At 42.9% G+C, this 288358-nt stretch overlaps 9 protein-coding genes and 2 non-coding genes across 45 annotated transcripts in view; 4 read left to right on the top strand and 7 right to left on the bottom strand.

The window, feature by feature from the left end:
* Positions 1-2014: 2014 nt before the first annotated feature.
* On the bottom strand, positions 2015-68484 carry ambra1.S (autophagy/beclin-1 regulator 1 S homeolog). 8 transcript variants are annotated; one of them, XM_018260226.2, is made up of 19 exons: positions 68192-68482; positions 59586-59802; positions 58371-58429; positions 56976-57159; positions 54827-54999; positions 47774-47840; positions 45367-46859; positions 32037-32123; positions 31311-31487; positions 27050-27130; positions 25281-25381; positions 16970-17080; positions 16662-16850; positions 16425-16579; positions 10545-10684; positions 8752-8841; positions 8091-8281; positions 5388-5492; positions 2015-4564 (listed from the first exon to the last, which is right to left on the bottom strand). In XM_018260226.2, the coding sequence occupies exons 2-19, from the start codon at positions 59718-59720 to the stop codon at positions 4191-4193; spliced, it is 3912 nt and encodes a 1303-aa protein (XP_018115715.1). In that variant the 5' UTR covers positions 59721-59802; positions 68192-68482; the 3' UTR covers positions 2015-4190. The 8 variants fall into 8 exon arrangements, with proteins under 8 accessions (XP_018115715.1, XP_018115714.1, XP_041416889.1 ...); XM_018260225.2 differs by having other exon boundaries at positions 5388-5495; positions 68192-68481; XM_041560955.1 differs by having other exon boundaries at positions 4368-4605; positions 5401-5492; positions 68192-68484.
* A 5430-nt stretch (positions 68485-73914) lies between these two features.
* atg13.S (autophagy related 13 S homeolog) lies at positions 73915-114766 on the top strand. Of its 12 annotated transcripts, XM_041560959.1 has the most exons (20): positions 73921-74160; positions 76817-76892; positions 86901-86994; positions 87980-88061; positions 89543-89623; positions 90073-90192; positions 91322-91368; positions 92260-92400; positions 93857-93897; positions 95482-95578; positions 96023-96121; positions 104869-104959; positions 105875-105961; positions 106941-107045; positions 108281-108405; positions 108486-108609; positions 108986-109063; positions 109613-109720; positions 112304-112429; positions 112699-114766. In XM_041560959.1, exons 4-20 carry the CDS (start codon positions 87993-87995, stop codon positions 112771-112773), a joined length of 1614 nt encoding a protein of 537 aa, XP_041416893.1. In that variant the 5' UTR covers positions 73921-74160; positions 76817-76892; positions 86901-86994; positions 87980-87992; the 3' UTR covers positions 112774-114766. The 12 variants fall into 12 exon arrangements, with proteins under 12 accessions (XP_041416895.1, XP_041416894.1, XP_041416893.1 ...); XM_041560958.1 differs by lacking the exon at positions 76817-76892; XM_018260237.2 differs by lacking the exon at positions 76817-76892 and having other exon boundaries at positions 73923-74160; positions 108489-108609.
* A 2126-nt stretch (positions 114767-116892) lies between these two features.
* On the top strand, positions 116893-125086 carry LOC108715248 (SPRY domain-containing SOCS box protein 3). Its single transcript, XM_018260238.2, has 5 exons — positions 116893-117578; positions 118820-118992; positions 120513-120644; positions 122885-123075; positions 124334-125086. Exons 1-5 carry the CDS (start codon positions 117541-117543, stop codon positions 124565-124567), a joined length of 768 nt encoding a protein of 255 aa, XP_018115727.1. The 5' UTR covers positions 116893-117540; the 3' UTR covers positions 124568-125086.
* Positions 125087-130795: 5709 nt separating this feature from the next.
* Positions 130796-156873, bottom strand: arhgap1.S (Rho GTPase activating protein 1 S homeolog; the record flags this gene model as incomplete). Its single annotated transcript, NM_001093040.1, is given in 14 exon segments — positions 130796-131724; positions 131772-132763; positions 133681-133778; positions 134415-134543; positions 134929-135006; positions 135499-135575; positions 135656-135763; positions 135878-135976; positions 137396-137482; positions 137588-137719; positions 139281-139368; positions 150080-150175; positions 150271-150414; positions 156795-156873. Coding segments are annotated over 12 exon segments (1308 nt in total). The 3' UTR covers positions 130796-131724; positions 131772-132583.
* Positions 156874-156883: 10 nt separating this feature from the next.
* On the top strand, positions 156884-164953 carry znf408.S (zinc finger protein 408 S homeolog). Of its 10 annotated transcripts, none has more exons than XM_041560964.1 (5): positions 156884-157010; positions 158251-158468; positions 158562-158599; positions 160229-160755; positions 162958-164953. In XM_041560964.1, exons 2-5 carry the CDS (start codon positions 158256-158258, stop codon positions 164535-164537), a joined length of 2358 nt encoding a protein of 785 aa, XP_041416898.1. In that variant the 5' UTR covers positions 156884-157010; positions 158251-158255; the 3' UTR covers positions 164538-164953. The 10 variants fall into 10 exon arrangements, with proteins under 10 accessions (XP_041416898.1, XP_041416899.1, XP_018115729.1 ...); XM_041560965.1 differs by having other exon boundaries at positions 158251-158373; XM_018260240.2 differs by having other exon boundaries at positions 156987-157123.
* Positions 164954-174232: 9279 nt separating this feature from the next.
* f2.S (coagulation factor II, thrombin S homeolog) lies at positions 174233-189835 on the top strand. The gene is made up of 14 exons (NM_001093048.1): positions 174233-174338; positions 176477-176637; positions 179956-179980; positions 181581-181631; positions 181784-181895; positions 183163-183293; positions 183629-183928; positions 185308-185412; positions 185662-185788; positions 186208-186375; positions 186672-186845; positions 187475-187653; positions 187786-187856; positions 188697-189835. Exons 1-14 carry the CDS (start codon positions 174266-174268, stop codon positions 188841-188843), a joined length of 1824 nt encoding a protein of 607 aa, NP_001086517.1. The 5' UTR covers positions 174233-174265; the 3' UTR covers positions 188844-189835.
* Positions 189836-192692: 2857 nt separating this feature from the next.
* LOC108715250 (cytoskeleton-associated protein 5-A-like) lies at positions 192693-261474 on the bottom strand. 8 transcript variants are annotated; one of them, XM_041560966.1, is made up of 46 exons: positions 261323-261474; positions 242231-242324; positions 241021-241214; positions 240247-240453; positions 239987-240158; positions 239778-239904; positions 239458-239561; positions 239254-239367; positions 238987-239091; positions 231417-231506; positions 231173-231337; positions 230312-230440; positions 229760-229945; positions 229572-229676; positions 229357-229467; positions 229190-229282; positions 228881-229066; positions 228402-228496; positions 228002-228059; positions 227767-227892; positions 227555-227694; positions 214998-215172; positions 214048-214161; positions 213801-213929; positions 213499-213693; positions 212474-212621; positions 212303-212388; positions 211368-211454; positions 210626-210751; positions 209347-209496; positions 208409-208612; positions 206241-206376; positions 204360-204553; positions 204082-204251; positions 203936-203959; positions 202030-202203; positions 201293-201413; positions 200962-201141; positions 199507-199694; positions 198587-198662; positions 197951-198139; positions 197330-197467; positions 195895-195978; positions 195592-195751; positions 195095-195249; positions 192693-193374 (listed from the first exon to the last, which is right to left on the bottom strand). In XM_041560966.1, exons 2-46 carry the CDS (start codon positions 242285-242287, stop codon positions 193132-193134), a joined length of 6210 nt encoding a protein of 2069 aa, XP_041416900.1. In that variant the 5' UTR covers positions 242288-242324; positions 261323-261474; the 3' UTR covers positions 192693-193131. The 8 variants fall into 8 exon arrangements, with proteins under 8 accessions (XP_041416900.1, XP_041416903.1, XP_041416902.1 ...); XM_041560969.1 differs by lacking the exon at positions 261323-261474 and adding an exon at positions 261231-261252; XM_041560968.1 differs by lacking the exon at positions 261323-261474 and adding an exon at positions 261053-261182.
* Positions 208259-208367, bottom strand: LOC121393462. The gene has a single exon (XR_005961082.1). It is a non-coding gene; the product is annotated as a small nucleolar RNA SNORD67 (small nucleolar RNA).
* On the bottom strand, positions 211032-211141 carry LOC121393461. The gene has a single exon (XR_005961081.1). It is a non-coding gene; the product is annotated as a small nucleolar RNA SNORD67 (small nucleolar RNA).
* Positions 261475-265856: 4382 nt separating the features above from the next.
* On the bottom strand, positions 265857-272617 carry lto1.S (lto1 S homeolog). Its single transcript, NM_001097853.2, is given in 5 exon segments — positions 265857-266137; positions 266915-267032; positions 267353-267423; positions 271635-271740; positions 272512-272617. Coding segments are annotated over 5 exon segments (414 nt in total). The 5' UTR covers positions 272562-272617; the 3' UTR covers positions 265857-266068.
* Positions 272618-284665: 12048 nt separating this feature from the next.
* fgf19.S (fibroblast growth factor 19 S homeolog) overlaps positions 284666-288358 on the bottom strand; it is a 5948-nt gene continuing 2255 nt past the window's right edge. Inside the window, exon 3 of the mRNA XM_018259913.2 lies at positions 284666-286112. Within this exon, the coding sequence (XP_018115402.1) occupies positions 285801-286112 (312 nt within the window). The 3' untranslated portion in view covers positions 284666-285800. The remainder of the gene's footprint in view (positions 286113-288358) is intronic.

The following is a 288358-nucleotide window of genomic DNA, read 5'->3' on the forward strand; positions in this document are numbered from 1 at the left end:
TCTGTTATACAGATAGCTAGAATCTCAGCTGCCATAAAGCAGGGCAGGACTGCTGCTTACAATGGGGATCAGATAGGATCTGTGCAGCCACTGGGACAGAATGCTCTGTTATACAGATAGCTAGAATCTCAGCCATAAAGCAGGACAGGACTGCTGCTTACAATGGGGATCAGATAGGATCTGTGAAACCACTGGGACAGAATGCTCTGTTATATAGATAGCTAGAATCTCAGCCATAAAGCAGGACAGGACTGCTGCTTACAATTGGGATCAGATAGGATCTGTGCAGCCACTGGGACAGAATGCACTGTTATACAGATAACTAGAATCTCAGCCATAAAGCAGGACAGGACTGCTGCTTACAATGGGGATCAGATAGGATCTGTGCAGCCACTGGGACAGAATGCTCTGTTATACAGATTACTAGAATTCCAGCTGCCATAAAGCAGGACAGGACTGCTGCTTACACTGGGATCAGATAGGATCCGTGCTTCTATAGTGAAACTACAGTTAAAGGCATTATCTGTATACTGCAGTGGGGTGACAGAAGCCATCACTGGGAGAGATGCTTTCAACCTGTACAATTGCAACTTGCATTTTATTTCTGAAGTTTATTAGCATTTCTGTGCTGGCACAGCTCCCCCAGGCCACATGATAATGCCAGCACTGCACTCCCTTTCTGCTATCAACTCCTTTCTACTTGTATCAGCTCCCATCCTGGCCGTATAAGAAATAATGCAATGGCAGGGAAATAGTTACCTACTGAACCCTGAAATCAGTCAGGAACAGGCCTGTATGGATAGTGCCAAATTCAGCAGAGTGTCAGCGACCAGTGTCTTTGCCTCTGTACAGCAGTACTCACCACCAAAGACCTCTAGTTAGAGATATTTACCAGAGTTAAAAGGATACAGAATACTAGTTCTGAATCCAGGCAGCAGGCAGGTCAAATGTTCAGCACAACCGGCTCGTGGTTACTAAAATAGAGCTCGACTCAACTAGGGAACTTGCTACACCCTTGATGCTATATAGAAGCTTTACCCCAACAGCAAGATGAAATAAGAAAGGAGTAGAAGAAGCTTTCATTGGTCACAGTCTCAAACAGCAAAGGATGTTGGGAGAAGACATAGCCCTTAAACTTCTCACCACTCTTCAATAATAGCGCACAAACCGTTGTCCACCCACTCCACCAAGCTGCAGAGACCATCATCTTCCATCATCCTTACTCATACTGGAAGGCCCACCAGGGACACATTGAGCAAATGGATAGAACACACTCTTACCATACAGTCACCAATCGGATCATTTTTATATATAAAAAAAAAAAAAAAAAAAAGCAAGACTGGACCAGGTGTTTTTTTCCACACTATTACCAATGACGTCCACGTATACAAACCAAGAGTCAAGGGATGGGAAATGTGCCGCCCCTTTATATAACAAATCCCATTTTCCCTGAAAAACTGGTGGAAGATGCGGAAAGTTGAATGTCAGGTAAGCCAGCCCTAATAAGTAGGGATGGCTAAGAACGAATGAAGCCTCCTTTAAAGGAGTGACACACAAATCAACGTGCTTCATACATGGGTATGTATATCAATAGCTCTGTTCCTAGAAGAGCCAGAACACTTGGCTACTGTCATAAAACTCATAATTTAGACTGGTAGTAGGCTCCTGTCTCGGCTGCCCTCATTCTGCCAGATCTCTCGGCTGAGACCAATTATGGAGGCTCAAGAGGCCAGCAACTAACCGATGTTGTATGGGCAGCAGAAGAAATCAGCATCCCCCCCAAGAGTAGGCAAGAACAGGGTGCCAATTAAAACAAGACAAAGGCCAACATGATGTGTCAGCTCCAACGAGGCTTATGTGTTCATGAACTGAAGACTATTATAATGGTGGAGTCAAAGGGGCACCAACGCTTTTGAAGGACAGCGAGCTGCACACAAACACACTTGCGCACGCGCACACACAGCAGATATAACACTAAGCGAGGAACAAAATGAGGCTCAACACAAGGTACAACTGGTGTCACAGGGTTTACTGGAGCAATGCTCTGAATTCGCTACATGAATGGAGTCATGCCCTAAAAGGTCACAATGGGTTACTGGAATGATGCCTTCAACAGCCCAGTTATGTGTCGCACAGACTAACGGCAAAAACCAACAAAGCATTGCAGACTACTGGCGGAACGCTCTGCAGTTGTGAGAATGTAACCAGGGGGCATTGAAGTGATGCTCTGAGACTCAATGGGGGCTGTCAGGGGGTTTGGAATACTGGAGCATTGGCCTCTCAGCCTGGTGCGACTCAGACTCGTGATACAGCAGGTCGTAAAGCAACACTCTGGAATATCTGCAGGTGGTAAGCCATTAAGTGGGTCGAGGTTCTGAAGTACTACTAATACAAGTGCAAGAGCCTCGCTCTTTTTACAGAGGGGGAGCTCAGTGCCATGTACAGCAGGGCTGGGCCTATTCAGACATGGGGTGTCCCATAATATGAAAGCAGATGGCGTTGAGCGAACCCAACAAATGCCCCCCGTCTAACCCAACCTTAGGGCTCACAAAGGACATAATGGGATTGGGGTCAGGTCTTAATGGATGCAAATAGGGACAACTTACTCCTCTGCAGAGCAAGATGGTGGGTGTAACATTTAATATTGGCGTCGCCCAACCTTTGGCCTTTCATTGTTGAAGTACAACTCCCAGCACCCAACAAGGCTGAAAGGGAGTTGTATCTTAACAGTTGACAAGGACCATAGGATGAGCAGTCAGCTTTGCCCGGGCAGCGCCATCACATAAAACAGCCCAGAGAGCGGGAATGGCGGGCAGCACTCGTGTATATGGGTGACTAAATTTTTGCTTTTCTAACTTTATAATTAAGAAATTTATGTAACCTGGCCCCTTCTGTAACATTTACCTTTAATACTGTCATTGTTTATAAGCCAACCGTGTGAAAGGCTTCAGAGCGTCTGCCAATGCACATGCCACAGAGGCGCCCCCAAGTAAGTCTGTCTAGGATACAACTGGGGTGTGTGCAAGCTCTTCAGTTCACCCACGGGGAGGGGGGGAACTAGAAGCAGCTGATCAGCTCTGGCAGGGAAAGTTTTAACACATGTGGAGCTCTACTGGCCTTCAGCAAGGTATAAAGTCATTTGGGCTAAGAGATTCACACGAGGGGGCGGAACAATTCCTGTATACACAGATGATTGGGGTAGGGGGGTACATATCATCCAATATAATCATACATACAATGTAGACTTATATGCGGCAGGTGAAGGGGGGGGGTCATCAGACCTGTACGCTTACACAGATAGAGCCGTTGCAAAAAACAAAAAAAACAAAAGAAAGTTGAGAAGCAGAGCGCCGAGAAGTCTCACCGGCGGCGGGATCTCTGATTTTGGCAACCTGAACAGAACTCAGGCCTGTGATGCAGCTGGTTATTGGTTTACAGACAGCGGAAGAGAATAACCACCTCCTTAAGGAAACAAACGTCCCACTCAGCACACACCTAAACCCGCAGTGCAGCAGACCTCAGCCTACAATTTCATTATTCAAGGGGGGGGGGGCAGGCTGAGTTTGTAGCTCTTCTGAGTGGAGTTGTAGAAGAGGCAGGTCAGGCACCCACACTCACATGCGCCGGAGAGAGAGACCCTCCTTTCCCCCCACCACCCTTCTTGTAGTGCATGCATCCCTCCTTGAGTTCAGCCAAAGCAAGAAGGGCAGTAACAGTCTTATAGCAGCTCCCTGCACTTGCCATCAAACTGACCCATAGGGAAATTTAGTGCCATCTACCCCTCCCCGTGGAACCAATAAAGCACAGACTAGGCAGTAAGGAGAGGGGGGCATAATCCATAGATCCACCTCGCTCTTCTCTTTAAGGCTCTTTGCTCGCATTGCAATATATATTAATCAGGGTGGAGCAAGAACACTTACCCCGTTTGCTGTATCAGTGAATATGGCTCCACTTAACTACCCTGGCACAGCTGGCAGCAGGGCAGGACGAGAGAGTGGGAGAGAGAAAGGGGCAAAATGAGATTTCTCATTGTAAGCTTTATCTCATAACATGTTGTAGGGTCAGTTAGCAAATGGATTCCCCTTCAAGTCTATAGCACCATTGTCCACAGCTTGAAATCCCCACCAGCAGTAATAGGCGGGGTGGGGGGTCAGTCTTTACAGCAGTACCAGGATCACAGGTCCATGTTTCTACCTCTCCACCCCAGTAAAGGTGCTGCTGCCCAGAGGCTGCACATTGACTTCACCATCATTATTGTTATTGGTCAGCAACTGCGTCTCGGGGAGGAGTAATGGACTTGTTTGGGGAGGGGCAAGAAGGCGTTCTAACTCTGCTACAGTCTCCCTGGAGGTGGAGGGTTGTGGGGAGCGAGGGGCAGAAGCACGGGAGGCTGGGTCAGATGCAGTCTGGGAGCCACGGTGGATTCTGTGGCTGACTATGATGTTGTTGCCAAAGCCTCCCATGGATGCCATTGTTGTGCTCTGCTCTCTCTGCACCACGGCCGTCATCCCTCCTTCAGCCATGAGCCTCTGGATCCTGCTCAAAGCGTCCTCCTGGCTCTCTCCTGTAGGACATGAAGCAGCAGAGTGTGAGGGAAGAGAACAGCTGCAGAAAAATACAAGGGGAATGTCGATTCAGAAAAGAGGGGCAACGTATATGCTTGGCCTGGAAGAATTCAGTGATGAGCGCAAGGGAGGACACCGGCTTCTAAGAGAACATTGACAATTCATCATTTTCAGGGACAGATCTGATTCTCCTGAATGTAACGAACTGTAAACATCTCACATCAAATCAGCTTTCATGTGGGACACATGCGACAAGCCAGCTGTCTCGAACATGCCATGAAAAGGAGGATAACGTAACAAAGGGAAATAGCTGGTACAACAGCTACTGTGCAACCTGGAGGCAAGTAGTTGCCATGGCACGGATATGAGAGGACTTAGCCACTTACTATCCAGTTATGCTTTGTATCATGTGGACAGTTGCTGGGTAGGCCCAGATGCCTATTTAGCAAGAGCTAGAGCTCCTGAGCTGTGTTCCTTGCTCGTGAACTAAGGTTAGAACCCTCAGCGACTGAGACAGAGGGATTTGTGGACACGTCTAGGAGGCTGGGGGTGAAAGTTCTACTCCCCTTTTTTGAGATTCCCTTGCCTTTTTCCATGTTGAAATGAATACTTTCTGTCATGTTAACATGGAACAAAGTGAGGGAGGAGTTTAATGACACTGTCAGCCTAAGGGAGGAAAATGTTCCCATAGAATTACTGTGGTTTCAGTTCAGATAGTGTTTATGCACCAGTTTCACATAAGCACAACTGCATGGGCTCATGTCAAAAGGGGGGATTTTTCCTTTTAAGTATGGTAGCATAAGGGGCCCCCTTCCCACCCACCTGAGCCAGGCACCTCCAATGATGAGGGGATCCCTTCCTGCGACTCTCCAGTAGATGGCGCCCCCTCTGAGCTGCTGGAAGGGGTCTCTGCGGCGCTGCTGGACCCTGCTGGGGTTAATAAGAAGGGAGGGTACTGTGAGTGGACTGGCATTAACAGCACAAAGAAAGAAAAAATGTTAAATTGGCTGTTTCTCAGCTCTGTCTGAGCATTTTCAGTAAGCAATTAAACAAACAGACAGGGAAGCTTATTTATCTGAACTACACAGAGCTAAACCCAGACAGTTACAGTAAATCTCATCCATAAAAACCAGAGGGAATTAGTGGCCAAACTTCTAGGAAAAATTATGGAATGCCTGCGCAGCTTACCGGCATGTGACATTATTATTGGTTGCAAAATAAATAACAGATCGGAATCATTGTGTAAAAAGAAAACGTTATCAGCCCAGGTTTAAAGAGATCTGAGCATCGCCATCTTACTTTAGCCATGGTCATATCAGTGCCGTAACTTTGCGTTTGAAAAAAAAAAAAAAAAGGCCTAACCCCCATATGTAATAAAAGACGAAATTTGCCCAGGTGCAGCAACCCATAGCAACCAATAGGAATGTCAGCTTTTTTTTTTTTTTTTTTTTTTTACAGACGTAGACAGGCCTCTGTGTGCCTGAAATGAAGAGTGTATCCGGGTTGGAATCGAACTATAATCCTCGGAACTGCAAGGAAGCACGCTAACTACTGCGCTACCTTGGCAGGAGTCATGTGACCAAGAAGGCATGGTCAGCTGCTAATAATTAGTACAGGAGGGTTTCTGCATCCTGCTGATCAGGAGTCACGTCTCGCTGTCCAATCAGCAAACTCACAGGACTGCAGAATTTTGTGCCCAAACTTTGTGGGGCGTCCAGAGCCGCACAAAGCAGTTAAAATAATCCACTTAAACCGGCTGCTTTTTGAAGGATTAATAGAAGTCTAATTATCTAATGCGGAGCGTATAGCAGCAGCCTCACTGCCAGAACATAAATATACCCATGAGTATGTGGATAAAACGGCAGGAATAAAGTAATATGAAACGTTACAAATAATAAATGTAACCCAGTGATAGCGGATGTATTTACCGAGATGGGAGATTTCCAGGTGTCAAGAATGAAATATAAACCCTGAAGCAACACTCACAGCCTCCACATTATCCCAAGCAGAGGAGTAAGAAGAGGGGAGCTAAGAAAGCAGAGGGGAGGCACATACAGTGGTGTGAAAAACTATTTGCCCCCTTCCTGATTTCTTATTCTTTTGCATGTTTGTCACACAAAATGTTTCTGATCATCAAACACATTTAACTATTAGTCAAAGATAACACAAGTAAACACAAAATGCAGTTTTTAAATGAGTGTTTTTAATGGGTTTTTATTATTTAGGGAGAAAAGAAATCCCAACCTGTGTGAAAAAGTAATTGCCCCCTGAACCTAATAACTGGTTGGGCCACCCTTAGCAGCAATAACTGCAATCAAGCGTTTGCGATAACTTGCAACGAGTCTTTTACAGCGCTCTGGAGGAATTTTGGCCCACTCATCTTTGCAGAATTGTTGTAATTCAGCTTTATTTGAGGGTTTTCTAGCATGAACCGCCTTTTTAAGGTCATGCCACAACATCTCAATACGATTCAGGTCAGGACTTTGACTAGGCCACTCCAAAGTCTTCATTTTGTTTTTCTTCAGCCATTCAGAGGTGGATTTGCTGGTGTGTTTTGGGTCATTGTCCTGCTGCAGCACCCAAGATCGCTTCAGCTTGAGTTGACGAACAGATGGCCGGACATTCTCCTTCAGGATTTTTTGGTAGACAGTAGAATTCATGGTTCCATCTATCACAGCAAGTCTTCCAGGTCCTGAAGCAGCAAAACAACCCCAGACCATCACACTACCACCACCATATTTTACTGTTGGTATGATGTTCTTTTTCTGAAATGCTGTGTTACTTTTACGCCAGATGTAACGGGACGCGCACCTTCCAAAAAGTTCAAATTTTGTCTCGTCGGTCCACAAGGTATTTTCCCAAAAGTCTTGGCAATCATTGAGATGTTTTTTAGCAAAATTGAGACGAGCCTTAATGTTCTTTTTGTTCAAAAGTGGTTTGCGCCTTGGAAATCTGCCATGCAGGCCGTTTTTGCCCAGTCTCTTTCTTATGGTGGAGTCGTGAACACTGACCTTAATTGAGGCAAGTGAGGCCTGCAGTTCTTTAGATGTTGTCCTGGGGTCTTTTGTGGCCTCTCGGATGAGTTGTCTCTGCGCTCTTGGGGTAATTTTGGTCGGCCGGCCACTCCTGGGAAGGTTCACCACTGTTCCATGTTTTTGCCATTTGTAGATAATGGCTCTCACTGTGGTTCGCTGGAGTCCCAAGCTTTAGAAATGGCTTTATAACCTTTGAAATTGAACTCAGGTGTGATAAACCACAGTTAAGTTATTTTTTAACAAGGGGGGCAATCACTTTTTCACACAGGCCCATGTAGATTTGGAGTTTTTTTCTCCCTTAATAACGTAAACCTTCATTTAAAAACTGCATTTGTGTTCAATTATGTTATCTTTGACTAATAGTTAACGGTTTTTGATGAGCAGAAACATTTAAGTGTGACAAACATGCAAAAGAATAAGAAATCAGGAAGGGGGCAAATAGTTTTTCACACCACTGTACAATCTGGAATGATTTTACTGTAGTCCTTACCCTCAGCAGTAGGGGGCGCAAGGCGGGTCTCTGGGACCTCCCTTTCCGTCTGTGTTTCTGCATTCTGCAGCTGAGGAGCAGGAGTCTGAGTTCCTTGGGAGGTCACAGAGGTGGTGGGATTACGAGGCTGAAGGCCAATGGCATTGATCAGACCCATGTCTCTGTCTGACCTCCAAGAAGCACGGCTGGTTCTGAGGAAAGAGTCCAAAGAGAATTAGTATTTGCACAGATAACCCATTAGACTAGCCAATCAAGAGATAATCTTAGAAGCTACTACAATGGGGTCATGAGGATAATTACTTAATTGGGAGACATTTTGCCACAAAGCAAGGGAACATAGCCAACCAATTATCCCAAAACCCTTAAAACTCACTTTGTTTGGTCTGGAGCCTCCTGTGAGGCAATGGGAAGCTACCCCAGTGTTTACCTAATGAACTGTAAAGTGCTTTCCACATTATCCTCTTCTCAAGTACGCCAAAAGATCTCCTGGTGGGCCCCAACTAAGGACAATACCCACCAGCCCTTTCTTATTTCCACTTTAGGTCAATATCACACCTATTATATTAGAACTGCCTAGTTCTACTTGTTGTGAGAGTGGGCCCCTGCCCAACACTGTCCATCTCCCTGGCATACGTGAAGCTTATGAACGTCTCGTTCTTACCCAGGCCTCTCGCTGCTCCGAGGAGTGTTATGCTGTAGGATGGCCTCATTCATTTGCTCCCAGAACTGATCACACACATTGTCAAATGCCCTGAAAAAGGGAATATACAGATTATAGGAGAAGTTTCCCTTATTAGCATTAACACACAACCACTCCAGCTCTGTAACCCTTTAAAGGAGACAGATCCTAGAATGGGTTAATGGATAATGGAAATGGTTTCTGGGTTACACTGTAACCTATGCAGAGCTGATGGCAATGATAAGTGCCATTATGCTAATTCTACATTAAAGGAGGCACTAAGGGGGTCTTTTCCCACCCATACCCCGCCATGGGTAAGCAGCCGGCATTATATCTCTGTCTCTCTCTGGTGCTCACTGTCACTTTGAACCACATTACCCTCATTCTTTCATTCCGACGGAGACAGTCGCAATGCAGGGACGCTTTTGGAAAGTTCTGTTAATCAGCGGCCAATTGATTGGCTGATCAATACGCAGCAGTAGTGATAAGCTCACACCGGTGACAGGGTGAAATCTGATTTAGCACTAATCAGTCACTTTCCTAACAGTCAACTGACTCATACGATCATTAGTCGCTTTCCCTTTATAGACAGAGCTGTCGGCAGCAACAAGGATCCGGATGAAGCAAATAAGGTGCATTACACGGCTGCGGGGAGGGGGGGCACCTTGCTTGCTCTTCCATTCAGACAAAGGACAGAACATCTGGGTTTTTTTTTCTTGGTCAATGACAGTGGCAAACTATATTGTAAGGAAATGAGCCCCATCCATCATACCAGCTCACTTGTGAGATGCAGGAGACAAGCGGATACTTATACAGCGCGCCCCTCCCTGATGCACCAATCACAAATAAACTGATAAATGAATTGTGTAGCACCAGATGGCAGGCAAGTGAACTAGCGCTGAAGGGCAACATGAGGACTTGGGCCCCCGCCACGGTATATATATAAAAATATATATAAAAATTATATATATATATATATATATATATATATCTATATTTTTTTTTTAAAATGTTTTTATTTTATTTAGTAGAATGTAGAAAGTGATGGCATTCACAGGGTTTGTACAAAAACAGGCAAATAGGGGTAAAAAGAAAAGTAGGTTTATTCGTCCAACACAGCGTTTCCTTGATAAAGGTTCCTGTGTGGGACCGAAACTTTGGACGAATAAACCTACTTTTCTTTTTACCCCTATTTGCCTGTTTTTGTACAAACTATGTGAGTGCCATCACTTTCTACATTCTACTAATTATTCATGCATGAGCACCCAGGTTTCTTATTTATTGCAGGCACAAACTAACCTTTTGGCTGTTTGTGCCTCTGTCCTGGATACAGCCGAAACGTTAGTTTGTGCCTGCAATAAATGCAATTTTTACATCATAAGTTCTGAGAGTCCTTCCACCCTACTATGTTAATAGTCATTGGGTTGGGATCACCCATTTGCTGATGAGAACAGGAGGCACTATAAGGGTTAAGACTGCACCATCAATTTGGGGGCCTACACATTTTTTACTTCCTTGTTTTTTACTTCCATCCCCACCCCTAATTTGCATATGCAAATTAGGATTCAGTTCGGCCGGGCAGAAGGATTCGACCGAATCCTGCTGAAAAAGGCTGAATCCTGGCCGAATTCCGAACCGAATGCTATTGGCTGTGGGTAAAGGCACAATTCAATGCCACAACATTAGAGGTGCCAAGCACAGCAGTTATAAACACGGAGAACCTGGCAGTTATTGATATTGACCTACAATGCACAGGGGTATAAGGGCACACTTACTCTGGCCGACAAATCACCAGATCTCCCTTGTTGGTACCGTATGCCAATCCAAGGCCTGGCTCGGGCAGCCAACGGGCAGAGTTGATGCTGACGTGTCGCCTCTGGTCGGCTGGCATCGGGTACAGCACATTGAACACGCGCTGAAAAATATAAGAGAGTATTAAATATACACACAAATCTGGGCAGCACAGAGGCAAAGGAGAACTTAAATCTGGTAGCCACTTTGTAAAACAGCCACACATATACACCTACAGTGGTAACTCCCTGCCAACCCCAACACAAGGCCCTGACTCTGCACCACAGCTAAAGGCACTTTGACGCCAGTTGTACAAATGAACTACGTTACTCCAGATAGAGAGCTTCCCCTACTCCTGAGGTTAGGAAAGTGATGTTTTTTCCATAGAAATCTGATCCAGATCAGTGCACTCTGAAACAGAACCCCCTGCACATCAAATGTCATGAGTCTCGAGACTTAAAAGCACTTATATGGGACAAAAATGGTGTAAGGTCTCTGGATATAATCCTAATGTATCTGTATAACAGAGCATTCTGTCCCAGTGGCTGCACAGATCCTATCTGATCCCCATTGTAAGCAGCAGTCCTGCCCTGCTTTATGGCTGAGATTCTAGCTATCTGTATAACAGAGCATTCTGTCCCAGTGGCTGCACAGATCCTATCTGATCTCCATTGTAAGCAGCAGTCCTACCCTGCTTTATGGCAGCTGAGATTCTAGCAATCTGTATAACAGAACATTCTGTCCCAGTGGCTGCACAGATCAATTCTGATCCCTATTGGAAGCAGCAGTCCTGCCTTGCTTTATGGCTGAGATTCTAGCTATCTGTATAACAGAGCATTCTGTCCCAGTGGCTGCACAGATCCTATCTGATCCCCATTGTAAGCAGCAGTCTTACCCTGCTTTATGGCAGCTGAGATTCTAGCTATCTGTATAACAGAACATTCTGTTCCAGTGGCTGCACAGATCCTATCTGACCCCTATTGGGCAACAGTCCTGCCTTGCTTTATGGCTGAGATTCTAGCTATCTGTATAACAGAGCATTCTGTCCCATTGGCTGCACAGATTCTACCTGATCCCCATTGGCAGCAGCAGTCCTGTCCTGCTTAATGGCAGCTAAGATTCTAGCTATCTGTATAACAGAGCATTCTGTCCCAGTGGCTGCACAGATCCTATCTGATCCCCATTGGAAGCAGCAGTCCTGCTCTGCTTTATGGCAGCTGAGATTCTAGCTATCTGTATTACAGAGCATTCTGTCCCAGTGGCTGCACACATCAATTCTGATCCCCATTGTGAACAGCAATCCTGTCCACAGTTCCGTGTTCCTTCACTACAGGGACTACCCCTCCCTGATAGAGAGAGAAAACCAATGTACAGGGGGTAAGCTGCTTTGGGCACCCACACTGTATCATCACAAGTCAAATTAAAAGTCAGTGCTGGGCGTCAGGTTTCCTCTGTGTTCTGCATCAAAGACACCACAATCAATTCATGGACATCGGACTCCAATTAGTTGACTCTGATCCCTATTACTTTTATATTCCCTTATTTCCACTCGGCCAGGGCTCAAGAGGTATATACAGAGAATGGGAACAAAGTCACGACTTGTATTAGAGTAAAAGCAGTTACATTTAAAGGAAAACTATACCCCCAAAATGAATACTTGAGCAACAGAAAGTTTATAGCAAATTAAGTGGCATATTAAAGAATCTTATCAAACTGGAATATATATTTAAGTAAATATTGCCCTTTTACATCTCTTGCCTTGAGCCACCATTTTGTGATGGTCTGTGTGCTGCCTCAGAGATCACCTGACCAGAAATACTGCAACTCTAACTGTAACAGGATGAAGTGTTAAAGCAAATCTTTTTATTGGCTCATGTGACCTAACAAGTATAGTTTGTTTGGTATGTTTGTGTGCACAGTGAATCGTATGATCCCAGGGGGCGCCCCTTATTTTTTAAAATGGCAATTTTCTATTTATGATTACCCAATGGCATATACTACTAAAAAAAGTATATTATTATGAAAATAGTTTATTTACATGAAACAGGGTTTTACATATGAGCTGTTTTATTCAATAAATATTTAGAGACCTACATTCAGGGATATAGTTTTCCTTTAAGAAAGTAGGGTGAAAGAACTGCCAGTTGGGCAGGCTGCCGCGTACTGGTCAATAAACTTATCTTCCCCTTTAAATCATAAGACTAATATAAAGACGCTGCATAAGAGACTTTGTCCAGGTTGGGCATGCGATAAACTATTACAAGAGACTATTTCAGAGCTTCAAAAAGCCATCTGCAGCCATATCCACTTCATTAAAAAGAGAGAATACTATTTGAAAGCATTAGGCCTTGATGTTCACTGGACTTTGCAGGCGGCCCAGCAGTGAGCGTCCAAGTCTAATTACACAGAAGGAGAGTGAAGTCTACCTATTCCTTTTGTTCTGCCCGAATTTCAGCATGAAAGCTTCTATGCATCATGAAATATCTATAGTTTAACCCGCTGCTGCCCGGCATGCTGTTGTCGCCATCGAGTAGAATCAATATATGGCCGGCGTTGGCCAAAGCCAGTGACATTTCAGAGGGCGCCACATGTTGGCTGTTATCCGTCAGGAGGGTATATACACGCCGGGCGAGTGACAGGTAAGTCATTAAGACTTCATTATGATGGATCAATAGAAGAAAAACAGACGCGGTGCTAATGGGTTTGCCGGGTCAATACACAACTTGTATTTAGCGCAGCCAATAAATATCCCAAGGAGATATCACTCTATCAGCCACCCCAGCAGCATTATCCAATGTTCTTTAAGGGTCCAGTTAACCCAAACCCTAAAGATTCTAGAAACCTCATAACTCAAGATTTGGATTTGCAACAAATGCATTCAATGGGGGGTCCATAACAATCTGGCAATTTAAAAACATTTAAAAAAAAAAGTCAAATATATTACATACAATGCAAAATCCCCAATCACATCCCACTAAGCCCAGAGCACATCTACAGTCCACTTAAATCCCATCAAAAGTCTGCAAGCCCTGCACCCATCTCTGGGTTCCACTCAGCTCCAAGTATCCTATATTTTTCATCCCAAACCCCACCCAGCTCCAAGGTGCCGCATTGCTTAGGACGGTCCAACTCTACTGCCCCGGTCCACGTGGCATGTTTCTTTAGTAACTCCATGATGGCCCACTTCCTTGCCCAAGTCCCACTGTTCCAAGTTCCCCATCTCCTTCATCCTGTCTTCTAACAATTTAAAACTTGACTTTTAAGTTATTGCAGACTAAACAGTTTCAAGAAATCAGTCAACAATGTATAGCAAGGCTAAAGCGGAGAAATGAAGCAGAAGCCAGTTCTGAAATCGTATAGCGTTGGATTTCATTACAAAGAGGTTACAGACTCTTCTCCGCTTCTTTGTGCTTTGCTAGAAAGACTTTACTAAAACTGTCATTAAAAGCCGGAGTCTGTAACAGCCGTCAGCTTGTAACCTCCGCTCATTCCCCACTCGCAAATACACTCCCCAGAGAGCTTTCAGGCTCATATTGCCAATAGTCTTATCCAAACAGCCCAACTGCCGAGGTCACATGTGTCATAATTACGGGGGAAGTTGCTTTTAATCGCATGACACTGTTTTGCAGAAAATTAACGAGATTGGATCTTGAGTAGAGATAATCAGCAGTGACGGCCTGTGCAATTAAACCTACTCAATATTCCCAGCACCTCCTTGCACGCATAATGCTCTTCTCTATACCAGCCTACTGACTCTCAACAACCTCCTAATGGTTTCCTTCTCTTCCTTCTACATTAGCGACTAGAATGCTGGACCATACGAAATTCTTTGCCAGACCCAACCATACCCTACTCAATATTCCAGGCAGCACTCCCGCTCTACAGCAGCCACATCCAACTTTCTACTTTACTGCTCTCTATGACTCTCAACAACCCCCAATGATTTCCTTGTCTCCTATCCACATTAGTCTCTAGAATACTGGACCATACCAAATACTCCCAGTACCTCCTCAGATGGATAATGTTGGCACTCCCTCTCTACAGCAGCCACATCCACCTTTCTACTCTACGCCTCTCTGGCTGTCAACAACCCCCAATGATTTCCTTGTCTCCTATCCACATTAGTCTCTAGAATACTGGACCATACCAAATGCTGTGCCACACCCAACCTTACCATACTCAATATTCCCAGCACCTCCTCAGATGGATAATGTTGGCACTCCCTCTCTACAGCAGCCACATCCAACTTTCTACTCTACGCCTCTCTGGCTCTCAACAACCACCATTAGGGCCCTCGTTTCCCCTTGCACCGGTGCATGCACACTTCTATTGTACAAAATATGTTATGCGCTTTGCAAGACCCAACCATACCCTACTCAATATTCCAGGCACCTCCTCAGAGGGATAAAGTTAGCAGCACTCCCTCTCTACAGCAGCCACATCCAACTTTCTACTCTACTGCTCTCTCTGACTCTCAACAACCCCCTAATGATTTCCTTGTCTCCTATCCACATTCGTGTCTAGAATGCTGGACCATACCAAATGCTCTGCCAGACCCAACCATACCATACTCCATATTCCTAGCACCTCCTCAGATGGATAATGTTGGCACTCCCTCTCTACAGTAGCCAGATCTACCTTTCTACTCTACGACTCTCTGGCTCTCAGTGATTTCCTTGTCTCCGATCCACATTAGGGCCCTCGTTACCCCTTGCAACAGTGTATGCACACTTCTATTGTACAGAATATGTTATGTGCTTTGCAAGATAATAATAAGCCACACCTTCTCTTATAAATGAACCTGTCTTCCAAGAGGCCTAAAAACAAAGGAGGTCAGCAGATAGAAGGTTTTAAGTAAATTGATGGTGTTGCATGTGCAAAAGGACACAGGCTAATACTGTCAGAAAATACAGGAGTGCCAGGGGCTGAAACAGTATGTTCCGTAATACAGAAAGGGCAAATGATCTGATGGTATCTGGGGGATTAATCAGTTGCCAAAAGACAACAAGTGACAGGCCAAGCATTCTGCCTAAATGTCAGTTTCCATGGTTCTGGGAGATGAGCATAGTCCTATTAGTGTGACAGGCAGCACATCGCCGAGGGAACTGGCTGCTCATTAATCTGGCGCTGGGAATTTCGGCAATACGGCGCAGAGGGAGAGAACCAGCTTGAGTGCTTTATAGTAGCCGTAAAGAACCAGATGCATTTACATTGTAAATAGAACTGTCCCATCCCTCTTTGCTAGTGGGGGTGTCAGGCCTCCGGCTCACTCCCTACTGCCAGCTCAGAGCCTGGCACCTGTGGAAGGGGGTGGGAGAATGAGTCAAAACAAGGAAGTGGATTCTCTCCTAATATAGAAAAGCGCGGGAGGCATTCAACAATGAATTCTTGGCATGCACTCAGATCCAAGCACACAAGCACCAGCAGCCCATGCACGCTGTACTTCTGGCCAGCCCATCCCAAGTGTCAATTTGTTTCTAACACAGAGATCATAGGAATGGACAGCAAGAAACTGGATCCTTTAACCAGAGATTTATGATCTTTAAAGCTGGCACGGGTAATAGTATAACATTTATGCAGGACTATAAGGGGCAACCCATTCTGCTTCCCATAGACAACACAAATCCCTCCAGTCATTGCTGAACCCCAAGAACCACTCCCATCTGACATTTAAAAAGAGCACTTAAAATGGTGACAGTGTAATTTTAGAAGGCGGTTGACTATACGGCCTGTGACCTGTTAAGCCTTCAGTAGAAAGAACAGCTCCTTATCTCAGAAACAGGCAACAACTACAGTAAGTTGGTTGTCAGGACAAAAATAAAACAGGTTTGGATCAAGTACAATAAGACATTTGTAGCACTTACCCTCATAGATGTTTCTCCTCCATGAGGCTTCTGAAGGCGGAAGACCTGAGCCACCATATGCTCTGTGGAAGGATGAAGCAAAATCCTACGGGAGGCCAAACCAACCATGACATATCGTCCCATCGGAGACAGGCTCACTGAGATAGCATTTGGGCCTGCACAAGAGGAAAAGAGCTCAAGTGAGGGCTCCAATAGAAAAGTATTGCTTATAGTTTGCCAGAGAGACAAGAGTCTTACCAAAACGCTTGGTGAACAGTATCTCGCCCAAGTTGTGTGGAGCCAGGGAATATACAGCAAGGATGCCTTCATCAGGGAAGCCCCGCTGGCTGCTTGGGATAAAAGCTGCAAGTAGTTGCCCATCCGCAGAGATGTCACAACTTGCATCGTTGTATATTTTGCAGTTCTGAACCAACACGTTAATGGAAGCTGAAGGGATTAGACAACATTAAGACAAATTAAAAGTTCCATAGGTTTTAGCATTATCTGGTCAGTGAAGAAATGAAACGTGTTATATTGGTAGAACAGGGGAACAGCGTCTTGCTCACCGTTGCTGATTTCCGGCAGGTCATACTTGGTGAAGTCCCACCACTGCAGTCTGTAAGTCGTGTTTGCAATGTTACTGGCCACCGCAGACTGCCCATCTCCTATCACAGCACCTGTGCACAGACGTATGCAATACAGCATGTTAGGAGTTAAAGTGCAACAAAATGGATGATTTTTCTTCTAAAAGTTAATCCAAAGTGCTCACGGCCCCTTTTGTCTATAATCATTCTTCAAAACAGCTATTTTAATGGACCTGAAACAAAACGATTGCAAATCCTATTTAATCATGTAAGTCAAGCAAAATGAAATTTAATTACAATATATACATTATCTGAATCTTGTTTCCTTTGGTCTGGGAACTCAAAATTATAGTATGGAGGCAGGAGCCTTTTGTGGACACTAATTAAAGGAGAACTAAAGCCTATAAAAGAAAATGGCTAAAAATGCCATATTTTATATACTGAACTTATTGCACCAGCCTAAAGTTTCAGCTTGTCAATAGCAGCAATGATCCAGGACTTCAGACTTGTCACAGTGGGTCACCATCTTGGAAAGTGTCTGTGACACTCACATGCTCAGTGGGCTCTGAGCAGCTGTTGAGAAGCTAAGCTTAGGGGTAGTCACTAATTATCAAGCAGAAAATGAGGTTTGTCTGTAGTATAATGGTCAGTCCACACGAGCAGATTCGGGGAGATTAGTCGCCCCATCTAAAAATTTGCCTCTCCTTCGGGGCGACAATCTCCCCGAACTGCCTTCCCCCTGCACTCTGCCGGCTAAAATGTCCGAAGTCGCACGAAGTTTCCTCGTGAGGCAACTTCGGAAAACGAAGCACCGCGTGTGTATTGACGCAGGTGATTTTCATTTTAGCCGGCGGAGGGCAGGGGGAAGGCAGTTCCTGCTAAAGGGTTGTGGTTGCCTTGGCTGGTACAGAAGCTCAAAACATAATATACAACATTTCTAGCCTACTTCTTTAGTTAAGTTTTAGTTCTCCTTTAAGGCAGGCTTTGCATCATCTCAAAATCCTGCATAGACTTGTGGAAAGAAGAGAGGGGGCATACAGAATAAGCAATCACAAATGGGATCGGCGAAGAGAAATGGAAATGCGAGAGGGAAATAAGAAGAGAGAAGGTAAGGTAAGAGGGACGTAAAGAATAAGGAACCACAGATGGAACCTGCTGATAGATGGTAGGGTAAGATGGACGTAAAGAATGAGGAACCACAGATGGACCCTTCCAGGGGACGGTAAGGTAAGAGGGACGTAAAGAATCAGGAACCACAGATGGACCCTTCCAGGAGATGGTAAGGTAAGAGGGACATAAAGAATGAGGAACCACAGATGGACCCTTCCAGGAGATGATAAGGTAAGAGAGACAAAGAATGAGGAACCACAGATGGACCCTTCCAGGAGATGATACGGTAAGAGAGACGTAAAGAATGAAAAACCACAGATGGACCCTTCCAGGAGATGGTAAGGTGAGAGGGACGTAAAGAACGAGGAACCACAGATGGAACCTGCCCAGAGATGGTAAGGTGAGAGGGACGTCTGTGGTTCCTCGTTCTTTACATCTCTTATTCCATCTCCTTGAATGAGTAAACACAGATTTATCCTCACCAGAGACGTGTAAAGGTGAGAGGGATGTACAGAATGAGGGGCCACAGATGTACTATGACCAGACAGAGGGCAAGTTAAGTGGTACAAAGAACATGAGAATCCATACATGTTCACTGCCCAGACAGACAGACGGAAAAGAAAATAACACAATGAAATGGGATGGGGAAATTCTAAAAATGAAAAGATCACTGGTGTGCATCCCACTGGAGCAGTCCCGGGGATTAGTATTGTGCTACGTCTGCATCTCGTTAGAGCCACAAAAGCAGAACAAGTCATGGGGAAAATATCAGGGATTGACCCAATCCCGTGTGTTGGGAACAGGCTACTAAACAACCCAACCCGGTATTAATCCTGTGCTATATTCTGGTGTCATGGTATCTTGCCTATTTCTGATTCTGCTATGCATTATTTTCATTCTCCGTGTAGATTTCCACAGAGAACAAGCTCTTTAGAAACCAGGAGCAGTTACACCTGCTTGACTTCCAACCCCCCCCCCCCGCCCCACCACTTGTATCAATCACATTCTCTAGCAACAACCTCAATGTACTCCAGACTTCAGCTTTTCATGCCCTGAATACTCTGAAAAGGGACGGGGAGATGGAAGGTTCAGTGGAACACAAGCTTGCAGCCTCTGGGCCTGTACACTCTAATGGCAGGAGGGGGGAGGCTGGGGATGAAACAGTCTAATGGAGGTCCTATTAGTCTGGATCCCCAGGAGGCTGATGGCTCATCATTTTCATCGAGATGACTGAAAAGGAATGACTTAATGGAACCAGTTTCCAAATCGGCGGGCCATTAATACAGGAGCTTCGGCTAATTATAGACAAGATTCCACCGGCTGGAAAGCAATGCCCGTGGCCCGGTCACTAGTCATCGGGGAGATAATCTGCAGGTTGCCTAAAGGGCATCACAATAAGTGCACTTGTAAGATCTTGTTTAGCTTTTAGCACCGGTTTAAATGGAACATTATCACCAGCAGAGCTAGAAAAGCAAGATTCCCCAATGGTGGCTGGTACAGAATTTATTGCTTCTCAGCTGGTGGCGTCTCTACAGGCACTCACCTTTCATGGCTGCAGTGGAGTATATAAATGTAGCAAAGAGTTGAGCGCCAATGAATCAAAGGAGTCTATGCAACAGAAGCTAGCCAATGCTAAGCATACAGATAGAGGTACCACCCCTGAGGAACGTTTCTTACACTTCTACCACTGGATTTACATCCACTGGCACCTCCAGCCCCTTGTTATTACATCTAACCCCTACCCACAACCAGCAAGCCAATGTGGTCCTCCAAATTCCCCCACTGTAGCACCCCAGTTCCCTGTATTTTCCCTTTCACCACACCATCTAATCAATGCCACGGTTACAAAGCAGATTTCAACATCCGACACAAACAGTATACTACCTATGTCTCAAACATGGAGGATCTTTCCTCTCTCCACCTGGTCTAAAACTGGCCATAGACGCACAGATTCGATCGTTCGAATCCTCGAATGATCGGACTTCCCCATCTCCAGACCTGCCAATACCTTTCAGATCAAATAAAGTAGTAAAAGAACAGATCACTGAAGATCGACCGATCGGCAATAGAGGCAGAGATATTATCTGCAGCAGACAGAAAGCTTTTAACCTGACCAAACGTCCGATGTCGGGACTCTCCACACATGGTCCCAAAATCTTTGGACCTTTGCGTCTATGGCCAGCTTTAAAGACATGACCCTCACAGATTATTAGTATCAAAGGATCCATTCAGCCTTGTGCCAGCTTAATTGGCTTGTGTTTACATGACCTTGTTTGACAGATTTCAATTAGAGAGAAGGGATAACCGCAATGCAAACAAAAATAACCTTACGCTCGGAGGAAAGGACAGATAGGGGTTAGATGAAGGTCTCTACCTTGACAGCCTCCCCCAAACAGTCTGAGCAAGGAATCCCAGAACCTCTGGGGAGAAGTGCTGCCAGGCAGAATACTTACTGTAGTTCTTTCCAGTGGCCATAACGAGTCTGCCATATAATTAGCTTGCTGATAAGCGGAAACTTTTGTAGTTCCCATGGTGCCCCGTATTCCCTTCAGGCGGAAAATGGTTGGTCAGCTGGCTGTAAAAAAGCTACCCCTACAAATGATGTTAGCCCTGAGCTGCACAGTGGGATAATTAACTGTCCGATGCTTCAAAATAGGAGGAAATTCAGGCATTTCTATTGCAGTCTCGGGAGGAATTGTAACTGTCCTTCACTAAGTTACCAGCCCTTGTTCAATTAAACACTTTGGGGGCATATAGAAGCTTTCATACATAATTTGAAAGAAAATTACAAAAAGATAGATGGTATCTGCGGAGCTGCCTTACTTGTACACTGCTGCAGCAAGGGGCATTAAATAGACTCTGCTGCGGCTTTCGGGGCGTCTAGGGATGACACCTTAGCTGAGGCAAGTTAAATGGCAGCTCCCACTCAGCTATTTGATTAAATATATAGCTATAAGTTCACTTACAAGGCAAGAAGACAAACATAGGAAACAACAATACAGCAAATTTCAGACAAAGAAATGCTGCTATTGAAGCCTATAGTACCAACATAATCTGAAGCACTTTACAGTGATTATCCATCATTCCCTGCCCCAGTGGAGTTTACAATCTAATGTCCCTATCACATTCACCCACACTAGGGTTAGGTTTATCAGGAGCCTATTAAGCAGCCGTTTTGTTGTGTGGGCAAAGGGCCGCCATTAGAAATCACGGGTCACGTACAAAAAAATTATCGGGCTTCCGCCAAAGATACCGTCCACACTGCAGCCCAGCTATTTTGCAAAGTGCAGCAGAGCCCCACTTGAGGCCCGGTACAGTAGTATCCCCCCTGATGGCGGCACTGTGTGGGCAGGAACCATAGTATCTGGAGGAACCCTACATAGAGGGTGCCCTGCCTGGTATTGAAGCTAGGACGCCAGCTGGCCAAAGTTGCATGTACGGCTTAAAGAAGGATAGCTACCGAGTTTATTGCCAATAGATTAGCTACAATAGTGCAAACTAGAACACTATATTTACTCTGTAGAACGCTTTAACATCAGCAGCTCTAGAAGCTCTCTCAGTTTGTTTAGGATAGCAGCTGCCATGTTAGCTTGGTGTGACATCACTTACTGCCTTAGTCTCTCCCTGCACACTCATAGCTCTGGGCTCAGATTACAGCGGGGAGGGGGGAAAGGGAGAGAGGAGTAAATTGAGCATGCTCAAGAACTGCCCTGGAGGATTAAGCTGAAAACAGGATGTCCATGTGTACACAATAGAAGGGAAGAAATGCTGTGTTTCTTTTGAGAGAGGACTCAGATCAGTGTTACTTGATGGTTTACTGCTGTATTTATATAGACCTTCATGATATATCTAAAGGTGACCCGACAATTACGATCCTTTTTGGAAAAGATCTTTCCAAGAAAGATCGTTTGTTTCAATACACACGTGTAGCGCTGAATAGATATACAGATAGAAACAATAGAATTCTACCTGTCTCTGACGATTCAGCACTAACAATGCCCGATGTTTGGGTTCCTTCATAGGCACCAGATCAAAATTTTCCGTCCAACCCGACGTCTTCTTCCGATATCGGTCGGCTCTTTTCCCACCATACACGCACCGAATATCGTACGAAAATTCATTTGTATATACTGTGCGTCTATGGCCACCTTTACTCAGTTTCAGCCTTTCCTTCTCCTTTAAGGGGGACCGACGAATATCCCAGGGAAGAGGGAATCACTATTAGTAGGTTCCCAATGACAGCATCCTAAAAATATTAACCCTGTGTCTTCTGCATTCCCAGATGTGACCTTTCTAGTCTGCTCTTCCAGCTCACCTGCACTTTCCATGGCAGCCTGCATTAGAGCAAGATAACCTCAGTGCATTTGAGATGGAACGACAGACGACAACAGACCAGGAAGGTTAACAGGGCAATAACTTTGCTGCTATAACTGAAAAGCAGTAAAGCAGCCCTGGGTCTTGTAACTACAATTGGGTGGAAGGATGAGCTGGGTGAGTTAGAGTTCAACATAGTCGGTCCTGCTTTCTGTATGAGCTCCTATTACTTTAATTGTTTCGGGTAGCAATGGGTCACTTAGTGGCTTAGGGCATATACATCATTAGAAATAATGGCACAGAGTAACATCCAGTTGATTGGGAGTTTAAAGCTACTACTTGTCCTATAATCCCATTTTAGTGAAAAGCCAAATATTATTTAGGGGAAAAACGCCACGACTAAGCAAAGATAGAAAATAGTTTATTTTCTTTGCAATTCTTTCTTCACTCAGGGAAGGCAAAACCAGGTGAATTGGAACCCATCTGCTCGCTGTTTCGGAAGGAGCAGAACCAATGACCACTGACCCTGCACTGATAAGCGGCGCCGAGCTGACATTTAAAAATAAAAATCAAGAGGCTGGTAGCCCCATCTGCAGAGGCATTTGTATCCAAATTATCTTAGGAAAACAATCCCGCGGCTTATTTAACGCTCAATGGGGTATATTAAAGGGCAGCGAGGAACTGGCACGTGAGCTCGCTAAGCTCTGGAAAGGCTCGTGCCACAGGCAGCTTTGTGTGACCGGGGAAATGATTGCCATCTTAGGTGGAACCTGATGGCTAAGATTGATGGAACGGATGTAATTTAGAAACAGTAATTGTAAATATTAGGGCGGGTCCATGTGAGATGATGCTCATGCAGCGCTTAAAGCAACAGTTCAGTGTAAAAATAAAAACTGGCTGTGGAAAATAATAAATATTTTAGAAATATTATAAATGTTTCTAATATAGTTAGTTAGCCAAAAATGTAATGTATAAAGGCTGGAGTGACTGGATGTCTAACATAACAGCCAGAACACTACTTGCTTTTCAACTCTCTAACTCTGAGTTAGTCAGCAACTATAAGGGGGGCCACATGGGACATAACTGTTCAGTGAGTTTGCAATTGAACCTCAGCATTCAGCTCAGATTCAAATACAAACAATTATGACCCATGTGCCCCCCCCCTCCTGAAGTCACTGATTGGTTACTGCCTGGTAACCAATCATTGGAAACCAAGAGAACTGCAAAGCAGGAAGTAGTGTTCTGACTATTATGTTACACATCCAGTCACTCCAGTCTTTATACATTACATTTTTGCTAACTATATTAGAAACATTTTTTTTATTTTGCACAGTCAGTTTTTATTTTTATACTGAACAATTCCTTTAAAGGAAGTAAGTAGTAAGGTGGCATGACCTATAGTCATGTCTGGTTACCTAGATCAACACTGGGACAAGACACAGAAGATAAGCCCATGACTGTCCTTGGTGTCATCAGCAGGAAGCTCATTTTGATTGGCTGACCTACCAAGTAGCATTGTACAGAAAATCACACAAAACGACAAATGATATTCTAACTGCCCCATGCAACTTGGTAGTGCAGCCACACTTGTTGACCGTTGAAATTATTAGTTTGAGCAGATCCTAGTACAGGGGTTTCTTTACTGCCCATTACATAGGACAGAAGGCCAGTTTCTACAGCAACAAGACATTGGTAGATTAGCAACCTGGCATCAGTGCTGGACCCTTCACGAGGGGCACAAGAATTAAATGCCAGAGTTCTACTCATGCCGAGCCTTTTGCGGCTGGCATACAGCTCCCCTGGCTCTTATGTTGTCATGACAACCATATCACTGGTTTGCTTTTCCTCGTTACAGCGAGAGGTAATTGGGTTAATTATCCCCTCACCGAAAGGTTCAGTGACGCGCCCATTCAAAGGCATGCTGGAATAGTTAAAGATGCAACGGCTGCAAAAGTGATATGTTACCGGAGGCAAAAACCCACCTGGATCGAGCAACCCCCCCCCCAGGATAAAATAATCTGCTGAACAGAACATTCCGCACTGTGGGAAGCAAAACGGATTGGGTGGCCTGGAAATACAAGGGACTTCATAGAGAGCATGAAAAGGAGCACAAAGCAGAAACTAAGGCAGTGTACTAAATCTAACTAAAGAAGTTGCTAGAAATGTTGTACATTATGTTTTGTGTTTCTGTACCAGCCCAAGGCAACCACAGCCCTTTAGCAGTAAAGATCTGTGTCTCCAAAGATGCCCCAGTAGCTCCCCATCTTCTTTTCTGCTGATTCACTGCACATGCTCTGTGCTGCTGTCACTTACTGAGCTTAGGGACCCACTCACAATATACAGTACACATAGAATAGAAAAGTCACACTATTAATTGTTGATTAGTAATTAATACAGATAATTACTACATGGCAGAACAGAAACCGCTGCAATAAGCATCAGAATTTAATAATCAGCCCTGTAGCATCAGCTTATATTCAAGGGGAGCCTCATTTTCTGCTGGATAATTAGTGACGAGCCCTAAGCTTAGCTTCTCAACAGCCAATCAGAGCCCACTGAGCATGTGAGTGTCACAGACACTTTCCAAGATGGTGACCCCCTGTGACAAGTTTGAAGTCTTGGATCATTGCTGCTATTGACAAGCTGAAACTTTAGGCTGGTGCAATAAGTTCAGTATATAAAATATGGCATTTTTATCCATATTAATTTTTAGGGTTTAGTTCTCCTTTAACCCCTCATCAACAGCAACATATTTACCCAATAACCCAGTGCCCTGGGTCTTTCTTTCGGGGTTCAATGTGCAAACAGAGGTCAAAACAATGTATATTTAGATAAAGTTGAGTAGGAAGAATATGGGGTTTATGTTTACCTGCCAGAACTCTGTTGACAGAGGAGTGAGTGGCCAGTCCTGGCTGACCACGCTCATGGAAAATGCCAGCGTAAGGCAGATATTCCGGCAGCAGAAATCTCCTGTAGCAAAAAAAAAAGACAGAAAGGTAAAATGTGTGAGAAAAAAAAAGTATTATAGATTGTTAGGAAATAGGACTACCATTCAAAGGGGGTAGGGATAAAGCTGGGATTATGATGAACTTTTAGTTTGGATATTTAGTCCCTGATCCTGGGCAGGCAAGTTTATATGTGGCACTTACAAACAGACCACTGTGCCAGCCGAGGGGACTAAACATTTATTGAAACTGGAGGGCTCAAGTTTTTTTTATTGCAGCCTTATAAAGAAATACAGGTCAGTTAAAGGGGTTATTCACCTTCCATACACTTTTTTTCAGTTCAATTGTTTTCAGATGGTGGGAGGTCGGACATCGGGAGGTCGGACATCACTACAGCTCAGTAATTCAGGGACAGGCTCTTTTACAATTTTGCAACATTTAGTTGATCCATTTCTCAGCAGCATCTCAAGTATTAGCAACTACAGTAGAACCTCCATTTTACATTTTTCAGGGGACCAGAAAAAAATCGAAAAAAAAAATCCAGGAAAATGTAAAATCAGGGAAATGTATTATGAATAATATATTGGTGGGACCACAAAACAACAATGTAAAATGAGGGAAAACTTAAAATCAGGGGATGTAAACTGGAGGTTCCACTGTAATGTATCAATTCTAACAGCTGCCTGTAATGAAACCCAGAGATTCTGCTCAGCAGGGACAAAGATAAGAAATGTATCAACTAAATGTATCAATTTAGAACAGTTAACAGGGTCTGCGACCCCCCTCCCAGAGCTGCTTTAGAACAGGAGAGCCCATACTTTATTAATGTGAGATCTACTTGTAGTCTTGATATCCCATTATGATCTACACATCCATGAAAGCTTTATTAGCATTCTGTTGAACAGAAAACATTACTTAAATACTGATTTATGAAAAAATGTATAAGGTTATATTTAAAACACCCATTTTCTTATGTAACCTTAACATAATAAATATCTGAATGAAAAGCATGAAATAGGAGGGTGATTTAGACAAGCTGTTTGTTGACAGTGTCTTGCGATCTACTGGTCACCAGCTAAAGGTCTACTGGTAGATCCCAACCTACTTTTTGGGCAGCCCTGCTTTAGAAGGTGAAAAAGGACACTTAGAAAAAACGGTCACACATAGAAAATAGAAAGTAATTGGAAAAAGTTGTTATTTCGAGTGAACTATCTGAAAACAACTAGGTGTTTGAAGGTGAAGAACCCCTTTAAGACCCCTTTAAGCATTCGCCGGGGTTGTGATATAACAATAGTTGTGAAATAACAATAGAAAAATGTTTAACGGCAACGAACATATTACAGGCATGGGATCCACTATCCGGAAACCAGTTATCCAGAAAGCTCCAAAATACGGAATGGCTGTCTCTCATAGACTCCATTTTATCCTAATAATTCATATTTTTTAAAATTATTTCCTTTTTCTCAGTTATAATAAAACAGTAGCTTGTACTAAGATATAATTAATCCTTATTGGAAGCAGAACCAGCCTATTGGGATTATTAAATGTTTAAATGATTGTCTAGTAGACTTAAGGTATGAAGATCCAAATTACGGAAAGATGCATTATCCGGAAAACCCCAGGTCCCGAGCATTCTGGATTACAGGTCCCATACCTGTATATGTAATTTTAAAGGGAGGTTCTTGTTACTTACCTAGGTACAAAGCGCCCTAGGGATGGCGCTGACATGCGAGCATTTCGGGTAGTCCTGTGCCGAGAGCGGTCCCCATTGTCCCTGGGGAAAAGCATTAAAATGAATTAAGCAATGGCAGGTGGTGTGATTAGTTTAAAGACGGTAAGTTGCCATACGATGTTCCTTCAGTTTCAGCCTATAGCTGCTACATCCATAGGGCTACACCAACAACTCGTGCCCCAAACATGACAATGATGTGGTAAAACCCAGGGCTTAAACCAAGCATCTCCCAAAATGACCCTTTAAAGAAAAAGCATGAGAGCATCATGCTATTCCCAGGACACACATTGTGCATATTATGCATCATTCACTGTGCATCAAATATGGTCACAAAGCTGCTTCTCCTTCTGCTGGGAGAGAGTTAAGATGTCCTCTAGTAGTTGCTGTGACCATGTCCCATTTATTCATGTCTTTATTGTCAGCTTGACCTGATTCTTGCTTGAAAGCAACCAGATTCCTTTATAAAGTCGCCCCCTCGGCATGTTGCGGACTCAAGGAATGGCTGCAGTGAGAAATGTTCAGCCCTGTGGCAGTAAAGAGGTTAAAAGGGAACTATCGCAAGAAATTAAAATGTAATATAAGCTTCCTTATACTGAAGCAAGAAACTTTCTAAATACAATCAATTAAAAATTCTGCATTGTTTTGGAAATAATGAAGTTTATATTCACTATCCCTCCCACAGCATCTGTTTCTCTTAATTATCTCTTAATCCTAGCAGATGTATTAAAGGGATACTGTCATGGGAAAAACCTTTTTTTTTCAAAATGAATCAGTTAATAGTGCTGCTCCAGCAGAATTCTGCACTGAAATCCATTTCTCAAAAGAGCAAACAGATTTTTTTTATATTCAATTTTGAAATCTGACATGGGGCTAGACATATTATTAGTTTCCCAGCTGCCCCCAGTCATGTGACTTCAGTCACTCTTTACTACTGTAATGCAAGTTGGAGTGATATCACCCACTCCCTTTTCCCCCCCAGCAGCCAAACAAAAGAACAATGGGAAGGTAACCAGATAACAGCTTCCTAACACAAGATAACAACTGCCTGGTCGATATAAGAACAACACTCAATAGTAAAAACCCATGTCTCACTGAGACACATTCAGTTACATTGAGAAGGAAAAACAGCAGCCTGCCAGATAGCATTTCTCTCCTAATGTGCAGGCACAAGTCACATGACCAGGGGCAGCTGCGAAATTTTTTTTTAAAAAAAAAACGTTTTCCCGATGACAGGATTCCTTTAAGGTGGCCGATAAAAGTTGCCGACAGACTGATTCGGTTTATTGAGCCATGTATAGGGCCCTCCGACGGGGTTCCCCGATCGTTATGTGGCCGAAAGTTGGCCAGACGTCGATTGGAGGGGACAAAAAATCCCGTCGCATTGAGGACCACATCTGTTCGTTGATGCAAGGTGGGCATATCAGGTAGAGATCCGCTCGTATGGCCACCTTAAGTCCTCACTCAAATAACGGATTCCAGAACAATCCAAATAACTGCTTTTTGCACAAATTCTGCATGTAGAGAGACATGATGTCTGGTGATTTTAATGAAGTGAGCCCTAATACATCTTCTAGGCAAAAGGAGCCTTCCTATAAGATATATTGGATCTATTCAACACCCAACTCCTGAATAAAGACAGAATGATGAGAAACAGATGCTGAGAGAGGAATAGTGAAGATAAACTTGATTATTTCAGAAACCATATTGAATATTTAATTGATTGTAGTTAGAAGTTTCTTATTTCAGTATGTTGAAGCTTATATTTTCATTTTGGAGTTAGTTCCCGTTTAAGAAATGGATGGAAATGCTGTTGGTGAGTGCAAAGATCTGCCAGGTGCGCAGACAAATAGATGCTGTACCCGGCCCCATTGTAAAAGAACTGTCGGCTGCTGAGTGGGGAGAAAAGAGTTTTCCGAAGCCTTGTCAGTACCCTGTGGTTTTACATATCAAAGCTCATGTCTGACAATTCAACAGTGACACTTTATCTTCCCTTGCTAACAACTGTGCCCTGTATCGTCTTCATACACCTTCCCACATCCAACCCCTTCAGTGCCAGACTGGCTACTTACAGGGACCAACAAACCCTCATGTAGGCCCTTAGCAACCAGAGGACACAGAACACCTTGCCATTTGAGTGATTCTTTTTCTCCACTTCAAAGCCAAATAATCAAAGGGGAAGTTCACAGTTATGCATGCATATCAAAGGCATGCGCTTCTTTCCAGCTTTGAAATGGGGGTCACTGACACCAGCAGCCCTAGTACAAGTAAACACAGAGAGGTCCGTTTGTTGGATCTGCCCCCGATATGCCCACCTTGAGGTGAGCAATATCGGGCTGATCCGTTTGTGGGCCCTATGGCCCAATGATCGGATCATAATGAAAGGTATACGGGTGATCAGATTGTGGGATTTTTTTAGCCCTGTCTGATTGACATCTGCCTGACTCTCGGGCAGATATCGTTCAGGAAAGCCTGTCGGAGGGCCCCATACACGGGCCAATAAGCTGTCGACTCTGTCTGTCAGCAGCTTTTACCGGCCCGTGTATGGCCACCTTTAGTCAGAATTCAAATGGCCATAGATGTAGATATCCGCTCAGATCTCTCCCCGATATATGCCCACATTGAAGTGGGCGATATCGGGCTGATCCAATCGTGGGCTCTAGGGCCCAACGATCAGATCATAATGTATCCGATACGGGCGGTCGGATTGCGGGACCGCATACATGCGGCCGCATTCTGATGGGATTTTTTAACCTGCCCAATCGAGATCTGGCCAACTTTCTGACAGATATCGATTGGGGAAGCCCGTCGGATGGCCCCACAAACGGGCCAAAAAGCTGCAGACTCGGTCTGTCAGCATCTTTTATCAGCCCCTGTATGGGAGCCTTTAGGTACCTTCAAAAGAAGAATGTAAAATAAGCCATAACTCTGTTGCATCCTCTCTCTGGCTGTAAGTAGTTTGCAAGCTCCATATTAATAACACCAGTTAAAGCAGGGAGGGCCGTTATATCTTTGTCCTGTTTACAAGCCGAGATTTCAAGGGAAAGAAATATTGTCTCATGAAAAGGGGAGAGAACTGGCACACTCTAACATAGGAGTTGCTTTGGGCCAGCCGAATAGGATTATTTCATCTGTCCCTATTACATCAGGAATACAGATGACACGCTGAGAGGCGAAGAGACGAACACAAGAGGCAGGAACGTTCATTTATTAATAGCGTGTGCCTGTTTATGCCCGCACAGACATTCATGCAACGCAGTGGTTGCATTTATATTGCAGAAAGTCACTGTCCCTGGTGATCCCTGAGAGTAAAAGGAATATAAGAGACACGAAGGAAACACAGGATGAGACGAGATAAGAACAAGCTCTAGGCCTGCTTCTCCTTCTCTTATCTGATTAAAGTGCTGAATAGTTTCTCTTAGTGAAAAGAACAGTAACACCAAAACATGAAATTGTTTTAAAGGAATGACAACGAAATGTACTGTTGCTCTGCACTGGCAAAACTGGTGTGTTAGCGTTAGAAATACTACTATAGTTTATATAAACAAGCTGCTGTGTAGCCAGTAGGGTTGCCACCTTTTTTGAAAAAAATACTGGCCTTCAAGCATTTTTTCCCTATTAATAACATGGGGTCAAGGATAATTTTTACAGGTCAGGCTGGTAAAATACCGGCTAGGTGTCAACCCTAGTAGCCACTAGCTGTTGCAGAAGAAAAACAGAATTTATTTCCGGTCACCTGCAGTACCACTTGCAGTACCAACTGGCCAGTTTTGACAGGTGGACATCCTTTACACAAGATCCACTCCGGACCAAGTCCTGACTGAGAATTAAAATAGGCCCTGGCATTTCAGGTACACAAAGGCCCAATCAGCCCACATAGAGGCCCAAACAGCTCCCACCAGCCAACTAAATAGTGACTTTCTATGGGACCTTATAGCAGCCTCTCTGGCATTTGCCAGAACCCACAGATTGCCAGTCCGGGCCTGCTCCGGACAGACCCAGATACTAGTCCTTCAACACAAAAACTTACATGAGGCTTCTCATCCACTGATCGCCTGCCCCTTGCATAAATATATACCCAGCTAATCGCTCTCCCATCCATCAATGCCTGATCCAGAATATACTTTTCAGTTGTCACTTTGTATTTTTTGGATGGAATAATCAATGTTTATTTTCAGGGTCACGGGACTATGAGAAATATAGCAATAATATGGGTTACACTCACTCAAACTCCTCAAACTCTAAATCTCCAGTCTCCATTGATCCCTGAGTCTCACTGGAGGATGAGACGGCAGAGGTGCGCAGGCGGTTCTGCTGGTAGCGCATAGAGCGTTGCCTTATACTGTCCCTCCGTGACAGGTACTGGATCATCCTTTGTGCGTAGTAGGCAGCTGGAGACAACCTGGAAATGAACAGCACCACACAGGCACGGTTAGCTGTCACCGCCAACAAAAACGGGCAGCAAGAAGTATATAACACAGGTTTACTTTTCCTTTAATCTTTTCGATGAAGAATACAAATGGAAAAATAAAGCTGTAGGTGCAGTGAGTAGAAAGATAATGCCACAGCATTCTTCAAATAAAGAGAAAGTTAAAGGACCAGTAACATCAATTTTCTTTATTTATTTCTTTATTTACCGAAACTCCGCTTGCGCTCCTCTTCAGAAAGGCGATCCATCGTGCGGCGCTCAATTTTTCCTCCCTGCTTTCCTTATAGGAGATAGCCAGGGAGGAGAAATCAAGCGCCGCATGATGGATCGTCGTTGTGTCGCCTTTTCTAAAGAGGAGTGCAAGTGGAGTTTCGGTAAGATATTTCTTAACAAAGACTAAGCGATTTAAAAGTTGAATATGTCTGTGTTTTTTTTTTTTAATTCTACACCAACTAATTTTTTAATAAAAAAAATTGATGTTACTGATCCTTTAACACAGCGAGAGGATTTTTTTTTTATTACCTGGCTGGGTCAGGGTAGATTGGATGCTCTCGAGAGCCGGTAGTATCATATCTGGACAGAGAGATCAATGAAGACTCCAAAAGCCTCCTAGAAGGTAGAGAAATAAAGGTCAAAACACTGAGTAGATTCACATATATGTTCATGCATTTACACAGCCATCAAAAAATTTTTTGCCAGTATGTATTATGGGAAGAATAAAAGTAAAAAACACAAACTATTTCCTTGGAATAAAAAGGATTATTAAGAAATACCCCCCATGGATGTTATTAGCACATGAGAACACCTTTAAAAACTTCTCTATCTGTGTATAGGTGCTGCCATACCAACTAGCCATCATTTTAACTTGCACCAAGATTTTTAAACTACAGGTAAGGAATAGTTACTCCAGCAGGTTCAGGGCCTGGGGTTTTCTGGATAACAGATCTTTCCGTAATTTTCATGCATTAAATCTACTAGTAAATCATGAGTGTTGGTAGGGCATTTTGGGAAGCAGGCCTTTCCAAAGTAGATAGCAGCTCTCCCATATAGCATTATAAGCAGGCCTTTCCTCAGTGCATCAAGGGTATATATAAATGGGTTTAGTTGTCCTTTAAGTAGCAAGAGGCTTGTGTTAAAAGACACAGGAGGAAGGAGGTCCCTGGCCAACAGAGCTTACAATTTCATTAGCAGAAAATAGCAAGACAGGAGACCTATCTAAACCAAGCCGATATAAATAGCTGTTTGCAGTGACCCCATGTGACTAGATGCCCTATAATCAGGGTTATCATCCTTAATCGCTTTCCCTTTGATGTTGTGCTGTTTAACAAGAGCCACTGGAAATATAATAGAGTAGCATAATAGCACATTAGAGTGAATAACAAATCTGAGAGCAGCTACTGAGGTCAGGGTTGCTTCTGCCTAATTTCAGGGATACTGACAGCAAAATAGCAGGATATGCTTGTTACGAATAATTAAACGTTAATTATGTTTTTTAGTATGCATTTCTCCCTTACAGCACAGATGCCACCCAACAGTTCTTTTCCTTTGATGTTTAAGGGGTAATATCGACATTCAGTGCTTGGGTTTGCCTGAAAAAAATGTATATGGCCAAAATCAGACTTATCCAGCCGACATGCCCCCAGGCAAGTGATCCACTGGGCAAGTAAAATCTGCCAATTTGCCATCTTCAGAGCAGTGAAGCAGATTATTGGGGCCCTTCCAATATCGATCTTAAAATCAGTAAGCTTTCCATTTGGCAGGTTTGAAAAATCCTTTTGGGCATTGATTTGGGGGTTGATCACCTTTGAATTAATTTTTAACATGATAAGGAGAGTGATATTCTGAGACCATTTGCAATTGGTGAAATTTTTGAGTTATTTAGCTTTTTATTCAGCTCTCTGGTTTGCAATGTCAGCAATCTAGTTGCTTGGGCCCAAATTATCCTATCAACCATGGATTGGTTTGAATAAGAGACTGGAATATGAATAGAAGAGGCCTGAACACAAAGACAACTAACAAAAAAGTAGCAATTACATTAAATTTGTGACCTTACAGAGAATTTTTTTTTTTTTTAAGGGTCAGTGACCCCCATTAGAAAGCTGGAAAGAGTCAGAAGAAGAAGGCGGCAAATAATTCAAAATCTGTATAAAAAAAAAAAAACAATGATGACCAGTTGAAAAGTTGCTTGGAATTAGCCATTCCATAACATACTAAATGTTAACTTAATGGTGAACCACCTCTTTAATAGGTTTCATTATCCCCAAGTTTACCCAGCATGTCGATAGATAACAATACATTCATTTAATTGTCTTGCCAAACAAGTGACTCTGCTTTTCTCCCAAAACTTCCAAAATGTCCTTCTTTTGATCGGTGCTCTGTTCTTTGTCATTGATCTGCATGTTTTTATTGCCAGGCTGTATAAACAAACCCCTTCCAACCAAGCTTATTTAAATGCATCCCATATAGACCAGGGGTCCCCAACCTTTTTTTACCCATGAGCCACACTCAAGTATAAAATAATGTTGGAGAGCAACAAGAGCATGAAAAAAGAACTTGGGGCTTCTAAATAAGGGCTGTGATTAGGTATTGGTGGCCCTTATATGGACTTGCAGACAACAGGATGCTCTGTTGGCAGTACTTGTGTTTTTTTATGCAACTAAAGTTTGCCTTTAAGTCAGGAATTTAAAAAGAAGCACCTGCTTGGAGGACATTGGGAGCAACATCCAAGAGGTTGAAGAGCAACATGTTGCTCACAAGCTACTGGTTGGGGATCACTGCTATAGACTATATCACATAACCCAAGACCCCACTCTCAGTCACTGCTGTAAGTGTTCTACATATGAATGGACTGGACGGATTATCTGTCACTGGCAGAACTGTGTCAGCATGACAAACTACCAGCAGACATTCTTAAAGGAACAATGCAGCTCAGTAGAATAGAAAATTATATTATACTAGGGATGCACCGAATCCAGGACTGAACTGAATTCAAATTCTAATTTGCATATGCAAATTAGGGACGGGGAGGGAAATCCCGTGACTTTTTGTCACAAAACAAGAAAGTAAAAACTGTTTTCCCTTTACCGGTTCGGTATTTGGCTGAATTTTTCCCAATGGATTCGGGGGTTCGGCCAAATCCAAAATAGAGGATTCGGTGCATCCCTACACATACCTATCACAAAGACTATATGTGGACACCCCTTCTCATAACTGGAGTTGCTGCTGTTACAGAACAACTGCACCATACATTGACTCTTCCATGCTTGCTAATTGGTGGACTGCTGCTTCTTGTGAAACCCAACAACTTTCAGGCAGTGATTCAAAACAAATTTGGCACTGATGGGGCGCTATTCCATTGGCGTGTTGATCATGACATCACGTGGTATCGTTATTATAGCAACCAATATGGCAGGAACAGGCCAACAGAGACCCCATCTACAAAGTACATTTTCAAAATTAGTGCTAAACAGGGTTTATTTCCCTTTAAAGAAGAACTAAAACTTAAAATGATTATGGTTAAAAATGCCATATTTTATATACTGAACTTATTGCACCGGCCTAAAGTTTTAGCTTGTCAATAGCAGCAATGATCCAGGACTTCAAACTTGTCACAGGGGGTCACCATCTTGGAAAGTGTCTGCAGCACGCAAATGCTCAGTGGGCTCTGAGCAGCTGTTGAGAAACTAAGCTGGGTCGTCGCAAATTATCAAGCAGAAAATGAGGCTGGTCTGTAATATAAGCTGATGCTACAGGGCTGATTATTAAATTCTAATGCTAATTGCACTGGTGTATGTGTTGCCATGTAGTAATTATCTGTATTAATTACTAATCAGCCTTATATTGTGACATTTCTATTCTATGTGTACTGTATATTGTGAGTGGGTCCTAAGCTCAGTAAGTGACAGCAGCACAGAGCATGTGCAGTGAATCAGCAGAAAAGAAGATGGGGAGCTACTGGGGCATCTTTGGAGACACTGCTCTTCCCTGCTAAAGTGCTGTGGTAAAGTCCTGCAGTGGATCGGGTACCCACGGGTTACCCGCAAAAAAACAGTACCCTGCGGAAGGAGAGTAAGCTTTTCAGGTGTGGGTATAGATGCGGGTCTGCATTGTCGGGTTGCGAGTCTCTTCCTGCTGCACCTTCCCTCCACTTGGCTCCCCCTCCCATATGACTTCCGGCACAGCTCTCCTCTCACATCACACGGCGCGCTTCTGTCCCTCTCGGGCACTTCTGATGATGTCACATCCGGTTTGATGGTAGTCAGCGGGTTGCGGATAAGGCAGTTGCGGGTCGGGTGCAGGTAGTGGATGAAAGTGGGTAAATATGCGGGTAGCGGTTGGATTGCGGGTCTTAGAAATTGGTTCAGTGCAGGACTCTAGGCTGTGGTTGCCTTGGGCTGGTACAGAAGCCTAAAACATGTACAACATTTCTAGCTACTTCTTTAGTTAAGCTTTAGTTCTCCTTTAAACTGAGAAAGCAAGTCAGGTGGCAATAGCACATTGGCTCAACACTAGCCAGAAGCTTAGTAATAGTCTAGAGCCCCTTTGCGCTGAATTATATGCCTAGGCCCCTCCAGTGAGAAATGTCATTAGGGAAACTAAGCTAAGCTGGCCTGATTGACGCCTAATACCACTGCTCGGCCATCTCTGGATTGGGGGGTAAATGGAATTTGTTAGAGGACTCTGTGCTCGGTGATCCCAGGCACTCAAGTCTTCCTGCACATCCAAATGCCAAGTTTCTAATTCCATTAAATGGAGAATCTCCAGCTGCAGGGAGTGGATTTTCCGCCTGTAGACAAGACAGAGGAGAAGAATGAGGGAAGGAGGCTTGAAGAACTGGAGGGACTTGGCGGGGAGACGGCTGCTGGAAGAATAAAAAGAAGATGGCATGCTTTCTTCTCACCCACCGAAAAACTGAGGGATAAAATGAGAAGGGACAGAGCTTGCCAAGTTTTTCAGAGGCGCTCATGTACAAGGCGGTCATAGCATGAGCCAACTCAACATGCCAAAAAACACGCAAGGGTGGGACGCGAGCAGAAGAGCTTGGATTAAAGATGAAGCTGCGCCTTTGTTTTATTGTTTTTTTAATCAAGAAGATGTAACCTCTAAGGCCACCTTGGCAGGGTAAGGGCTGCAATACCCTGTGATCCAGAGGCCTAACCAAAATGTTGTGTATTGCTTCCTATGATATAAAGGTTGAAAATGAATGTGTACAACAGGACGTGTTATAGGCTAGTGCCCTCCATTGAGCCGAAAAGGTATTCCTTCCCTAGCATGAGCTGCTAGATCTGTATAATATAGTTTGTATTAGGCCTTATTAAGGGACACAAATATGGCAGTGTTTGACATCATTGGCCAGAAGTTAATGACAGAGTTTAATGACGGAGTCTAATGACACATTTTTCAATTTATATATAAAGAAACTGAACACATCCAATATATAATCCATATGGAGATGGTACAAATATTTATCCCAAAGGCATTGCAGTGTTCTATCTCGATCACCTATTTATGGAGAACCATGGACAATGTTCAGCTTCTTTATGTGCAGCTCTGCCATTACATATCGTAAGAGGGATGTACTGAACAGGATTCTGCTGAATTCCAGAATTGGATAAAGTCAGGACTGTTCACTTAAACCTAAACTATGCTTTTAATCCATCACGCACAAAGATACTATAAGGTGCAACGTAGGGAATGACCGCCTTTCCATTGTTCTGGTCGTTTGGGCTCTTCTTCACTTTCTCATCTTTCTGCTTCAGTCTTCTTCTGCACCTTGGGGGGTGTTCCCTTAAATTTGGGCAGGTCCATGTGCAGTTTTAAATTGCTAAAGGGCAGCCCTGAGAAGCTAAAAGAAGATGGCATTCTGCAAGCGTACCCCAAGCTGGAGCATTTACATGAAGAAGAAGAGCACCAGCCTGGGTTAAGCAAATAGAATCAGTGGGGTTTGCTTAATAACTTGGCTAGCCTGGTGATTTTACCTTATTACCTTGTACAGGTATGGGATCAGTTATCCGGAAACCCGTTATCCAGAAAGTCCCGAATTACGGGAAGGCAGTCTCTCCTAGACTCCATTAAAATAAAGTAATCCAAATTTTTAAAAATGATTTCCTTTTTCTCTGTAATAGCAACAGTATCTTGTACTTGATACCAACTAAAATATAATTAATCCTTATTGGAAGCAAAACCAGCCTATTGGGTTTATGTACTGTTTACATAATTTTCTAGTAGACCAGGTATGAAGATCCAAATTACGGAAAGATCCATTATCCGGAAAATTCCAGGTCCCAAGCATTCTGGATAACAGATCCCATACCTGTATTTACAAAGTACGGACAGATTTCCACAGGGCCTTACTGAGATTATACATCATTCCCATGAGTCCCTGCCCCGGTACAGTTTACAATTTAAGGTTCCTACACCACACATACTAATGGCAGTTTCTATCACAAACCAATTAACCTTCCTTTGTGTGGGAGGAATCCTACAAGAACAAGGGGAGAACATACAAACACCTTGCCCTAGTTGGAATTGAACTCAGGACCCCAGCATTGCAGTGCTGCCAAAAGAGCCGCCATGATGCTCATTACTTTAAAAAGTACTGGACAGTTAAAGGTAACAATCCTGTTTTTAGAGGATTAAACTTTTATCTAAAATTTGCATATGCTAATTAGGGATTAGACTTGGTTCCATGTTCGGCTGAATCTTTTGTGTTGAATTCAGTATCCTGAATCCATTAAAAGGTACTCCTGCTGCATCCTGCAATCATTGGTTTGCCTTACATGCTGGATAAAGCACAACGTGCCCTGCAGCCTACAAAATTCACTGTATTCTCCCCAAGAGGAAAGGAAATGTTCGGCGGAATGAATAGTTGGGAAAAGGAGGTTATTCAGCATCGGAAAGACTTTTTTCTTCATAACTCAAATCTAGCCGCTGTTTCACAAGCCCAGGATTTTCCTTTTGATTTAGGCAGCTTTTGTGCTCGTCCTCTCATTAAGTGTTCCATTTTTCCCCGAGATTGGAATTTACATATCCTATTAGGGCGAACAAAAGAAACAGCAGCACTGGCAAGCCTAGTCTGCATTCAGAGGCGCCCCCCCCCCCAATTCGGAAAGGATAGGAGATGCAGGCAACTATTCCAAAGAACGGAAGAATGGAATTGAGGCCAGGGAAAGATGCTGAATTGTGTTTAACTCTGCTAAACTTATCAGTGACAGCAGGTTTCAATACGGCGCGGCATAAAAAATGCAACAAACTGCATGGTGCCTAGAGCTAAGCTTCTTTAGAAAGGGCACAGATAAAGGGAGAGAAGAGAAAGCAGGGGACAGATAAGAGAAGGAGAGGAGAGGGCACAGTGATGGATGAAGAGACAGAATGGGAACGGCAATAAAGGCAGGGTACATGGACTGTAGGCCTTTAGATATGGACAGGTAAGTGGAGAAGGTAAAAGGTGGAAAGGAGAACATGACATGGAGATGTCAGAAGATGAAATGCAGAAGATGAAACTTCTATTGTCCCTGCTCCAGTGATCTTACAATCTGAGGTTCCTATCACTAGGGTCAGTGTTATCATGAGCCAATGAACCTGTCTGCATGCTTCTGGTAACGTGGGAGAAACTACAAAGGTTGCGTTCACGCTTCATTACATACCATACCTGTTGGGTAAGAACTTGAGGTTTTATGAAACTTTTAGCAAACTTTGTCACACAATATGACCCTATAGCAGTGGTCTCCAAAGCTAGAGACTGAGGGTTGCAACCTGATGGCCAGTCAGTGTGAGATGAAGAGCCTGCCTATTTACTCAGTTCTTAAATGATTAATTATGGTGAACTCTGAGCTGAAAGCAGTTTTTCCTTCCAGATATAAATAGAACTGCGGCAGAAATAGCAATGTGCGGAACAGCAAAAATACTATACAAGTATGGGACCTGTGTTTTTTGTTTTTTTTTTGGATCTTCATACCTTAAGTCTACTAGAAAATCATGTAAACATTAAATAAACCCAATAGGCTGGTTTTGCCTCCAATAAAGATGAATTATATCTTAGTTGGGATCAAGTACAAGCTGTACTATTACAGTTATATTATTACAGGGAATAAGGAAATCATTTTTTATGCATTTTGATTATTTGGATAAAATGGAGCCTATGGGAGATGGCCATTCCGTAATTCGGGGCTTTCTGGATAACGGGTTTCCGGATAATGGATCTCATACCTGTACTATGGCATCCAGAATCTCCATTAAGAGTATAATTTGTGCACCATGAAAGAAGCTATCCCTAGCAAGTCTTGCTTAGCAGCACTGCTGCGTTCCATAGGGCATTGCGTTTCCTCTCCAACAAAACTAAAAGCAGGCGATAGCAAGGAAGGGTATCTCAAACTAAAAAAAAAAAAAAAAGCGATCTGTGGTGGGTAGCACTAGTTCCGATACCACGTGTGCCATCTTGAGTAGCAATATTCCCGATTGAACTAACCCTAGTGTGTGTGAATTTAGAGATTGTAAGCTCACGTGGGCAGGGACGGACCTATGACTGGAATATGTTGACACTATATAAAGATAATAATGAAATAACTACAGTACCTGACTGGTAGGGTCATAATTAGCTTTATTTAGTCATTTTCTGCCCCTAGAGGTTTGTGCAAGTGACTGTGTAGCACCTGCCCACTCAGTGGATATTCCCTCCCAGCCAAGAGCGCGTGGATGTTTTACCCACCCTTACCAGAACCCCAAGAGCTTACAATCCTTTCCCACGTGTCAATAGCTTGCCTTAAAGCGTACTGGTCACCTACACATTAAAAGCTGTATAATAAAAGTTGTTTGCAAATTAAACATGGAACCCAAATTCTTTTTGTCATTAAAGCATCCATACCTGACATTTAAATATCTGAGCTGTCAATCAAATATTACCTGCCCCGCCTTTATGCCTGAGGCATAGAGGTGGCGCAGTCAGTTACTTTCACTTTCCATTCAGCACTCCCTAGGTGTCACTGCTCTCCTCACATTCCCCCTCCCTCCTAATGCTCTTTAATTGTGTAGGACACGGTGTATGGGCATTAGGTCCCCCATTCTGGTGCATACACAAGATTTTGAGGTGATACACAACTTGTCTTAATAACATTGTCCACAAAATGGCTTCTGCCTGCGTGCTGTAATTTTGTAATTCCAACACAGAAGGAAACAAAATGTGAATTATAAATGTAGTGTAAGTAAATTTTATTTTGCTCAACTAACATGATAGAAAATAATTTGGAATTATTTCTTAGGGTGACAGGTCCCCTTTAAGTATGTCTGAATATGGATTCTGCTGTACTGCTCAGTGCCTACATGTAACTGCTAATTGCATATGCACCACTAGAATCACCTTAGGGCTTTAGCTGCAATTTAAAGGGACACGAAGGGGATTCCATTCTTACCCAAATGCAGGGTATATTTCCTATTAAAAGTGTTATGCTATAGATGGAGCTACTCTAAGCAACTGTTAAATCGGTATTCTTTACTTATTTGGTTTTAGATTTAGCATCCTTTCTATGCTGCCTCTTGTAACCGAAAAAAATGCCATGGGGTTGTCAGGGGTCACTAATCCTGGTAATCAAAATACAGACAAGTGGCTTCACTTATAGGGTGATGGCAGAGGGGTGCATTGGGGTCCGTGGGCGAAAAAGAGCCAAATCATACCATAGCCACGGCATATACAACACTTCAATTTCTCTTTCTATGGAGGAAAAGGTATTTTCGGGTGCTTTGTACTGTGGGAGAGGTGCACAGATTCTCTGAAAAGCAGAGGGGCTTTAAAGGAGACCTATCACCCAGACCTGAAAATCTTTATAATGAAAGTCCTTTTGAAATTAATCATGAAACCCAAATAATTTTTTTATTAAACCAACCATACTGGTTATAAACGTATTTTAAACTCTCAGCTGTCAATCATATATTGCCTGCCACTCCTCTATGCTTTAGGCATAGAGGCGGGGCAAGCAATTACTTTCACTTTCCATTCTGCAATTTCTAGATGTCACTGCATTCCTTACATTTCCCCTCCATCTCCAATATTTAATTTTGTAGCCAGTGCATGGACATGGGCATCAGGTGCCCCATTTTGGTGCATAAACAAGATTTTGGCATGATCTAAAGTTTTTCTTAATAACTGTGTCCACAAAATGGCTGCTGCATGTTTCAAGTGATTGTGAATCCCAAGACTAAAAGAAACAAGATTTAAATAATTTATTTAGTGTAAGTGAAGTTTATTTTGCTTGACGTAACATCATAAAAAAGAATTTAGATTTTTTTTTAAGGGTGACAGGTCCCCTTTAAGCCCCAGAATCCATTCCTTCTCAATGGAACAAGGTAAGGGAGGGGGTTGAATGACTCTGTGAGCCTAAAGGGAATGGGTAAATCTGTGCAAGACAGACTATCATGGTGTCCTCTCAAGCAGTTTACATTTACTGAAAATAAAGTGGTTACGCTTCAGATATATTATGTATATCCCAACAATTGGAGATGTTTGTGTTCCTATAGCAGGTCTCCCTTCCCACAAGTCATCAGCCAGACGTGCTTAGCTCATTAAGCCTCCATTAAGCAAACCATTAACCTCGCACCTCTGATTAGTCGTGTGTGTCGAGCCTCTCACTTTCTATTTCGGTGGAATCCTGTAATCAAAACTGCACCTTGTCTGTCTGTACAGAGAGGGCCTGCCTTCCGTAATTACCGGAACGGAGAGATGTGTACAACATGTAATTTGATGTAACGGACAAGCTAGAGAACACGGCGATATATAAAAACTTAGGAGTATACGCCCAGATAAACAAAGGAGCAGATGTATGGAAACTGATCTAAAAATCTATACTGATAAAAGCTGCCAATGCGATCCCCATGAACAAGTCAGCAGTTTATTGACCCATTTTGGTAAACTTTCCAAAAGCCTGACGATGACTTTGCAGCCACATATCTAACAGGTGGAGAAAGAAATTTTATGACATAAGTTCCCTTTAAAGGAGAACTAAACCCAAAAAAAAAGAATGTGGCTAAAAATGCCATAATTTATATACTAAACCTATTGCACCAGCCTAAAGTTTCAGCTTGTCAATAGCAGCAATGATCCAGGACTTGTCACAGGGGGTCACCATCTTGGAAAGTGCTCTGAGCAGCTGTTGAGAAGCTAAGCTTAGGGGTTGGTCTGTAATATAAGCTGATGCTACAGGGCTGATTATTAAATTCTGATGCTAATTGCACTGGTTTCTGCGCTGCCATGTAGTAATTATCTATATTAATTACTAATCAGCCTTATATTGTGACATTTCTATTCTATGTGTACTGTATATTGTGAGTGGGTCCCTAAGCTCAGTAAGTGACAGCAGCACAGAGCATGTGCAGTGAATCAGCAGAAAAGAAGATGGGGAGCTACTGGGGCATCTTTGGAGACACAGATCTTTACTGCTAAAGGGCTGTGGTTGCCTTGGACTGGTAAAGAAGCTCAAAACATAATGTATAACATTTTTAGCTACTTCTTTAGTTAAGCTTTAGTTCTCCTTTAAAAAGCCTTGCAGCGAGTGTCAGACTACGGATGCTTTTCTTTTAGTTAGTCTGATGTCTGAGCAACAGATGAAAGACTACACATATAGATCAAACACAAGTCAGGTGTTGAGAATCATCAATAGGATAGCTGTTGCAAAAAATATCCTAATATCTCTGCATCAGCAAAAGGAAAGATGCTGAGAATTGCAGTTTTGCTTTATAAGTGCTAACGGTTGCCTCAAGCACGACTATAGGGTGATGTAGATTAATTTATGACTATTATTTGACTGATTTGGGTCTACTTTTATTTCAGCCATGTGCATCATAATCATGCCAAAGAAAATATGTGGGGTGCATATGGCTACTGTAGTAATCAGGGTACACCAGACTTGAACTTATAAATTGGCTGCACACAAGGCAGCCAAACAAGCAGGTATGGTCATGGATTTAAAGGAGAGCTAAACTCGAAAAACGAATATGGCTAAAAATGCCATATTTTATATACTGAACTTATTGCACCAGCCTAAAGTTCCAGCTTGTCAATAGCAGCAATGATCCAGGACTTCAAACTTGTCACAGGGGGTCACCATCTTGGAAAGTGTCTGTGACACTCACATGCTCAGTGGGCTCTGAGCAGCTGTTGAGAAGCTAAGCTTAGGGCTCGTCACTAATTATCCAGCAGAAAATGAGGTTTGTCTGTAATATAAGCTGATGCCACAGGGCTGATTATTAAATTCTGATGCTAATTGCACTGGTTTCTGTGCTGCCATTTAGTAATTATCTGTATTAATTACTTACCAGCCTTATATTGTGACATTTCTATTCTATGTGTACTGTATATTGTGAGTGGGTCCTTAAGCTCAGAAGATGGGGAGCTACTGGGGCATCTTTGGAGACACAGATCTTTACTGCTAAAGGGCTGTGGTTGCATTGTGCTGGTACAGAAGCCCAAAACATAATGTACAACATTTCTACCTACTTCTTTGGTTAGGCTTTACTCCTCCTTTATAGAAGGTCTCTCTCTGCATCACTCAAATACTGCAACGGCATGTGTCACTTTATGATCCTGACAGCAGTGTTTTGCAAAAAGGCTGCATAAGCAACCCAGGCTAAGTGCTGGCTCTTCTTTTTGGGTCTGGAGCAAACCAGTTATTTTATTTCTCCTCTAGGTTAACAGTATCCCTTTAAATAAAGGTAGCAATAAAAAATTGCACACTGTGTAAAATACTGTCCCAGATTTATTAATTCCACAGATAATCTAATCAAGAGAATCTTCATGCTAATTGAGACTGCAGAAAGTCAGCATTATGAGCTGTCCAAAGTAATATCTTTCAATGGGGTACCGTTAGGATTTGATAATTGCATATCAACTTCATACAACAGCAGACCATGTAATTAAATTGGCAGATGGGCCCCCACGTAAGGGCTTCACAAAATGATGCTTTGGGGCTGCCTTCCCACCGGTTTCTGGGAGAATGGTGGGTTAAACTATTTTCAGAACTCCATATTTTATGAGGACGACTAGCTCAATTGTAAATGGTACAATCTATAGTTGCTCTCATATGGCTATGCTTCAAATCTTGAGGTCAGTGTCTATAGCTCGCATTTATGGGAAATGTGTTTCTTCCTTTGCAGAAATTACAAATGTCCTAGATAAAATCTCTTCTCCAGAGCGTTGCAATGAAATCCCCCTGGGTCAGTGGCTGGTCCTATTCTACAGATGGCTAATCACGTGCAATGAGGCATCCTGCTACCCTGCAGCGCCACCTTGTGGTAAAGACAACAACTGTAATTTTATAGGGGTGCAACAATCTAGGATTTTATGGTCCAAAACTAGATCAGTGCTGCCCAACATTGACACTGCAGGCCATAAAAATCCCTTCTGGTGAATGGTCCTCCAATTGAACAGCCCTGTTCTAGATTTGTCTCATGAAACAGTTGACAATGGCTTGTTAAAGGAGAAGAAATGTCTTCTTCCACTCGGGGGTGCCAAATGTTAGGCACCTCAAAGTGATTGTATATACTTACCTGAAACCCCGGGCCAGTGCTCCTATCAGGAGAAAACTGCACTGGCCCGGGGTTCTTCCAGCGAGCACCGCGGAGCAATCCTCTTCAAATTTCCCGGGGCAGACGAATGCGCAGTAGAACTAAATAGCCGACCTTTTAGTTAAAGTTCGGCTTTTCGCTCTACTGCGCATGCGCAGCCGAGAAAAGAAAGAAGAAGCCGGAAGAGGAACGCCTAACATTTGGCACCCCCAAGTGAAAGAAGACTTTCCTTCTCCTATAACACCAGTATCAAAGCACATCATTCCACATGCAAAAGAACCAGCAGTCCCCCCTGTCCTACCTTCTGAGAGAGTCGTCCTCTGTGCTCTCCTCCTGCAGATCCTGTGGTAAGGCCTCTTGGGATACATTCGGAGCTCTGCTAACAGATGCGGGTTGGCTATAGACACGCTCCCAGTGTCCAGTTTCTGGGTTATACACCACTCCTACTGTTCTCTCCTCCTGTGTAGTCCCATTTTCCAGGCGGCTACTGCTTGCCGCCATGCTCCCTAGGTCCACTCTATCCACCCCGGCCGTTCCAGTATGATCTGTGCTGCCAGCTGCAAGACCAGCCTGGAAAGAGCTGGGTGGAGGAATGGGTGGAGGCTGCCAGGCTGAGGTACCTGCTGTCTCTGGATAAGTTGGTGGGGTCCTTTCCCAGCGCAGTGTGTCATTGTTGAAGGTCAGCAGGTTGTGGCACGCACGGCAACGATTAATGTGTCCACGGGGCTGGCTGGAGGTGCTATCTCCTGCATGAGCTTGTGGGGGCTGATGAGATGTTCCAGGCTGCTCAGGTTCTAAATTGTTGTTAAGCATCTCGTGAGTCTGTCCCTGTGTTGTTCCCGATGCTCCTGGCTCCAATTCATGAAGCCTGTCATACTCAAGGAAGAAGCGCCTCAGGTCACACTGAAGTTCAGTTCGAGTGGTTGAGGGGTGAACAGGTGGTGGTGCCCCAGAGCTGTCAGATTCAGAGCTAGAGAATCCTCTCCCCTCTGTTGCGGAGGTGTATACAGAAGAGGATGTTTCTCCCTCCTGTTGTCGCAGAACTGACAAGAGGCTGACAGAAGAGGCACTCGTCCTGGGTGGTGGCATGGGTTCCAGCTCTGGCCGAGGTCCCATACTCAGCACAGTGCGAGTCCATTCAGAACCAGCCAAATCAGTGGGTGGTTGCTGATAGCGAGAAGGCTGCCCTGTAAGTGACCGGCGGGTAGGTCCCAGGCTCAGGTTACGCAGTGTATTGCCGGCTGTGCTGCTGTGCACGCTGCTAAAGGCAGATGGGTGGCTCAGAAGACCATGATCATGTTGAGCTGAGGATTGGTGCTGCTGCTGCTGCCGCTCTAAGGAGTGCAAGGGTTCTGTCTGCACTGGGGAAAATGAAGTGGAAGTAGCCCCTGAAGAGGTAGAAGGAGCCCCTGGTGCTTCTGGGTGTGGGAAGAGAGGAGAAGACAGCCGTGCGCTGGAGCAGCGGATACAGAGGCACAACATACTGGGGTCTTGGCAGCAGGGAGTATTGACTCCTGGAGCTCGATCTCTGGCACGGGTATACAGAACCCGCTGGTTGCTGTCGTTTGACGGGGGAGGCAGTGGTGGAGGGGGAGGGGGTGGAGGAGATGGAGTGGCAGAATCCTGCACAGGTGGCTGCTCTCCTGCCTGAGTACCTGAGGATCGGGAGGAGAGCATGTGCAGGAAATTGTGAAGCAGAGGAGTCCTGCGCACTGGTTGAGTCTGCAGCAGGGAACGCTGGCGATATATGGGAATTTCTGTGCTGTCGAGGGGAATCTCCGATTCTTCATCGCTCTGAAGAGAGATTACCAAAAAATGTATTAAAAACCTGTCTTATTACCTTGCTATAAACACAGTGTGTGATGTCTGTTCAAAACTTTTTGATATGCTATTTGTGACCACCTATTCTTTTTACAAGCAAGTGCAGTTGGCTACAAACCTTGTGCACAAACCCATGTATTCCTCGATCAAATAACTTTTTTCATGAATTTATATATTTCCTTTCAAGTATAAATTAAAGGAATTGTACAGCATAAAAATAAAAACTGGGTAAATAGATAGGCTGTGCAAAATAAAAAAATGTTTCTCATATAGTTAGTTAGGCAAAATTGTAATGTATAAAGGCTGGAGTGACTGGATGTCTAACATAATAGCCACAACACAACTTTCTATTTTTCAGCTTTCTTGGTTTCCACTGATTGGTTACCATGCTAAGGATCAATTGCAAACTCACTGAACAATTATGTCCCATGTGGCCCCCCTTCAAGCCGCTGACTAACTCAAGAGTTTTAGAGCTGAAACGCAGAAAAATGGGTTCTGTTTGACATCTAGTCACTCCAGCCTTTATACTATTGAAAAATGTGTTATTTTGTACAGTCTATTTACCCAGTTTTTATTTTTACACTGAACTGTTCATTTACATCTAAAAAGAATAAAATAATGTATTGTATTAGGGGCTGAAAGCTACCCCCAGGCCATGTCGGCACTGGGGACTGGGTGTGCATGAAATTTTAACTGCCCAGTCACCAGTGCAAATTCATTCAGTTTGAGAACTGGGAGTAAGGGAATTGGTGTTGGCTAGAGGAGCATCACTACAAAATCCACCCAAATGGTCAATTTTGTTGTGCACTGACAATGCCAACACAAATTCCAAATAGGATGTGCTTCATCTTATCTCCAAGAGTAATTGGGATACTCAGAAAGCTTACCTGCTGGTTAGAGGGGTTTACAATAGCAGTAAGAAGATAATGCCCAAGGGGGTCAAATCGTACCAATCTGTGAGGGAAAAAGAGAACACATGTAGCTTCCTTTAAAAAAAAGTGCATGGCATAGAGAAACAATTTAAAGCATTAAAGAATTAGAGAAAACACCCTAGTGACCCACAGAGTGTATACCACTACCACTGGAGAGAGTGCAGAGACGTGCTGGTTAGAGGGATGGAAGACTTAAATTATGGAGGGTAGACGGTCAAGGTTGGGGTTTGTTTTCTCTGGAAAAAAGGCGCTTGCGGGGGGACATGATTACACTTTCATTTGAAGTAACGTAGGTGGTTCTTTACAGCGAGGACAGTGAGGTTGTGGAATGCACTGCCGGGTGATGTTGTGATGCTGATTCAGTTAATGCCTTTAAGAATGGCTTGGATGATTTCTTGGACAGACATAATATCAAAGGCTATTGTGATACTAAGCTCTATAGTTAGTATAGGTATGGGTATATAGAAATCATGTGAAAGTAGGGAGGGGTGTATGTATGTATGTACAAAATGTCAATTTTTTCTTCCGCTAAACTTTTATCTTTCTTTTGTGTAGAAAAATAAAGAGGTGCTCAAATGTTAGCTCTGCTGCAATTAAAGAGCTTTTATCACATATCCACAAAAATAGTAACAAATGGCACACTCACTTCAATGCTTCTGCTTCAATTCAAATCGTGTTCTTTTTATTTCGGTGAGATCAATAAGCAAACGTTTCGGGGTCAAGCCCCTTCATCAAGTGCTACTTACAAACAGTGTGATTGAAAACATTTATAGGGTAAGGTCTTGTATGACCACACTCCGTGATTAAATAACATTGGTTACACCTTTGATGTCCATTAACATTGTGCTTGTGTATTCTGTTACATTTTCCACCATCAAAAGGATACAAAGTGCCTCTGCAATAAATAAATCCATAAATAGTGTAAAAAACTTCATACCGCAATCCTTCTTGTAGTGTACATTATATCGATATTTCTCTAGACTGTGGGATAAAATTTATAATATAAAATAAAACTTTCATATTATAAAAACATAAATTGTAACTAAGAATACGTGATTTTATGTTTTTATAATATGAAAGTTTTATTTTATATTATAAATTTTATCCCACAGTCTAGAGAAATATCGATATAATGTACACTACAAGAAGGATTGCGGTATGAAGTTTTTTACACTATTTATGGATTTATTTATTGCAGAGGCACTTTGTATCCTTTTGATGGTGGAAAATGTAACAAAGAATACACAAGCACAATGTTAATGGACATCAAAGGTGTAACCAATGTTATTTAATCACGAAGGGGTGTGGTCATACAAGACCTTACCCTATAAATGTTTTCAATCACACTGTTTGTAAGTAGCACTTGATGAAGGGGCTTGACCCCGAAACGTCTGCTTATTGATCTCACCGAAATAAAAAGAACACGATTTGAATTGAAGCAGAAGCATTGAAGTGAGTGTGCCATTTGTTACTATTTTTGTGGATATGTGTATGTATGTATGCTGGATTTTCATTTGGAGGGGTTGGACTTGATGGACTTTGTCTTTTTTCAACCCAATTCAACTATGTAACTATCTATAGCAGAAGGGCTTACAAGCACATTAAAGGAACAGTTCATGTAAAAATAAAAACTGGGTAAATAGATAGGCTGTGCAAAATAAAAACATTTTCTAATATAGTTAGTTAGCCGAAAATGTAATCTATAAAAGCTGGAGTGACTGGATGTCTAATATAACAAGAAAATAATAAGAAATGTGAAGACTGCACACTCAAAATATATATTTGGAACGCATCTTAAATTCCTCTGAGTTTACTTAAGCTCGTCACTATACATCAGCCGCTGGATGTATGGTAACGGAACTTCCGCATCCTGGAGCGCATATGCGTTCCAAATGCTTCTGACTTCCGGGGTTCTCTTGTCTGCACATGAGAGCAGGATGTGACGTCAGACGCCAAATGAAGGACACGCAAAGGGATCACGGTACTGACATTGAAAGGTATATAATCGTGTGAATTGGTGGATTCTGCATGTTTATTTATTTGTTTTTTATTTTTTTATCCCCTGATGAAGACCTTTAGGGTCGAAACGCGTAGTGCCTATGCTTTGGGGCCATTTTTGTAACTTTGTTTTTTGATGGAATAAATTACTTTTTTTCATATACTTTGAGTCTGCAGTCTTCATATTTATTATTTTCCCGACATCTTGGTGACTCTCTTGGGAGTCCCGTAAGTATTGCACCTCGCATTTATGTTTTGGGTGTGTGCCTTCTAATTTTCTTTTTCTGTGGTCTAATATAATAGTAAAGAACACTACTTCCTTTGCAGCTCTCTAACTCAGAGTTGGTCAGCGACTATAGGGGGGCCACATGGGACATAACTGTTCAGTTAGTTTGCAATTGATCCTCAGCATTCAGCTCAGATTCAAAAGCAACAGTTATGTCCCATGTGCCCCCCTCAAGTCACTGATTGGTTACTGCCTGGTAACCAATCAGTGGAAACCAAGAGAGCTGCAAAGCAGGAAGTAGTGTTCTGGCTATTATGTTAGACATCCAGTCACTCCAGCCTTTATACATTACATTTTTGGACTATATTGAAAACATTTTTTATTTTGTAACAGCCTAAATTATTTACCTAGTGTTTATTTTAATACTGAAACATAATAATACATCAGCAGATATCATTATGGAATGTGAGAAGGGAGTAAACCTCCTGTAATGGGGCCAAAATCGAAGTGATGTACCTTTAATGTATTGTAGTAGGAGAAATATCAGTTATTTACCTCTAATGGCTTGCTGGAGAGATAATCAATGCAAACCCTCCAGACAATAGAATCTATTCATCAGGCAGTGTTTATGTTACCTATTTAGTTAGCTATTAATAGGCAACCTCTTTAATTCCTCATTATTTTCCAATTACCTTTTAGGATGAATGGAGTACAAGAGAGAGCCACTCAGCATTTCCCCGTGCACGCACTAAATCATGACTGTATCTAGCCTTTCGGTGGACAACTGAACCCTTGCAGAGAAGGTCTGAGTGATGGCATCTCGTCCGGCAGTTGGAATAAACCCGTGGCATCTCAGATGACAGCTAATGCATATCCATTTTATAAACTTAGTGAATAAGTAAGTCTTGGAGCTGCAAGTTGTATCCCACATGCTGAAGGGATGCTCCAGAGGAACACTTAATGAAGAACAATTCTTAGCCAACATTGCCCCTAGTAATTTGGAGGCATTGGCTCAAGAAACAACTTACCAACTCAAAACGTTGCAATATTTTCATGGGAACACATTGAGCTCTACTGAAATCGAGAATGCATAAAAATGCTGTGGGGCAAATTAACAGATCAGGTCTGTGAGACAGGGTCAGTTTGCACATGTATGGGTGTCTGGAGCAGGCCCGGACTGACAATCTGTGGGTTCTGGCAAATGCCAGAGGGGCTGCTGTAAGATGCCATAGAAAGTCATTATTTAGTGGGCTGGTGGGGGGCTGTTTGGGCTAGGGATGTACCGAATCCAGGATTCGGGCTTTTTCAGCAGGATTCGGATTCGGCCGAATCCTTCTGCCAGGCTGAAGCGAATCCTAATTTGCATATGAAAATTAGGGACGGGGATGGAAATCCCGTGACTTTGTCACAAAACAAGGAAGTAAAAAATGTTTTCCCCTTCCCACCCATCACCCACCCACCACATGCAAATTAGGATTCGGTTCGGTATTCGGTAGTTTGGGCCTCTGTGTGGCCTGTTTGGGCCTCTGGGTACCTGATATGCCAGGGCCTATTTTGATTCTCAATCCAGACCTGGTCTGGAGTGTGGGGGTTAACCATTAGACCTGGAGTATGAAGGAACACAGTCAACAATTTGTGATGGTTGGGTCAGATTTAAAATTTTTGAAATTTACTAGGTTGGTTGATTTATATATTAGCAGGGGTGCATTCTGCTAGATGAAGGTATAGACAGGGTCAGACTAGCATATTAGAGTATCCCCTGGTAAAGCCAGGTCTCTGTGGGCCCAAGCCAGGGACTAAAGGTATGGGACCCATAATCCGGAAACCCGCTATCCAGAAAGCTCCAAATTACTAAAAGGCCATCTCCCATTGGCTACATTTTATATAAATAATCCACATTTTTAAAAATGATTTCCTTTTTCTCTGTAATAATAAAACAGTAGCTCGTACTGCCTATTGGGTTTATTTAATGTTTACATGATTATCTAGTGGACAAGGTATGGACATCCAAATTACGGAAAGATCCATTATCCGGGAAAACCACGGTCCCGAGCATTCTGGATAACAGGCCCCATACCTGTCCATGGTATAGTCAATGTTGAAACGGTGTCTCTGGTAAAGAGAAGATACATTTCCTGCATTTGTACTGATGCTGGCGTGCATTGATATGTGTTCCACCCTACAGCTGTAAGGTATACCGTGTGTCTACCAACATGTGGCAAAATGCCCAAGAACTTAAATCTGAACATTTATGAGTTCATACCAGTTCATGCTACAACTGCAGCTCCTACATGATATTGAATGGCAGACATGAAAGTTGCCTGGCAGCTGGCAATCCTGCTTGAACTAAAGCCCATGGAACTTAGATGAAACTTCATGGTTAGAACAGTATTTTTTTCTTCCCCATTAACATCTATGTTTTCAGAAGGACCAATCCCTGGAGATAAATGTGCATCAGACCACAGAGCACAGTAATTAAAGGGACCATGAGAAACCTCAGATCAGAAGTAAGACAGAATTCAATAGGCAGTAGGTCCCTATAAATGGTGTGTCTGTGCAATAGAAAAAGTAAAAACACTCAATATAAAACAGACTGGTAACATCACACATCGTATAGATGGATGACAAGAAGTTGGGGCTTGTGATAAATTGCAGACTATAACTTTTATGTTTATCTCAATCTTCTAACTAAGAGGCTGGCAAAACTCCCAGGCGAGACAACAGCAACTTTAAAGAAGCCAAAACGGGATTTGTATTGTTCCTTAAGGACCAATAACATTAATTTTTTTTATTAAAAAATTCATTAGCGTAGAACGAAAAAAACCCAGACATATTAAACTTTTAAAGTCTTTATTAAGAAATAACGTACGGAAACTCCAGTTGTGCTCCTCTTCAGAAAAGGCAATCGGGAGATCCATTATGCGGCGCTCGATTTCTCCTCCATGCTTTCCTTTTAGGAGATAGTCAGGAAGGAGAAATCGAGCGCCGCATGATGGATCGTCACCGTGTCGCCTTTTCTGAAGCGGAGCGCAGCAGTGTCGTAAAGTTATTTCTTAATAAAGACTTAGTGATTTAAAAGTTTAATATGTATTTGTGGGTTTTTTTCGTTCTACACAAACAAATTTTTAAATAAAAAATAAAAAAAATTGATGTTACTGATCCTTTAATTCAAGGATAAACTAGTTTCTATTTAGTCGTGAGTCTAGTTTTTCCCTTAGACCAAAGTGAATTGCATTAAAGGGGTTGTTCACCTTTGACATGGACTTTTAGTAAAAACGTAGAAAGTGATATTCTGAGACAATTTTGCAATTGATTTTCATTTATTATTATTTGTGGTTTTGGAGCTATTTTGCCACCCGGCTGGTATTTTAACGGCCTAGGCTCTGCCATTGACTTGTAAATCAACTTTTGCGTTGTGGCTCTGCCCCTTTTTGTGTCGCAGCTCCGCCCCTTTAGTTCCCTCCCCCACGCTGGCCGGTAAAACTTTTTTACAAAGGTGGCAACCCTACTCACAACTTGAATGCAAGGTTATTTAAGAAAAAACATCTAACGTCGAATATTCGATTGAATAGTCCCAACCCGAAAATTCTTATCGAATTAGAATCGAGTTTTCCCTCTGAAAAAAACTCAAATGTCAGGAAGGCAATTAACATATTCAAATGGTTCAACAGACCTCTGCCATTGACTTGTAAATGAACTCAGCAGGATTTAGGCAGCAAATATTAGAATTAGAACTGTTTCCACGGTCAAGATTTGATAAATCTCACATTCAAATTTACATTCGAATTGAGGGATTAAAATTCGATCGTGTGAATTTTTTTCCCCGAAAATTCAAATTTACTATTTGAACCTTAATAGATATGTCCCAAAATGTGTAGCCTCACAGAGAATTTGGTTTTAGATGGGGTCAGTGACCCCTATTTGAAAGCTGGAAATAAATAAATAAATAATGAAGACCAGCTGAAAAGTTGTTTAGAATTGGCCATTCTATAACATACTAAAAATTAACTTAAAGGTAAACTTAAAGGTAACTTAAAGGGGTGGTTAATTGTTAATATGTCATAAAATGGCTAATTCTAAGCAAATTTCCAATTAAATTTTAAGTTTTTTTTTTTAGTTTCTGAATTATTTGCCTTCTACTTCTGACCCTTTCTAGTTTTCAAATGGGGGTCACTGAAAAAACAAATGCTCTGTAGGTCTACAAGTTAATTGTATTATGTTATAAAATGGCTAATTTTCAATTGTTTTTTATCATTTATTTTGTATAGTTTTTAATTATTTGCCTTTTACTTCTGGCTCCTTTCAGCTGTCAAATGAGGGTCACTGACCCCACCTAAAAAACGAATGCTCTGTAAGGCTACAAATTTATTGTTATGGATACTTTTTAGTACTCTATTCTATTTCTATTCGGGCCCTTTCCAGTCTTATATTCAAATCAGTGCATGGTTGCTAGGGTAATTTGGACTCTAGCAACCAGATGTCTGAAAGTGCAAACTGGAGAGCTGCTAATTAAAAAGTTAAATAATTCAAAAACCACAAATAATAAAAAAATGAAAATCAATTGCAAATTGTCTCAAAATATCCCTCTCTACATCATACTAAAAGTTAATTTAAAAGTGAACCCCTTTAATGAATAAAAATCAATAGGATACTAGCAGAAGCAGAATAAAAAGTATATGGCATATTTTAGATAGAGAACAATCTATAAATCCATGGCAGAAGGCACATGTACATTCCTATCTACCATTTGCAGCCTCTAAAAAAAAAAAAAAAAAGTTCCTCACCGTACACGTTCCATTTCACTGGCCGTTTTCACCGCAGCAAAAGGTTCTCGACGGCTCCAGTCCCAGAAGTGAATCTCGCTGGCGGTGGCGATAAGCAGCAGCTGTACTGTGGGGTGGAAAGCCAGGGAGGCAATTGCGTTGTTACTGTCCGTGAACCAGCTTTCACTTCCGCCCTGAAACATGTAAAAATAAAATTAGGGACATATGCTGGAAAAGAGACAAAAATGCAAGGGGAGAATTCTGTAAAGGGAATTCATTACATGTGAGCCGAGCATTAGACAGGCACATAAAGCCAAGATATCATTGCATTTTAATGTTTTTTGGCATAGGGTTGCAGTGTCTCTTTCCAAGACAAGCAACCCTGTGCCTGTTCTGTTACAGCTCCACATTCAACTCTCAAACACAGTTTGGGCTCCTTCTTTGACTACGACTCTCCATTGTTCAGGGTGCAGCACATCAGGTACCACAGGGCAGAGCACTGCACATCCACTATACCCAGAGTGCGGAGAACACAATAATCTACATGAGGCTGGAAACGGAAGGGCTGTAACTTAAATGGTAAGGGTATAAGAGCTGCAGGAAGAGTCGGAGTAGATCTTCACCATAAAACTTTACCACAGCTTTACTTGCTCTTTAAAGGGGAACTATTGTGAAAATGAAAATTTAACATAAGCTTCATCACACTGAAATAAGAAACTTTCTAAATATAACCAATTAAATATTCTGCATTGTTTCTGAAATATTGTTGTTTATCTTCACTATTCCTCTCTCCGCATCTGTTTCTCTTCATTCTATCTTCTTGCAGCAGTTGGGTGTCAGATAGTCATTGACAGTTTCATCCACTATATCTTATAGGTAGGGGGCTTCCTTTCCTAGCAGATGTATTAGAGCTCACTCAAATAACTGAGTGAACAACAGTACAAACAAAATCTAACAAAAGAACTGCCTTTTCCACATATTCTGCATGTAGAGAGACAATATGCCTGGTGATTTTAATAGAGTGAGCTCTAATACATCTTCTAGGCAAATACAATTTATTGGATCTGTCAATGAATATCTTATATTTCATTTTCGCAGTAGTTCCCCTTTAAGCAAGATGGATGCTCATTTAAAAAACATTGTCTTGATTTGATCACCTAAATCTGGGTTGTCCATCTGGTGGTGCACCTGCTCTGGCCAACAGTCATGTTTCATTGCCAATTGGTACATGACTGTTTCTAAGGATTTATAGAAAGACAAACAAACAAGGGAACTGTGAAGACCTTGGAGAAGCAGCAGGAGATTTCTTTCTCCAAACTCCAGTTTGGACCAGCATAAATTTGCTTTGGATGCTGTGCCTACCATCTGCAGCCTTGACCACAATACCATATGAAAGGCTATTAAAATGATATAGAACAGATTAACAGATGGACCAGGGTTATAGAAGCCTTGGCCATAAGTTCTGCAACTAATCTGCTATCACCTCCAACAGTAAGGAGTGCTTCATGCTGGAAGAGACTGGTTCTTCCAGGTCAGATAACCATATAGTTATAAACACTCTAAACACTGAAGTTACTCCACCAATGGACTACTTGCTGATCCTGATGCCATATATGTGGGGGGGGGTTTCTTCAAATGAAATTTACATTTTTTTAAGATCTCTAAAAACTGTAGCACTTACTTTGGGCAGGATTATCCCACTACTTCGAAATACCCCTTGAGGAAGATATTCGCACTTCTTCCCTTCTCTTTTCAATCTATAAGACTATGATAACCTTGAGATATTGGTGCAGTGAAGAGCATATGAATATTTTCTAGATAGATGGGAAAAGCTTAATTGCTGTTAAAGTCTAAGGCATCTAAGCTGTCAATGATAAGATATTTCTCATCAACAAAAAAGAAGGATCTCACAACTTCAAGGGTCAAAAATGGAATGAACACTCCATTATACTGCTCCCCGAAGAAGATATACTGAGAGTGTCAATTAGACTCCACTCTTTACATGGGTCTGTTCCTTGAGAGACGGCTCAGTTGACCAGTGCCTTAAAAGTGTAGCTCAAGGTTTCTGTTGTGTCTCTTCTGTCTTCTCAACAGAATGGGAAAATAGTTCAAGTGTCTGGAATTTGAACGTGTAAAAGGAACAGACTCAAAGAGTGCACCAGGTACTTACATGTAAGTCCCAAATTCGAACCTCGCCATCTAGGCACCCTGATGCAATGAGCCCTGGGATGGTGGGATGGAAAGTCACACACCATGGAGTGCGCCGATGGCCCACAAGAGAATGGATACAGCGCCCAGTCTTAACCTCTGTGATGTAAATATTGTGATTTACATGGGTGGAGGCCAGCAGAGTCCTGAAGAAGAGGAGATGGTATTACACAGGTTAGGAAACGCAGGCTTGTACAATGAGCAATGTATCCTAAAACTAAAAGGTAAATAAGACAATTTCATGCAGTTACAATGTAAAAGGCTCTACAGTGTCCCCTTTGCCCATCGTTAGAGCCACTTATGAGAAAAGAGAGGACACCATGTGCACAGGGTTGGTCGAGAACTAAGCAGAGACCTCACAAGCACTGACTGCACAGTCAACAGCAATGAGCCATTTGTTGTGGTTCTCCTCCAATGCCTCCCCCAGCACCTAAAACTGCGCCTGAATTAGATAACTGAACTTTTCCTTTAAATCCTATAATAATATGTTCTCTGGACAGTTCATAGGCACGACATAACGCATTCTATCATGGGCCCCCAAGCATCTAAACATGCCTTTTGGCCAGTGTCCATGGGAAAATATTTATGTACATTTGTTCATTACCATTTACATAAGGAATATCCAACCTGCGGCACTGTAGCACCCCAGCTGTGGTTAAAATGCAGCTAGCAGCACCCCTCTACAGGCATCATGGATATATCATGCTGCATTTGATATATATTTCACTTCTTATGTTAGCATTAATGGCCTGTATTGCATTGCCCTGGGAATCCTTTTCTAGCCAGTTCTGCATGTTTATCCCTCACTGGCAGGCCCGGACTCGCAATCTGTGGGTTCTGGCAAATGCCAGAGGGGCTGCTGTAAGTTGCCATAGACAGGCTGGTGGGATCTGTGTGGGCTGCTGTGTGGCCTGTCTGGGCCTCTGTGTACAAGAAATGCCAGGGCCAGTCGAGGAGTGCTCACTGATCACCATTTATTGCCAGTCAGTTACAAATATGAAAAATTACTTAATGCCAATTATATTTCATATTCATCTCATTAACCACAGCTATATGCCTTTAATTCCTTGGCCAATAAGTACTGCTGTGAAACTTTGGCCAAGGCATGCTTGTTGTTTCCACATGACAGCAAAGCAAAATGCTGGGGCATGTAATGTCTGTGTATAAACTCTGAGTCAAGCCCTTAAGCAGATACAGAGTGAAAGCTGCTCTTGTTAGGCCCTAATCATTATGCTCAGCGTGCACTTTCTTGGCAGATCCCAAGTAAGAGGGGAGATGATCTTGATAGTGCTCTGCCAGTTGGCAAAGCAGCTGCATGCGATCATGTGTGCCAGTAGGCACAGGGGGAGGAACGTACCTGTCTGGGCTGAAAGCCAGTAGGAATGTAGAACGCGGGCTGTCAGGAAGCTCCACCTTCTGCAAGACAAACAAGACATGGCAAGGTCACGGGTTTAGAAATAAACAAGGCAGAAACACAAATAATACCCTCATGCACCAGTGAATTGACAAGAGCCCTCTGGAGAGACTTTTCCCATCAGAGCTACTTTATACCTGCTGACAAACTGCAAAGGAATGGGCACAAGTACTATTTGATTTTAACTAGGTGTGTGTGCGTTACATATTGGTGCGTGCCTGACATTACATACAGGGGTATAATTACAAGGAGATGGCATAGTAGATCTAAAGCTGGGCATACACGGATCGATCCAAGCCAAACAAGCAGATTGCTGTGGGCACAATTGGGCTGATCACATTCTATCATAACAGGGGCCTAATGGGACCTGTTGGAAGAGGACAGAATCAACATGCAGACAGGGCTCTTGCCTGATGAGATTCCAGGCAGATTTTCCAGACACAGGTCAGCCGAGCTATTGGAAAGGCCCCATACATGATGAGTACCTGAATAATAGAATTTTCTTTATCTAGAGTAGCAATGGAATACATGCTACACCTTAATTCCTTAGAAATAATAAGATAAACTCACATCTGAGACTTCTGTTCAAAATCATAGGCTTTTTTGGCTTTAGTTACACCCGCCACCCTCTAATTCCACTAGTGTGCCTATAAGGCATTCTGTTTTTAAAGGAGACCTAAACCCTAAAAATGAATATGGCTAAAAATGCCATATTTTATACACTGAAGTTGAACTTATTGCACCAGCCTACAGTTTCAGCTTCTCAATAGCAGGACTTCAAACTTGTCACAGGGGGTCACCATCTTGGAAAGTGGAAAGCTTAGGGGTCGTCACTAATTATCCAGCAGAAAATGAGGTTGGTCTGTAATATAAGCTGATGCTACAGGGCTGATTATTAAATCCTATCAAATCGTCTCTTCTTCAAGCCACTAATCTTACTGCTGGCTAGAATCTAATCGACGGCAGGATGGTACTCTGAGTCCTTCGTTTTCCAGTTTCCAGAGCTTATCTGTTGTGTAACCTGAGCCGTTTCTCCTTTGAATGGCTGCCCCATTGCTACACAGCAGCTTATTTATATAAACTAGAGTAGTGTTTCTGAAGCAAACATAGTAGTTTTACTAGTGCAAGCCAACATTACATTATATTTGTATTACTCACCTTGCCCTCCCATTTCATAAACCGAGTCTTATCCTCCACCAGGCATTGCAGAAGACGTTGGGCTCCCTGAGCTTGCAACCCTCTCTCCCGTCCAGCCAGGATCCGGACTGCATTCTTCTCAGGCACTACCCTCATGTCACCACCAGTGCCGTCACAGCCAGTTCTTGGAACTAGATGCAGGAGCTGACATCCAGGAGCAGGCAGACTTCATGGAATCCTAGTGTACGGGAAAGGAATACACAGCATGATAAGCAAGAAATATTTCCTGCATATTGTTCTTATCTCCTTGACAGACAACCCAAATTACCCCACATCTATACAAATGGTGTAGTTAAACCAATAAGAGTACAGTATAATCTATTTAAATGGTGCATGCAGTGACCTGAATACATCTCTGGTTCACTTGTTGGTGCATAGCTGTGTCCTTTAAAGAGGATCTCTCATTTACTGCTACAGCTCAGCCTGTTTTGGGCATTACCCGGCGCATAGCTGAGTTCTGTAGATGAAATGGCACTCGGTGGGGACGGAGCCAACCTTTCATTTAGCTGTGTAGGGAGGCAACTGTCGCCTCAAAACAGGCTGAAAAACCAAGTATCTTTTTGCCCCATGCCAATAACGAGGTTGTTCACCTTACAAATACTTTTTCAGTTTAGTTGTGCTGAGCGGTTTTAGATTGTTCTCCAGAAATAAAGATTTTTTTCAATAACTTTCCGTTTCTTTATTTTTTACGTCTTTCCAAAATCTAAGTTTAAAGGGGAACTCCACACAAACATAATTTGAGCTTTTTGAAAAGTAACTATAATTTCAAGCAACTTTGCAATATACATCAATTAAAAAATATGCAGACTTGTCATGATTTTTAATGGTTTGGAACAGTCCCCCCGATCTCCTGCTGATCTCTCCGACTACTTTGCTGATCTGACTGACTACTGTTACTTTGTATCAGTAGCCATCTGTACTCAGCCTGCATCCTCCAAACCCCACAATTCCCTGCACATGTGATTTCAATAAGAACCAGAACATTACTGTGCAATGCATTGTGGGTTATGTAGTTATTGCATGCTGTGGGTTGTGTAGTTATTGCAGCTCAGTGATCCAGAAGCATCTGAAATATTACAATTTACTACATTTAGTTGATACAATTATTTGATACATTCTACATATCTGTAGAATATTAGCAACTATTGTATCAATTCGAACAGCTGCCTTTAATGAAACTCAGCAATAAAGATAAGAAATGTATCAACTAAACGTATCAATTTAGAACAGTTTACAGGGTCGGCGACCACCAGAGCTGCTTAAGAAAGGTGAAAAATGACACTTTACACTTCAATATTAGAAAAACAGTCACACATAGAAAATAGAAAGTAATTGGAAAAAATGTCGGAAGGTGAACAACCCCTTTAAAAACCCTCAGCTAAGCTTTGCCCCTTTTAATTTATTTATTAGCTTCACAGCAATGAACGGATTGTAGAGAAGATGCAGAAATGCTTTCCTCTCTCGCACTTCAAGGATTTGCAAGTCACATTTGCTACACCGGCAACTGGCTCATTCACACTGCCACTATCGCACTGAACTGGACAGAGTGTTGAAAAGTCACAGAAGTCACAAAAGTCCATGAACCTTCAGGCACACTTACTCCCTTAAAACTTGGAATATATAAAAATGTCATAGATTGACGCCTTACAAATCCCAATCAAACTAGAGCCTTTTTCAGCAGGATTCGGCCAAACCAAATTCTAACAATCATTGACTTTAGACCACATGACAACGATTTCTTCTCACATGCTCTGGGATTTCACCATTTTGCTTGTGCAATTTAGGGTTTGGCTTTGGAGTTCTGCATTCTTCCTCTCAGTAGTTCTGAACGTTAGAGACAAGTGTTTGAAGACTTTGGATTAGATTCAGCCGAGCACTTTGGATTCCCAAACTGAACGCTGGATTCAGTGCATCTCTTCTAACTAGAGAGCCAGATATATATTAGGATGAGCAGCAATGTTTTGCTTTCCAAACAGCTGAACCACAAAGTGGCCAAGGGCTGCAGATAATATAAAGAGATAAAATGGGACAGCTGTTTGTCACTCTCTAGGTCGTCACCTACTTTTCCCAGCATTCTCAGCAAGCAAACACTTTATTTGGACGGAAAGCAGAGGCCAGAGCATCTCACTAAAATCAGGTTGCACCACCAGAAGATAGCTGGACTAACTAGGCATGGTAACTAAAAATAGCATAGATATCACTTATGGTTAAAGGACCAGTAACATTAATAACATTTATAAAAAAATTAATTTCTATACTATGAAAAAAAAAACCACCAACACATATTGAACTTTAAAATTGCAAAGTCTTTATTTAGAAATAACTTACCGAATCTCCGCTTGCGTTCCTCTTCAGAAAAGGCGACGATCCATCGTGCGGTGCTCGATGGATCACCCCATCGCCTTTTCTGAAGCAGAAATTCGGTAAGTTATTTCTAAATAGAGACTTTGCGATTTTAAAGTTTAATATGCGTTGGTGTCTTTTTTTCGTAGTACACAAACAATTTTTTTTTTTTTTAAATTCTTTGGTGTTACTTATCCTTTACTATACATGGAATCTAGGAAAGGAAAGCACAGATGGAATGCTCAAGCTGGAATGATGCTTAACCTCAATAACATTATGGGACTTATTTATCAAAATCCAAATTTTATTAAAAAATGACCTTATTTATTATTTGGAAAGCTCGCTTTAATCGGATTGGGGGAAAAACGTAATAACATCGCGCAAAGATCTGAAATGGTATGATTTTTTCAGATTTTTTCCTGAAAAGTCCAAATTTTTGGGATTTTTGCTCGAAAAGCCCAAAATAGTCGGATTTTCAAGCTAATACACAGAAACTTCCAAATAGGATAGGGGCCTCTACCATTGACTTATACAATGTTGGACTGGGCTGGCGGGACACCGGGAAAAAACATTGTCAGCACACTGGCCCAGAACTGGTCCTTTCACGGAAGCAGCTTCCGACCTGCGCAGCTGAACAAAAATTAAGGTAGGCGCAGGGGGGGTGCGGTTTGCGGCTCAGGGAGGGGACACTATGCGCCTGGGATGGGCCCCTAGGTGGGGGTAGGGAGTCCCGAGGCAGCAGACCCAGTGGGCATCAGGCCCCCACGTCCAACGCTGGGCTTATATACAACCCCATCAGGTATGATGCCGAAATTTTCAGATTCAGACTTTTTGCAGCATTGGGCTTTAATAAATCCCGGAAAATTTGTTTTGTTTTTTTTACCCTAAAAATGAAAGTAGTAAAAGAAAAAAAACATCACATTTCTCAAGTTTTTTGCATTTGGACTTTAATAAATAACCCCCAAAATGTATCTGCCAAAAATTATATAAGAGCTAACTTTTCATTTAATGGCTGACACGTCCCCTTTTTCAGTAAGAAGCAGCAATGTTTTCTTCTTTAAGGCCCATGAAAAAAAAGGAAAGAAAAAACATTGGCAGCTGCACTGTACACAGCGTACACATATCAAACAGAAATTATTGGCAGGACAATATTTTGATTCGCAGCCGGGGCCTGTTACAGCTTTAACCATTTTGAGTCTGAGTGGGGGGGAGCAGAATATTTCACAGATACATGAAAACGCCCCTATTGTATTATAAACCACAATTCCCTTTGTTCTCGAACAACGCAGCCAGCAGAAGTATACTGGGAGTTGTAGTTTCAATTCAGGTGATTTAGCCTCCTGAAGGAACCAGATCATGATGGGGTTTACCATGAAAGCTTATAGAGGAGCAACTGTTTGCTCTATTTCCAGCTCTACAGATGGCGACAAAGGGGCATTAACACAAGCAATTGCCTCATTGGCCATTGCCTTTACCCATGTGACTAATGCCCAGGAAAGTGTCATAGTGTAAGATCAACCAGCCAGATAATTGCTTTTATTTTTCTACCTTCACTAGACAAACACATTCTAACTGCCGATTGGTTGCTGGAAATATTTTGCCCCTTAAGCAACGGCAACCTCATAAAAACCTAGAAATGTTTTCTCATTTCCTTCCTGTGAATTTCTGACATTGCTGGAAGGCGAGGCTCGTCTACTGCCATGCTTCCCCAATCATCTCTCTTCCCACTGTTACTCATTTATATTTTTAGCCCGACTCTCAACTGATGAATATGGTTATTTGCTAACACATTTAGCATTCGGCAGAGAAAGCGCTTGGCTGAAATCCTTGGAATCTGGCGTTGCTGCAATGATTCCATTAATAAGAGTGTCTGGGCCAGGACAATGCAGATAACAGTCACAACTACAGGTATGGGACCTATTATACAGAATACTCGGGACAAAGTATTTTTAGGATACCAGATCTTTCCGTAATTTGGATCTTCATGCCTTAAGTCTGCTAGAAAATCATGTAAACATTAAATAAACCCAATAGGTTGGTTTTGCTTCCAATAAGCATTCATGATATCTTAGTTGGTATCAAGTATAAGCTACTGATTTATTATTACAGAGAAAAAAGGAAATCTCTTTAAAAAAATTGGATTATTGGGATAAAATGGAGCCTAAGGGATACAGTCATTTGGTAATTTGAAGATTTCTGTATAACAGATCCCATACCCGTACTACGTTCACAGTACAGCAGCTGGCTAAACAATTACACCTACTTCCAAGCAAGGAAAATAAAAATGTATTTAAAAAAATCTCTTGTATGCACAGGTATGAGACCTGTTATACAGAACACTCAGGGCCTAAGGTTTTCTGGATAAGGGATGTTTCTATAATGTAGATCTTCTTACCTTCATCTATTAGAAAATCATTTAAGCATTAAATACACAAATAGGCTTATTTATTATATAGAATTGCTTCCAACAAGAATGAATTATATCTTAGTTTGGATCAAGTTCAAGCTACTGTTTTAATACAGAGAAAATTTTAATTGTTTTTAAAAATCTGGATTATTTGGATAAAAAGGAGTCTATGAAAGATGACATTTTCATAATTTGGCGCTTTCTGGATACCCGATCCCATACTTGTATACTTTCTATACAGGTGACAATCCCTTTAATTTAGACATGAACCTCCCCTAAAGGGTAAGGGCACACCTGGCGATTTGGGGAGATTTAGTCGTCTGGCGACTAATCGCCTCTTCTTTGGGGCGACTAATCTCCCCGAACGCCTTTCCTCTGTCTTGCGCCGGCTATAATGAAAAGTGACCTGCGGTATGGCACACGTGGCGCTTCGTATTCTGAAGTCGCCCAAAGTTGCCTCACGAGGAAACTTTGGGCGACTTCGTATTCCGAAGCCGCCCGAACTACTATAAACCAACTATAAAAAAAGAAAAGTTGAAGACCAACTGAAAAGTTGCTTAGAATTAGCCATTCTATAACATACTAAAAAATTAACTTAAAGGTGAACCACTCCTTTAAAGTTGTATGTGCATGAAGCCAAGCAACCCAGAAAGTGTTATTTCTAATAAGCTAAAAAAAACAAAACAACAACACAGAACCATTAACTGAATGGTTGCAATTAGAACTAATGAGAAAAGTATGTCTCTCTATAAATAACTACAATAATTAACACAGACATGAGTTCCACAAAGAGCTTCCTAGAAACTGTTGACATTAGATAAAACTCCTATATTCCCTTGGAGAAACAGATTTACGACATATCAATACGAGACATCAATACGAGACATGTTGCAAAAGTAACAGACGGCCTTGTGCAACCCACACAGAAACCCTGCGACATACAGGGCTGCCATTCAGCTGCCTATGATTGCAGCACAAAACCAGCTGGAGGGCAGCAGGTTGGACACCTTCCCCCGTATAAAGTATTTACTACAACTTACCTTACCATACAAGAGCCATAAATAACTTGACAAATATATCTTTATAAATGACATGTTGCAATATCATCAGTTATAACCAGTGCTACTTTTAGCTAATAACAAAAAAAAAAACAATTATATATATATATATATATACACATATATATATATATATATATATATATATATATATATATATATATATATATATATATATATATATATACACATATATATATATATATATATATATATATATATATATATATATATATATATATATATATATAAATAAAAGAGTGTCTGGGCCAGGACAATGCAGATAACAGTCACAACTACAGGTATGGGACCTATTATACAGAATACTCGGGACATAATATTTTTAGGATAACAGATCTTTCCGTAATTTGGATCTTCATGCCTTAAATCTGCTAGAAAATCATGTAAACATTAAATAAACCCAATAGGTTGGTTTTGCTTCCAATAAGCATTCATGATATCTTACCTTACCATACAAGAGTCCTGATGAAGGGTGGGTGTTCCCCCCCGAAACGTTGATGTTTGGTGGCTGAATAAAAGGGGATAATCCCCGACTGCACTAATCGGTGTGTGTGCGGATCCGTTTCTTTTACACATCGCTTACCATACAAGAGCCATAAATAACTTGCCAAATATATCTTTATAAATGATATGTTGCAATATCATCAGTTATAACCAGCGCTACTTTTAGCTAATAACAAAAAAAAACAATTATATATATATATATATATATATATATATATATATATATATATATATATATATATATATATATATATATATATATATATATATATATATATATATATATATATATATATAGTGAGGCTACCCAATATCATTCCTATAACATGCCTAAAGGCTCATTTGGTCTAATAGAGATATTGTAAAGCATTAATGTAATAAAGAGAGATGTAGAGTAATTTTTTCACACTACACACGCTACTGCTGCTATGTATAAAATTCCCACCTTTATACAAGGAGCAAACATTTCATTCAATCATTGTATTCATCCAACTTTCAGAATTTGAAAGCTGTTCAAGTGTCATTTTATAATAAATTATCCAGACTCTGTAGCAAGGCTCCTGTAGGTCACTTGGGTTTATATATACATATAACAAAAAAAGAGAAAAAAATAAATATATTCATGCACACTTAGGCAACTTCACTGTCCTGGATGTTGCAGGAGCACAAATTCAAGCATGCTTGATTAAAATTAGAGGAATGCTGGGGGGGAGGGGCATTCGTGATGTACAGGTATATCTGATAACTGTGGGTTTGGGAAACAACGTGGGGTTTGTGCCTTTATATGGTCACAGAACCCCTCAATGGCTTCTAATATTCTTATAATTTACAGTAGAGGGTACAATATCCCTTATTATACATGGGCGATAATCAGAGTTCCCTGTATAACTCAGCCTGCAGCCTTGTGCCTTTATATTGTCACAGAACAACCCCTCAGTGACTTCTAGGGGCAGATTTATCAAGGGTCGAATTTCAAAGTGTAAAATACTTCGACCATCGAATTGAAATACTTCGAATATTGAAGTCGTAGTATTTTTCACCGAATTTGGACATCCTGCGATCGAAGTAAAATCGTTCGATCGAACGATTAAATTGTCGAATCGAAAAATCGGAATTTTTTTTAAAGAGATAGTACATCGATTATCGAATATTCGAACGATTTTACTTTGAATCGTATTCGAAGTCGTAGCAGACTGATGGTCGAAGTATCCAAAAAATTACTTAGAATTTCGAATATTTTTTACTTCCCTCGTATTCACTTTGACCCTTGATAAATCTGCCCCCTAATATCCTTATTATTTACAGTAGGGGGTACATTATCCCTTATAATACATGAGTGATACTCAGAGTTCCCTGTATAACTCAGCCTGCAGCCTTGTGCCTTTATATGGTCACAGAACAACCCCTCAGTGACTTCTAATATCCTTATCATTTACAGTAGGGGGTACATTATCCCTTATAATACATGAGTGATACTCAGAGTTCCCTGTATAACTCAGCCTGCAGCCTTGTGCCTTTATATGGTCACAGAACCCCTCAGTGACTTCTAATATCCTTATCATTTACAGTAGGGGGTACATTTTCCCTTATAATACATGAGTGATACTCAGAGTTGCCTGTATAACTCAGCCTGTATCCTTGTGCCTTTATATGGTCACAGAACCCCTCAGTGACTTCTAATATCCTTATCATTTACAATAGGGGGTACATTATCCCTTATAATACAGGAGTGATACTCAGAGTTCCCTGTATAACTCAGCCTGCAGCCTTATGCCTTTATATGGTCACATAACCCCTCAGTGACTTCTAATATCCTTATCATTTACAGTAGGGGGTACATTTTCCCTTATAATACATGAGTGATACTCAGAGTTCCCTGTATAACTCAGCCTGCAGCCTTGTACTTTATACATGAGTGATATATTAGGGGTGACAGGACACAAGTGACTAATGACAAGTAAGTGTCAGCAGGATAGTCAAGGTGTATGAGAGCTATAGTTCCAGAGACAGACAATGTAGTTGAGTAAAGACACAGGGGCAGTAGGAGGATTCCCTGTGGATATGAGCAGTGTAACTATAAGATATAGAGGTAAATATAGAATAATATAATGAAGTCAGAGAAACGCTGCTGTATACGAGAGAAATATATAGAAATAAAGACACTGAAGCTTATGGGTAACAGGGAGGTGAAGGCACCGGTGCCAGTGCTGCCCGAGTCCCACACAAATACGCACCTATAAAGCAGCTGGATAAGGCCGGAGCTCCAGCCCGTACGTGGGAACGAGGCCTGTCAGACCCGCGCCCGGTCCCACAGTGTGAGAAAAGATACCGCGCCCCGGAATGAACAAGCACCGCCGAGGGCTACAAAAGGAAATAAATGAAAGATAATCCGGTGGGACGAAGCCAGAGTATAGCAGCGAACCGGGCAATGGCGGCCGCCAGACCCAAGCAAGCGAAAGCCGAAAACAAAAACGGATCCCTTCTCTGAGCTCATCGATTGGACGTCCAACAAGGAACAAGAGTCAGCCAATCAGAGGGCGGTGCTTGGCTGAGGCTGATAGCGGAGCGCCGAGAGAACTGTCAGGGGAACGGGGTAAATGTGCGTTCTGCTGATGAGCTGCGATCTCCTAGCAACCGCCCTGTGGCGTTCTGGGGGAGCAGACTGTGCGGGGGTCCGGACAGAGCCTTGTCTTTATGGTTATTAATAATAAAAAATGGGGGAGGGTTATAATAAGTAATCGATCAGGCATGGGGTGAAGTTGGTGCAATCTTTCCCAAAGTGCGGCCGGTTAATATGAAGTAGCGCTTGATCTATTATCTATTGAGATGTAAGGGATGTGGGACACAGGTTTTGTACAAGTCACAGTCTGTCCCATCAGCCGCATCATACATGCAGAGAGTTGCAGTCCAACTAGAGCTGGTGGGATTTCTTTTCAGGGTATAAAGGCTGCTGTGTTTCTGAACAAATGACAGGGCTGCACCTGGAGTAAAAGGAACAGGGTTGTCTAATACATTTAGGGAATGGGGGATGTGATGCAGTTGGGAAGATCTGGCACATGAGGTTTAGTCTCTTTAGACAACAGGCTTGTTAGAAAGCACATGATCAAAACTCCCTCTCTCTCTCTCTCTCTCTCTCTCTCAAAAGTTAAAGGCAAAGCTAAGTATTTTGAAATGTTTTTCAGGTGACGGGGATGTCTAAGGAGACTTAAAGGTCTGTAGCATATGGGCACTCAGCTTACTGAATTCTCCAGAATGAGAGGTGCCCATACAGGATCAGTGTGTTTGTGTCTTCCTCGAATGTGACTAGTGTGTTTGGGTTGTGTGGCTGAGTAAAATCTGGCCTGTATGTCCTCACACAATCTACACTGTGTTTGCAGCCTTTATGGGTATAATATGGGCAGTGTGTTGTGGCTGTATTGGTATAATATGGGCAGTGTGTTGTGGATGTATAGGTTTAATATGGGCAGTGTGTTGTGGATGTATGGGTATAATATGGGCAGTGTGTTGTGGATGTATGGGTATAATATGGGCAGTGTGTTCTGGCTGTATTGGTATAATATTGGCAGTGTGTTGTGGATGTATGGGTATAATATTGGCAGTGTGTTGTGGATGTATGGGTATAATATGGGCAGTGTGTTCTGGCTGTATTGGTATAATATGGGCAGTGTGTTGTGGATGTATGGGTATAATATGGGCAGTGTGTTGTGGATGTATTGGTATAATATGGGCAGTGTGTTGTGGATGTATGGGTATAATATGGGCAGTGTGCTGTGGATGTATGGGTATAATATGGGCAGTGTGTTGTGGATGTATGGGTATAATATGGGCAGTGTGTTGTGGATGTATGGGTATAATATGTGCAGTGTGTTGTGGATGTATAGGTATAATTTGGGCAGTGTGTTGTGGATGTATAGGTATAATATGGGCAGTGTGTTGTGGATGTATGGGTATAATATGGGCAGTGTGTTGTGGATGTATGGGTATAATATGGGCAGTGTGTTGTGGATGTATGGGTATAATATGGGCAGTGTGTTGTGGATGTATGGGTATAATATGGGCAGTGTGTTCTGGCTGTATTGGTATAATATGGGCAGTGTGCTGTGACTGTATTGGTATAATATGGGCAGTGTGTCATGGATGTATTGGTATAATATGGGCAGTGTGTTGTGGATGTATGGGTATAATATAAGCAGTGTGCTGTGTGGTATAATATGGGCAGTGTGTTGTGGATGTATGGGTATAATATAAGCAGTGTGCTGTGTGGGTATAATATGGGCAGTGTGTTGTGGCTGGAACTACTATGGGCAGTGTATGTGGCCTGTATTATCTATACATATTATCTATATAATACACAAAAGCCATGAATATCCTGTAAATGATATCCTTATAAACAGCTTTTAGTGATTTCATCAGTTATAAATGGATCTTAGTTATGTCATTTTTGTCACATGACACTAAAATGTGGATTATAACAATTAAAGTACCCCTCTCTCTCTCTCTCTCTCTCTCTCTCTCTTTCTCTTACTCTTTTTTTTATTTCTGGGTTGGTGTAATTACAGTCCTGGTGCTTGTCTTTCCCAGCAAAACAAGAAGGGAAAATTCTGGATAAGCAGTCTGGCTAAGATTTATTTTAAAGGGTCGGTTCACCGTTGAAGGGTTACTGTCATGGGAAAACATTTTTTTACATTTAATAGTGCTGCTCCAGCAGATTTCTGTAGTGAAATACATTTTTCAAAAGAGCAAACACATTTTTTATATTTCATTTTGAACATGGGGCTAGACATATTGTCAGTTTCCCAGGTGCCCCCAGGCATGTGACTTGTTCTCTGATAAACGTCAGTCACTCTTTACTGTTACACTGCAAGTTGGAGTGATATCACCACCCTTCTCCCCCATCAGCCCATCATCAGAACAATGGATAGGTAACCAGATAACAGCTCCCTGGTAGATATAAAAACAGCACTCAATAGTAAAAATCAATGTCCCACTGTGACTCCTTCGGTTACATTGAGAAACAATAGCCTGTCAGAAAGCAGTTCCATAGTGCAACATTGGCTCTTTCTGAAAGCACATGACCAGGCAAAATGACCAGAGATGGCGTCTACACACCAATATTACAACTAAAAAAAATACACTTTTTGGGTTAGGAATGACATTTTACATGGTAGAGTGAATTATTTACAGTGTAAACAGTGTAATTTAGAAATAAAAACTACACCATAAAAATTGATAGTATCCCTTTAAGTTAACCCTTATTATATTAACGAATGGCCAATTCTAAGCGACTTTTCAGTTGGTCTTCATTATTTATTTTTTATAGTTTTTAATTATTAGGGGCCCACCAAAAAAACTTAGACCAGGGGCCCACTCTCAGTACTATTATTTTTCCTCTCCTTACTCAACCTCTATTCTCCTAGTCTCTTTTCTTTACATACTATAATCTATTATGCCATCTGTTTGGCCTCTTTGTTATCATATAAATAGAGAATGGCCATGAAATAGGCCAAGTTTTTAGCAGCATGAGGGCCCACTGACACCTGGGCCCACCAGGAGTTTTCCTTGTATCCCGGTGGGCCAGTGCGACACTTTGTCTCCTTCTTTTGACTCTTTCCAGCTTTCAAATGGGGGTCAGTGACACATGTATTGCTACCTTTTAATACTCATCTTTTTATTTGGTCCCTCTTCTATTCATATTCGCTTATTATAATCAATGCATGGTTGCAAAGCTAATTTGGACCCTAGCAACCAGATTACTGAAATTGAATGCTGGATTCAGCTGGCTGCTGAATAAAAAGCTAAATAACACAAAAAGCACAAATTTAAAAAAAAAACTATTTCAAATTGCATCAGACTATCCCTCTCCACATCATAATAAAAGTTTGTTTAAAGTTGAAGAGCGCATTTAAAGGCAAACTGTCATTTTTGGAGCACAAAGAATTTGCCAGGGTCTCAAGTGGCAGTTGATGCCACAAACATGTTACAAGCACAAACGTTCTCATATGATGTTTAATCTCAGAGACTACTAAAATAACCACTCACTTACTGACTTCAGTCACTCGAGGAGTACCCCCATACTTTTCTCTATTTTTTTTTTTTAATTTTCAGGGTGTGCAGACAAATTGCTCTCTGCATGCTCTGCCACCATTGCATTGCTTTGGCTGTAGGTAAAAATGATCAGAACAGAAGTCAAGAGGTGCCACAGAACTGCATCAATAACCCTCAATCCACCAGGGTCTCAGGATTATTGAGACTTCCCATACATGCCCAGATGGTTGGTCAGTATGGTTATAATGAACCAAACTATCTAATGCAATCTGTGAATTTATGAACTGCTTAAGCCTTACTCTTGAACGCATCTTGTTTCAGCAAGTCTTAAATCAGTATAAATGTTATATACACAGTGGTGTTTGCCCGGAATGGTCCTGAAAAGGATATTAATGTTATGATGCCATTATTATTGATGAGTGCCCATATACTACAGACCTCTTCATTGTTTACATTCCCTTTAAGGGCAGAGACAGACGAGAAGATTCAGGGAGATTTAGTCGCCCAGCGACAAATAGCCTCTTCTTCGGCGACTAATCTCCCTGAACTGCCTCCCCCCGGCTACAATCTAAATCACAATCGGAGCGTTTTGTTTTCCTAAGTCGCCCAAATTTGCCCCACGAGCAAACTTTGGACGACTTCGGAAAACAAAGTGCTCCGAGTGCCATCCTGCCGGTGATTTAAAGTCTAGCCAGCGGGGAGGCAATTCGGGGAGATTAGTCACCCAAAGAAGAGGTGATTTGTCGCCAGGCGACTAATCTTCCAGAATCTTCACATGTGTATCTTCCCTAAAGGAGTGGGTCACGTTTATGTTAACTGTTAGTATGTTATAGAATGGCCAATGCTACGCAACTTTACAATTGGTCTTCATTATTTGTTTTTCATAGTATTTGCCTTTTATGTCTGACTCTTTCCAGCATTCAAATAGGGGTCACTGACCCCAACTAAAAAGAACAAATGCTCTGTAAGGCTACACATTTATTGTTATTGCTAGTTTTTATTACTCATCTTTCTATTCAGGCCTCTCCGATTCATATTGCAGTCTCTTATTCAGCTCAATGCATGGTTGCTAGGGTCATTTGGACCCTAGCAACAAGATTACTAAAACTGGAAAACTGCTAAATAACTAAAAAAAACACAATTAATAATAATAATGAAAAACAATTAAAAATGATCAGTCTCAAAATCATACTAAAGGTTAAATCAAAGGCGAACAACCCTTTATGTCTTCATAGACATCCTCATCACCTTCACTGTCTGAAAAACATTTCATCATAGTTTGTGTTGATCATGTGCTTTCTAACAAGCCTGTTGTCTAAAGAGACTAAACCTCATGTGCCAGATCTTCCCAACTGCATCACATCCCCCATTCCCTAAATGTATTAGACAACCCTGTTCCTTTTACTCCAGGTGCAGCCCTGTCATTTGTTCAGAAACACAGCAGCCTTTATACCCTGAAAAGAAATCCCACCAGCTCTAATTGGACTGCAACTCTCTGCATGTATGATGCGGCTGATGGTGATGGGACAGACTGTGACTTGTACAAAACCCGTGTCCCACATCCCTTACATCTCAATAGATAATAGATCAAGCGCTACTTCATATTAACCGGCCGTACTTTGGGGCACATTGCACCAACTTCACCCCATGCCTGATCGATTATTTATTATAACCCTCCCCCATTCTTTATTATTATTAATCATAAAGACAAGGCTCTGTCCGGACCCCCGCACAGTCTGCTCCCCCAGAACGCCACGGGGCGGTTGCTAGGAGATCGCAGCTCATCAGCAGAACGCACAATTACCCCGTTCCCCTGACGGTTCTCTTGGCGCTCCGCTAGTCAGCCTCATCCAAGCCCCGCCCTCTGATTGGCTGACTCTTGTTCCTTGTTGGACGTCCAATCGATGAGCTCAGAGAAATGATTTGTTTTCGGCTTTCGCTTGCTTGGGTCTGGCGGCCGCCATTGCCCGGTTCGCTGCTATACTCTGGCTTCGTCCCACCGGATTATTTTTCATTTATTTCCTTTTGTAGCCCTCGGCGGTGCTTGTTCATTCCGGGGCGCGGTATCTTTTCTCACACCGTGGGACCGGGCGCGGGTCTGACAGGCCTCGTTCCCACGTACGGGCTGGAGCTCCGGCCTTATCCAGCTGCTTTATAGGTGCGTATTTGTGTGGGACTCGGGCAGCACTGGCACCGGTGTCTTCACCTCCCTGTTACCCATAAGCTTCAGTGTCTTTATTTCTATATATTTCTCTCGTATACAGGAGCCTTTCTCTGACTTCATTATATTATTCTATATTTACCTCTATATCTTATAGTTACACTGCTCATATCCACAGGGAATCCTCCTACTGCCCCTGTGTCTTTACTCAACTACATTGTCTGTCTCTGGAACTATAGCTCTCATACACCTTGACTATCCTGATAACACTTACTTGTCATTAGTCACTTGTGTCCTGTCACCCCTAACATATCCCTCATGTATAAAGTACAAGGCTGCAGGCTGAGTTATACAGGGAACTCTGAGTATCACTCATGTATTATAAGAGATAATGTACCCCCTACTGTAAATGATAAGGATATTAGAAGTCACTGAGGGGTTATGTGACCATATAAAGGCACAAGGCTGCAGGCTGAGTTATACAGGGAACTCAGAGTATCACTCATGTATTATAAGGGATAATGTACCTCCTACTGTAAATGATAAGGATATTAGAAGTCACTGAGGGGTTCTGTGACCATATAAAGACACAAGGCTCCAGGCTGATTTATACAGGGAACTCTGAGTATCACTGATGTATTATAAGGGATAATGTACCCCCTACTGTAAATGATAAGGACATTAGAAGTCACTGAGCGGTTCTGTGACCATATAAAGGCACAAGCAACCCCACATTGTTTTCCAAACCCACCCAACCATGGGTATCTGATTTACTTGAACATCACTAATACCCTTCTAGCATTATTGAATTTGTGCTCCTGCAACATCCAGGACAGTGAAGTTGCCTAAGTGTGCATACATATAAATAAATATGTGTGTGTGTGTATATATATATATATATATATATATATATATATATATATATATATATATATATATATATATATATATATATATATACAAGTGACCTACAGGAGCCTTGCTATAGAGGCTGAGTTATTTATCATAAGCTTTCACTTGAACTGCTTTGTGATGACAATTGAATGAATTAAATGAACAGTTGCTCTCTGCACCTCAGATATGTTAAATGGCAGTTGATGTTTCACATGCAGTGATGGAGGCATTGGCACTGTACTATCAATACATACCAGCAGTCACTTTTAGGTTGCCTGTGTAGTGTGATAAATCTACATCTCTCTTTATTCTTGCTCTTCATTATTTACTTATTTCTTGATCTTCAGGCAATTTAAAGGATTGTATATCCACAAGTTATTCATGGGCTTGTATTTAAAAGAATAATTAGAACCCTGGACATATGCCTTACCTGGACCCACTGCAAAAATGTGTGTGTGTGTGGGGGGGGGGGCGTTGTGTGTCTCCTTGGCAAGTGGCTGTACAATAGTTTGCCATTCTTTAAAGGAAAACTAAAGCTTAACTACAGAAGTAGACTAGACATGTTGTACATTATGTTTTGGGTTTCTGTACCAGCCCAAGGCAACCACAGCCCTTTAGCAGTAAAGATCTGTGTCTCCAAAGATGCCCCAGTAGCTCCCCATTTTCTTTTCTGCTGATTCACTGCACATGCTCTGTCTGCTGTCACTTACTGAGCTTAGGGACCCACTCACAATATACAGTACACATAGAATAGAAATGTCACAATATAAGTCTGATTAGTAATTAATACACATAATTACTACATGGTAGCACAGAAAACAGTGCAATTAGCCCTGTATCATCAGCTTATATTACATAAATAAGTTCACTATTTAAAATGAGATTTTTTGCCGTATTCATTTATAGGGTTTAGATCTCCTTTTAGGTTGTAATGGCCATGACTGTGAATCAAAATATTGTCCTGCCAATATATTCTGTTTGATATTTGTAAAGGTACTCTGTGTACAGTGCGACTGCCAGTGTTTTTTCGTCCTTCCTTTATCTCAAGTGCTTGTACTTTTTCTACTCTTCTTCTAGTTACATTAGGGAAAATCATATCATACTTACCGAGATTTTCCTTTCCTGGACTGTAACACGGCAGTGGGCAACAACGGGGTTAATCCCCTCCAGCCTCGCGATGGGACAGGAAATACTAAATAAAAACAGCTCCCGCCCCCTGGCCGCCATCTTTGATTCTGGAGTCTCCCCCATGAGGGTGGGAAGCCATGCCCACTGCCGTGTTACAGTCCAGGAAAGGAAAATCTCGGTAAGTATGATATGATTTTCCCTATTCCTGTTCCTTAACACGGCAGTGGGCAACAACGGGATGTACCAAAGAATACACAACAATAAAGAGGGAGGGCGATTTCTAAATATTTAATGCTGAATTCAGTACTGAAGTTGCAAAAGAGGAAGGTTTTTTTGCAAACACATCAAATTTATAGTGATTAACAAATGTCTGGAAAGATGACCAGACGGCTGCTCTGCAGATTTCTTCTGAAGTGGTCCCTGCATGGAAGGCCCATGATGCCGCCATGCCTCTGGTTGAATGTGCCTTAATGGAAGAGGGTACTGAGTTGGAGTTTAAAGTATAGGCCATCTGGATACACTCCTTGATCCATCCTGCTATCGTGGATTTAGAAGGCTGAGCTCCTGCCTTTTTTCCCTGCGGGATCACCAAGAGGGAGTCTGAAGTTCTTATATTCTGTACTCTTTCTAGGTAGGTCTTCAGGCATCTCACCACATCCAGATTGTGCCATGTTTGTTCCGCCTCCGATTCAGGTTTAGGAAAGAAGGTAGGTAGTACAATGTCCTGGGAGGTATGGAATGGAGAGACCACCTTGGGGATAAATTTATCTGCAGTTTTTAGTACTACCTTATCCTGCAGAAAGGTAAGTTTTCCTTCCTTTATTGATAAGGCTTGCAGTTCTCCGACCCTCCTAGCGGAGGTGATTGCCAATAGAAAACATATTTTTAAGTTGAGCAACTTTAGCGATATATTCTGTAATGGTTCGAAGGGCTCAGAGGTAAGTGTCTTCAGAACCAGACTTAAATCCCAGGGAGGAACTTGAGGTCTAGTGACTGGTACCAGTCTTTTTACTCCCTGGAAGAATTTCTTAATCAGGGTATGCTGAGACCAGTTGATTTTTGAAAAGTGAGATATTGCAGTGACCTGGCCTCTGAGAGTAGCAAGGCTGAGCTTCAGTTCCAGTCCCTTCTGTAAAAATTCAACCACCTGAACTTCCGAGATGTCACTAGGATTGATTCCTGCTTTCTTGCACCAATCAATGAACTTTTCCCAGGTGGAGAAGTATTTTTGCAGGGTGTTGGGTTTTCTGGCTGCTATCAAGGTAGTTATGGAGGCTTCAGAGAGCCCTGTAGATAAGAGGTTCAGCCTTTCAAGAGCCAAGCCGTTAAGTTCCACCTGTCTGGATGTGGGTGGACTATTTCCCCCTGTGTCATTAGATCCTCCCAGGGAGGGAGACTGAGTGGGGAGTCCCTGGATAGAATCCAGATTTGAGAGAACCAAGATCTCTTTGGCCACCAAGGTGCCACCAGGACTACTTCTGCATGATCCTCCTTTATCTTCCTCAGAACCCTTGGGATCAGAGAGAAAGGAGGGAAGATGTATGCTCTGCGAAACCTCCATATCATCGAAAATGCGTTCACTTTCCACGCATTCTGCTCCATTGTCCATGACACAAACTTTGGAAGTTTCGTGTTCACACTCGATGCCATCAGATCGAGACAAAATGGGCCCCATCTTGCAGATATCATGTTGAAGGCCGATTGGTGCAGTTCCCATTCTCCGGGTGTGGACATTGTTCTGCTCAACCTGTCTGCTTGTACATTCTGCAGCCCCGGAATGTACTCTGCCTTCAAATCCTTCAAGTTCTTCTCTGCCCATGTGAATATAATCATGGTCAAGTCTAATAAGCTTTTTGATCTTGTCCCTCCTTGCTTGTTCAAGTATCTGACCGAGGTCATGTTGTCCGATTTTATCAGTATTGACTTGTTTCGACAATGTTTTCTGAAAGTTAGTAGTCCTAGCCATATTGCCTTGAGCTCCTTCCAATTGGAAGACCTTGCAACTTCCACTGGAGCCCATTTGCCCTGAGTTTCGACTCCTTGCATGTGGGCTCCCCATCCCCATTTGCTTGCATCTGTGGTTAACACTATCCAAGTCGGTTGGCTCAAAGATACTGGGTGTTCTAGATTCGTTGTTTTTGTCCACCATTTTAATGACTGGATCGTGGATGGTGATAAATGAATCTGTTGATGGGGCCGAAGGTGATTGTGATCCCATCTGGATAGGAAGTTGTTTTGTAGGATTCTGACATGATAGGGAGCCCACTTCACGCAGTCCACTGTGGAAATGATCTTCCCCAGTAATCTCTGGCAGTTTACTGCTGAATGTACTGGCCTGGCTCTGAAGGTCCTTATGGATGCTTGGATGTCCCGAATTCTCCTTACTGGAAGGGAGAGATTGAAGTTCCTTGTGTCTATTATTACTCCCAAGAATTCCATCTGCTGGGCAGGGGAAGAGATGCTTTTCTCCCAGTTCAATATCCATCCCAGACTTTGGAGAAGATCGGACACCCTTGTTCGATGGTCCTCTAGAATCTCCTTCGAAGCTGCTTTGATGAGGATGTCGTCCAAGTAAATAAACAACTGGATCCCTTGCAATCTTAGGTGAGCTATGATGGGTGCCATGATCTTTGTAAACAGCCTTGGGGCTGTTGCCAAACCAAAGGGAATTACGTTGTATTGGAAATGATCGTTTAAGACTTTGAAACGAAGGAATTTCCTGTGAGCTTCTTTTACTGAGATATGCCAATATGCATTCTTTATGTCTAGCTTTACCAGCCAGTCGTCTGGGTCCACACACTGGGTGATAGACCTCAGGGTTTCCATCTTGAAGGATGGGACATCCAACCGTTGGTTCAGCGTTTTGAGATTGAGGATTGCTCTGAACTCTCCGTTCTGCTTTTGTCTGAGGAAAAGGTGGGAGTAATTTCCTGAAAATCTTTGCTCTTGTGGCACCTTTGATATCACTTTTTCTTTCAGTAAGTTTTGGATGATGGACTTTAAAGTGAGGGACTTCTTTGCCGACCTTGGTTTGTCTGAAGAAACAAACTGATGGGGAAGATTCCCGTGCAGATTTATTCCATACCCTTCTGCTATCACGTCCATAATCCACTTGTTCGGACAAACTCGAGCCCACATTGCACTGTATGATGTTAATCTTCCTCCCACATGCAACGGGACTCCCACACCTTCATGCTCTGGGTTTCTCGGGCTTAGTGTTGGCCCCTTTGGACTGAAAGGACTGATTTCTATAGTTAGGCCCTTGTCTCCATGGCCTAGAGAACGGTTTGCTTGGCTTGTATTGTCTGACTTCTTTGAAATTTCCTCTGATGTTTCTAACTGGATTTCTTTTTTCCCTGCGATCCTGCGGGAGAAAAGAGGATTTTCCGGCAGACGCCTTGGAAATAATCTGGTCTAGTTCTGGACCAAACAACAAGTTCCCCTTGAAGGGAAGGCTGCATAAATTATGTTTTGATTGGGCATCCGCATGCCACTGTCTTAACCATAGCCCTCTCCTGGCCACCACAGACAGACTCATGGATTTAGCTGCCAATTTTATGGATTCTAGAGAGACTTCGGCCGCAAACTCGTTGGCCAGTTTTATATCTTGTAGCAACTCGACCAACTTTCCTCTATCTGTACCACTTTTAATGGCGTCTTCAAGTTCTTGAAGCCAAATTTTGTTAGCCCTTGTTACAGAAGTTGTTGCTATGGCCGACTTACAGGCTGCCCCATTGGCGACGTAAACCCTCTTAAGGGCTCCATCCTGTCGCCTCTCCATGGTGTCTCTAAGGGAAACACCCTCATCCACTGGTAGCGTGGTCCTCCTGGCCACTCTGGTGATTGCCGCATCCACCTTAGGAGGGTTCTCCCACACCTTAGCCACATCTGTTGGAAAGGGGAGTAGTTTCTTAATTTTCCTAGGAACAACTTGCTTCCGATCAGGGTTATCCCATTCGGATTGGATGGAAGTTTTGATTACCTCGTGCACTGGGAAGAGGTGGTTCTTTTTTGAGGATGATTTAAACATTTTATCTTGCTTTACCGGAGATTTTTCCTGATCTTCCAGATCCAAGGTTTTCCTTACTGCTTTAATCAGTGGTTCAACCATGTCAGTATTGAAGGCTGACTCATCCTCCTGTACAGAGTCTCTGTCTGAAATTTCCCCTTCCGTATCGCTAGATATCTCTGAAGTAGCCACCCCCCCTATGTTCAAGGGGGTAATTACTCCTGAACTGCTTCTGCCTGCAATGGAAGCTGCTCTTTGATCTAAACCTTTCAGTACGTTCTCAGTGACTTGTGTCATCATAGAAGCTACAGATTGATTTATAGTCTCTTTCATCCAACCCATCTCCCTTCTCTGCTAGGAGGACTCCTAAATAAAAATAAAATACATATCAGTAATGTTTACTGTGATCCAATAGTGTTTGAGGGCCCCTCCCCCGATTATTGTTGTGTTCACCTCTCAACAAACATCACTCACCCCCTTGAGCCCGAGTGAGACCTTCGGCAGCTCATTGCAAAAATAAGGATCCTCCAGTAGCACCTGTAAAATTTCACTATTTAATTCTTGTCCCAGAAGGATCCCTATGGGCTTAAGCAATGGTCAGGGGAAAGGCATACTTACAACAGTACCCTCCTGACAGCACAATTGGCACCAGACACTCCTTACCAGTTCAGCAGCCATAGGGGAGAAAAAGCGCTTCCTTTAAACTTGAGCGCCAAGCCTCAGGCGTCTTCCGCGTCTACTTCCGGGTTCGCGTGTTCGCGCATGCGCAAAAGCGCCAGCGCCATCTTGGAGGCTGACGTCAGCGTCTTATCGCGCACATTGCCTGGGGAGGCGTTTGCGACTTACGGCGCTGTTGGCACACATGGCCCAGGCCTGCCAAGGCTTCTCTGGAGACACACAAGAGGTAACCAACCCCGGTCCCAGGACTTCAGAAAGGGGAGAGGTACCCAGTCTGGACTATTGGGGGTGACGACAGGAGAAAAAAAGATGGCGGCCAGGGGGCGGGAGCTGTTTTTATTTAGTATTTCCTGTCCCATCGCGAGGCTGGAGGGGATTAACCCCGTTGTTGCCCACTGCCGTGTTAAGGAACAGGAATGTCTTCCTGAAGTTTAGTCCATCTATGTTCTGGTGGTGTCGCCTGACTTCCTACTGACTTTTGTAAGAAGCACCATAAGTTCTTTCTGTCCAAACAAGTGTTTGCTTGCTTACAATGCTGGGAGAAGTAGGTCACAAGACCTAGAAAACGGAGAGTCAGCTGTCCCATTTTATCTGTTTTTGTCATCTCCAGCCCTTGGCCAAAAATGTGGTTGAGCTGTTTGGAAAGCAAAACATTGCTGCTCATCCTAATATATATCTGTCTCTCTAGTTAGAAGAGATGCACTGAATCCAGCATTCATTTTGGGAATCCAAAGTGCTCTGCTGAATTGAATCCAAAGTCTTCAAATGACTTGACTTTAAAAGTTCAGATCTACTGAGTGTAACTCCAAAGCCAAAACTCACAAGCAAAATAGTGAAAAAGAAGAAAATGCCACCTTCTGTTGTCATGGGGTCTAAAGTCATGTGATTTTAAAGGGAACCTGTTGGCTAAATATATTATCCCCAACCAAAGGCATGGAATAATAGAGCCTGTCGCTAGCGAAAATTCACCAGCAATCTTATCCGCAGGGACATCACCAATTTACTAACAGGCGTAGAGGACAATTTGTTGGGAAAAAGACTAATGCTACTTTTGCTCCCTATTGCCAGGCAAATTCGAAATTTTAGTGCATTAGCGTAGTGGTAGCAAATTTACACCTGCGAAGTGGCACGAAGTATGGCGAAGCCTTCGCAAGTGAAAATTCCCCCTTTAGTGAATTTGCCCCATAGAGAGAGCCTCTTTAAAGGACCAGTAACGTCAAAAATTTTTTTTACAAAATTCGTTAGTATACATCGAAATATAAACACCAACACACTTTAAAATTTTAAATTGCAAAGCCTTTATTAAAAAATAACTTACTGAAACTCCACTTCCTGTCCTCTTCAGAAACGGCGATACGGCGACCATCCTTCCTGCAGCAGTTGATTTCTTCTCCCTGGCTATCTCTCCTGGCCACTCTATGTCTGCCGCGCTCTGCCAGCAAGATTGACAGCCAGCTTCTTCTTCTCCAGTCACTTCTTGATGCAGCCGTACTGGTCCTGGTGGTGATCATCTACGGGGCTTGCACAAAACCGGCGTGCGCTGGACTTCTCCCTGCACACTCGGTGTGCTGCTGCTGCGGACTCTGAGCCCTGCTGCCCCTTTGTTTCCCGTGCACCCTGTGTAATGGAGGTCCCTGCTGACTGGGGGTCTGCGGCGGAGAGCGCTTGTTGTTGCTCCCACCGCCGGGCCTGTCACTCCTGATCGCTGCTCTCATGGAAAGTAGCGCTGCGCCCAGTTCCAATGCAAGAAAGGGTTTCCTGCGCTATTCAGGTGCGCTCTGCTCAGTATCGACAGTGCTAAAGTTATGAGAGAAACAGAGACAGCACTGAGGTTACAGGAAGAAGGACAATATTGAGAGTAACAGCAGCGGAGAAAGAACTAGAGCTGAGTAGGAAGCCTCCCAGACAAAGAGGCTGTGCGTGCGCTTCAGTTCAGACGGCAGCGCCTGGGACAGCGCTACGGACAGCACACAAAAGCAGCAGCACTGCGGGACAGGCTCTCCATGGCGCTACTATCCATGAGAGCAGCGATCAGGAGTGACAGGCCCGGCGGTGGGAGCAACAACAAGCGCTCTCCGCCGCAGACCCCCAGTCAGCAGGGACCTCCATTACACAGGGTGCACGGGAAACAAAGGGGCAGCAGGGCTCAGAGTCCGCAGCAGCAGCACACCGAGTGTGCAGGGAGAAGTCCAGCGCACGCCGGTTTTGTGCAAGCCCCGTAGATGATCACCACCAGGACCAGTACGGCTGCATCAAGAAGTGACTGGAGAAGAAGAAGCTGGCTGTCAATCTTGCTGGCAGAGCGCGGCAGACATAGAGTGGCCAGGAGAGATAGCCAGGGAGAAGAAATCAACTGCTGCAGGAAGGATGGTCGCCGTATCGCCGTTTCTGAAGAGGACAGGAAGTGGAGTTTCAGTAAGTTATTTTTTAATAAAGGCTTTGCAATTTAAAATTTTAAAGTGTGTTGGTGTTTATATTTCGATGTATACTAACGAATTTTGTAAAAAAAAAATTTGACGTTACTGGTCCTTTAAAGTGCTGCCTAATTCTGGGTTTTCATAAGGACCAAGTGTGCTGAAAGTCTTTTCCTTCAGAATAAAATAAGTGTCCTGATATGTATTATTTACAATGCACATTGAATAAAAAATTATTTGTGTGTGGTTCGGCACCTTTATTTTACAGCTTTATTGTGAGAGGTTGGCAACACCTGCTCATGAACTGGTTGGTTGGCAGTGTTGTTTATGGCAGTGACCTGCTTGAAGTACTCCTGGAAAGAGTATATACAGCTTACTCCTATTGGCAAGGTCTTTTGTCCCATATACATTATAACTGATCAGTCCTACTGGATGGACTCAATCCTATCTCGCATTATACATTACGGTTGGTAGAGCCTTTTTTATGCCACCTGCCATACTTATCCTCATGGAGACCCATCATCTCTGCATCTCACTTGCCCATCTTGCTCCCACTCAACGCCATAATTTCTACCACCATGCTACTACAAACAGGAGCCCTTCATTCCTCCTACCTTACATCTTCTAGCAGGACTTCATCATTCCACCTAGTGGCAAAACACCCTTGTCCTTCCCAACAGCAGAATTCCTTAGTTTCTCCTAATTACAAGTACCCTTTTATTAGCAAGCACACCACCATTCTTCCACTGGCAGGATTCTTCACCCCCCATCATGCTCCCACTGGCAGGATCCTTCACCCCCCCCCCCATCGTGCTCCCACTGGCAGGATCCTTCACCCCCCATTGTACTGCCCCTGGCAGGATCCTTCACCCCCCCATCATGCTCCCACTGGCAGGATCCTTCACCCCCCATCATGCTCCCACTGGCAGGATCCTTCACCCCCCATCATGCTCCCACTGGCAGGATCCTTCACCCCCCATCATGCTCCCACTTGCAGGATCCTTCACCCCCCCCCATCGTGCTCCCACTGGCAGGATCCTTCACCCCCCCATCGTGCTCCCACTGGCAGGATCCTTCACCCCCCCCATCATACTCCCACTGGCAGAATCCTTCACCCCCCATTGTGCTCCCACTGGCAGGATCCTTCACCCCCCCCCATCATGCTCCCACTGGCACAATGGTTTGATTCGCCCCCTCCATTTCTTTCACACTGGTAGGATCCTTTCTTCCATCCACCTTACTCCATCTGGCAAGATTTTTCACTACTTTCCCCTCACTATACTCCCATTGTCAGTATTCCTTCATCCTTCTCACTTGCAGGACTGTGTCTTCCTCATTGCTCCCCCTGTCAAAATCCTTTCTTTTTACCACAGCGCTTCCAGCGGTCAGACCAATTTCATTTTCCTGCTGTCAGTGGCAGTGCAGTTCAGGGCTACATGAATATTGTTAGTAATAAAGATAGAGCTACTGCATCAATTATTTTAACTTGTAATACATTTTGTAGTTTTGGTATTAGAATTAAAGGGTATTATACAATAAGTGTATTATTGTTTTTAAGCTATGCAAAGCTTTACAGAGATTATTCACCAGCCCCTGCCCCAGAGGAGTTTACAATCTAAGTCCCATGTCACATTTACACACACTTGGGTCAGTTTTAACTGAAGCCCATTTACCTGCCTGTTCTCCCCACCAACACAGGGAAAACATATGACTGAAGGTTGGTTTTGTGTTAATATTTAAATATGAATTTATTTTAAAGTTTACTCTTTTTAATTGCAGCAATGTACCCTTTAGCCCTATATGTGAATTGAAAGAGCCAAAAAGGGGTTAATGTTTTAGCCTGTGCAACAAGATAGAGAGGGATTCTGACCTTATGTGAACACTCAGCCCACGATCATAATTCTCTTGTCCCCATCCAACCTTTGAAATAGAAGAGGCAGCTCAGAGAAGCCGTTTTGGTCCAAAAGAGATCATTGGCACCGCTGCTCCCCTCTAGGGCACAGGGCAGGTCTAAACAGCCAGAACTGTATCCAGTGACTATTAACCACTTAGGGTAGCAGTAACATGCATATGCTAAGTCAGTGCACGATTTAAAGGGGAAATGTCCAATTTTGTAAACCATTATATATATATATATATATATATATATATATATATATATATATATATATATATATATATATATATATATATATATATATATATATATATATATATATAAATATATATAAATAAAAGCAAGGTCGGCCAGACCCCCTCCCCCAATCTGCCAGCCCCCCAAAAAAACAAGAGGCATGTGCAAGGGGGGCCCCCAGAAATTTGAAGCCCCCAATCTTCAGTCCAACCCTGTATATAAGTATAATAGTAAATTGCTTTATTGCTCCCTTTCTTGTGTAGAACCTACCATAGACATTTTCCCTTTTCTCACTAGAGCCTGCTTGTTGCCAGACCCTTTGTTCACACCAAGACCATATAGAGCTGACTTGGGCTTTCGCTTACCCAAAGCATTCTTGTGCATAAAACTTTTCGTCATATGTTTGGAGAGCTTTCTTTCGCCCAGAACATGCTCAAACCTTATCTCAAGAGTTTTCTCATGCTCATGCTAGAGAATCTCGACCTCTGATAAGAGCCTTCTTATGCCCAAACGATAAATTCATGCCCAGAGCATTCACAAACCTTGTCCAATAGAGCCTTGCCATGCCAACACTCTTCTTCTTGAACATGATTGTTCATACTCATGCTTACAGTATTTTCTTGACTATTCTCCTACCTACAGCTTTCTCCTGAATAGAACATGCTTGATCCAAGAACATGCTCATACCTAGGAGTAGGGATGCACCAAATTCGGGCAGGATTCGGTCTTTTTCAGCAGGATTCGGCTGAATTCTTCTGCCCGGCCAAACCCAATTCTAATTTGCATATATTTTCCCCTCCAACCCTAATTTGTATATACAAATTAGGATTCGGTTCTGTATTTTGCGAAGGATTCGAGGGTTCGGCCGAGTCCAAAATAGTGAATTCGGTGCATCACTAGGAGATAGTGATGTGCGCGGGTCAGGGTTTCCCTGACCCGCACCTGAACCTAACCCGCCCTGCACCAACCCGCACCCGCTTCCAGGGGTCCTTTTATAGACCCACGCCGCCCTGCCGATGACGTCACAATGACATCACAAAAGGGGCAGGGCGAGCAGACGCGAGAGTATAAAACAGGAACCCGGAAGTTGGGTGCCACCATTTGAAGGTGGCGGGCGGGGAGAGCAGGAGAAGAGCACTCCGAGGTCGACCCGAACCCGCCCGTCCCGCGGGTATCGGGTCGGCCTGCACATCACTACTCGTGCTTAGAGCCTACATCTGACTAGACTATCTCATGACTCTACAGTGATAAATGTCCTGCAGTCGGTTCGGTACCTGCAGGTTGCCCGCAAAAAAAAAAGTGTGTACCTTGCGGGATAAGGGTAGGATTTTCCGGTGCAGGTTGATTTGTGGGTCGGATTACGGGTCTTCTCTATATTTCTTATTTTATGTTATATTGTCTGTATTTTACTCCTTTTAAAATTTAACAAAACTTTTTTCTGTTTGCTGCAACTTATGATGATGTCTCTTCTGGCTTGCAGCAACAGCACTTCCTGTTTAATGGTGGTCGACGGGTTGCGGATCGGGTTGCAGATAAGGCAGTTGCGGGCCAGGTCGGATAGTGGATCCAAGAGGGTAAATATGCGGGTTTGGGTCCAGTCCGGGTTTCAAAAATTGGTTCCACACAGGACTAACAGTGATCAAAAAGTATTTGCATTAGTTACTTTACCCCTAAAGTAAAACAAAAGTTTAGTTGGGTAACTTCCTACTTGGGTATAAATGACCAAAACATTGAGTGTATGGGTCAGTGACAAGATCAAGTGTCAGATGAAGGCCTTGCTTCATTTATTTTGATACAGCAGACAAGTCCAGAAATGGCAGCAGAATGAACATTCCGAAATGAGTAGTTTGTGGCCGTGCTTTGCATGTGCTAAATTTTTAAGGAGGTAAAACTGCTGCTTTTGCTTTAATGAAGGATGAATGCATTTGTGCTAAGTACTTCTGGGATTCATTGCTTAACTTCAAATACTTAACGTTATATTTAGGCTGCCGTGCACCTCAGAGATATAGCTGCTGAAAGTGCTGAGCTTGGTACGGATGCCACCAAAACGCTGAGTTTGGCATGAGGCACCAGCGAGGAAGAGAGGGATGCGCCTGGAGGCTGCTGTGTTCCTATTGGTCCCAGTGTGCTGCCTTCCTGTTAGTGCTGCTCTCAGGAACATGGCTCAAGGCCATAGCTGATTTAATGAGTTGCTGTAATCCCAGTGTGTCTGTTCAACTTCTTATGAAACATTTTAAATGTCCTTTAAAGCTTTGGCATGCACTTTCTACTTAGCTATACCTAGTGCTTCCACTTCTCTGTGTATTTACCTCGAAGAACAGTCTGCCACCCAGTGGGACACTCTTTAGCTGTGAAAAGCACTTTCAGATTCCAGGTTGGACTTCTAGGGTCCAGATTATTGAGTTACAGAAGGAAAAGTGTTAAAGTGGAAGACAAAGCAGAAATGCTCAATCGTAATTTAAGTCACAGCTGCGGTATACTTAGCACTGGATCACCTGTATTGCTTCAATAAACCATAATACTGCATTTTAGCTGATATCCACTGTTACTTCTCTCTAGGTATACAGACACGATGGATACTGACCTTAGTCCCCAGGACCGGAAGGACTTGGACAAGTTTGTCAAATTCTTTGCGCTAAAGGTACAGAAATAACGTTTGCAGTGACGTCTGAGTTTCTGAAACATTTTTTATATAAGAATTGTACAAATTACCATTTAAAAGCCCATTTCACCTTTCATTGTTTCTTATTCACCTTTCCTTTTTTTCTCTCCAAGACCCAGTATGTTCTTTCTTTTCCTGATCCAAACCCTTTCACTCCAAATTATGAATCATTTCAACCTTTTCTTTTTCTCATCTCCCTTATTCTATACTTGTGGTCATTTTTTTCCTTTCCTTTATACGCAATATGTTGGCGCTATATAAATACATGTTAATAATAATAATAAATAATAATAAAATGATTGTTCCCTCTGGCTCCAGATTTTCATCCCCTCCTTCCATATTCTCTCCACTTCTTTATATTTTTACTTTTTATTAAACCTCCCCATCATTTACTTGATCCTCAACTCATTGTCGTTCAGCACAGCCACCTTTTATCTCTCCATCTTTACCCGATTCCCTAACCCAATCCCCATCTTCCATCATTTCCCTAATCCCATTCAATATCTATCATCCATTCCCTAAATCTGGCCATAGATGTAAAGATTTTTAAAAGATCTTTTTGTTATACTTAGACCAAGCTTATCTTGAAACGATCGTTTAATTGTACGATTTGTCAATCAACTAAAAAGCCCATTTCAAGCGATGTTGTCTAGTTGAAGCCAGGAAAACTGATGGTAGCTGCCTGCTTGGCCCTGCAAACATAGATAGATTTCACTATGCCTGATGAAAATTTTTAACCCGGCGGATCAATTTCTGACAGATGTCGGACAAAAAATCATTAGATGCACGATTGTTCGATTCCCACTAACCTCACGATAATTTGTTGGATTGCACTAAAATCGGTCGTTCACCAAAGAAAAATCTATGCGTCTATGGGGACCTTAATCCTAATTTTGCCAATCCTCTTTTTCTGTCCTCTCCATAGCCCCTTTTCTCTGTATTTTTTCACTGACTTCTGTGCTTTTTCTGAATCACGTGACCTGCTTCTACCAACCTTTGTCATTATGACTTATGGTGAAACAGGCCAGTGGTTACATCAAGCAGCAGACAAGTAGACATGTCCAGTATATTATCAGATAGTAGTCAGGCCAGGTGGCTGATAAACACTGAATTTGGTAAACATCCAAAAAAGTCATACCAGTAAAACTACATAGTGCAAGGACAGGGATAATCGTCTTGACAGTTTTAGGTAATTCCAGTTAAAAAGAACATTGATAAAGCAGCTACTGCAACACACAGCGTTTTCTGCCCAAAATCCATGTGCAGTCACACACAGGCTGGTAGTGGTCCGTACTGCTGTTTTCTTTGCTGGCAACAAAAAATATATGTGACAGCCTAGGATTGATATTCTCTGTGTATGGCAGCCATCAACAAGGAGCTTATTATGTGTAATACAGAAGGGATCTCTCCAAGCAAACTTACTTGTTTTGTGTTTACTGTCTCCATAATTAATTCCCCAGAGTGTGCAGGTGATTGTACAAGCTCGACTCGGAGATAAGATCTGCACCCGCTCCTCCTCATCTCCTACGGGATCAGACTGGGTAAGCTTTTTCATTTAATATGTAAGATCTTACTAAACTTCATGGGGGCAAGTGGCCTTTCTTGGTTTTCTCTATGATAAGTAAATTGTTGAAGGCAAATGACTTGCTCAAGAACTAGAATTTGAGCTCTCATATTATATAGATGTGTGTGTGTGTGTGTGTGTGTGTATATATATATATATATGTATGTGTATATATATATATATATATGTATATATGTATATATGTATGTATATATATATATATATATATATATATATATATATATATATATATATATATATATATATATATATATATATATATATATATATATATATATATATATATATATATATATATATATATATATATAATTTTTATTTTTTTTCTTTAAAGGTGAGATATGGGGCCCAGCTGCCTACCTTGCATTGATTCTGCTTTACATGTTATCATTTTGGTTTTTATAGTTTAACTTGGCAATCAAGGATATCCCAGAGGTGACCCATGAAGCAAAGAAAGCTCTGTCAGGGCAGCTGCCTGCTGTGGGACGTTCCATGTGTGTGGAGATATCACTGAAGACATCCGAGGTATGGCCACTTTCCAACCAGTGGTCCTTTTCTCAAAATGGCAAAAACTGTTTTTTCTTATATTTAATCTTTAAATCTGACATGGGGCTAGACATATTGTTAGTTTCCCAGCTGCCCCAGTCATGTGATTTGTGCTCTGATAAACTTCAGTCACTCTTTACTGCTTTACTGCAAGTTGGAGTTATATCACCCCCTCCCCAACAACAGAACAATGGGAAGGTAACCAGATAGCAGCTCCCTGACACAAGATAACAGCTCTCTGGTAGATCTAAGAACAGCACTCAATAGTAAAATCCAGGTCCCACTGCGACACATTCAGTTTCATTGAGTAGGAGAAACAACAGCCTGCCAGAAAGCAGTTCCAAGTGCTGGCTCTTTCTGAAAGCACATGAACAGGCAAAATGACCTGAGATGGAGCCTACACACCAATATTACAACTAACAAAATACACTTGCAGGTTCAGGAATGAAATTTTACATGGTAGAGTGAATTATTTGCAGTGTAAACAGTGTAATTTAGACATAAAAATTGTAACAGAATCCCTTTAAAAGCCAGATTCTTTTATGTGCTTGTGGGCTCTTTCCTTCCCAAGGTCAGTAATAGGGTGGTGATTTAAGCCAGGGGAAAGGGCTCAATGTGTTTCTGTTATATTGATCTTTATGAACCAAGTTTAACATTATAAAGCAGTCTGATGAGTCCCTAATAGGTCATTAAGCTGTTACAGCCTGCTTCATAGTTCAGCACAATGGGACCGACAACCTGCTGCAGACCAAGTCCTTTTCCTCTGCATGACCATTGGGAGTGAGAACATTACTGTAAAAGGCAGTAAAAAAAAAAAAAAGAGTTCAGTATCTGTACAAGTAGTTGGCGTTGGGAGAAAAGTGGATTTACTTAATTGGGGCTAAGGCAAAACCAGTAGTGACATCACCCATTGCTTACTATACTATATTTCAATAAGTGGCACCGTGATCAGGTAAGCATGTATTCTGCATGAATCTGAATCAAAATGGAGCAGGTTGCATTGTGCCCAGAAAATTAGTGGAATACCCTGATTATTTTCCCTCCCATGAAATCTTCTGTGTATATAGAATAAATATATCTGGATTTTCTCTTCAACATTCTTTTGCAGGGCGATTCCATGGAGCTGGAAGTCTGGTGTCTGGAAATGAATGAAAAGTAAGTGCCAAAGGGGATGGGCAGAGGGAGTTTAAATCAGCCTGTCTTGTCTGAAAATAGCTGCTTGTCATTAATTATTTATGTATGCAAGAGCTTTGGGTAATAAATGCTGTAACATAAAAAAAAGAATTAAAGGGCAAGTTCAAACTTAAAAAACAAAACTATTTCTCATTGTTTACAGCAGCATATGCATTGCTGTTTTTTTTTTAGCTTTTTGGTGTTTCCATCATTTCTTGTTGCTAAGGTTGACCATCCCTTAGCAATGTTTTGCATAATCATTTCTCCATAGCAGTCATTCCCATTGCTTTGCCAAAACCAGCTGTCAGTGGCGTAACTACCGGGGGAGCAGGGGGTGTGATTGGGCCAGGGCCCGCACCCCCTCAGGGACCCCCGGCAGCTTGCGCGCCACTGACTTCTTCAGTAATTCCGGGCGTACAGAGGGGGGCTGGGGACCCAGATGCACGTCCCGCGCCAGGGCCCGCCCCCCTCTAGTTACGTTACTGCCAGCTGTATTGCATGTCCTGCTCACTTTTTGGATGCCTTGTGTGTAAATTTATTTGCTATGGCTCCACTATCAGAAAAAGGTGCAAATTATGAATTAGTAATTTATTATTAAATTTGACTACGGTTGGTGTTTTTCTTTTTTAAAGAAAACTTTTCCTTTTCCTGAACTTTCCCTTTAAGTTGAAGTTCGTAAGACAATATCTTTTTTTTTTTTTTATTTCACAATAAATTAGAGACATCATCTGTTGTTCAGTCCCAGGACTGGCTGTACTTGGCACATACAATAATAGCACTTGTGTAATTAGTACTCGGTTGGTTGTGTGAATTGCTGCAGGCTGCGCTCTACCTGTCTGCTTTGGAATTAACACTTTACTTCTGCTGTTGTAGGTGTGACCAGGACATTAAGGTCTCTTATACTGTATATAACAGATTGTCGCTGCTGTTAAAGTCATTACTTGCTGTCACCAGAGTGACCCCAGCTTACAGACTCTCCAGAAAGCAAGGACATGAATATGTCATTCTGTACAGGTAACAAAAGAGTGCTTGGTCATTTCTGCAAACCAGTGGGTAATTTGGACAGGTATACTAGTGGTTTGAGTGGGTATCCTGGGCCATCATTGCGAGCAGTAGAATCTAGGGCACTGCATACTCTTGGGGGCAGATTTATCAAGGGTCGAATTTCAAAGTAATTTCAAAGTTCAAAGTAAATTCAAAGTTTTTTTTTTGAACCATAACTTCGAAATTCCAAAGACCAAGCGAAATTTATATATAAAAAAAAAATTGAAGTAAATTCGGGTGAGTAGGCTGTATTCGAATCGAAGTTTTAGCGCATTCGATCAAATTAGAATTGAAGGATTTGCCCCAAAAAACTTAGATTTTTCAAAGTCCACCAAATAACTCCAAATGGTTTCTAGGAGGTTTTAAAGTACTTGATAAATTTCGACACGAATAGTACATTTTTTTTTCAAATTCGTATCGAATTTTGGCCTATTCGATAGTCCACAAAAATAGCTCGAAATTTGAATTTCTTTACTTAGAATTTTCACTTCGACCCTTGATAAATCTGCCCCTTGGTGTAAGCTCGTAGATTTATTTCCTCAAAAGCTAAATGACCTCCGGCTGGGCAATTTGGTCAGTAAAGCCATAATCTTGGGCTTCTTTGTGCACTGTTTTACAGCCATTGCTCCACCTCTGAGGCTGTTCTGCTCCATGCTAAAAACACTACCAACACTAAAGCTGGCCATACACTAAAAGATCTCTTCATTTAGCGTGGTTGAATTGGCAACCCACGTGGGGAGCCAAATTAGGCTGATACAATCATTTCAGCCCTGAGTTCATCCATCCAGTATGGCCAAGTAGTTTAAGAGCTGCTGGATAAAAAGCTAAATAACTCAAAAGGTGGCCATACACGGGCCGATAAAAGCTGCCGACAGACTGTGTCGGCAGCTTATTGGCCCGTGTATGGGGGCCCCCGACGGGCTTCCCCGATCGAGATCTGGCCGAAAGTCGGCCAGATCTCGATCGGATGGGATTAAAAATCCCGTCGGATCGCGGCCGCATCTGTTCGTTGATGCGGTCCCGCGATCCGACCGCCGTTTGGCGAACGCTAGGATCCGATCGTTGGGCCCTAGGGCCCACGATCGGATCAGCCCGATATTGCCCACCTCAAGGTGGGCATATCGGAGGGAGATCCGCTCGTTTGGCGACATCGCCAAACGAGCGGATCTATCCGTGTATGGCCACCTAAAAACCTTAAATGATAAAAAATGAAAACAAATTGCAAATTGTCTCAGAATTTTCCTCTCTACATGATACTAAAAGTTCTCAAAAGTGAACAACCCCTTTAAGACATAGCTTACCTATATTAAAAGTATGTAGCTTGGTTATGGTTTATATTGCAACCAACAGATTGACGAGTTTCCTTTGCATATGCCTTTGCACTTCCATAATTAGCCTTTTCAGCATTCATCCTTCCCTTCTTTAGGATTTACTTTGGAGATGTTCAACTCCTTGGACTTAAAGAAGGTAGGATGTGTTAAGTGGAGTTGTATGAATTCTGTATATCTGCTAAACTTATTCATGTGTTGGCTCTCATTATTTTAATAACACTGGGCCAGTTATTATAACTGATGTTGTTGTTTACTAGACACTGACTTTTTACTACATAATCCCTGCAGCATCCCCCATATGCCATCTGTTTATTTAAAGGATAAGTAAACCTTTAAAATAAGTGAATGTAAAATTAAATGACAGTGCTATTCTTAAAAATGTTGCAATGTACATTCTTTATTTATTTTGTTTTTATTCAAAGATATTAAGGGATACATGTATTGTTAATATGAACACATTTTGTTACCACAGGGTCACCTGCTGTCAGTTTCCGACCATTCTGACCACCAAGTAGTCAAGGAAGTTGTCAGGAGAAAGAAAGAGGCTGCTTTGATGTTCTTCTGCTTAGGAAAAAAAATAAAAAACCTTTCTCAAACCTTTTCTAAGCAGAAGAACATCAGAGATGCCTCTTTCTTTCTCCTGACAACTTCCTTGACTACTTGGTTTTCAGACTGGTGGGAAACTGACCAGCAGGTGGTGCTGTTGTAACACAATTTGTTCATATTAACAGTACATGTATCCCTTAATATCTTGGAATAAAAACAAAATAAATAATGAAGGTACAATGCAAAATTTTGAATATCACCCTCATCAATTTTACATTCACATTATAATAATTATAAATGATTTTCCATAAAATCGTTTTTTACTGCATGCTGCTCTGTTGTGAGAATGTCTATCTATATATATATATATATATATATATATATATATATATATATATATATATATATATATATATATATATATATATATATATATATATATATATATATATATATATATATATATATATATATATATATACATACACACGCTAGTAGGGGTGTGTTGCAGATCCTGTGTGCACTCCCCAGTTTGTTTTGTATGTATTATGTTGGCTGGGTGTCTGCACACTGATGCTCCGTATTTCACTTCCCTAAATTGTAGCTCATAAATTCTCTCGAATGAAATTTGCATTCATTCAAATAAAAAGAAACATTTAGAAATAAGTGCAGCTTTAGAGCTAATTTCGAATTGATGTGTGCTTTTTAAAACTCCCCTAAACTCCCATAAATTCAATCGAAATTTATTTTAAAAAATCTAATTTTTTAAACTCAGATGAATGGAATCGACCCGATAACTCAAATCTAATTAGATTTGAATTTTAAAAACTCAATTCGAGTTTTTCCCCCTGAAAAAAAACTCCAATGTCGGGAAGGCTGCAAACAACTCCTAATTGATCCCTGGACCTCTCCCATTGACTTAAACAGCAATTCGGCAGATTTTAGGTTGTGAATAGTCGAATTTGAGTTCTTAAAAGGCCAGAGTATGATAAATCTCGAAAATTGAAATCGAATTTTTTTAAAAACTCAAATCGAATTTGAATAACTCCCTGTTTTTGACAGAATTTGACAGTTTTGACCATTAAAAAATTGGAATTTCAAATGAGAATTTTCAAATCTGCCCCTTAGTGTCCCTTTGTTTTTGTTTTCTTACTTGGTTCTTGTCTTCTGTTAGGTTTCCAGGCTGTACGAGTTGGAACTGTTGGAACCCCAATTGGCACGCTCACGCTTACTTGTGCCTACAGAACCAACCTGGCTTTCATGTCAACCAGGTAAGGCCGAACCAACTAATAGTCATCTTTTATTAACCCAGAGGTAGCCAAACTGTGCTTCTCCAGGTGTTGCTAAGCTACAGAACCCAGGACATGAGAAGTGCAGTTTAGCAACATGTAAAGATACCAGCTGCAAGTAAAACAAGGAATGCAGCAATTTGATTTGTTGCCATGGATTACTGTCCATGCGCAAATTTGCCCAGTGTTGATTAATTACCCCCCACAGATTGGATATCCCTGCTGTTTAGGGAAAGGGAGCTATCACTACTGACCTCTGCACCAAGACCATCACACCAAGTTATAGCAGCCAAAACACGTCACCCAGGATGTTCCCATGCACATAGCAAGCTAAAAACCTTAACTATCATGGACCAGCACATGGGTACCGGTGGGGGGCAGCACAGCTAGGCCCATTAGCTAAATAATGTGTTTGTTGCATTGCAGGCAGTATGAGTGGACCCAGCCCATCATGGGGATTATAATTGATCACTTTGTTGACCGTCCCTTCCCCAGCACCTCACACATGCATCCCTGCAACTACAGGTGAGGACAAAGTTAGCATGCACACAGATCATCGCACCCAACCTGACGCACATGAAGCACACTGAAAGCTAACCCAGGAGAATGCCTTTAAGGTAACTTTTAGTATGTTCTAGAATGGCTAATTCTGAGCAACGTTTCAACGTTTATTATTTATAGTTATTTGGCTTTTTCTTCTGACTCTTTGCAGCTTTCAATTGGGCGTCGCTGACCCCTTCTAAAAAGCAAATGCTCTGTAAGGCTATAAATGTAGTTATTGCTAATTTTTAGGGATGCCCTGAATCCAGGATTCGGCCTTTTTCAGCACGATTCGGATTTGGTCGAATACTTCTGCCCGGCCGATCCGAATCCTAATTTGCATATGCACATAAGGGGCGGGGAGGGAAATCGAGTGACTTTTTGTCACAAAACAAGGAAGTAAAAAATTTTTCCACGAATCCAGGTTTGTTATTCGGCTGAATCGTTCACGAAGGATTTGGGGGTTCGGCTGAATCCAAAATAGTGGATTCAGCGCATCCCTACTAATTTCTATTACTCATCTTTCTTTTGAGGCTTCTATTCATATCCCAGTCTCTTATTCAAATCAATGCATGGTTTCTAGGGTAATTAGGGCCCTAGCTACCAAATTGCTTAAATTGCAAATTGAAGAGCTGCTGAATAAAAAGCTAAATATCTCAAAAACCTTAAATAATAAAAAATGAAAACCAGTTGCCAAATTGTCTCAGGATTTTACTCTCTACATCATACTAAAAGTTATCTCAAAGGTTAACAACCCCTTTGATATATATATGAATAGAGAGCTTTCCTTGTCACAAAACAGGATAACTACCAACCAGTGCAAAGCTTTTCCATTGGCTGCAGGATTTCTATGAGCCAACAGCGGATGTATCGCATGCTGGATGTATTAATATATAATAGTATTTCTCTTGCCTAATTGGGGGACACAGGCACCATGGGGATGAAGATCCTGCAGCTGGAGATGGACACTAACTTGTTAACCTTTGGCTCCTCCTCCTGCTCTGGGCTTCATCCCCTGCCTCCTCCTACAATATCCAGTTTCTTTTAGTGTCCTCAGAGGAGAAGACACAGAAAAACTTGTGGCTGGAGCAGATGATCAAGGACCACGGTTAAGATCATGCCACAGATGGGACCATTGATCGCAATCAAGTGTCCCACCAGCTGTTTAGGTTACAACCTATACATCTATGTGCCCAACAGCCTTTCCGCTCTACGGAGGTCTGCAGGCTAGCTCCCCTATTTCCCTGTGGCTGGGTTCCCGCTCCACGGAGGTCTGAACCAGCTTGCTATTCACCTACATTCTTTAAGCACGGATATATACTTATATCTTTACAGGGAAATCCATCATTCAGGGCACTCTACGGCTGGATGGTTTGGGTGAGTATATTTCACCTTTATCCACCTCTCCCCCTCCCAAGGCATAGCTGGGGCTGTAACCTCACACTTCCCCTATGCGTTCCATCCTTTCAGCGCTGTTGCGCTAAGCGCATTCCCCTTGGCGCGCACTTCCGGTCTCTCTGCCTCTGCTTCCTGGCGCCATGCGCGAGTGACACGCAGCCTGACTCTGGCGCCAAATCTAGCGGAACGCGCACTTCCGGTTCCTCGCACAGCAGCCGGCAGACTCTGGCGCGTCTCAGTGCTCTTCGTGACTGAGGCATCTCAACGCTGGCCTGTTCTTTTATACAGCCGCTCCTCAGGCGAGTATGCTTTTTTCTCTGCGCCTACGCGCACTAGGCTGCTGTAATTTAGCTGGGGCCAGTAACAGCCTAGAGAGCTAAGTGCTGCTCCTATACTTAGTGAGCTGGGAATAATCTCATTTCCCTTCTCTCTTACAGGCACATTCTAAGGCCCTGCGACAGCTCATCCCCTGCCACTCCCTTGTTAACATATATATATATATTTCCATACAAGGAGGTCAGAATTGCCACTGAGTTATGGCAGACAAAACAGAGGAGCCCAGGACCTCAAAGTCCTCAGCACCTTCTCGCAAGGCAGCACAAGTTTCTTACCTTGCATGTGCAGTGTGCAACACCAAATTTCAGAGCGTTTCCCCTGAATCTGTGTGCGCAGCGTGTAGACACCCTCCCTCTCCACCTGCTGCCAACACAGCCCACACTGCCAGCACTTCAGACTCTGAGTTGGTCCGTGCCCTTTCCATCTCACTTGCTGGACTACAGAATTTATCCCGCATTCCTGAGACTTTAGACAAGGTCCTAGAACGCCTGTCTAATCCTACCAGGTCACAAGACAGCAGACCTACCGCCTCTAAAAGACCCATTACCTCGCCCCCAGATTCCCCAGGGGAACAGTTTAGCCCCTCTGATGAGGAGGGACAAATTCCTTCGGGTGACGATTCAGAGGATCAACCTGACCCAGATCAGGACACCCCCAGAACCCAGAGGGAGGTAGAGGGACTTATACAGGCAGTACTCACAACGCTCAATCTCGAAGACACTAATTCGACTATTGAGCCGGCGAAAAACATTTTTAAGAGACAAAAGAAAGCCACCTACATCTTTCCGGCTTATGAGCAATTAGAGGAGATTGTCAAATCCCAATGGAAAACCCCTGATCACAGAGTGCAGATCTCCAGGCGTTTCTCCCAAACCTATCCCTTCCCACAAGATTGCATTGATCTCTGGTCATCCCCTCCGGCGGTTGACCCACCTGTTTCCAGACTTTCCAAGGCCACCACTATCCCAGTGGCAGACGCAGCGTCATTTAAGGATCCAATTGACAAGCGTCTAGAAGGATTCTGCAAGGCAACCTTTACAGCAGCCGGTATGGCTTTCAGACCAATTTTTGCTATAGCCTGGGTTGCCAAGGCTATGGAAGTTTGGGTTGAACAGACAGCACAACTTATCGGATCGGAGGACCCCTCCACTGATGCCCTCTTATCACAAATAGCTGACGCCACCTCTTATATCTGTGACGCCTCCTTAGATGCTGCTAACTGGTGGCTAAGGCATCAGCTCAATCCATAGCTGCCAGGAGATTCCTTTGGCTAAAGTCATGGTCAGCTGATCTGACATCGAAGAGATCTCTCGTCAGCCTCCCCTTTTTGGGAAAACAGCTTTTTGGGGCCGAGTTAGACAAGATCATCTCACAAGCCACTGGAGGTAAAAGTACCTTGCTCCCTCAGACCCGAGCGAAGCGGACAACTTTTAAGAGAAGACCGTTTTTTCGGCCCTTTCGCCAGGGACAGCGGACGAAGTCTCAAACAGACAAGCCCACCTCTAATTTTCGCCAACGCTACCAAAACAAGCAAGGCACCCACTGGTCGTCTTCAAAGGGGCAGACCAAGCCCTCCCAGGACAAATCCGCCACAGCATGAGGGCGTACCCACCCTCGGAGGGATCCCCCTAGGCGGCCGTCTAATGTCCTTTCGAGAGGTGTGGAAAGTCCAAATACGGGACCACTGGGTCATTCAAGTTGTGTCTCAGGGTCTCCTCATAGACTTTGTTCATCGCCCTCCCCGCAGATTTTTCGTCTCCCGCCTACCCAGCAATATTCCCAGAAGGCAAAAGTTCCTATCAATAATTCAAGACCTCTGCTCGGCAGGAACCATCCAACCGGTGCCTCCAGGGGAAAGAGGATGGGGATACTATTCCAACCTCTTCATGGTCCCCAAAAAGGACGGTTCCCTGAGACCGGTTTTGGATCTAAAGGACCTCAATCCTTTCGTAAAAAAACTACATTTCAAGATGGAATCCATACAGTCGGTCCTAGCATCCATGGAGGAGAACGAATTCATGTCAGTCATAGACGTCAAAGACGCCTACCTCCATATACCGATTCACCCCAATCATCACAGATTCCTCCGGTTTTATGTCAACGGCAATCATTGGCAGTTCGTGGCGCTACCATTCGGACTCTCGTCCGCCCCCAGAACCTTCACCAAAGTGATGGCAGCAGCGCTAGAACAGCTCCGGATCAGGGGCATCACAGTTATACCCTACCTGGACGACCTCCTCGTCAAGGGTCCGTCTGCGGCTCTTGCCCAGTCACACACCTCGCAGACACTCAAGGTCTTGGAGACCCTGGGTTGGGTCATCAACTACAAGAAGTCACATCTCTGCCCGTCACAAACCATGGAATACCTGGGGCTGATCCTAGACTCCCGTCGAGCGACAGTTTTCCTTCCACGGGAGAAAGCCAACGTCTTACGGACGCGCATACAAGCTCTCCGGTCGACCACCCCTGTCCCTCTTCGCACGGCTATGCGGACTCTAGGGACAATGGTCGCTTCCTTCCCAGCCATTCCATATGCCCAATTCCACACCAGACCTCTCCAACACCTGATTCTCAGGCATCAAAGGAGGGATCGACAGCACTTGGACCGCCTGATAGCGATTCCGGTGCAGGTTCAGAACTCCCTACTCTGGTGGTCCCACCCTCTCCGCCTCACACAGGGAAGACCCTTCCCCAGCCACACTTGGACGGTGGTCACTACAGACGCAAGCTTAACCGGATGGGGCGGAGTTCACGGCCAAAGAACAGCCCAGGGCAGTTGGGACCGAGAAGAGAGACTTCTCCAGATCAACATCCTGGAACTGAGAGCCATACTGTACTCGCTACAACATTTCTCGCCCTTCCTTCGGGGCAAGGCTGTGCGGATTCAATCCGACAACGTCACCGCAGTGGCCTACGTGAACCACCAGGGGGGGCACACGCAGTCCCGCATCCTTACTGGAAGCAGCCAAGATCTTGACTTGGGCAGAGGCCAACATACCAGAGCTCTCCGCGGTACACATCCCAGGGGTCGACAACTGGCTCGCAGATTACCTGAGCAGGGAAACCCTGGATCAGGGCGAATGGAGTCTCAACCAGGAGGTCTTCCAACTAATAGTGGACAGGTGGGGCCTTCCAGACGTGGATCTCATGGCTTCCAGGTGCAACCGGAAGGTTCTCAACTTTGTCGCCAGAAGCGTAGACCCGTTGGCTCTAGCGATCGACGCTCTGGTGATTCCATGGAACTTCGCCTTGGCCTATGCATTCCCCCCTCTAGCCCTTCTTCCACGGCTTATAAAGAAGATCAAGAGAGAAGGCACTCGGACCATCCTTGTGGCTCCGTACTGGCCAAGACGGCCTTGGTTCGCCGATGTGGTGGACCTGTCCATCGACGACCCATTTCATCTCCCGGAACGGGAGGATCTGCTAACACAAGGGCCCGTCAACCACCCGAATTCTCATCGCTGGGCTTTAACGGCGTGGCTCTTGAAACCCTAGTTCTTAAGAGGTCAGGGGTCCCCACAGCGGCCATCCCAACCCTGCTTCGGGCACGAAAACCAGTTTCCGCAAAGGTCTATCATAGGGTGTGGAGAACCTTCATCGGCTGGTGTGAACATCAAGACCTGGATCCACAGAGGCCTTCCGAGAGTGACATCCTGTCCTTCCTCCAAGCCGGCCTCGACAAGGGGTTGGCGCTCAGCTCTCTGAAGGTGCAGGTGTCAGCCCTTTCCATTCTCTTCCAGAAAAGATATGCCTTACGGAGTCATGTCAAGACTTTTTTACAAGGAGCGACCAGAATAGTGCCTCCATACCGCTGTCCGGTTCCCCCTTGGGATCTCAACTTGGTTCTCTCCGTCCTCCAGGGGGACCCCTACGAACCTATTGCAGCAGTCCCGTTAGCTACACTTACCGAAAAGGTGGTCTTCCTACTGGCAATCACGTCCGCACGAAGAGTTTCAGAACTGGCTGCACTCTCTTGCAGAGCCCCATTCACCATCATCCACAAAGACAAGGTTGTTCTTAGGCCCACGCCCGACTTCCTTCCCAAGGTCGTCTCAGACTTTCACCTCAACCAGGACTTGATAGTTCCTTCCCTTTGTCCAGAGCCCCGGAACCCTATGGAAGCCAAATTACACAAGTTAGATGTGGTTCGGGCAATCAAAGCTTACTTGAAGGCAACTCAAGAGATGAGGAGATCAGACTCTCTGTTCGTGCTTCCTCATGGCCCCAAACGGGGCACGAAGGCTTCCAAGGCTACGATTGCGAAGTGGATCCGGTCCACGATCATAAGATCATACTCAGTGAAGGGTAAGGAGCCTCCGCTACGGGTGAACGCTCACTCAACACGGTCCTTGAGCACCTCTTGGGCGATTCGTCATCAAGCATCAGTTGAGCAAGTCTGCAGAGCAGCTACCTGGGCATCTCCACATACCTTCACGCGCTTCTACAGGCTGCACACACAGGCCTCAGCCGAAGCCAGCTTCGGGAGGAAGGTGTTACAGGCCGTCATTTCCTGAACACTTTCTTGGGGTAACAGTGTCCCACCCTCAGGGGTTGCTTTGGGACATCCCCATGGTGCCTGTGTCCCCCAATTAGGCAAGAGAAAGAGAGATTTTTGTACTTACCGTTAAATCTTTTTCTCTTGTCCTATATTGGGGGACACAGGCCTTCCCGCCCTGTTACACACTGCTGTGCAACGTTAGTTACGTTTGTGTTTAGTTACTCCGTGTTTGGAGTCCTTGTTTCGAGGGTTTTGAGGGGGTTGAGGACTCCTTCTCTGTTTTGGGTTGCTTCTTTTACACTCCTCTTCGGTTGAAACTGAATATTGTAGGAGGAGGCAGGGGATGAAGCCCAGAGCAGGAGGAGGAGCCAAAGGTTAACAAGTTAGTGTCCATCTCCAGCTGCAGGATCTTCATCCCCATGGTGCCTGTGTCCCCCAATATAGGACAAGAGAAAAAGATTTAACGGTAAGTACAAAAATCTCTCTTTTTTTCTTTTGTGTGAACAGTGCATTTTCGGCTCTGCAGGTACTGCTGGATGTAAGAAAAGCCGGGGGAAGGATTTCTCATGCTTAAAATTAGCTGTGTGTGGTGTAGTCATTAGCTTTTTCTTGGCAGGTAGCATTTATATCATTCTCTCTAGAGCGAGAAGCTGCCATGCTGCTTTCACAACACTGCTGTGCTGACTACTAGGTGGTGCATCTCTTCTACCAAAGTTCTCTCATTACTGACAGTTAAAGGACCAGTAACACCAAATTTATTTATTTTTTTAAATTCGCTCGTATATGAAAAAAAACCCTACAAAGACAAATTAAACTTTGAAATTGCTAAGTCTTTATTAAGAAATAACTTACCGAAACTCCTCTTGCGCTCCTCTTCAGAAAAGGCGACAGGGCGATCCATCATGCGGTGCTTGATTTTTCCTTCCTGGCTATCTCCTATAAGGAAGGCAGGGAGGAGAAATCAAGTGCCGCACGATAGAGTCCTGCGCGGGTCCATTTTTTGGAACCCGTACCCACAACCTGCAATCCAGAACCCGGACCCGCAACCCGCATTCTTATCCGATTGGACACGCTACTAGGGTTGCCCCGGTGGGGGGTGGGAACAAAAAGGCGCGGGCTGTGACATAGAAGGAGGCGGAGTCATGCACAGTGACACAAAAGAGGCGGAGCAACATGCGCGATGGACAGAAACCTGAAAAAAAAGTTAAGTACTGAGCGGGCCAAGGGCTTTTTCTTAAGGGTATTACAAATTACCCGCAACTACATTGCTGGTAAATTTGTAATACCGGCCTTGGCAGGTGTTTTACCGGCTAGGCCGGTAAAATACCGACCGGGTGGCAACCCTAACCGGACCCACGACCCGGGTAGGGAGGAAAACTTTGGATGACTTCGGAAAACGGATCGCTGCGTGTGATTAGCGCCGGCAATTTTTCATTCTAGCCAGCGCAAGAGTGAGGGAAGGCATTCGGGGAGATTAGTCACAGCAAAGACGAGGCAATTAGTCGCCAGGCGGCTAAATCTCCCCGAAACACTCAGTGTGACCTTACCCTTAGGGATTACTGCTGTGCAAATAAGTCTCCTCATAGATTATTCTGAATTGAGAAAGCCAGTTGGATGACTGGTGAAACGTCTTCAAGGGAAAAAAAACACAGCAAGTCCAGTTGATTTGGCTTATTTCTATAGATATACCATGACCTGGATGAATGAGAATCTTCACAAACATGAAAGCACAAAACAAATACTTTATGGCAAAGTTATAAATAGCATGCAAAGACATTATTATTATTATAAATGTAAAGAAGGTTCAGTTTGTGGTGCTTGTATCTCTTTAAAGGAGAACTAAACCCTCCCAATAATAAAATTCACTACTTCTACATAGTCATCGTGCCCCCCTCACCCCGCATAGGTGATTACCCCTGAAAGTGCCCCTAATTCATTACTCGCTGAAGAATACCGAAGATCTGGAAGATGGCACCCATGAGCTCCTCTGCACCTATACGTGAGTAATGCATTAGGGGCACTTTCAGGGGAAATCACCTATGCGAGGGGGGACAATTTAGGGAAGTGGGTAGGGTTTTTTTATTGGGTGGAAGTTTAGTTCTCTTTTAAGAAGTAGTATGTGCTCTGTGGTCAATGCTAATAAGTTAGGGGCTTTCCACAGAGTGTCAGAGCTCAGTACAAATTTAGGAAATAGAGGCAGACCTACGAAAGCATTTAAGTACTGCAGGTAGATTTGTACAATGCAGCTGTTTTAGGTTTGGGTTTCCTAAGTATATTAATTCAGATCAGTCTCTTGGAAAACAAATGACAATTGTCAGGATAACTAGCAACACGCTATGCCTCTACTGCTTTACTCAATGCTAGATTGGCACCTATGAGCTGCCCGGTTAAACTTCTTTTTGATTGTGTTGTTTAATAAGATTTTCATGCTGCTTCCCCTTTTTTACCTACATTTTTAAGCTATCTCCTTACTTGGTTCTTGTTTTAATTTTTCTCACAGGGGTGCTGAAGAGCAAGTGCTTACCTACCCTGCTGTGGAGGAGTCTCAAGAAGTCTGTACAACGTCGTTTTCGACCTCCCCTCCTTCACAGGTAAGAACTCTCCCCTATTTATATAGCTCTTTAGCGTAGCCTTCAAAACATATGTTATCCTGAGCCGTTCTAGTAGCAATTACCCAGTTCACTAATACCTTCTTGTAATATAGAAAACGGAACCCCCTTCTGTAAAGTATAAGGATATCCAGTTACTGAGGGGTTCTGTGACCATATAAAGGCACAAGGCTGCAGGCTGAGTTATACAGGGAACTGTGAGTATCACTCATGTATTATAAGGGATAATGTACCCCATACTGTAAATAAGGATATTAGAAGTCACTGAGGGGTTCTGTGACCATATAAAGGCCCAAGGCTGCAGGCTGAGTTATACAGGGAACTCTGAGTATCACTCATGTATTATAAGGGATAATGTACCCCATACTGTAAATAAGGATATTAGAAGTCACTGAGGGGTTCTGTGACCATATAAAGACACAAGGCTGCAGGCTGAGTTATACAGGGAACTCTGAGTATCACTCATGTATTATAAGGGATAATGTACCCCCTACTGTAAATGATAAGGATATTAGAAATCACTGAAGAGTTCTGTGACCATATAAAGGCACAAGGCTGCAGGCTGAGTTATACAAGGAACTCTGAGTATCACTTGTGTATTATAAGGGATAATGTACCCCCTACTGTAAATGATAAGGATATTAGAAGTCACTGAGGGGTTCTGTGACCATATAAAGGCTGAGTTATACAGGGAAAAGCTATTCTAAGTTTCAATAAGTTGTGACATTACTAAGCATCTCGCTTAGTAATGTTATGAGGGTATATTTCACGTGTTATTTATGGGTGTATTATAAGACTGTGACATGCTGGAGAGCTGCACACTGAGGTGACTTGCTATCTGCCATTCATTTCTTACCTCTCTTTCTGTCTGTGGCTTGTACATGTCTGTATGTATAGTGTGTGTTCACTGTCAGTAAGGCACAGTGTCAGACAGTTACTCCTCTGGTGACGGACTCTCTCATGGGACAAGCCTTCTCACATCAAGTGAGTTTAAACTTACCCCCCTCTAACAAAGTGTGTGGATTGTTAGAATGGAGGAGAAGGGAAAACCTTGTGTCTCCCCAGCTATTTGCTGAACTATAGGTCCCACCTTCTGATTCAGGGAATCGGCTGAATCCCAAATAGTGGATTCGGTGCATCCCTATTTAAAACACTTTCATTATTTGGTGTTGTTGTTCCTTTAAGCTATTTATGTGTCTATTTAAGGGAGTAATAGTTAATAAATCATAATTCTAAAAAAAAATCCATTTAATCATATTTTACTGCATGCTGCTCTGTTGTGAAAGTGTCTATATATATATATATATATATATATATAATATATATAGTCTCGCTGATCCGCACTCCTCTTGGCCAATCCTCTCATGCACCCGGGTGCTGCTCCTGGGCAATAGTAGATACACACGGAAAATAGCAGCGCACTCCTGGGATTTCATCAATACAAAATTAGTTTATTAAATCATCATTGCAGTAATCAACGTTTCGGCTCGTGTCCAGAGCCTTTATCAAGATGCTTGATAAAGGCTCTGGACACGAGCCGAAACGTTGATTACTGCAATGATGATTTAATAAACTAATTTTGTATTGATGAAATACCAGGAGTGCGCTGCTATTTTCCGTGTATGTATATATATATTTATTTATATATATTTATATATATATATCCTGTGACGCTTACATTTTTTGTTGTTACTGTTCCTTTAAAAGAGGGAATGAGCCTTAGTTTTTGATTAGATCCAGTGGAGGTATCTGGTGTCCTATTTCCTTTATCCATAACGATGGTTTGTATTGGAAAGGGCTAAGGGTGCGTCTCTCAGTCTATCCATCATCTTAATGGCTGCAGACATGATTAAACGATCTTGGCACACAAAGGCAGGCAGTAAGTGCTTATTAACCGTTGCAGCTCTTCCATTCTGTTATTACATCAGCTTCTCTCCTCCCTTCCTCCTTTCTTGCTCTGTAGCTCTGCAGCTCTCGCCTCTCCTATCAACCGGCAGGAGCAGGACTCTCAGAACTGGGTTACCCAGTGGCCTTGGCTACTGGAGCGAGTGCAGTCCACCCACACCAGGTACTCCTCGAAATGAGGAGCAAAGCTCCCTGTATTAATAAGGAACCCTGTTGTTTATTGTCTCTGGCTCTGCTTAGTGATCTGGTTATGTTTAACAAAGGTGCATGTTGCTTCTGTGGGGAAAAAAACTATTTCCCTTTTTACTCTGTAATAATAAAACAGTACATTGTACTTGATCCCAACTAAGATATAATTAATCCTTATTGGAAGCAAAACCAGCCTATTGGGTTTATGTAATGTTTACATGATATTCTAGTAGACGTAAAGGGACACTGTCATAGGAAAACATGTTTTTTTCAAAACACATAAGTTAATAGTGCTGCTCCAGCAGAATTCTGCACTGAAATCCATTTGTCAAAAGAGCAAACAGATTTTATTATATTCAATTTTGAAATCTGACATGGGGCTAGACATATTGTCAGTTTCCCAGCTGCCCCCAGTCATGTGACTTGTGCTCTGATAAACTTCAGCCACTCTTTACTGCTGTACTGCAAGTTGGAGTGATATCACCCCCCCCAGAAGCCTAATAACAGAACCAATGGGAAGGTAACTAGATAGCAGCTCCCTAACGCAAGATAACAGCTCCCTGGCAGATCTAAGAACAACACTCAATAGTAAAAGCCAATTCTCACTGAGACTGATTCCCACTGAGACTGATGAAATAACAGCCTGCCAGAAAGTAGTTCCATCCTAAAGTGCAGGCACAAGTCACATGACTGGGGCAGCTGGGAAACGGACAATACAGGTCGCATACCGGTATCAATCAAAATTGGACTGGCCTGCACCAGAGGAACTCCCGGTGGGAGATATATATATATATTTTTATATTGTATTTTAGGCCCTTGACAGGCCAGGGAGACCCAACACAGGTAACAATGATTCCTGAGGATCCTACTAGTGGCAGTCTAGCTATACACTGGGTATCATCCAGCCCCTATGAGCTTGGGATCAGGAGGAAGGAGAAACAACTACTGGCAAGCACTACGGTAGTTGTAATAGGCCTGCAAAAATACCAAATGATTCCTGGCACATTGATGTTTTCCCCATTTATGTCTGGAACATCTTGGCCATTCTGCTCTATGTGGTGATAGAGCTAAGCGCTGCTGCTCAGCTGCACTGAGCATTAACACTTGTTCAAATACTTGCTTCCCAATGCAAATCACCATGCTAATGAGAAATGCTGCTATAACAGACTGTCATGTCTTTAGATATGTGTCTGTTTTTTGTCTTTTTAGATGATGGGACCAGGAAAAGAAAGTGGTTTGCCAACTGTTAGCGTTCAGCCTGCCCACGGACCCCAGGCTGAGCACGATCGAAACCTATCAGTGTCTCCCGCCAATGTAGCAGGGACAGCATCCAGGTAAAACCCTTACTCTCTATACCATTTAGTGACGCAGAAGCCAATATTTAATGCACTCAGTCACCATACATTGTTCCCCACAGCGAGGAAGACAATTCCCCCTCAGGTAGCAGTGCCACTGGGACAAAGAGCTCACCCAGCACAACCCCACATATCCTATTTACAAGGAAGGTGGGAGCTTTTGTTGACAAACCTTCGCCCCAGGTAAATCAGAAGTCTGTACTTCCCTGTTGATGTAGATTATTCATATATATATATATACATATATATATATATATCTATCTCCTCTGTATCTCTGTACCCCTTTTCTGTACCCCATTCTACTGGTCTGTCTTGGAATCCTTGCATGTGCAAAGACTGCTCATGCTTGTATTTTCCTCCATACACACACAAAATATATTCATACACTCAAGCCTTGCTTTCTGCACCTCCAGTCTCATGTCTCATAATCTGCATCAGTCGCTCCCAGCAGTGCATGCAAGTCCGTCTTCGCCTTTTATCCAACGACTTTTACCCTTTACCTCGACCCCGTGTCTTATCTGTGATACTGTTTTCACCAAGTCTTCTGCTTTACTAACAGGTCACCTATACCAGTACTGATATACCGTTTGCCGTGTTTGTGCCAAAGCTTGCAGACAATGAGGACACTGACCCTATGGTATGTTTATGCACAGCCTGTTTGGAACCGTTCAATGATTAAATGGGTTGTTCACCTTTGCAATAACTTTTAGTGTAACGCAGAGAGGGAAATGTTGAGAAAATTTGCAATTGGTTTTTCATTTTTATTATTTGTGGTTTTTGAGTTATTTAGCTTTTTATTCAGCAGCTCTCTAAACATACTAAAAGTTAACTTAAAAGTGAACTACCCCTTTAACTTTCAAACGTGGCAGGATATAATGCACAGACATACAGTGGAACTCTTGAATATATTACTCGGGCTTAATATTTTAAAGGGGAAATTACCTCTCTCTGTTATTTTATAAAGAGATTGAACTATGGGGGCTTACATCTACTGTGTTTTTGAGCACTTGACAAAACTGTTGTCCTAACAAAATGGAGAATGGCTCTGTCAAGGCGTGTGCTATCCCAAGGCTCACTTATAAAGGAATGTTATATACTCGCCTGCATAATTCAGTGTCTGACAGAGACAACCGCATTATTGTCCATTGAATGGCGTTTGGATGTTTTACATACTGACTCTGTCTAGATTGTCTGCCCTGAGACCCCCGAAGAGGAGTCGCCTGAAGCCAGGAGCCTGCACAGTTCCTGTTCTAGCAGTGAGACACCCCAAGATGATTTTGTGATGATCGACTTTGTAAGTGGCCAATTCTGACTTTTTTTTTTTCTTATTTAATAATATATTTGAATCAGCTGCTAATATATTGTATCAGTCAGGATGCACTACTGGTTAGGAACTGGTCGGAAGCATTCTATGGGCTGTGTAACCCTTAGACTATGGGCAAGCAGGCTGTAGACTTAGGGCAATGCCAGATGTGGCGTTTTTATGTGGCGTTTTTAAAAAACCTCCATCTGGCGCAAATACGCATAAACTTCACTACCACTGAAACTAATGGAAAACACACTATGGCGATTCTCAAAGGGCGCTTGCAAGCTGAAATCCGCCGCAGGACACCAGTATTGGAGTTTTTCAGCAGAAACACCAATACACTAAGAAACTGCCAAATCAATAGACTCTATGGAATCAGCAAGTTTGAAACCACACTTTATGTAAATACGCATCATATTTTAAATATGGTGTCCAAATTCTTGTGCGATAAATGACGCATATTTGGCTGGTGACGTAATTACGTTGCGTATTGACGATCATTCCTGCTCCATTTTGCACGTAAATAGCTTTTTTATTTTTAAGCTATTCTATTTCTAGCCAACGGAATTATGGGGAACGAGAACAATGAGAAGTGCATGTTGGGAAAAGTAAAATGCATGAAACACGCATGTTGATGGTCTCATGTGGTTTCAGTGGCGTATTTACACACGACCAAGCTTTTTTTAAAAACGCAACGTAAAAACAACACGTCTGGCCTTGCCGTCAGGCTGTGTATTTTTGAAGGCTGAGAGAAGCAGATCTGCTCATTGCCCCTGCTCCATTGATTTGCATCCGATTAGCCTGCGTGCAGTCACAAACAGGCTGAGGTCAGTCCAAATACTGACCTCAGCTTCATCTCTGCTGTGTGTAAGCGTACATAGGCAGGGGCTCTGAGCAGATCTGCTTCTCTCAGCCTGCAAAAATATGCAGCCTGACAACAGCCAGAGCCAACAGCTTGATGAAAACCTATGCCAAATTTACTTAGTGAGTATGAACTGAATTACAGGGATTCTGTCATAGTTTTTATGATGTAGTTTTTATTTCTAATTGACACTGTTTACACTGCAAATAATTCACTATATAATATAAAATTTCATTCCTGAACCAGCATGAATAGGAGAGGCCTGAACAGAAATAAAAATTAGCAATAACAATTCATTTGTAGCCTTACAGAGCATTTGCTTTTTGGATGGGGTCAGCGACCCCCTTCTGAAAGGTAGAAAGAGTCAGAAGAAAAAGACAAATAATTATAAAACTATAAAAAAAAGAAATAATCAAAACTAAAGTTGCTTAGAATTGGCCATTCTATAATACTAAAAGTTGATTTAAAGGTGAACCACCCCTTTAAGAGAGTGTCCAGGGACCGCAAGGCACCGGAGATCTATAATTTATTTTAGTGCAAGGTGCAGAGCACAGCCATTGCTGTTCTTGGAGATTGTGCCCCTTAATGCTTGTGTAGTTGCATCTAGAGAAAACCCTTAAAGGAGAAGGAAAGGTTAAAACTAAGTAAGCCTTAACAGAAAGGTCCATCTAAATATACCAGTAAACCCCCAAAGTAATGTTGCTCTGAGTCCCCTTTCAAAAGAAACACTGCATTTCTTACCTTCTATTGTGTACACATGGGCTTCTGTATCAGACTTCCTGCCTTCAGCTTAACCTCATTGCCCTGGGCAAGAGCATGCTCAGTTTGCTCCTCTTCCACCACCCCTCCCTTCTCTACTGTAATCTGAGCCCAGAGCAGGGAGAGACTCAGGCAGGAAGTGATGTCACACCATGTTAATACTGCAGCTGTTATCCTAAACAAACAGAGATTTTCTAGAGCTTTTTACTCAGGTATGGTAAAACATTCTACAGAATAAATATAGCATTCTAGCTTGCACTATTGCAGCTAATCTATTGGCAATAAAATGCCTCCGTAGCTTTCCTTCTCCTTTAAAGGAGAACTAAGGTTTAAGTAGAGAAGTAGCTAGAAATGTTGTACATGATGTTTTGTGCTTCTGTACCAGCCTAAGGCAACCACAGCCCTTTAGCAGTAAAGATCCGTGTCTCCAAAGATGCCCCAGTAGCTCCCCATCTTCTTTTCTGCTGATTCACTGCACATGCTCTGTGCTGCTGTCACTTACTGAGCTTAGGGACCCACTCACAATATACAGTACACATAGAATAGAAATGTCACAATATAAGGCTGATTAGTAATTAATACAGATAATTACTACATGGCAGCACAGAAACCAGTGCAATTAGCATCAGAATTTAATAATCAGCCCTGTAGCATCAGCTTATATTACAGGGGAAGCTCATTTTCTGCTGGATAATTAGTGACGAGCCCTAAGCTTAGCTTCTCAACAGCTGCTCAGAGCCCACTGAGCATGTGAGTGTCACAGACACTTTCCAAGATGGTGACCCCCAAGTCCTGGATCATTGCTGCTATTGAGAAGGTGAAACTTACCGCTGGTGCAATAAGTGCATTATATACAATATGGCATTTTTAGCCATATTGATTTTTAGGGTTACGTTCTCCTTTAATGTATAATGAACAGAACTCATCTCGCAGACTTCATTTCTTTTCAGAGACCTGCATTCTCTAAAGATGACCTTCCCATGGATGTGGGGACCTTCTACCGGGAGTTTCAGAACCCTCCGCAGCTAAGCAGCTTATCCATAGATATCGCTGTGCAATCGATGGCGGAGGACTTGGTGAGAACCTGTCGAAAGGACTCTGGATACATAATAATAATACAACAAGGCCTCATGACCATTGCAGCCTTATTCGTTGGTCTATACTTGGCTCTGTCAGACTTGGATTCCCATTTACGATGTGTTTGTCATCAGCCATCAGATCCAAGATCAGGCCACCAGGCTTGTTTTGTAATGAGGCAGACTTGGGAGGGGTTTAAAAACAAACAAAGATAATGATGGTTTGAATCCAGTGTCACCTTAGCACTTTTTCCTTTCTCCCCCCACAGGACTCTCTGCCGGAGAAACTGGCCATCCACGAAAAAAACATGAAAGAGTTTGATGCATTTGTTGATTCTCTGTAGAGGCCTGTATAAACTTATACCCCTCAATCCAGAACTGTTTGCCTCTCGCTATACTGACTCCACACTTGGATCTCTCCTATATGCCCCCCAACCCCAGCCAAATACCTGTCTAACATTCAACTAGCCAAGCTGCCATTGTTACAGGTCTCAAATGGGGGTGCCTCTTCTAATAACTGCCTTTCTAAAGGCTAAATAGCACCTTACAAGGCACCAATACTCTACAGTTGGATCTGAAGTCAGGGTTTGCTCAGTTGTTCTCCAGACATAAGGATAAACCAACAATGGAACTGGATTTGTCTCTCCGTTTTTGGGGAAATGAGCTCAGCAGCTGGATGAGAATCACACAAAGCCCTCTTTTTAAACTGTTTCTCTGCTGTAAATATAGCCCTTTACTTGGAGACTTTGACATGAACATGGCAGGCACCCACATATCTGCCCTGCTTGCCTAAATACGTACTGACCTTCAGAACTGCTGAATGGATCACACCACAATTTCCTGTAACAATATTCCTGTTTATACACCATGAAAGAGAACGTTGGAGAAGCCCTCAGTCTAATGAGACAGTCTCAAATCCTAAAAAATGGTTGCATCTGGGTGTAGGCAGGGGTTTGTTTATACAGAGAGCTTCTCGGTGGCCTGGTGATACATATTAAGCATTTTACAGGAAGCTGGAATGAGACTTCATTTCAATTTCAGATTTTCCCTGGTAATAAATAACAAAAACCATAGATATTTTCTAAATTAAAACTGGCAAAAAAATTAATGCTGCTCGCAGGTGCTGTTCATTTTCGACCGATTTTGAAAACGTGTAGAGTGCCCCTTTAAAACTAGGGATGCACCGAATCCAGGATTCAGTTCGGTATTCAGACGTCTTCAGCAGGATTCATATTCTGCCGAATCCGAATCTTTAAAATCGTGACTTTTCATCACAAAACAAGGAAGTAAAAAAATCTTTAGCTGCGTGCACGGCTCTCTTTCTCCCTCGCTGATTTGCATATGCAAATTAGGGTTCTGATTTTGTTCGGTATTCAACGAATCTTTCAGAAAGGATTCAGGGGTTCGGCCGAATCCAAAATAGTGGATTTACTGCATCCCTATTTAAAACACACTTTTGGTATGATGTACATAGTGATATTCTGCAGTTATCTTGTTGAATTTTTGTCCTGCAGGCTTTCAGTTTCGATGTTAAATTGCTGTAGGGTGGCCAGGGTCACTGACCCTACAACTACAGATACAGGCCCAATATCAAACTGAAGGGCTCATTTACAAATGTAGTGAAATGGGCAAAGTGCAATTTTCAGACACGTAATCGCCATATCTGAGAGTTAACTTTTAGTATGATATTGAGTCATCTTCTGAGACCATTTACAAATGGTTTTAATTTTTTATTATTTGTGTTTTTTTGAGTTAGTTAGCTTTCTATTCAGCAGCTCTCCAATTTGCAATTTCAGCAATCTGGTTGCTAGGGTCCAAAATACCCTAGCAACCAGCCATTGTTTTGAATGAGAGACAAGAATTAGACTAAGAGAGGACCTGAATAGAAATGCAATGCAGAACTATGGGTTAAAGGGGTTAATTGTACACACACATGGTCGGTAGCATCCACTGAAATTGTAATAAATTATTTATTTATATAGCGCTGACATATTCGCCAGTACAGCAAGGAGATTATACATCATTCCCTGCCCTAGGAGCTTACAGTCTAAGCTTCCTATCACATTCACTGTGGAATTGGGAACTACTGCTTGTTTAGAGGCTGATGGGAGTTGTAGTGCAATACTGCAGCATATTCATGTTTCAGGAGGTACTCGGGTTAGCTTCAAGGTAAAGATGTTTTGCAGCAGCTCAGCAACATGTTGGGTTAAATTCACAATACGATAAGGTTTCTATGCTGCTTGTGCTCATTGCACCCGCTGGGGAGAAATCTTGGCACTGTTAATAGAAAATATGTAATTCTGATGTGTATTATAAATTAAATATATGTCTTTCCAACATGTCCAGTGTCTTCCCCTTCAACCCATCCCCCTCCCAAGCAGGGTTTCTATTCTCTTATTGTGCAACCTACTACATTACAACTTCTGATGCTTTGGCTTTAAGATATATATTCTGTTATTCCCTGTATGTACCATTATGACCTTAAATGTTCCTGCTGAATTGTGCTTAGTACAGGGGGAATACCTATGCTGCCATAGTTTTATGGGATCTCTCTGTACAGACTATGAGCAAACTTAGGGTGCTGTTCCTGCTGAATTGTGCCTAGTACGGGGGTATCTATGCTGCCATAGTTTTATGGGATCTCTCTGTACAGACTATGAGCAAATTTAGGGGGCTGTTTCTGCTGAATTGTGCTTAGTACAGGGGAATACCTATGCTGCCATAGTTTTATGGTATCTCTCTGTACAGGCTATGAGCAAACTTAGGGGCTGTTCCTGCTGAATTGTGCTTAGTACAGAGGAATACCTATGCTGCCATAGTTTTATGGTATCTATGTACAGACTATGAGCAAATTTAGGGGGCTGTTCCTGCTGAATTGTGCTTAGTACAGGGGAATACCTATGCTGCCATAGTTTTATGGTATCTATGTACAGACTATGAGCAAATTTAGGGGGCTGTTCCTGCTGAATTGTGCTTAGTACAGGGGAATACCTATGTTGCCATAGTTTTATGGTATCTCTCTATACAGACTATGAGCAAACTTAGGGGACTGTTCCTGCTGAATTGTGCTTAGTACAGGGAATACCTATGCTGCCATAGTTTTATGGTATCTCTCTGTACAGGCTATGAGCAAACTTAGGGGCTGTTCCTGCTGAATTGTGCTTAGTACAGAGGAATACCTATGCTGCCATAGTTTTATGGTATCTATGTACAGACTATGAGCAAATTTAGGGGGCTGTTCCTGCTGAATTGTGCTTAGTACAGGGGAATACCTATGCTGCCATAGTTTTATGGTATCTATGTACAGACTATGAGCAAATTTAGGGGGCTGTTCCTGCTGAATTGTGCTTAGTACAGGGGAATACCTATGTTGCCATAGTTTTATGGTATCTCTCTATACAGACTATGAGCAAACTTAGGGGACTGTTCCTGCTGAATTGTGCTTAGTACAGGGAATACCTATGCTGCCATAGTTTTATGGGATCTCTCTGTATAGGCTATGGGCAACCTTAAGGGACTGTTCCTGCTGAATTGTGCTTAGTACAAGGGAATACCTATGCTGCCATAGTTGTATAGTATGTTCACAACAAAGGAGGCAACAAAACACTTATAATACACATTTCATAATCATAAATTCCCAAGATGAAATTATTTTCTGGGCACCACATCTCCAGCATACTAAGGACACCTCTATGGCAGTAGAGCAGCTGAATCAGTGTGTGGCCTGCGCTCTTATACCAGACTTTAGTGTCTCGGCTGGGCCTGGAGGAGCCTGGAATGACCCCGCTTGTTGGCTCTGGTTTCATGTCTGGTTTAATGTGAGGGGAGAAGGGAAAGGTGCAGGCGCTAGTGACTAAAGGGGAAGTGGTGGGTGAACTGCAGTGTTGTACAGAAAGGGATTGGGTGGAGCACTGTATTGAGACTTCTGGGAAGTACTTTATAGAAAGGAGAAATTGGGTTAAAGGGGTTCTTCGCCTTTATAACTTAGAGAGGGATATTCTGAGACAATTTGCAATTGGTTTTCATTTTTTATTATTTGTGGTTTTTGAGTTATTTAGCTTTTTATTCAGCAGCTCTCCAGTTTGTAATTTGGTTGCTAGGTCTATATTACCCTAACAACCATGCACTGATTTGAGAGACTGGAATATGAATAGGAGAGGCCTAAACATAAAGATCAGTAATAAAATGTAGCAGTAACAATAAATGTGTAGCCTTACAGAGTACAATAGAACCCCAATTTTACATCCCCTGATTTTGTTTTCCCTTATTTTACATTGTACCTATATATTATACATAATACATTTCCCTGATTTTACATTGCCCTGGATTTTGCACCATTTTTTTCTGGTCCCCTGAAAAACGTTAAATGGGGGTTCTGGTGTATTTGTTTTTTTTAAATAGGGGGTCAGTGACCCCCATTTGGAAACTGGATAGAGTCAGAAGAAGGCAAATAATTTAAAAAGACTATATTTCAAAAATGATTAGGACAAATTGCAAAGTTGCTTCGAAGTGGCCTTTCTATAACTTACTAAATGCCTTTAACACAGTACGGTATAGAAAAGAGGGCAAAGGGTTAATAGAGGAGTAACAGTGTGGCAGGAAAAGGTAAGTAGAGTAAGACAGAGCAGCAAGAGTTAAGTTAAAGTAGCATGGCACAAATGAGTTACTGTAGGGGCTGAGACAGAGGGAAAGGGTTAATGGGGGAATAAACTACAAAAATGTTTCATTGAAAAGAACAGTGTGGCATGGCAGGGGTTAATTTGGCAGACATTTAGCTATAATGTAGTGCAGGGCGACTGGAATTGGTAAATAGTAGAGCAGTTGGGTGCAGGAGGCTGTAGAATGTAGTAGAAAGCAATAGAATGGGCCAGTGAGGAGAGGAGTGCAGCAGGGGAAAGGTTAACAAGGGGCGCACGTTCCGACTGTATCATCTTGTTTACCAGCGGCAGCCAGTGCCAGTAACCAATCAGAGCTCTTTCTCCAGGAGGGTTGGGTTCTATGCCGCTTTCTATTGGCTAAGGCCGACGACGCCTCCACCAATGAGAACTGCTCACACCAAGAACTGAATAACAAGCTCAGAAGTACAGGAGAGACCGGACCCCAGAGCTCTGATGAAAGGCAGGAGCGGAGCCCCTCGTACCGAGCCCAGGTAACTCCACGTGGGGCCCTTATCAACATAACTACTCATTATAAAGCTGCTGGCTTTTAGATTGTAAGCTCTGTAGTCTAGATCAGTGTTCTCCTTAACCCGGAGGCTTTGTGTGATGTATGAGCAGCCTTCTGTTGTACTGCGCTGGGGAATACGTTGTTGCTTCATAATTACAGGTCAACACAGTTTTAGATTGTAAGCTCTTTGGGACAGGGCCTACTTCCCAATTTGTATAGGTTTCTAGTCGCTCTGTATGCGATTCTGTATGCTTATTTATTGTACAGCGCTGCGGAATAGGTTGGCTCTCTAATATTTACATATTAGTATTAATGATAATAATAATAATATAATAATAATAATGTGTCCTGGGTATGTGCCTTCCTCCTTATCAGTGATCTGCTGACACCCCCCCCCCCCAGCACTCTCTCACCCACACCCTCCTCCTCTGCACACAACTGACCCTTCCCACCCCCCAGCATTGCCCATTGTGACCTCAGCTAGTGTTACAACCAGTCATCCCAGTAGGACCACACACCTCCTTATAGCTACACTCTGTATTAGACTGTAACACAGGGGAGCAATATATCAACCTAAATGTCTGACCCTCAAGCAACACTTGCATTGTATTTCCCAGGAACCCTACTGAGGGCGCTGGGAGTTATAGTCCAAGGCCATTTGGAGGGCCACAAGTTTCCCGTCACTGTTTTGTATCCTCCCTACTAAGCAAGTTGTTTGTCTCCTTGTGCCTCAAGCACTTGCATTGTATTTCTAAGGTGCCAGTCATTGTATAATAATGGATATCTGAAGGTGAGAGGTCACCTCAGGAACACGAATTCCTTGCTGTTGGGAAATATCTTCTCTCTCACTCCAGACTCAGTAAACAAGACTTTGCCATTTCTTTCGAATCCCTATCACCCCCCCCCCCCGCCTGCAGCCTCAGGGCCTGTCAGCATTCCTGGCAGTTTAAGGGAATCCGGCTCATCGTCACCTGCTCTCATGCGTCATTCTACTGATTAGTCTGACACATACAACGACACACACACAGACACACACACACACACAGACACACACAGCACAGGGACATCCAATCAGCTGACGCCCTGCTGCTGAAACACAACAATAACAGCTGAAATGACATAGTAACTCAGTGGTGTAACCACAGGAGTAATTGTAGAGTAAAGCAGAGCAACTTCTAGAGGGCCCCGGAGGTCACTGACTTCAAACATGTTTTATTTCCTCAGGGCTGAATCTCTGGCTCTTCCAATGGCAAGAACATGTGTGCCCAGGAGATGGGTGTGGGATGCCAATTGCCTGACCCCGGGTACTGAGTTGTCTCCCTGCCACCGACTTGTCTACTTCCATACTGACCCAGTCCTGGAGAGCTGCGGCACTGCGAGTGTGCGAGGGAGTACAGGTCGGTGTGAATATAACTGTGCAGGGGGTTCCCTGTCGGGGTGCTGTACAGTCCATGGGAACCTATCCTTACTGCAGCACCCAGGGGCGTAACTACAGAGAACGCAGACCCTGCAGCTGCTGGGCAACCCAGGAGGCCCTAATTCATATACTATTTCAACAAATATTGAAAACAGAAGGTATTTACTAGTGATGGGCAAATTTCTTCCGTTTCTCTTTGACGAAAAATTCTCAAATTTCCTGCAAAGTTCTCAAAAACTGCTAAAAATCGTGAAATCGAAATTTCATCAAAAAAAATCGTGAAATTTGAACGGTTTCACAAAAAAATCATGAAATTCGAACATTTTTCACGAAAAAACGTGAATATCAGAAATTTGCCACAAATTCGTACCAGACGAATTTATTCGCCCATCGCTACTATTTACTTGTCTCGTGCCATATACATAGCACTGCCTTAATAACAAAAATGAAAGTTAAACTCTCACATAAGGGCTGAGACTAGTGATGGTCGAATTTCTCAGTTTTTGCTTTGCTGAAAAATTTGCGGATTTCCCACAAAATTCGAGAAATTGTGAAAAAATCGTGAAATCGGAAAGGTCACGAAAAAATCGTGAAGTTAGAATGATTTCACGAAAAAAACGGGAAATTTGAACGTTTTCACAAAAAAAACAGGGAAATTCTAACGTTCTCACGAAAATAGTTCAGAGCCATATTGGTAAAACAGGTCGACTACTAGATATTTTGGGGGCCTGAAAATATTTAGCGGCAGGGCCCAGATCCCATTAAGTTGTGCTTCTATTTACGGGGATTCTAGTGGTTTCAGTTTGTTTATGGGAGTCCTCTGGATGTTAGTCTAAATTATGTTCATATTTTGTAGTAACGTTTTCAATAAAAAACATAAAAACCCTAGTGCTGGAGCGGGTCCCATCGCTAGTGCCTTTGGCGTTTGAGTATTTTCCTTATAAAAAGGGTCCCTAGAACCCTTCCCGCATTAAGGGGCAGATTTATCAAGGGTCGAATTTAAAAAACGTTGAAATTCGAATTAAAAAAGACCAATCAAAATTTATATAAAAAAATCGAAGTTTCTTTTGCGGGTGAATAGTCCGTATTCGTTCGAATTCAGACGAATTTCAAATCGTACGAATCGAAGTAACAGAGCATGTGTCTGAATTTGAATATGTTTTTTCCTAAAAAAAAACTTACATTTTTCAAAGTCCACCAATTGATTCCAAACAGGTTCTAGGAGGTCCCCCATAGGCTAAAACAGCATTTCGCCAAGTTTCAGATGGCGAATGTCCGAAGTCGAATTTTTAAAGAGACAGTACATGAATTTCTAATTTGGACTATTCCCTAGTCGAAGTACACAAAAATTAGCTCGAAATTGAATTTTTTTTAATTTGAATTTTCACTTCGACCTTTGATAAATCTGCCCGTAAATCTCTGCCAACCTTCTCATGTCCCTTCTCCACTTTTCTCCTTTATACGGGTTTCTCCCCTTTTATATAAATGTTCCGCCCGCAGGGTTCCTACATGGAGAGCACTACTGGGAGATTGAGTTCCTGGAACCCCCCTCTGGACTCTCGGTCATGGTCGGCGTTGGGACTGGCAGAGCCGCACTGCATGCTGGGGACTTTCAGTTCATTAATTTACTGGGTAATAACCACCCATTTTGGTATGGGTTAATACAGGTTATTATTATTATTTGTATTATTTTTATTGTTATTAATTATTATTATTATTATTATTATTATTTATAATAAAATAACAAAAATTATAATAATAATAATGTTTTGCCAGTAGCCTGAGCCACCTGTTGCACTCACTTATACAAACATCTGCCGTACATCTTAAAGGGGTTGTTCACCTTTAAATTAACTGTTAGTATGATGTAGAGAGGGATATTCTCAGACAATTTGCAATTGGTTTTCATTTGTTTATTATTTGTGGTTTATTTAGCTTTTTTTCATCGGCTCTCCAGTTTGCAATTTCAGCAAGGTGGTTGCTAGGGTCCAAATTAACCTAGCAACCATGCACCGATTTGAATAAGAGACTGGAATATGAATAGGAGAAGAAAAAGTAGCAGCAGCAACAATAAATTTCGAGCCTTACAGAGCATTTGTTTTTTTTAGATTGGGGCCAGTGACCCCCAGTTGAAAGCTGGAAAGCAATAGAAGAAGAAGGCAAAAAAGTTTAAAAACATTTTTTTTAAAAAAAAAAAAATGAAGACCAATTGAAAAGAAGCCGCTTTGAAGTAGCCATTGTATAACATACTAAAAGTTAATTTTAAGATGAACTACCCCTTTAAAAACTGACTTCCCTTTTTTTAAATAAATCATTGCATTTTGGACAGTAAAAAAAGAAACACATTTTGCCACTCCTAGTAAAGTGCTTTGATGCACCCAGTTACTCCCCAGCCCAATTCCCCTGGCCATGCCCCAATCACGCTCCCAACCTCTGAGAACGCAACACAAAACAAGAACACTTGGTGGCGCTGTGATATTATAACTGCACAATGATAACCCCCTGCTCCTGGGAATAACAAAGAGAACCTCATCTTCGTAACAACTGCTTAAAGGGATACTGTCATGGGAATCACATCAGTTAATAGTGCTGCTCCAGCAGAATTCTGCACTGAAATCCATTTTTCAAAAGAGCAAACAGATTTTTTTATATTTAATTTTGAAATCTGATATCTAAGGTGGCCATACACGGGCAGATAAAGATGCCGATATCAGTCGTTTAGACCAATTTGACAGCTTATCTGCCCGTGTATGGGGGCTTCCGACGGGTCTTCGGAAGGTTTGATTTTCACCTGACCGACCCGTCGGAGCCCCTTGGCGCATCATAATTCGATCGTTCGACCATACGGCAGAATGTTCGAATTACCCCCGATATAGCCATGCCGTTAGTGGCATATCGGGGAAAGATCCGCTCGTTTGGCAATGTCGCCAAACGTGCGGATCTTTGAGTCTATGGCCAGCTTAAATATATTGTCAGTTTTCCAGCTGACCCCAGTCATGTGACTTGTGCTCTGATAAACTTTAGTCACTCTTTACTCCTATACTGGAAGTTGGAGTAATATCACCCCCTGCAGCCTAACAACAGAACAATGGGAAGGTAACCAGATAGCAGCTCCCTAACACAAGATAACAGCTGCCTGGTAGATCTAAGAACAACACTCAATAATAAAAGCCATGTCTCACTGAGACTGATTCAGTTACATTAAGACAGCCTGGCAGAAAGTAGTTCCATCCCAAAGTGCAGGCACAAGTCTCATGACTGGGGGGAGCTGGGAAACTGACAATATGTCTAGCCCCATGTCAGATTTCAAAATGAAATATAAAAAAATCTGCTCTTTTGATAATTGGATTTCAGTGCAGAATTCTGCTGGAGCAGCACTATTAACTGATGTGTTTTTTTTTTTTTAAAAAAACATGTTTTCCCATGACAGTATCCAGTTAATATTGACATAATGGTATTAAAAGCTTTGCAGGGGTCTAGTATCCCATAGCAACCAGCCTGCAAGTAGCATTTGTCTTTTGGTCAACTGCTTCAATGAAAATATCTTGGTTGTGACTTTTATTACATTACTCCCCTTCATACTTTCCCAAAATGAATGTTTCAGACTAAGGAGAGTTTAGAAACTCGGGGTGATTCGTCCTTTGGTACTCGCATTGCTCTTAAACGAGTGTTGCCAAGAAGTTCGGATGCCCGTAATGTTCTTAAATCTTTCTTTCAATATAAAACAACATGGGGATTAAAACCAAACAACAGCGGCATTAGGGTTAGCAGCCCACTGGTTGAACCACAATTCCCAGAATCCTCAGCCACTCAGCAATGAACGACACTGTATTTACAGTAGTACTCAATGGCATTGCCTGTTTCTCCATCAGGAAGGGATACAGAGAGCTGGGGACTGTCCTATAAAGGCAGCGTGTGGCACGGAGGAACCAGCCGCAGATACACGGAGCCATTCTACGAGAAAGGGACGGTTATTGGGGTGCACTTGAACATGGATGAAGGAACATTGACCTTCTATAGGAACCGGCAGAGTCTGGGCTTGGCATTCGCGGGACTGCAGAAGGTACTATTTCTCTTAGCCGTATACTGTAGGTACGGGGCCTTGTATGACTCCCAGGGCCTTTGAATCTTAGGGCCAGAACTAGGGTTAAGTAAGGAATGCAACTGTAGTGGTACAGCAGCAGCGGGTGCTTGGGGGCAATATGAAACAAGAGTAGGGTTGCCACCTTTGACTTCTGCAAAAACTGAACAAGGAAGTAGGGTTGCCATCTGTCCAGTGTTGGACTGGCCCACTGGGATACCAGGAAAAGTCCCGGTGGGCCCAAGTGTCAGTGGGGCCTTCTGCTGCTAAACATTTGGCCTATTTCATGGCCATTCCCTATTTCTATGAGAACAAAGAGGCTAAATAGATGGAATAAAAGATTATAGTATTTAAAGAAAACAGACTAAGAGAATAGAGGTTGATTGAGGAGAGGAAGAATAATAGTACTGAGAGTGGGCCCCTGGTCTAAGGTTTTTGGGTGGCCCGTGGTGTTTCAGTCCAACACTGCATCTGTCTGATTTTCACCTGGACACGCTAATTGTTCGGGTGAAAACTGCCTGCCTGGATTTCCAAATAAAGAAATCCGAAAAGGTACATTGCAGTGAATGCCATGGCGATCAGCCAATCGCTAATCGCCACATCACCAGCCCTGCCCCTTACATAACATCATCAGTTCCGCCCCGGCATCACCCGCCCGGAGTTAATTTAGCAAAAAGGTAGCAACCCTACAAGAAAGATGGTATCAAGGATGGAGTGGGGGTATAACATTTGTGGGCTTTTATTTTTCACAGGGGCGGGGTTTTGAAATCAGAGGTGGTTATTGGGCAGATTATTCGGGTTTCACAAAGTTCAAACCCAAACAGGCAATTGTGACCCAAACACCCCTAAGAAAGACCAAACTGTTCAGGTCAAAACTGGCGACCCTAACCAAGAGGCAGCGGTGTGGTTTTGCTTATGGACTGCCCGCGGGTGGAGTGGGGGATATGTGGCTAGGGTTGCCACCTGGTCAGGATTTTACTGACCTGGCCGGTAAAACTGATGGTTGATCCCAATGTTATTAATAGGGAAAAAAGATAAATATATAGGAAGGCTGGTATTTTTTTCCAGAAAAGGTGGCAACCCTATATGTGGCAGGCATTTGCCACCAATAATACTTGGGCTGGCAAAGACTCTTGATACTTGTCGTGGTAAGTTCAGTGGAGGCAAGCAGTATGGCAGCTTGTATAAATGCTAAAAAAAACTACTCTGTTTCCCAGTAACACTGCTATTTTATCAACAGGTACAATCCCCATTATATCCAATGGTCTCCTCCACTTCACCGGGCACAGAGCTGGCCGTGGGGTTGCAGTTCTCCACTCTGCCCTCCCTGCAGGAGCGATGCCTCAGCACCCTGGCCCACAGCCTGGAGCAAACGGACATGGTGGATTGTCTCCCACTTCCCGCCGCCATCAGGTGGCTGCTGAAAAGCTGGAAAGATCACAAAGGTGTGAGCGTCCAGGGCGTCGAAGTGTAACCTGTAAAAGTGGCACCAGTTACACAGCCCTGGGCATTCAGTGGAACTAGGACCTGCTATGTAGGAGGCCAACGTGGTTTGGTTATGGCTGAAACAGGAAGTGCTGCAGTAAAAACAGGAAGTGCTGCAGTAAAAACAGGAAGTGCTGCAGTAAAAACAGGAAGTGACCCATGGGGCACAGATCCCACAGAACAATCCATGCTACAGTTAATGGTATATCTGGGCACAGTATCTTTTATAACATTTATACAGACCTCTGTAATGATGCTTCTACTGCAAGGGAGAGTGAGCTATTCAGACGACACTTTATCATACCCGCTGCGAGTTCCATGAGCTTAGGAACCCTGTGGATATGGAGGTATAATGCTGTTCCTGCAATGTTCTACAGCGTTGACTATTGGAATATTCCAGTTCCAGCCCCACCTTAGAAGTCCAACTTCTGCTCAGGGCCCCCTTAGCTCATAACAAGTTTACAGATATATAGAAACATTGGGGTGTCACCCTGCTATAGTTCCAGGGGTACCCAGGGCACAAATAAGCACTCACCCCAAATCTCCCCCTAACTGGCCTTCAGACTAGGCCCCCTTAGCTCATAACAAGGTTACAGATATATAGAAACATTGGGGTAACAGTCACCCTGCTATAGTTCCAGGGGTACCCAGGACACAAATAAACACTCACCCCAAATCTCCCCCTAACTGGCCTTCAGGCTGGGCCCCCTAAGCTCATAACAAGGTTACAGATATATAGAAACATTGGGGTAACAGTCACCCTGCTATAGTTCCAGGGGTACCCAGGACACAAATAAACACTCACCCCAAATCTCCCCCTAACTGGCCTTCAGGCTGGGCCCCCTTAGCTCATAACAAGGTTACAGATATATAGAAACATTGGTGTTTCAGTCAATTGGCCATAAATCCAAGAATATCTAGGGGAGCAATGTTCACCCCAAAACTCACGCTGATATGAACTTCAAACTGGGCTTCAGATGTCCCAGAAGCTGGCCATAGACGCAAAGATCTGATCGTACGAATGGAGGATTCGTATGATTGTCGAACCATGTGTGGAGAGTCCCGACATTTTTCATCCGGCGGAGATCGGTCGTTTGGTCGATCAGACAGGTTAGAAAACTTCTGTTGGCTGCCGATAATATCTCTGCGTGTATTGCCGATCGTACGATTTTCAGTGGGAGACTGTCACTAGCTTTGGTTGGACATAGATATCGTACGATTGCTGTCAGGGGCAGAACATTGCTGATCTGTTCTTTAACTAATATGACTGGTAAGACTTTGATCTGAATGGTTAGTGGCGGGTCGGGAGATGGGAAAGTCCGATCGTACAATGATTCCTATGATCGGATCTTTGCATCTATGGCCATCTTAAGAGAGCAGACATGCCTCATCCTGAAATCTCACCCTACTTGTCCTTTAGACTCTTCCCCAAATAATAAGACACCCCACAACCGGTGACAAATGCTGGATAGTTGCCTTCCAGCAGATCTGTTGCCAATTCAACCCAAGGCATGGGTCAAATAGACTGTGATATAGAAGTGATTTTAAAAATCCCATTTATTTGCTTACTCTCCATTTTTTTACATTAGGCAAAACTTTATATAGGAGCAATTGAAAGCACTTTCATTTTACATGGCCAGTTAAACCCCAGATACAATGAACTCCTCCTTATCTGCAAGTCTGAGACACAGGCAGCAGCTTGGAAAAGGAAGTAGTTTATTACTACAGAGGTCATTATATAAGAATTAATACATATAAAGTGATGTTGGGTGTTAAGTGAGTAGTGGGTGGGAACAACCCAAAGTATTGTGATATAGGCCTATCTCTCTAATTATTCTTATTATTTAATAATGATGAAAATGGTGAACATTAACCATTTAAATATATATTAGATCTGTTTTTTTTGTGGATGATTTTTATGGTTATTTCTTTCAATTATAAATCGCAATTTAATTTTATTTAACACTATTTTGATACCAAATAAATATTATCAGAGCTTTTCTGTTGTTGTTCTTACCCAACCCAGCCTTCATTTTACCCAACATACATGTAGCAAACATATATGTACAAGTATGGGACCTGTTATCCAGAATGCTCAGGACCTGGGGTTTTCTGGATAACGGATCTTTCCGTAATTTGGATCTACTAGAAAATCATGTAAACATTAAATAAACCCAATAGGCTGGTTTTGCTTCCAATAAGGATTAATTATATCTGAGTTGGGATCAAGTACAAGCTCCTGTTTTATTATTACACGGACAAAGGAAATCGTTTTTAAAAACTTAGGGGCAGATTTATCAAGGGTCTAATTTCAAAGTTGAAAATACTTTGAAATTCGACTATCGAATTGAATTACTTCGACTTTGAATATCGAAGTCGAAATTTGTTTTCATCGAATTTGGCAATTTGCGGTCTAAGTGAACGACTCGAAGGATTTCAGCGATCGATCGAACGATTTTTCTTCGAAAAACTTAGAAAACTGCTCTAGAAGGTCCCAATAGGCTAACATAGCACTTCGGCAGGTTTAATTTGGCGAAGTATTGAAGCCAAAGTTTTTTTTAAAGAGACAGTACTTCGATTATCGAATGGTCGAGTATTTTACTTCGAATCGAATTCAAAGTCGTAGTAGCCTATTCGATGGTCGAAGTATCCAAAAAAAAACCGTTTTACTTCGAAAATTCCCTCTAATTCACTTTGACCCTTGATAAATCTGCCCCTTAAATTATTTAATTACAATTAAATGAATTAATTAATTATAATGGAGTCTATGGGAGCTTTTTGGATACCTGTATTATCAAATCATTAAACGCGGCTTTTGATTAGAGCTCAGATAAAATATCAACCGTAACTCTGTTTTCTCTAAACACTGTCCGCTCAGTTAGCTTTTAGCTGCCCCTTTATAAGGGAGAATTATTAAACACACATTTTCTACTTGTCTGCTGTGACACTAGAAATTCTGGCCTGAGAACAAAACGTTGTACAGGTATAGGATCCCTTATCCGCAAACCCGTTATCCAGAAAGCTCCGAATTACAGAAAGGCCTTCTCCCATAGACTCCATTTTATATAAATAATCAAAATTTTTAAAAATGATTTCCTTTTTCTCTGTAATAATAAAACAGTAGCTTGTACTTGATCCCAACTAAGATATAATTAATCCTTATTGGAAGCAAAACCAGTTTATTGGGTTTATTTAATGTTCACATGATTTTCCAGTAGACTTAAGGCATGAAGATCCAAACTACGGAAAGATCCGTTATCCAGAAAACCCCAGGTCCCGAGCATTCTGGATAACAGGTCCCATACCTGTATACAAAAAATTTACTCTTGTCTGGAGAAATATAATATACAGCTGCAAGGTTATTTAAACGAGCCGAAAATGGAACAATAAATAATGTCATATTCATCGCTTCAACAACAACAACAAAAAAAAACACAATTGTATTTTTGATAAATTTTTATTTCACGGTTTCTTTTTTTTTTACTTTAGTACAAAATGTGAAATCACAAGCAGAGTAAAAATACAATTAGCTACACAGTTGGACCATAGGAACATAACCAGCAGGGGGCAGTGTCTGTCATTGTGCTCAAACCAACAAGTGATTCAGAAGAAGAGGCTCATGGCCATAATTCCTCAGGGTGGTTTTTCTTTTAAGAATTAAAAAAATGGCCAGTATGGAACATCTTTCCACCAGGCCGGGCAGCAAAGCAAGATGGCAGTTGAGAAAGTCAAGCACTCAATAGTGTCTTAACGGGGCAACCAGAAGACCTTCAGAAAGGAGGAGTAGTCAAGGTCTTTTTTAGGTTGTACCAACTAAGGGGAGAACGGTGACCCTACCAACCAATGGGAGCAATGCATTTTATTTCTATGACTGAGCTGGTTGGTCCCGACTCTTGGCTCGGACACTGACTCCAGCAGGGCCACCCAGACAATCTCCCAATGAGCCCAGGTCTAAGTGGGCCCCAGTCTCTGACCATTCCCATCCTTATTTACACTGTGCAACTATATAAAAACCCTGTAGCATTTGGCACTACTACAATCATATTGCTGTTAGAGTGGACCCAAGGTGTCAGGTACTCTAGTGGGCCCAAGAAGACCCAGTCTAACACTGCAGCTCAATTATGGGTCAAAAAAAACCTTGTTAACGGATAAGTAATCCTTTAAAATAAGTGAATGTAAAATTGATGAGGGTGCTATTCTAAGCACTTTTGTCATTTACATTCATTATTTATTTTGTTTTTATTCCAAGATATTAAGGGATACATGTATTGTTATTTTGAATGAATTTTTTTACAACAGCACCACCTGCTGGTCAGTTTCCCACCAGTCTGACCATCAAGTAGTCAAGGAAGTTGTCAGGAGAAAGAAAGAGGCTGCTCTGATGTTCTTCTGCTTAGGAATAAAATTAAAACCTTTCTCACATCTTTCCTAAGCAGAAGAAAATCAGAGCAGCCTCTTTCTTTCTCCTGACAACTTCCTTGACTACTTGGTGGTCAGAAACTTACCAGCAGGTGGCACTGTTATAACAAATTGCATTCATATTAATAGTGCATGCATCCCTTAAAGCAGTGATCCCCAACCAGTAGCTCGTGAGCAACATGTTGCTCTCCAACCCCTTGGATGTTGCTCTCGGTGTCCTCAAAGCAGTTGCTTATTTTTGAATTTTCAGCTTGAAAGCTAATTTTAATTGCATAAAAACTAAATATAGTGCCAGGGAAAGCCTCTTGTAGGCTGCCAGTCCACATAGGGGCTACCAAATAGCCAATCACAGCACTTATTTGGCACCCCAGGGGACTTTTTCATGCTTGTGTTGCTCCCCAACTCGTTTTACATTTGAATGTGGCTCACGGGTTAAAAAGGTTGGGGACCCCTGCCTTAAAGGATCTGTAACATCATTTTTTTTTTTATTAAAACATTGGCTATTTCAGTAGCGGGGGCATCGTTCTTCACAATAAATTGGCTCTAGGTTTATATAATATAGGTATTGTAGCTACAACATCACTGGTTTTAGTTATTGATAGTATTATGGCACGGGTTTGTACTATATAAAGATCACAATTTATTAAGAAGATATTAGCACTTACTTCATGGAACTATATCAGGGGTTTTGGGTATGTGTGGTGGTTTTTTTTGGGGGGGGGGTGAGATATGGAACCCAAATTTTTGTCCTGTGCTGTTGGGGTTTCCCTCCACGCCTCAGGTCACCAGGTTAGAATTTTCTTATGGATTTGTTTTTATGTTTATTATGTATGATGGATATGGGAAATATAAATGATTCTGTGTAAAAAGCATTCTGTATATAAATGTGGTTTAAAAGAATAAAAATTTATTGATAAAAAAAAAAAACAAACATTGGTTTGTCTAGAACGAAAAAAAAACAAAGACACATTAAACTTTTAAATCGCTAAGTCTTTATTGAGAAATAACTTACCTAAATTCCGCTCCTCTTCAGAAAAGGCGACGATCCATCGTGCGGCGATTGATTTCTCCTGCCTGGCTATCTCCTATAAGGAAGGCAGGGAGGAGAAATTGAGCACCGCATGATGGATCGCCTTTTCTGAAGAGGAGCGCAAGCTGAGTTTCGGTAAGTTATTAATAAAGACTCAGCTATTTAAAAGTTTAATATGTCTGTGGTTTTTTTCCGTTCTACACTAAGAAATTTTTTAATTGAAAAAATTGATGTTACAATTCCTTTAATATGTCGGAATAAAAACAAAAAATAAATAATGAATGTAAATGACAAAAGTGCTTAGAATAGCACCCTCATTCTTTTTACATTCACTTATTTTAAAGGTTTACTTATCCTTTAAGCTAATGGCAGCTGTAGAGTTCTAGGGCCTTATTTATAGGGGGATGAAAGTGCAAAGAACAGGAGCAAACCACTATCTGTATCTGCACTTTGCCCCCTGTCTGACTGTCAGAGCCATAGAATTGGGTCCTTGGGCTCCAGGACTTTTCCTATCAATATAAATCCAGCTCTGTCTGCATTGGGCAGAGCCAACATTGTGTTATTTGAACATGTAAGTAGGGAGCACTGACAGGCGCTGGGTGCAAGGAGCCGAGTATATAAAAAGCCCAGATACAAGTGCCTGTTGTATATATGTTAAGGGGTGTCATTCTGTGTCCCTCTGTGCCCAAGCACTTGCATCCGGGGTGTTTATAAGTGACCTCTTCCTAGTGTCTAAATTAATAAAAACCACAAATAACTAAAAACCTCTGTTTAAAATATGCGATTTAATGAAAGAAAGAGAACTTTTTGCTGGGTTATAAACAAGGCTGATTCAATAGCAGCCTCAACTAAAGGCAGAGTTCACCTTTGATTTACATAAAATGGGGATATGATGAGATCATTTGCAATTGGTCTTTTTTTTTTTTTTTAATCATTTTGCTTTTTGTGTGTGGAATATCAGCAGCTATCTGGTTGCTGGGGTCCAAGTTACCCTAGTAACCAGGCAGTGAGTTTGAATGAGAGACTGGATGATGAATAGGAGGATGAAGGAATAAAAAGTAAAAGTAACAAATCAAAATGTAGCTTCGCTGGGCGACGGGTTATTGGAAGAGATATTCTATAACTATAAACAATGAAGACCAACTGAAACATGGTGGAGACCCTAGACAGCTTACAAGCAGGGGTGACACTTGTACTCCAGGATATACCCGCAGAGGCTGGGTTACACGGACACGTCAACTACACCAATCATTTTGCAGCGTCCCCCCAGCTGTCGTATGATAAGGTGCTGGAGGCTGCTTCATTCAAACACATTTGCTGTTGCTAGGGGAATGTTGTAACATCGACAAAGGTTTATACAGTACAGAAAAGTGGCGACTTTTCCCATGTAAGTTCTCATGCAGAGTTTGTGTAATTAGCTCCTCCACCAAAGCCCGGGGGCAGAATCATAATCCCGGCAAATGGAAAACAATAAGGACTAAAAATAGAGAACACGGACACAAGGGGGCGCAATTTCCTACCAAGCACTTAGAGCATGGAATGTATAAAAACCATACAGACTTCGGAGCATAATGATAGCAGGTGTAAGGTTCCTAATGACTCCCTATTAAAGTGTATGTACAGTACATGGTGCAGCAAGGCACTGGCACATATATATATATATATATATATATATATATATATATATATATATATATATATATATATATATATATATATATATATTATATATATAAATAAAAAGGTGGCACAGCAAGTTATGAAGGTCAGATACCAAGAGTTCAGCTCATTTACACCTGGATTCTGCCCTCTGCTCTTATTTACATTCATTAAAAACCCAACATGTTTAAAAGAAGGAGCAGAAGAGATAACAAAATAAGCAACGGGACATAAGTGGATATATATATAAATATATAATAGTTCAAAGGGGTGACGATGGTTTTTGTCTATTGGCTGCTTGTTACTCCTTTGGATGCGGCCAGCCAATCTGAGCCTAGGAAAGTTGTGTGCTAGTGCTGCCCCCCGCTGCTGCTTAAGATCATTAAGGGGCAGATTTATAAAGGGTCGAATTGAAAAGTCAAATTTTTTTTCAAAATTCTCAAATTCGAATTGTGAATAATCCAAACTCGATTTGAATTTTAATTCAAAATATCGAGATTTATCAAACCATGGCCCTTTAAAAATTCAAATTCAACTCTTCGCCACCTAAAACCCGCCAAGTTCATGAATAATGTCATATAAAATTAAGATCAAACCCCACATTAAATCACCTCTAACCAAATAACTTGCCCTTACACAAGTGAGACACGTAACAAAAGTGCCTCTCGCCAGCCAGAGGCACCCGCTGTCTCCGAGCGACACTAGAAAGTGAACCAGACGCAGGGTGCAGGCATTGCAAGAGTCTTTGTGCCGTCACTTCTATTGGAGATGCCAGCTCCAATGTGTCACAAGAACACACAGCTTATGGGGGGAAAGTAACGCATTGCACTGTGGGAAAGGGGTCTGCGGTGATAGACTGGCAGGGTGGAGAGAGAGTTGCTCTGGGAGAGGAACAGCTCAAGGCTCAGGATCCCCAAACAGCTCTCTCTGGTTGTCCAGCAGGAATTTGGTGAAGGTGTTGATAGGGTTAATGGCTTTTAAAGTCATGGCAGCATCTTTGGCCCAAAGAAGGTTCGGGCCGAACACCACAGCCAGGTTTGTGGTCGTCATCTTGTTCTGTTGGCTGTGATAAGAGACCTGATAAACAGAGGTAACATTGAGACACAGTCAGAACATGTTCTTCTCTATGGCTACAGTACAGAGTGTAGAGCTGCTGTAGGAAATCTCATGTCCAGCCGCCCTGAGCACTAAAAGAAATCACCCAGAAAGTGGATGGAAACACGAGCGGAGTTAAAGAGGGATTGCTTATAGTGGGTCCAGGTATGAGACTGGTTATCCAGAATGCTCGGGACCTGGGGTTTTCCAGATAAGGGATCTTTCTGTAATTTGGATCTTCATACCTTAAGTCTACTAGAAAAGCATGTAAACATTAAATAAACCCAATAGGCTGGTTTTGCCTCCAATAAGGATTAATTATATCTTAGTTGGGATCAAGTACAAGCGACTGTTTTATTATTACAGAGAAAAAGGAAATCCTACTTAAAAATTTGGATTATTTGTAGGGATGCACCGAATCCAGGATTCGGTTTGGGATTCAACCTTGTTCAGCCTTCTTCAGCAGGATTTCGGATTCGGCCGAATCCAAATCCTTATTTGCATATGCAAATTAAGGATTTGTCACAAAACAAGGAAGTAAAATTTTTCCCATTCCCACCCCTAATTTGCATATGCAAATTAGGATTCTGATTCAGTTCGGTATTCGGCCGAATCTTTCTCGAAGGATTCGGGGGTTCGGGAAATCCAAAATAGTCGATTCGGAGCATTTCCTAACTATTTGGATAAAATGAAGTCTATGGGAGACAGCCTTTCAGTAGTTTGGAGCTTTGTGGATAACAGGTTTTCGGATAATCGATCCCATACCTGTACCACATAAATATAGCGCTGACAATAAAATGTATTTAATATATGGGGGGGAAATCTTTTTTGCCCTTTAGATACAAGCCGCAGTCCTCATTAAACTACACTCTCCTAAAGTCAAGCATCTGGGCACTCACCTGCACCAGGAAACCTATAAGGAACTGAAGGACTTCATAGTTCTCCTTGGGCAGAGTCTGCAGGACCTGGTGAGTAGATTCAATCTTCTGCTCCTGCTCTGGATGAAGGAAGAGTGGCATATTAATGAATATTGTAATATCAAGTGTCATTATACATCATCCATCCATCATCAATCATCCACCCATCCATCCAGCATCATCAGCAATCATCCATCCATCCTTATCATCATCAATCACCCATCCATCATCAATCATCGATTCATCATCAATCATCCATCATCAATCCATCCATCATTATCAATCATCCATCCATCATCTATCCATCATCAATCATCCATCCAGCATCATCCTCAATCCATCCATCATTACCAATCATCTATCCATCATCAATCATCCATCCATCATCATCAATCATTCATCTGTCATCATTCAACCACCACCCACCCATCTATCATCATCCATCCATCAATCATCATCCATCCATCAATCATCATCCATCCATCAATCATCATCCATCCATCAATCATCCATCCATCAATCATCCATCCATCCATCAATCATCCATCCATCCATCATCCATCCACCCATCATCCATCATCCACCCATCATCCATCCATCATCCATCCATCATCCATCCATCATCCATCCATCATCCATCCATCATCCATCCATCATCCATCCATCATCCATCCATCATGTTCTATATCCTTCCCCAAACAGGGCTGCCAACTTACTGGAGAAGTCAACAACAAAGCTGTAAAGGTTAAAAGTCAGCAATGGCTCGGGAAGCTCCCTCAGGAATGTCTTCAGGATGACGGCTGGCAGGTGAACATCATCATATTGCTGGAAACTGAACTGGACCCCTGCAGAAGAAAATGCCGACACAGTTAGAGAAGGGTGGTGAACAAAGAGAATGTGGCCCAGAAGAACTGGATAAAGCAAACACATAGAGGATATTAGTGTCACTGCAAAGCTATGGAATTATATAAGGGGACTTCAAAGGCAACGATGGCAAGTGAAAGAAAAGCCCTCACTGCCCCCATCACTTTTAACAAGTTGACATACAAATGAGGGTATTTATCTGTAGCTCCAGGAACACTTATCAATTTGCAATTGAGCATTGGGAGTTTAGAGTCTGGGAAGCCTGGTGTTCCACAGAGAAACTACACGGTGCAGCAGTACCTTCTACAACATAGAATTCCATTTTACCAATATAGCTCCCAAATGTACAGAGATAACTGTACTCACCCATGTTATACTTCTGCTGAACCTCCCGTACTATTTGGGTACTGGCCGACCTCCGGAATATTCCCTCAGTGCTCAGAGCTGCAAAGAGAAAGGAGAGAAACTTGAAGCAAACACGGGAACATATACAAAGTATTTCAGACTTAAAGTGACCATAATAAAAGCCCGTCTACACCTGATCAGCAGCTTATTGGCCAGTGTATGAGGCCCCTGAAGGCCGTCTGTGCTGTTGTATGAGCACCAAATTGGTGCATTGATGGGGTCCCCTCCTGACATCTCTCCATAGACCCCATTATGATCTAATCATACTCTCTCTTGAATGCCAGCAGCAGGATGGTGCATGAATCCAAGCGTGCAATCCCATGATATTATTACAACACACACTGTTATCAGAGTTTCAATTGCTGCACATGTATAATAATACAGTAATAAGCCAAGCTTTACCCTTCCCAGTAGGTGCACTATAGCTGATCTAGACAGAGTCACAAGCCCAGTTGACTCACTATCCAAACACACAATCCATCCATGTAATTAAGTTGTTTGGCCCCTTGGCATGAGACTAGGGATCGTTACCTTTCTCCTGCAGGTAGGCCACTGTGTCTCGGACAACTTGTGGTATCATGTCATTCTCCGGGTGCTTATCTTTCAGGCTGCAACAGCAAGTAAGGAAAGTGTAAGGACTGTCCAGTACAAACAGATGAAGCACAATGTATAGGCATGAGATACTCACTGCAGCAAGGAGACACCAAACTGCTGGTTTGGAAGTGGAGGGCGAGGAGGGCTGGATTTCTGACTTGGAACCGGCGTCTTCATATTAGAGCGAATAAGCTCATCATACCTAAAGGACAAGAGAGAGACAGTGAGGTTGGAATATCCCCCTTGCCTCCATCGCTCAGATCTCAATATTATGTGCCATTACTTAAGTATCGAGCCAGGAAAGCTCCAGTATTACTTGAGTACTTGTTTAGGGATCCCCAGCTGCTCCAGCTTCGTGTGCTCCTCCAAGTCACTTAGGTAATTGGCATAAAAAATCTTCCGACCAAACTTAAAGCTGAAAGAGTGAGAAATGAAGACAGTGTAAAAGTTATGACATACTGTATATCCAGAACAAAGCTGCACAGCTGTCAGGCTCTGCTGGGATTCGATCCAGGGACTTTTGGGTTTCCACCGTAACCATTTGGCCAGGTGAGCAGCCTGTAGGGTTGCTCACTATATGTTACCTGGCCTCTGCAGCCCCAGTCAAGCAGCAGCCTGATTGGTTGTAGTCAGCCAATCAGGGCTGACTCTGCCCTATATAAGACCAGCCCTCCAAACACTCCTTGCCTGAGCATTGGTTCCCATCCTAGCAGTGTGGCATTGTCCCTAGCTACGGGTTCCTGTTCTGGCCTCTGTCCTATTCTGCCTTATCTTGCCTTGTCTGTACCCTTCCCTGTCTTGTCCTGCCTGGCTCTGGACCTAGTCTTGTCTTTATCTGCTCCCGTCCTCTCGCTATCCAGTCCTTCTGCTCCCGTCCTCTCGTTATCCAGTCCTTCTGCTCCCGTCCTCTCTGCTTTCCTGTCCTTCTTCAACCGTCTTCCTGCTTTCCACCCCTTCTCCTCTCATCCTCTCCTTCTGCTCCAGTCTCCTTCTGCTCCAGTCTCCTTCTGCTCCAGTCTCCTTCTGCACTCTATCCCCAGTTTGATCTGATCTACGCCCGCACCGTCCTGTCCCATCCAGTCTGTTCCTGTTCCACTCCTGCTCCATACAGTCTGTTCCTGTCCTGACTCTTCGCCCTCTTCATCCTGTCTAGTCCATTCCTGATCTTCTCCCCGTCAATCCTGTTCCGCTCTGCACCTGTTGCAGTCTGACTCATCTCCCTCTTCAACCTGTTCCTGCCTTCCCTTTACATGTTTCCTAGGCACATACAGCTCCTGCCTCAAGGACTCACCCTTCCCTCATCAGTCACCACAGCGCCCCCTACCTAATCCTTGACAACAGCATTATATCGTACATATCAAGTCCTTATAGATTATTTACAGGGGGCTTATACAGCAACACTGGGCAAGAATTGTGCAATAACTCAGAGCAACCAATCAGATGATTGCTTTTATAATTCTAGTGGCACTGGTCTAACAGCTAACTGCTGATTGGTTACTATGGGTTCTGGGACCAGAGAACCACCCTTGTTCCTATACAGCTCCTCCTTAATAATTTCCCTTGCTGTGAGCTTGTTGATCAGATTTCCTACTCACACTCTGGACAGAGTTGGTCAGCTCATTCCTCCCAAGATTCCACAATGGATAAATTGGAACATTTTGGGCCATACTCAGGCTGTTTTGGGCATACATCTACCACCACTTCCCAGACCAACAAATTGTTATTGTCCTATATAAACAGGACAGATAAGCAGGTGCGGCTCAGAGGTTTTGCTGGTGAAATCTGTACCTCATCTGCCCTCAGTTCCCTAAAATGATGTTTCTTCAGACTGTACCTGATGATGGGCTTGAAGAGAATCAGCAGAGTCTTGATGAACATCGTTGGATGAACAATGTAAAGGGCCTTGATGTTTTTCTTGTATCTGCATGGAATAAAATGGGATGATGTCTTAAAAGTGTCAATATTACTACGACAGTTACACAAGGAGAATTCTCCACCCCCCAGGCTAAAAGTTGCACTGACTCACTTGCGATCGAATTCCCGGTAGGCATCTCTAAGCCACCCCAAAGACGGCTTATTGTCACTGGTAAGGCCATGATGCAGGTAAACCAGCGTGTAATCGCTCTCCACATACTGGTCCAGCGTATGCTTCAGGTACCTGGGGGTGGAATAAGACCAGTAAGACCCACTCTATTTCAGAATACAAATGCTCAGTGCAGCCATAGCAGTAGAAATGGAGCAGCAGATCATTCAGTCACTGAACAACCAGTTCTGAACTGGTCCATTTCTGATTCTTGCATATGGCTGCCCCCAGCAAACAGGTTTTTCTTGTCTTTGTCTGTATGTATTTTAAGGTCCCCGCTCAATGGTTTTAAAAATTTAATGGGTTTAAAAATGGTCCCTGTGTAAAATGCATAATGAAGCAATAGAATTCTTAATGAATCAGATGCAATTTGAGAGTAGGACTGGCCAGATATGGGATGACTTTGACGTAGTTGGCCAGCTTAAATATATTGCAATATATTGACAAACAATCCCGGTTTTGTTTAAAGGGTAAGGCACAAAATGTCTCAATGACCTTGAAGGGATACTGTCATGGGAAAACATGTTTCTTTTCAAAATGCTTCAGTTAATAGTGCTGCTACGGTAGAATTCTGCACTGAAATCCATTTCTCAAAAGAGCAAACAGATTTTTTTATATTCAATTTTGAAATCTGACATGGGGCTAGACATATTGTCAGTTTCCCAGCTGCCCCCAGTCATGTGACTTCAGTCACTCTTTACTGCTGTACTGCAAGTTGGAGTGATATAACCCCCTCCCCCCCCCAGCAGCCTAACAACAGAACAATGGGAAGGTAACCAGATAGCAGCTCCCTAACACAAGATAACAGCTGCCTGGAAGATCTAAAAACAACACTCAATAGTAAAAGCCAAGTCCCACTGAGACACATTCAGTTACATTAAGTAGGAGAAATAGCAGTCTGCCAGAAAGCAGTTCCATCCTAAAGTGCTGGCACAAGTCACATGACTGGGGCAGCTGGGAAACTGACAATATGTCTAGCCCCATGTCAGATTTCAAAATTGAATATAAAAAAATCTGTTTGCTCTTTTGAGAAATGGATTTCAGTGCAGAATTCTGCTGGAACAGCACTATTAACTGTTTTGCCATGACAGTATCCCTTTAATATATCGGTAATGGGTTGAGTGTAGAGGACCTCTTGTATTTGTCTATAGGTTTTCACAGAGGTATCCATGGGACATATTATCCCCTAGCAGAGTTTAGGCCTGATTTTGTTCCTCCTGGGTAATGTCAGGGCAGAAATGTTTGGGATGTGTAAATGTGCAGCTTAGTGGAGTGATGATTCACACGCTGCACATTAATCATTGACCATAAAATGCACAAAGATCCCCACCCAATGTTCTGAATGCACACAGTATCCCTACATCAGCTTCATTGCTTATTTTAAGATCTAGAAACCGATCATTGCCCAGCTATAGACCTAGCAGTGAAATGAAAGGGATCCAGTCAAAAAGGTCCCAATCTGTGTCCCTAAAGTCCAGATGGAGAGCACTTGTTTACTGCATCAAAAGCAAAACATGGGCCCTTTCCCAGATAGGAGCCATGTTTTTCCATTTCCAGCTATCTACAACTGCACAGATTGTGTACAGGCAAATCTAGGAGAGACTGGCAGGTCAATGAGGAGAAGTCCACAACTTACTGTAAAAGCTTCACGTGGTCAATCTCATGACAGGCCGGCAGGCGACAGGCACTGAACACCACGATTTTACGCCCGTACTTGTCATCACCTGTAAGAAAAAGAAACTTCACCTTATTAAAGGGGATCATGGGAAACACTCTAGACAGCAGCAGGACCCATTTTTGGGTCCCAAAAGTGGCAGCCAAACCTGCCTGAAAACAGTGAATGGAAAAAGGAACAGTTTGTCTCAAACAGAGAGCACAAGCAGGACTATGACATGGGTTTGTGTTCTGGTTTCTGTACGGACACTTCTCATCCCTCAGAGACACTTCTTTCTCCTCTGACCAATCAGAAATCACGGGCCCCCGTACAACTAAATCTTCTGGGCCCACTGGCACAGCCCCCACGCCAGATCTCGCCCAACACCACAGTGAAAAAGGCCACAGACAGCACTAAAAACTGTAAACCCCCCATACAAGTTATAAAAGCCATTGGTGTTCATTATAAGTTAAAAAAATAGTTGTGGCTAGGGTCCCACATAAAATGGAGGTCAGAGCCCCCTACCAGGGCTGCATTTACATAGAGGACACCTCTAGGCCCATTGCATTTGTCGTCCCCCCGTCCTCTCCCTTTTATTCACTCAAATTTTCATCATCGGGACCAGAGCAATGGGATTGGTGCAATAAATCACATCTCCTGCGCATTCCCAGTGTTTCTGAACCACGTGGGTGTGGTTGGGCAGCATTCCACCCCATAAAATCCTGCCGCCCCGTGGCCTTTCTGTAAATCTGGATCTGCCCTCTATAAGTTAGAAAAAAAAAATCATTGGTGGTCAGGACCCCCCTATAAATGAAGAAAAAAACATTGCCCCCCCCCATTAAAGTTTCTCTTTTCGCGGCATTGGCTCTGTTTGCAGCTTCGCTTTACGGGACCTCTTCGCTGTTAAGGGGGGCCTGTCTAATTCAAAAAGTGCAGCATAGCCAGGCCCCCCTTTAGGCCCAGTACAAATGTACCACCCCGTGCCCCCCTGATGGCGGCCCTGCCTCTGACCTCATCTAATATTATGTACAAAACAAGTCACGGCACTGCTGCAGGATACCAGACATAGGCAGACAGCTCACACTCAGCACTCAGCTTACAGTACCGGTTACCCATTACAAACATGTATAGTTTAGGATTAAAGGTAAGGGCTAGAATTTAGGCAGATAATGGGGGTGCTACTAGTTCACTGATGTAAAATGTAGAGAGATATAATAAAGTGCATCCCATGCATAGTTACAGTCTTCCTTCATTTGGTTAATGGAGAATAAAACCTTTCTTACAAGTTTGGCCCCTATGGAGACCTCCCACACCACATTTCTGGGGCCCTCTAAGCCACCCTGTTGTTGTTGTTGTACCAGGTTCAGTAAAGCAACACTGTGGGTTGGCGCACACCATTTCACGGCTGCTTTGGGTTCTGTGATCGGCGACACAGAGCATTCAAGGTCCAAATCAGTTTCAGCAATGCATGCTCCTGTCGAGGGGGATCTCAGGAATGAGGGTGCAAGGTGGTGGTGTCAACTTTGCAGCAAGCTGGGAAGTGTAAGGCTCCCCAGAAGAACAGCTTTGAGGGTGGCCAAACTATTAAAGGAGAACTAAATCCTCGTGGCTTAAAATGCCATATTTTATATACTTATTGTGCCCGTTAATTTATGGCATTTTACAGCAGCCCTTTTAGTATAGGGCAGGATCTACAGACGGTTAGACTAGAATCCTGGATTTAGCTCAGTCCCAAACTTCTCAGTCCCAAAATTCAGTTCTATCCCCAATGCAACCATTGTATTTATTGTAAACCATCACTAAAAATGAATTTGTCTAAAAATGGCATATTTTATACAATGAACTTATTGCACCAGCCTAAAGTTTCAGCTTGTCAATAGCAGCAATGATCCAGGACTTCAGACTTGTCACAGGGGGTCACCATCTTGGAAAGTGTCTGTGACACTCACATGCTCAGTGGGCTCTGAGCAGCTGTTGAGAAGCTAAGCTTAGGGCTCGTCACTAATTATCCAGCAGAAAATGAGGTTGCTCTGTAATATAAGCTGATGCTACAGGGCTGATTATTAAATTCTGATGCTAATTGCACTGGTTTCTGTGCTGCCATGTAGTAATTATCTGTATTAATGACTAATCAGCCTTATATTGTGACATTTCTATTCTATGTGTACTGTATATTGTGAGTGGGTCCCTAAGCTCAGTAAGTGACAGCAGCACAGAGCATGTGCAGTGAATCAGCAGAAAAGAAGATGGGGAGCTACTGGGGCATCTTTGGAGACACAAATCTTTACTGCTAAAGGGCTGTGGTTGCCTTGGGCTGGTACAGAAGCCCAAAACCTTATGTACACACAGTTCTCCTTTAACATTATAGTATAATCAGACAAGCAATCAGACAGGACATAATTCTGATTAAACAGCGTCATCCATACAGAGGTGCTGCTACCATCATTTTTTTACTTGTCCATTGAATCTGGGGCATGCCGTAGGCTCCTTGCACGCGGACAGAGACAGGTATTAGGGATGAACCCAAACCAAACACAAAAATGAGCAAGTTTAGTTGTTCAAAAGTCATGTGACTATGAGTGACTTTAAATTCCATTTTTTGTCTTGATGGCAGTTCACCTTTAACGTGATCTTTGGAAGCTGACAAAGCGAAATTTCCACTGCAGAAGGGGAAGTCAATCAGTTTCCTTGGCCCAATGAGAGAGAGACACTAACTAACAGTGACAAATGACTTTTCCTGCGGATATTTTGCAACAAATGTGGGAATATTGAGAAATATGCTTGTTTGTGTTATATAATGTGCTCATTAAACTTTAACCCAAAATAAAACAAAATATGAGACGTAGCACTGCCTGAGCTCCTACCCAGGTGACCATAAGTAATAATACATATGAAGCAATGTACACACACACACCACCAAAACTAACCTTCTCTCAACAGGCACGCTACACAAGAAGTAACTGATTCTCTTAGTGACAAACCTTTTTTCATGTTCAGCAAAATCTAAGAGTTAAAGGAGAACTAAGCCCTAAAAAGAATATGGCTAGTATGTTGTATAAAGCTGTATTTATATGCTGAACTTACTGTACCAGCCCAGAGGTTTAGTAGCCCTATAACTATATACTTATAAATAATACAGGTCTTGGAAGTTGCCTCCAGCAGCTCCCAATCTTGTTAGGCATCTTGTGTGTGTCAGTGGCACTGCACATGCTCAGTGGGCTCTGGGCTGCTGTGGGGAAGCTGAGCTTAGGGAGCGTGGGAAATCATCAAGCAGAAAGTGATGTTCATCTGCCATAGAAGCTGATGCTACAGGGCTGGTTATTACATTTCTGAGGCAGACTGCACTGGCTTCTCAGCTGCCATGTAATATGCTTTTGCAATTGCATTCAGTTTGACATAGTGAGCGCAATTGCTGGGCAGTGGTGCACTAAACCCGCGATCATGTTTGAATTGTTTGTAAGCCTGCTTGTTGAGGTTGAGTTTCCCTTTAAAGTCTGAACTGTAAAGGTTATTTGACTTTGTTTATATACATGGACAAAGAAAGACTGTCAGTGTCGGACTGGGACACCAGGGGCCCACCAAAAAACCTTAGACCAGGGGCCGACTCTCAGTACTATTATTCTTCCTCTCCTCACTCAACCTCTATTCTCATAGTCCCTTTTCTTTAAATACTATAATCTATTATTAAATCTATTTAGCCTCTTTGTTCTCATAGAAATAAGGAATGACCTTTAAATAGGCCAAATGTTTAGCAGCATGAGGGACCACTGACACCTGGGCCCACCGGGAGTTTTCCTGGTATCCCTGTGGGCCAGTCCCGACACTGAAGACTGTGCAAGGATTGAGAAAGCTCAGAGCCATTCTGTTATTTATAATTTATTGTCATTTATTTTATTATTTATAAAGGTCCAGGCGTGCAGCTGCTGGACAAAGTGGAGGACAGGTCTGAGATACAAGGACGGGTGAGGGAGTGAGTTCTTTCCATTTTAGGAAACGCTAGAGCCCTATCTGCGTCTCACAGCATGCCAAGGTTGTGAGAAACGGGCCTTATCAGACATCCCCGGAGAGCCTGACTAAACAAGCTGCTATTCATAGGAGGAGACGGCAGTGATAGAGCTTGTTCTCCACTGATTGTCAGCGCTGTGCATATATGATGGTTAGGGCCACATTATTGAGATCTTAAATTTCAACCCTAAAATTGACCCCAAAATTGCTTTTGTCCATTAGTTTGTCCCTCCACATAAAGCGGCTATACAATTTTCGTTGCCCTAGTAGCTCAAGATCTAGACCCATTAGCCCTATCAATGCATTTCATTTGCTCTAACCCCCCACCCCATATCACCTTATTTATCTTTGAATTAACTTTTAGTATGATATAGAGAGGGATATTGAGATAATCTGCAATTGGTTTTCATTTTTTATTATTTGTGTTTTTTTTACTTATTTAGCTTTTTATTCAGCAGCTCTCCAGTTTCAGCAATCTGGTTGCTAGGGTTCAAATTACCCTAGCAACCATGCATTGATTTGAATAAGAGACTGGAATATGAATAGGAGATGCCTGAATAGAAAGATAAGTAATAAAAAGTAGTAATAACAATACAATTGTAGCCTTACAGAGCATTTGTTTTTTTAAATGGGGTCAGTGACCCCCATTTGAAAGTTGGAAAGAGTCAGAAGAAAAAGGGCAAATAATTAAAAAAAAACTATAAAAAAATATCGGTCATACTAAAAGTTAGCTTAAAGGTGAACTACCCCTTTAAACTGCAAAGGCCTCTATAGAGTTGTTATTCCGTATCTGCTTGTGTTAGTCATATGTTAATATTATATATAACATTGTTATTACTTTAATATAACCCAGGAGATGGTGGCTCCTTAACGGGGTCGCTCACCTTCAGGTTATCTTTAAGAATGTTATTAAGTCTTCATTATATATTGTTCTGTAAGGCTACAATTTTATTATTACTTTTTATTACTTATCTTTCTCTGTAGGCCCTCCTCTATTCGTATTCCTGCCTCACTTTCAAACCACAATGAGGTTGCTAGGTTAAATGTACCCAAGCAACCAGATGAATGCTGAAATTTCATACTGGAGTGCTGCTGAACAGAAAGCTAAATAATTAAAAAAACACTAAAATATAAAGGCCAATTGCAAAATTTTCTCAGAATAGAATTCTCTCCATCATACTAAGTTCATTTAAAGGTGTACAACCCCTTTATTAAGAACTTCCAAGATGCATTTGACCTTCACTGCTTCAGCTATACCATGGAATATAGGAAAGCTGAAGCCTATCCCTGTAGTGCATTTAGACGTGTTCTACTACACCTCCTATGGAACAGAGTCAATCCGAATCAGTGGGAGGAACCAGTTTATCGAGTGCATAGCAAAAGTCAAGTGGGAAAGCTGATCAGAAAAGGTGGATTATGACTCTGGCAGAGACTAACCTAGGAACAATAGTCTCTTCCATTTGCCTTATAACAGAGACAGGAACTCACACTACATAGTAAGATCTCATTAAATATTATGGGAGGAAGTTTGACTTCCTCCCATAATTTCAGGCCTGTTGCTGTTCATAAAGGGATTCTGTCATGATTTCTATGGTGTTGTTTTTATTTCTAAATGACACTGTTTACACTGCAAATAATGCACTCTACCATATAAAATCTCATTACTAACCCAACAAGTGTATTTTTTTGTTGTTGTAATATTGGTGTGTAGGTGCCATCTCAGGTCATTTTGCCTGGTCATGTGCTTTCAGAAAGAGCCAGTGCTGCACTATGGAACTGCTTTCTGGCACGCTGTTGTTTCTCCTACTCAATGTAACTGAAGGAGTCGCAGTGGGACATTGATTTTAACTATTGAGTGTTGTTTTTCTGTCTACCAAGGAGCTGTTATCTGGTTACCCTCCCATTGTTCTGCTGATGGGTTGATGGAGGGGGTGATATCACTCCAACTTGCAGTGCAGCAGTTTATCAGAGCACTAGTCACATGACTGGGGGCACCTGGGGAACTGACAATATGGCTAGTCCCATATCAGATTTCAAAATTGAAAAACAGATTTGAAAAACAGATTTCAGTGCAGAAGTCTGTCTGCTGGAGCAGCACTATTAACTGATTATTTTGAAAAAAACATTAGGGATGCACCGAATCCAGGATCTGGTTTGGGATTCGTCAAGGATTCAGCCTTTTTCAGCAGGATTTGGATTCGGCCAATCCTTCTGCCTAACCAAACCAAATCCTTATTTGCATATGCAAAATAGGGGTGGGGAGGGCAATCTCGTCACTGTTGGTCACAAAACAAAGAAGTAAAAGTTAGGATTTGGTACAGTATTCGGGGGTTCAGCCAAATCCAAAATAGTGGATTCGGTGCATCCCTAAAAACCATGTTTTCCCATGACAGTATCCCTTTAAACATACAGACTCCCAGACTGTAGGGCTTCCCATATAGAGGGCCTAAGGCAGTGAATGAGAGGGCCCTGCCTATAAAGGTGGCCATAGATGCACCAATTAAATCATATGAAACTAATTTTCGTACAATATTCAGTGAATGCTGGGAGATGAGCCGACTGAAATCAGCAGAAGACTTGGATATAGGTCGGTTTGTCGATCGGGCTGGACGGAAAGTTTTGATCAGGCGTCTTTAAAGGCACCTGAACATCGGCCATTGTTAGTGCTGAATCGTCAGATACAGGAGGAATTTTTTTGTTTCTATCCGACAATTCAGTTCTACACGTGTGTATTGAAATGAACGAACTTTCCTTGAAAGATCGTAATTGTATCCTATGGCTGCCTTTAGTCTATTAGGATCAGATTTGAGGCCCTAATCTTATTATGACATGAAGGGGAGGGTCTGACCAAAGGTAGGGAAGGATTTTCCAAGGAGCTGCATTTGGCAGTCATTCAGAATGTGATGGTTTGAATGTAAAGCTCTGGAGGATCAATATGTTTATATGTGATATTACAGCCGACGATTATAATGCAGAGGCTGCACTGTGCTTGCTAGAGACAAAGCAGGACAGAGACTTCATGTGATAGATTTCTGGCAGCCATAAGATCTCATAACCATTTCATTTTATGCTGCGGTATGACTCCGAATCCCTGACCAGCAACAGTTACCCAAAATGGCAAGATATTTGAATGTTTATCATCATTTTATTGTGGATTGAGAGTGGGGGCAAGCACTGCAACGTGATCTGACAAAAGCAACCGGCAAGCCAAGAGGTTGGGAAGAACAAACATGACACACCAGCTAAAGTATGTCGGAAATGTCTGATTTGGTTTTTCCCCTTTTGGAGAGAGTCGAAGGGAGAACAAGACTCCGCGTGGAAAGTTTTCTGGTTAAAGTGAATGGAAGCAGGTCATCAATACAAGCGATGGTCTCAGTGTGACTTGCTGCATGGAATCCTTAGAGACTGCTGGCTTTTTCTTTGAGACCTACTAGGATTTCCCCGACCTGCCTGAATTCCGCGTTCCTTTTAAAGACCCTCGGCGAACTGCGCCACCGATGATGACACAAAGGGGCAGGATGAGCAGGCGCAGTGACTATAAAACAAGAACCCGGAAGTCGGTATTCTTCGCCACCCGCGAAGAAGAGTGTGAGGTCGGCCCAAACCCGCCGACCCACGGGTATCAGGCCGGCGCGCACATCACTAGTAACAAGTTCTTTCCTTTCCTGGAATATCTGCTAAGCAGCACCCAGGGCTAGGCACCTTCTATCCTCTCTGACTGTCACTAAATAGTTAATCCTATTCAAACTCTTGGGAAATAATACATCATTCTATGGGGGGGGGTGTTCGCCATTCTTTTGCTTTTCCTCGTAAAGGAGAACTAAAGCTTCAAAAAGAATTAGGCATGAGATACTAGAGATACTCACCCCTAATTTACATATGCAAATTAGGATTCGGTTCGGCCAGGCACGAGGATTCGGCCGAATCCTGTATTATTCGGTGCATCCCTAATATATATATACAGTGGTGTGAAAAACTATTTGCCCCCTTCCTGATTTCTTATTCTTTTGCATGTTTGTCACACTTAAATGTTTCTGCTCATCAAAAACCGTTAACTATTAGTCAAAGATAACATAATTGAACACAAAATGCAGTTTTTAAATGAAGGTTTACGTTATTAAGGGAGAAAAAAAATTCCAAATCTACATGGGCCTGTGTGAAAAAGTGATTGCCCCCCTTGTTAAAAAATAACTTAACTGTGGTTTATCACACCTGAGTTCAATTTCAAAGGTTATAAAGCCATTTCTAAAGCGTTGGGACTCCAGCGAACCACAGTGAGAGCCATTATCCACAAATGGCAAAAACATGGAACAGTGGTGAACCTTCCCAGGAGCGGCCGGCCGACCAAAATTACCCCAAGAGCGCAGAGACAACTCATCCAAGAGGCCACAAAAGACCCCAGGACAACATCTAAAGAACTGCAGGCCTCACTTGCCTCAATTAAGGTCAGTGTTCACGACTCCACCATAAGAAAGAGACTGGGCAAAAACGGCCTGCATGGCAGATTTTCAAGGCGCAAACCACTTTTAAGCAAAAAGAACATTAAGGCTCGTCTCAATTTTGCTAAAAAAACATCTCAATGATTGCCAAGACTTTTGGGAAAATACCTTGTGGACCGACGAGACAAAAGTTGAACTTTTTGGAAGGTGCGCGTCCCGTTACATCTGGCGTAAAAGTAACACAGCATTTCAGAAAAAGAACATCATACCAACAGTAAAATATGGTGGTGGTAGTGTGATGGTCTGGGGTTGTTTTGCTGCTTCAGGACCTGGAAGACTTGCTGTGATAGATGAAACCATGAATTCTACTGTCTACCAAAAAATCCTGAAGGAGAATGTCCGGCCATCTGTTCGTCAACTCAAGCTGAAGCGATCTTGGGTGCTGCAGCAGGACAATGACCCAAAACACACCAGCAAATCCACCTCTGAATGGCTGAAGAAAAACAAAATGAAGACTTTGGAGTGGCCTAGTCAAAGTCCTGACCTGAATCCTATTGAGATGTTGTGGCATGACCTTAAAAAGGCGGTTCATGCTAGAAAACCCTCAAATAAAGCTGAATTACAACAATTCTGCAAAGATGAGTGGGCCAAAATTCCTCCAGAGCGCTGTAAAAGACTCGTTGCAAGTTATCGCAAACGCTTGATTGCAGTTATTGCTGCTAAGGGTGGCCCAACCAGTTATTAGGTTCAGGGGGCAATTACTTTTTCACACAGGTTTGGATTTCTTTTCACCCTAAATAATAAAAACCCTCATTTAAAAACTGCATTTTGTGTTTACTTGTGTTATCTTTGACTAATAGTTAAATGTGTTTGATGATCAGAAACATTTTGTGTGACAAACATGCAAAAGAATAAGAAATCAGGAAGGGGGCAAATAGTTTTTCACACCACTGTATATGCATTCCTGGGCCAGCACTTCCCTTAGTCTGTGCACAGAGCACTGTGATGTGTGTACAATAAAAAGACACTTGTTTCACTAATGGAAGTGCTGGCCCAGGAATGCTTTATTCCAAACTTTGATTATATGATTGAGAATTGGCCGTGCACCCCTGAGATTGCTTGATTGGAGAGCGGATACTGAAGAGATGGGACCTCCTTTCTCAAGTCTCGTGCACCTGGGTTAATATAGGAGATGGAGTTCGTGTTTTTAGCGCCCCTAGGCCGCCAGGTCCTAGTGCCAATGACGGAAATTGAAAAGAGACTATATGGCACAGGTTAGATAGTGGATAACAGATAACTCCATTATGTTCTACAGAGCTTATCTGCTATGTAAACTGAGCCTTTTCTCCTTTGAATGGCTGCCCCCATTGTAGCTTATTTATATAAAAAATCAGTGATACTGTTCCTTTAATGTGGCCATAGATGTTAAGATTTTTAAAAGATCTTTCTGTTATCGTACGACTAAATTTATCCTGAAATGATCGTTTAAATGTACTTCAATTAAAAGACCATTTCAAGTGATAACGTCTAGTTGAAGCCAGGAAAACTGTGGCTAGCTGCCTGCTTGGCCCTGCAAACAATGGATAAAATTCACCGTGAACAATAAAAATTTTCTAACCCAATCAGTTTTTAGACCTATGTCGGATGAAAAACGTCAGCTGCATGATCGTTCAGTGCCCACTAACTTCATGATAATTTAACGGATTAGTCGGATTGCACTAAAATTGGCCGTTAGAGAGAGAAAGATCTTAGTGTCTATGGCCACCTTTTATCTTACTTTTTAGTTTATATGAGATGCCAACCCATATATGCGGTGGGGGGGTGGCGCTGTTTCATACCTCTGAACATTATGGAAATAAAAAGAGGGACAACATTTTTTTTGGCCCACGCAAGTTTCTGTGGCCACACCCCCTAATTACCATGTTCATTTTACATAATTTGGCAGGTTATGAAAGTTTGAACATATTTCTGTGTTTTTTCAGTTATTACAGTTTTGCTAATGAAGGTACCGTAAATTGCCCTTAAAGTTGAGTCTAACTTTTCCCAAGGGACCTGTAATGTTATATTGTATATATAATATATAGTATATAATTACTTATTTGCTTATGTCAAAATTGTTACAAAAGTATCTTATCAGCTGCTGTGGCTGTTCTGGGCTCTCTGCCAAAAGCCAATTAAGTTAGAAGCTTTGTTTCTTTTTCCTGGCTGTTCAGTGCAGAGAAAAAAGGGATTTTCCAATACAAACGAGGGACTGCGGCTTGAGCTGTCAAAAGAGGGACTGTCCCTCTAAAAACGGGACAGATGGGAGGAATGCTGCTCTTATATGAAAGTTCTTACCTGCTACCTCTACAATCTGATGCCGAGCGATGTCATAGTATGGGTCGTCCCAGCGCAGGTGGGTCGCAGGGTCGGGGGAAGGTTTTGAATCATTAACTGAAGAAAAGCAAACAAACGTAACGATCAATCTTACATGCAATAGCCACTAACCTACTGCAAATTGGTCTGACTCTTGTAAGACAAGGCGTTACCGATGTTCGGATAATCCTGCACGTCATCCGAGGGCCAGTTCTTATCATCCAAAGACGCCAGTTTCAATTGGTCCAGCTGGTTGGTTTCATCCTTATCCAAGTCATCATTAAGGTCTGACAGGGGGTCGGAAGCCATCCTGATCTCTGTAAGAAGAAGAAGTATTAGTCTGAACTTGGGGGTACAGCGCAATAAATCCATCCAAGTAGAGCAACTGGGGAACTCAGGGGGGAGGGGAGGCGTTATTCCTTTAAAAGGAGAAGGAAAGGCTAAAATTAAGTAAGCTTTATCAGAAAGGTCTATATAAATATACCAGTAAACCCTCAAAGTAATGATGCTCTGTCAAACGAAACAGAGCATTTCATTTATGGATGCACGGAATTCACTTTTTTGGATTCGGCCGAACCCCCGAATCCTTTGTGAAAGATTCAGCCTAATACCGAACTTGAATACGAACCCTAAATTTGCATATGCAAATCAGTGAGGGTGGGAAAAAGAGAGGTGGCTAAAAAATGTTTCCTTGTTTTGTAACAAAGAATTCGGTTTGGCCAGGCACAAGGATTCGGCCGAATCCAGCTGAAAATGGCCGAATACTGAACCGAATCCTGGATTTGGTGCATCCCTAATTTAATTCCGTCTATTTTGTATACATGGGCTTCTGTATCAGACTTCTTGTGTTCAGCTTTAACCTCCAGGGCTTGGGTATGCTCAGTTTACTCCTCTCTCCTGTAATCTGAGCCCAGAGCTATGAGTGAGCGACTGAGGCACAAAGTGATGTCACACCAAGCTAATATGGCAGCTGCTATCCTAAACAAACAGAGAGCTTCTAGAGTTTTTTACTCAGGTATGATAAAGCATGCTACAGAATAAATATAGTGTTATAACTTGCACTATTGTGGCTAATCGATTGGCAATAAACTGCTTCGGTAGCTTTCCTTCTCCTTTAAAAACATAAATAACTTCAAATGTGTTTCCTACTGTATAAAGGAGGTGCAACTGCACACGTTCTTTGTGTTCAAACCCCCTGCTGAATTTAAACGCTGCCATGAAGTCGCACTGTAATTAAACCAGCAAGAAAAACAAACTCATCGGCTTTATGTTGGGAAAAATAGCAGGAACCTTCTGGTTAATAAATGCCTTGAGATGCAAGAAAGGTTCCGCGGCGCTTCTACCCCTTGTGAAATCCGGTTCAATCATGTGCATCGAGTCTGTCAGTCTGTAAGGGTTGCCCAAACAGAAACGAAGGGGCCGACCCCCACCACAAAGACCTGCAAACATGCGTCTCTGCATTGCTGAGCTTGTACACCGATATCCCTATCAAACGGTTGGCAAGGGGCTGGGGGCTGGCACGGGTACAAGGAACGGGTGAATGAGTCAGTTCTCAGCTGAGTGCACTTATGGGCTCCTATTATCAGCAATTATTGTGCAACAGTGCAGAGCATATATAAATACACAGGTATGGAACCTGGTATCCAGAATGCTCTGGGCCTGGGGCTTTCCGGATAATTGATCTTTGGGATGCACCAAATCCACTATTTTGGATTTGCCCGAACCCCCAAATCCTTCGCAAAAGATTTGCCCGAATACCGAACCTGATCCTAATTAACATATGTAAATTAGGGGTGGGAAGGAAAAAATTTGTTAATTCCTTGTTTTTTCCTTCCCTGTCCCTAATTTGCATATGCAAATTAGGATTCGAATTTGGTCGGCCGGGCAGAAGGATTCGGCCGAATTCGAATCCTGCTGAAAAAGGCAGAATCCCGAACCGAATCCTGGATTCAGTGCATCCCTAATATATATATATATATCTCCTGTTTCCGTAGCAACATAAAGGCGGGATAACGTGGCCTTAAACTTTATGTATTTATGTTTTTCAACTTGCTTTCATCTGTGGAGTATAAAAAGGTTTTACTGTAGATACAAACCCAATTGTTCTCTAGTTTCAAAGCACGCACATTAGGCTTGTTACATTTATAAGCTAATCTTTGCTGGTTCAATGGATATGTTTATATATTTTCTTTGTTTACATTCGCTGATCGTTGTTTGGTGCTTTGGTTGCTTGGTTATATGATTAGATTTTAATTTACTTATTTTAATCTGTGGAACAACTTAGATGGCTTCACCAATCATATTTACTCTTCATTTTCCTATTAGGCATTTTTGCTACAAGTTGTATTGGTGTGCCTCATTGTTCTGCTTTGATCTTTTGTTGAAATTCCTGCTTGTTTAACATGGAAAACAATAAAAACATTTTCAACAAACCCAACTGTTAATTAGAGGCTGCTTTGTTTAGTGCAGATCCAATGTTTTCCTGGGCAGGTATTATATTCCTCACACTCCATTTACAGGTCTCTGGTGTGAGAATTTATTATGGGGGGGGGGAGCTGCAATAATGTCCAGTTGGGGATGACAGAGGCACAGGAGCAAAGAACTCATTCATAGTTACTGGAAGGGAACTGCACAAATAGAGAGTGTTTGGGAAACAAACAGGAGACCGGTGGCAGCAGGATCCTGTCAATTAGTGACTCTATATTTGGATTTATTTGGGGGTGTCATTATAGAGAATGCAGATCATGTGACTGCTGGGGGGAACCGGGAGGTATAGGAGACCCAGTGGGACACTAACTGATAAGCAGCTTCAGTATATGTGAAATAAAAAGCCTTATTCCTAAAGCTTAGCGGCCCTTACATTTCCTGCGGGGCATTTAACGGATCCCTGTATCTATCTATCTGAATTACAGTACTGATGAGTGAATTTGGCCAAAAAATTCACAAAACGCATTGAAGTCCCTGGGCATAAAAAATATTTCCCCATGACAATTTCTTTTTTATGCACCAAATGTATTAGGGCTGGGGCACACGGGCGGATTCGGGGAGATTTAGGCGCCTGGCGATTAATCACCTCTTCTCCCCGAACTGCCTTCCCCCTGCCATAATTAGAAAACTATAGCGCAATGGCACTTCGATTTACGAAGACGCCTGACGAGGAAACTTTGGGCGACTTCGGAAATCGAAGTGCCCGAGTGCATTGGCACAGGCGATTCTTTATTTTAGAAGGCGGAAGGCAGTTCAGGGAGATGGTCGTCCCGAAGAAGAAGAGATTAGTCGCCAGGCGACTAAATCTCCCCGAATCTGCCCGTGTGCCCCTGCCCTTAAGGTCAATGGGCGTTTTTGTTTTGTCATGGTGACTTTTTTGTCGCAGGCAATTATAGGCAGCGAATATTTTCCGAAAGAATTCGGAGATGGTGAAATGCGGAATTTCGCCGCAAATCCATGGCTGGTGAAAAAAATTGCCCATCACTACAGGACAGCCATCTCCCACAGATTTTATTTTAATTAAATAATTTAAATGTTTAAAAACAATTTCCTTTTTCGCGGTTATTAGAAGACAATACTAAGTAACATATAATGAATCCTGGAGACAAAATAATCTGATTGGGGTTATTCACCTTTGCATTAACTTTTAGTATGATACAGACAGAGAGGGATATTCTGAGGCAAATTGCAATTGGTTTTCATTTTTTAATATTTGTGTTTTTTGAGTTATTTAGCTTTTTATCTCCAGTTTGCAATTTCAGCAGTCTGGTTGCTAGGGTCCAAAATACTCTAGCAACCATGCATTGATTTGAATAAGAGACTGGAATAAAAAAAGGCGAGGGACTAAAAGAAAGAGGAGTAATAATAAGTAGCAATAACAATAAATGTGTAGCCTCACAGAGCATGGTTTTTTTTCAGATGGGGTCAGTGACCACTATTTGAAAGCTGGAAAGAGTCAGAACAAGAAGGTAAACAATTCTAAAACTATAAAAAAAAAAATAATGAAGCCCAATTGAAACTTTTGCTTAGAAGTGGCAGTTCTATCACATAAACCGACCCTTTAAATAGAGACTTCTAATGCATTCCGCCAACAGGTAGCTGTCACCAGCATCCCAGCTGCACCCCAAAATCTGAATGTTTCTTTATTTCCCTAGAGCTCGGCCAAACCAAGTCTGAGCCATTACCATGTGACTGTGAGAGTGCAGCGTTACAAAATAGCTCAGGCTGAATAATGACAACGGCTAATCTTTTGCTCCAATATCTGCCCGGCATCTGCCCCCAAAAACAGTAAATCTCCAGCTCGTCTCTAGACAAAATTCCTTAGCGACTAATGATGCCCGAGCCAGGCAATAGGGCAACACTGCACATAAATAGCAGTAACCTTAAAGGGATACTGTCATAGGAAAAAAACATTTTTTCAAAATGAATCAGTTAATAGTGCTACTCCAGCAGAATTCTGCACTGAAATCCATTTCTCAAAAGAGCAAACTGCTGGAGTAACACTATTAACTGATGTGTTTTGAAAAAAACATGTTTTCCAATGACAGGATCCCTTTAAAGGGAAAGTAAGAGGTCTCGCTCTTCCCATATATATATATATATATATATATATATATATATATATATATATATATATATATATATATATATATATATATATATATATATATATATATATATATACACACACACACATATATATATATATACACACAGGGGGTAAAACCGAATGCTAAAAACTGAAAGTTTTTTTTTTTTACTATAAAATCTGAATTTTTAGCGGGAAAAAAAAAATCTAATTTTTCGAGATTTATTATACCCCAGGGCTGCAAAAAGTCAGAATCCGAAAATCTGGCATCTCAGACCTGCTGAGGTTGTATATAAATCAATGGGAGAGGTCCCTATCCTATTTGGAAGTTTCTGCGGTCTGCACTGGAATTAGCCCGGAAATCGGACTGTTTCAGGCAAAAATATTAAAAATTCTGGCTTTTCCGGAAAAAAGCCTGAAAAAAAATTGAGCAATTGGGGAAAAAAATCTGAAAAAGTGGTACGATTTGGGTTTTCACTCTAATTTTGTAATTCACTCTAAAATGAGTTTTTCCCCAATCTTATTAAATCAAGCGTCTAATCTCACACAATTTGCAATTGTTTTTTTTATTTTTTGTTATTTGTGGTTTTTGAGTTATTTAGCTTTTTATTCAGCAGCTCTCCAGTTTGCAGGTTCTGTAGTCTGGTTGCTAGGGTCCAAATTCCCCTAGCAACCAGGCACCGATTTGAATAAGAGACTGGAATATGAATAGGAAAAACAAATGAAGACCAATTGAAAAGATACTTAGAATCAGCCATTCTATAACATACTAAACGTTTACTTATTCAACTACAACTTTAAATCTTGAGGGGGTTTCACCTTGTACCCCATATTAACCAGGGCACATGGATTTGTGGGACAAATGGGACGCATTATTGCAGAACTGCAACTCCCAGCATCCCCTACACCAGTGGTCCCCAACCAGTAGCTCGGGAGCAACATGTTGCTCACCAACCCCTTGGATGTTGCTCCCAGTGGCCTCAAAGCAGGGGCTTATTTTTGAATTTGTGGCTTGGAAACAAGTTTTGGTTTCATAAAAACCAAAGTTTACTGCCAAACAGAGCCTTCCATAAGCTGCCAGTCCACATAAGGACCACCAGTAGTCAACCACAATTTATAATTGGCACCCCAGAAACTTTTTGCATGCTTGTGTTGATCTCCAACTTTTTTTAACATTTGAATGTGGCTCATGGGTAAAAAAAGGTTGGGGATCCCTGCCCTACACTAACTAAACTGTTGGAGAACTGCTGCTATGGTCGCTTCGTCCTCATTATGAAGCTGCAGCCTACAACGGCTCCTACAGTGCACGGAGCTACAGAATGGGACATAAGGGAGCTGAGGGGCTCAGAAACACCTGGGGGAGCCCAAAGTAGGGCAAGAATAAGGGTTTTGCCCTCTCCTGCTGTTAAGCCACAAGAGGGAACATCCCTACCCATGTGACTCTGGACTTAAAGGGGAGGTTCACCTTTAAGGTAACTTTAAGTACTTTATAGAATGGCCAATTCTAAGCAACTTTTCAATTGGTCTTCATTATCTATTTTTTTTATAGTTTTATAGTTATTTGCCTTTTTCTTCTGACTCTTTGCTACTTCCAAATGGGCGTCGCTGACCCCCATCTAAAAAACAAATGCTCTGTAAGGCTACAAATGTATTGTTATTGCTACATTTTATTACTCATCTTTCTATTCAGGCCTCTCCTATTCATATTCCAGTCTCTTATTGAAATCAATGCATGGTTGCTAGGGGAATTTGGGCCCTAGTTACCAGAATGCTTAAAATGCAAATTGAAGAGCTGCTGAATAAAAAGCTAAATAACAAAAAATGAAAACCAAATGCAAATTGTCTCAGAATATCCCTCTCTACTTCATACTAAGTTATCTCAAAGGTGAACAACCCCTTTAAAGAGACAGGCACTTTTGAAGATAAAGTATCTGAATATAAAAAGAGACGACTGTATACTAGTGAGACCACTATTAGAAAGGCAAGCTCAGCCAGTGCACTCAGTTACCAGTGAGGATAAGCAGTCTGTCCTACTCCAGGCTGTTTTAGAACTACAATTCCCAGCAGCCCCCCAGAAAGGTGACGTCATCTGTCACAATAAAACCTCTTGGTGTCACCCACCTGCGTGCGGTCTCGGCTCTTTTTCACCAGCGTATAAAGCTACGAGCCTGGTCTGTTCCCTCCCCACGGCTCCTCCCGGACTCTCCAGCAGCGCGCACACACACATCCGGATATGAAAAAGGAAAGGGAAGCTCGGTCGCCATGACGACTATGCCCGCCCCTCCTGTCAGGAGAACTTTCGCCAAAACTTCCCGGCAGGAAACCGGAAGTGCAGTGGTATTGTTCATTCTGCGCCCTTTTCAATATGGCGGATGCATTATGTTTATTAAGTGACAAAAGAGGGAGCGGACGGACATACACAACTGCCTTTGTTTTACAAAAGATACGGGGTGAGGAGGGACAAGTATAACAGTGTGGGTTATGTGTGGCCACTTGCAACAATATAATTGATTCAGAATAATCGTTCATATGGGGGCAGCTAGTGTTTCACTATTGCACCTGTAGCAAACAAGGAATATTTCTCTTCCAAACCCTCCTCCCCTACCTACCTTTGCACCTGCCCTTAATATAAATGGTCATTCGAATGCATCCGGTACATTGCTGACAACCACTGACGTTTTGTCCCGCCCCCGCCAATCAGCCAATCCCTGTCATTTCCTCCTCTTCGCTTCCCTACATGTTCCTTCCTGGCCGGCCCTGTAAGTACAGCATTGTTATGAGGCTTCAGAGAAGTGTGTGTAGCTGAGGCATAAAGGTGTGTATGGTGTGCATTGCAGCAAGGCTACAGAAATGTGTGACACGAGCACTCCGTATGATTTAGCATCAGGGCTTATAGGCATGAACTGGGGTTAAAGGGGAACTTTACCCTCAAATTGCTTTTTGCCTAAAGAAAGAAACTGCAACAGAGCAACATCCCAATGATCATACATTAAATGCTTTCACAGCTTCTTGTGTCATTGCTCCTGAAAGGGGTCACTATCTGGCAGTTTTTCTCTGCCAATCACTGCTGGTTCTGACTCCTAAAACAGTGCAGCAGTAGCCAGCTGGTTAACAGATAGGGTTGCCACCTGGCCAGCATTTTACCGGCCTGGCCTGTAAAAATGCTGCTTGGTGACTGTTATTAATAGGGGAAAACCATAAAAATATAGGATGGCCGGTATTTTTTTTCCCAAAAAGGTGGCAACCCTATTAACAGACCCGGAGGAGATCTTCAACACAGCACTTGTAGGGTGAGTTCGATCCCTAGATTGCATCTGCTCAGCAGCATCCAGTTCTAGTTCATGAAGAGAAGAAATACCCAGCCTGGAGTGAATGCAGTTGCCTTTAAAACATTAATATGTCTGGTTTGCCTTTAATTGCATTAACTGGCTGTCCTTGTTGTATACCTAGGCCATGATCAACTCTCAGTGCTTCCTATTGTAGCACCCAACTGTTGCCCTTATTGTAGCCCTTACACCACCCACTGTCTATATTTATATCTTGCTGATATTCTACTGTCTCTATTTTTATCCTGCAGGCTAAATGGATATATTATCTTCCTCCTTGCTACCCATGAAAGGCACACAACATGCCCTGTTGCAGGCATTGCTTAGTCTCCCGCCTGGCTTGGCTTTGGGCCCCACGCTTACCCAAGGAGAAGGTATGGGACTGTGGTGTGTCGGCAAGGTGCTGCAGTGTGGGACGCTGCTTCCTCCCCGTAGCTCTGATGCTGATGGGGGATCAATAGAGATTATGGTGAGCGGGTATCAAAGTGCTTGTAAATGGGCAAATGTGGGCACATGGAATTCACAGTTTGATTTACATAACAAATCCTTTATTTCTCAACAGGACCACTTATCACCAAATAACACCAACCACTGGTTAAGGTAAGTATAATACGTATAATGATAGGTTAATGTGAACATTTATAGGGGTTGGTCCTAAATAAGAAGCCAGTTTGGGCAGGTGTGGTTGCCATTGATCTGAATACAATCAGTGTAGGACCTCGCACACCCTGTCCAATAGGCGGTTCAGAGATGCCTGGTACACACAGATGGAGGTTCGGCCACCTCCTACTAAATAGTCCAACAAAAGCAAAATCCAATGGCACGCGGGTCTCCTGGAACTCTTCAAGTGTTTATTGCGGAGTGCAGTGCAACGTTTCAGGCAAATCCCTTTATCAAGCATACGGAACAAACAGAGTAGTGCATATAAATAAACTAACAATGATTCAATTAACGTGTCATAATTGATCAACTGATTGGTAAATTGCAGGTTTCAACTAGGGACACCCTCCCTTACAGCCTTGAACACCTAAAAGCATAAAAAAAACTATCAATGTAAAATGTCCAGTGTTGATCCATAATAGTTCCATCCCATGGAATGTGCAAAATTCAAAATAGAGTCCAAAATAAAGTAAAAAAATTGGTAAAAAAAACAGTGATGCAGCTTAGTTAAAAACTAAAATAGCATAAAAACCCGTTTAATTTGAGCCCAAACATAACATTTGCAAAATGTTTGACATTGCATGTAAATATATATAATGAATCTTACCCTATATAAGGACAGCAGAAGAGTATGTTAGCTGACCCTGATTAATTAGTATGCTTGACAAATGAGTTTGCCCCGAAACGTTGCAATAAACACTTGAAGTGATCCAGCAGACCTCTGTGCCATCGGATTTTGCTTTTGTTGCCATTGATCTGACCCATGCTAAGCAAGTTTATTGAACTTGGGCCACTAGAGTGAGCTCTTGCTCAGTCTGACTGCTTTATGGACCGGGGTAGGTTTGTGCAAATCAGTCCTGGTTTCATTACGGCAGGACCACTGAGCCGCACATCTCACTAGAGGGCTGGCAGTAGCCAATGTGATTCCAGTCAATGCTAAAGATATACGAAATTTGGGGGTTGTGGAAGCACTTTTTAGTTACAAAGTTATGATCATAAAGTTGAAAAGCCACCATACCACTTCAAGGTAATGCTAAAGATACAAATACATTCCTCCTATACATAACCCTTTGCAATAAACTAACCCATATATGTAATAAAAGTCGCTAAGTTTGCCCAGGAGCAGTAACCCATAGCAACCAATAAGATGTTTGCTTTTAAACAGGTGACCAGAAAATGCTATCTGCTGATTGGTTGCTATGGGTTACTGCTCCTGGGCAAACTTAGTGACTTTTATTACATAAGCCCCTAAGAGCGCTAGCTGTGCAAAGATTGGCATATATATATATATATATATATATATATATATATATATATATATATATATATATATATATATATATATATATATATATATATATATATATATATATATATATATATATATATATATATATATATATATATATATATACAGAAAGAAGCGACACTCACAGGATGTTTTCAATGCAGGATAATTGTGTATTTATTCCACTCAATGTTTCGATCCCCCACAGGGATCTTCGTCAGGAGATTACAAACAATACATATATATATATACAGCATCTAATTCATATCTGGTGTTTGTAGGTATATCAGGAGCAGCCTGAATGAACAGAATGTTAAGCTGTGCACACTGAGTGGGGCTGTGCATCTGCAGGTAATCACTACCATCCATCCTGGATCAGAGCTTCATTTACACCAGGAGGGACACAGATTTGCCACTGAGAATGATGGAAACCCGGGGCAACACCAGACAGATCTAAGACAGGGGGCACAGGCATCTGAGCGATTAGAATCAGCTCCAGTGCCTGTCGATGAACAGAAACGCAAGTTGGATTCTAAAGATGCTGAGATGTTGGAGTGCAACTGCCCACCCACTGTGCCACTGCCACTCATAATGTCCGTAGTGACACCACAGCCTAACGGGCCGTCTGCAGCCGGAACACCAGAAACAGAGAGTACGGCATCCGCAGAACCTGCAGAGCAAGAAAACTTAAATCCAATTATAACAGAACCAGAGGGTGCTAAGCTCTTAATCAGCCTCCATCATATAAACTGCTCGGCAGAACCTGCGACCCAGCAAGCGGTTCCTGTGCAGTATACACAAGTCACAGGTTCGTGTGGAAACAATGTTCATGGGATTCTCTTACGTTAAAGGACAAGTAAACCTTTAAAATATGTGCATGTAAAATGAATGAGAGTGCTATTCTAAGCACTTTTATAATTTACATTCATTATTTATTTTGTTTAGATTCTAAGATATTAAAGGAAACGTACTGTTAATGTGAATGAATTTTGTTACAACAGCGCCACCTGCTGGTCAGTTTCTGACCAGTCTGACCACCAAGTAGTCAAGGAAGTTGTCAGGAGAAAGAAAGAGGCTGATGTTCTTCTGCTTAGGGAAGATTTGAGAAACATTTCTAATTTTATTCCTAAGCAGAAGAACATCAGAGCAGCCTCTTCCTTTCTCCTGACAACTTCCTTGACTACTTGGTGGTCAGACTGGTGGGAAACTGACCAGAAGGTGGTGCTGTGGTAACAAAATTCCTTCATATTAACAGTACACGTATCCCTTAATATCGTGGAAATGAAACAAAATGTTAATGTGAATTACAAAAGTGTTTAGAATAGCACTCATTAATTTTACTGTCACTTATTTTAAAGGTTCAATTGTCCTTTAAAAAATGGAGTTTCTGGTCATTCGTAACAGTTTTTCAAAGGATTTGATAATGTCAACATGGCTCTTAAATGAATCCCCAGCACATTATTCACTTGCTGTACATTACAATAAGATTCAAGCATTGATTTGGTTTACTTTCATTTGTGATTTGAAATGAATCTCTGAACTGGATGCCACTTTGCTGCTCCAATGATGCCAGATTCTCTGTTCTCCCATCCATTCTGCAGTGGTTTGTGTTGGAGCTAGTCATTCATAGGACAGTATCTGTTTTTAATAGGGATGCTCCAAATCCACTATTTGGGATTTGGCTGAATCCCTGAATCTTTCATGAAATATTCTGTTGGATACCTAACCGAATCTGAATCCTAGTTTGAATATGCAAATTAGGGGCAGGAAAGAAAAAAAGTGGGACAAAAATTATTTTACTTCTTTGTTTTGTGATGAAAAGTCATGTGATTTCCCTCCCTTCCTCTAATTTGCATATGCAAATTAGGATTCGGTTCGGGCCAGGCACAAGGATTCAGCCAAACCCGAATCCTGCTGAAAAAGGCCGAAGCCTGGCCAAATCCCGAACCGAAGCCTAGATTCAGTGCATGCCTAGTTTTTAAGTCGATTTACCCAAGGTGCCATCAACTTGAAATACCACTGCAGAATTTGGGCAGGGAGCTTGAGAGAGAGAAAGACCGACTGAACAGAAGGTAAATTAATAAATTAGCAGGGAGGCACTTTTTTATTCAGGGTGAAAAAAAGCAGCATACTCTGGCTCATACGTTCCCAAGCTGCCTCTGCTAGGCGTGACCCATATAATGAATGGGCAGGTTGAGCGTGAAGGTCCATGAGAGTAAGATCTTGAGATAATGCATATGTACTGCTTTCAATATCCCTTGAACTATATCAGATTGACTGTTACCCCAATGAGCTAAGGGGGCCCAGCCTGAAGGCCAGTTAGGGGGAGATTTGGGGTGAGTGCTTATTTGTGCCCTGGGTACCCCTGGAACTATAGCAGGATGACTGTTACCCCAATGTTTCTATATATCTGTAACCTTGTTATGAGCTAAGGGGGCCCAGCCTGAAGGCCAGTTAGGGGGAGATTTGGGGTGAGAGCTTATTTGTGCCCTGAGTACCCCTGGAACTATAGCAGGGTGACTGTTACCCCAATGTTTCTATATATCTGTAACCTTGTTATGAGCTAAGGAGGCCCAGTCTGAATTCCAGTTAGGGGGAGATTTGGGGTGAGTGCTTATTTGTGCCCTGGGTACCCCAGTTACCTCAATGCAATCCTGTTACATTATTGTGTGTGTATATATATATATATATATATATATATATATATATATATATATATATATATATATATATATATATATATATATATATATATATATATATATATATATATATATATATATATATATATATATCTCTCTATCTCTGTAATCATGTTATGCGGTAAGGAGGCCCTATCTGAAGGTATTAAGGGCAATTGAGGAGAAATAATCAGACAGTAAATCAGAATTATTTAAATCAGAGTCCAGGTGTAGGCAAGCAAATATGACAGGAGCCAGTCATAAGTATAAATACAAATGTTAGAGTATATCCCACTTTAATCTAATTTTCATATGCTTCTTGTTTAAAGAGTGCCTAGATACTACTGATTTAAGACCAGTGGAGCAAGAGAAAACACTGCAGACGTCACAGAACAAAAATACACACGTTGCCTCTGTTGCCCAGAGTGAAGCTTCTCATGAGCAGCACAAGCCTGAAGGGATACAGGAGCATCAGAAACCCTCTAAAGTGAAATTGCCCAAAGAGAAACCTAAAGAACCAGGAGGTGAAGCTAAATCAGCAGTGAATGTAAAGAAAGCGAGGAAAGCACCCAAGTGGAAATCTGCTGCATCCAACAGGAGAAAAGGGGCAAAGAATACAGACACGTCTGAGGATGCCAGATGTGAGCCAGCTGAACAGAAAGAAAGTCCTAATGCACTTCTAGTGAATAAAAAGTGTAAAATTCAACCCCAAACTGAGCGCCGGTTTCCATGTAAAGACTGTGACAGAAGCTTTTTCCAGCTGGGCCACCTAAAGAAGCACAGTTTCATCCATAGTGGTCTGAAGCCCTTCCTGTGTACAGACTGTGGTAAGGCTTACAGTTCAGAGGAGAGCTTCAAAGGACATTTGCTTTCCCACATGGGACTCCGACCTTTCAAGTGCCAGCTCTGTGACAAAGCATACAGCACGCAACGGGACTTACGCGAGCATGCGGTTCTGCACACTGGGCAGCGCCCCTACCGCTGCGAGGACTGCGGCAAAAGCTTTACTCGACGACCCACCCTTCGCATCCATCGGAAGAACTACTGCACTTCGGCCGCATCCATCGACTACAAGCCGTCTCTGGAGTGCCCGGTCTGCAGGAAGATGCTGGCCAACAGCTGTTCTCTGCGCAACCACATGCGGATACACTCCGGAGATAAGCCGTTTACCTGCTCTGACTGTGGCGCAGCTTTCCGCCACAAGAGCAGCTTGCGGGTTCACAAACGATTGCACACAGGAGAGAAACCATACAAGTGCCAGTATTGCGGCGATGCCTTCCCCCAGCAGCCAGAACTGCGGCGTCACTTGATCATGCACACCGGAGAGATGTACCTGTGCACCGTCTGTGGCAAAGCACTTAAGGACCCTCACACCCTGAAAGCTCACGAGCGCCTGCACACGGGAGAGCGCCCCTTTACTTGCCAGTACTGTGAAAAATCATACCCTCTTGCCACCAAGCTCAGACGGCACCTGAAATCCCATCTTGAGGAGAAGCCATTCCGTTGCCATCTATGCGGCATGGGATACTCCTCACAGCCTAGTCTAAAGCGCCACTTGCGTAGCCATAAAGAAGTCGCTGAGACAGGCTATTCCGCCGCAACAGCCAATGAGAATTTAGAGACTGAGTCCACTGTAGTTTTTGTACAGGTGATGGATTCAGAGGAATCTCCCAGCCAAGGAGAGGTGCTGGTTGCTGAATATACAGACAATCCGGAGCCAGGCCTGTCCCAGAATCCTCCAGCTGTTCTTCTTCCCATGCACTCTGGAATAGTGGCAGTGTCCTCTGAGCCTGGCCAGGGGAAGGGGATCCTCCTGCAAAAGGATAATGGTCATGTGGTATTACTGGTGCCGCAAGCTCTTGGGTTCAGCGCGGTAGCAGAGGAAGTCGAGGTGGAATCTGGGACGTGACATGGGACATTTGGTAACTTCTGACCCATCCACCTAAAGAAAGATCAGTCTCTCTGATCCTGTATATGGCAGCAGTATGGTGCAGAGCCTTCAGAGCATCAGCCAGTCAGACATTGCAGAACATTGTCCAGCTTTGTGCAAGATCTTTTCACACTAGAGATATGGGTAGACAGGTGACTGTAGTGACATGGCTTCCTGTTTCTGGGAACATATCCATGAAGAGCAATACTTCTACTGCCTATTGAATCATTCTGTGTTGTTACAGTAAGATCTGCAATGTTGTAGTTGGTCTTTGTCCTTAAAGGGATACTGTCATATGTTCAAAACGCAGCAGTTAGTGCTGCTCCAGCAGAATTCTGCACTGAAATCCATTCCTCAAAAGAACAAACAGTTTTTTTTATATTTAATTTTGAAATCTGACATGGGGCTAGACATATTGTCAGTTTCCCAGCTGCCCCAAGTCATGTGACTTGTGCTCTGATAAACTTCAGTCACTCTTTACTGCTGTACTGCAAGTTGGAGTGATATTCCCCCTCCCTTTCCCCCCCAGCAGCCTAACAACAAAACAATAGGAAGGTAACCAGATAACAGCTCCCTAACACAAGATAACAGCTGCCTGGTAGATATAAGAACAGCACTCAATAGTAAAATCCAGGTCCCACTGCGACACATTCAGTTACATTGAGTAGGAGAAACAACAGCCTGCCAGAAAGCAGTTCCATAGTGCAGCACTGGCTCTTTCTGAAAGCACATGACCAGGCAAAATGACCTGAGATGCACCTACACACCAATATAAATTGAAAAAAAAAAATACACTTGCTGGTTCAGAAATAACATTTTATAATACACAAAAGCCATGAATATCCTGTAAATTATATCCTTATAAACGGTGAGTTCTGATGTCATTTCTGTCGCATGACGCACTGAAATTTGTGTATTATAATAAATAAAGTACCCCCAGTTGTAAAATATGAGGATATTAGAAGTTAACTCGGAGTTCCATGACCTGTATAAAAACACTCGGCCTTCGGCCTCGTGTTTTTATATGGTCATGAAACTCCTCGGTAACTTATAATATCCTTATATTTTACAAGAGGGGGGTACTTTATTCACTATATATTGTAGAGTGAATTATTTGCAATGTAAACAGTGTCATTTAGAAATAAAAACTATATAAATCATGACAGAATCCCTTTAAATGACTTTAGCCTTTTCATTTTGAAATGAAACAGAATCCATACTGTACTTATTCAGAGTATTCGGTTCATCATGGACTATACAATTATAGGAGACCCATTTTTCGATTTTCTTTTTTGCCCCTATGTGACACTTGTGAAAATATCAGTATTGAGAAAAGTCCTCTATAGAAGGCCATATCTTCCTTATAAGCATCCGAGGGCCCATGACTACAAGTAGGGGGTGGCAGCTTTAGGGGGTTGGCCAACAGGTGCTTAAATATTGAATTTTTTTTTTATTTAAATGCCACCCAACCACCATTCCTGAAAAAATCCAGCAGGGAAGCTGAGAAGGAGGGTGGAGGGGTAGCACTCGCCTACCTAATGCACAAAGATTGTTTTATACATGAGACAGTCCAGCAAAGGGAGGTGTACCTAGAGCAGTGCTGGGAAATGAACTTGGTTGCCTCATACTGATTTTGTGCCTCGAGGGCAATAAATTAACAGATTATGCAGTAAATGCAAATTTTTAATTGGTTAAATTGGTGCAAACCTTGCACCAGTTATTAGGGATGCACCCAATCCAGGATTCAGCCTTTTTCAGCAGGATTCGGCTGAATTGTTCTGCCTGGCCCAACCGAATCCTAATTTGCATATTGAAATTAGGGGCAAAATCGCATGACTTTTTGTCACAAAACAAGGAAGTAATATATGTTTTTCCCTTCCTACCCCTAATTTGCACATGCAAATTCGGTTCGGTATTCGGCTAAATCTTTTATGAAGGATTCGGGAGTTCGGCCGAATCCAAAATAGTGGATTTGGTGCATCCCTACCAGTTATAGTTCCAACTTTATGGGGAGATGTAATAATAGGTGCAAAGTTTGCTACTGGTCTAGTACCCCCATTAGCAGGTAGCATTTGCTGGTTAGCGGATTTAAAAAAAACAAACATCTGTTTGGTTGCTATGGGTTACAAGACTTAATAGAAAGTCACTCATATGTTCAATACGTTGGATTGTTTTTGTGTGTATGGACCAGTTATAGGAAACTAGTACATGTGAGGTTGAAAGAAGAACATGTTAATAAAATATCCTTGTTTTGCCGTGAAACGCTTCTGTTCTTGTTATGTTTTCTGCCTTTGGCCCTTTACCTTTTTCCAGATGAAGGATCACAGAGTGGCCGGTATATAAATATGGGGAAGCTACAAATTCAGGGCAAGTACAAGCCGGGTCATGGGTTGATCTCTTCAGGACAAATCACATTGTACAGACTCTCCGCTATCAACAACAGGTTTTGGATAGAGATTGTGTAACAGACCTACATGGCAGTTTGTAGCTGAATAACCCTGCACGCTCCCCTCCATGTTTACATTATTTTGAATACTTCTTCCCACGCCGCTTTGCACAAAACTTTGTGTTCTCACTAAATATTTACAGAGCTGTAGAACAGTCCATGCTGAGGTCTGGCTGGGGGAGCCGCATTTTGCTAAAATTCTACTTGCCAATGATTATTTCTGATGAATCTGATTAATTAATCCTGTAAGAATCCTGGAATACAGTACATTGACGCACTCATTCCCCCCCCCCACTCCTGGAGTATAAATAATTGATCGTTTGCTAATGAGCACACAGGGACAAATCATTTCCAATCTCATTCTAATCATTGTCAGTTGCTCTGCAATAACGTTCATGATCCAACATTGACCTTGACACCCTCAATGCAGAAAAAGTAAAGTTTGGTGATACCTTTTAACTGAATAATTAACAAAAAGGGTTTATGGGCAATTACATTATTACAGATAGACAGAGATAACTTGTAGAGATAATAAAAGTAATTAGGGTGGATTGTAAATAGCCCAGGGGTCTGGATTCAGTCAGGTCACATGGTTTGGACTAGACCAAGACAGAACACGGTACAACATCTTAAAGGAGAACTAAAGCCTAGGTAGAAATGTTGTACATGATGTTTTGTGCTTCTGTACCAGCCCAAGGCAACCACAGCCCTTTAGCAGTAAAGATCTGTCTCCAAAGATGCCCCAGTAGCTCCCCATCTTCTTTTCTGCTGATTCACTGCACATGCTCTGTGCTGCTGTCACTTACTGAGCTTAGGGACCCACTCACAATATACAGTACACATAGAATAGAAATGTCACAATGTAAGGCCGATTAGTAATTAATACAGATAATTACTACACGGCAGCACATAAACCAGTGCAATTAGCATCAGAATTTAATAATCAGCAAACCTGTAGCATCAGCTTATATTACAAGGGAGGCTCATTTTCTGCTGGATAATTAGTGACGAGCCCTAAGCTTAGCTTCTCAACAGCCAATCAGAGCCCACTGAGCATGTGAGTGTCACAGACACTTTCCAAGATGGTGACCCCCTGTGACAAGTTTGAAGTCCTGGATCATTGCTGCTATTGACAAGCTGAAACTTTAGCCTCGTGCAATAAGTTCAGTATATAAAGGATGGCATTTTTAGGGTTTCGTTTTCCTTATCTGTATTAATGACTAATCAGCCTTATATTGTGACATTACTATTCTATGTGTACTGTATATTGTGAGTGGGTCCCTAAGCTCAGTAAGTGACAGCAGCACAGAGCATGTGCAGTGAATCAGCAGAAAAGAAGATGGGGAGCTACTGGGGCATCTTTGGAGACACAGATCTTTACTGCTAAAGGGCTGTGGTTGCCTTGGGCTGGTACAGAAGCACAAAACATAATGTACAGCATTTCAAGCTACTTCTTTAGTTAAGCTTTAGTTCTCCTTTAAATCCAGTGGGTGGGGGGGGACAGAGAAAGAAAATCATTATTCTCAGATTGCAAAAGGAATGAGGATTGTGGTGGAGTTTGGGTGGATCATGGGTGGGGTTTTGGCATGAATAGGGAATAGCTGGGATGGATCAGGGGAGTGGCCACATTTTAGGTGTTGTCAGGGGCCACCACCCAGGTGACTCAAGTGACCAGTGGGCAAATAATTTGGAAGGGAAGTGTTTAATTAGTAATATAGAGTGCCATGATTACTAATGGTGGCCCTGGGAGCCATCAAGGAATCGGTGGCAGTGGGTGGCCAGAGTGGTGGCAGTTTTGCAACAACTACCACTCATCCTTCTGATGATGGCTCCTGCTGTGATGAAAAAAAGTAGGAGGGCTGCCAGAGATCAGAGAGAGATTTGAGGAAGCGGCTTCTTTCCTAACCCAGTGCATTTACTGATCCAGCCCAGAATTCTTCCTGAGACCTTTACAGGTAGTTAAAGAACCTGGCAACCCACAGTTAAAGGTCCCTGGGACGTATAAAGACATCAATATGAACTCATGGATTCCTTATTCATATAATAGAGGATATAATATAGGGAAAGCAGGAGAATAAGTGCAGAATCTCCCACGTGTGTATACACATTGTCCCTGCTTTTCCCGCTGGCTCTGACCCTGCTCTTTGTACCCCTGTCCCAAATGTCAGTTCCCTCTTGTCCCAAATCAAATATTGACTCTGACACACATGGAGCATGACAAAATCTATGGAAATTTAGATTGCTATAGCGAGCACGAATTGAATGGCAGTCATGCATCCGCCGTGTAATAGGACAGTGCTGATGGGAGAATGGGGTAACTGGAGAATCCATAGGATGAAGTGAAGGTTGTGTAGGATTTATATTATAAAAACAGTGGTGCTGTGGTCACATGATAAAGGAGAAGGGACACTGTTGGTGGATTAACAATTTAAGAGTACAGTATAAGAGAGCAGTGCTAGAGATCACAATAAGTACAGTGCAGAGAGTAACAGTATAATAGGACAGTGCAGAGATTTACAGTATATTAGGACAGTGCAGGGAGTTACAGTATAATAGAACAGTGCAGGGAGTTACAGTATAATAGAACAGTGCAGGGAGTTACAGTATAATAGAACAGTTCAAGGAGTTTCAGTATAATAGGACAGTGCAGGGAGTTACAGTATAATAGGACAGTGCAGGGAGTTTCAGTATAATAGGACAGTGCAGGGAGTTACAGTATAATGGGACAGTGCAGAGAGTTACAGTATAATAGAACAGTGCAGGGAGTTACAGTATAATAGTACAGTTCAGGGAGTTACAGTATAATAGGACAGTGCAGGGAGTTACAGTATAATAGGACAGTGCAGGGAGTTTCAGTATAATAGGACAGTGCAGGGAGTTACAGTATAATGGGACAGTGCAGGGAGTTACAGTATAATAGGACAGTGCAGGGAGTTACAGTATATTAGAACAGTGCAGGGAGTTACAGTAAATAGGACTGCAGGGAGTTAGTTACAGTATAATAGGACAGTGCAGGGAGTTACAGTATAATAGGACAGTGCAGGGAGTTAGTTACAGTATAATAGGACAGTGCAGAGAGTTACAGTATAATAGGACAGTGCAGGGAGTTACAGTATAATAGGACAGTGCAGGGAGTTAGTTACAGTATAATAGGACAGTGCAGAGAGTTACAGTATAATAGGACAGTGCAGGGAGTTATAGTATAATAGGACAGTGCAGGGAGTTAGTTACAGTATAATAGGACAGTGCAGAGAGTTACAGTATAATAGAACAGTGCAGGGAGTTACAGTATAATAGGACAGTGCAGGGAGTTAGTTACAGTATAATAGGACAGTGCAGAGAGTTACAGTATAATAGAACAGTGCAGGGAGTTACAGTATAATAGAACAGTTCAGGGAGTTTCAGTATAATAGGACAGTGCAGAGAGTTACAGTATAATAGGACAGTGCAGAGAGTTACATTATAATAGGACCGTGCAGGGAGTTACAGTATAATAGGACAGTGCAGGGAGTTACAGTATAATAGGACAGTGCAGAGAGTTACATTATAATAGGACAGTGCAGGGAGTTACAGTATAACAGGACATTGCAGGGAGTTACAGTATAATAGGACAGTGCAGACAGTTACAGTAAAATAGGACAGTGCAGACAGTTACAGTATAATAGGACAGTGCAGAGAGTTACATTATAATAGGACAGAGCAGGGAGTTACAGTATAATAGGACAGTGCAGAGAGTTACATTATAATAGGACCGTGCAGGGAGTTACAGTATAATAGGACAGTGCAGAGAGTTACATTATAATAGGACAGTGCAGGGAGTTACAGTATAACAGGACATTGCAAGGAGTTACAGTATAATAGGACAGTGCAGAGAGTTACATTATAATAGGACAGTGCAGGGAGTTACAGTATAACAGGACATTGCAGGGAGTTACAGTATAATAGGACAGCGCAGGGAGTTACAGTAAAATAGGACAGTGCAGAGAGTTACAGTATAATAGGACAGTGCAGAGAGTTACATTATAATAGGACCATGCAGGGAGTTACAGTATAATAGGACAGTGCAGAGAGTTACATTATAATAGGACAGTGCAGGGAGTTACAGTATAACAGGACATTGCAGGGAGTTACAGTATAATAGGACAGTGCAGAGAGTAACAGTATAATAGGACAGTGCAGAGATTTACAGTATATTAGGACAGTGCAGGGAGTTACAGTATAATAGAACAGTGCAGGGAGTTACAGTATAATAGAACAGTGCAGGGAGTTACAGTATAATAGAACAGTTCAGGGAGTTTCAGTATAATCGGACAGTGCAGGGATTTACAGTATAATAGGACAGTGCAGAGAGTTACAGTATAATAGAACAGTGCAGGGAGTTACAGTATAATAGTACAGTTCAGGGAGTTACAGTATAATAGGACAGTGCAGGGAGTTACAGTATAATAGGACAGTGCAGGGAGTTTCAGTATAATAGGACAGTGCAGGGAGTTACAGTATAATGGGACAGTGCAGGGAGTTACAGTATAATGGTAAAATGCAGGGAGTTACAGTATAATAGGACAGTGCAGGGAGTTACAGTATATTAGAACAGTGCAGGGAGTTACAGTAAATAGGACTGCAGGGAGTTAGTTACAGTATAATAGGACAGTGCAGGGAGTTACAGTATAATAGGACAGTGCAGAGAGTTACAGTATAATAGGACAGTGCAGGGAGTTACAGTATAATAGGACAGTGCAGGGAGTTAGTTACAGTATAATAGGACAGTGCAGGGAGTTACAGTATAATAGGACAGTGCAGGGAGTTACAGTATAATAGGACAGTGCAGAGAGTTACAGTATAATAGGACAGTGCAGGGAGTTACAGTATAATAGGACAGTGCAGGGAGTTAGTTACAGTATAATAGGACAGTGCAGAGAGTTACAGTATAATAGGACAGTGCAGGGAGTTACAGTATAATAGGACAGTGCAGGGAGTTACAGTATAATAGGACAGTGCAGAGAGTTACAGTATAATAGGACAGAGCAGGGAGTTACAGTATAATAGGACAGTGCAGGGAGTTAGTTACAGTATAATAGGACAGTGCAGAGAGTTACAGTATAATAGGACAGTGCAGAGAGTTACAGTATAATAGGACAGTGCAGGGAGTTACAGTAAAATAGGACAGTGCAGGGAGTTCGTTACAGTATAATAGGACAGTGCAGAGAGTTACAGTATAATAGGACAGTGCAGGGAGTTACAGTATAATAGGACAGTGCAGAGAGTTACATTATAATAGGACAGTGCAGAGAGTTACAGTATAATAGAACAGTGCAGGGAGTTACAGTATAATAGGACAGTGCAGGGAGTTAGTTACAGTATAATAGGACAGTGCAGAGAGTTACAGTATAATAGAACAGTGCAGGGAGTTACAGTATAATAGAACAGTTCAGGGAGTTTCAGTATAATAGGACAGTGCAGAGAGTTACAGTATAATAGGACAGTGCAGAGAGTTACATTATAATAGGACCGTGCAGGGAGTTAGAGTATAATAGGACAGTGCAGGGAGTTACAGTATAATAGGACAGTGCAGAGAGTTACATTATAATAGGACAGTGCAGGGAGTTACAGTATAACAGGACATTGCAGGGAGTTACAGTATAATAGGACAGTGCAGGGAGTTACAGTAAAATAGGACAGTGCAGACAGTTACAGTATAATAGGACAGTGCAGAGAGTTACATTATAATAGGACAGAGCAGGGAGTTACAGTATAATAGGACAGTGCAGAGAGTTACATTATAATAGGACCGTGCAGGGAGTTACAGTATAATAGGACAGTGCAGAGAGTTACATTATAATAGGACAGTGCAGGGAGTTACAGTATAACAGGACATTGCAGGGAGTTACAGTATAATAGGACAGTGCAGGGAGTTACAGTATAACAGGACATTGCAGGGAGTTACAGTATAATAGGACAGCGCAAGGAGTTACAGTAAAATAGGACAGTGCAGAGAGTTACAGTATAATAGGACAGTGCAGAGAGTTACATTATAATAGGACCGTGCAGGGAGTTACAGTATAACAGGACATTGCAGGGAGTTACAGTATAATAGGACAGTGCAGAGAGTTACATTATAATAGGACAGTGCAGGGAGTTACAGTATAACAGGACATTGCAGGGAGTTACAGTATAATAGGACAGTGCAGAGAGTTACATTATAATAGGACAGTGCAGGGAGTTACAGTATAACAGGACATTGCAGGGAGTTACAGTATAATAGGACAGCGCAGGGAGTTACAGTAAAATAGGACAGTGCAGAGAGTTACAGTATAATAGGACAGTGCAGAGAGTTACATTATAATAGGACCGTGCAGGGAGTTACAGTATAACAGGACATTGCAGGGAGTTACAGTATAATAGGACAGTGCAGGGAGTTACAGTATAATAGGACAGTGCAGAGAGTTACATTATAATAGGACAGTGCAGGGAGTTACAGTATAATAGGACAGTGCAGGGAGTTACAGTATAATAGGACAGTGCAGAGAGTTACAGTATAATAGGACAGTGCAGGGAGTTACAGTATAACTGAGCAGCCCTAGGGAATCCCAATTATGATGTCTGTGCATGTAGTGAAACAAGCTCTTATTCCAATATCTTATTCCTGGTTAGATTTCTATATAGATATATTCAGTCTATTTAGAGAAAAGGAAGGAACCCTATTGGGCAGTCACAATTGGACAAGGATACTATTGGCTGGACTGTCACAGACTTAACAGGACTGGGTGCTGGGGAGTCTCTGGTGTCACAATGCAAGGCAGGGATGGTAATAATATTTTAGGTAAAGTTGCGCGGGTCTTAGAAATAGGGGGTACAGATAGGGTGCCACATGGCTGGTATTTTATAGGCCTGGCCAATAAAAATGTTGCATGATCGCAATGTTAAGAATAGGGAAAAACCAGTAGGATGGCAGGTATTTTTTTCTATAAATGGTGAAAAGGTGGCCACCCTAGGTACAGAAGGGGTGCAGTGCAGTGAAGGTTCGTATATGGCCAGATTGAGGCTTTTGCTGAGCATTTAGCAGGCCCTTTGTTTGGACTGAATATTTGTTAGTGAATGTGTAACTAGCACTGACCCCACTTGTTGGTGGTTGGGGAGAGCAGCAAGGGGGAGGGTGGGAGAGGAGGGTCCGTAAATCCCTGACTCAAGTCCAGACAGACATCTCTGATTATTCCAACTAAATCTGTGGGATCTGCATCTCACTGGCTCCTGTCTCCTCACCATGAAGCAAAGAGCCCACCTAATATGGGGTCTCCTCCTGGCAGCTGTCGTGTCTCTAGTCCAGTGTCAGAATGGTAAGAAGGTTTGGTGGGATATTGGGGGCAAATGAAGAATTGCTGAAAAATCTGATCCGATAGGCAACTGAGAATGGGGCAACAGATAAGGGCTAAACAAGGGATGTCCATCCACCTCTCAACATGCTGGGCGTTGAAGTTCTAGGTCAGAATGGTATAGGGACTTATAACTCTAGCATTATGGGAAACAACATTGAGGAGGGGTCAGTTTTGCAGATAGAACACTTTTTGATTTGTTCTAAATTATTGGCTGTTCAAGTTGAGCAACATTCCACCATATGACATTGGCCAATGAACTGATTTCTAGGAGGGTCTGCAAAATATTTTATTATGTTATTAATTCATAAGCATATAACTAAGACTCTTTGTTTGAAATATGTGTGATGGAACGCATGTCTATAGATAAAGAACTGCGTATCTTGTGGGTGCTATATAAATAAATGATGATGATGATGATGATGATACATGGGACATTTTCCTTGGTTTCTTCAAGGACAGAGCCGTCCATGATATGAGCCCATGATCTGTTAGCAGATCTACTTGAGGGCCAAATATAATAAAATATTGTCAAATGAAGACACCTATGAAGCCCACAAGCAGAATGGGGTCACTGAGAATCCCCTCTGAAGGTTATAATGAGGCCATTGGTCTCCAGTTGGACAGCCCTGTTGTAGGAGAAAGACCTGAACTGAAATATAGACCTCCAAAACGGTCAACTGTAGGAGATTCCAAAGGAAATATTCTTCATGTAGATCCCAATCTGGCTAAATTCTGGTTTCAAAAGGGTTCACAATCTCACTTCCTTTTTCCCTGAAAAATCTGGTGGGTAGCCTGGTTCTTGATTAAATTGTCCCTTTGATTTCTTTGTCCAAAAGTGGTCACTCAGAGAGAGATAGTTGACAAATATGACGGGATCTCTCCTAATCCTTCAGCTGTGTATGTGAGAGGTCATGGGTCAACAGGAAGTGATAAGGGTCAACAGCAAGCGACAAGGGTCATACCACCTTCACACTTCCTCCTTGAAGCCAAGCAGTCCAGATAACAGATCCCATACTATGCTGCTTTTTTTATTTTCTCAATGAAATGGCATAGTTCGTAATTATTAGGCATCCTTACATTTATCTCATGGAGATGTTTCTTCATGCAAAGATTAAAGTTCTTTGTTGAACTGATGTGTAGGAGGGTTGTTGAGGTGCTGGGGCTCATTTATTAAAACTTGAGATGGCGGTTTATCCACCCCTGGAAAAAAACTTGGTAAAAGAAACCACAATCTTGAATATTTTAATAGTTAAGTTTTACAAAATTGAATTTTTGAGATTTTATCTACTGGAAAGAAAGAAGCGCTAAAACCTGGCAAGCTTTTGTAGAGGTCAGTGGGGGTCATACGTGACCACCACCGCAGAGTGCAAAGGGCACTTTCAGGTGCAAGTTTCCATGGTTTTTTTTAACCACAACGCAACATTTTTCTCAGTGTAGTTGATGGAAGATATGCCTGATGCTATTGCGGTTGATGCATTAAAATGCATGAACTGCTCTTGCATTTCGAATTGGAAGCAACCATTCGGAAAAATTTCAGCGTGCTGCTGTCATTTAATCCAGGGTCAGACTTGGGTGTCTGGGGACCACCAGTGCTTCCACCACAGGGCCCTCTGCCCTAGTCATGAGCTCCTGCAGAGGATGTACCTTCAACTTCTTACCTTTGCAGAGGCGATTTTGGGGAGGGGGAGTTCAGGGGGAGTGCACACAGTTTCCAGCAAGGAGCAGGTCAGGGTCAGCTGGACCCTCCCTGTTCGACCATGGTTCAAATCATGCCTACATGGAGCCATCTAAATGGTTCCCTCATATTTAGAACAATGAATATTGATTTCCCACCAGCCCATAGACATGTCCAGTTTAAGACATTAACACTGCCAAGAGAAGCTGAGACTCTGATTGTGTAAAAGGACATACTGGGCCATCAGAACTGCACAGAGGAGGAGTGGCAACTCAACTGAGCAGCTTTTCTCAACATCAGAACTTCTTGAAGGATTCTTTTGAATCTTGTGTATACTGTACTCGTGTGGTTGAGAAATTACTATCTCCCGTTAAACCAGCGCACGTGACAGCTCCCCAATAAATATATTTTGCATTTGTGTTAGTTTTCCTGAACAGCAATGAGGCCATGACTATACTTAAACGGTCCCGCAGAGCTAACAGTGGCTTTGAAGAACTTCGGCAGGGGAACATGGAGCGAGAATGCATTGAAGAGATCTGTAACTATGAGGAGCTCCGAGAGATAAAAGAGTCTACAGTTGAGACGGTATTTGATGCTTTGGTTGAAAATACTCCTGCTGTCTTATCACCTCTCTTACCTGTACCTCCGATCCCACAGCCACACTCCCTTCCCAGAGACTATTATCCCATTGTTACTATAGGCACCAGCACTCCCTACTATACCTGCTACCCCACAGTCACACTCCCTTCCCAGAGACTATTATCCACTGTTACTATAGACACCATCTCTCCCTACTATACCTGCTATCCCACAGTCACACTCCCTTCCCAGAGACTATTATCCACTGTTACTATAGGCACCATCTCTCCCTACTATACCTGCTATCCCACAGTCACACTCCCTTCCCAGAGACTATTATCCACTGTTACTTTAGACACCATCTCTCCCTACTATACCTGCTATCCCACAGTCACACTCCCTTCCCAGAGACTATTATCCACTGTTACTATAGGCACCATCTCTCCCTACTATACCTGCTATCCCACAGTCACACTCCCTTCCCAGAGACTATTATCCCACTGTTACTATAGGCACCATCTCTCCCTACTATACCTGCTATCCCACAGTCACACTCCCTTTCCAGAGACTATTATCCCACTGTTACTATAGGCACCATCTCTCCCTACTATACCTGCTATCCCACAGTCACACTCCCTTCCCAGAGACTATTATCCCACTGTTACTATAGGCCCCATCTCTCCCTACTACACCTAATATCCCACAGCCACACTCCCTTCCCAGAAACTATTATCACACTGTTACTATAGGCACCACCTCTCCCTACTATACCTGTTATCCCACAGTCACACTCCCTTCCCAGAGACTATTATCCCACTGTTACTATAGGCCCAATCTCTGCCTACTACACCTAATATCCCACAGCCACACTCCCTTCCCAGAGACTATTATCCCCACTGTTACTATAGGCACCATCTCTCCCTACTATACCTGCTATCCCACAATCACACTTCCTTCCCAGAGACTATAATCCCCACTGTTACTATAGACACCATCTCTCCCTACTATACCTGCTATCCCACAGTCACACTCCCTTCCCAGAGACTATTATCCTACTGTTATTATAGGCATCATCTCTCCCTACTATACCTGCTATCCCACAGTCACACTCCCTTCCCAGAGACTATTATCCACTGTTACTATAGACACCATCCCTCCCTACTATACCTGCTATCCCACAGTCACACTCCCTTCCCAGAGACTATTATCCCACTGTTACTATAGGCACCATCTCTCCCTACTATACCTGCTATCCCACAGTCACACTCCCTTCCCAGAGACTATTATCCACTGTTACTATAGGCACCATCGCTCCCTACTATACCTGCTATCCCACAGTCACACTCCCTTCCCAGAGACTATTATCCCACTGTTACTATAGGCCCCATCTCTCCCTACTACACCTAATATCCCACAGCCACACTCCCTTCCCAGAAACTATTATCCCACTGTTACTATAGGCCCCATCTCTGCCTACTACACCTAATATCCTACAGCCACACTCCCTTCCCAGAGACTATTATCCCCACTGTTACTATAGACACCATCTATCCCTACTATACCTGCTATCCCACAGTCACACTCTCTTCCCAGAGACTATTATCCCACTGTTACTATAGGCACCATCTCTTCCTACTATACCTGCTATCCCACAGTCACACTCCCTTCCCAGAGACTATTATCCCCACTGTTACTATAGACACCATCTATCCCTACTATACCTGCTATCCCACAGCCACACTCCCTTCCCAGAGACTATTATCCCCACTGTTACTATAGGCACCATCTCTTCCTACTATACCTGCTATCCCACAATCACACTTCCTTCCCAGAGACTATTATCCCACTGTTACTATAGACACCATCTCTCCCTACTATACCTGCTATCCCACAATCACACTCCCTTCCCAGAGACTATTATCCCACTGTTACTATAGGCACCATCTCTCCCTACTATACCTGCTATCCCACAGTCACACTCCCTTCCCAGAGACTATTATCCCCACTGTTACTATAGGCACCATCTCTCCCTACTATAACTGCTATCCCACCAGTCACACTCCCTTCCCAGAGACTATTATCCCACTGTTACTATAGGCACCATCTCTCCCTACTATACCTGCTATCCCACAGTCACAGTCCCTTCCCAGAGACTATTATCCACTGTTACTATAGACACCATCTCTCCCTACTATACCTGCTATCCACAGTCACACTCCCTTCCCAGAGACTATTATCCCACTGTTACTATAGGCACCATCTCTCCCTACTATACCGTGCTATCCCACAGTCACACTCCCTTCCCAGAGACTTTTATCCACTGTTACTATAGGCACCATCTCTCCCTACTATACCTGCTATCCCACAGCCACACTCCCTTCCCAGAGACTATTATCCACTGTTACTATAGGCACCATCTCTCCCTACTATACCTGCTATCCCACAGTCACACTCCCTCCCAGAGACTATTATCCACTGTTATTAGGCACCATTCTCCTACTATACTGCTAAGTCCACAGTCACACTCCCTTCCCAGAGACTATTATCCCCACTGTTACTATCGGCACTCCTCTCCCTACTATACCTGCTACCCACAGTCACACTCCTTCCCAGAGACTATTATCCCACTGTTACTATAGACACCATCTCTCCCTACTATACCTGCTATCCCGCAGTCACACTCCCTTCCCAGAGATTATTATCCCACTGTTACTATAGACACCATCTCTCCCTACTATAACTGTTATCCACAGTCACACTCCCTCCCAGAGATTATTATCCCACTGTTTACTATTAGACACCATCTCTCCCTACTATACCTGCTACCACAGTCACACTCTCTTCCCAGAGACTATTATCCCACTGTTACTATAGGCACCATCTCTCCCTACTATACCTGCTATCCCACAGTCACACTCCCTTCCCAGAGACTATTATCCACTGTTACTATAGACACCATCTCTCCCTACTATACCTGCTATCCCACAGTCACACTCCCTTCCCAGAGACTATTATCCCACTGTAACAATAGGCACCATCTCTCCCTACTATACCTGCTATCCCACAGTCACACTCCCTTCCCAGAGACTATTATCCCACTGTTACTATAGGCACCATCTCTCCCTACTATACCTGCTATCCCACAGTAATTTTGTCTTTTCTTGTAAATATGAACTGGTTGGTTGCTGTTGAGTCAGTTAGAAATTACCTTCCACCAGTAAATGCCTCTCCATTCTATGCTGTACACATTATATATGGATGTTGATGGTGTTTATAGTGATACATGTTGGTTGCTATTGATAAATCTTTTTATCCCTGTTGCAGGATCTTTTTTGGGTCAAATACAAAGGTGAGTTAATCGGAATCCTTTCCGATCTGCCCCTGTGTTGGTTTCCCGCATGTGTTTGTTGATTTCCTCATGGTTCAGAGGTCAGTAGTAGGACGGCTGATAACAAATTTACCATCGTAGGGAATCGCAGCGGAGGGGCTGGCGCTGTACATTATTGCTTGTTCTTACAGTTGCCAGGGGCGATGTTGTTGTAATAATATTTTTGTAAAAGAGAAAATTATTCTGACTAACTGATAATACTACTTGATTTCTATTACATTTTATCCTTAGTAAGACGAGGGACGCCCTGCATCTGGGAGACACTTGGTAGAAAGATTATTGCATCGTTGTACCAAACAAACGTTCTACCATTTTGCTGATAATATAATATTGGAGGCAACTGTTTTATTAGTCTATACATTTAGTTACCTTTGTCAAACCAATCCTAGCTGATAAGAAGATCCACAAATATGCAGATTAATAAGGTGCCCTGTGCCTATTAACCTATGCCAGTGCCCTACTAAATGAAAAATAAAATCAGGCCATGATCCTTTTACAAACACATGATATTACAGGTGTAAAACTGCTAATATCATGTAAACCAAATGAAAAACACAAGTAAAGTACTGGCACTATCTGCAAAGGGTTTGTATGTTCTTGTCATGCTTGTATTGGCTTTCTCTGGAATCCTCCCAGCTTAGCCCAGCCAAGAATGGGTCCAGTACAGGTATGGCACCTGTTATCCGGACCTGAGGTTTTCCAGATAACAGATCTTTCCATAATTTGGATCTGCATATCTGAAGTCGACTAGAAAATCGTATAAACATTAAATAAACCCAATAGGCTGGTTGTGCGTCCAATAAGGATTCATTATATCTCAGTCGGGATCAAGTTACTGTTTTATCATTACAGAGAAAAAGGAAGTCATTTTTACAAATTTGGATTATTTGGATAAAATGGAGTCTATGGGAGATAGCCTTTCCATAACTGGGAGCTTTCTGGTTTATAGATAATGTATAAATACAGTATTACAAATTTACTCGGCAATTTATTCATTTGCAATCCCAAATTGTTCCACTTCTGACCCAGACCAATCCGTAGCTCTGCCTACTCACTAAATCTCTGCCATGGCTTAGGCTGCCACCTGGTTGATATTTTACCATTTTGACTGGTACAAACTATTGTTGAAGATGACAATTTTATTAAAAGGGAAGAAAAATGAAAATATAAGAAGCCACCCTCTCGTTATGTCATAGTCCTGCATTATTACATCATAGCTCCCCTACCCTTACAGGCTTCAACCCCCCACTTCCAATTTTTTCACGAGTTACTTGATTTTGGGCCCCTACCTTCCAGTCTCCCATTATCCTACCACATTCTTTCAAATTTTTGTAGGTTCCCTTTAAATACCCTGAATGCAAAGTAAGCATTCTGTGACATCATATGAGCATGTGACCTCACTTCCAGTTTTGGTGAACATTTTCTGTCTAATAGATATATGCTTCATTACTGTACAATATTTCTAGGAAATTGTATTTATGGAGCTGCCATGTCTGCAGATGAAAGCATCGTACTGTAGGTACCTTTCTGCATTTATTAATTCCATTGAACTCATTGACAGATTGTGAACCAGACAAGAAATCAAGAGACGCCCGGGCTGACTGTTTAAAAGGTGTGTCTCACTTTGTCTCCTCTTCTATATATATATATATATTATTTTTTTTGTTATTTGTGGTTTAGAGTTATTTAGCAGCTTTCCAGTTTGCAATTTCAGCAGTCTGGTCACTGGGTTCCAAATTACCCTGGGCTTTTATTGATCAATAGGAACGACTACGTGTGCTGAAGGAATCGGAACTCATTACAGAGGGAATGTCAGCGTCACAAGGTCTGGCAAAGAATGTCAGTACTGGATAAGTAACTACCCACACAAGACCAAGTGAGTCGGTTTTTTATCTTTGTCTTTACTGATTTGGGGTGTTCATTTAGGTGTTTCTGCCCACGGTTGAGACTAATGTCCCCACTCTTCCACTTTCAAGCATCCTGGCACTGTGGAAGATCAGTTCTGGCAGGGGCATGGAGTGGGCATTTGTTTCTTGCCTCCCCTGGCTCACTGGTGGCTGTGGGATAGCAGGTATAGTAGGGAGAGATGGTGTCTATAGTAACAGTGGATAATAGTCTCTGGGAAGGGATTGTGACTGTGGGATAACAGGTATAGTAGGGAGAGATAGTGCCTATAGTAACAGTGGATAATAGTCTCTGGGATGGGAGTGTGACTGTAGGATAGCAGGTATAGTAGGGAGAGATGGTGCCTATAGTAACAGTGGGATAATAGTCTATGGGAAGGGAGTGTGACTGAAGGATAGCAGGTATAGTAGGGAGAGATGGTGCCTATAGTAACAGTGGGATAATAGTCTCTGGGAAGGGAGTGTGAATGTGGGATGGCAGGTATAGTAGGGAGAGATGGTGCCTATAGTAACAGTGGGATAATAGTCTCTGGGAAGGGAGTGTGACTGTGGGATAGCAGGTATAGTAGGGAGAGATGGTGCCTATAGTAACAGTGGGATAATAGTCTCTGGGAAGGGAGTGTGACTGTGGGATAGCAGGTATAGTAGGGAGAGATGGTGCCTATAGTAACAGTGGGGATAATAGTCTCTGGGAAGGGAGTGTGACTGTGGGATAGCAGGTATAGTAGGGAGAGATGGTGCCTATAGTAACAGTGGGATAATAGTCTCTGGGAAGGGAGTGTGGCTGTGGGATAGCAGGTATAGTAGGGAGAGATGGTGCCTATAGTAACAGTGGGATAATAGTCTCTGGGAAGGGAGTGTGACTGTGGGATATGCTCAGTTACTTCCCAGATACAGGAAAGATTAAGTATCTTTTGATGTCAAAAATGCAGATTGCAGATCTGGGCGTGGGTAGCAGGTTAGTTGTTACTTTGGTCCAACCCAGAGGTGTAACTACAGAGAAAGCAGACCCTGCGGCTGCAAGGGGGGCCCAGGAGGTATAGGGGGGCCCATAAGGCCCTAATTAATGAGCAATTTCAATATATATAGGTAAAACAGGACAATCTTTAGATATGACGGGGGCCCTAAAATTAATTTGCTGTAACATCTAGTTTCTCCACTGGTCCAACTTATTAAACGTATGTATATTTCTACCCAAAATAAATCTTATGGCTCGATATCTCTCTCTAAATGTTTCAGGTTTAGCCCAACCACTATCCCAAGTCTGGTTAAAAACTATTGCCGCAATCCGAATGACAATCCCACAGGACCATGGTGTTACACGACGGACCCTCAGAAGCAATGGGAGGAGTGCGTCATAACTGTGTGTGGTACGTTTGTTTCATTGTCACATTGTCTTCTTCTGTTTCCCAATTTCCCATGTCGTGGTTAGTCCTCTTTTGTGGGACTTTCTCACAGCTCAGCTGGTGAAATGGTGGGGCACAATGGCCAACACACAATGTGACATTAGCAATGACATTGTCAAGAACCTACAACAGTTGTAGGTGGCTTAGACCATCCCGTATGCTTTAACCGTTGGCAATCTGTTGGAGTCTACTGGGAGTTGAGGTCCAGGAACATTTGGGCAAAGAGTAAGTAGGCATGTATGGCCACCTATTTTTCTACCTGTTCCTTGTGCCATAATAATGATTCCTTTCCCTTATAGGCACAAATAAAACCACAGTGGAACCTCTGCTCGTTAATGTGAAAGAGTCTGTGACAAGAGAACCGTGTGAGACAGAGCTTGGATTAAATTATGAAGGGAAACTGGCAAAGACCATCTCCGGCCTTCCCTGTTTGCACTGGGATTCCCCGAGTGTCCAGCAGTACGGCCGCAAAGACTTTATCCCAGAAGTCAAACTGCAGGAAAATTATTGCCGGAACCCTGACAATGACGGGGAGGGATTGTGGTGCTTTGTGTCCCACCCCAACCTGACCTACGACTATTGCCCCATGAACTACTGTGGTAAGGCTTTGTTGACTGAAACAGACTGAAAATGTAAAGAAAAACGCTTCTTATCAGCCGAGCACTATGTCAGCCATCTTGCTGGGAGTTTATTGGCTAATTTTGGCTCCATGATGTGAAACTGGAATGAAACATCAGGAGGTTTAAAGCTTCCGGCTCCAGTTGCAGGACCATAGAACATAGAGCCAGACTGACATTGAGCCGCTGGGGTGCTCATTGGAGGATTCATTTGGAGTTTAGTTGGGCTGCTGGTTCTGAAAAGTTCATAAAAACGGTTTTATTGTACAATATTGTATACTAAGTCATTTAAAGCCTATATTTAGACTGCCTATGATGAGTAACTGGAGGGAGTTTATGTTCCCCTTATCTCCTACAATATCTGGCTTTAAATGACATGGAACCCCTGACTGAATTGTTACCAAAAAAAAAAAAAAACCCACAAAAATGCCGCTCAGTGTTAGTTTTTTATCCTGATGTATCATTTTGCACCAATTGGAAACACTGTTTGTTCCTCCATGTTTTCTCCTAAAAGCCTCTAGTCATTTCCCACATTGTCACTGTGGTTGAGTTTATTAGGGACCATTTACTAAGGAGTGAGGGGGAAAGTGCAAAAAACACCGGGACTCATTTATAAACACTGGGCACCTGGGCAGTAACCTATAGCAACCAATTAGTGATTTTAGTCATTTTTCAGCCAGCTGTAGGTTGAACGCTGAAAGCAATCAACTGATTGGTTGCCATGGGTTACTGCCCAGGTACAAATTTGCCCATTGTTTATAAATAACCCCCACTGCCATTTTTGTACTTCTGAACCTATATTTGATAGAACCAACAGATGCAGACTTGGTCGGGATGATTCTCATTGGAGCATTCTCTTTACTTTGGAGAGCAGTCAGAATATTTCCATTCACTTTAGAGGAAACCTACAATATAAATCTATGATTTACCCATCATAGCCCCCAAGGGGCAAGGAGATCCTCCAATGAGAATAATCTTGCTCTTATATATCTAATATAGTGAGATGTGGCTTATGGATGATACATGGCATTGACACATCAGAAGGGTGGGAATAACGTTGTTTAGATGTTCTGAACTAGATGCATCATGTCAACAGCAGAGAAGACAAGGTTATCATTGGAGGATCCTTTGGGATTAGGTGCACCACTGAGCTGGTTCTTGAGAAACTACTATAGCTTCCAAAATGCTTTTACTCTTCAAATATGGCGGAGAATGTTAAGAGTTGTATGCAGTGAGTGGAGCAACACTTCTATCAAATGATTATGTCCTCATTGAGTTCAGGAAATACGGCACTATACTGATCTGTAATGTTGTTACATGTGTCTTCTGTTGGGTAACTGGTCTTTCCATCACTCTGGCAGACAGTCCCATAGATGAAGATGTTCTAAACAACCCTGCTGGGCGCACAACTGCTGAAGAGCACCAGATCTTCTTTGATGAGAAGACCTTTGGATCTGGAGAGGCAGGTAAGGACATTAGATTTTATGAACTGGAACTTGTGTTTCATGCAGAGGAATTCCTATATTGGCATTGATTTAGAATGTGTTTGTGCAAGCTATGAGCAAACATAGGTGTTTTCCTGCTACATCTATACCTAGAAGACTCCATTATGATATCTAAACACCTTATCTCAGATTACATGCCATTCTGTTGTCAGCCAAGGCTACATTATCCTGTGACCTTTTCTGTGTATTTAAAGACCTTTTTGTTTCCAGAGTGTGGCCTGAGACCCCTCTTTGAGCAAAAGTCCGTGGAGGATAAGAGTGAAAAAGAGCTGCTGGAGTCCTATATGCAGGGTCGGATCGTTAAGGGTGAAACCGCCGAGCCGGGCAGTGCACCATGGTAATTCCAACAGGAGTGGTATTCTCTCTTCCACAAATATCTAAAACATGTATTAGAAAGTGGGTGGTATTCTAACTTGGGGATATGTCTGGGCTAGGGTTGCCACCTTTGGTTGATGGAAGGTCTGGACAGGGGGATAGGTAATTTCAGGGATAGAGCTGATAAAATTTGTGTGGGATGATGGTTAGGGGTGCACATCATGTGGGCAGGGCTATGGTACAGGTGCCCATGTAAAAACTGGTTCAAAACCAGACAGGTGGTAACCCTAGCCTGGGTGTCACTGGACATGATGAGGGCAGATTGGGGCCATGGCCTAAAACCTCCATACTTTTAATAGCGTAAGGTATGCAGTGGTAGATTGTGGTTATGGTGACCTAATGTGACTTACAATCCAATGACAAATGTCCTCTTGTATATAGGCAAGTCATGCTTTTCAAGAAGAGCCCTCAAGAACTGCTCTGTGGGGCCAGTTTGTTGAGTGATCGTTGGGTGCTGACTGCTGCCCACTGCATCTTCTACCCCCCTTGGGATAAAAACTACACCACCGATGATATCCTGGTGCGGATTGGCAAACATTACCGCACAAAGTAAGTACACCCCAAATAAATTCCCCTGGAAGACATATTGTATTTTTTTTGCCTCATCCAGTATATGTTTATGTTCAATCATTTAGTTCTTTATTTATAATGTTTGGTCATCCATTGGCACAAGTTTCTTAGTCATCATTTGGCACAAATAAAGCCCTAGATATATACCATATATTATTTATGGCTATATTAGTTAATGTGCACACAGTTGTAGAACCTGATGTCCAGCAATGACTGAGGATAACAAACTTGTGGCATTCCTTTTACCATATATCGGTTGGTTCCCTCACCTCCAGGTATGAGAGAGCAACAGAGAGGATAGCGCTGCTTGAACGCATTATTGTTCATCCCAAATACAACTGGAAGGAGAATCTTGACAGGGACATTGCTCTTATCCAACTCAAGCGACCGGTGGCCTTCAGCAACTATATCCACCCGGTGTGTCTACCCACCAAGGACATTGTGGTCAAGTAAGGAACATGTTTAAGCATTACTCACAGGTTCCCCCATCTAACAATGACTTGGAGTCATGGGTGGGTGTGGATGAGAAAGACATGGATTGGAGATAAGACCTTCTCAACATTGCTGGTTCCACATATACTGTATATATAAAGAGGGCTTGGAAGAAGATGACGGGGCCCTTGTGTATTAGCAGCTTTGGGAGATAAACCGTCTATGTCAATATTGCTTCACCATACTATACCCAAATATCCCACCATATTTCTAAGGGAAAAGGCCCAGAGCTGCAGTCCAGATAAACAGAAATCAATTCTTAAACTTTGAAGAACACAACTTTTCCCCAGCCTTCAAAAGCCAAAATAAGTAGGACAAAAGTTACCTCCCCATTGTTGTATCTTTCCACAAACTGAGTTGTAAACTGCAGTGACCTAAGAACTTTGCAATAGGTCTTCTTCAGGAGTAGATCCCAACTATAGCAGATGACATTTCAATTGCTCCTACTGCTATTGGGTGTGTTGTGTCTTGCATTGGTGTTCATGACCACACCAGGCATTGAATTCATGTGACAATGTAGACTGCAATACCAAGTACCTGAGATATTTCAATTGCTAAAGTCTGTACCCTCTGCAACTGTCTGTAGGCTCCTGTCGGCTGGATACAAGGGCCGGGTTACAGGTTGGGGAAATCTCCAAGAGACCTGGAGTGCTGGGGCACAAAACCTTCCACAGACCTTACAGCAGATAAATCTCCCCATTGTGGATCAGGAAACCTGCAAGTCCTCCACCAAGATCAAGATAACAGACAACATGTTCTGCGCAGGTGGGTGCAACATCAACAGGGTAGGTATTGTAGCAATGCAAAGTGTTACTCTAGGGGGGCCTCAGTAAAGAGCAGCTCACAAGGTGAAGGATATTGATGCGACTGCCTTTTTTGAAATTGTTCCTTTTACAGGGTACAGTCCAGAGGACAGCAAGAGGGGAGATGCATGTGAAGGAGATAGCGGAGGTCCATTTGTCATGAAGGTAATGATATTAAAGAAGCCACGACTCTCTCTTACCCCGTATTTAGTAAAAGGCAGTAAGTTTGCCCAGGATCAGCAACCCATACACTGTAACCCCATTAAAGTTATATTGTTTGGCCCATCCATTTCTTCATCTGAGACAAGGGCTACTTCTGCCATGAAACAAGGTGCTCCTCAAGGGCTGACAAATACCTAGCAACAGCAGCACAGCGTTCCCCAGAAGCAGAGGCAAATGGCTGAAAACTAGGCAGCCAGACTTTGGGGCAGCTGGGTCTGTCATCTAGAATGATTCAAATTGCCCCAGTCAGTGAGGGGTTTGACTGGTGGATGAAAGACCTTTCTTACTGGCCTACTGGACTCAAGTTTTATGAAGTAGAACTTTCTTATACTGATATTATTTCCAAACAAGAAGCTTTTAATGAACATCCTACCACCCCAGGGGAGTTTGGCACGGCTAGGGTTGCCACCTGGCTGATATTTTTACTGGCCTAGCTGGTAAAACATCCACCCAAGCAAGGGCCAGTATTACAAATTTACCGGCAATGTAGTTACTAGTAACTCTACAGAGGAACAAGACAGAGCCACTGGATACATAGCAGCTCAGGAATCTGAACATACCTAACAAATCCAGCAGAAATCAAGGCACATTTGCCACCAGGCATTGTTTGAAGGAGAGCCGACTTCTGCTACATTGTTTCAATAGTCAGAACAAGCAGTGCAGGGAAGACCAGGTGTCAATAGTAATTACATTCACAAATAACTGAAGTATTGGGATGTGGCTTGGAATGAGCTTTTCTTTCAATACAGGATTACAGTAGTTCCTGATGTTCTCTTTCCACAGGATCCAGACACAGGCCGTTGGGTCCAACTGGGCATTGTATCGTGGGGGGAAGGTTGCGACCGAGACGGCAAATACGGCTTTTATGTCCACTTGCATCGTCTGAGGAAGTGGCTTATGAAGACTATCGAGAAGTTTGGCAGTTCGTGAGCGAGTAAGAAATCTCATAGCCAAATCCAACCATTCCTTGGCTGCTCTGCTGCCCCCATCTGATTCCTCATACATCCATCTCTAGGCACTATAGTATATCTATTATTTGGTAACATAGTATTTCAATAAAAGTTCAAAATAGATTTTTTGGTGATTTATGTGTTAAAGGGCCAGCACATGCAGATCTTTGCACACTGACACCCCGCTTGCTAATTACGTTAAAGGGATTCTGTCATGATGTTTATGGTGTCGCTTTTATTTCTAAATGACAGTTTTCACTGCAAATAATTCACTCTACAATATAAAATTTCATTCCTAACCCAAGTGTATTTTTTTTTTTAGTTGTAATTGGTGTGTAGGTGCCATCTCAGGTCATTTTTCAGCAGTATTGTGTGTGACTGAAGTTTATCAGAGCACAAGTCACATGACTGGGGCACCTGGGAAACAATATGTCTAGTCCCATGTCAGCATGGTACATACCCCTGAATTATGTGCCCTAGACAACAACTCTGATAGGCTGTCGATCCCATCTCCTAGTCCCCTCAATCACCCTGGCACCTATATAACCTTGCCCTACTCGCCAAATCCCTCCCATGTAACTATTATAGTTTGGCCTTTGGAAGCAAAGTGGGAGAAGTCCTGAAATAACCATAAAACTCTGGGCAATAGCATAATTTTTTTGGGCATCCCTGTTATGTTCTAAAATGCTGTATTTTGTATACTAAACTAGGTGACAGAACGAATAGTAATGGAATAGTGCATGTCTTAACGGGGAAGTCTAAAATAGAATAAGGCTAGAAATGCTGTATTTTGTATTCTAAACATGATGTATTGTTGTATTCTAAACCTTAATGATGAGCAATGAGATGAAGCTGTTGACTGTTTGTACTGAGATCTTATATCGATAAGAGATAGGATGATTCAGTTTTAGCACCTGATGAAGGACGTCTGTCCGAAACATGTTGTGTTTAAATAAAATACACTGAATCGAATGTGGTTCTCCAGAGTGAACTTTACTTTGGATATATTGTGGCGTGGACGGTGCCACTGACGCTGTTTGATAGAACCCTGATACATTTGGAGTGAGGGACCACCCGACAATCAAGTGAATTACCTGATTCAGTTTAAATTGATACACCAGTTATATTGCTCCCCATTAAAGTTGCAAAAAATGGGGGTACGGTTAGATATCATCTCATATGGGAATGCCCTCTAATCTTTGGGTTTTGGAAGGAAGTACTCCCGATATCTGGTTGATAATATTGCCTTCCCGAATGTTTGCAGCCCTGAGTTATGCCTTCTAGGTCTAGTGGACGATCTCCTACCGCTGTGTAGATCTAGGACACTTGCTAAAACGCTACTTTTCTATGCAAAGAAAACAATTGTAATGAACCAGATGGGGCACAATGTGCCAACGGTGGAACACTGGTTCAATTTAGTTAATAAGGTACTCCCTTCTGTTAGACTTACATATGAAGCTCGAGGATCTTCTGGGAAATTGGACACAATATGGTCTCCCTGGCTAGATATCCGTGCTGTTGAGGATGTGGGCAATTGAAATACTGCTTAAGCAAAGGGGTTAGATACAGCAGTTACTCTAATGTTCATCTGGTTTTTAGAGGTGATCTCTCTCTCTCTCTCGATAAATAAAAACTTAAAAAAAAACAAAAAAAGGAAAACTATACCCCCAAAATGGACACTTAAGCGACAGATAGTTTATATCATATTACCGTATATACTCGAGTATAAGCCGAGTTTTTCAGCATCCAAAATGTGCTGAAAAAGTCTACCTCGGCTTATACTCGGGTCATCGGGCAGTAGCCGAGATTGCAGTCACTTTTAATCATTCCTATAGCAACAGTTCACTTGGGGAGAGACTGCACAATGCCCTCTGTTGGTTTTATGAAAGAATAACAGTGCGCCCTCTGTTGGTTATATCAAAGAATAACAGTGACTGTAATATCACACAGCGCCATCTGTTGGTTGTATCAAAGAATAACAGTGACTGCAATATCACACAGTGCCCTCTGTTGGTTATATCAAAGAATAACAGTGACTAATATCACACAGCGCCATCTGTTGGTTGTATCAAAGAATAACAGTGACTGCAATATCACACAGTGCCCTCTGTTGGTTATATCAAAGAATAACAGTGACTGCAATATCACACAGCGCCCTCTGTTGGTTATATCAAAGAATAACAGTGACTGTAATATCACACAGCGCCATCTGTTGGTTGTATCAAAGAATAACAGTGACTGCAATATCACACAGTGCCCTCTGTTGGTTATATCAAAGAATAACAGTGACTGCAATATCACACAGCGCCCTCTGTTGGTTATATCAAAGAATAACAGTGACTGCAATATCACACAGCGCCCTCTGTTGGTTATATCAAAGAATAACAGTAACTGCAATATCACACAGCGCCATCTGTTGGTTATATCAAAGAATAACAGTAACTGCAATATCACACAGCGCCATCTGTTGGTTGTATCAAAGAATAACAGTGACTGCAATATCACACAGCGCCATCTGTTGGTTGTATCAAAGAATAACAGTGACTGCAATATCACACAGTGCCCTCTGTTGGTTATATCAAAGAATAACAGTGACTGCAATATCACACAGCACCATCTGTTGGTTATATCAAAGAATAACAGTGACTGCAATATCACACAGCGCCATCTGTTGGTTATATCAAAGAATAACTAACTGCAATATCACACAGCGCCATCTGTTGGTTGAATAAAGGATTAACAGTGATGGCAATATCACACAGCGCCATCTGTTGGTTATACGAAAGATCAGTGATGGTTTTATGACACACAGCACTCTCTGCACAATTCTCTGTCACCATCAACTTTGCAAAGAAGTCCGGTCGATCGCTGGGGGAGTCTCTTTGGCGGAAGGTGCGCTGCTGGGAGACAGGGCTGTAGTTGTGTCTAGGCTTATACTAGAGTCAATAAGTTTTCCCAGTTTGTGTAGGTAAAATTAGGTACCTCGGCTTATACTCGGATCGACTTATACTCGAGTATATACGGTAAGTGGCATATTAAAGAATCTTACCAAACTGGAATATATATTTAAGTAAATATTGCCCTTTTATATCGCTTGCCTTGAGCCACCATTTTGTGATGGTCTGTGTGCTGCCTCAGAGATCACCTGACCAGAAATACTTCAACTCTAACTGTAACAGGAAGAAGTGTGGAAGCAAAAGACACAACTCTGTCTGTTAATTGGCTCATGTGACCTAACATGTATGGTCTGTTTGGGATGTTTGTGTGTACAGTGAATCCTACGATCCCAGGGGGCGGCCCTTATTTTTTAAAATGGCAATTTTCTATTTATGATTACCCAATGGCACATACTACTAGAGAAGTATATTATGAAAATGGTTAATTTACATGAAGCAGGGTTTTACATATGAGCTGTTTTATGCAATATCTTTTTATAGAGACCTACATTGTTTGGGGGGGTATAGTTTTCCTTTAACCAATCATTTGAACCACAAACGGATGAACAGCTCATAACGGGACCAATGCGGCCATTATTATACAAACAAGCTGCTCAGATCATAAATTATGAAAAGACAAACATTCCTTTGCTCCGGTTCTAGAGATAAAACGCAAGAGGCCTACGCAGACACAAGGCAAGTCTTACAAGTGCAAAGATACATGATTAACCCTCGGGCCATAGGGTATTTAGCAGACGTCACACAATATTTACCTTTTAAATTCAACAAGATTTGGAGTCTCATAGCTAGCGGTTTACTTGAAAAGGAACATGGGCTGGACCGAAAAATATGCAGGAAAAAAAAAAAAAAGTTCCGCACCATTTACACAGAACTCACTTATTTTAAACTTTATTTACAAAAACGTCTTCATGCCATGCTGTACGATTCCATACAGATTCAGCAATCCACTGCTTTATGTTAAATTAAAAGCATGTTACAGCCACAGTTACAAATATAAGAGCCATGGGAAAGAACAATTAAAAACAGACAAAAAGAAAAAAAAAAAAAAAAAAGAGGAAGGATTTCAGATTTGTTGGAAGGGACGGACAATTCTGTACACTAAAACACACCTAGGGAGTTAGAACAGCAATGTATGTACAAAAACTCACAGTAAATGTTGCTTTCCCTTCCCCCCCAGACTAAAGAATTGCACAGTATGATACATAAGACAATAGTTTACATTAGGCCTAGATAAACGAGCCGCTCGGCTGGTAATTGGATTCCTAAATGGGATATAATAATAGGACAAGAGCCAGAGGTCATTAGCCGGCATTATTTCCTGCTACTTTTTATTCTTTCCAGTCTCTTTTTCAAGTCGTCGATGTTTGTTGAAGAGGCGGAGGACGAGGTGGTTGTGCTAGGGCGTGTCTGATTGGAGTCCAGTTCCACCTGCTGGAATTGTTCCCGAGACTCTCTGAGTTGGGAGAGTTTGCTGTGTAGCATGTCGGTGGAGGATACGACGGCGGGGGCAGAAGACTTTGAAAGTAATGAGGTCAATGGAGGCCTCTCATCCTGCTGTAAAGGAGGACAGAAGACTAGTTAGAAAATAAAAACCACCGGTGGTCCGAGGGTCCGAGTCCGAGGGTCCGAGTCTCCGAGTCCGAGGGTCCGAGTCTCCGAGTCCGAGGGTCCGGGTCCGAGGGTCCGAGGGTCCGGGTCCGAGGGTCCGAGGGTCCGAGTCCGAGGGTCCGAGGGTCCGAGTCCGAGGGTCCGAGTCCGAGGGTCCGAGTCCGAGGGTCAGAGTCCGAGGGTCCGAGTCCGAGGGTCCGAGTCCGAGGGTCCGAGTCCGAGGGTCCGAGTCCGAGGGTCAGAGTCCGAGGGTCAGAGTCCGAGGGTCAGAGTCCGAGGGTCAGAGTCCGAGGGTCAGAGTCCGAGGGTCAGAGTCCGAGGGTCAGAGTCCGAGGGTCAGAGTCCGAGGGTCAGAGTCCGAGGGTCAGAGTCCGAGGGTCAGAGTCCGAGGGTCAGAGTCCGAGGGTCAGAGTCCGAGGGTCAGAGTCCGAGGGTCAGAGTCCGAGGGTCAGAGTCCGAGGGTCAGAGTCCGAGGGTCAGAGTCCGAGGGTCAGAGTCCGAGGGTCAGAGTCCGAGGGTCAGAGTCCGAGGGTCAGAGTCCGAGGGTCAGAGTCCGAGGGTCAGAGTCCGAGGGTCAGAGTCCGAGGGTCAGAGTCCGATTTTTTTTTTTTTAATATACAAACTCATAAAGAGACAAATCAAATGTTTATAACTTCACAAACCTGCATGAATCAAAAGCCTACGTTTCCAGGTTGGAAATTTTCTGTATAAGAGTACATTAACCAGGAACTTAAAAAAAAAAACCCAAATGGGTAAATCTATTTTTCAGGCCATAAAGCCATATTAAACAATTCGGATGTCCAAGAGGAAGCAAAGCAGTACCAAGTAGGTCATCTGGGAGGTCCTGACACACAGTTTTGGTTCTCAAGTGCCACACGCAGCTGCACCTCAATAGGGACGTAGTCGGAAGGCCAGTTAGGACAAGAACAGGAAGAATGGCCACAGCCTGAAGTTCAATCATGGTGAGTAGGTATTTGGTATCCTAAATATTCTTTGGAACAATGACGGAGTAATGGATTAAAAAAAAAAAAAAAATGTCGCTGCTGTCTCTGGGGGGGGGGCAGAGGATATAGAGAGAGGAGTTTTACCCCATCAGTCCTGTGACTCCCTGCCGTCAACAGAAAAATGGATTTAACGTTGAGTATAATAAATCCTGGTTTCCCTATATCTGTACTCGTTTCATAAACGAAGGGGGACCTTAGACAAAAAGTTGGACTTTCTAGGACAACATCTCTAGCTTTGAGAAGCAAAGCAGGACACCGTAGGCTGCTATCAGAAACAGGACTAAAGGGGAGAATCTAAAAGCATCAGCACCAGAGTCGGGGGGAAACTTCCACAGGAAAAGGTGTGGGAAACAAGACAAAAATAAAAAATGGCTTACTGTATAATATGGGACATTATACAGCACGACAAAGGTCTTATTGGCAATTTTGTCTTGAATCTTCAATGCTTAGACGCTTATTTAAGCCTGCTGGAACATTCAGAAATCTAAAAGATTCAAAATGGAGCGGCCTCCACTACGAAAAGAAAATACAATCTACCAAGTGGAAGAAAACCCCTTCTTACTAAACATACGATATAGTCCATAGGAGTACTCACTAGCGCTATAACCTGATGGGCCAAGGAATGTTTATTCTCACATTCCAAAAAACAAAATTCTCTTTACCTTGGCGTTGTCAAGCCCACATCTCTGGCGCAGAATTTTCAGCCGCTCCAGGTAAACCGAGGGCCCTACTTCCTCCCCATTTGTGTTGGAAACAGGGGGTGCTGTATTGGTCACTGTAGGGAGAGGGGTGATCTCCGTCTCATGGGTTGATATTCCTGTAGGACATAATACAGTTAACTCCAACCTCCACTTGATGGGTATGACATGCAAGAAAGCAATCATTTTACAGAGTAATCTTTTCCCGACACCACCACTTTTAGTGCTGGAATATTTTTCCTTACAGTAAACTTTTTAAGTTGCAGGCTTGGTCCATTACTCCTCAGGTGCCTACTAAATATAAACCTGAGCAGTGCAAAGGAGTGTAGGAGTCGTCTTTCCACTGAATCCTGACTCCAAAGTGGTGAAGTTGTGTCCCATAAAAACACAATGGCCATTTAACTAGGCACTTGAATTAAATAGGGATGACAGCCTTTTGATGAGCGAGATCCAGCAATTACCTGTGGTTGGGGCTATTCTGGCTTTGCCCTCCCTTTCCATCTCTATGAGCCTGAGGCCTCGCTCCACATAGCTCTGGAAGAACTGTGTTGAGTTCTTGAGAAATGGTTCGATATCTGCATCCGAGTATTTCTGCTTATACTCGTAGAGTTCTGCCAGTCCCTAAAAGGGTGAGACAAAGATGAGCCACTTACAGGTCTGAATACCAGCTAATGTACATGTATGTTGCACAAGCAGTACTACGCGGAGGTGTTAAAACCCCTAACACAGAACCAGCTGGTACAATAACTCATGGCCACACTCACCTCTTTAGTGTTCTCTTTAGAGCCAATCTTTTTAAAGATTTCAGCAAGAAAGTCACTCACGTTTGCTTTGGCCACCTTGTCTTCCTACAGAAAAAATGGCTCAATCAGGTAAAGTTTCATACAATATTCAATTAAAAGATTTATTTCTACTGGCCATGTCTAAGGCCCCTGACACAGGCTGTTTTTGTCCGACATTGCCCAAAGGTGGAGAACAGTGGTGGCCTTTTCGGGTCATCCTTTAGAATAGAAAGTGCTTCACCCACACCCTTTGCAAGTTGAATGAAGACCATCTGCACTATTGGAATCTATTTTATACCCAATTGAGGCTATTCTGCAGGTAGCGGCCAAGATGGACTACTGCCTGGAAAAGTAAAAACCTTTAGATTGCAAACTCAATATGCCATTGCAACATTGCTTAGTTTGCACATGCTTACCGTTATGTATGATGCAGGCAACCCCTACCCCACAAAGCAATTAAGGTGGCCATACATGCATACGGTATATATTCAGGGAGCGTATTGTGGAAGACAAGGCGAAACTTGGATATCTGTCGTCTTGCCGATCAGCCAAGAAAGAAAATTTTGATCCGGCCTTTAAAAAGCTGCCCAAACATTAGCAAAGGGACACTGCTGAATCGTCAGAGGTAGTTTAGCTTTTAATGTTTGTAATGAAAACAAATGTGCCTATGATTACGCATTGTTTGATACGAAACGCGTTAGGACGCATATCTTTTTAACAAGATGGAATAAAGGTTTTAACCTCTAATGCCTTGGCTGCAGAAGTGCGTGCACATTTATTTTGGATATCTAGTATAGGTCAAGAAAAATCTTCATAGTCATTTATTTTGGATGATTTGCATTGCCAAAACTACGGGTTCGGGGCACGGCACCCAGGCCATTTGGCCAATTTGGTGAGTGTAAGCTCTGCTGACCTTCAAAAACATTGAAATTTAATTGTTCACCCTTCAAGTGACGGACCTGGGGTTTGGACATCCAGGTCACCCTTTCCACTCGGTGAGAATTACCCAGTGGCTGACTTTCCGTCACTGAATGTTTTATAAGCAAGATTAGAATTGATGCTTTTTGATAATATTTAATTGATCTTGAGAGGGATTAAAGCCAGCAATCTCTTTTTTCGTATATGAAAACAAGTGGTCAGAGAAAAGATTATAATTGGAACGTGTAGGGCCACATTTAGGAAGGCAGTGGAGCTATTAACAAGGACAGCCAAGCACAAACGCCATTTCTTTCTCTACTCTTAATTGTTCCTCAATTTCTAACCTGGATATAAAACACTTACTCCCCAAGGACCAAAAGAGTAGGTTTAACCCAACATTTCTCCATCACATTTTTTTTTTTTTTTTACAGTCCATCGAACAGTTAACATGAAGGAGCACAAACCAGCACACACCATTGTCCACCACTTGGAAACTTACAATGCGAGATGCACCCTTCTCCGTTTCCTTGTCGCCCTTTGAACCAGTGCTATCCATGGAGTGCTTCATTACCCGGAGGAGGTGGGCTTCCAACTCAGACTCGTGTTTGTTCTCAATCATACTCAGATGGTCCATGATCTACAAGATATAGAGGGCTTTGCTGCAGTCATATATTCAGATTCTAATGCTCTTAAACTACAGTAAGCAAAACTTAAGGTCTATGGCAGGGATCTTTGGCTAAAGTGCAATCTGAATTGTCATCAGTTCTTTATAGAATAACCATTAAAAAATTATTTAGAAGTGCGGTAAAACTAGTAGGGCAGTTGAGCACCAGTTTAACTCTTCAGGGTCCTATTTACTGGAAGTGGCTATAATCTGCAGTCCCATTGGACAACTACAGAATCTCTTTTTACAATGCCAGGCTGCCCCTATTTAAGCGTGTAGATACATTGTCATTACAAAAGCTCACATGAAAACAGCCAACGCAAGCCATTGTGAGCAACAGTTTACAGCATTCCTTGCCTGATGTAATGCAGATGCATGCTGGCATTTAGTGATTTTTGGAGTTCAAGAAGCTTACATTCCCTATTTTAAAACTAGAATATTCCCCCGGAGGCTTACTTTGGGCCCTTTCAGCTTGCAGAGTGTGTGCAGCAGAGTTTTCAGTGTCCTCATAGGCAGCTCGCTCTTAAGCTGCTTAAGCTTTTCCTTGGGCAAGACCCTCATGAAGTTGTGGATGTCCAGCAGAATCCTATCCAGATTGATGTTGTTTATGGCCTCTGGCAGGAGACGAATCATTCGCCAAAGACACTGCAGAGAAAGCAAAGGAGATTAAAGTTCACAATTAGCAACGCAGGCCTACAGAGTTAGAAATATTTGGTATAAACAAGGTTTCAGAGAATTTAAGAAGACATTCCAGCCAGAGTACAGATGTGTGCTATCAAGATATAATGTTGACTTTCTGCTTATATTGTGAGCAATCTTAGGGATTGTATAGCTGTATAATTGCACTACTGCAACACACTGAAGATTAGCAGCCAGGCAATGTAGACTAATGCCAATGGCTTCATTGAAGAAGGAAGTGACATTACAGGAAGTATACAAGATGACATACTAAGGCCAGAAAACAAGCAGCTATAGTCATGATCCTCTAGGTAGAAGGAAATTGTATATAAAGTGTTGAACATCTGATGAATATAAACGGGAAGACTTAGAGACTAATAAACATCTACTGTATTAATTAGAAGACTGCCTTACCTTCATAACCAGCTCTGAGAACTTGGGGGAGCTTGCTGTAGCAAGAAGGCTATCCTGGAGCAGCACAAGCAGAGCACTGCAGAGAAGGAAGTGGTGTTCGTTTAAGCAAACTTGCAAGATACAAGTATTCAGATTAAGCAGTGGATGTCAAAGCGTTTATGTTCAAACCACCTTTGAAAGCCCAACTTTAAGTCAGGGCACCCCTTAATAACAGCTTGGTACTGGAGCACGGGATAGGATACCAAAGTATCTAGTTTTGAAATGAGGGCTGTTAGTTAAAGGAATTGTTCAGTGTAAAAATAAAGACTGGGTAAATAGATACAGTTCTCTAATTCTGAGTTAGTCAGCGACTTGAAGGGGGTCACATGGGACATAACTGCTCAGTGAGTTTAAAATTGACCCTTAGTATTCAGCTAAAATTCAAAAGCAACAGTGGCCCTCCCTTAAGTCTCCGATTGGTTAATGCCTGGTAACCTATCAGTGGAAAGCAAGAGAGCTGCAAAGCAGGAAGTAGTTCTGTTCAATTTCCAGTCACTCCAGCCGTTATAGATGACATATTTGACTAACTTCATTACAAATATTTTTTATTTTGCACAGCCTATTAAGCCAGTTTTTAATTTTAACACTGAACAATTCCTTTAATAAACAGCTTTGGATGGGAGCAAGGGATAGGATACTGAAGTGTCTACTTTTGAAATAAGGGCGTACACAGTGCTTTTCGTTAAGAACAAGGTTACATACATGAAAGAGAGGTGGTTATTCATTTACGCATAGTACCAGGTATTGGCGCAGCAAACGTTTCTACCCCAAATCTCACTCTGTCCTTCAAACAGGGCTTTGGGGTGTATCTAGAATAGACCTTCTCCTCATATCTAACCCTAACTAGTACTCCAGGTCTTGTCAGAACCACCGGTACCTACCTTAAGATATTGGTCTGGTCACACTTTTCCAGCACCTTCACCACCAAAAAATTAACAGAGCGCACCACCTGCTGCCCCTCCTCAAGATCCTCTATTCGAGAATCCAGCATTAAGGTAACAAGGCCGTGCATTAAGTCCTTAAGCACACCGGTGGAAGCTTCCCTGGCCAGACTTTCTATCTGAAATAACTATATGAAACAAAACAAATGCATGTTAACAGGGAAGGCATGCTCACAAACACATTACAGCCACCACACAATTAATTTCCAAATATCTTGTACAATAGATCTGACGTTAGTTTATGATACTGAACTTGTGGCTCCATATTTTCCTGATGTGAGGCATAACCTTTAGACAGTGGTGCAGCCCCCTGTGAAGGTGGTCACTGTTTTAGCACCTTTCCAGAATAGAGCCTTGATGAATAGTAGAATGGATGGCAGGTTGCACAGCATCTATTAGTTTGCCTTGCAGGCTAGTCTGCTGGATACTATGGAGGGTGTGGAAATGTTTGGCTACTTAAGAGAAACTTTGGTATACCAATCACAAGTAAGTGGGGATGTCAGGTGGCCAGTAAATGTCTTCGGTCACAGAACTAATAGTAATGGAATAGTGCATGTCTTAACAGGGAAGTCTAAAATAGAATAAGGCTAGAAATGCTGTATTTTGTATTCTAAACATGAACTTACTGCACCACAAGCCAAATCAAACAAATTATTTATGCTTTCTAAGTTGGCCAGAGGGGGTCACCATCTTGTAACTTTGTTAAACATCTTTGCAAGACCAAGACTGTGCACATGCTGAGTGTAGTCTGAGCTGCTTAGGGATCGTCATAAATCAAAATGCACAAGTCAAATATCTGCCAAAAGCCGATACAGCAAGACTGATTAATAATCAGAACAGGCAGACTGCACTGGGGCCTGTGTTATGTAATCTAATGTGGATTTTATAGTTTTTGTATTGTTTAATACAAACTTTCTCCAACTTTGCAGAACCAGTGGCTGCAGCAAAATAATCCTCCAAATAGAATCCCATTTATCTGTTTCAATCTGGCTCTATGATCTTTGTCCCTGCAGCTGGAGTTGGAAACGTTAAAAGGGGGCAAAAATAAAATCCAATACAAATCGCTACACAGTCGCCAACTGCTCTACAGGGAAACAAACAAAGCTGCTTGAGTTCTGCATGGCTGGGAAGCAAGGTGGGGGCTCCCCCTGCTGTTCATAAGTATGATTGTTTTCCTGCAGGGCAATTAGGGACCATCTGAAAATTCCTTTTCACAGCAGTAAATAAAGGGAGAATTTCAATGTATACAGTCAAATTTCTTATAAAAACGGTACACATTTTTTTAAGTATATTGGAGATAGGTTTCTTTTTTTTATTAAAGAAAGTAAAAATGGGTTTATTTTTTTGCCTTTACATGCCCTTTAAGATCTGTCTCACACGCTTATACTTTCTTACCGAGATCATGTTCCCGATGATGCAACTGTACAAGCGCACAATGTCATCCTTATCCAATCGCTCATCTGCCATGTGGGTGTTGTAGGCCAATCGCAGTTGCATGAATGTGGCAATAAGGAACTGGTCAATGTGGCCAGACATGGCTTCAGCCTTATCCTCCTGCCTCAGCACCTCATCAATCTGTCAATACATAAAATATAATTTACATTAATAAGATTATTCATCATACACAGAAAAACATACAAGAGGAGAGTGGAAGATATTTTGCCAATGAGATTAATTAGCTACGCCAACATCGCTACTGATCACAGACGAGCCAAATGGCACTTACCTGTGCAAGGGCATGAATACTGGCATTGATGTCTCCGCTGGCCACCTGGGAGATTACAAAGTTGATGGTGGAAGTCGTGTTACTGTGCATGTCATCAAAGTGTGGAGACGCAGCACGAATCCTGGGTTGGGGAGGAAGAGAACAGGTGATCAGTTGAAACACACATCCAACATGCTGGTTGCCGATTTGGGTTTTCTACATGGCAAAACTAATGGTATAATTAACAAGTACAGATGGTAATATTTTAAAGGGGTTGTTCACATTTGAGCAAACTTTTAGTATGATTCGGACAGGGATATTCTGAGACAATTTGCAATTGGGTTTTCATTTTTTATTATTTGTGGGTTTTGAGTTATTTAGCTTTACATTCAACAGCTCTCCAGTTTGCAATTTCAGCAATCTGGTTGCTAGGGTCAAATATACCTTAGCAACCATGCATTGATTTGAACAAGACTGGAAGATAAATAGGAGAGGGCTGCATAGAAAGAGTAATAAAAAGTAGCAATAACATTAAGGAGCATTTGTTTTTAGATGGAAGTCCGTGACCCCCATTTGAAAGTGGGAAAGAGTCAGAAGAAAAAGGCAAATAAGTAAACCATAAAAAATAAAAAGATTGAATTTTGATTGAAAAGTTGCTTAGAATGGGCCATTACTAAAAGTTCACTTAAAGGTGAAACACCGTTTAAATACAGACGTGTCAGATGAGAATTTTTTACACTTGGTATGTCAGAACTTACTTTGGTTCCGGGATTAGGACTGGCTCAAAAATCTCATCCAGTTTGTGCTGTACAAGTGCTGGCATCTCACATCTGACTGTGCCATTGTCATTCTCAATCTCATCCAGGTCCAACTGGAACTCACGCGGGACAGAGTGCGATGGCTCAGTGTGGTCTCCCATGTTTCGGGCTTGACTAGGGAGCAAGCAGAGGGTAGAGAAAGGTCAGAAAGCAAGGAATATTACATGAAGGTCATGGTGCCTCTATTAACGGCCCATAAAATGTATTAAAGGGGAAGTAAAGTCTAAAAATGCTGTATTTTGTATATTAAACATGAACTTACTGCACCAAAAGCCTAATCAAACAAATGATTTAGGCTTTCAAAGTTGGCCACAGGGGGCACCATCTTGTAACTTTGTTAAACATCTTTGCAAGACCAAGACTGTGCACATGCTCAGTGTGATCTGGGCTGCTGCTTAGGGATCGTCAAATCAAAACAGCAAATTTTTGCCAGAAGCCAATACAGCAAGACTGATTAATAATTAGAATAGGCAGACTGCACTGGGTCCTGTGCTGTCATGTAATCTAATGTGGATTTTATAGTTTGTATTGTTTAATACAAACTTTCTCCAACTCTGCAGAACCAGTGGCTGTAGCAAAACAATCCTCCACACAGAATCCCAGTTTATCCGTTTAAATCTGGCTCCATGATCTTTGTCCCTGCAGCTGGAGTTGGAAAACAGTAAAGGGGATGTAAAGGCAAAAATAAAATACAAATCTCTACACAGTCGCCAACTGCTCTACAGGGAAACAAACAAAGCTGCTTGAGTTCTGCATGGCTGGGAATTAAGGCGGGGTTCCCCCTGCTGTTCATAAGTATGATTGATTGTTTCCCTGCAGAGCAGTTAGGGACCGTTTGACAATTCCTATTCACAGCAGTAAATGAAGGGAGATTTTCACTGCATACAGTCAGGTTTCTTATAAAAACTGTACACATTATTTAATTAAAGTATATTGACATAGGTTGCTTTTTCATTAAATAAAGTAAAAATTGGATTTTATTTTTTGCCTTTATATGCCCTTCAAGTATGAAGATTCATGCACTGACTGTGAATGTGAAGTGTTTTGAATATGCCTCAAAAAAGGAAGATGCATATTGCAACAACCAAAGCATACAAGGGTTGATTCAGTGTTATTCTTATGTGGAATAGGAACACAACCTGTCTGCAGACTTTTGGGTTATACCTGAAAGAGTCTTTCTTCATGTTCTCAAGACTAAAAGGTGGCCATACATGATTAAGATCCATTCGTTTGGAGACCCAAGGGCAGGGTGCGATTGGTTTAATCCGAACGTTTGGCCCTAGGGCCAAACGATTGGATTATATGAAGGAAATTAGTGCAGACAGGTAGTAGGACTACATCAACTAGCCGATGTGGTCCTCGAAATATCAAACCTCCCCGATCTATATTTTGGCCAGATATAGATCAGGGAGATTTGTTGGAAGCCCCCCCATACAGAGGCAGATAAGATGCCGAATCGGTCTAAAGGACAGATATCTGCATCTTAAATTTGCCCATGTATGGCCACCCTGTAACTACTAGATTTCTTTGAAGCAGTTTTTGACGGCACAAACTCGCACCAACGATGTATGCCCAAAAAAGCCAGGAAACCCAATGCTGTAGCACTAGTTTCACATTAAACAAAACCCAGCCATGGGCAAACAAAAGTCCTAGAATGAATATTTGATTTGAATTAAGTGTCATACAGAAACGGATCCCACAAAAAAAAAATCAAAGCTTGACAGAGAATTGGTAACTTCCAAAAAACAAAAAAACTATTTCTGAAATAAAGGGATTTAAAACACTAATGTCAAAATTACTTAAGTAAGGGAAGGGGGTTTGGAAAAGAGGAGGGTGCATTACTTACATTCTGTAAGTGCGATACATTATTCTGTCCAATGAGAAGCAGTGAAAGAAGGACAGAAAGTTTAGACAAGGTATAGGGCAAAGTACCTCCCATGCTTTCCCCACAACCATCAGACATTACAGGGACTAAATTGGATTCCAACATACTTCAGTTTAGAGGACATGTCTTCTGGTGGTGCTTTGCGTAGGATGCTGGCATTGGCACTCTGCACACGCTGAGGTTTCTCCTCCACTTGCTTAGCTGGGGCTGCCACAGCTGGCTTCTTGCCTGCACGTTTGATCCTCTCTTCTAGCATGCTCATTTCCTTCTCTGAAAGCTGAGAACAGCAAACATTTACAGGGGGGAGGCCACATGATCCATAGCAGCATTACTGTAACCGCTGCAGCACAACATACTACAGTCAAGGTAAATGTACCACGCTTACATTGCCAAGGAGTTTGAAGACCTGTTCTCCATGAACGTTGTACACGGTCACCATAGTGTTAAGGGCAGCATTGCGCACAGTTGTGTCTCTGTCCCCGATATGCACGGCTATCTCCTTCAGAGCTTTGGCAGGTGTTGGCTGGCACACATTCATACCGTAGGACTCCACCAAGCAACCCAGCTCCTCAAGGCACTCTGGTAAAGGAAAAGATGGCGGTTGCACTTACATTTTTAAAGAAGATACTGTCATGGGAAAACATGTTTTTCAGTTAAAAATTGTACACAGAAATCCATTTATGAAAAGAACAAACAGATTTTTTTATATTTCATTTTGAAATCTGACATGGGGCTAGACATATTGTCAGTTTCCCAGCTGCCCCCAGTCATTGTGCTCTGATAAACTTTAAGGTCCACATAGACGCAAAGATTTTTTTTTGCCGAACATCCGATTTTAGTGAAGTCCGACCAATCTTTCGTGATCGCGAAGTTAGTGGGAATCGAACGATCATACATCTTACGATTTTTTGTCGGATATCTGTCAGAAAATTGATCGGCCAGGTTAAAAAATCTTTATCGGTCCCAGTGCAATCTATCTATGTCTGCAGGGCCAAGCAGGCAGTTACCCTTCAGTTTTGCTGGCAATATTACCTGAAGTGGTCTTTTTAGTTGATGGACACGTCGTACATTTAATCGATCGTTCCGAAATATTTGTGGTCTCACAATAACGATTGGATCTTTTAAAAATCTTTACATCTATGGCCAGCTTTAGTAACTCCTTACTGCAAGCTGGAACGATACCACCCCCCTCCCAGCAGCCCAACAGAACAATGGGAAGGTAACCAGATATAAGCTCCCTAACACAAGATAACCGCTGCCTGGTAGATCCAAGAACAGCACTCAATAGTAAAAGCCAAGTACCACTGAGACTGATTCAGTTACTTTAGGTAGGAGAAATAACAGCCTGCCAGAAAGTAGTTCCATCCTAAAGTGCAGGCATAAGTCACATGACTGGGGCAGCTGGGAAACTGACAATTTGTCTAGCCCCATGTCAGATTTCAAAATTGAATATAAAAAAAATCTGTTTGCTCTTTTGAGAAATGGATTTCAGTGCAGAATTCTGCTGGAGCAGCCCTATTAACTGATGTATTTTGAAAAAAAACCCACGTTTTCCCCATGACCGTATCCCTTCAAGCAGTGAGCACTTGCAGTCCAACGATCTGCCATCCGAATCGTCAAGCTTCAATGTAGAATTATTCTTAGCTTGTACTTTTCACAGTTCAGAACGGATGAGACCAATGCTGTAAAGCAGTGGTCCATAACATGTTGCTCTCCAACCCCTTGGATGTTGCTCCCAGTGGACTAAAAGCAGGTGCTTATTTTTGAATTCCAGGCTTGAAGGCAAGGTTTAGTTGCACAAAAACCATGCGTGCTGCCAAACAGTCTCCTTTAGCCTGCCAGTCCACATTGGGGCTACCGAATGCCAATAATATTCCATATTTTGCAACTAGGGTTGCCACCTTTTATGGAAAAAAAAATACCGGCCTTCCTATATATTTATCTTTTTTCCCTATTAATAACGTTGGGATCAACCATAATTTTTATCTGCCAGACCAGTAAAATACCGGCCAGGTGGCAACTCTCGGAACTTCTTGCATGATTATGTTGCTCTCCCAACTTATTTTACATTTAAATGTGGCACACCCGTAGAAAATATTGGGGACCCCCTGCTGAAAATCTCGACCTATATTAGCTGCGGACTCATCCTTTCAATACAGTCTGCAGCATAATTCAGTCCAAAACGTGATTGGTTGACTGGACCACCGTTAACAGCCACATACATGTTTACCACAATAGGCGGGTGGCTCTATACACAGGTACCTACCTGCTCGCTGCTTAGAGTTCTTAGTTTTGGTCCCTTCCATGACAAAGTTAAACATCTTGCTGGCAGGATAAACCTGGCACATTTTATTTAGGATGGCACGTACATCTTTCCGCACAAGGTCCTTTGGTTCTCCCACCTGCACAACAGCAAACAGGTAAACAATAAAGAATCCGGAGACAGTAATTATTTCTAGATAAGAACATATTTCCAGTCCCATTGGGGCACAGAGACCAGACCCAGCAATAGGTGTTCATTAAAAACAAAAAAACAAAAACCCCAATCTCTCCTGGCAACTTTAACAGACCCCGTAACACTAAAACCAACATTCACTCCAGGCTCTAATCTGGAAAGCAGGGTTTTAATGGGCTAGTTCATTTTAGAACTACATTTTAGTTTGGGCTTTGTTGGCTTAAGCCAGAGCTTTATGAGTTATAATAAAACACTAATAACAGAGTGGTAGATTATAAGAGAAGAAAAAAAAAAAAAGCAAGCCTCAGTGCAACTATTATTGGTTGCTTGGGTCAGTGACCCCAAACAACCAGATAGCAATTTCAGGTGCAGGTAGAATAAAGCAGAATTAGAAAGCCAGTCTTCACCCCCTCCCACTCCAGTTCTAGGGATTTGCATAAACACAACCCACACTTTTCAGTTCAGTTGTTTTCAGGGTGTTCCACGAGAAAAATACTCACCCCCACCCCCCCAATTCCTGTCTTTGGTGTTTCAGTCTGGCAGCTCAGTAATACAATTTGCTACATTCACTTCTTATAAATAGAAATTATAACAGCTGCCTTTAATGAAAATTAACAGGGCAACTAATGTATCATTCAAAAGAGCCGGTGACCCCATTCCAAAGCTACTTTACAAAGACAAAATATATATATTTTTAAAAAAAAAAATAAAAAAAAAATAAAGTCACAACCCCTTTAAATTGTTTGTTCACCTTTGCATTAACTTAGTATGATGTAGACCGGTATTTTGAGGCAATTGGTTTATATTTTCTGTGTCTTTTTTTAGTTATTCAGCAGCTCTCCAGTTTGAGCAATCTGGTTCCTAGGGTCCAAATTACCATAGCAACAATGCGCTAATTTGCATAAGACTTAAATATGAATAGAAGGGGGCCTGAATAGAAAGGAGTACTAAAAGTAGCAACAACAACTCATTTGTAGTCTTACAGAGCATTTCTTTTAGGTGAGGTCAGTGACCCCCATTTTAAAGCAGGAAAGAGCCAGCAGTACAAAAAAAATAAAATAATGAAGGCCGTTTTATAACACACAAAGTTGACTTAAGAAGAACTAAAGAAGTAGCTAGAAACATAGTTTTGGGTTTCAGTACCAGCACAAGGCAACCACAGCCCTTTAGCAGTAAAGATCTGTGTCTCCAAAGATGCCCCAGTAGCTTCCCATCTTCTTTTCTGCTGATTCAATGCACATGCTCTGTGCTGCTGTCACTTACTGAGCTTAGGGACCCTCTCACAATATACAGTACACATAGAATAGAACTGTCACAATATAAGGCTGATTAGTAATTAATACACATAATTACTACATGGCAGCACAGAAACCAGTGCAATTAGCATCAGAATTTTAGAATCAGCTTATATTGCAGACAAAAATAATTTTCTGCTGCATAATATGCGACGAGCCCTAAGCTTAGCTTCTCAACAGCTGCTCAGAGCCCACTGAGCATGTGAGTGTCACAGACACTTTCCAAGATGGAACCCCCCCGTGACAAGTTTGAAGTCCTGGATCATTGCTGCTATTGACAAGCTGAAACTTTTAGGCTGGTGCAATAAGTTCAGCATATAAAATATGGCATTTTTAAACACTCATTTTTAGGGTTTAGTTATCCTTTAAAGGTGAACCACACCTTTTATCTCATAAGCCAGTACAGAGAAACCAGAAATCAAAACTATTCCGGCTTTGGTATACCACAGGAACCAAACTCAGATTTGCAAACATTACTTTAGCTAAAGATGAATGGTAATTAGTTTGGTGGCAATATATTGTTTAGGAAGCTGCATGGAGTCAGCTGGCCCCTGTGCACATGGTTCTGTCACCATTCTTGCTCTGTCAGGGTCTGTAGTGAACGACACCGCAGGCCCCTTTGGTGCAACTAATCATCCTCCAGCAGCTCCACCACATACATGTTCTGGGGCACATAGCACTGACCTTCAGCATTAGGTAAGGAAGAAAGGAGGTGGCTTCCATTTCTGTAAAATGATACTCCTCCTGGCTGAGCATGGCGAAGAGCAACTTCAGATACTCCAGACCCTTCATCAGGACACTTGTGTTTGTATCGAAGAATCGAAGGGTGAACCACTTCAAGATAAGATCCAAGCAGCTGATCGCCCCTTCTTTCTCACTTTCCAAACGCTGTTGATTTGAGAACATGAAAGAGTGTTAATGTTACAAAGAATAGAACATACCTATGCTTCGCTGTTGCCACAAAGCTTAATTTTTTAGTTTGGTCAATAAAAACCCCATGGTTTGAATTAAAGGGGACCCATCACCCAAAAATTATTCCAAATCATATTTTATCATGTTAGTCAAGCTAAATTAACTTTAATTACACTGTATAAATTTAAATCTTGTTTCCATCCGTCTGGGAATTCATAATTATAGCAAGCAGGCAGGAGCCATTTTGTGGACACTTAAGGCAAGCCTTGTATCATCTCAAAATCTTGTTTGTGCACCAGAATGGGGGACCTGATGTCCATCTCCATGTACTGGCTACACAATTAAATGGTGAAGAGAATGGGGGAATGTGGGGAGGGCAGTGACCTCAAGGAAGTGCTGAATAGAAAGTGAAAGTAATTGCTTGTCCCGCCTCTATGCCTAAGGCAGAGGAGGAGCAGACAATATTTGATTGACAGCTGAGATTTTTAAATGAGTTTACAACAGCTATTAATGCTTTAATAAAAAAATAAAAGAATTTGGATTTCATGTTTAATTTGAAAATGACTTATTATACAGCTTTTTTTTTGACTGGGTGACAGGTCCACTTTAAACCAATTAACGCATGGTGCATGATAGTCAAACATTCTACATGGCAACTGCACAGATAAAGTATTTGGTAGGTAGCCCAACAGAAAAGCTGTCCTTCGTACCTCAGTCATCACAGCCAGGCCCTTTATGTGGTGCTGGAAGTCGGCATGGAATAGCTCATCCTGCAGCCATTTGGCAATACATGAGGACATCTGTGTCTTGAGTTGCTCAACATATTCATCACGTGGAGTAGTGAAATTCCATTTCAGGATCTAAAACAATAGGTGGTCCAAGTACCTAATAATTAATTAAGTAATAATTTCTCCCAACCAAAGAGAAAGTTCAGGGCAGAGTAGGTATCAAACACAGGGATATTTTAAAACCAACTCACTAAACATCAAGCCAGTAAACACTGCGCCAAGAAATAGAGGTGCACTGGCCATGGCCAAGTTGAACCACAATATTTAGTTAAGAGCTTACTATACATGGATGCTGACCAGGCAGCTTATTAGCCTGCATATGGTGTCAAAATTATTTAAATCAAGTTTTCCCCAAGTACTATATAACCCTGTTTTAAAGGGATTCAGTCATGTTTTATGGGTCGTTTTTTTCCCAAAATTACACTTCAAATAATTCACTTTACCATGTAAAATTTCATTCCTAACCCAACAAATACTAGTTGTAATATTGGCACGCACGCTCCATCTCGGGTCTCAGAATAAACCAGTGCTGGCAGGCTGTTTCTCCTACTCGCTAAATGAAGTAGTCTCAGTGGACATTGGATTTGTACTATTCAGTGCTGTTCTTATATCTACTAGGGAGCTGTCATCTGGTTACCTTCCCATTGTTCTTTTGATGGGCTGCTGGGGGGTGGTAATATCACTCAATTTGCAGTGCAGCAGTAAAAAGTGACTGAAGTTTATCAGATCACTAGTCACATGTATGAGGGCACCTGGGAAATGGACAATATGTCTAGCTCCGTGTCAGATTTCAAAATTGAATAAAAAAAATCAGTTCTCTTTTAAAATAGGATTTCAGGGCAGAAGTCTGCTGGAACTGCACTATTAACTGATGCATTTTGAAAACGTGTTTTCCCATGACAGTATCCCTTTAATGAGTCTGTGCAAACACCCCTCCTCCACCGGTGACTATGTTGATCTGTGAGCCAAACCATCCAGTTGGATCTTTCCCAGCACTTCAAGTGGACAAATAACCATTCATTTGGCAGATCAGATGAGACCAGTGCATGCCTGGCTTTAAAACAAGAGACCATACAATTTGTACAGGTCCCTGATGGTCGAGTGCACCAATAACAATGCAGAGAGAGAGTGTGAGTGTGTGTGTGTGTGTGTGTGTGTGTGTTGGGCTCCACAAACTGTTGCTACGGCAGAGATCACTTACCTTCAGTGTCTTCTCCTCCTTCACCCTCTGCTCCTTCCCATTTGGAACAATTATGTAGATTGGCCCAGACCTGTCTTCTTCCTCCTTCATATTTGGCTTGCTTGGAGCTTTCTTTCCAGGCAGGGTCTTGGGTAAAGCAAAAAGAACCAAGTGTCTTCCAACAATTCTACAGTCAATGTTATTAGGGTCAATACACACCCCTGTGTACATGAAGCCAATATATGTTGCTTGCAATAGAGATTTTACATGACAATACTTTTGATTGCTACCCTATAAAGCAACTCAGAGAGGGTTTAATTGTTTATTTTTACTTTTTTTCTTCTTTTTTTAAATACAAGACCTATTCGAGTCATGTTGAACAAAGGTGTATCTTGCCCTGGACTGCAGGCTACAAGTGAAAGCAGAAATGGAGTCAGATGGCCCCTGTGCACATGGTTCTGTCACCAGTCTGGGTCTGTTGGGTTTGGCAGTACACAGCACCGCCTCGCCCCCTCGGTGCAACTCATCATACTCCAAAAGTTTCTAGAATAAAGAATTACAATATAAGAAGTTCACGTGTCCCCTCAGTTCAGTGTTGGGGGTAGCAGAGAGAAGTCCCCTATTACACAGAAAGGTGCTCAATGCAAACCAGACATTGCTGAAGACTTCCAAACATCTGGTGAGGTTCTACACCTGAGAGTGCATAGTGGACCCAGTGTAAAAGAGGTTCAGCCCAAAGACAGTGCTAAGCAATAACTAGTACCTGTTTAGCCGATTTGGCTTTGGTCAGGCTGGTGTTAGCTTTGGATGGAGTCAAACTAGTATTACCTTCAGATGAGACTGACTGGGTCTACAGAGAAAGGACCCAGGTTTGTTAAAAACCACAAAACGGAGAAGATTGGGGAAATAGAACACAGCAGATTTTAATAGTATTTTTTAACTATCAGGGGATCCCATTTCAAGCCCCACTATTTAATAAACAATTTTAAAATTACTAGTGCAATGTACTAAATGTGATCAAGAACCATACAGAGCAAGGGAACCACTACTGGGTCTATACTATCAAATTCCAGATGACTGCAATGGTATAGGAGTAGACAGACAGAAAGCCAGCGCAGCATACGGGACAGATTAAGGGGGTAGTTTGTCCTGTTCTTAAAGGGGTGGTTCACCTTTAAATTAACTTTTAGTACGTTATAGAATGGCCAATCCTTGGCAACTTTTCAATTGGTCATTTTCATTTTTTTTTTATATATAGTTTAGTTATTTGCCTTTTTTTGGATTCTTCTCAGATTGCAAATGGGGGTTACTGACCTCATCTAAAAACAAATGCTCTGTAAAGCTATAAATGTATGGTTATTGCTACTTTTTATTACTCATCTTTCTATTCTGGCCTCTCTTATTCATAGTCCAGTCGTATGCAAAGTAGTGCACGGTTGCTAGGCTAATTTGGACCATAGCAATCAGATTGCTAAAATTGCAAACTGGAATAAAACGATAACTCCAGAAATTGTAAAAACTTGTCTCCGAATATCACTCTCTACATCACACTAAAAGTTAAAGTTGAACTTTTCTTCTCCTCTTTCAATATCCATTTTAATGGTTCAAATTTCATTAAGTGAAATATAAAGGGAATCCTGGATTCGGACATCCCCAGCACAAATCAATGCCAAGTGCTACTGGATAAGGGTGTCATACCTTTGCTTTGGATGCTGGGGCTCCTGGCTTGGTTTTCTTAGGATCTGGTTTATAATCGGATGTAGAGGATCCAGAGTCAGAAACAGCTGTTGAAGAGGAAGTGGACCATTAGGCTGCAAAAACTGCCATCAAATCTGCATTGATTACCCTGCTAAAGCGAGTTCTACTTACCAGCTGGTGGCGGCGGAGCTGGGGCTGATGCCTGTACAACTGCAGGTGGCTGCTTGGAAGAAGTTTTGCCAGCTGGACCTGCAGGTTTGGCTGGCATGCTGGCCTTTGCCTTCTCAAGTAAGGCTACAACCTGATCCTTGGATGCTGGCTAAAGGAAAGGAGAAAAGGCCATAATTTGGTGCTTGAAACAATACCAGAATGTGTGAATCATTGCACGTGAAAATGATAAAGCTGAACTCACTAACTTCTAAAGAATCCAAACACCAGCACTCGAATAGTTGCCAGAACAAAAGGAGATCCCGAAGGCAGACAGCCAAGTTGCATGTTTCAATTTAATAAACAGGCAAAAATCAAACTAACTCTTTCAAGGGAGTCAGTCACATTAATAACACATATTGGACTTCTGCTTAAAGGACAAAGAAATCATTTTGCCCCTCGGTTTAAAACCCCTTTGCTACACTAATCGCTAAGTTTAAATTCCTGAAAAACATCTCAGTCACTTACAGCATGCTGATTTGTGACAGTCTCTTCCATTCCTTTCCATGCTGTCGGGATTTATTTGCGGACATCCACAAGATAGCGTCTGTGCTGTTTGTGCACATGTGCAATCATAACCCAACCTCTTTCCTGCACAGTAATTTGAATTGGTGTGTTGCCATAGCAACCAGACACTACTTTTGCTATTGGCTGCTGGTGGACACTAGGGCGGTTAATGCTGCCCCTCAATCCATTCCGCTTGCCTGGGACACACTACTGTGCAAAATCACAGGTCTTGGTCTTGTCTGAAACTGCAGCTTCATGTGAGATTCAGAATAGACAAGTGTGCGCTTTTTTTCTTTGTGGGCTTTCCTTGTCCTTTAATGGGCGAAAAACATTTATTTAGGTGTGGCCTAATCAAGCACGCACACAACGGTTGGGGGTAACAGTAGCTACAGCCAAAAGGAACATTTTACTTTGCCATCAGCAGACCAGATTGAATTGCAGAATACAAAAGCACATGTAGGGGCAACTGTCGTGTTACCCACCTTTAGCTTAGAAGTAGCCTTTGACATCTTCTCAAACCCAATATGCATCATGAACATTGGCAAAGCCTCCTGCGACTTCTTGCGCACATCCCCATTGCGATCTTCCAGGCAGTTGTACAGATAAGGGACACACAGCTGCAAGTCGGTGGGCACAGTTCGCAGGGTAGGCAGCTTTTCTGCCAGCCACCCCAAGAGCTGGTAAAGAAAAGAAAAATGTTTAGTCAAAGCATTGAATACTTGTTCCCCAGGGTAATTTATAGTGTAAAAAACAGTTCAGCAAAAGGTAGCATGGAGAGTCTTACCTCTTGTCGCAGGAAAGGATTTTCTTTTTTCAGCTCCTCGGATAGATCTTCCCCCTCCAGCCACTCCTTCATTCCAGTTTGCTCCACCCAGGAGTTGAGTGTTCCCAAAGCTGCTGCTCTTACATTTGCCTACATGGGGTACAAAAGACGTTAAGCACTGGGGCTATGTTAAAACTGTACAAACAAATGCATCTCAACTGAAATAGGAAACATTATGTGGCAGCCTGTCTGTGTAAACAGTGCTCACCTTGCTATCACCCAGGACAGTTATTATTGGCATTCCAAGGTTCTTAACATGCTGCTTGATGTTGGGCCCCATGGCAGTAGAGAGCTGCTGCAGGATGGTCAAAGTTTGCTGAACCTTCATTAAAAAAAAAAAAAAAAAAAAAGTCAATCTGCAACCTTTTATTAGAGGAAAGCATTTTTGGGATTTTACTCGACTGCATATGCACGAGTCAGACTGCACTAACGATGCCTGGACTGTAAACCGGTGATGCTGCTCTACATTTTCTCCATGACCATGCATTTTAACCCTCTGCTGAATCAAGCTATGACTGTGTAATTAAAAGACAACTAAAGCTTAACCAAAGAAGTAGCTAGAAATGTTGTACATTATGTTTTGGGCTTCTGTACCCGCCCAAGGCAACCACAGTCCTTTAGCAGCAAAGATCTGTTTCTCCAAAGATGCCCCACTAGCTCCCAATCTTTTCTTCTGATTCACTGCACATGCTCTGTGCTGGTCACTTACTGAGCTTAGGGACCCACTCACAATATACAGTACACATAGAATAGAAATGTCACAATATAATACTAATCGGTAATTAATACAGATAATTTCGACATGGCAGCACAGAAACCAGTGCAATTAGCATCAGAATTTAATAATCATCCCTGTAGCATCGGCTTATATTACAGACAAACCTCATTTTCTGCTTGATAATTAGTGACGACCCCTAAGCTTAGCTTCTCAACAGCTGCTCAGAGCCCACTGATTGTCACAGACAATTTCCAAGATGGTGACCCCCTGTGACAAGTTTGAAGTCCTGGATCATTGCTGCTATTGACAAGCTGAAACTTTAGGCTGGTGAAAAAAGTTCATATATAAAATATGCCATTTTTACAGTGGTGGGCTTTGAGGCCCACCTCACTAACAGTTATGCGAAGTATAACCCAAAAAAGAACCCTACATGTGCGTACCAGGATTTTGTTTGAATCGTTCAGACGGCCCTTCAAAGCACTTGGTAGCTCTCCAATGTTAGGCTGGATAAATTTGGCCTCATTAACGATGGCAGAAACTTCATCTAGACCCTCCTTGCGGATCTTCCAGTTTTTCTCTGCAATTTTAGTTACCAGGTCTGATGTAATTTTGTCACTGAAAGAAAACCAATTCCTAGGTGTTACATAATGCCTCCACACTTCCCCACATCTTAAAAGCATTTAAAATACCTGGCCAATTCATTGGTATGACTAATGGCACTGAGAATTCAGTATAAACACATGTTAAAGGGATTACCCATTACCTGGCTAATTCATTGGCATGTCTCGAACAGCACTGCCAAAGGAACCTAGGAGGCCTTGATCAGCGATAGTGCCTACGGCAGTTAGCAGGTTGGCAGTTTGTCAATGTAAGTATGGCCTCACAGGTAGGAGCTCCCCAGTGAAGCTGCCCATGTCAGTGACAAATACTAATAATGATCAATAATTATATAGCTTATAACAACATTTTTTATACTCACCGTTAAAATTATTTCTCTGTGATCAATAGGGGAACACAGGGATCATTGGGGTTAAGCTACACCCTCCAGGAGGCAGGACACTTACTACTAAATGATTTCTGCTTAGATAATCTGCTTTGGTGTTTAACACTCCCGGGATGTGGATGGCATATCGTTTCACTCTGTTGATTTCCGCCCAACTCAGAATTTGTTGCTCTTCCATCAGTGCAGCTTTGCTGCGAGTACCTCCCTGGTGGTTTATGCACGCCACTGCGGTGGCATTGTCGCTTTGCAGTAGTTCTGTCCATTTGACTAGGGCCAGCCTTACCGCTCGTAACTCTAGGATGTTTATTGGGAGCCTGACTCCCCTGGAGACCACAGCCCTTGGGCTGAGAGGTTGTCCGTGTCGCCTTGGGGGACACAGGAACAGTGGGGACATACCAAAGCAGTCCCTTCAATTAGGGTGGGAAGGACAGGCTTAAGTGGAATTTTCTACCGCAGCCTGAAGAACCTTCCTTCAGAAGCGTGTGTCAGAGGTCGCAAAGGTGTCAAAATGGTAACATTTTGCAAAGGAATGGATCGAAGTCCATGTCGCCGCCTTACACAGCTGTTCTGCAGAGGCTTGGTTCCGGATGGCCCAGGAAGTGCTCATCCCTCTTGTAGAATGTGCCTTGATGCCAAGGGGAGGCTTCTTGCCCTGTGCTGTGTAAGCTCCATCTTGAATTTGTGTGGAAGGATAAATTTGTTCAACTCCTTGAGGTCCAGAAGTGGTCGGAACGACCCATCTTTCTTGGGTACTATGAAAAGTTTGGAGTAGTAGCCCTTGAATCTTTCTCCGGATGGTACGGGAATTATCACCACTGTTTGAAGCAATTTGGAAATGACGGATTGGAATGCGCTTTTTCTTGTTCGCTCCTGAGGGAGTCTGGACATGAAGAAGTGTCGGGGCGGCATAGAGGAAAACTCCAGGTGATACCCGTGAGACACTATGCCGTGTACCCAAGGGTCCTCGGTGAGGGAGAGCCAAGAATTTGAGAAATGTCGCAGTCTCCTTCCTATGTCCCCTTGGCCCGAGGAGGGACCGTCATGCTGATGTGGTTTTGTCTGTGGGCTTGGTAAAGGGCTTTTGGGCCTGCCAGGTGGTTCTGGACTTGCCGCTCCAGCGACCTCTTCCTGAAGTCTATTGTCGAGGCGGAGATGCTCTTGAAGTTTTGTTCTGGTGGCTGCGAAAAAACTTCCCTCTGCGAAAGGAAGAGCGTATTTGAGGTTGAGGCACGAGTGTGCTCTTGCCCCCAGTCGCTTGGCTTATGATCTTATCTAGATCTGGTCCAAAAAGAGTAGTTTTCCCTTGAATGGAATGGATGTAAGGGACTTTTTAGAGGACATGTCCACCGACCATAACTTGAGCCATAGAGACCGTCGATCAGCAACCGTGAGTGCAGATGTTCGGCTAATTACTTGCACTGTATCGAAGGAAGCTTCACAAATATAGTCGTTAGCTTCTTTGATCTGAGAAGCCCACAACGAAAGCTTGTTGCGTGGAGCTCTGGCTTGAATGGCCTCCTAGAACGAGTCTGACCGTGATTGAATAGCCTTGCTGACCCAAGCTGTGGCAAGTGCTGGCCGAAGTGTGGTGCCAGAAGCTGAAAAGGCTGAACGCAGTAGACCCTCCATCTTTTTGTCCATGGTGTCCTTGAAGGACGATGCATCTGGAACTGGTAGGGCAGTATTCTTGGAAAGTCTAGATAATGGTGCGTCTACTGAAGGAGATGTCCATCATTCAGCAGTTTTGGTGTTCAAAGGATAGTTACATAGTAACATAGTAAGTAAGGTTGAAAAAAGACATATGTCCATCGAGTTCAAACTTTTTTTTTTTTTTTTTTTTTTTATTAACTACCCATCTGCCAGTTGATCCAGAGGAAGGCAAAAAACCCATCTGAAGCCTCTCCAATTTGCCTTAGAGGGGGAAAAATGCCTTCCTGACTCCAAAATGGCAATCGGACTAGTCCCTAGATGAACTTGGACCATGAGCTATTTCCCATAACCCTTGCTAAAAAGCTATCCAATTCCTTTTTAAAGCTATCTAATGTATCAGCCTGTACAACTGATTCAGGGAGAGAATTCCTCATCTTCACAGCTCTCAAAAAAACCCCTTCCAAATATTTAGGCAGAACCTCTCTACTGGTAAATAAAGCATTAGAGAGATTATTATATGATCCCCTTATATATTTATACATAGTGATCATATCACCCCTTAAGCGCCTCTTCTCCAGCGTGAACATCCCCAATTTGGCCAATCTTTCCTCATAGCTAAGATTTTCAATACCTTTTACCAGCTTAGTTGCCCTTCTCTGTCCCCTCTCTAATACAATAATGTCCTGTTTGAGTGATGGAGACCAAAACTGTACGGCATATTCTAGATGGGGCCTTACAAGTGCTCTATACAGTGGAAGAATGACCCCCTCCTCCCTTGACTCTATGCCCCTTTTAATACAGCTCAAGACCTTATTTGCCCTTGATGCTGCCGACTGGCATTGCTTGCTACAGCGAAGTTTATCATCTACAAGGACTCCAAGGTCCTTTTCCATAATGGATTTGCCTAGTGCAGTCCCATTAAGGGTATACGTGGCCTGGATATTTTTACATCCCAGGTGCATGACTTTACATTTATCAACATTGAATCTCATTTGCCACTTAGCTGCCCAGATTGCCAGTTTGTCAAGATCATGTTGCAAGGATGCCACATCCTGGATGGAATTAATTGGGCTGGATAATTTTGTGTCATCTGCAAACACTGATACATTACTTACAATACCCTCCCCTAAGTCATTAATGAACAAGTTAAATAAAAGTGGACCCAATACTGAGCCCTGGGGGACCCCACTAAGAACCTTACTCCAAGTAGAGAATGTCCCATTAACAACCACCCTCTGTACCCGATCCTGTAGCCAGTTTCCTATCCACGTGCAGACGCCTTCATTAAGCCCAACAGACCTTAGTTTAGAAAGCAGTCGTTTGTGGGGCACAGTATCAAACGCTTTGGCAAAATCCAAATAGATCACATCTACTGCCCCCCCCATTGTTCAGAATCTTACTTACCACATCATAAAATGCAATCAAATTCGTCTGACATGACCTATCCTTCATAAAGCCATGCTGATTGTTGCTCATAATGCCATTCATTAGGACAAAATTTTGAATGTGATCCCTTAACAAGCCTTCAAATAATTTGCCTACCACAGATGTCAAGCTTACTGCCCTATAATTGCCAGGCTGAGATCGTAATCCCTTTTTAAATATTGGAATAACATTAGCTTTTCTCCAATCCATAGGCACCATACCAGATGACGTGAATCTGAGAAAATCAGAAATAAGGGCTGGTCTAAAACTAAATTCTCTTAGAACCCGGGGGTGTATGCCATCAGGCCCTGGAGCCTTGTTTACATTAATTTGTATTAAAGCTTTTTGAATCATATCCTGAGTCAGCCACGGACTAGATTGAGCTGAACCATTCGTGCAGTTATTAAGTGAGCCTGGGAACCCAGACTCCTCTATTGTATACACTGAAGAAAAGAACTGATTTAACACATTTGCCTTATCTGTATGTGTTACAACCATACTGGTACCATTATTTAATGGAGCAACACTCTCAACCTGCATCTTTTTACTATTAATATATTTAAAAAACTTTTTAGGGTTAGTTTTCACCTTTGATGTTCTTTAGGAAACATCTGTTTGAAAACGTCTTTCTGGCTTATCCCATTGTTGCTGAATTATCTGGTCTAACTGAGAATGAGATGGAAAAACTGGAGACACCTTGTTGTGTCTCTTGAATAGTGATGTAGGTTTTTCAGAGGAATTTTCGGGTTCCTGTAGATGAAGTGTGGTGAGCACTGAATTAATTAGAGCGTCTACAGATTCGGAGGAATGAGTGAGAGCTGTCATCCTCCTGGTCGCTCTGAGATAACGCTCCTTCAGAGAGCACTGGGTCAGGCAGGAAGGGAGAAGTGTCATGATAGTTATCATCGCTCTCATCCTCTTAGGGGGAGAGGGGGTGCCCTCCGTTTGTGTGTTCTGGTCTTAGGGTTCTCGAGGTGAGATAGAAGCTTATCTAAGGATTGAGCCAATTTTGGAATTCCAGTGGCCAACTGTGATGCCCACTGAGTAATGTCATGGGGATCAGGGGAGGATCTGTGTTAGAAGCCACTGAGCGTCATTACCCCCTCAGACATGGTAAAGAAATACCTGTATCACAGGTTTCACAGTCAGCACCCTTCACCTCCAAATTACTTTAATCTGATGCACGTCCAACGGTATCCATCTTAAATCCGTTCAATCAGACCACATTAGTTATAGATGGCAAAAGTCAATGGTTTCTTTTCTTAAAATGCCTTTATTAGGACTAGGGCTCTGACCCCAAACAATTGGTAACGTTTCAGACCACACGGTCTTTTCTCAAGCCTCGTGGCATTTTAAGAAAAGAAATACTTGATCAGAAAGCGGTCTCTATGACAGTTAATGCAGCCAAACTATACAGCTTCTCTGTATGCAGTGGGGAGTAGAGAAGGTAGGCGAGCTGTAAGGGGTTAATGGTCCGCCTGCAGTGGCACTTGCAACCCCGCTGTGTCAGTTGAAGCTCTGTAGAAGCTTGACTGCCAGTTCTCGATCCTCCCTGGTCTTTTGCTCCGATCTGGCTTTCAGAAGTAGATCGTCCATACAAGGAATTACTGAAATTCCTTGCAGACATAAGGCTGCCCCTGAAACTGCCATTAGTTTTGTGAACACTCTGGCTTGTTCCATGCTGGTGATGCACTCCAAGAAGGCACTTGCCTTGCTGGATTCTGAGGGTACACTGGACATGATTAATCTTTTGGGGGGCTTGGCTGAAAAATCTAAGCGGTATCCCTCGGATATGATCTCTTTTACCAACGCATCCGAACAGTGGCTGTTCCAGACCTCCCGGAATCGAAGCAACCTGCCCCCAATATGCTCCCCGAATCTGGAGGGGGTGGGCTGTCAGGCCGACGTAGGCTTGTCTGTAGTGGGCTTGTTATTGGGACGTTCCAGTGTGTGCGACTTTTGTCATTTGTTTTGGCTCAAAAACGTGAACGCTGTGGTGAATGGTTTCTTTGTGTGCAACGGCCACTTGAGCCACGAAAAAATTTCCCGCGTCTGGCGGATGTATTAGCTCTGGTCTTGGCTTGTGGAAGAAACGTGCTTTTTCCTCCGGTGGACTGGGAAATAATCTTTTCGAGCTCCTCCCCAAAAAGGCCTTTGAAAGAAAAATTTGTGATGCATCAGCTGGAGCGGGTGCTATTCCCTGCCCCTCTAAGCAAGACCTGCAAAGTTGCTCCCCTTGTCCTTCGGGCAGCATAATTTGGCATGTAGTGCAAGCAAAAACGTAGCCTGCGCTGTACTGGCAGCCACCCCCCCCCACTGGTCTACCTTCTGCCATGTGCTTGCAGAAGGAGAGAGTGAGGGGTGGCCACAGGAGCTTTCAGCCGGAAAGGCTCTAGTCAGGACTCCTATCTCTGCTCCCGTGCGCTGGAGCGGTGCTGTGAGCTGTTGTGCCGCAAGATGAAGAAAAGATGGCCGCCGAAACGCAGAAGTGCGCTACGTTCCACTGCGGTGTGCACTAAGTCTACCCCTCTCCTGCTTTTGAATGCCGCCTTGTAAGCGCCGATGCGATAAGAGAAAAAGGAGGCTGTCCAGGTAACAAAAGACTCTGTGTTGTGAAGAGTCGGGGGGAGAAAACAGGATTTTTTGATACTCACCGTTAAATCCTTTTCTCTGTAGTCGATAGGGGGACACAGGGACTCTTGGGGTTTAAGCTCCACCCTCCAGGAGGCAGGACACTATTAATAAAATTAAAATTAAGGGGGCGTGCCCATATAGTGGCTTAACCCCACATGCTGTAGCATTCCTTCAGTTGGTACCAAAGAGACTGCTGAAAGATAAACTGTATCAATACTCAACTAGCAAACCAGTAAATCAGGAAAACGTTTCCATAAGACCAAGTGGTCAACATTTCGCTCAGGGTTGGGAAGCCCTGTGTCCCCCTATCGACGACAGAGAAAAGGATTTAACGGTGAGTATCAAAAAATCCTGTTTTCTCTGTCGTCTAAAGGGGGACACAGGGACTCTTGGGGACTTAAAGCAGCCCCAGACAGCAGGGTGGGAGCGAATACAGAAAAGGCAAAGACACGTTACTGTACCACAGTGTGTAGTACTTTGCGGCCAAAAACGGCTTCCGCTGATGAGAACGTGTCCAGTCTGTAGAATTTAGTGAATGTATGAACCGAAGACCAGGTGGCTGCTCTGCAGATCTGGTCCAAGGAGGCCGAGTTGCGCCAAGCCCAGGAAGCACCCAAGGATCGTGTGGAGTGAGCTCGAACATTGGCAGGAGGAGTTCTGCCCTTAGCTAGGTAGGCTTGTCTGATGGTTTCTCTGATCCAACGTGCGATGGTAGTCTTGGAAGCTGACAGGCCCCTCCGAGGCCCGGACGGAATGACAAAAAGGGCTTGAGAGCGCCGATATGATTTAGAACGGTCAAGGTACCAGCGAAGTGCTCTGACCACATCCAGACTGTGAAATCTCCGTTCCTTGTCATTCTTGGGTTCCGGACAGAGAGATGGAACCACAATCTCCTGGTTGACGTGAAACGAGGACACGACCTTAGGCAGGAAGGAAGGCACAGTCCTCAGGACTGCCTTGTCCCTATGGAAAACCAGCAGAGACGGATCACAAGATAAGGCACCTATTTCCGATACCCTGCGAGCAGATGAAATGGCAACAAGGAAGGCAGTTTTCCAGGTAAGCCACTGTTCAGGGACAACACCCAGAGGTTCGAAGGGAGGGTCAAGGAGAGCCTCCAAAACGAGGTTGAGATCCCATCCAGGGACTGGTGATCGATAAGGTGGAACGATATGTTGTACTCCCTGTAGGAAGGTGCGGACTGAATCGTCGAGGGCTAGACGAGACTGGAAAAGGACAGAGAGGGCAGATACTTGGACCTTCAAGGAACTGAGCTTCAGACCGAGTCGAAAACCTCGCTGTAGAAAGGATAAGATCCTGGGAATATTGCAATCATGGAAGGAAAACTTTGATTCCTCGCACCAGTTCCAGTAGCTGCGCCAGACCCTGTGGTAGGCTTTAGAAGACGTAGCTTTGCGTGACTTCAGCATAGTGGCAATCACATCGTCCGCTATACCCTTACGTCTCCAGATGGCCGCCTCAACAGCCATCCCGTCAAAGCGAACAGTCCCGGATTGTGGTGAAATATGGGACCCTGCTGGAGAAGATTGCTCCTGGGAGGGAAGCGAACTGGTTGAGCTATGGACATGTCCTGAAGATCCGTAAACCACGTTCTCCTGGGCCAATACGGAGCTATCACTATGACCGTCGCACAGGATTGCTTGATTTTCTTCAGAACCCGAGGAAGCATTGGAAACGGAGGGAAGACATAAGCCAGGTTGAAACTCCAGACTTGTGTCATGGCGTCCACCCCCAGCGCCGTCGGATCCCGAAAACGGGCGTAAAAGGCTGGAACTTTGCGGTTGGCTCTGGATGCCATGAGGTCGACTTGAGGACGTCCCCACCTTTTCACTAGGTCTGTGAACACCGCGGGATGAAGTTCCCATTCTCCCGGATCCAGCTGGTTCCGACTGAGAAAGTCTGCTTGCGTGTTGTCCACTCCCGGAATGTGTATGGCAGATATCCTGACTGAGCTGAGCTCTGCCCAGGCTAGGATTTGTACCACCTCCGCTAGGGAGGCTTTGCTGCGGGTACCTCCTTGTCTGTTGATGTAAGCGACGGTTGTGGAGTTGTCGCTTTGGACGCGGACAGACTTTGTTTGGAGTAGGGGAGACCAATGTCTTAGGGCAAGCTTGACTGCCCGAAGCTCCAGGACGTTGATGTGTAGCCTCGTTTCTGTGGGAGACCAACGGCCTTGTACCGACGAGTTGTTCCACGTGGCGCCCCACCCGAGGAGACTTGCGTCTGTCGTTATCACGGTCCAGTCCGGAGTTGCCCAGGACTGGCCCGTCGTCAGATTGTGGTGGTTCAGCCACCAGAGGAGTGACTCCCGTGTTGTCTGCTGTAGAAGAATCCGTTGGGACAGGGGACCCCCTTTCCATCCCGACAGAACGTTGGCCTGTAGAGGTCTCAAATGGATTTGAGCAAAGGGAACCGCTTCGATGGACGAGACCATCAGACCGAGTACCTTCATTGCGAGGTGGACTGTGGGGTGCCGGTCTTGAAGGAGGAGATTGACTTGCGCTCTGATCTTCCTCTGCTTGTCCAGGGGCAGCGAGACACGTTGAGTCAGTGTATCGAATTGGAGACCCAGGAATAGCATTTGGTGACTGGGTGTCATGCTGGATTTGTTCCAGTTGATGGTCCACCCGAAGCTCTGAAGCAGCGATATCGCTTGATGCATGTCCCTTCTGCTCTTCTCTAGTGTTGGAGCCTTCAGGAGAAGGTCGTCCAGGTAAGGTGTGATCGATATTCCGTGGAGTCGTAGGGTTGCTGCCGTCACTGACATGAGTTTGGTGAACACTCTGGGGGCAGAGGAGAGGCCGAATGGGAGTGCCACAAATTGGTAATGGAGATTTCGGAATGCGAATCTGAGAAAACGATGGTGAGGAGGCCAGATTGGAACGTGGAGATACGCGTCCTTGATGTCGAGGGACATCATCAGTTGACCTGGTTCCATTCCTCGGATGACTGACCTGAGAGTTTCCATTTTGAACCGGACTGACCGTATGTGTTTGTTGAGGAATTTCAGGTCCAATACTGGTCGGAAGGACCCGTCCTTCTTTGGAACCAGGAACAGATTGGAGTAAAATCCGCAAAAATGTTTCTGACGGGGGAACTGGAATGATCACTCCATTCTGTTCCATGCTCGTAATGCAGTCCAAGAAGGCTCGGCCCTTGGCTGGGTTGGAGGGGACTCTGGACATGAGAAATTTTCGGGGAGGAAGAGAAGCGAAGTCCAGGTGGTAGCCCTCGGAAACGATTTCGGTTACCCAAGCGTCTGACGAGTATCGTATCCACACCTCCCGGAATCTCAGCAATCGTCCCCCTAGCGGTTGCAGTGACCCTGGAGGGGGTGACCCGTCATCCTGAAGTGGCCTTGTCGGCTGGAGACTTGTTGTGGAATTTGTTGTTCTTCCACGATGGCCGTCCCTTGTCGTTTGGTTTAGAGCGAAACTGAGAACGTTGGGGAGGACTGTGCCGTCTGGAAAAACGTCCAGTGTGGCCGCGAAAGGACCGACCGCGCCTGGAGGAAGTCGTGGGTCTTGACTTGCTTTGGGGGAGGAAGGTGCTCTTCCCTCCCGTGGCCTGTGAGATTATCTTTTCGAGCTCCTCACCAAAAAGTCGCTGTCCCTTGAAGGGTAGTGAGGTAAGGGACTTCTTGGAACTGACATCCGCAGACCAGTTCTTCAGCCAGAGCGTTCTGCGTGCTGCGACGGAGAGCGCTGATGTGCGGGCAGTAATCTGTGCTGTATCCAGGGAAGCGTCGCACAAGTAAGCTGCTGCCTCCGCGAGGGACTGTGCGGAAGGCAGGATGTCAGCTCTGGGGATGCCATCTTGAATATCAGCAACGAGGGATTCTGCCCATGCCTGAATGGCTCTCGCTACCCAGGCTGAGGCGAGAGCTGGACGAAGGGTTGAGCCAGCGGATGAGTAGACTGCCCTGAGGAAACCTTCCAGACGTCTGTCAGATGGGTCCTTGAAGGCTGCGGCGTCCGTGAGTGGTAACGCTGTGGATTTAGATAATCTCGAAACTGGTGCGTCCACAGTTGGAGGCAGTGACCATTTCTCTACCAAGTCCTTGGGGAATGGATAGGATTTCGAAAATTTCCGAGTAGCTTGGAACTTGCGCTCCGGCGAATTCCATTCCTCTTGTATTATGTTAAGGAGTTGGTCATGCGAAGGAAAACATGCAGAAGCTTTGTGTTTTCTTTTAAACAGGTTAGAAGATGAAGCCTGTTGTTCAGGTGTCTGTGTGATTTTTAGCACGTCCATCACCCCCTTGATAATGCCCTCTACGTCGTGAGGGAGTTCCTTGCTTTTGGAATCTTCCGCATTATCCTCCTCTGCTTCTGAGGAAGCATCAGAAGGTGGGAGTTCCCCCTCTGAATGAGAAAAATCCTCTCCAGCTGACGAGACGTCAGAGGGGGTATGGGTGTCGGTGTCACCCCTGGAGCTGGGAAGCCTTTTACGCTTTCCACTGGCTTTGTGACCTAGTTTTGGCTAGGGCTTTGCCCAAATTGGTGGCAATGGAAGGAAGGCCCTGCAGGGATGCCAGGGATTGGGAAAGTTGAATGGCCCATAGGGGGGCAGGGGGTTCTGAGGAAGTGCCCGCTACCCCATCCATTGCATCCAAATCCTGTGCGGTTTCCCCAGATTCAGGGACCGTTGGGATGGACCCCTGGGTGGGCGCTGGACCCTGCCCCTTTGAACAAGATCTGCAGAGCGGGTCAGCCTGGCCCCCAGGGATTTTTAGGTGGCAGTTTTTGCAGGTAAAGTAAGTCACCTGTGCTGCTGGTGCTCTCCCCCCAGCCCTGGGGAAAAGTCCCCCTGACTTACCTTCTGCCATGTGAACAGTGGCTGAGGTACCTGCTGAAGTAATGGCCGTCAGGAATGTGCTTTGTAAAAGGGTGCCTAGAGGTAACCCAAGACTGCTGCCTGAAGGTAGAAGCCTAATCCCCAAGAGCAAGTGGCTCCCGTGGCTCCGGGTCAGGAGGAGGAGGGCTGCTGGCAGAGTGGAAGCAGGAGAGGAGGATACAGTAAGCGGCAGCTTACTGTGACTGCGGGAAGTGGCGGGAGGAAGTTCCGCGCCTTCTGAAGCCTCCTCTACGCTTCGCGCCGAAAAAAACAAAATGGCGCCTGGAACGCATCAGCGCGATGCGTTCCACTGCGCGCAGGAGAAAGGCGCGCGACTTCACCAACAGCCTGCCTGTGTGGGAGACCGTCGGAGGGAGCAGCGAATACATCGCTTAGTGCAGCTAGGTCTGGGCTGGGGTGAGGGGGGGGGGGAGAGCACGCCAGAACACGAGTAGAATATTATATCATACTCACTGCTGGCTCTTCACCGGTCAGAACATCTGCTGGCCCCAGTGGGTTGCAGGGATTTTTCTGTGCAGGTCGGTTATAGCCTAGAGGGCTAGAATATGACCCCGGTGAGAGATCCCTCGAGGGGGGGGTACACTCAAGGGACAGGCAGTCCTGCCCTGGTGACACCCCATAGATATGCTTCTGTCTTGAAGCTGGTATCCATCCTCCTTGAAGCAGGACACTTTTAAAACTGAAGGAATGCTACAGCATGTGGGGTTAAGCCACTATATGGGCACGCCCCCTTAATTTTAATTTTATTAATAGTGTCCTGCCTCCTGGAGGGTGGAGCTTAAACCCCAAGAGTCCCTGTGTCCCCCTTTAGACGACAGAGAAAGTGTAATTAAGTGCACGTCGCTATAGCCTAGAGAGGAAGCCCAAGGCAGAGGAACATGCAGTGGGCATTAGGAAGGACCAGGTGAGGAGAGCTGCCAACCAAGGGAGCAAGGTGAGTTGTTATGCTTAATAGCAGTTACTCACCTCGTGCACAAAGGCCAGACCATCTGCCCTTGACTAACTTCACAGGAATGTCTGGGTGGTCGTTATAGCCGGATAGGCTAGAGAATGACCCCGGTACTGCTATTAGTCAGGTATAAGCTACTAGGTTGTAGACAATTCCTGCTTGTAAGTAGAATTAGTTATCAGTCACGACCTGACAGATATCTGCTGGAGTCCAACCTCCTGGTAGCAGGACACTTAAAAAACTAAATTGTATAAGGTCAGAGTGTGGGGTTAAGCCAGATAGGCACGCCCACAAATGTAGTAGTAAGTGCCCTGCCTCCTGGAGGGTGGAGCTTAACCCAATGGTCGCTGTGTCCCCCTATGAGGACAGATAAATTTGTTTAACAAGCAGAAATGCCTTGATGGTTTTTAAGAGAGTCACAGGCAATTGATACAGTTTATACAATGATGTTTGCTCACCTGATATCAGTTCTTGGCAGAAGGTCCATGACATCAGCAGGGGCATCCTCATCTTGCTCCTCCCCTTCTTCAGCCCCATCCCCCCCAGAGCCTTGCTTTGAAGTGCCTCTTGTTGGTGCTGGAGGAGTCTGCCTTTTCATCTAAACACAAGTAAGGGTTAGCAGATAAGAATAGTAGCATGTTACACACACACCAGCATTACAGTAGCATACCTTCTCAAACTCTGCGTCAATTTGTGAAAGCAGCGCAGGCTTTTCTTCCTCAAAGAACATACGCAGTGGAGCACCCATGTACAGATACATTACGCCAAGCAAAGAGACAGCAGACGTCCTAATGGCCTGTAGAAACGTACAACAGAATTAGGAGACTGTACAGGTGATAAGACTGCAAGATATGTAGATATGTAAAAAAAAAAACAAAACAAAAAAAAAAAAACACAACACTCACCGGATTTGTTGCTGCAAGTGCCGTTTTCACGCTGGTAATAAAGGCCTTGACATTAATCCTGCAAAAATACGGACATAATGAAAAAAAAAAAAAAAAGAAAAGAAAAAAATGGGCAAGACATGATTCTGGGAAGACTTACTAAAACCTCCCTTAACACATCATGCTTAGCAAGACCAATGTTGGGCTATAAGGTTTAGGAAGAATTGTTTACAATGTAAACGTATACACCTTATAAAAGGGGGTAGGTCAATGTTCTAGTCCACCAACTGGTTACATGCGGACAGAATACAAACCCAAGATCAAACTCACTGCAAGCAGTCACAATTTATGTTTACTGATCGAATAACCATTGAAATGGAAGTAATCGGCAACAGCATGGCACGCTTATTCCGACACTCACCCTGTAAAACCAAATTCTTTGATGGCATTGGAGAGCCAGTTTAAGGTCTCTGACTGGTTCTTCGGGTTTTTCTGTGCAAAAGCCAACGAGACAACCTACAAATCAAGCAAAAAGAATGCCTGCTTGAAACCAATACAGAACCAGGCACAAAAACAAACATCTTTATTTAGATCAAAGTGTACTAAATACTCTGTAAACAGGGCCCTTAAGAGGATACATTCAGCCTTAAATTGTGTTCACAGGAGCCATCTTTGATTATTGGGTCATGCTTTGAGCATCAGGGACACTGCACATGCTAAGAGTGCTCTAGCCTGTTAAGAATCTGAAAACCATGGCAGAAAAGTAGGTTCATCCAACAGAAAAGTTGATGCTATGGGCTTGATTGTGAAATGCCCCAGGTATGATGAACAGATTTACTTACTCAATGGACACAGATCAGAGGCAGTTTTTTTTTTTGGAAAATCGATTTCTAGAGTTACCTGCTCAGCAGTCCAAGGTAAATTACAAGCCTCTGCAATGCCACTAAGTGCTTCCTTGGCATTCCCGCCACATTTAACATCACCCACTTTGTCCACCAGCCCATCCAAGACCACATAGGCAGAAGTCTTGGAAAAGTTTCCTTTCTGAGCAATCAACGCCACGATATGCAGCTTCATCTGCATGACCTACAGCAAAAGGCACAGAAATTAAAGTATATAAAATGGAATTCGCAATTTTAGTAAAACAAACAAATATTCTTATTTTATCATTGAGGCTTGTCAAAACAACAATCCTGTAAACATACATACCTGAAAGTTTGTTTCCTTGAATCCAGGTTTCTTGGCCAACATCTTTACAAGTGCTTGACAGGGTATGTCATTTCTCTCCATAGACTCTACAGCCTGGATGAAAGAAATCAAGTTAGAAACAAACTATTTAAGTCTTGTAAAGATCAAGAACAAAGGCTTTAGGTTACCTTCTGGAACTCCTCCATGCTGGCAAGTCTCTCCTTCCAGTTACTGCTATCCAGCTGCTGCATGCAGGAGGCAGGGAGAACGGCAGCTGCCTTTTCTTCACAAGCCTCTGGCTACAATTCAGACATAATGGGGTCATTATTTCTCTGCTGGCAGTGGACTTATGCTATTAAAAAATAAAGAAAGTCAACCATTTACACCAGCCAGGCACACTTACTGAGAGCTCCTGCTCAATAATCTCTTTATTTTCCACTGCCTTTTTGCCCTTTGCAGTTGCTCCTGAGGATGCAGGCGCTTTGGCTTTCTTGACAGGTCCTCCTGGCTGTAAGACAATAATCAGATGTAGCCCATTGCTGCACAAAACTAGCAAGTCCCATACATAAAAATGTACTATTCAAAGAGTACCTTGGCAGCAGGAGCCTTTTTGGGAGCTGCAGCCGCTTTCCCTGCATCCTTCTCCGCTGCTGCTCCCTGATTTGGCACTGGTTTCCCAGGAGCTGCAGCTGGTGCTTTGGTTTCCTTCTTCTCTCCAGCCGCAGCACCTCCCTTCTTACCACTGGCCAACTCCACCTTATCGGCACATTCCTTAATCTGTGGAATCAAAATAATATACAGATCAAATATTAGTGGAATGAGGCACAACAAGCATACTTATTGCCTAAAGCAGCACACAAAGTAAAAAAGTTACTGAAATTTATACCACACAAGTATCAAGTGTGAGACCTTTTCTAAGAAAAGTTTTTAAATTTTAACACTCCCAGTTGAATCCAGAGGATTAAATATCAAATGCACAGTTTGCTTTGGGTCCTCTTACTGATAACCACCAACAAGTTTTACTTAGGTTGCTGTTAAAAGAATGCTATGAGTTACTAGACTTGAAAGTAAAGGCTGTACCTATTCCCCTACCAAATTAATTTTCCTTCAGTAGAATTTTGCCCTAATGGCACATACACTTACCCTGTCAAGCTTCAGTTTATCCACCTCTGCAAGAAAAGGGTTGACTGACTTTTCTCCAACCACCTTCAGCGCAGTGCCAAGAGCCTCAAAAGCAGCATCTCTCACCTCTGGGGCAGAGTCATTGATTTGCTGTTAGAGGGGGAAAAAAAAAAAAAAAAAAGGGTGGAATGAGCCAAGGCAAGTGTGACGATCACTTTTCAACATTATACGCACAGGAAAATCCATAAACCGACTGAAGCCAGAAAATAAAAAAATAAAAAAGTTTTTTTTTTTCTTTATCCACCCGCTTAATTTCTGTAGATAAGAAAAGCTTAGAATAGACTAAAAGGGCTATTCGGTGATGTGAATATTCGCGCCAAGTGTTAAAGCTCTACTCTAATCAAAAATTTGCACCCGTGATATAATTTACCAGCAAGGGGAACATTGCATTACTAATCGGCTGAATCTGATAATCCCATTACCTGAAGTATAGCTAGTATAGGTAAATCTAAAAACAACTGGACTTGCCGAATAATCAATGAAGACGTTTCATTACTCATCCGAGCAGCTTCTTCAATTCAACTGACTGGGGTGGGAAGTTCTCGGCATATAAACTCTTTCACTAATCCAATCACAATGGCACATTGTAACCCTTCAAAGAGTGACATCTGAAGAGTTACTTTGAAGAGTTACAATGTGCCATTGTAATTGGGGAAGAGTTTATATGCCGAGAATTTCCCACCCCAGTCAGTTGAACTGAAGAAGCTGCTCAGATGAGTAGTGAAACGTCTTCATTGATTTCTTAGCAAGTCCAGTTTTTAAATTTACCTATACTAGATATATCATGACCTGGATGAATGAAAATATTCATAGTCATATTACCTTAAGTAGCGCAGCACAGAAGGGTTTTAATAAGCTTTTGGGCAGAGTGGAGGGAGTGCACTGACGGAAGCTTCTTGCTAAGAAAAGGGATGCCTGTTGCTTTATTGCTGGGTTCTTGTTGTCCATAACAGCCAAGATATCTTCACTGACGTTTTGCAATGTAGTCTGGAGAAGAAAAAATTTAAGGCAAATGCCATGCCAAAAAGGGCTTTTGAATCAAAGCGATGGTGTGGTGATTACTCACAGTTAGAAAGACTGCATCTATGGCTTCTTGAAGGGCCTGGACCACCTGAGGCTTCTTTTCTTTAAACTTTTCCAATATAGTTGGCACAACCTGAAGTAATAACAAAGATAATTGGTTACCCCCAAGAGTACATACACTTAACTTAAAGAATAAGATCTTTAGAAAAGATGAATATGGTGGTGCAAGATTGGTTGAAACGGAAAGGAAACCTAGAAGGTTATGCATTATGTGACGTCTTGGTGTCACAAGAAGTCCCAGCAGGAGAGACTAGGGGGCAAATTCACTAAGCGCCGAACGCTAGCGTTAATTTTCTAGCGTTTGTCATTTTCGTTACTGCGCAAATTCACTAACGAACGCTGGCGTAGTTTCGCTAGTGTTACCTCGCACCCTTACGCCAGGCGAATTTTCGCTAGCGACATAACTACGCAAATTCACTACCTTGCGCAGTGTACTGAACACTACCTTTTACGCTTGACTTTCTTCGCCACCTCAGACCTGGCGAAGCGCAATAGAGTAGATAGGGATTGTTTCAAAAAAGTTAATTTTTTTTCTAAGTCCCAAAAAACGCTGGCGTGTTTTCTACATGATGGGTGATAGGCTGAAAAAGATCTAAAAATTTTTTGGGGCTCCCCTCCTTCCCCCCTACATTTCCTGACTCATGGCAACTTACCTAGACAGTGGGCACATGTGTAGGGCAAAAACATTTTTATTTGCCGATTTGAAGGTTTTCTAGGCATTTGTAGTGCTGATATGTATTCCTCCATTGAAATTTGAATTTTGCGCCGTATGCAAATTAGCCTTCGCTAGCGCAACTTCGCTTTACATAGCGAATCAACGCTAGCGCAACTTCGCAACCTTACGCTACCCCTGAGCGCAACTTCGGATTTTAGTGAATTTGTGGAGCATTGACGAAACTATGCCTGGCGAAGTGCGGCGAAGTTGTGCCTGGCGCAACTTCGCATCTTAGTGAATTTGCCCCTAGGTATTTGCATCAAAAGACCATCATGCAGAGAAGGGATTTCAGGTGGGGCCATATATTTATTACCCTCATAAGATTACAGGCCAACCTTGCACCAGTGAACTGAAACATAGTAGTGCAGTACCCCAGAGACTATATTTTAGAGAGACACTGCCCACAGGAATCACTCATGGTTTATCCAGCAGAGTTAACATGAAAGCTCTCAAGACTTCAGTCCACAGTGGTGTCTGGAAGGTGAACAACCCCTTTAATGAAAATCCAAGGTCAGCTCAGCGGGGCCAAAAAAGAGCAATGTATCCATTTAAAACAGTTTACAGAGCTGATGTAGAGGCTTAAAAGTGAAACTTAGTAAGTGGAAAAGTAATTACAAAGTTTTTCTGGTGAACTATCTAAAAACAATTGAACTTCAAAAAAAAAGTGTTTGGAAGATGAACAACCATATATATATATTTCTCTGTTGTCTCAAGGGGGACACAGGGACTATGGGGTTAAGCTCCACCCTCCAGGAGGCAGGACACTTATGTAAATGAAAAAGGGGCGTGCCAGGTACTGTGGCTTAACCCCACACTAGAGTAAATCCAATCAGTTTTTAAGTGTCCTGCTTCCAAGGAGGATGGACGACTCCAAGCTCCAAGTTGAATTGGGGTAGAACCACTAGCAGGGCTACCTGTTTTGTTGCGTCGAACCCCCTTCGTGGGATATGCCCACCAGAGTCAGTCCATGGCCTTCTGGCTACACAAGACTCACATAGGCATGCCTGCACTCCGTGGAGGGAGAGCAGAGGGCCTAGGGTGCGGCGAAAAATGTGAGTAGATTTTATCATCTATTCTCCAAGTGGTTGCTCTCCCCCCCAGGGCTACTCCTTCCCTACAGCCCTGAATGCCTGTGCAGTAGCGACTCCGTGGGGCTAACCTTCCCCTGCCTCTCCCCTTCTCCGACCAGCGGCCCCTTAATGTGCGCACTTCTTTCTTCCACCTGGGGTTTGTGCAGACTCGGAAACCTCTCAGCGCCGTTGCGCGCCTCCTCTGGAACGCATCCAGCAGCGTGTGTTGGAGGAGGCGGGCCTTGCGTTCCAAGCCTCCCTGCACAGCCGCTGGTTCGCGTGGTTTCTCTGCATGGCTCTATGTGCGGCTCTTCATTACTGCAGCGCCTCAGCCTCTGTTCCTTCGCGCACGGGCGGCCTTAGGAGCTTTTTATCTTGTTTCCAGGGGCATTATCAGGCACCATTTGAGTACCACCTACGGTCAATCCTTCAGCTGGTACCATAGTCACTGCTTATGGCAGAAGGTAAGTCAGGGGGACTATTCCCCAGGGCGGGGGGGGGGGGAGCACCAGCATCTGCAGCCCAAATTACCTATTTTGCCTGCAAGCATTGCCAACTAAAGATTCCAGGGGGTCAAGGTGAGCCCCTCTGCAGATCTTGTGCCAAGGGGGACCCCGCTGTGCCAGTACCAGGAGGCACTACTACCTCCAATGCTGCCCTATCTAGTCCTCCTTCTGGAGAAGACACTCCACAAGCCAGCATGGCCGGCCCTTCAGACCCTCCTGCTCCCCTATGGGCCCTTCAGCTTTCACAATCACTGGCCTCTCTTCAAAATCTACCCTCTATTGCAGATAATTTGGGCAGGGCCCTGGCCAGACTAGATCAGCGGCCCAGTGGAAAACGCAAAAGACTTGAGTTATCCAAATCGCATTCAGGGGCCCATACCCCCTCTGATGGATCCCTTCCTGGAGGGGACTCCTCTCACTCAGAAGGCGAACTTCCCCTTTCCGAAGTATCATCTGAGGATGAGGACTTACAGGAAGACGAAGCTAAGGGCCATGATGTTCAACATGACATAGAACATATCATTAAGGGCGTCACGGAGGTCCTAAAGATCTCTCAGTCTCAAGATCCACGGTCTCAAACTTCCGGGCTATTTAAGAGAAAACATAAATCTTCTCTCTGTTTTCCTTCACATGAACAACTCCTAGATATTATACAAGAGGAGTGGAATTATCCTGAAAGAAAATTTCAAGCCACTCGAAAATTCTCCAAGTCCTATCCCTTTTCCAAAGAATTGGTGGATAAGTGGTCACTGCCTCCCACAGTAGATGCTCCAGTTTCCAGATTGTCTAAATCTACTACACTACCTGTCACAGATGCAGCAGCATTCAAGGATTCCTCTGATCGACATCTAGAGGGCTTTCTCAAGGCAGTGTACTCCTCAGCCGGTTCTACCCTTCGCCCCGTCTTGGCCTCAGCCTGGGTAGCGAGAGCCATTCAGGCCTGGGCTGAGTCCCTTCTTACTGATATTCAAGAGGGTGTTCCTAGAACGGATCTAGTTTCATCAGTGCAATCCATTGTGGAAGCTTCTGCCTATCTTTCTGAAACTACCCTTGACACTGCTCAGATTACTGCACGCACATCAGCTCTATCCGTTGCGGCTCGGCGCACACTATGGTTGAAGAATTGGACGACGGACCTCAGTTCTAAGAAGTCCTTAACTTCGCTCCCCTTCAAGGGCCAGCGGCTGTTTGGTGAGGAACTGGAGAAGATTATTTCCCAAGCAACTGGGGGAAAGAGCACATTTCTACCCCAGTCCAAGTCTCGATCTTCTTCCACATTTCGCCAAAGAAAGTTTTTTCGAGGCCAATCCAGTCGGTCCTCAAGACGATACAGCCCGCCTCAACGGTCCAATTTTCGTTCCAAACCCACAGACAAAGGTAGACCCGCATGGAAAAACAACAAATTCCACAACAAGCCTACAACAGACAAGTCCGCTTCAGGTTGACGGGGCACCCCCTCCGGAACCGCTGCAGTCCATAGGAGGCAGACTGCTACGGTTCCGGGAGGTTTGGACTCATTACTCGTCGGACGCCTGGGTCCACGAGATCATCACGGAAGGTTACCATCTCGATTTTTCCTCTCCTCCTCCCAGAAAATTCCTCATGTCACGACTCCCGTCAAATCCCACCAAGGCCCAAGCCTTTCTGGACTGCATCAGCAAGATGGAGCAGAATGGGGTGATCACACCAGTACCTCCGTCAGAAACCTTCTCCGGTTTCTACTCCAATCTGTTCCTAGTGCCCAAGAAGGACGGATCCTTCAGACCGGTGCTAGATCTCAAATTCCTCAACAAATATCTTCGGTCTCTACAGTTCAAGATGGAGACTCTCCGCTCAGTCATCCGAGGGATGGAGTCGGGCCAATTCCTTATGTCACTGGACATCAAAGACGCTTATCTCCATGTCCCTATCTGGCCTCCTCATCACCAGTTTCTGAGATTCGCCTTCCTGAACCGTCACTACCAGTTTGTAGCACTACCCTTCGGTCTCTCGTCAGCCCCCAGGGTGTTCACCAAACTCATGGCTGTGACGCTACGGATCCAGGGAATTTCAGTGACTCCATATCTGGACGACCTCCTTCTGAAAGCCAGAACAGAGGAGAAGAGCAGGGAAGACCTCCGACGGGCCATAGCCCTCCTGCAAGAATTCGGTTGGACGATCAATTGGAAGAAATCCAACCTTATTCCCAAGCACCAGATGACATTCCTCGGTCTTGAGTTCGACACCCTCACTCAGCGAGTACTACTACCACTAGACAAGAGGGAGAAGATCAGTACTCTAGTCAACAACCTACTACAGATTCAGAGCCCTTCAATTCATTTAGCCATGAAAGTACTCGGGTCCATGGTATCAACCATCGAGGCGGTTCCATTTGCCCAACTACATCTCCGACCTCTTCAAGCCAACATCCTGTCGGCATGGAGGGGAGGATCATTACTGCAGAAGCTGTCTCTCCTACCATCCACCAGGGACTCACTACGGTGGTGGCTGGATCCGAACAACCTATCCCGGGGTCAATCATGGGCGACACCGGAGTGGATAGTCCTCACGACGGACGCCAGCCTCCTAGGTTGGGGCGCAACCTTCAATTCACTATCCGCACAAGGTCTATGGTCTCCAGAGGAGTCCAGACTGTCGATCAATATTCTAGAGTTACGAGTGGTGAAACTAGCTCTTTATCACTGGTCCCATCACTTCCAAGCACAAGCGGTGCGCGTCCAAAGCGACAACTCGACCACAGTCGCCTACATCAACAGACAGGGAGGGACACGCAGCAAGGCAGCTCTAGCAGAAGTTCAACAGATCTTACACTGGGCGGAGTCACATTCAGTGAGACTCTCTGCCATTCACATTCCGGGAGTAAACAACGCCAGAGCGGACTTTCTCAGCCGCAACCTATTGGATCCAGGGGAATGGGAACTGCACCCAGCATCCTTTGCCGAACTAGTCAACCATTGGGGCATACCTCAAATCGACCTGATGGCGTCCAGATCAAACCGAAAGGTAAACGCCTTCTTCGCCCGCGGGATCCTCTCGCAGCGGGAGTGGACGCCATGACACAGCATTGGCAGTTCGAACTCGCATACGTCTTCCCACCTCTCCCCATGTTACCAAGGGTCCTAAAGAAGATCAGGCAATCCTCCCTCACGGTCATCGTGGTAGCTCCCTTCTGGCCCAGAAGAACGTGGTTTTCGGACCTCCAGGAGATGTCCATAGCACACCCCATCCGTCTGACCTTCCGGAGCGATCTTCTCTGTCAGGGCCCCATTGTTCACCACAACCCGGGCCTCTTCGCTTTGACGGGCTGGCTGTTGAGGCAACCATCTGGAGACGAAAGGGAATAGCGGAGGATGTCATTTCAACTATGCTCAGATCACGCAAATCCACTTCTTCTCGTGCTTACCACAGAGTCTGGCGCAGCTATTGGGATTGGTGCAGGGACACGTCTGTTCCCACCGTAGATTCTGTTTCCTTCATGGAGTGCGACATTTCCAAGAGTGTTGTCCTTTCTTCAACGCGGATTACAGTTGGGACTTAAACTCAGTTCCCTGAAAGTTCAGGTGTCGGCTCTGTCAGTCCTTCTTCAATCCAGACTGGCCCTGGATGACTCGGTTCGTACCTTTCTGCAGGGCGTAGCACACATCAGTCCTCCCTTCCGTTCACCTGTTCCGGGTTGGGATCTCAACGTGGTTCTGGAAGCCCTTCTGGATCCTCCCTTTGAACCCTTGGCTACGATTTCCGTACAATGGCTCACTTGGAAAGTAGTGTTTCTCGTGGCAATCTCGTCGGCTAGGAGAGTTTCAGAGATTAGTGCCTTGTCCTGCGATCCTGCATTCCTTATCTTCCACAAAGATAAAGCTGTTCTACGCACACCGCCATCCTTCCTTCCAAAGGTGGTATCGTCCTTCCACATCAACCAAGAAATTGTGGTACCTTCCTTATGTCCCGATCCCAAAAATGACAAGGAACGCAGACTCCACAGTTTGGACGTTGTCAGAGCTCTACGCTGGTATCTGGAAAGATCCAAGGATTTTCGCCACTCTCAGAACCTCTTTGTGATACCTTCTGGACCTCGACGAGGATTGGCAGCCTCCAAGTCTTCCATTGCACGATGGTTGAAAGAGACCATCCGACAGGCCTACCTGGCCAAAGGCAAGTCTCCGCCGGAGGGCGTCCGAGCCCATTCCACGAGGTCTGTGGGAACCTCCTGGGCCTGGCGCAACGCGGCTTCCCTCGACCAGATCTGCAGAGCAGCTACCTGGTCGTCTGTTCACACATTTACCCGTTTTTGGCCGTAAGGTGTTGCACGCTGTGGTGCAATAACGTGTTCTCCTCGCTCCCAACCTGCTTTTTTGGGACTGCTTTGTTAAGTCCCCATAGTCCCTGTGTCCCCCTTGAGACAACAGAGAAAACAAGATTTTTGTTACTCACCGTTAAATCTGTTTCTCTGTGGTCGATAGGGGGACACAGGGCTTCCCGACCCTTGCGAGTTGACCATGTTGGTCTATGGGAATTGTTCCCCTGAGTTATCGGTTTGCATTACTACCTCTGCATTTAAATGTTAGCAGTTCTTTGATACCAACTGATTGGATTTACTCTAGTGTGGGGTTAAGCCACAGTACCTGGCACGCCCCTTTTTCATTTACATAAGTGTCCTGCCTCCTGGAGGGTGGAGCTTAACCCCATAGTCCCTGTGTCCCCCTATCGACCACAGAGAAACAGATTTAACGGTGAGTAACAAAAATCTTGTTATATCAAATTGTAACCATTCAGAATCTGCACCTGGTTACCGAGGCGCCATTGGAAAAATGGTAAAAATAAAAACCATGAAAACTTTTTTTGTTCTGGTCAACAATTTGAAAACTCAAATGGGAAAGTTGAACTTTAACTTTAAGTATGAAATGTAAGCCCCCTAGATTTTTGGGCACAAGCTAATGAATGGACAACTGACAAACCTTCGCATCACTTGCATGCCCTCATTTTTAACCTTGCTCCTATTCCTTGGTGTGAACCCTAATCCTCCTTGGAATGTGGGGGGCAAACGAAGGCCAGTAATGTTGATATTAGAAGTTAAAACGTATCTGCCCTCCAAGCTACAGCAGGGTGAATGACACAATATATAGTACATAACTAAAACCTTGTTATAAACAGAGGACCTACAGAAGGTGATGTCTACTGCTCTATAGAAAGCCTATAGTGAAATAGGGGCTAAGCGTTTTTTTTTTTTTTTTTTTTTAAACCAAGTTACGAGATGAAACTCACATGTCCAGCATAGGATCCAAACTTCTTCCTGAGACCGGCTGCAAGTCCTGCAATGCATTTAGCAGCCAGGGCCACAAGCATGACATTATTGTCTTTTCCAACGACCTGCACAATTAAATCAAAAAAGGCTTTTAATTTAACTACAACTTAAACAGAACATCGAATATGGACTACCCAAGTCTTCTCTGCACATGCAGATTCTATACCACTCCTAAATCTTACATATGTTGATATAACTTACTCAAACAGGGAAACCATCTGCTTTACCTTTTTTAGGGCTTTCACAAGATCTGCATAGTCTCCTGCTTCAATTTTAGGATTTTTTACAAGGGTCTCCACAACTTCCAGAGCTTCTTTCCGGTCTTGCCACTTTTTTGCCTCCTGCAGATGAAGCCATAGCAAAATTGGTCTCACATACAACCTAAACAAAGTGGTTCAACCTCACAATATCTAGATTTAAGTGCCACTCACGATTTTATCATAGAAGTCTTTGGGCAATTTAGAAAGGATCTCTACAGCTTCAAGAAGCTCATAGGCATCCACCTGTGGTAAAGACTCTTCTTCAGCTTCATCACCTAAAATATTATTACACATTGAGACAACAAATTAGGAATTTTTAGCATTTCACACCCCTTCAGTCATGAGTAGGCAACGCTTTATTTAAACAGGAGCATCAACGTTACTAGCATATGTGAAGGCATTCCATTACAGCATCACCAATAAGACTGATTCTATTGCACTGTAATTAAAGGCAAGCAGTATGGCAGATCCATATTTTAGGCAAAACACACCTCCGTCATCCCCTGCAGCCTGCTGCTGTTCAAATTTGGCCTTGAGGTCTTGCTGGGAACGCAAGAAGCGAGTCTGTTTAGGCGCAGATTGAGGAAGCTTGACCCACTCCTCTTCTAACTCTTTAAGCTAAGGAGACAAATAATAATTTAGTCCAAAGCATCAACTATATATAAAAAAAAAAACCTCAAATACTTAATCCAAAACTCACCTGTACTGGATTAATGTTCTGCAAAGGAGGCCTCAGGGCATCTCGAACCCAGCGGTAAATCTCAACCGCCAGCAATTTGACTTCATCTCGAACTGCCTTCTCTCGAGATTCAAACAGCTTTGGCAACACTTTAATAATTGGCTTGAGGGTCATAATTTTGGAGCCAAATTCACTAAAAAAAAAGGGGGGGGGGACCAGCTAAAGTGCCACATGGTATAAGACACCGACCTACACCAGACAAAGTTACAGAACATACTCACCTCAGTGCTTTTCTCAGAGTTTCCACACAGGCAACTACAATTTTCGGGTTCTTGTTATCAAGACCTTTCAGAAGTTCTTCTTGAACGGCTTCGGCTTTCTCAATCTCTATGTACATTAGGCAGATATCTGCTCCCAATTCTTTCGCTCTTGCTTTTGGCTGGTTAAATACTTTATTTACTACTCCAGAGACCACTTCCCCGGATGTCCTACAAAAGGCAAAAGAAGTAGGAGTTCTACAAGCAATTTCGTACATATTCAGCCATGTTGTATAAGGGCAGAGGCATACCAATAGCCCCAATACGTACAAATAATTAATTAAAGGCTACAGTTTGATCAAGCGTATCCCAAGGGCTGAACTTGTTTTTTATAAAGAATTGAAGGACCAATATAGGTAACTGACCGGAAGACTTGTTCAGTATAAAAATAAAAACTGGGTAATTAGGCTGTGCAAAATCGAAAATATTTCTAAATTACAAAGGCTATATATATATCTATAAAGGCTGGAGTGACTGGATGTCTAACATAATAGCCAAAACACTACTTCCTGCTTCGCGGTTATCTTGCTTTCCACCGATTGGTTACCAGCCAGTAACCAATCAGTGACCTGAGAGGGGGGGGGGTCATAACTGTTGCTTTTGAATCTGAGCTGAATGCTAAGGATCAATTGCAAACTCATTGAACACTTATGTCCCATGAGACCCCCCTTAAAGTCACTGATTGGTTACTGTTACTGAACTGTTCCTTTAAGAGATGTGGTCAATGCTTGTACTTACTTTCCTGCCACATGAGCATTTTCTACGTAAATTAGAGCGGCTTCCAGGCCCTTTAATTGTGCGACTGCATTGGATTCCGTCACAAATTTTTTTATGAGACCCAGGTATTTTGACCATTCTGGACTCTTCTCATCCACAATCTTCTGGAAAAGTTTAACAGCTTCTTCATAACCATTTAACCTGGCTTTCCAAACCTACCATGAAACAAGTAAAAACAATTAGAAAGTCAATGAATACTTACCATAACACTACATAAAATATTAGGTATTCTAGAACATTCCATACTTTATGCACAAAGATGTGTGGAACATGACTGGCCTAAAGCCAACTAAGCACCTGTGGACGAACTGGATCCTCAACTGTGCCAGGCCCAATATCCAACGCTTTTTGCAACTGAATGGAAGCAAATAACAGCAACCACATTCTTAAATATAGTGTAGCTATGTGTATTGAATATTATTGTAACATTGAATACCTGGGTGCCGTTTGGCGGATCATAACTGCACTACAATTTCTCAGAGTACCCAAAATGAACTGAACTCAAGAATGAGCCCTGTAGCATAAGCTTATATTACAGAACAACCTCATTTTCGGCTGGATAATTAGTGACGACCCCTAAGCTTAGCTTTTCAACAGCTGCTCAGCGCCCACCGAGCATGTGAGTGTCACAGACACTTTCCAAGATGGTGACCCCCTGTGACAAGTTTGAAGTCCTGGACCATTGCGGTTATTGAGAAGCTGAAACATTAATCTGGTGCAATAAGTTCAGTTTATAAAATATGGCATTTTTAGGATTTAGTTCTCCTTTAACCCGAATATTGAACACATATCCAAATTAATGTGTATGCAGACTCACTTGAGATAGAAGTCAGTATTCCTCTGTGGCCATACATGCCTAATTAATATGATTAGGTATGCACCGAATCCAGGATTCGGTTCTGGGTTCCAGCCTTTTTTAGCAAAATTCGGCTAGATCCATGTGCCTGGCTGAACTAGATCCTAATTTGCATATGTAAATTAGGGGCAGGGAGGGAAACCGCACAACTTTGTCACAAAATAAGAAATAAAAATTTTGTTTTCCCCACTTTCCTTTCCCTCCCCTAATTTGCACATACAAATTCAGATTTGGTTTGTTATTTGGCCGAATCTTTCACCTAGGATTCCAAACAGTGGATTCGGTATAATCCTATATATGAAATTGGAGGCTTACCTTGTGTTCGCATTTCTGGTCAATAGGAAGTTTCATCCACTCACTGTCATCCCCCATGTTGATGCCCCTTGCCCTGCTTCAGCAATCCGAGGTCCTGTATGACAAATATAACCGGTTATTAACATTTACAGCTAAACACAAAAGGGAGGATGGGGACCAATTACTTAGAGCAAAACAATCGTTTAGAGCAGTGATCCCCAACCAATAGCTCGTGAGCAACAATGTTGCTCTCCAACCCCTTGGATGTTGCTCTCAGTGACCTCAAAGCAGGTGCTTATTTTTAAATTACAAGCTTGAAAGCCAGTTTTAATTGCATAAAAACCAAGTATAGTATAGTAGAGCCTCTTGTAGGCTGTGAGTCCACATAGGGGCTACAAAATAGCGAATCACATCCCTTACGAGGCGCCCCAAGATGGCACCAACGAAAGGACCTACAGTTTATGGCCACAAAAGGCCCCACCAAATGATATTTTACCGCCCTGCCCCTGAGCTGAACCCAGTCTGCATATTTTCTACTGCAAAAAACCGAATAACTGGTTATGCCCCAACTCCACTGCCAATGAGGAAAGGCCATTGACAAGCGCTGTTAATTGAATGCCAATGGTTAATGCCCAGTAGGCAATTCCAGGCAGAGAATGTTTTTCTTTTCTCTCTCAGGTCTCAGAGAGGGACATGTGTGTGCTATGGCTATAGGGAGCCTATTTCTATGAAAATATATTCAGCTTCTCCCCGAGGGGAGCACATCAATCAGCATGCATGAATTATAAAGATGAGCCACTGAAGAGAGACATCACAAGCTGCACTGGCATAAATACATAGAAATAGGTTATTGGTACTTTAAAGGAGAACTAACCCCCAATAATAAAAACCCCTACCCTACATAATTGATTACCCCTAATTCATTACTCACCTAGAAGTGCAGAGTAAGTGCAGCGGGAGCTCATGGGTGCCATCTACCAGCTCTTCGGTATTCTTCCTTTCCCTTCTGCAATTTCCGGGAATTTTTGGCGCATGCGCAGTTGCGACAAACTGGAAGACTGCTTCAATTGTGCATGCGCCAATACGGCGTCCACTTCCCGAAGAATAGAGAAGAGCCAGAAGATGGCGACTATGAGCTCCGCTGCACTTACTCTGCACCTATACGTGAGTAATGAATTAGGGGCACTTTCGGGGGGGGGGGGGGGAGTGGACTATGTAGGGTAGTGGGTAGTGTTTTTTATTATTGGGGGGGGGGTTTATTTCTCCTTTAACAAGACCTTACCCAGCAGAACAGACTCATATTGGGGAAGGGCAAAGAGGGCATGAGTCCCCTGCATTCTAAAGCATTTGTGTGAAAGACTGAATGCAAAGGATAGTTATATAGTATATTAAGTACCAATATATGCTTATTGTTTTGGGTGGCAAAACAGTCTTCACAACAGTTACAATTTGCTACATTTAGTCGATACTATTAGTTGTTACTTTTTAAGCAGCAACTATGGAATATTGGCAACTATTGTATCAATTCCAACAGCTGCCTTTAATAAAACTGTGATTCTGCTCAGCAGGGACAAACACAAGAAATGTATCAATTTGGAACAGTGTAGCGTATTTCGAAGGCAAACAACCCCTTTAATGCAGTCAGAACCACAGCTCTAATCTGCTGCTTAGGCTCTGAACATCTTTTGACTCCAATTGCTCCTTTTTGTTTTGCATCACAAACTCACCAGGAACCCTTCGTAGGGGAATCGAGGTTACAGCTATAAAAACGCATGTTCGGGGTGGGGGCTCATACCCAGGAAATCAAACACTAGAAGTGAGATCGGACCCTTGGCTTATGTTACATTGGGGCATCTTCTTGGCTGGCAGATGTGTGCCCAAAATTGCCACTGCTACCCCACCATTAACGTGAAGCTCTGGTACTTGCTTTCTTCAGCCTGAAAACACTTTTCTTTATTAAGAATTGTGCTTAGTACAGAGGAATACCTAGGCTGCCATAGTTTTATGGGGTCTCTCTGTACAGGCTATGAGCAAACTTAGGGGCTGTTCCTGCTGAATTGTGCTTAGTACAGGGGAATACCTGTGCTGCCATAGTTTTATGGGATCTCTCTAAAACAGACTATGAGAAAACTAAGGGGGCTGTTCCTGCTGAATTGTGCTTAGTACAGGGGACTACCTATGATGTCAATTTTATGGTATCTCTCTGTACAGACTATAAGCATATTTATGGGGCTGTTCCTTCTGAATTGTGCTTAGTACAGGGGAATACCTATGATGTCAATTTTATGGTATCTCTCTGTACAGACTATAAGCATATTTATGGGGCTGTTCCTTCTGAATTGTGCTTAGTACAGGGGAATACCTATGCGGTCATGGATTTATGGGATTTCTCTGTACAGACTATGAGCAAACTTAGGGGGGCTGTTACTTACTGAATTGTGTTTTGTACAGGGAAACACCAGAATACCTATTTCTACTGTACAGACAATGCATTAAAAGTTGCCTATGTCAGCAAGAAGAATAGGATGATTATGGGGGAGGGAGGGAGTGTTGCTCAGATTTAAAAAATAAATAAAAAAACAGAACAAAAAAAAAAAAAAAAAAAAAAAAAAAAAAAAAGAAGATATCTCAAGCGTTGCTGGAACTGAAACCAGAGAGAGTAACACCTTTATGGTATTCAGAGAAACCTTACATTTCGGAGTAGAAAAAGACATTTAGTCTGGATAGTGCATTATCTAGATTTACCATCAACTGGACAAATGCCTGGAGAAAGCCAAAAGCAATCCACGCCAGCTGTGGCCAGCCCTATAAAGAATATTTTAAGTTATGAAGAAGTTTCATGCGCATATAATAAAACGGGAGGGGACACAGAGTCAGCAAACAGACAAGCTTTTGATAATATCACTACACAAAAAGCTGAAGAGCAATTAAAGATGGTTTCACAATTCTATAGTGTAATAAACAAACAATCACCTTTATCTCTGTAATAAACCAATACCATGTATTCGACCAACTGAGCTGCATGAATTCATAGCGGTGGTAAAACAATCCGATTGTGTTTATTCAATGTTTAGTAGTCATGGTATAGAGATCCAAATGAGAAGAAATAACCCAGGTTTCAAGCATTCTGGATCACAAGTCCTACACCTGCAACCAACATGCTAATAGTTAAAGGAAGTTTCCCCTTTATGTCAGGTGAAGGAAGAGCCGGCAGTATAAAGGAATTGTTGAGCAGAATATTACACGAGTTCCCAGCCGTAGTCACGTGGAAAATATAAATAGATTCTGAGCTTCTCTCCTGTTTCAGAAATGCCCCAGAGATCTCAGTAATGTGAGGGACCAGACAGAACATTCTCAGAACTAGCACATTTAAACCTTTTATCCTTAGAATCCCCTATTTTACTCACATGTGCACTAGCCAGAATAGATAAAACTGGTAACAAAGTGGTATAGCAACAATGACTAATGCATTTCTCACAGGGCACAGTCTAATTGGCCAGACACATTGCATTTCCACAAGAACATGCAGTTAGGATAAGCTGGCATCAGCCGTTTTATTCCAGGGCACTGCCCTCGCACATCATTAAAGGGGTTGTTCACCTTTAACATGATGTATAGAGTGGTATTCAGAGACAATTTGCAATTGGTTTTCATTTTTGAGTTATTTAGCTTTTTAGTCAGTGGTTCTTCAGTATGCAGTTTCAGCAATCTGGTTGCTATGGTCCAAATTAATCTGGCAACCATGTATAGATTTAAAGAAGAGACTGGAATATGAATAAGAGAAAAAAAGGGGGGTTGTGGGTGCACTTCTTAGGCTCAATTATAATATATTTAAGTATAATGGAAGTGCTACTGACCTGGCCAATTAATGCACATTCCCTGGTCCCCTGTCTGAATAATTCAATAAATAAGCAAGGGTTAATTTTGTTAAATTATGATCATAAAACTGATAAGCCACCATGCTGAGAGAGAGAGAGAGAGAGAGAGAGAGAGAGAGAGAGAGAGAGAGAGAGAGAGAGAGAGAGAGAGAGAGAGAGAGAGAGAGAGAGAGAGAGAGAGAGAGAGAGAGAGAGAGAGAGAGAGAGAGAGAGAGAGAGAGAGAGAGACTGCCCAAACCAGGGAATGGGCATTGATAATTGGCCAGGTCAGTTGCATTTCCATTGTACTTAAACGTATTATAATTTAGCCTTAGGATTGCACCCACAAACCCCTTTATTGTATATGAATAAGAGAAGCCTGAATAGAAAGGCTGGTGCAGTTTTCTGCCTGTAGGAGCACCGGCCTAGGGTGTCACACAAATAGATACAAACAAGTAAAAACACCTTTCCCATCTCTTTTAAAGGTGAACCACCCGTTTGAAATCACGGACCTACAACTACTATAATCCAATATAATACACAAAAGCCATGAATATCCTGTAAATTATATCCTTATAAACGGTGAGTAGTGATGTCATCAGTTATAAACGGTGAGTAGTGATGTCATTTCTGTCACATGACTCACTAAAATTTGTGTATTATAATAAATAAAGTACCCCCAGTTGTAAAATATGAGGATATTAGAAGTTACCTCGGAGTTCCATGACCTGTATAAAAACACTCGGCCGAACGGTCATGAAACTCCTCGGTAACTAATAATATCCTTATATTTTACAAGAGGGGGTACTTTATTCACTATATCTGAGGGGGCGCAAAGTCATGGGCACTCTTAGCAGTTGCATGCATCTCATAGCAACTTTGGGGCATGCTGGGAGCTGCAGTGCCAAGGCTCTGGAGAGGCAAATCCTACATATTGATATAATACACAAAAGCTATGAATATCTTGTAAATTATTTCCTTATAAACGGTGAGTTCGGATGTCATTTCTGTCACATGACTCACTGAAATTTGTGTATTATAATAAAGTATGCCAGTTGCAAAATATGAGGATATTAGAAGTTACATCGGAGTTCGGCCTCGTGTTTTTATATGGTCATGAAAACTTATAATATCCTTATAATTTACAAGAGGGGGTACTTTATTCACTATATAATATAGTGAATATAGTGAGCTGTAGTGCCAAGGCTCTGGAGAGGCAAATCCTATATAATGATATGATATAATATAGTGAGAGGAGCTGTAGTGTTAAGGCTCTGGAGAAGCAAATCATATTTAATTATATAATATAGTGAGAGGAGCTGTATTGTTAAAGGGATACTGTCATGGGAAAAAATTTTTTTTCAAAATGAATCAGTTAATAGTGCTGCTCCAGCAGAATTCTGCACTGAAATCCATTTCTCAAAAGAGCAAACAGATTTTTTAATATTCAATTTTGAAATCTGACATGGAGCTAGACTATTTTGTCAATTTCCCAGCTGCCCCAGGTCATGTGACTTGTGCTCTGATAAACTTCAATCACTCTTTACTGCAAGTTGGAGTGATATCACCCCCCTCCCTTTTTCCCCCCCAGCAGCCAAACAAAAGAACAATGGGAAGGTAACCAGATAGCAGCTCCCCAACACAAGATAACAGCTGCCTGGTAGATCTAAGAACAACACTCAATAGTAAAAACCCTTGTCCCACTGAGACACATTCAGTAACATTGAGAAGGAAAAACAGCAGCCTGCCAGAAAGCATTTCTCTCCTAAAGTGCAGGCACAAGTCACATGACTTGGGGCAGCTGGGAAATTGACAAAATGTCTAGCCCCATGTCCGATTTTAAAATTGAATATAAAAAAAATCTGTTTGCTCTTTTGAGAAATGGATTTCAGTGCAGAATTCTGCTGTAAAAGCACTATTAACTGATTTATTTTGAAAAAAAATTATCCCTATAAGGCTCTGGAGAGGCAAATCCTATAAAATAATATAATATAGTGAGGAGCTGTATCCTATATAATATAATATAGTGAGAGGAGCTGTAGTGCTAAGGCTCTGGAGAGGCAAATCATATGATATAATATAGCGAGAGGAGCTGTATTCTATATAAAGATATAATATAGCGAGGGGAGCTGTAGTGTTAAGGCTCTGGAGAGGCAAATCATATATTATGATATATAATGATTTAATATAGTGAGAGGGGCTCAAATGCTGGGTGTGTGTAATGCAGAAGAGAATTAGCATTAGATCCATTAGTGTGTCAGTCATTGAGCCTCTCACCATCTCACATGCCTCAGTAACGGGTCAGGCACAGAGCCCCCTGGAACTGGATCTCAGCAACAGGATCATGGGGCCCTCCATCTGCTGCCAGACTGGCATTTTATGCTGAGGAGGAGGAGGGACGCAGTTTGGGGGCCACCATCACCTGCTCTAGGATATGTCATTATTGCACAGTTTAGTGTAATCTGTACGTTCATGTCCAGGAGCCAGAAATACGCCCTGCCCTAGGAATGGCACTGGAGACAGGGCGGACTTTGTATCCCCCGCCACACAGCCAGGACTTTACCTACGGAGCAGATTCGATACCGTCGTGACCCGCGGGGCCCTCAACCCTCTCCTTAAACAAAGGGCCCGAGCGCATCCAGCGGAGCTCACACCTTTAGCATCTCTCCGGCGCAGCCACTGATGTCAGAGCTAGGCAACAAGCACGCCCCTTCCGGTCACCGAGCCAATCACACGCAAGTCACCCGCACAGCCGACGCTGGCCTAGGTTTTGCTTTTCTTTCCGTTTCATTTATTTTCGTCACCCTATAGCGGCTATTGGTATAATCCAGAGCGGCTCTGTTACCGCAGGGACTGCTGAATGCTTTAGTTCTGAAATGGGTGGCGGCTGCCGGCGATAAGTCCCCATCCAAGTCTAGGGCGGGTACCAAGAGGCAGACTTTAGTATCCACCCAAAATAAACCTGCTGTCATCAGTCTCGTGCTAAGGATTTACCAAGAAGCAGAATCCCTGGGGTTTGCCAGATAAAGGGCATCTCTCTGTAACACGGTGCCTTATGGCAGTTAAACATTTAAATACACAATAAGCAGTTTTGCCATGAATATACATTTAAGCTGCTTAACCTTTAAGTTAAAGTTTTGACTTCTGACGTTTTCCAAATTTCAAATGGGGGGGTCACCGACCCCAAATTGCGCTGTAGGGCTACACATCAATTGTCATTGCTACTTTTTAATACTCATCTTTCTATTCAGGCCTCTCCTATTCATATTCCAGTTTCTTAATCAAAGCAACGCATGGTTGCTAGAAAATTTGGACCCTAGCAACCAGATTCCTGAAACGGCCAACTGGAGAGCGGCTGAATAAAAAGCTTAACTAAAAAAACAGCAAATAAAAAAGGAAAACCATTTGCAGAATGTTTAAGAATATCCCCTCTCTACATAATACTAAGGGGCAGATTTACTAAGGGTCGAAGTGAATTTTCAAAGTTAAAAACTTGGAACTATTTTTTTGGGAACTTCGACCATCGAATAGGCCTAAATTCGACTTCGAAAATCGAAGTACTGTCTCTTTTGACTTTGATGCTTCGCCATCCTAAAAATGCAGAATTGCTATGTTGGCCTATTGGGACCTTCTAGAACCTATAGCCAACATTTGGGTAAGTTTTTAGAAGCAGAAGTAAAATCGTTTGATTCAAAGGATTTCATCGTACGATCGAACAATTTGACTTAGACCGAAAACGGTCAAATTCAGAAGTCGAAGTAATCCAATACGATTGTCAAATTTCGAAGTATTTTCCACTTCGAAATTCGACCCTTGATAAATCTGCCCCTAAACAACCACTTTAATCACCATAAAGCACGGTCTGACTTAAAGAACAAGGAAAGAGTCTATTTGCAGTGAATGCTGGGGGGGGGGGTGACAGGCTAATTCCTATTAAGTGGTTAAGCAATTAAGAGCCAAAGGTAGGTGCCTAACAAATTACCCCCCCCCCCCCCCAAGCAGAGCCCTGTTAAGTAGGATTGATGCTTCGCCGTAACCCACCAGGCTCCTTCAAACAATCTCATATGCCTCCTAGGAGTTTAGGAAAGAGCCTGCATTCTACCCAGGAGCCCAAGAAGGTGCCCACAGACCACCCACAAGGTCAGGCACTTTCTGAAACCAAACTGATTTGCAGGTATAATGTTGGTACCTGACCAAAGCCTCTTTGGGAGCTTTCAGGAAAATGGTTTCTGGATAACAGAACCTACACCTGTGATTTAAAGGGGACCTGTCACCCAAAAAAAATATTTCAAATCCTATTTTATCATGTTAGTCAAGCAAAATGAACTTTAATTACACTGTATAAATTATTTGAATCTTGTTTCCATCAGTCTGGGAATAGGGATGTAGCGAACGTCGGAAAAAATGTTTGCGAACATATTCGCGAACTTGCGTCAAAAATGCGAACGGTTCGCGAACGTCGCGAACCCCATAGACTTCAATGGGAAGGCGAATTTTAAAAGCTAGAAAAGACATTTCTGGCCAGAAAAATGATTTTAAAGTTGTTTAAAGGGTGCAACGACCTGGACAGTGCCATGCCAGAGGGGGATCAAGGGCAAAAATGTTTCTAAAAAATCCATTGTTGACACAGCGCTGCGTTTTGTGCTGTAAAGGGCAGAAATCACACTACATTTCTAAACCTGTGTAATAAAATGCTTTAAAACGTCCGGCGTCTACATGCCAATCAAGTCGTGTAAAGGTTACAGCCTGTTCACACGCAAAGACGAAACGCGGTGCTTACTGCAACGCAAAAAGACGCAAAGAGCTTTAATGAATGATACCGTCAAGTGAGCAAATAATAGTTTTTAATTACTAGTTGCTTGTCACCTCCAGGATGTTCGTCCTGTTGGTGGCAATATTTCTGTAGTGGTGTGTTTAGCAGTCACCGTGCTTGTGCGCACGGTCAGGCAGAGGTAATTCAATGTACAGTGAAGTGAACCAAAAAACACTGATTCTGCAGTGTGGGCCCAGTTTTGGTCTACTTTATTGATCACCTGCGGTGACCATAAAAGATGCGATTTTGCCACTGTTGCAGAACCCTGAAAAATTAGGCATGTGTACTTTCCTGAAAAATTATGTTTTTTTTGTCGCAGCCACTGAACCAGAAGTCCAGAAACAATATGCCATATAAATGCTGAAAATATTAATTTTTTTTTGTGGCAGCCACTGCAGCACAGAGGCCAGAAAAAATATGCCATATAAATGCAAACAATATTAATTTTTTTTGTCGCAGCCACTGCAGCACAGAGGCCAGAAAAAATATGCCATATAAATGCAAACAATATTAATTTTTTTTTTGTCGCAGCCACTGCAGCACAGAGGCCAGGAAAAATATGCCATATAAAAGCTAACAATATAAATTTTTTTTGTCGCAGACACTGAAGCACAGAGGCCAGAAAAAATATGCCATATAAATGCTGAAAATATTCTGTTTTTTTTGGCCGCAGCCACTGAAGCACAGAGGCCAGAAAAAATATGCCATATAAATGCAAACAATATTAATTTTTTTTTTGTCGCAGCCACTGCAGCACAGAGGCCAGAAAAAATATGCCATATAAATGCTGAAAATATTCTGTTTTTTTTGGTCGCAGCCACTGCAGCACAGAGGCCAGAAAAAATATGCCATATAAATGCAAACAATATTAATTTTTTTTTGTCGCAGCCACTGCAGCACAGAGGCCAGAAAAAATATGCCATATAAATGCTGAAAATATTCATTTTTTTTGTCACAGCCACTGAAGCACAGAGGCCAGAAAAAATATGCCATATAAATGCAAACAATATTAATTTTTTTTTGTGGCAGCCACTGTAGCACAGAGGCCAGAAAAAATATGCCATATAAATGCAAACAATATTAATTTTTTTTTGTCGCAGCCACTGCAGCACAGAGGCCAGAAAAAATATGCCATATAAATGCTGAAAATATTCTGTTTTTTTTGGTCGCAGCCACTGAAGCACAGAGGCCAGAAAAACTCAGGATTTACCTGGATTCAAATTAAACCAGTAGGGTTTGCACCCTAGTTTGTAACGGTGGTGGAGGGAGGAGGACGCTAAAGGACAGCTGTATGTGGAGTCATGAGGCGTGCAGAGAAGGACAGCTGCATGGGGAGTCAGAATCAGAAACTCAGAACAAGTCTTCCGGCGTGCAGTAACCCTCCGAGATCCACCCCTCATTCATTTTAATAAAGGTCAGGTAATCCACACTTTTGTGACCTAGGCGAGTTCTCTTCTCAGTTACAATCCCTCCTGCTGCACTGAAGGTCCTTTCTGAGAGCACACTTGAGGCTGGGCAAGACAAGAGGTTCATGGCAAATTGTGACAGCTCTGGCCACAGATCAAGCCTGCGCACCCAGTAGTCCAGGGGTTCATCGCTCCTCAGAGTGTCGATATCTGCAGTTAATGCCAGGTAGTCCGCTACCTGCCGGTCGAGGCGTTCTTTGAGGGTGGATCCCGAAGGGTTCTGCCGCTGCCTTGGACTGAAAAACATTTGCATGTCTGACGTTACAGAGTGGCCAAAGTGCTTTGTCCTTGCAGGTGCGCTCGTGGCAGGATTACTGGCACCTCTGCCCCTGGAATGTTGATGAGTTCCTGAAGTGACATCACCCTTAAAAGCATTGTACAACATGTTTTGCAGGCTGGTTTGTAAATGCAGCATCCTTTCAGACTTGTGGTATGTTGGTAACATTTCTGCCACTTTATGCTTGTACCGAGGGTCTAGTAGAGTCGCGACCCAGTACAGGTCCTTCTCCTTAAGCCTCTTGATACGGGGGTCCTTCAACAGGCATGACAGCATGAAAGACCCCATTCTCACAAGGTTGGATGCAGAGGTATCCATCTCCACTTCCTCGTTATCAAGGACTGCATCATCCACGGTCTCCTCCCCCCAGCCACGTACAAGACCAGGGGTCCCCAAAAGGTCACCACTAGCCCCCTGGGAAGCCTGCTCCTGTTGGTCCTCCTCCTCCACAAAGCCACCTTCCTCCTCTGACTCCACTTCTGACACCTCTCCCTGCGTTGCAGCAGGTGCCTGGGTTCGTTCTGGTGATTCCGCCCAGAAATCGTGCGCTTCCTGCTCCTCGTCACGCTGGTCTACAGCCTCATCTGTCACTCGTCGCACGGCACGCTCCAGGAAGAAAGCAAAGGGTATTAGGTCGCTGATGGTGCCTTCGGTGCGACTGACCATATTTGTAACATCTTCAAAAGGGCGCATGAGCCTGCAGGCATCGTGCATAAGCACCCAGTAACGGGGGAAAAAAATCCCCAGCTCTGCAGATCCAGTCCTACCACCCAGTTCAAACAGGTATTCGTTGACGGCTCTTTGTTGTTGCAGCAGACGTTCCAACATGAGGAGCGTTGAATTCCAGCGAGTCTGGCTGTCGCAAATCAAACGCCTGACTGGCATGTTGTACCGCTGCTGAATGTCAGCAAGGCGTGCCATGGCTGTATAGGAACGTCTGAAATGGGCCGACACCTTCCTGGACTGCCTGAGAACGTCCTGGAATCCTGGGTACTTTGAGACAAAACGTTGTACTATTAAATTCAGAACATGTGCCATGCAGGGCACATGTGTTAAATTGCCCAGTCTCAGTGCTGCCAACAGATTGCTTCCATTGTCACACACCACTTTTCCGATCTTCAGTTGGTGTGGGGTCAGCCACCGATCGGCCTGTGACTGCAGAGATGACAGGAGTACAGATCCGGTATGGTTTTTGCTTTCCAGGCACGTCATCCCCAAGACAGCATGACAACGGCGTACCTGGCACGTCGAATAGCCTAGGGGGAGCTGGGGGTGCACAGGTGTGGAGGAGGAGGACCCAGCAGCAGAGGATGAAGAAGAGGAAGAAGACGAGGTAGAGAGCGAAGGAGGAGTAGAGGTGGTGGCAGAACCGCGTGCAATCCGTGGCGGTGACACCAACTCCACTGTCGTTGTTGAGCCACACATTTCCTGCTTCCCAGCCATGACCAAGTTCACCCAGTGGGCAGTGTAGGTGACATACCTGCCCTGACCATGCTTGGAGGACCATGCGTCAGTAGTCATATGGACCTTTGGCCCAACACTAAGTGACAGAGATGCGGTGACTTGGCTCTGCACATGGTGGTACAGGTGTGGTATTCCCTTTTTTGAAAAAAAATTGCGGCTGGGTACCTTCCACTGCGGTGTCCCAATTGCTACAAATTTGCGGAAGGCCTCAGAGTCCACCAGCTGGTATGGTAAAAGCTGGCGGGCTAAGAGTGCAGACAAGCCAGCTGTCAGACGCCAGGCAAGGGGGTGACTCGCAGACATTGGCTTCTTACACTCAAACATGGCCCTCACAGAAACTTGGCTGGGGGCAGATGACTGGGAATGGGAACTGGTGGTCAAGGTGGAAGGCGGAGTGGAGGGTGGTTCAGACGGGTCAAGGACAGCAGAGGTAGAGCAGTAAGATGCTGGACCAGAAGGAGGGTGGCTTTTAGTTTGCCTGTTGCCTTTGAGGTGTTGCTCCCAAAGTGCTTTGTGCTTGCCGTTCATGTGCCTTCGCATAGAAGTTGTACCTATGTGGCTGTTGGGCTTCCCAAGACTCAGTTTCTGACTGCACTCATTGCAAATTACAACGCTTTTGTCAGAGGCACACACATTAAAAAAATCCCACACTGCTGACCTTTTTGAGGCTGGCAATCTGGGGGTAAAAGTAGAAGTCGGCGGCGTTGGCGGCAATGGCGGGTGCGTTGGCTGGCTGACCACAGGTGCAGATACATGTTGTTGCCCTACTGTTCCCTGCGAGCTGTCCTCCCTGCTTCTTCTAAGTCTTATTCTCCTCCTGCCTCTCTGACTCTCCGTCTCTCCATCTGAACTATCCTCCTCTTGCTCTCTTCTACTGGGCACCCACAAAACATCAATCTCCTCATCATCATTCTCCTCAAATGCATCAATTTCTTCTAACAGCTCACAGAAGGAAGCAGCAGCGGGGACCTCCTCGTCATCACTCATTATGTCCATCTCTGTTGTGTTCTCTGCCAGAATTAAATCTGGTGTAACGTCCTCATCTCCTTCATCTTCTTCTGCCAATAATGGTTGCGCATCACTCAGTTCAAGAAACTCATGTGAAAATAACTCCTCTGACTCCAGTGAAGAAGGGGCGCCGGTGGTGGAGGAAGTGTTACGTGGGGTGCCCATAGCAGTGGAGGATGAGGATGTTGTGGTAAAGTTAGAAACGGTAGAGGATGGGGTGTGCTGTGTAAGCCAGTCAACTACCTCTTCAGCATTTTGGGAGTTCAGGGTCATTGCCTTTTTAAAACTGGGCAATTTCCTAGGGCCACAGGATAGCATAGCAGCACGGCCCCTAGTGCCTCTGCGTGGCGGCCTGCCTTTGCCTGGCATTATTTTTAAAACAAAAACAACTCAGGTGGTGTTTCTGGAGACGGTATTATTATTGATATTTAGACAAAATGTGAACAAGCTCACACAGCTAGATGGGAGTTGTTTGAAAATGAAGAAGAAGAAGAAGAACACACTGGGCAAACAAGGCCTACAAGGTCAACGTATACACTACTACAGCAGTGGATACGGAATATATTATTGCTGCCTGAAAAACGTCACTCGGGTGGTGTTTCTGGAGACGGTATTATTATTGATATTTAGACAGAATGTGAACAAGCTCACAGAGCTAGATGGCAGTGGTTTGAAAATGAAGAACACACTGGGCAAATAATGCCTACAAGGTCAACGTATACACTACAGCAGTGGTGGATACGGAATATATTATTGCTGCTTGAAAAACGTCACTCAGGTGGTGTTTCTGGAGACGGTATTATTATTGATATTTAGACAGAATGTGAAAAAGCTCACACAGCTAAGTGGCAGTGGTTTGAAAATGAAGAACACACTGGGCAAATAATGCCTACAAGGTCAACGTATACACTACAGCAGTGGTGGATACGGAATATATTATTGCTGCTTGAAAAACGTCACTCAGGTGGTGTTTCTGGAGACGGTATTATTATTGATATTTAGACAGAATGTGAAAAAGCTCACACAGCTAAGTGGCAGTGGTTTGAAAATGAAGAACACACTGGGCAAATAATGCCTACAAGGTCAACGTATACACTACAGCAGTGGTGGATACGGAATATATTATTGCTGCTTGAAAAACGTCACTCAGGTGGTGTTTCTGGAGACGGTATTATTATTGATATTTAGACAGAATGTGAACAAGCTCACACAGCTAAGTGGCAGTGGTTTGAAAATGAAGAACACACTGGGCAAATAATGCCTACAAGGTCAACGTATACACTACAGCAGTGGTGGATACGGAATATATTATTGCTGCTTGAAAAACGTCACTCAGGTGGTGTTTCTGGAGACGGTATTATTATTGATATTTAGACAGAATGTGAACAAGCTCACACAGCTAAGTGGCAGTGGTTTGAAAATGAAGAACACACTGGGCAAATAATGCCTACAAGGTCAACGTATACACTACAGCAGTGGTGGATACGGAATATATTATTGCTGCTTGAAAAACGTCACTCAGGTGGTGTTTCTGGAGACGGTATTATTATTGATATTTAGACAGAATGTGAACAAGCTCACACAGCTAGATGGCCACTGGGCAAATAATGCCTGCAAGTGCACTACTATTGGTGCACTACTATGAAGAACAGCAAACAGCACTGGACACCTTAAAGAACAGTAAGATAAGTAAAATAAAAAAAAAATTATATGTATATTAAAAAAAAAAATATTCTCGGGTTGGTGCTGCTGAACTACTAGGAGCAGCACAGTAGCACACCAGTCCCACTCCCCAACACTGCTAGACTAATAGCACTTGGCTGTTAAAGTAGCAAAGTAAAACAACAAAAAAGAAAATAAAAGCAGTCCTTACAAGGACTATTGGGTTATTACAGCAGTCAGCAGATGAGATCAGAAGAGATCAGTGCCCACAGCAGGCAGCTACATACAGAGCACTGCAGTAGAAGGTAGATTACTAGCCAGCAAAGCTACCCTAAAATGTCCCTCAAATCCCTGCAGACTTCTGTCCCTCCAATACAGAGCAGTATCAAGTAGATTACTAGCCAGCAAAGTTACTATCAACTGTCCCTCAAAGAAGTCAGTGAAATCACTAACAGCTCTCTCCCTACACTAGCTCTTGCAAGCACACACAGGCAGAATGAAAAAACGCTGCAGGGCTTCAGTTTATATATGGAAGGGGAGTGGTCCAGGGGGTGTGGGGGTGGTCCAGGAGGGAGAGCTTCCTGATTGGCTGCCATGTATCTGCTGGTCTGGGGTGAGAGGTCAAAAAAAAGCGCCAGGTAAGGCGAACCCAAAATGGCGAACGTCGCGCGACGTTCGCGAACTTGCGGCGGACGCGAACAGCCGATGTTCGCGCGAACAAGTTCGCCGGCGAACAGTCCGCGACATCCCTATCTGGGAATTCATAGTTATAACAATCAGGCAGGAGCCATTTTGTGGACACTGTTATTAAGACAAGTCTTGTATCATCTCAGAGTCTTGTTTGTGCACCAGAATGGGGGATCTGATGTCCATCCCCATGCCCTGGCTACACAATTAAATGGTTAAGAGAGCTGGGGGAATGTAGGGAGAGCAGTGACATCTAGGAAGTGCTGAATAGAAAGTGAAAGTAATTGCTTGCCCCGCCTCTATGCCACTGGCATAGAGGAGGGGCAGACAATATTTGATTGACAGCTATTTTTAAATGAGTTTACAACAGCTATGAATGCTTTAATAAAAAAAGAAATAGGATTTCATAATTAATTTGAAAAGGACTTTTATTATACAGATTTTTATGTCTGGGTGACGGGTCCACTTTAAATGCCGAGAGGAAGCATGAAAGCAGAATGAGGTCAACCACTAACAGAAAGGTTTCACTACGATTTTATTTATCCAAAAGGAGGGAGTGGATCTGGGGCAATTGCCACACACATAGAACCAGAGAAATTTTTAGCAGCAGATCCCAAGGATCCAGAGGATTTCTGACCTGGTCACTGTGAGATTTCATTTGTTCTCAAACAAACAAGATTGGCAATATGTAGCGTCTGACAATGCCAGAGGGGCTTCTCTAAGATGCCAGACAGTCACTATTTATTGGGGCCTTCGTGCGCTTGAAATGTCAGGGTTTATTATAAATCCTAGTCCAGACATGTGCTTTAGTCTTCTTGTAGATGGGCCAGGACTTTAGTTTATTAATTCAAATGTCATAAGAAAGCAGCTCATTTGGAGGGGGCCCCTAGGCTGCCAGGTTTAGAAGACTTGCCAGAGACATAGGGAGCTCTACAGGATTTCAGCATCCACTGGCCAGTGCTGCATACAGTACCATGTGATCACTGGGTAGCACCATGATGCTCAGCAGAGCAGCCTAGTCCTGCAATTCTCCCCAACATGTCAGGTATTTAGCACCCCCCCTTATTTCTCCTTATAGTAGTGACCTAGCAAACGGTTTACCATGAATAGAGTAGTGATGGGTTCCTTTTATAGACCAGCCCATGATGTCACAAAAGGGCGGGGCGAGCAGCTATAAAACCGGAACGAGAAAGTGTAAGGTGGCGGGCGGGCAGAGCAGAAAAAAAAGCTCGACCAGGACCCGCTGAATTCTGCACTGAAATCCATTTTTAAAAAGAGCAAACAGATTTATTTATATTCAATTTTGAAATCTGACATGGGACTAGACATATTGCCAGTTTCCCAGCTGCCCCCAGTCATGTGACTTGTGCTTTGATAAACTTCAGCCAGTCTTTACTGAAAGTTGGCGTGATATCACCCCCTCCCCAAACCCGCGGGTATCAGGCCGGCCCGCACATCACTACTATAGAGCATAAGACACAAAAACAACTAGTTGTTTTCAGATAGATCACCAGAAATTACTTTTTACAATGACTTTCTATTTTCTAAAGGGATACATTTAGTTGATACATTTCTTATCTTTGTCCCTGCTCAGCAGAATCTCTGGGTTTCATTACAGGCAGCTGTTTGAATTGATACAATAGTTGCTAATACTCCAGAGATGCTGCGGAGAAATTTATCAACTAAATGTGGCAAAATTGTAAAGGTTCAGAGTCTGCACCTGAATTATTGAGCCGTCAGACTCAAACACCAAAGACAGGACAATTCAACTTTAAACTTTTTTGGAAAACCCATAAAAAAAATAAAATAATTGAAAGTAATTGAAAAAAAGTCTATTTCTGGAGAACAATCTGAAAACAACTGAACTGAAAAGTGTTTGAAAGGTGAACCACCCCTTTACATAAAATAGAAACAAATATTAAAGGTGTGGTTCACATGAAAATGAACTTTTATAGAATGGCTAATTCTAAGTAACTTTTTTAAATGATTTGTCTTCTGACTCTTTCCAGCTTTCGAATAGGGGGTCACTGACCCCATATAAAATTCAAATGCTCTATAAGACCACATGTATTGTAATTTTATCACTCATCTTTCTATTCAGGCCTCTCCTATTCATATATCAGTCTCTTATAAAAATCAATGCATGGTTACTAGGGTAATTTGGACCCTAGTGACCAGGATGCTGAAATTGCAAACTGGGGAGCTATTGAATAAAATGCCAAATAACAAAAACCACAAATAATAAATAATGAAAACCATTTGCAAATTGTCTCTGAATAGCCCTCTCTATTAGTGATGTGCTCGCCCCGCCCCTTTTGTGACATCATCGGTGGGGAGGGTAGGCGCGGGTCTATAAAAGGACCCCCGGAAGCGGGTGCGGATTGGAGCAGGGCGGGTTAGAAGTTAATTTAAAGGTAAAACAACCCCTTTAAGATTTAGCACTCTCCCATACCTCAGGGAACTTATGAGATCATCAAACTGGACATATAAAGTCCCCTATAGACATTACATTCATTCAGATATGTAGGGATAAGAAACGTCAAGCTTGTCTGTTACTGCTTAACTACAACTCTCAACACCCTAAACTGTGCAACACCAGAACAAACAAAAAGGCTGTAAAACCATAGTCTAAATAAACCTCATTCAAAACAAGCTTTTATTATGCTCTGCCCCATCTCCATGACACCCAACCAAGCGCTTCACAGCTGCCCCTCCCCATATTCAAATCATGCGCCTACTGACTACTAAACACAGATTAACCCCGTCATTGCTCAAACACCCTAAACCTTGCCAAAGACATACACGGTGAACAAAGTTAAGAATCTCCAGCCCAGACAGGGGATCTCATGGTGAAAAGGCACGTGTTACACCACCCACTTAAATCCATGGAGCAAACAGGAGCAGAAGTACAGAAGAGGGGGGGGGGGGGGAAAGACATAAATGCTATTATTCTAGTATTAAAGCAGCACTTTAGGGGAAATAAACTATTACCATAAAACATCATGGAAGAACACAAATTGGTAGGTAAGGGGCACCTGCAGCAAACTGAGCAGAGTCACTACAACACAGAAGCAGGTGGCACAGTTTAGTAGACACAGGCCCATGACATTGTCACCTGCAGAAGAATGTGAATTAGGCACTAGGGCTGCAGTCACTTAACTGACAGTAATACATTGTGCTGAGAACACAGAGAGTTACACTGCCCACCCACATTACTGACCCCTGGGATAAAGGTTTCCCGTCCCCTTTACTCTACTCACGACCCCTCTCATCCTCTCTCTCTCGCTCTCTCTCATATCAAGCAGGACCCTCATATCACTCTCCTCCCGGTGGAAACATTTAGACCCATTTTCTTCTCTCCTTATCCCTAAGCAGGACCCTGTGCTCCCACTAAGATTATGCAATGACCCCCCCAACCTTCTCATCCCACTGGTACCCAGTACTACACAGGGGTCACCTTTCTCCACACTGGGTCTATACATACATCTCCCCCCCTCCCTCACTGGCCCCAGGTAGGGCCCCCCTCCCTCACTGGCCCCAGGCAGGAACCCCCTCCCTCACTGGCCCCAGGCAAGAACCCCCTCGGTCCCAGACAGGGGCCCCACTCACCTGACCCACAGGCAGCTCCCCACTAATACTATCCAGGGCCGCACTTCATCCTCTTTCCCAACTGGAGTCATAAATGACCGCCTCACTCTCTCGCCCCGTGGGAATGTCACTCATGCCCCTCACCCCTTACTGTGACGACACAAAGTCCACCCGTGTCACTGTTGGGGACCCAACTCACGTTCTCTCTTCCCTGAGGGTCGGATTGATCAGCTCATGCCCGTGACAGCCCCAACAGCCCCCTTGCACTCCCGCCCCTATCGCCTCTCTGACCTGTTTCCGTTCCGCCTTCAGGCCCTTCGCGATTTATATTGTTCCAGTCCCGGCGCTGCGGGTTCTTCCACCCTCAGACGTTCGTATCGTTTAAACTCGCTCACAGCGCAGTATTCTTAAATCTTATTGGTTCTCAGAGGCTGTCGCAGCGATCGCGCTCTCATTGGTTATTTTAAACACGGGGAAGGGGCGTGACGAGTAAAAGAGCTCATTCCAAAACCTCCCACCCTGACTGTCAAGCGGAGAGAGAGGGGACTGGGGGTGAAAGGGAGGTGAACAGTTTATGAATGCAGAATGAGAATGGACTCGCTGTGGCATTTGTTCCTCTGCATTAGCCGGATAAACAAAGTAGTTATCTGTAACCCGCAGTGCCTACACTACAACTCCCAATGTTCCTTTACTGGCAATGCGTTCTACCAGCAAATATTCTGATCCCCATTGGCAGCAGCAGTCCTGCCCTGCTTTATGGCAGCTGAGATTCTAGCTATCTGTATAACAGAGCATTCTGTCCCAGTGGCTGCACAGATCCTATCTGATCCTCATTGGCAGCAGCAGTCCTGCCCTGCTTTATGGCAGCTGAGATTCTAGCTATCTGTATAACAGAGCATTCTGTCCCAGTGGCTGCACAGATCCTATCTGATCCTCATTGGCAGCAGCAGTCCTGTCTTGCTTTATGGCAGCTGAGATTCTAGCTATCTGTATAACAGAGCATTCTGTCCCAGTGGCTGCACAGATCCTATCTGATCCTCATTGGCAGCAGCAGTCCTGTCTTGCTTTATGACTGAAATTCTAGCTATCTGTATAGCAGAACATTCTGTCCCAGTGGCTGCACAGATCCTATCTGATCCCCATTGGCAGCAGCAGTCCTGCCCTGCTTTATGGCTGAGATTCTAGCTATCTGTATAACAGAACATTCTGTCCCAGTGACTGCACAGATCCTATCTGATCCCCATTGGCAGCAGCAGTCCTGCCCTGCTTTATGGCTGAGATTCTAGCTATCTGTATAACAGAACATTCTGTCCCAGTGGCTGCACACATCCTATCTGATCCCCATTGGCAGCAGCAGTCCTGCTCTGCTTTATGGCAGCTGAGATTGTAGCTATCTGTATAACAGATCATATCTGATCCCCATTGGAAGCAGCAATCCTGCCCTGCTTTCAGTGGTGCAACTATAGAGAAAGCAGACCCCACAGTTACAGGGGGGCGCGGGGAAAAGAGGGGGCCAGACTGCCGGGTCCGCTTCCTCTATAGTGAACAAGAAACCACCCCCCTTCACCAGCCACTCTCTTACCTGTGGTGGGAAATAGTGATGTACGGGCTGACCCGAGGCCCTCGGGATCGGCGGACCCCTGGACAAAATGTGCGGGTCACGGGTCGAGCTCTTCTCCTGCTCTCCGCAACCTAGTACTGCTGGCTTCCGGCGCCGGAATTTATAGACTTCCGCCTGCCCCGCCCCTTTTGTGACCTTACTGCGGGTCTGGGCGGCCACTGGTCTATAAATAAAGGGGAGCAGCGGGCCCGGTGCGGGTAGGGAGTGGGCCGGTTAGGGTTGGGTCGAGAAATTCTCGACCCGCACATCACTAGCGGGAAAGCAGGGACATGGGGCGGAGGCAGGAAGTGGGCGGGAGGATGGGGATTGGAGTGCGCTGGGCCTCTCTGAGGATTTTTAGTTATGCCACTGCCCGCTTTATTAAAACTATCCCCTCCCTGATTGATATTTGCCAGGCAGCAGTTTCAGGATTTTCTAGACATACTTTTTTAATGATTGCCTTTGAACAGCTTGATTCTTGATATTACAATAAAAAAGGGGGCAACCTTCTTAAAGCAAGCTTCTTTATAATCCTCATATACATTCATAGTACACTAGACAATGGCAGCCAGAAGCAGCGTTTGCATCAGACATTCATGTCGAGTCGGACGAACGCTGCAACACCATCCGACTTTTGCATTACTTACCTTGTTTCCCGTCGCATCTGACTTGACGCGGGCGTTTTGACGCCCAGCATCGGATCCGACAGAAATGTACGGAAATTGTCCGTGTAGTGCTAAATTGTCAGTTAGCTGAATGAATCACCTGCACTTGAGCAGATTAAAAGAATTAAATGTGCATAGATTTACACAGCCAGCCACAAACACACCACACCTACACACACAATTGAATGTACAGGGGATTAAGCATTTGTATACAGAGCTCAGTGACAGAGCCTTTTCACGGAGACAAAGCATGTATCTCTGCTTTCGATTTGTGGAAACACTACTGTGTCCCCTTCCTTTATCCAAGGTCCTCATCTACTTATTTTGGGTTCACTGTTTTATCCACTTGGGGAACTGGTGAAGATGATCTCCTTTGGTGTTTTCTAATTTTCTGCTGGATAATTTGTGTAGACCCCTAAGCTTAGCTTCTCAACAGCTGCTCAGAGCCTACCGAGCATGAGAGTGTCACAGACACTTTCCAAGATGGTGACCCTCTGTGACAAGTCTGAAGTCCTGGATCATTGCTGCTATTGACAAGCTGAAACTTTAGGCTGGTGCAATAAATAGGTCATTTTAAGCCATATTAATGTTTAAGGTTTAGTTCTCCTTTAAGATAGTATTATAATTAAATGGAGGTAGTCAAGAGATGGCAATAGCCTTGTAAACGTACACAATCTTTTTAAATCAGATGGTCTGTTAATGGTAAACTAGTCCAAACCCACATCTTTCTTTAGAATAAGTTTGAGACAACATCCCCCGGAAAAAAAAAAAAAGAATGCTTTTCTGAACACTTTTGCAGTTTTGTATTCAAGGGTTTGTTTAACTTTCAAAAACCTTTTTTTCCAGTTCGTTTTTTTCTGATTGTTTTCAGAAAAAATTAAACTTTACACTTCAATAGTAGAAAAGTGGTCACAAATAGAAAACAGAAAGTCGGTGTATCAAAGTTTTTATTTCTGGTGAAACAACTTAACTGAAAAAAAAAAAAAATAAAGTGTTGGAAGGTGAATAACCCCTTTAATTTCCTGTTCAGCATAAAGTTTCATGAGATTTGCCATTTTTAGCTGAATTGAACCATGTTTCTGGCCACCACAAGATTAAGGGCTCTTACACACGAGAGGTTTTACCTGCGCTCCCCTGCGTTGCACTTTCTTCCGTTCAGCCACAGGGGAGCGCTGGAGTAGACACACTGAATTATTGTCAATGGGGCTGTACTCACACACGCATGTATGCGCCAAATGCAGGTAAACTGCAACATTCTGCGTCCCAACCTGCGTTTGGCGCTTACATGCGTGTGAGTGCAGCCCCATTGAACGTCTAAAGCTCGATCGAATATTATCGACCCGAAAACTCGAATCAAATTAGACTAAACTCAAATCGAACATCAGGAAGGCTATTAACATCTTAAAATGGGTCACTGGACCTCTGCCATTGACTTCTACAGGAACTCGGCAGGTTTTAGGTGGCGAATAGTCGAATTCCAGTTGTTCCCAGAGGCAAGGTATGATAAATATTGAATTCAAGTTTCGATTATTCCCAACTCAAATTTGTGAGTTTTGACTAAAAATCCAGCTCGAAAATTCAAATTGACAATTTGACTCTTAAAGGGCACCAATCATGACCAAAATCATTTACTAAGTAAATACACTATGTGAAAGTTCAAGAAATCCGATTTTTAAAACAGTTAGAATTGTTTGTATAATGTAAATGATCAGCTCACTATTCCTTCTGCAAGATCTCCCCTACCTATATCTTCCCAGCCAACTGTAGCTATGAAATCTCGCACATGCTCAGTTGAAATTCCTTGTTGCTTATCAACCCTTCTAAGCTATTTTCAAATCCGCCAAACCTGTGTGTTAGCTGCTGTTCAGTAGTGCTGCCACCTGCTGGAAGTTACTGTGTGTCCTTCATTTGCATAATAACATCACCAGCAGGGGACAAGATAGGGAAATCTCCTGATACTTCTAGTGGAGGAGTTTACTTAAACAAGGAATTCTGGGTAGAATACTCAAAGCAGTGTTACAATCTGAGCATGCTCCTGAAATTTGCATATTAGAGTCTCTGTTATAGTCACAGTATGGCCTCCCTCAGTGAAAAACCCCATTTGACAAAGTAAGGGATTTTTTTTAAAACCTGCAGTTTTTTTCAAAAAACTATATGTAGTTTGATTAAATGTGTTTAGCTTGTACTGGTCAGATTGTTAATATGTGTTTTATTTTGGCTGTGATAGGTGCCCTTTAATAAATCTGCCCCTCAGTGTTAACAGTCTGCAAAATTTCTTGAAATCACATTCGAATTTAAAACCTGTAGTTGCTATCAGGGAAGTAAAAGGGTTTAACTAATAGTAGAAATAACTTAAAGAAGAATTTACTTTACACTATGCAACTTTGCACCCCATCCAGTTTCTCGTGTTGTGTTCTTTCTTGGCCCATGACCAGATCTTGGCTATAAAAAAAACTATCAATTTTCACTTTAAGTAATGGAATGTTGCCCATAAAACCAATTACTACTGTATCACTCCAAACCAGGCAGCACCAAACATTTCTCATTTCAAATCCAATTTCTCTGTAATACTAAAACATGTCGACAGAGCACAACACTCTCTATTATATTTGTTAACACAAAGCCTCCAAAGATCAAAGATATACTTCATCTCAAGACTCAGAGCTGCCTTATCTAGAAACAGGGCTAGCTCAGGCCTGCAGTGCTTTATCTTTAATAATCTTCTGGCACTGGCAGATTTGCAGATCCACACATTATATAAGCCAGCTCCTCTCAGAAAGAAAGTCCCATGGCACCAGAACTTATTTTAAAATTTGGCTGAATGTTCAACATGGAACAAACCTGAAACAGAGAGTTAAAATGTTAGGAGTAGCGAACATTCCATTGCTTGTGGCACAACATGCAGACTGTAATATAATATTCAAAGTAGGGAGCACCGGAGAATCAGATTTAGACTTTAAACTAATGTTTACAAGATGAGATGTTGGAGTCACAGCAATAACATATAATAAGTTGGCAAATTTGATGACCCTAACCCCACCTCTTCCCAATGTTTCCCCACAATTTTTAAACCTATGTCAAACCTGCACCCCTCTAGTGACAATAAAGATATTAAGGTATAGCAGACTCCACCAGAGAGACTCTGGTCATAGTGATGTCACTAGAGGCGAATGTATATATAGTTAGAGCTATATTCTGTCATAAGAATAGGTCAGCAAGGTTTATAAATACACTGTTAATTACATTTATTAAAGGAGAAGGAAAGTCTTCTTCCACTTGGGGGTGCCAAATGTTAGGCACCCGCAAGTGATTGTATTTACTTACCTGAAACCCGGGGGCCGGTGCTCTATCAGCAGAAAACTGCACCGGCCAGGGGGTTCTTCCAGCGAGCACGAAAAAGCGATCCAGAAGAGGATCGCTCCGTGATGCTCACTGTTATAACTCCGGGCTGGTGCAGTTTTCTGCTGATAGGAGCACCGGCCAGGGGTTTTGGCACCCCCAAGTGGAGGGGTGTGTCCATCAGCTTTCCAACAAAAAATAATTTCACAATATGATAAAGAGGTGCCCCCTACTGTATTATAAAATCTACTCAAAAAACATGTAATGTGCAATACTAACCTGTTTTACCTTCCCACGGATATTTGCCATTTCCTCTTGAAGATTGGGGTTAGTTGGATCATCTGAAGGGAAATTCTGGATCATGGTAATTAGTGTATCAAGGGCCTTCATTTTTCGCCTGCATAAAAGAAAAAAAATCATCAATTTGCATTTATCAAAAATAATTACATGGTAACACTAGGCTAAAGGTTTTCAAACACTTCCTACAACAACAAAGCAAATTTGGATCACTTGCTGATTACAAGTCCAACAATGATGTCCTGAAGCCCCCAAGCACCTGGGGGGTTGTACCTCAAACGTTATGACAAATGTTCTTTACCAGTCCTTACAGTGTCCTTTCTCCCTTCAAAAATGCATTAGATGAAAATAAGATATTTGATATACACACACCTTTATAATTTCTATTCAATTTCACTTTTAAAGCACTGAACAACCAACCTTTGACGGTCATCAGCTCCAGGCACTAGAAGAAGCCTCCATGTTGAAGCAAATCCCAGGTAACTGCCAAGCTGTTGCCAAAGGGAAGAAACAACGCAATTAAAGGGGGCAGTGTTGGTTACTAGCTGTAAGTGTGAGTAGTATGTAAGTCAGTGTATGTAACTCGATTGACTAACTGTAGTCAATACACTGTGCCTCGTAATCAAGAGGAACTGCTTTAATAGCTATAAGCAGCAGGCTCATCTTATACATATACACTTAGATTTGCTTTCCAAGGTTTGTCCATTAAAGGAGAACTAAACCCCCAATGAGAGAAAACCCATCCACCACCCCCCATAGTCCCCCTCCCTGCATAGTGCATTAGTGCAAGCCCCCAAATGTCAATCTCACTTCTTCCTGTAGAGTAGCGGAGCTCCAGGGTGCCATCTTCCACATCTTTGGTTTACTTCCGAAAGAGTTCATTGACACTGAGCTGGAAATGAGGAAGATGGTGCCCTAAGAGCTCCACTGCGCTCCTTTAAAGGGATACTGTCATGGGAATACATGTTTTTTTTCAAAATTCATCAGTTAATTGTGCTGCTCCAGTAGAATTCTGCACTGAGATCCATTTTTCAAAGGAGAAAACAGATTTTTTTATATTCAATTTTGAAATCTGACATGGGGCTAGACATACTGTCAGTTTCCCCAGCTGCCCCCAGTCATGTGACTTGTGCTCTGATTAACTTCAGTCACTCTCTACTGCAGTGATCCCCAACCAGTAGCTCGTGAGCAACATGTTGCTCTCCAACCCCTTGGATGTTGCTCCCAGTGGCCTCAAAGCAGGAGCTTATTTTTGAATTCCAGGCTTGGAGGCAAGTATTGGTTTCATAAAAACCAGGTGCACTGCCAAACAGATCCTCAATGTAGGTTAACAATTCGCATAGGGGCTACCAAATGGACAATCACAGCACTTATTTGGCACCCCAAGAACATTTTTCATGCTTGTGTTGCTCCCCAACTCCTTTTACTTCGAAATGTTGCTCACGGGTTCAAAAGGTTGTGGATCCATGCTCTACTGCAAGTTGGAGTGATATCACCCCACTCCCTTACCCCCCCCCCAGCAGCCTAACAAAAGAACAATGGGAAAGTAACCAGATAGCCGCTTCCTAACACAAGATAACAGCTGCCTGGTAGATCTAAGAACAACACTCAATAGTAAAAGGCAAGTCCCACTGAGACTGATTCAGTTACATTAAGTAGGAGAAATAACAGCCTGCCAGAAAGTAGTTCCATCCAAAAGTGCAGGCATAAGTCACATGACTGGGGCAGCTGGGAAACTGACAATATGTCTAGCCCCATGTCAGATTTCAAAATTGAATATAAAAAAAAAATCTGTTTGCTCTTTTGAGAATTTGATTTCAATGCAGATTTCTGCTGGAGCAGCACTATTAACAAAAGCGTTTTGAGAAAAAAAAAAAAAACATGTTTTCCCATGACAGTATCCCTTTAAGCAGTGAGCAACTACAGTCCAACGATCTGCCATCCGAATCGTCAAGCTTCAATGTAGACATATTCTTAGCTTGTACTTTTCACAACTCAGAACGGATGAGACCAATGCTGTAAAGCAGTGGTCCATAACATGTTGCTCACCAACCCCTTGGATGTTGCTCCCAGTGGACTCAAAGCAGATGCTTATTTATGAATTCCTGGCTTGGAGGCAAGGTTTAGTTGCACAAAAACCATGCGTACTGCCAAACAGAGTCTCCTGTAGCCTGCCAGTCCACATAGGGGCTACCGAATGCCAATAATATTCCATATTTTCAACTAGGGTTGCCACCTTTTATGGAAATAAATACTGGCCTTCCTATATATTTATATTTAGGAGAGATAACAGCCTGCCAGAAAGTAGTTCCATCCTAAAGTGCAGGCACAAGTTACATGACTGGGGGCAGCTGGGAAACTGACAATATGTCTAGCCCTATGTCAGATTTAAAAATTGAATTAAAAAAAAATCTGTTTGCTCTTTTGAGAATTGGATTTCAGTGCAGAATTCTGCTGGAGCAGCACTATTAACTGATGCTTTGAAAAAAACATGTTTTCCCATGACAGTATCCCTTTAGGGAGCTAGCACACGGACAGATTCAGGAAGAGTTAGTCGCCTGTCGACTAATCGCCTCTTCTGCGGGGCGACAATATCCCCGAACTGCCTTCTGCTTGCTATAATAAGAAAACGCCAGCGCCAATGCCTCACAAGGAAAATTTCAGGCGACTTCAGAAATCGAAGCGCTGCGAGTGCATTGGTGCTGACATTTTCTCACTATAGCGTACGGAAGTCAGTCCTGGGAGATTGTCGCCCTTCAGAAGAGGCGATTAGTCGCCAGGCGATTAAATTTCCTCGAATCTGCGCCTTAAGAAATGAGATGGACATTCGGGGACACTTTTTTCACTCATGCACTATGCAGGGAGGAAGCAGGGAGGGGGGTAGTGGATGGGGCTTTTCTCATTGGGATTTAGTTCTCCTTTAAAACCTGTAGCACAACAAGTAGACAGAATGTATAGAAGACAAGTGATAATGGGTAAAAAAACAAATGAACAAAATAAATTGTTCGCTAATAAGAATATATTTGGCTTTGAATTTAATAATGTCTAAAAATGTGCATGTTTATTGCAGGGTTTGTCCCTCTCCTTGTACTATTGCTGTATTGCAAATATGTACAGCGCTGTGTACACAATAGTTCTATAAAAAGATATACCTAAGCAGCCCTATAAAATCTGTAGATTTTGGCAAATGTAAGAGAGACTGCTGTAAGATGCCATAGACAATCACTATTTATTGGGTTGGTGGCGGGCCTTATCTGAATCTCAGTCCGGTATAAGTGTTTATAGGTGTAGAATGAAAAGCTGAACTTAGAAGGAACAGGTGAGTTTTCATTTTACTGTGCATTAACAGCTAGGGTCAGACTGGGGCAACGGGACACCAGGAGAAAAGTTTGGATGCAGCAGACGAATCTGCACCTACAAAAGTACCCTGGCCTGGGGCAGTTTTTCAGCAAACAGGAGCACTGACCTGGGGTCTCGGATAAGCTATTATAATCACTGAGGCATGTCTAACATGTGCCACCCCCCCCCCAGCAATAATACCTTGCCTTCTCCTTTAAAGTGATACTGACACGGCTGGGGTGGAGGGTTCCTTCCATAGTCTGAAGTCCTGTTTTCATTTGTAATTAGCCTATGGAAGGATTGCGCCGCTACCAGCCCAGTGTGACTGTAACAACCGCAGATCATTTAGCAGTGTTGGAGGGTCGGCTTCACAAAAGTTCACAGGGCTGGGGGGGCTTTTAGAGGAAAATATTCAGTGTGCAGCCCCTCCTTGATACGGACACGTCCCTATGATTTTAATTATGTGTCAGTATCTTTTTAAAGGGATACGGTCAAGGAAAATCATGTTTTTTTCAAAACACATCAGTTAATAGTGCTACTCCAGCAAACAGATTTTTATTATATTCAATTTTGAATTCTGACATGGGGCTGGACATAATTTCAGTTTCTCAGCTGCCCCCAGTCATGTGACTTGTGCCTGTACTTTAGGATGGAACTACTTTCTGTCAGGCTGTTATTTCTCCTACTCAATGTAACTGAATCAGTCTCAATGGGACTTGGATTTTACTATTGAGTGTTGTTCTTAGATCTACCAGGCAGCTGTTATCTTGTGTTAGGGAGCTGCTATCTGGTTACCTTCCCATTGTTCTGTTGTTAGGCTGCTGGGGGAAAGGGAGGGGGTGATAACACTCCAACTTGCAGTACAGCAGTAAAAAGTGACTGAAGTTTATCAGAGCACAAGCAGCTGTTGGGTAAAAATAGAGCTAATAGAGCCCGCATTCCGGTTGGGGAAAAGAGTTTTTTTTTTAAAAAAAAAAAAAAAGCGCCCCCGCCAGCGCTACCTGCACTGGGAGGGAGCTTCCGGTGGGGGCAGCCATGTCCGGTCATAATGAAGATGTGCCACTAATCGCGTCACATGCACATTATGCACATGTGAGCGACACAACATGGCTGCTCACACGGGAGCTACCTCCTGGTGCAGGTAGCGTAGCGCTGGCGGGGAGCATGTGTTTTTTAAACAAACTACTGTTATACTCAACCGGAATGTGGTCTCCATTATCCCGCACCTTTGGCTGGGGATAACATTTTTACCCAACAGGTGCCCTTTAAGTTAAGAGTGTATTTCTGCAACTTTAAGTAACTCTGATTTATAATTTGAATGGTGTATTCTGTCTATCCATGTGTGAGTACATATGCCAGTTACCTCAGATCCCATTCTTGCTCCATGGACGGCTCCATACTGCTTACCCTCCGATTCTCCCATGTTATTTCCGTCTGTGAATCCTTCTTCATACCCCTCACCATGGTACCTGGAAAGAAACCCAAAGTCCAAGTCACTTAAGAGCTGCACAATGCAAAAATGTCTCCTGCAAGTTGCACACTGCAGAAAGACAATGCAATAACAATAATTGTGTCTGTTGGATGCAGAGTTTGGGCAGAACTGCTGGCATTATTTAAATCATACTTAAATGGAGTTTAGCCAACTGCCAGCCAAGTTTATAGTAGAGCAAACCTAAAGATTAACATGGGGGCTGCATTAAAGGGGTTGTTCCCCTTTAAATTAACCGTCTTATATGACGTAGAGTGGGATATTCTGCGACAATTTGCAATTGGTTTTTATTTTTTTTTATTATTTATGGTTTTTGAGTTCTTTCGCTTTTTATTCAGCAGCTCTAGTTTGCCATTTCAGCCATCTGGTTGCTAGGGTCCAAATTACCTTAGCAACCATGCACTGATTTGAACAAGAGACTGGAAAATGAATAGGAGAGGTCTGAATAGAAAGATGAGGAATAAAAAGTAGCAATAACAATACATTTGTGGCCGTACACAGCATTTGTTTTTTAGATGGGGTCAGTGACCCCCCCTCCAGTTGGGAGTCAGAGGAAGGCAAATAATTAAAAAAACTACAGAAAATAGATAATGCAGACCAACTGAAAAGTTGTTTAGAAATAACCATTCTATAACATACTGAAAGTTAACTTAAAGGTGAACCATCCCTATAACAACACTTTTGTGTCCTCAATAATCAGTGTCAGCAAAACTGATGTATTGACCCATCAAACATATATAATACGCCGCACCTCTGCTCACTCATGATAATGTCATCAAACAGGTCGCCTGCAGCTTCCATGCTCTCTGAATCGCTCACACACGCAACACAAACGCCGAACTGAGCGAAATCTTCCAGCGAGAGAAATACCGGAATGACGTCACGCTACATCCGCCACCAATAAGCGCGTCTCAACGCTCAGGCCCGTAGGGAGCACCAAGATGGCGTCTGCAAACAAGACTTCCTGCTTCGCCTATTGCTGTGGTTACGGTGTGACTTCCTGTGAATGGGAAACTAGCAACAGGGTCATTTCCATGTTTTATCAAACCCTTTCCTTTGAGGGCGAATTTGTTTAAATTAATACGCACAGATTATGAACAATTAAAAAATACTAGTCTGCTTGCCTTGAACAGTTGCCTAGAGTTTTGTAATTTAAGTGGAAATTGGTTGGTTTGAGGTCTTGAGGATGGGACATTTGCCTAGGTCCCACTTGGTCACTCATAGTCCAAACCCAACCTAGTGCTCCTCATAAACTTCACCCAAATAAGCCCCTCAACTGAAGATCACTCTGTGACCCTCCTGCTGTAAGATTCAACTCCTTTCCACCTAAGAGTAAGTTCAAGCACAGTTGGAGGGTCATCGTAACTTATATACTATCGTAACTAGGTGACTGGCAGTCCAACCCAGAGTCAGGCCAAGCTGCTTGGGTGCCCTGGGCAACCCAGTTGGCTACCTCTCCTTCACTTTGTGCACGCCTGCGTTGTTAGTTCACACACACGATCGGAGAGAAGGGCAACAGGAGCAAGAGAGTCTGAACTAGGGGTAGGCAGATGCAGGGGTGCACCATCCATGAGGCAAGGTGAAAACTTTATCAGCATTTCCCTGAATGTTACCAGAGGCGGCAAAAAGTTGCTCCTGGTAACTTTAGGAGCCCCATTTCCAGGGTTTAAACCGTAAATTTGATTCTTCTAGTGCATGAGAGTGCAATTGCGCCCCCCGGACTTGCTCTGGGGCTGTTGGCTTCACAGGACCTGCCTCAGGTCAACTTAGAGGCCCCAATCACCCCAAGGCAAACAACTGTTTAAAAGGTACTTGCTCAATAGTGATGTGCGGGCCAGCCCGATACACCCGGTTTGGGCGGGTTCGGCCTGACCTCGCACCCCCCCTCTCCGAGTTGCGGGCGGAAGCAGGTTGAGCTCTTCTGACTGCTCTCCCTGCCCGCGACCTTACAAATGCCAGTTTCCTACTTCCAGGCTGAACTTTTATAGACACGCTTGCCCGCCCTGCCCCTTTTGTGATGTCATCGGCGGGATGGGTCTATAAAAGGAAGTCGGCGGCTGGTGCAAGTCGGGAAAAGCCTGACCCACACATAACTACTGCCCATCTCCTCCCCATTGTTCTGACCCTGCTCCAACTTATCAGAGCAACAGTTACCTCCAGATATGGGTGAACAGACAGAAGACCACCACATGTTATCACAAAACTGCCAATGTTATTGTTAAAGCTGAAGATCGTTCAGCTAATTATGCAGAAGCATGCTTTCTTGTCATTATTTATTGTCACCTAACAAGAAGTGGCCCTCTAACTGTCAACAGTTGCCTTCAGCATTGGGTATTTGCAGTTGTAGTTCTGTGGCAGAAGGAGGGGCAGCGGTCAGTGTAGCATGAAATGCTGGGACCAAACTGTGACATAGAACACTGGAGGCCAAGCTGTGCTGGTGGCCACACTTTGCCATGATATGCTGGGGGGCACAATGTGCCATGATATGCTGAGGTCCAGACTGTGCCATGAAATACTGGTGCCACACTGTGCCATGATGTGATGGGACTAAGACTGTACCATGAAACACTAGAGGTGAGACCGCGCCAAGATATGTTTGGGACCAGAATGTACCATAAAATTCTGGGGTCCAGACTGTGCCAAAAAATGCTGGTAGTACACTATACCATGAAATTCTGTGAGCTAGACTGTGCCATGAAACACTAGGATCCAAACTCTGGCTTTATATGCTGAGTGGTCAGACTGTGCCTTAAAATGCTGATACCACACTCTACCATGAAATACTGGGGGCCAGACTGTGACAGATGAAAGCATCAGGATTTGGCAAGGGGTTGGATGTGATATTTTAATTGCAGATGGTGTGCCCGTGTGGTTGGTTGAAAGGTTGATGTTGTTGACTTTAAGTGAAACCTGAGGTACAGGGGAAGTTGGTGGGAATATGATGAATTCAGTTTTATAGAGATTCATTTTAAGGCAAGGCTATGACATCAAAAAGGAAATAGCAGAAAGACAGTCTGTAACTTGAGAAAGGACAGAGATCAGGAGCAGATAGGTAGATATTGGTATCATCAGTATAAAGGTGGTACTGTAGTCAAAATGATTGAATATGTTTGCATAGAGATGTAGTATGGATTGAAAACTGCAGTAGGCCTAAGACAGAGCTTTGAGGAACTCCAACAGAACTTAGCTGTAGTGAGCAACTCCATGGAACCATGAAACAGCAGTGTAGAAGGATGAGTATGTGGTCTTTAGACTTTGTCAGGAGAATGTTAGTGACTTTGATGATTGCAGTTTCTGTTGAGTGTGTTGCAAGGAAGCCAGGGCATTGAGAATGGAGCTGTCAGTGAGATGTTGGTGGATAAGGGCATGGATGAGTTTATCTGAAATTGGGAGAAGGAAGTGAGAAGTCAAAGGAGTCAAAAGATGAGGTTGTAGTGTTGAAACAGACCAACAGTTTGTTAATTCTCTGTACTGTTTCACTTAGGGGTGACACCTGCCTGGCATTTTATGGGTCTGTCCAGTTAAAACTATGCTTGATGCCAATGTTATAAACTGGGGAAAGGGATACAGATCTAAGAAGGCTGTTTTTTTCCTGAAAAGATGGAAACCGTAATTTCACTGTGATTGAATGCTAACAAATGGAGTCACAAGCAGCAACTATTACGTATATTCTGCCTTGGTGGACCTAATCAGCAAAGCAGAATGATCTGCCATTACCAACCCAGTGACCAAGAGGTCATTTTGGACATAATTATTGTGTTTATATTTGTACAGGTATGGGATCCGTTATCCGGAAACCCGTCATCCAGAAAGCTCCAAATTACAGAAAGGCTGTCTCCCAGAGACTCCACCATAATTGAATAATCCACATTTTTAAAAATCATTTCTCTGTAATAATAAAACAGTACCTTGTACTTGATCCCAACTAATGTATACTTAATCCTTATTGGAAGCAGAACCAGCCTATTGGGTTTATTTAATGTTTACATGATTTTCTGGTAGACTTAAGGTATGAAGATCAAAATTACGGAAAGATCCGTTATCTGGAAAACCCTAGGCATTCTGGATAACAGGTCCCATACCTGTACATGTAAGTATACTCTGTGGCCTAATACATTTCACCACTAGGGGGCACCCCAGTTCTTTGAGATTAATAGTTGACATCACAATATCTTTGTACTTGAAATCACTAAATAACTAACTTCATACATTTCCTGACTTCTACATACAGTTTTTGTTGTTCATTTTTCTATTTGGCACAGTCTATGCTGCCATTTGTAAATAGTTTGGAGGGCCCCAAATATAGGAGAATATTATCACTATTAGTAACAAGTGTTTATAAACTGCTAACTTATTCTGCAGTGCTGTACAACAGAAGGTTTTATATATAGGTATATGGCACCTCCACTGCAGGTAAAAACAGTAATATAGATGCACATTCAAGATTAAGACCTATTTTGTTAAGAATTTGTCCCCCATTGCCATGGGTACAGAATTGCAGGGATAAATAGACAAAGTGCTAAGTATGATGCCATGCATTGCAGCTACTGGAAAGAATTCTTGAAGGCAAGTATCCAGGGGCATAACTACAGTTGGAGCAGACCCTGTGGCTGCAGGGGGGGCCCAGGAGGTATAGCGGCCCTTCGAGGCCCTAATTCATATACAATTTCAATATAGATTGGTAAAAAAGGTCAACTTCTAGACATTTTGGGGGCCTGAAAGATAATTTTCTGTGGGGCCCAGTATGAATTCATGGATTGGGGTGAAATCAATAATCCAAGAATTCACAATCTGAATCTAGTGTGGTATGCTGAAATCTGCAGACCCGACCTAATTTGAGTCTGTTAAGCCTTTTATTGTTTAGAGGAAGGAATGCTAGCCACACACAAAACAATGCAAAAGAAAAATAGCACTAAGCTTTACTTTCAGCAAGGTCTTCCCCCCCCCCAAATCAGCATGAAGCAAAACAATCATTTTAGGTGAAAACGGTTTGTTATATTAATAAATGATAAAAGGTGTTAACTTTTAAAGTTAACTAAAAGTTAATTTATTATTATGAATTTTTCAAACAGTGTAGGTCTCTATAAAATATATTGAATAAAATAGCTCATATCTAAAACCCTGCATTATGTAAATAAACCATTTTCATAATAATATACTTTTTTTAGTAGTATGTGCCATTGGGTAATCATAAATAGAAAATCTGTTGCTCAAGTATTCATTTTGGGAGTATAGTTTTCCTTTAAAGTTGAACAACCCCTTTCAGTAGTGCTATGCATGAGTTGAATATCAGACTGTCCACACCCTTATTACAGCCATACCTTTATAATAATGAAAAAAATATGGTCAGTGAGGTAAAAGCTATTGCCACAGGTCAATAAAATCTTAAATTATTTTCGTTCACCCTCTTTGACTTCAACCACTGGGCTGTACCCCAGAAAACAGACATTTGTTTCCCTATGTAGTATTGATTGCTCCCGACAGTACTAACCTTCAAGGCTGCCTGAAATACATTAAAGGAGGTACAGGTATGGGACCTGTTACCCAGAATGCTCGGGACCTGGGGTTTTCCGGATAACGGATCTTTCCATAATTTGGATCTTTATACCTTTTGTCTACTAGAAAATCATGTAACCATTAAATAAACCCAATATGCTGGTTATGCTTCCAATAAGGAATAATTATATCTTAGTTGGGATCAAGTATACGCTACTGTTTTATTATTACAGAGAAAAAGGAAAAATTTGGATTATTTAATGAGAGACAGCCTTTCCGTAATTCTGAGCTTTCTGGATAATGGGTTTCCGGATAATGGATCCCCTACCTGTAGTTAAATCCGCAGACAGTTTGAAGTTGGTATTAAATTTTTTTTGCTTTTTGAGGTTATTCTATTATATGTAAGAAGTAAACCACCCCTATAATAATGCCATCAAGCACATAAAAACCACCACACCGTGCATGAGCAGAATACAGTCCTTGTTAATCTGGGCATACTGTTAGCCAGAAGAGCTTTGGAGAAGTCGCACACCACACAAACCCAAAGATTCTTATCCTGGTGCCCAGCGATAGAGGTATCGGCCACCTCACAACAAGGGTAAGAAGAATTTCACTGGCACACAGGAGTTGCGATAGCAGGGCAAGCCCTTGCAATTTTATTATGCAATTGTGCAACGTTTCGGGGACACGCCCCTTTGTCAAGCCATCAACTAGGGATTCGGTTCGGGATTTGGCCAGGATTCGGCCTTTTTCAACAGGATTCAGATTCAGACTTCTGCCCGGCTGAACTGAATCCAAATCCTTATTTGCATATGCAAATTAGGGGTGGGACGGGAAATTACATGACTTTTTGTCACAAAACAAGGAAGTAAAAATGTTTTTCCCCTTCCCACCCTTAATTTGCATATGCAAATTAGGATTTGGATTTGGTTCGGTTTTGAACTGGACAGCCTGGTTTTTGGGAGGGCTGTCCAGGTCACAACTGCCGAAAAACCGGGCAGGATTCCCTAACACTGACTTGGCAATTGACCATAGCTCTGCTCCGCTCACAGACCAGCCCATGCGATGTCACTGTCCCGTCTGCAACATCATCATCCTGCCCCGTGATGTCATTGGCCCGCCCGGAACTCACAGCAGGGAAAGGTGGCAACCCTAATCAAGATGATTTGATCATTCGTTTGCTAGATCGATCGTATAGGGTTAATTTCAATGGCATTCTGAGGCAGCCCCCCTTGCCCAGTTTTCTTGCATTAGAGTGGATCAAGGGTGACCCCACCACCCAATAATTAATTAGTTCCTGAATCAGTTCCTTATACTTGATCCCAACTAAGATATAATTAATCCTTATCGGAAGCAAAACCAGTCTATTGGGTTTATTTAATGTTTACATAATATTCTAGTAGACTTTAGTTATGAAGATCCAAATTATGGAAAGATCCATTATTCGGAATACCCCAGGTCCCAAGCATTCTGGATAACAGGTTCCATACCTGTACATTATTTTTAGGAAGCAATATTATCCACTAATTACATTTTGCCCTGAGCCCTTTGGGTGCCAAAAAATTGTTTCTCAGCATGTAAATACCCAGTGCTTTTGTGTCCTTCCTGACCCTGACGCGTTTAAAGGTGGCTTTACATTGTACAATTACTACAAAACAATTGCAAGCCCTTTTATCCGCCCGAACCCTCCCAAGATGGTGTCTTCGGATTACAGGATCATATATCCGTGTGTTTAATCTTGCGGAGGACTCAGAGCTAAACGCTCAGCAAGTGGATATCTTAAATGCCCAACTGGTTTCCTTAATCTGCCGTAAATATGCAGTGCATTGTGAGGATAAAGGAGAGCTAAAAGGGCGCCTTACAAAAGGCATAAGCACCAGGTATTTGTCAAATCACCTGGATGACTTCTTTTTGGGATTACACAGCCAGTGACAGCTCTCTCAGTGCTTTGAAGAGCAAGTGCTGGAAGTGCTGAATACTGGCTGAAGAATTTGTTTTCTGCTAACTTGCAATTATGTGAACTCTGACTCTGTTTTTGGCCTGTTTTATCTATAGCTACCAACTCCATCTGTATTGACAGGTTACATGGTCCTTACCATGTGCTTACATTTCTTCCCTTTCCTTTTATTTAAGTCATCTTTATCTATTGAAAAGCTAATTTTATACAGCCATATATGAGCCACCCATATGGTACCCACAAGCTGAACAGATGGATACCATATTTAAGTGATACTGACACTAAAAAACGACTTTTTAAAATATGAATGTACATTAAGGGGCCGATTCACTAACTTCGAGTGAAGGATTCGAAGTAAAAAAACTTCGAATTTCGAGTAGTTTTTTGTGCTCCTCGACTATCGAATTGGCATAAATTCGCCTGAGTAGAATGATTCGAATAGATCGAGCGCAAAAACACTGCGACTGTTCGCCATTCGATAGTCGAAGTACTGGATCGAGCGCAAAAAACGCTGCGACTATTCGCCCATTCGATAGTCGTAGTACTGTCTCTTTTAAAAATAATTCGACTGCCTACTTTGCCACCTAAAACCTACCGAATTGCTTTAAAAGCCTATGGGTAAGTCCCATAGGCTTGTTTTCCAAGTTTTTGATCGAATAAAAAGGCATTCAATCGAATGAAAATCCTTCAAGCGAATATTCGATCGAGCGCCTATTCGCCTGGCGAATATTCCCCAATTCGACTATTCGCCAGCGCGTAAATTCGCCCGAATTGTCTATTAGATTCTATTCGATTCTATTCCCCAGTCGAATTTCGAGGGATTTAACCCCTCGAAATTCGACCCTTGATGGATTTGCCCCTAAAAGATACCTATAGGTCATGTTGATCGTTTTTTGCTGAGAGCTTTGTTTATCTAAGTTATTTTTAGTTGAAATTTCTAAACCTGACTGTTTTGCCAACCTGACTGTCATATCTCAGCTTGTCGGTTAAAATTTCTAATGCTGACGGACTCCTGCTGTACAAATATGGCAGCCCCCTCATTCAGGAACATGGGGAATCAGTTTAATTTCTGGTGTCAGTATCTCTTTAAAGACCATATATGTGTAGTCTCACTTTTCAGTCGTTCCATTTATCAGAGTTGCATTTTCTCTTTATTTCCTTCTGGACAACCAGAATTTTTCCATTCTTAAGGTGGCCATAGATGCACATATAATATCGTACGAAATAAATTTACGTACAATATTCGGTGTGTGTATGGTGGGAAAAGAGCCGACCGATATTGGCAGAAGACTTGGATATTGGTCAGTTCCTTGATTGGGCTGGGCGGAAAATTTTTATCTGGTGCCTTTGAAGGCACCTAAACATCAGCCATTGTTAGTGCTGAATCGTCAGATACAGGTATAATTCTATTGTTTCTACCTGTATATCTACCTGTATATCGGACGATTCAGCTGTACACGTGTAAATTGAAACAATCAAGAAAGATCATAATTGTTATGTCTATGGCCACCTTTACTGATAATCCTTGATTCACCATGATCTCAGCATACAGAGAGATGGTCAGGCATAAAGTTCATAGTCAGCCAAGAGGCCCAACCAAATACTTTAGACTGTGCATCAAAAACATTTTACTTTTTTTCAGTCCATATAGAATGGCTACTTCCTATCAACTTTTCCATTGGACTTTTGATTTTTCTTCTTTTTTTTATAGTTTTTGAATTATTTCCTTGTTCTTTTGGTCTTTCAAAGGGGGGTCACTGACCCCATCTAATAATCAAATGCTCTGTAAGGCTACACATATATTGTTATTACTCATCTTTCTATCCAGGCCTCTCCCATTTATATCCCAGTCTCGTAGTCAAATCAGTTTATGGTTGCTAGGATAATTTGTACCTTAGCAACCAGATTGTTGAAATTTAAAGGTGAACAACCCCTTTTATTCCCTTTGGTTTTGCTACCCTGTGAAAATGGTACCTGCTTCTACCAAGTTTAGGGAAATCGTGAATCAGGTACAGGGTTCAAAGTCCTAAATAGAAAGTCCTGATTGCTTTGTAATCAATTTTCCATGATTAGATGTAATGCAGAAAAGCAACACAATCATCATTATCATCCCTTTGATCTCAGCTCAGTACCATCTTGTGAAAGTTACGAGGCACCTCTGCTTGGAAGTAAACAGCGATATAAGTCATTCAGGTAGTTGTTTACAGCAATTCCACTTTAGAAGCAAGGAGACTGCGTCCTAGAGCACAACACCGTCTGCTCTTTTATTCCTTTTAAGTGTTTTATGGTATAACCGTCAAAATGATTTGATTAATTGTAAAGAAATATGTGTTTTTGTTGCTCTCTCTGCCAGCAGAATTCAACTCCAACTTCATGTATACAGGAAACCAGACCGGAAAGGTTCTGTAATTATCCCCATGTTTTATGATGACTTTGTGATTAATCCAAAAGTTTAGAATGCCGCTAACAACAGCTTATGAAACAGGAATTTTCCAGTGCTTTGCTCACACTAGTCCTCCATCCTAGTACAGCCATACTTACAAGACCTTATCACACTTTGAAAAAAAAATGGATTTATTGTTCTTAAGCAGTTAGCTTCCTTGCCTTTCATAACAATAATTTGCTTCTAGTATGGCTACTAGTAATTTTGTAGAATTTAGTTTCCAGAATAATGCCATTTGTTTCCTGTAAGAGGGCACAGCCTAAAGGGCATTCATTGTGAAATCTTGGTAAAAGGAATTGCAAGTCAACAAACATATCACACTGATTGATTTCTTAGCTTTGTGCTATACAGGTCAAGTCTGATGACCATTTAAGACAAGATTTGGGGTGATTACGTATTTGCTTAACTCCTCAAAACTCACCTTGAAGGCCAGTTAGGTTAGATTGATGTATATCATACCACAGATATCCTTGATATTAGAACAAAATCATTGAATTTGTTTTTGTAGAATTTGGTTTTGTTGTTAAAGAACTGTACAGGGAGCTTTTACCCCCAAAATTTGAATCCACTGATTTAAATGGATAGATCGCACACCTATATTACTCTCTCTGATTGGGGTTTTTAAGAAAACAAGATGCAGTATAGGAGGAAAATGTAGAATATAAGCAATAACTATATATATATATATATATTTATGTCCCACAGTGCCCGCACTCGAACAAAAATGAAGCCAGAGGTGCACAATCAAATATGCTGTAGTATATGAAATAGAAGATCAGCACTCACTGCAGTATGGGGAAAAAGTGTTGATTTATTTCACACAATTTTACATCTTATCAAACGTTTTGGTCCCACACATCTAACGTTTCGACCCACTTTAGGGCATTTATCAAGGATAAAGGCCCTAAAGTTGGTCGAAACGTTGTACACATGAATATATGTAAAATAAAAATAGTTTGATTCACTAAACATTTGGAGTGCGGATCTATGTGAGAATTTGTATAAAGAAATGTGATCCAGCACCCACAGGATATATATATAACAAGATATTTTGGAGCTTCTTAGGTCTCTTGCAGGGTCGAACTGGGCTGTCAGAACATTGGGGGGAAAATGGGCCCAACCCCCCCAGCCCAGCTCCCCCTGAACTCTGAAAACCCTTCCCCACCTCCATCTCCTTCCCAGGAGATCAGGAATTAGTAAGGAGATGGCTACTATGATTATATGGGAGAATTAGGTTAGACTGGGGATCAAATTAAGGTCTACGTAAGGGGGATTTGGACTTTCGTGGGAAGGGATTACCTAGATTGAGTACTTTTGGTGATTTTATAGACTTGGGGATAAATAATAAAATAGCCTGTGTGGGGCTGCCTAGAAAAAAATGGGAGATGAGATCACAAGATGGCGCATTAGGCCAACTAGATGCTGCTTGTTAGCAATTTTCATTATGGTTCTCCATATTTTCCTGAGGCCCAGGTGATTGAGGTTGCTTTCTATCGTAATTCTCCAGATATCCATTGTAGGTTAGAGGTGGAAACCAAAAATATACTATAATAGTGGTCACTTTTAGGTTCTAGTACAAAAGATGGGACCACCAACCTTTATGGTTCAGTGCCTTAGTTTTGGGAGATTCTGTTCACGCTGGTAAATAGATATGTTGAAATTATAAGAAGTAGTTATTCCTGGGGTAAAGCTTTGTGAATACAAGCTTTATTCTTTATTATTTCTTTGCTCCGAGTAGCCATAATTTTGGCAATCCACCGATTGACCACTGTATAGGAAGTCTCCGGACACATGTTCCATTTCATGAAGTTTATTTACAAAATTCTACAAAGATGATTACAAATAAACTGTAAGGAAATATATACATAAATATATTATGGAATATAAATATAGTAACAAAATAAGCAGATGCATGTGTACAATAAATATATAAATAGTGCATTCAAAACTAAGTGCTTGCCGAAAGAAATACTTGTTCCTTTATATACACAGTAACAATTCTATATATTTGGGGGTCTAACTACTGCAGTTTTTATCATTGTAATTGTCTGATTGTTTGCTATGGCTTATTGCACAGGTGCAAATGAACACCCAAGTTAGTAAATGATCTCCTGTATTCCTGAAATAAGGATGAGCAATGTTCAATACTCCAGCTGTTGCTGTACTATAGCCCTCTTCATCCCCCTGCCCGTTCGGATTGCCCGTTTTGGTCCCATACACACTAAGGAGTTTTGATTGCTCCAGTCCTATTTATTATGACTATGCCAATACTCAATCTGATCGAATGCCAGGTCATTGGGGTACAACTTGGGTTGGCAATATACATAGGGTTGTCACCTTTTCTAGAAATAAAACAGCCTTCCTATATATTTATCTTTTTTTCCCTATTAATAACATTGGGATCAACCATAATTTTTACCGGCCAGGTGGCATCCCATGATATACGGCATCCTGTTTGGTTGCCAAATGAGTGTATTTTGGCCTAGTTTACCCACCCACATGCTGGTCAAATCAATCAGATCCAATTGGTGGCCCCATGGCCTACTTAGATCAGGTCAGATGAGGACTACATCAATGTGACAATAGGATTTTCAAAACTGATTTTCAGCAAGTGTGCATAAAGCGGAAAGCATTTTAAGTTCACAAACACTCTTTTAGACCAAAAAGATTCCCATTCACATCTCTTTTTCCCCCTGATATTGAAATATCTGCCCTCTCTTCCAATATGTACTTGAAAATGCAAGTGATATTCTAGAACACAAGTAAGTATATACTAGAACACATTACTAAAGGGCCCAACAACCCGTTTCTTTTTGTATAGGGATGCACCGAATCCAGTATTCGGTTCGGGATTCGGCCTTTTTCAGCAGAATTCGGATTCAGCCGAATCCTTCTGCCTGGCCGAACTGAATACGAATCCTAATTTGCATATGCAAATTAGGGGCGGAGAGGGAAATCATGTGACTTTTTGTCACAAAACAAGGAAGTAAAAAATGTTTTCCCCTTCCCATGCCTAATTTGCATATGCAAATTAGGATTCGGTTCGGTATTCTGCCGAATCTTTCATGAAGGATTCGGAGGTTCAGCCAAATCCAAAATAGTGGATTCGGTGCATCCCTAATTTTGTATCCTGTGCAGTGCAAATGCAACCCTACTTATTCCTCAAAAAAAAAATCTGTCCTTTGGGACTGATAAACAGTTTCAATATATGTTCAAGGAAAATGCTGTCATCCTGCAGGGGTTTTCTATAAGGATTTTGCTGTGACTTCTAGCTACGTTGTTTCCAAGATAAAAGACCATTAAAGGGGTAGTTCACCTTTAAAGGGACTCCACACGCGATCGTACGATTGGATCTTTGCGTCTACGGCCAGCTTTCAGTCTTTTGGAGCAGCACTATTAACTGATGTATTTGGGAAAAAAAACAGTGTGCAAATGTCCTAATTCAAATGGCCATTTTTACATTTTTATAGTTTCTGTATGATTTACCTTCCTTTTCTTTCATGCCTCTTTCCTAGCAGCCAAAAAACACGCTCTCAGAATATCAACGCACTTAGGGGGTTATGACAGGTCTGAGATGCCAGATTTTCAGATTCTGACTTTTCCCATCCTCTGGGTTTAATAAATTCTGAAAACTTTTAAAAGTCAGATTTTATAAAAAAAAATTTTTCGTGATTTTTGCATTCGGAGTTTAGTAAATAACCCCCTAAGAGTTAATCTAAATCTGATCTACCCTTTATGTATCAAGTTATAGCTGACTTTGCTAAACATCCCTACAAATCTGCTGTGCATATTAAAGTCATGCATTTAAACTAGAGCTGCCACCTTGCTTCAGTTCAGTAATTCTTCACTGCCAACAACAGCAGAGTTACCATATTTGTGATCACCACTGTTCACATTGCAGTTGATGGAAAACATCTTCAAGAATTAAACGTGCATTTGGGTTGTCCAGAACCATATCCTGTGGTCTCTCTATCGATTTCATTATTTTATGACTGTCAGCATATACCGTTCAGTGGAATGGTTCTGATCTACTACATTAGAAGCTGACAGACAGCTCTCTGCAGAACAATGGCCTGTAAACATGTTCTTCCCTTACTTTCAACTTCTTCATTGTTTTTCCACTTATTGTTCATAAACACATTTGTTATTTTTTATGATAACTGGAAAGATCCATAAGTCCCAGAGTGTCAAAGCTGTCGATGATGCTCTTTGCGTCCATGTTGAATGGAAACCTATAATCGTCATCTTCTGTTGCATCTCCACTGGGGTCCATGGGCACCCAGCTAATCACAGGTAAGAAGTGGGACAGCGGGAGGTAGCCTTTTCCTCTGTATTGTTGCTTATGCTTTTCCTTGCTTAAGGAGACAGCAATGCCATGTTTCCTTGATTTATACATGTTGTATCCATCTGGGAGAAGTTCCTCTTCAAAAGAGCAGTCCTCCTGGGAGTAACTGTGCTGTAATGCAAAGAAAGATCTGTTTTACCACTAGTCCCCAAGGCTACAGTATTTGAAGGCAAAGTGACAAAAAAAGGAAAAGACAATGATTTTCTTTTATAATATAATTGCTAGTATACATTCTAAATTTCACTATTGCAGCACGACGGTTCAGAGAGAACCAAAACGCGTTGATGTGGGGTAGTCTGTAAAACTACAATAAAACTTCTATTTCACAATACCCGCGAGTGCTCCTAATTAAATCTGTACATGCTCTTCTTTGAGGAGCACCCGGGACTTGATTGATGGTGAGTGCCGATTAATAATATGACTATATATATCTTGAGAAAGGCTCTAGAGGGGAGCCGAAACGTCTATCATTATGTCATAAGTAATAAAAGGATTTCTATTATATACAAGTCCCTGGAGTGCGCTACCAACTTTCTTGTTTCTACATTACTAATCCCAGGAGCAGCACCCGGGCGGATGATTAAAGAGCTAATTGGAGGAGCGCGGATCTGTTTGGTTAGTATATATATATACATATATATACAGTCTCGATGATCCGCACTCCTCTTGGCAATTACTCTCATCCACCCGGTTGCTGCTCCTGGGAAATAGTAGATACAAACGGAAAATAGTAGCGCACTCCTGGGATTTCTTAGATAAAAAATTAGTTTATTTATTCATCATTACAGTAATCAGTAATATATATATATAGTTAACGTATTAATGTATTATGTATGAAACTGCCACTAAGGGGCAAATTCACCAAGGGTCGAAAACTGAGGGTTAATTGAGTTAATTAACCCTCGATATTCGACTGGGAATTAAAATCCTTTGACTTCGAATATCGAAGTCGAAGGATTTTGCACAAAATACTTCGATCGAACGATCGAAGAAATAATCCTTCGACCAAAAAAAGTTAGGCAAGCCTATGGGGCTCCCCATAGGCTAACATTGAGTTCGGTCGCTTTTAGGCGGCAAACTAGGGGGTCAAAGTTTTTTCTTAAAGAGACAGTACTTCGACTATCGAATGGATGAATAGTCGAACGATTTTTAATTCGAATCGTTTGATTCGAAGTCGTAGTCGAAGGTCGAAGTAGCCCATTCGATGGTCGAAGAAGCCCAAAAAACACCTCGAAATTCGAAGTTTTTTTACTTCAAATCCTTCACTCGAGCTTGGTGAATTGGCCCCTAAATGTATCCTGCAACGTGTTCTAGGAAGTATTTTACATTAAATTGCCACTGCATTTATCCTGCCATGTGTTCTGGGCTATTATACGTGGAACTGGCCCTGATGAAAGAATTCATGTAGTACATGGCTTTAAATAGCCTTTACTCTAGCACAAAAATCACCCACTGTCTATGTTTAGAGGGTTCTAAAAGGATTTTGCAATTAGTCTCTGTAACTTTAGTTACCTCACCATTGGCCAGTATTAGAACCCTGCTAAAGTCCTTTGTATAGGAAACTTTACACGGTGGCGGTATGATCCAGACATAATTTGCTCTTCAGTTTTATTGAGCTACAGTTCATTCACCCGTTCCGACTGAGCCAAAAATAAACTAGGGATAAGGTTGAAAGGTAAAAAAGCGGTCAAATGGGAACTCTGTTAAAGAATTGCTGATTCAGTGAAAACGTATGACAAAATGACTCTTTTTTTTCTCTCTTTTCAACAGGAAGATTACGTTATCTTGAACAGAACTATTTTCTCGGCAAAGGTAAGCAATATTGTCTGTTGTTTTGCTGCTGTAGCGTACAGAACGTGCATTATAAAAACTTTAGTATGTATATAAATATATAGGCTACATTAGTATAAAATCACACATACACAGTGCACAGCCATCCATAACTCCTAGCATTCACTGGTTGCTGATAGCGTCCTGGCAGATGAAGTTCAGCAACATTTAAAGGAACAGTAACACCAACAAATGAAAGTGTTTTAAAGGAATTACAATATAATGTACCGTTGCTCTGTACTAGTAAAACTGGTGTGTTGGCTTCAGAAACGCTACAATAGTTTATATAAACAAACTGCCGTGTAACCATGGGAGCAGCCATTCATGCACAGGATATATAGTAAAAAACAGATACGTTTTGAAAAATCCCATTGTATACTACAGAACTTATCTGTTATCTGTTGTGTATCCTGTGCCTTTTCTGCTTTTTCACCTTTGAATGGCTGCCCCCATGGCAGCTTGTTTATATAAACTATTGTAGAGTTTCTGAAGCAAATACGCCAGTTTGACTTATGCTTCACAAAAGT

The sequence above is a fragment of the Xenopus laevis genome, chromosome 4S, assembly GCF_017654675.1.
Source record: "Xenopus laevis strain J_2021 chromosome 4S, Xenopus_laevis_v10.1, whole genome shotgun sequence".
NCBI classification, from domain to species: domain Eukaryota; kingdom Metazoa; phylum Chordata; class Amphibia; order Anura; family Pipidae; genus Xenopus; species Xenopus laevis.

Bases quoted from the DNA above. Each gene is read 5' to 3' on its own strand.
- ambra1.S (XM_018260225.2), bottom strand. From the start codon at position 59,720: ATGAGGGTAGTGCCTGAGAAGAATGCAGTCCGGATCCTGGCTGGACGG. The intron at 58,430-59,585 runs GTGAGTAATACA...TTTGTCTTGCAG, and splicing joins TTATGAAATGGGAGGGCAAG to AAGGTGGAGCTTCCTGACAG. The intron at 5,496-8,090 runs GTAAGGACTACA...TATTAACCCCAG, and splicing joins TGCGCCCCCTACTGCTGAGG to CAGGGTCCAGCAGCGCCGCA.
- atg13.S (XM_041560960.1), top strand. From the start codon at position 87,993: ATGGATACTGACCTTAGTCCCCAGGACCGGAAGGACTTGGACAAGTTT. The intron at 107,046-108,280 runs GTACTCCTCGAA...TTGTCTTTTTAG, and splicing joins GTGCAGTCCACCCACACCAG to ATGATGGGACCAGGAAAAGA. The intron at 109,064-109,612 runs GTATGTTTATGC...GACTCTGTCTAG, and splicing joins ATGAGGACACTGACCCTATG to ATTGTCTGCCCTGAGACCCC.
- LOC108715248 (XM_018260238.2), top strand. From the start codon at position 117,541: ATGAAAGGCAGGAGCGGAGCCCCTCGTACCGAGCCCAG. The intron at 117,579-118,819 runs GTAACTCCACGT...TTATTTCCTCAG, and splicing joins GCCCCTCGTACCGAGCCCAG to GGCTGAATCTCTGGCTCTTC. The intron at 123,076-124,333 runs GTACTATTTCTC...TTTTATCAACAG, and splicing joins CATTCGCGGGACTGCAGAAG to GTACAATCCCCATTATATCC.
- znf408.S (XM_041560964.1), top strand. From the start codon at position 158,256: ATGGATATATTATCTTCCTCCTTGCTACCCATGAAAGGCACACAACAT. The intron at 158,600-160,228 runs GTAAGTATAATA...TGGTGTTTGTAG, and splicing joins AACACCAACCACTGGTTAAG to GTATATCAGGAGCAGCCTGA. The intron at 160,756-162,957 runs GTTCGTGTGGAA...TCTTGTTTAAAG, and splicing joins GCAGTATACACAAGTCACAG to AGTGCCTAGATACTACTGAT.
- f2.S (NM_001093048.1), top strand. From the start codon at position 174,266: ATGAAGCAAAGAGCCCACCTAATATGGGGTCTCCTCCTGGCAGCTGTC. The intron at 183,294-183,628 runs GTACGTTTGTTT...TTTCCCTTATAG, and splicing joins GTGCGTCATAACTGTGTGTG to GCACAAATAAAACCACAGTG. The intron at 186,376-186,671 runs GTAAGTACACCC...CCTCACCTCCAG, and splicing joins GGCAAACATTACCGCACAAA to GTATGAGAGAGCAACAGAGA.
- LOC108715250 (XM_041560966.1), bottom strand. From the start codon at position 242,287: ATGGGGGATGACAGTGAGTGGATGAAACTTCCTATTGACCAGAAATGC. The intron at 239,562-239,777 runs GTGTGTTTTGCC...ATAATATTTTAG, and splicing joins GGCTGCAGGGGATGACGGAG to GTGATGAAGCTGAAGAAGAG. The intron at 201,142-201,292 runs GTAAGTGCCATT...ATGTATTGACAG, and splicing joins GTATTCATGCCCTTGCACAG to ATTGATGAGGTGCTGAGGCA.